General features: G+C 46.2%; 1 protein-coding gene across 1 annotated transcript; it reads right to left on the bottom strand.

The window, feature by feature from the left end:
• Positions 1-115,828: 115,828 nt before the first annotated feature.
• AGRP (agouti related neuropeptide) lies at positions 115,829-278,242 on the bottom strand. Its single transcript, XM_078668652.1, has 5 exons — positions 278,149-278,242; positions 267,816-267,916; positions 192,884-193,088; positions 129,051-129,136; positions 115,829-118,478 (listed from the first exon to the last, which is right to left on the bottom strand). Exons 3-5 carry the CDS (start codon positions 193,050-193,052, stop codon positions 118,290-118,292), a joined length of 444 nt encoding a protein of 147 aa, XP_078524778.1. The 5' UTR covers positions 193,053-193,088; positions 267,816-267,916; positions 278,149-278,242; the 3' UTR covers positions 115,829-118,289.
• Positions 278,243-288,358: the final 10,116 nt, after the last annotated feature.

Raw genomic sequence — 288,358 nt, 5'->3', positions numbered from 1 at the left:
TAAAGTTATGTTGCCACGTTTTACAGTGTGCACGTTAATTCATTGAAAAGTCTCCGTTTCTAGGCCTCAAAAGGGCCCGAACACCAGATTCAGCTCCTGTCTCCTGAACCCTCGCTGAGGAGCGATACAGCCCCCACCTGTATCCCTGACCCTTCACTTACTTCCTGCCTCACAGTGCCCGGCTCGGCCTGGCTCTGCCTGCCAGTCTGCCAAGAGTATGTTATGATTCTAGTTATCAGTCCAGCCCTCCTTCTCTGCATTCCTAAAGCTACTGAATCGCATCAATAGTTTCAGTCATCGTCTAGCCTTTACGTCTCCATGTAAGAGAAATACTGTATTAATGGTCATTTAATACTCCTCAACACGCACTACATATAGAATGATGCATGCACCAGTCTTAGAGTCTGTTAGCCTTTACCCTGATAACTTTTGGATTCTATCAAGATGTTCTCTAAACATCAGATACTAGATAGTGTTTAGGTACATGTCGCTCTGACACTCCAGACTTTCGTCTCCTCTTCTAGCGCAGAAGTCATAGCCCCCAGTTCCTCTTAGTAACACGTCATTGCCAGCTTGCGCGCACCACTAGGTCAGAGGTCCCGGCTCCTTAGGTAGCCCCCTCCATGTTTCCGCCCCGTTTATGACATATTATGTTACGTTTACATCACATGTCTATGTATACGCCTCTTGTTCCACCCACTTTATGCCTTATCTTTCGCGACTGCTATGAACTCCACCCACTGCTACGCCTACTATACTGAATGTAATGCAATTGTTTAACTATAAATATTGTGCACTGTTATTAAAAGTTACCCTTATGCTCCCAGATCCTGCCCCCCGGCAGCTGCCATCCTATTCCCGTGCAGGTTGTCCTGTTCCTGTCCTTTATGCTGTATTAAAACCTGCAAACTCCAGCTACCTCGAATCTTGACTCTTATTTATTGAGCTATCTGTTAATTAATTATTCCGAAAAATAGATCAGGTATTTAATTATTTATTTACCACACAATAGACAGGTGAAGATTGTGCCATCTCTCAACATCTTTTTCGCCTTAACAATATTGATCCACTACTACTCTTGACCACCTGATCTACCTTTGCGCTTATCTTTATTCCCAGATAGAACACCTGCTCTACCACCCTTGGATCCTGACTAACAAGTAATTGGTTTACTACCAGTTGCGTTTTCTGTCTATTAAGGGAATAACCTGGTAATTTCGCAAACTCTACAGCCTCAAACTCTACTATCTGCATAGCAGTCACTGGGTCTGACGACGCAACCAGGATTTCGTCCATGTAGGCCGGAATTTTCTTCTCCCTGCCATGATATTTGACAGGTACTTTAGCTAAATTAGCTTCTAATTTACGAATAAAAGGGTCTATGGATATCGCAAATAGCAAAGGAGAGCAGGGACAATCCTGCATCATTCCTTTCTCAATGCTGATTAATCCTGATTGACAATCCATGATTTCAACCTGGCCACTGGATTCTTGTAGAGTGCCTGTATTGCTTTTATGAAGCGCATCCTGAATCCAGTCCTTCTCATAAGTTCCCATAGATACGCCCATGTGACCCTGTCGAATGCCTTCTCTGCATCCAACAGGGCCACAGTCGTAGGTTCCTTAACCACCTCGGATACATCAAAAAGCATAATTACAACACAGATGTGGCCCTGGTACTCCTGCTGGTATTAATCTCTGTTGGTTCGGCGATACCACCTTGGCAATAATTTGGTTCATTCAAGTGGCCAGCATTCTAGAGTAAAGCTTCATGTTGCAATTAACCAGTGTTATAGGGCGATATGATCCTGGATTGACCAGTGTTTTGTCTTTTTCTAAGAAAACCACAATATTGGCACTCGTCTAAATTCAGGGACCATACCCCCCTTTTGCACCTGAACAAAGACTTCCATCATGTCTGAAATCAAGACTGAGCAGAACACTTTATAAAACTCCAATGGGATTTGATCAGTCCGACAAGCTTTCCCTGAGGGTAAATCTTTCAAGGATACTCTTCATTCCTCAACCATAAATATTGCTCCAGCAGATTCAGCTCCTCCTGAGTTAATCTTTCCAAAGACATAGAGGCCACTGCTAGCTCTATCCTCTGTTTATCCGCTTGAGGTTGAGCTTGAGAAAGATTTGCATAATAGTCTTGGAATACTTCCTATATATCCTCAGGAACCAAGACCAATTTGCCACCCATTTCTTATATTTCCTCAATATGGCCTCCAGCCACCTTCTGTTGAGTGCGGAATTCTAATATATGTCCTACCCTATCACTATACTCATAACACATCTGCCTCTTAACAAGGTACTTTTCCGTGAGTTTTTTAACTGTAACTTCATCGATTGTGGCTTTTGCCCTTGGTATCTGCTGCTGAGCTAGGTCTCTGCTTTGGTAAGATTGTGATTTAGTTCTATTAGCTGTAATTTCTCCTGTTTCTGATGGTTCAAACTATACCTAAGGGTTTCCACTCTTATCCCTGCCTTCAAGGCATCCCAGACCACTCACAGTGGGGCACTTCCCCTATTTAGATCTAAACATTTGGGAATCCATATATTCATATGGGCAATATAGCCGGAATCCTCCAAAAAACCTCTCTTGAAAGTCCAGCTGCTAGTATTCCTAGTAATCCCATCCATAGCTAGTTCAAATACTAAAGGATTATGATCTGACATTGCTCTGGGATATAATTCGATCTGGGCATCCCTTATTAACTCTGATGACAGAAAAAAATAATCCAACCGAGCACGAGTTCGATGGGGAGCTGAGTAATAAATATAGCCTAAATTAGGCGCCCTTAACTCCTCCCATACGTCTGACAGACCTCTCCCTCTTTTCAAGCTTCTTTAAACACCTGTGGTTTTTGTCCTAAGTAATTGCTTAATATGATTGCAGACATCCTGACCTGTCAAAATTTAAATCCCCACAGCTGATATAGGGGGCAGGCTACATTGGTTAATCTACTGCTAAATAATTCAGCAGACCAGGGTCATCAAGAAATGCTCCATATACTGTTCATAGAGTACAAAACCCCTTGCCACATTGCCACGCAACGATAACCCATCGTCTATATCCATCTGCTTTACTTTGAATACATTCTCCCCCACCCCCTTTGTTTTTGGTGTCTTGCATGGTGCTTACGATTAATTCTAACCCCAGTGTCTCCAACGCCTTCACATTTGACCTTTCTTTATGTTTTTCTCATGAACTATCTGCTTTAAGAGCTTTTAGATCCTGCGTTACCCTCCATCGCTTGCTACTGTCATCGAGACCACATATATTTATAGTTGCAATACGGATCTTAGCCATTAGCCTATCTTAGTTTTGACCAGCCAGCCAGACATACCATTAAGCCTCCTAGTCCTTTTTGGGTGAATCTACTTAGCTCCCACCATATCTGTAATCTACTGTCTATTCTTGCACCTGTTAATCGATATTGCTTGATTTCCTTCCTCATATCGTTTGCCAGCTTTCCGGCTTCTTGACCTTCCCACTGAAAGACCCACTTGTGAACCTCACCACTAGATTCCTGCCACCCCTCCCTACCCTCCCATCTGCTCTCTCTAACCCCCAACCACCCTTGTCTTGACCGCTCTCTCCCCCACCTACCACTCGAGGCAAACAGGCCACCCTAGACCTGTCAATTGGCTCCCATGTATGCTTCTACCTGCTCCCCTCACCGGCTCCCAGACCATGGATCATCCCCAATGTTGTACTTAAAATCCTACCGTCAGAGAACAAAGACACAAAGGAGCAGCACAAACACCCTCCCCATGAACAAAGTCTCTACTGTGCCCCCTGTTGTATTCAATATTAATAATGTTCCATTTCTCAAGTCTTAATCACATATATAAGCTGCTGATAACCCTAGTGTTGTGGGCCCAAGATGATTAAATATTCTTTGGCCTGTATTTGTGAGGTAAATGTTCTAGTTTTACTCTTAACAATAGTTTTCAGTTGAGCAGGAGCAAGGAGAAACGCTTCTCCTCCAGCTTCTTGAAAAGGCTTTAGAAGCTGTCTTAGCCACCACCTCCGTTCCACTGCTGCATGGCCGAAATCAGGGGACACAAACAACGAAACATCTTTAAAGTTTTACTGAGCATCTGGTTGAGCCTTCTCAAAGATGATTTGTCGGAGGACGAAATTCTCAAAATATACCAAAACTGCCCGGGCCGGCTTTCTGTTGTTCCTCCAGAAGAATTCTGATTCCTGCACCTGAGTGGCTTTGTATGCACCCTGTGTACTTCCGTCTCCCAGTTCCAAGACCCAAGTTCTGGGAAGGCTATCTTTAGTAACTCAAGCATACAAGATCTAATATCACTGCCCTCCACCCCTTCCTTTATTCCGAGAAACAGAAGATTATTTCGCCTTTGGCAATTCTCAAATTCCTCAATCTTCCATAAGATATTCTACAGTTGATCATCTTGCATCTCAACCTGAGCCTTAAGCCTCCCCAGTTCTATTTCAGTCTCATTTGTTCTTTCTTTTATGGCGCTGAGTTTTTCTCAAATCTCGGCACAAGATTTTGCCACTTTTTTTATTGTACCTTGAAGCTGTTTAGTGGCTAATCTGACTCTCTGACCCTCGGCTCTAATCTCTGTTTGATGTTCTTTGATAGTACTCAGAATAAGCTTTAGTGTAGACTCACTAGGTTCCTCCCCAGTGCTTGCGTCGGCCTTCATTCCCGGGTCACTGGACCTCCCATACCCCCTAGCCTGGCCCATCAGTTGTGTGTTTTAGTAGTCCCATTTTAATACTTCAGCCGGCTGGGAAAATTTCTTAGTTTAACCATCCGTGGAGGGGGGCCTCTCCTGCTTTTCTTGCACCCCCTGTGATTTCAGATGCTTCCTGTGTTTCACAGTTCCCCTGTATCATAGAGAAGCTACCAGTGTCAAATCCCATCAGGGTTCACTCCCTTGAACAGCTTGAACACTGCCACATCTCAGTAGAAAACTTTCTGACAAGAGGGAACTTCAACTCCCATAAAAATTTGCAACTGGAAGTGACATGCAGGTATTCGAGCGTCAACCAGTTTGCCGATATAATCGCTTCCGTGACAGCAGATGCGGCCGATTATTCTGAAAATTTCCTGGCCTTGTGGCAGAAGGAGAACTCTGGTAAGAGTGCTCCGTGAACCATCTAGTTTGCTCTCTCTCTCTCTCTCTCTGTGCGATCCTCATAGGAATACTAGTGGTGAGGTAACTGCTGGTTCGTTTTTACTTTGCTCTGAGCTCCTCTTTCCATTGGAGAGTTTCGCGTTTGAGGCTCATACAGGAAAGAGCATTGGCGAAGTGATAGTTTTAGATTCTCTTCGTTATTATTGGAACCCAAATGGTCGCGCTGTATGTTTTCTCTATTATACTGGTAAAACAACACTCTGAGATTAACAGGAGAAACTGGAACCTTTCCTTTCATCTGCAAATTGGTACACCTTTTATATTTCTTCATATATATATACACATTTGTTAAAACATTTGGATGCAACAACGTGATGGATGCTTGAAATATCACTTATGATGTCGAAAAAGTGAGGAACTGGTATTATCCAAGGAGAAAATACTTTATGTGAATAAGGAAATAATTTGGATTTATGTGTTTATGTCTTGTCATTTTTGCCTATTAACAGGGGATTGAGTATGGACCTATTTATGAGCATTTCTCCACCTCCCCTGTGATTTCTGGCTTATCAGGATTAAGGGTAGGTAGGGAGGACAGGAACGAATAGAGCTGAATAGAGACATGAGTTACATCTGATAAGATAATTGTTCTTTTCTTCCTTACATCTGAGCCTAGTACGACATCCAAACTGATATGATCCTCTTTGCAGTTTTTGCTTAGAAGGTGGAATCTTATTTTATTTTACAGGTACTTTCGTGCATGCATGTCATGTAATAAGTTCCAAAGGGATAGCTTGGGGTTTGTGTATTAAAAGTATGTTCTTTCTTCCTAGAGATCTCCCTCCCTGCTGATCCCTACCCTTCCTTCTCCCTAATCATTTCAAAAGACTGTGCCAACATAGCAAGTCAGACTTGAAGCTGTTGAGAGGTGGACCATTATTAGCATCATTCTGATCCCGAGGATACAGGGACCAGAACAACCACCACTCACACCTAATGGGGCATCACTGAGCTCCTTGTCGCTTGCTTTCGAGACACATCGGTAGGTTCAGACTCATCTGAGAGGGAATAGAATGTTTCTGCTCACTCCCAGGATAAATAGAGGTTTTAGTAATCCCCTACCCCATCGGTCTCAACATGCCCCTCTTTCCTTTGTACAATAGCCATTACCTTAGTCTCTAATTCAGCGTGTTCCGAATTACTCTCTGAGCCAGCGCTCATGCAGTTTCTGGCCCCTTCAACATCATCAATATTCATATCACTCAATCTTAAAGAGATCTCACCTTCACGTTCAGTCTCATGTGGCTTACTCTCCTTCAGTGACCTCAGTTCCTTTGCCCCATACACTGTTCCCAGTATCTCTTGTGCCTCCTTAATGCTTGTAGGGTCCTCTGAAGAGGGCTTACCTCTGCACACTGGGGGACTTGACCACTCTCATTATTATCCTGCATGCTCACACTGCCGAGCTCAGCCACTCCAAGTGAACCAGGACTAGCCAGCGGGGCAGATGAAGGAAATCTGTTATTCCTGGTTGTGGAATTCCTCACTGCTTTTGCTTGCCCCCTGTGACAGGGGCACTATCTTTTATCCATCTAGCAGTTGCAGCTCCATAAGCTTGTTTGGCAGCTCCAGTCTCTCATCTCACACTGGCACTGCTGCCACCTCAACCGTGCTTTGGACGGCCAAGAATACCTGCTGAGACCACTGTCATATGGGAGCTAGAGCCTCCGCTTACTGTCTTATCATAGGCCGTTCAGGCATTCTTCTGTGCTATTATTCATCCGAAGATGCTCGTTAGGCCAGCCACCACTCTGGCAAAAATTCAGGTTCTTCCAATGCTGGGGCTGTATTGTACTGTATTGTAATTGCATTTATATTGCGCTTACTACCCCTGACGAGGCGTCAAAGTGCTTTTTCGGCAAGTTGCACGCTACTCCGGGACCCATAGAGGATTAGTGTTGAATTAGTATAGTGAAACATGCAAGTACATTTTAAGTGGTGGATAGGTTAGTCAGTTATTTGGATTTGGAATGATAGCAGAAGGATAGAGCAGGACAAAGGTTTGTATTTATATAGTGCTTGTTGACACACGCTATTCAGGAAGCCTACAAAGGATTAGTGGTGAATTAATATGGTGAAATATGAAGTAATTTCAGTGGTGGATATTAGTCAGTTACCTGGCATGAGAAGGATAGCGGAGGGATAAAAGGGGAAGAAACATTTGCACTCTTATAGCACTTGTTACCCCTGCTGGGTGTTGAATCGCTTTTCTGGTGAGTAGCAAGCCACTCCGGAACCCATAAAGTATTACTGTTGAAAATTAGTATAGTAAAAAAATATGAAGTAATTTGAGTAGTGGATATGTTATTCAGTTATTTGGGTAGTATATTAGTACAGTTTAATATGGGAGTTGAAAGTGAACATGTTAGTCTGTTAATTTCGATTGAAAAGGATAGTGGGGGGATAAAAGAGTGAAAGTTTTTTTTAGGTCTTAGCAATAGGAGGAGGCTTTTGGATGAGTAAAAAGGAGTTTTGGAGGGGAGGACTCAGAGGAAAGAGTTTAGTAAGGTTTGTTTTAGGGGATCGGTATAGTAAAAGAGGTGTCAGATGATACAAGGAGGGGTAGAGTAGGAGAGAGTCTAGAAAGGGTTATTTTGGCAATCATAGTAGTGGTATGGAGTTTGGGATAATGAGAGAGTGGATGTAGAGGCTATATTGATAGATGTATAGGATGAGAGATAGGGTAGTGCATTGGAAGGAGTAGTAGAAGAAGTTTGAGATGAGTCAGAAGGTTGGGCTAGAAGATATATTGAGCGAAGTATAGGCTGAGAAATAGGGTAGTGCATTGGAAATGCTAAATTAGAAGAAAGTGATAAATATGTAGATCCATAATTACATTGAAAGTATATGTGTTGCAAGAGTTACAAAGTGTGGTGGTGTGCCGTGAGTGTGTTGTGCGTTAGTGTTATTATGGTAGAAGGGAGAGGAGGGTGTTTGTTGGGCAACTGATGGAAGGTCTGTTAGATGTAATTACAGCAGGGAGAGTGTGTCTGAATGGGATGTAGTTATGAATGGTGTTGATTGGTGTTGTGTTAGTGATGAGTGTATTGGTTAGTGGTATAGGATAGAGTTGTGTACTGTTTGTAGGTGATGGTGGGTATGTGTGGTAGTTGGGATAGTAGGGTGTGTAGATGTGGTTTGGTTGGGTTTGTAGTGCAGGCTGGTATATTAATCTGTGCATAGTGTTGTGCGTGGTGTACATTTGGTGTGAGTGTGTTGCTCTGTGGATGTGGATGGTGTGGGCTGGGTATTGCTAAATTAGAAAAAGGGCAGCATTTCTGGCCCTAGTCCCGACTAGTCTCGAACAGGCTCAAACAGGAAACTGCCCTTGTCCTCTCTGCCCTTAACAGGCTCAAACAGGAAACTGCCCTTGTCCTCTCTGCCCTTAACAGGCTCAAACAGGAAACTGCCCTTGTCCTCTCTGCCCTTACCCTCGACTCCCGGATTGAGATGCCCTAAGCCTGGCCTTTTTTATAGCCCTAGTAATCAGGTGACCCCTTCAGCCAATGGGAACCCTAGTCCTAACACTATCCAATCACAACACTAGCCCTAAAATCTAGGAACCAATAGGAGACCAGGACCTTACAGCCAATCTTAGCCCTAGTCCAAGCACCCAATCAGTTAAAAAGCCCTGACCTCTACGTCCAATAAAGGCCCTAGCCCTACCAGTAGTCCCAAAACAAGTCCATGCAACCAATGGCACAGGTAGCTCTAGTACCTACTTCCAATAGAAAGCCTAACCCTACTCTAAGTCCCACACCTAGTCCAGCAACCAATCACACCAGAAGCCCTAATCGTTACTTCAAATTAAAGGTCTAACCCTAGTCCTAGTCCCACCCTACTCCCAGCAACCAATAACATAGGAAGCCCTAGTCCCTACTTCCAATAGAAATCCTAACCCTAGCCATAGTCCCAACCCTACAATGATTGAATCACAGACCCAGAAACCAATCAGAACCCTCAAATACCCAACCAATGAGTACATTAACCCTAATCCAATAGAAACACCAGTTACAACCACCAATCAGTGTAGACATGTACCAACCACTAGCAGACCGTATATAAGGTCCCTGCGACCTCAGACAAGGTTTGCTGGCCAGGGAGTTGGAAGCTGCTTCTCCTGTTCAGAATCTCCTAGGAGACAGACAGGCTCAATCCACGCTTTGGACTTCAGCAGGTAAGGGCCTCACTAACTTGAAATCTAACAATACTATTTGAATAAAACTGTACTCCCCCTGCTGGCCAAAAAAACTAAGTGCACAGACCCTAGTAAAACACAGTTTAAACAGCTCACAGAAGCACCCTCTTATGTAGAAAAAAATCCCTGTTGCTGGGGGGGGGGGGCAGGGGGGCTGGTTTCACTGGCTTGTGAACACAAAATGTTGGCTGGGAGTGCACTGTTTTAACATACAGGTCTTAGAACAGAGCTAAGGAGAAATTTGGAGGGAAAACAGAATTGTCACCAAGGAATGAGAGGGACAAACTACAGAGGTTGGACTGCAAATCCCACAATCCAACACACTAAATGGAGGCAATCATGGGCAGGGAAAACCACAAATTTAAAACACAACACAGGTGATAAAATATGCAATTACAGGCAGGCTAAAACTACAATTTTTAACTGTAACAACCACAGGCATAGACAGTAAACACAGAAAGTGAAAATCGTTTTTTAAAAAACTTTTTGTCTTGGGAAGACACAGCACTAGTCTGTCTCCTTACCACTTCCTGGACTCTGCTCACTGCAATCTGGGGCACAGGTAGGCTGAAACTCACAAGATGGAGGAGAATGATTTGGGGTGCACCCAGCAACGTCTTAAGGGGCCTGGGCAGGTGTGAGAGGAGGGCTCAGACTTGCCTGGTAGCTGAATAGCCAATGGTTTGCTGGCCTGGGGGTGGGGGCTGGGCAGCTGCTTCTCCTGTTCAGAATCTCCTAGGAGATAGACAGGCTCAATCCACACTTTGGACTTCAGCAGGTAAGGGCCTCACTAACTTGGCATCTAACAATACTGTTTGAATAAAACATTACTCCCCCTGCTGGCCAAAAAACGAAGTGTACAGGTCCTAGTAAAACACAATTTAAACAGCACACAGAAGCACCCTCTGATGTAGAAAAAATCCCTGTTGCTGGGGGAGAGGCAGGGTGGCTGGTTTCACTGGCTTGTGAACACAAAATGGCTGGGAGTGCACTGTTTTAACATACAGGTCTTAGCACAGAGCAACGGAGAAATTTGGAGGGAAAACAGAATTGTCACCAAGGAATGAGAGGGACAAACTACAGAGGTTGGACTCAAAATAAGCCCTCCCAAGATGAAGATCTTGAAACATGTTGTATCCTGCGAGACCCGTTGTAGTGTCTCGACAGACACAGAGTTAGGAGCCACTCCCCTATGGGAATGGGCACACTTGCACCCCCACACACATCCCTCACAGGCATCACGAGTGACGTGAGCCTGTCAATAAAAGGGCACGGGTGCACGTGCTCGTGGCCAATTGATTCACCATAACCACAGTGTCTGTGTCAGTCCTTTAGCAGCATGTGGGCCTAGGCCTCAATACAACAATGGTGACGAGGCGGGTCTGATCCCGCATGTCCCTTGGCAGTGGGCTCGCTGTTCTCTCATAGGGAGGGGAGCAGCCCCTGTTGAAGTCTCACCTGCTGCCCGCGTGAAAACTATAGAGGGATGACTGGGCCAGACGATGGGCACCCCACGGGTGTACTGGCACTCACACACTAAGACCTCTGCAGCCACACAACAATGGAAAAAAATGAGGTGAAGAGCCGCAGTCAGCGCGGAGCCGGCGGCACTTCACTGCGGTAGATTGAGACTGTAAGCAACCCAGGTATGAAGAGCAGAGGCGGCTCGGTTACATCCCCTGGGGCACATTCCACAAATAAGGTGTAACTGGAGTGAGACCACATCACGCTAAGGAGGCCGGAAGTGACATCCTAGGCCCAGCGATCCCTGGTAACCCCTGTGACGTAGACAAGGAGCTCTCCCAGTGGTGAGGGTGGTGCAAGGAGCAGCGTTCACCAGGTAAGGGCGCACTAGGTGTAAGCGCTCTCAGCATACCGCTACTGTCCTCCGTAACCTGCTGAGAGGAAGGATGCCTCGCAAGTGTCTGCAGCACCTGCCGTACCTGACAAGCTACTCCAGCTGGTGAGAGTGGCGATAGCACGTCCAAGCGTCATTCGCCACACGACTTGCACATTTTCAATGCACAGCAAGGTGAGGGTGTAAATGAAGCCGCACCTGCATGGTGGAGAAGTGTAGCTCAGTGGTTAGAGGCGGCAGACCCGGAATCTGAGATCGACCGTGGACCAGGGTTTGATTCCCCGCCTCGGCGGGTCTCGGGCTCATAAATTCCATGGTCTCGACAATTCTCGCTCCGGTGCCTCCTCGACTCACGGGGTCACACTCTGCGACTCTGGGCAATAGCTTGCTTAATCTCCACATCGGCCCCTCGCGGTGGGATGCCTGGCTTTCACCTTGTGGATACCCTGCCGGGGTTTCTCACAGGGGAATACCAGGACGGGTTCCCTAAGCAAGCGCGGAGATGCCCCAGGGTAAGTCCTGCGCTATATAAGTTTCATACATTTACATTTACATTTACATGGCGAGCCATAGAGAGACTGTTTCAGCCGTGAAGAGGGGAATCGCCCACAGCACCACCTAGTGGCTGCCTGAGTGCACCACAGCTTAGTGTACACAGTGCAAGAGGCAGTTCGAGCAGGGACTAAGCACATGTACAAGAAAGGCGCAAAGCCAAGACACAAAGTAAGTCACTACACCTGCCTCTTCAGCATCTTCTCGTAACAGACCAGTTTGAGCCTTGAGGAACCAGCGAGGCCTGTGCAGCGCCAATTTGCTGCCTGCCTTACCACACCAGTACCCTCTGAATGCTGCGATGTGGCTAAAGAGAGAGAGGCCGGGAGAAGTGGAGCCCTGGGAAAGTGTACTACAGGCCGCATTCTGCCCACACGTGCCAACCTAATGCAGAGTAGAGGCAACTGCAGCCTGCAATGAGTAAGGACAACGCCACCTAGTGACCAGCGCGGACACCTGCATCAAGGAATAGCCTGCAGTGCCACCTGCAAGCTGTAGTGTAGTTCCTATATTCCCAATAGGCTCTGCGCATTGGAATAACATAAACGATAGTTTAGACGTAGGACTTAGGTCGACTAGGGGCCAGATGTAGGTGTCAAAATACCGGTCGGAATCGGCCGAAAATACCGACATTGGTATGTAGGGGCACTGAAAACATACAGATTCGGTAATTTTACCGAATCGGTAATTTTACCAAATCGGTAAAATTACCAAATCTGTATTTTCCTATGTAGGTAGCACTTCTAACAGTGCTACAGGGCCTTTAGAATTCGTTATTTACCATGTAATACAATTGCATGGTAAATAACGAATTCTTGTGTACATGCACAACTGTGCATGTACACCTGTGCCATGTGGCACACAAACATGCCCTATGTGTGCCACATGGCGCACAAGCCAGTTACAGGGGTGCAACAGGGTGTCAAAGTGACACCCTGTCCCCCTTGTAAATTCGGTATTTTTACCGATTCGGTAATTACCGAATCGGTAACTGCCGTTGAATCCTATGGGCTTCAAGGCCCATAGGAATCAATGGCAAATACCGATTCTGTAATGACAGAATCGGTAAATACCGAATCATACCGATTCGGTATTTGTTACCGAATTTCTACCTACATTTGAATTACCAAATCATGAATACAGAATCGGTAAAATTCGGTATTTATGAATCGGTGATTCACATTTACCTACATCTAGGCCTAGGTCTCTATTGAATATGTTAGACTTAATTATGAATGCCAGCTAGCTCAGAGGTCACTAGAAACTTTCTCGAGTAAACAAGAAGGTGTTAACTTTCCTGAATAGACAAGAAGGGATTAGTTTCTGACAACCGCATAAACATGACAACTTTGCTCCCTCCAGAATAAGGAGTATATCTCCAGAGTCGCGGAAACAATAGATAGCTATTTCACTCAGTCAATCGTGCATGCTTAGTTTCACCAGAAGCGCAGAGAAACAGAGAGACGGGCGTTTTCAATAAAAGAGGTTATTTATTGAACAGTCTTCTTTCTCATGCAAGAGAAGTGAGTTGCCACAATTGCAATACTTATCATGAAGTAAAGTGCGTACAGTAAAAGGAGTATTACAAAGTAATACTGTAAAAGCATGGTATGGTTTCTGAGCCATACGATGTTTAAAATGGTTTAAAATACATACAATGATAAAATCATAACTAAACGTACTCAACTGATGCTTCTAAGATACGCCTACCCCGGTGTACCTAACCTAAGCCTAGTACGTGGGAAGGAGTAAGTGAGCTACAGTTTGAGTTAAGATAGTTTTGCCAAGAATCTGAATCAAGAATTCTCTAAGGGTCTAATCAGCTCTATACCTTGTTTATAGAATGAAGGAGGTCTTGTATCTCGTTCTCGGGACTCGATCTCCCAGCAACCCGCAAGGGTGACCGGAAACACTGGAGCTGGATTTCTCGGCAAGAGGAAAGACAGCGTCTCTCTCAGTGCGTCAATCGGAGGGTCGGCTTCCTTCGGCACTTGCCACAGCAGGGCGTCGGGCAAGTAGATAGTCGATCTGCTCCAAACCACCGTGTGTTTTGCTAGGGCAGATGCTGGTATATTTATACCTGGAAGGTGCCGAGTTTGACGTAAGGGTGGACATAAGACGTCACTAAGAACTCGCAGTTCTTTCAGGACTCCAGGAGTTCTATGACAAATCAATACAGAAGCAGGGGGAATTCCCGGGCTGCTGGAGGCTTGGTTTGTTTAAGAACACATTGTGCTTTCTAGGAGTCTATGGGAGTAGCCTTGCCATATTTGAACTGCATTGGCTATGACTAAATATGGATATGATATTCTTATGCCTTTATAATGATATGATTTGTTATAACCACATAAGGGCATAAATCGGGAATATCTAAATAGGGTCCTAGATACGATTACAATACCCACTCCACGTATAATGTCCATCATTACTAAATACTAAGCAATTATAAACATATAACTATGCATGTGTTTTCTATCCCACCCCAAAATACATAAATGCATTCGAAATGGTATATACACGAGCATGAGTAGTATACTGTACGCTTTTCAAGCAATGATATCATTCAGATTATGCATATATTGTACATTGGAATGATGACTGAATAAATCTCAAAAATTACATTCATGAAATGGCTCTTAATACAGAAGAGAGGGTCGAGACCATTTCATCACATATTTATACAATACTGTACATGTGCTAGAGACTGATGCAAAATATTGTCTCTAGAGTTTCAAAAATAGAAATCTTGTTCTCTAAGAATAGTTCTACTTTAAGCAGAGTATCATGTGCCAAAAAAAAGGTAAATATTTTGGGAACGGGAAAAGAATTTCGCTTTCGGGGCAAAAAATAGTTTCAATAGTTTTTTAGGAGTTCTTTTTATCAAAACTGAAGGCCGAATTCAGAGTTCAGAGAACGCTGTGTGCTCATGTTTTCAAAAGTTATTCAAAAATTATTCTCATTGCTAGGAGAGAACATTAACTCAGATAGGCTGGCAAAGAATTTGTCTACAACAGTAGGTGAAAGTTGGACCAGGTCCGAAAAAGTAGAAATAGTGCATATGTGAGATGCATTGCCGTCATCGGTGTCTAGATGAGCAATGGTCACAGAAGATTGTACCTGTGTGCCGCTTTCATCTCGTACCTCACCGCCACATAATCGTAATGGTGAGGTCTCAACGAATGCCGTCATCAGAATAGGTACGATACAGAAAAGGGGGTGGTGATGAACAGAGTGTCTGAATTAAGCAGACCACTCTTACCCAGTCCAAAGATCAGGGCTTGATCCATCACCGTTATTTATCTCACTGCCCCATCCCAGCTCAGAACCTGGCTATATGCAAATTAGTCTGTCCCTGGCCCAGTGCATCATGGGAACAGGGCAGACCAAACTACCAAGCCACTTCTTTACCAGAAAGGAGACAAGCTACCGGGGACCGGTTTCTGGCATTTCAGCCTCTTCGGCCCGGCTTGCTTGAATCCTGATGGAGCAGTGAGAAAGGGACTCATGTCTGAGTATACCCTGCCACACCTATAGTGGCCAAAAACGATACAGAAAAGGGGGTCAACGAATGCCGTCATCAGAATAGGTAGCCGCTGGGGACTACACGTTGCATGAGCCATTCCCGAACCAAGCAAAGTATCGACATCCAAAGGTACTGCTGATGGGAGTGTGAGACAGACGTCCAACGCGCATTCTTCTCCGCAGAGCAGGCATCTTCGAACAGGTAGGATGCAATCTTGCCAGATTGGTCTGAATGAAAGAAACCAGGTAGTATTCAGATCTCTTAGTCGAGCCAAGCCGAGTACTTTAGTTATTCGGTCTCAGTATCTCATCGCTAGGAGCGTATCTTCCATTGTAGCCTGAGTTTTGTCTGTGGCTGGACTTGCCATATCGGAGCAGAAGAAACAAAAATAAAATTCCTGCTACGAGTCCCAAGATGAGAGGCAGGCCGCCGAACACAGAGTGCACGAAATTCGGGAAGATGCTCAGGACTGCTTCAAAGGGTGCTAACAGTCCCGAAAAAATTGTCTTAAATACATGTGCTATGCCACTGGTATCAGACATGTTTAAAATTTGACCTAACATTTCTATGAAATGCATGGGGCAATTTGTTGATAATAATGTATGTATCTCTGCTGCTATCCTTGCAACTTGCAGATCATACGTCTCTCTAGACAAGGTTAAAGGCACAGTTGTTTGTAAAAGAATAGAATTCATTCTGCTTAAACTATCAATTTGAATAGAAGAGATATTCAGAGAAGGCCATATCGTTGCCTCCTTGTCTGGTTTGCTGTTTGGATACAATACTTGCATACAGCAAGTGACCATGGAAGTTAAACTAACGAGATAGGCCCTTCCTGGCACCATGCAACAACAGCAGCGGTCACTTAATATAACGTAACTCGCCGTTGGAAAGTTGTCTGAAAAAAGGCTCTATTCGTGTAGTAGGGGTGCCGTGCAGATGGCATGAAAGGTTATTTGATGAACCTTCGCAGGCTCCATGCAAGTTAATTCCTTGACACCGAAGTGTACCGCTCAGTGAATTTTTACAGTTGTTACCACTAAGAAATACCTCTTTTTTCCCCTCACTGTAACATTTATGTGTATAAGGTAGATTCCAGGTCGACTTGATGTAACCTTTACCCAACCTTTCATACATGCCTGCTGGTATATGCTTTTGGCAATATTGAAACTGAAAAGTCGTTATCGGAATTGTGATTGTGCCATGTATTATCCATTCAATGACGGGTCTTTCGGAGACTGTCAATGGCAATTTTTCTAGTTTTTCAATGCTCAGCATCGTATAGTCTGCTCCTTTTTGTGCCAAAGAGATTTGTTTATCAGTAAGGTTAAAGATAGAAAATAATGACGTTGTGTTGATTAGACGCCATGGCACGTAGCCTGAACGGAGACTTTGTAACGTCCAGCCTAACTGTACAATAGAACGTAATTGGGACTGGCCATGTTGTAACATTAGCATATCCTGTTCTATTATTTCAATAGCAGATGATACAATGCTGTCCAGTGAATATATTCTGGAGGACAGAGTCGTTAACCCATTGTCCACTCCAGACAGTGATTTTTCCAAATTAATGCGATCAATTTCTCGTATTTTTTCAGCAGTTTCAATTTGTATTACTTTCCAAGCTTCGTTGTAAGCAGCGTATATACCGGCGTATATGAAACGTTTTTGACGCTGTTTGCGAGGTCCCAATAAGAGATCTCGCAAGTCAGCACCTTCTTTAAGTAAAGTCAAGTGTTGCTTAATTTCAGGTAGTGTGGATTTCTGTAGCCATTCGAGCATAGCTTTCCCACACTGTATGTTGTTATTATCCCTGGATGTTGTCTCTGGGAATATCTTGGGTCTGGCCTGTTCTGTTTGAACCCCTGTTTGTTGTTGAAGAATCTGTCTTGACAGTTATTGGTGTCTGTGGGCAAGATCAACCATTTTTTCCAATCAGGATTAGTTCTGTTTTGGTGTAAAATATGGGATACGTCTATCTCCACATCTGTAGTGCTATTACTGTCAGGTATGGGCTTTGGTATAGACGGTTTGTTTAAGTCCTTTATCTTGGCTAGGTCAAGACAGGTTGTTTGTTGAATGGTGTCATTCAGGAATACTATCTGTTCTGGGATCATGCTGGCTCTAAATACTGATTCTAGACCTTGTACCTGCCAGTCTTTTGTACCCCAGATGGTTTTTGTCTCAATGTTGTTTTTCCAAAATTCAAAACCAAATGTAGACATTTTTTCATAAAATTTTGTATAATATATCAATTTAGTATTTGTCAACATGTTTTTCATTCCTGTCTTATTTACAATTTTAAAATAAAACGTTTCTGGATTAGTTGTATTAAACCCTGAGAAGAATGGGAATTTCTCATGAAATGTTTTCGAGCTGCCTTTTGGCGGTGTCGGACAATGTTCCCATTGATTATAAGTGAAAACATTTCTAGGATTAGCAGATTTATGCAAATAGTGATGACCATAATGATTGTAGCCATACATTTCTTCATAATTTGATGAACCTTCTAAATAATCATGTTCTGTAAATCTTGCTGACATTTCTAAATCTGACATCATATCATTAATATTTTCAAAGTCCCAATCATCAGAGAAAGTACTAGGTGATACAAAGTCACTTAATGAAACCTTGAACTGATGTGGATACTTTAGGAGTTCAACCGGGCCATAGATTTCGTAATCAGTTGTGTCCCATGCTACACCACCAGGTATAGGAATGGCTGTGATGTTCACTGATGACAGTTCTCTTTTTTCGATGTGAGAAGAGCTGTGAGGCTTCGGAACCAGGTTGATGTTCTGACTTGCTGTGTCCATTGTACTGTATTTTCCATCAATAAATTTCCCCAAGCTTAAAACCAAAATGAGCCAGGAGGAAAAGTACACCTTACAATCCACAATTCAATCCATGGTGAAATCAGATATGTTTCTCCAAGTTGATGAAAGAGTTCTGTAATTTTTTCTTTGAAGTTTTAGTTGCTGGCGTTTCTTCATGTTCACTTGGATCTTCAGAAAAGTCATCGAAATTGATGAAGTAGCCAGATGCAGTTCTGTCAATTGTTGGAATTGCTTCCGGATTTTCATTAATCTTTGCATTTTTGTAGTCAGAGGCTACATCATTGTAGATTGGTGTTTCTTGACGAGCTGTTGCAATTTGGGTTTCAAGAGGCACAAGTTCCATGGCTTTGTTGCATAGTCCTTTTTTATTATTTACTGCAGGTTTATCAAATGTGATTAGTCTCTCAGTTTGAACCTCTTTAATTGTAGCAAGGTTTGGTCTTCTGCTACTTCTTGGGAGACCACTGGGCCTACTACTTATTATTGGCCACATGATTGTGGTTTTACCAGGTCGATTGATACAACTCTGTTCTCCTTTTTACCAGAAAGGGGCGGTAGTACTACTGATCTTGTTCCGATGATAGTTAAGACAGGTACTGCTTTTCTGTAAGAAGGCCCAAATTCCTTCTTCACCGCAATCTTTTCTCTGACCAGATCCCCAATCTTTGGAATCCAGACAGGTCTTGCTGGGACAGGTGGTTTTTCTTCAGTGGTCGTTGGCTTTAGCTTTATGTTACTTAGACTTCTTCTTGTTTCATTTAAGTCCTGTAAAACAGCCAAACGATCTTTGATATCAAAGGTTTTTTGTTCCACCACTGAAGTTTGACAATCGAGGTCACTGATGATCATTCTAGTACCAAACAAATGTTCATACAGAGTGATTCCACCCAGAGAATGTCTTGGCAGATTGTTAAGACTACGTTGGACACTTATTAGATGTTTGATCCACCCGTCACCCGAACCTAATACCCTCGCTGTTATAGATTGCTTTATGTCACGTTTTTTTCTCTCCACTACCGCATTTCCCTCAGGATGGAATGGACTAGAGTACCGCAATGCAATGCCCAAGCTGGCCAGGGCCTCCTTGTAAGCTCGAGAGCTAAGCGCAGGACCCTGGTCAGAATGTAGCATGCCAATTGCGTATGTGCCGATAAAGACTCTCAAATCTTTTATAACCGTTCTGGCGTCAGCCGAGCGCTGGGGCCACATCCAAATGAATCTCGTCTTAATATTTATGGGATTGCATTTTTCCGTGTGGATGTCTGTGTGTAGACAGCCTAATGCTGTCTAACAGCGGTGTCTGGGCTGGTATCTGGTCAGGTTCACAACTGCGATCTCTATTGCAGTCCTGACAATCATTTGCAAAGTTATAAATTTGCACGCTCATCCCCGGCCACCAGTATTGTGATTGCAATTCTATTAGAGATTTCAAGATCTCTTGGTGCCTCAGACCCATTCCCATGTGTGCTTCTTGAATCAAGTAAGCCCTCTGGTTCATGTTTGAATTACTCTGTCCCCCACTCCAGGGATTTGAGCAAAAGGAACGGAGTTTGCATCAATTATGTATGTGTTGTTGAGTGGATAGTTGAGAGATAATGCCGCATAATCACCTTTTAATGAGGCTTTCACTGCCAGCATGGTTTCTCCATCTATTTGTTTTTTAGAACGCTTTTTTGTAGCTACGGAAGCCGGTTGAACAGCAGCTCTGTTAACCAATGAATTCCCTGCAACGTGAACGCCATCACGTCGAAGACTCTGCTTATGTATCACGTGAGTCTTTTGTAGTTCTTTCTGTAAAAGAACTACTTGTTCCCATAGTTTTTTATGCTTTATTGTGCCACCTTTTGCATCTTTGAAACCGTTTTGAACCCAGTTCTGCAAGTATTCGTTGATAGACTGGACTCAATAATACGAATCGCACACTATTAGTGTGGGGAATTCGCGATCGGCATTCTCAAGCGCCATCTTTAAAGCTCTTATTTCAGCTCGCTGAGCTGTACAGTTTCTGAGTGATTCAGTTTTAGTGACCATCGGTCTGAATTTACCTATGCGCCAGCGACCTTTAACAATCGCGCATGCTGTATTGTAAATTTGTTTCTCCACAACGTAGTGTTGTGCCAATCTGTCCGTGTAGATTACACAGGTATATTGTTCGAGAGGCAGAATTTCGATTGACAGAGGACAAGTATGTTCGTACTCCAGATCTTCTACTTTTTTCATTTTCGGATCAAATGCGTGTTTCACGTCTGTTGCAGCAAGAGAATTTTCCCATTTTGGATCTAAAGCTTTAGCCTTCGGAATGCTTGGTCTTGTTACTGCCTTAAGGGCTGATACTGCTGTTAAAACAGATATGCTCTTCCCTTGGGCTAGGGCTCTTTCTTTTGCTACAGCAGTTTGAACCGCAGTCAGAATTTTTTCATTAGAACTGAATTTCATTTCAGCTTGTGTGTACAAGTGTGATTTATAAGCTATTGGTACTGTTTCTCCCTCATTAGAGGTCAGGTATGTAAATCCGCATCTTCCTGGGATTACTCGGATTACAAGGTTGCGTTCGTTTGCGCATGTTTGCAGTTTTGTTTTAGTTAACATGTCTGTTTGTATTGATCTTAAAATATTTGTGTGATTTTGTGTCCAATTAATTGGTTTGAAATCAGGTTTTATTAATTCGTAGAGTGGTTTAACCCTCTCTGCGTAGTTTAGAATGTATGTTCTTCCAAATTCAGGAAACCTAGGATTCATTGTAAGTTTTTCAGCGTTTTTGGAGCTTGGAGTACCGCACACTTCTCTAAGAAGTTGTCTGCTAGGCTTTTGCCTTCAGTTGATAACTCATATCCCAAAAATAGGACAGTGAGGTGGGCAATTTGTGACTTCTTAAAGTTGAATTTGTACCCTTCAGCTGCGAACCCAAGTATAATGGTGTTCACTCTTTTCAAGTGTGTCTCCAGGTCATCGTCTGTAAGATAGATGTCTTCGACATAAGATAATGCCTCATCATCATACATTTGTAGTAATTCTGTTACCCTGGCTGAAAATAATCCGGGGCTGTTCTTGAATCCCTGAGGGAGATGACAAAATTGCTTCTGAGCCCCCATACAGGAGAAACCGGTCAAATATCTTCTTTCTGGTGCAATGTTTTGGCAGAAGAAACCATTTGAAATATCTAATGTCGTTTTATATTTTTTGCGCACAATGTTATTCATTAGTGCTGCACTGTGTGAGTTTTGTACTGCAAAGGTTTTGCAACAAGAGTTTAGGTGTCTGTAGTCCAAAACTAGATGATATGAATCGTCTGGCTTGGAGACAGGAAACAAAGGATTATTCATTTGTGAGGTGCGTGTTTCAATCACCCCCTGATATTCAAGTTGATCTAAGATCTCCCTGACTTGTTTTTTAGCTTCTTGCTTAACAGGATACTGCCTCTGCGCAGTAGGTTGATTTTTTAACTGAATTTTATGGTGAGTAGAATCCTCATCCCATCCTACATGATTTTTATATAATGCAGGTGCTTGGGCCACTGCCCATTTTCTAGCATATGTGTATTTTTTATGAATTGGAATGTGATTTGAGAAGGCAGGCATAATCATTTCTTCGCCATGTGGGCACTCCCTGGCAAACTCTGGTGGCTAGTCTTTCTCTGCTAGAAGGATATCATAGCCTTTTGATAGGTTCTCCCAAAAGAGACCTCTTATTTTCCTAGTTTTGTCCCCCTCTATACGTAATGTTATTTCATATAATTTATGGGGTACACTAACTCTGGTGTCTGCAGTTTCCACCTGAATATATTCATTCGTGTCCACTGTCTCCAGAAGATTCATCAAGATCTTGCGAGCTATGGTCACTTCTGCTGCGCTGTCTAGCATTGTCTGGGCCCATTCTCCATTCTTGAGTTGTGTCCTCAGAATCCTCGGCATGTCTTATTTTAATACTGGCTACCTTCTTTTTTGGAAATTGTAATTTTTTACTTTGATGAGCTGGTTCCTTGTCTTTGGACTTGACGTGCTCTTCTTTGTGTTCTGACTGTCCTCTTCTTTCCGATTTCTGTGAGGAAGTCTGAAAAGATCGAGAAGAACGTGTATCATTATCTTGATATCTGTCAGGTTTTCTTAATTTATCCCTATCTCTAAGGTTGTATCTTTTCTCAGAGGGCTCCCGTTGTGGAGACCTGCCCCCCCCGTTCTGGAAATCTATTTCTCCGTTGGGGAGACTTTCCTCTGGACTGGAACTGGTTTTCTCTGGGAGTGGTTTGTTTGTTACCCTCCCACTTCTTTTTTGGAGTAATGAGATTATTTTTAATAAAGCTCTTTTCAGGATTTTCAGTTAGTTGTGGATTTAGTGGTTTCCCACCCAAACTATCGCTACCTAATTCTTCATAGGATTTTTCAATTATTCTGGCAAGTTCAAAAGGTTGTTCTGCTATATCTGTTTCTTTCAATGTTTGGCGGATCGCCACAGATGCTGCTTCTCCTTTTATGTTGGCTAGTAGTATAGCCGAGACTTGCTTAAAGTCTTTCAGTAATTTCATTCCTAGATTTAAAGCAGGCTCTGGACCGTATTCATTTTGAATCTGTCTTAGTACGTCTTGTATAACCGCCATAGACAGAACACCATGTGTTTTTGTGTATATCGAAGCAAAGACTGTTCCCCAAGTGTCACAGTCCTCCACATGTGGTGCGATCCCCATTGGTAGACAGATTGTCCGAATTCTGTGTTTCTCATTAGGTGTAGTATCAGGAAATACTGCCTCTATCTGAGTAATTTTTTGAGCTAACCAGAATGGAATTTGTTCCCTTTTTGCGGGTAATTTGCCAATGACTGATTGTATAGTCTGTGGTGTAATTTTATTTGTGTTCCCCTGGTGAGGGGTGTGCTGTGGAATTTTTATCGCTGGTTGGACTGTTAATGTCCGCATGACATATTGGACCAATTGTCTATGTATTTTTATTAGTTGTTTTAGCTGAACTAAAAGTTCTCCGCTTGACATCTTTTCAATGTCAGGATGAGGTGTATAGCTGGGTAGAACCGGCCATGTGGCTCCTGGTCTACCTAGTGGACCGAGCCTGGTGAAGTGATTTTGATGTTTTAGGGCGCCATTAAACCAGAGCTGGTGCTCTTGGTATGTTAGTGGAATTTCAACGTCCTCGAAAGGAACGTATTCCATTGGAGATTCCCCTACTTTTTAGTAGTGGAAATCGTGTGTCACAGCATGTGCTGCTGGAAAATGTATCCAGGAATAGAATACCTCTGTCTGCCGATATTCATGGGCCGCTACCACAAATATGACTGTACCACCTCTTGGTGATACTCCATTATTTATAGGTTTGTAAGTTACACTCTTCCTTACATTGACTGGGATGAGTATAGCATCCGGATCATCTTGCAGAAGACTTGTGTCTTCCGCTAAAGGTTGAGCTGCTAATGCTTCTCTCTCTTTTTCTTCTTCACCTTCCGACATTTTTCTGACAGAAAGTTTGCAGAGCAAGTTTCAAGGAAACAAAGATTAGGTGCACAATATTTTGGAACACTGTATCCTTCAACGTTGACTAAACCAAGAACTAATACATAGGATTCTCATCCTAGTAAGTTTTGGCGGATATTAACCTTTCACCCACTCCAGACGTCTATTGGAGTATTTACGGGAAAAAGGGGTCTGTGTGAAAAGCACGACTGAGTTACTCTAGTATCTAGCGTTAAATTATCGCCTTACCAAACGTTGGGCGCCATGTAGTGTAGTTCCTATATTCCCAATAGGCTCTGCGCATTGGAATAACATAAACGATAGTTTAGACGTAGGACTTAGGTCGACTAGGTCTCTATTAAATATGTTAGACTTAATTATGAATGCCAGCTAGCTCAGAGGTCACTAGAAACTATCTCGAGTAAACAAGAAGGTGTCAACTTTCCTGAATAGACAAGAAGGGATTAGTTTCTGACAACTGCATAAACATGACAACTTTGCTCCCTCCAGAATAAGGAGTATATCTCCAGAGTCGCGGAAACAATAGATAGCTATTTCACCTAGTCAATCGTACATGCTTAGTTTCACCAGAAGCGCAGAGAAACAGAGAGACGGGCGTTTTCAATGCAAGAGAAGTGAGTTGCCACAATTGCAATACTTATCATGAAGTAAAGTGCGTACAGTAAAAGGAGTATTACAAAGTAATACTGTAAAAGCATGGTATGGTTTCTGAGCCATACGATGTTTAAAATGGTTTAAAATACATACAATGATAAAATCATAACTAAACGTACTCATCTGGTACTTCTAAGATACGCCTACCCCGGTGTACCTAACCTAAGCCTAGTACGTGGGAAGGAGTAAGTGAGCTACAGTTTGAGTTAAGATAGTTTTGCCAAGAATCTGAATCAAGAATTCTCTAAGGGTCTAATCAGCTCCATACCTTGTTTATAGAATGAAGTAGGTCTTGTATCTCGTTCTCAGGACTCGATCTCCCAGCAATCCGCAAGGGTGACCGGAAACACTGGAGCTGGATTTCTCGGCAAGAGGAAAGACAGCGTCTCTCTCAGTGCGTCACTGGGAGGGTCGGCTTCCTTCGGCACTTGCCACAGCAGGGCGTCGGGCAAGTAGATAGTCGATCTGCTCCAAACCACCGTGTGTTTTGCTAGGGCAGATGCTGGTATATTTATACCTGGAAGGTGCCGAGTTTGACGTAAGGGTGGACATAAGAAGTCACTAAGAACTCGCAGTTCTTTCAGGACTCCAGGAGTTCTAGGACAAATCAATACAGAAGCAGGGGGAATTCCCGGGCTGCTGGAGGCTTGGTTTGTTTAAGAACACGTTGTGCTTTCTAGGAGTCTATGGGAGTAGCCTTGCCGTATTTGGACTGCATTGGCTATGACTAAATATGGATATGATTCTTATGCCTTTATAAGAATATGATTTGTTATAACCACATAAGGGCATAAATCGGGAATATCTAAATAGGGTCCTAGATACGTTTACAACAGTAAGTGGCAGTGGACCACAGAACAATGGCAATCAGCAATTAAAGAGCGCCAACCAGACAGAGACTCATGCCACGCAGAGCATGCTGTCACCTGATACAAACCCCAGCCACTGACAGTACAAGCTACCCAGAGTTCAGCTACATTTAAGGTAGTGGAATCACTAGCCAGCCAGCAAACCCACCCTAGACATAACAGGCATCGCAAGCCGCACAGGCCCCGACAGCCATCGACCGACATTGCCATCGACAGGACACGACTACATGCCGGAAGTAGTGACCACCCACTACTGCAAGCGAAAAGCACAGGCATACAAGGTGTCAGTGAGAGGTATCAGACTATCAAGGTTTGCCCACACACAAACAATTTGCAGAGACACTGCAAGAGCCCTAGGAGAATGTGCGCACACACATGCACGAAGAAAGTGCAGTTAACGTCCTACGACGCAGGAGAAAGTGCTGAGTGTCCCACATGGCAAGCACCTGCAGTGCCCAGTATAACCCAGTCCATGCAAAGGAAGAGCCACAGCCTTTCCATGTACCAGGACCCTGTCAGTGAACCCAGCACTGCCTGGCACCTCTGCAAGTTACGGGAAGAGACTGACAAACCCCGCAGGGAGGTGCAGAGCAACACAGACAGCAACGTCCCAAAGCAGCCTCACCCCCCTGCTCAAAAGGAAAGCCCAAGAAAGACTGGTGCAGAGAGCGCACCCCAGTGGCTGCCCAACGCCACAGCGATTGAGAAGAGTTCACCACATGCCCCTGGCGGTGAACGACCACCACCGCAAGGAGGAGTAGCAGACACCCCCAGTGCCAGAAGAGGGCGCCCTAACAAAGAAGAAACATGCGCAGTCCGAGTTGCGTGATAAAGGCATTCATAAGTGCGTCAACACGGGCAAATGCCCAGGAGGAAAAGAGACCTCTCTGAAGGAAAAGAAGCACTGCTGGAATAAGCAGGGAGATCCCATACATCTCCACAGCAGCAACGGAGCCCGGAAGGGGCCAAACGTAGGACAGTGTCCTCCCTCACACTGCCTCAAGAAGGAGTCGTTAGTGACCCAAGGCTGACAAAAAGAGAGTCGCATACCACAAGTGGCCAGCCGCCATCACAGCTCTCTACAACTTGTGAAAGCCATTCCCAGAAGAGGGAACACACGGAGTAGGAGCTTCAAGAAGCTGCCTGGAGAAGGAGCACCCGAAGTGAGTGGCTGCTCGCCACGCAGCCGAGAAGAGCGGCAGACGTCTCACCCGCATGGTCCAGAGACCATTGAAGTTGATAGGCCCTGTTGGCTTTCGTGGAACCGGAGAAGAAGCAAATAAGAAGGGTGACAATCCTGTCACCTGGAAGAGCCGGACAAACACAGGTGAGCCCAGGAAACAAGAGGAGAAACAAGAGGACTCATAGCACCACCAGCCAAGAGCACACCCAGAGACATCAGACAGCCACCAAGGCGGACCGACATCCCTGGCAACAGCTCCAAGGGAGAACCAAACATAAGCCACAGTGAAGGCAAACCGTGTGCTCCCAATGCTTCACAGTGCATCCATCAGCCCTGAGTGTCGGCAACAGAAGTCGGATGGCGTCCCTCCTCTGGTCCGCAAATGCCAGAGGTGAAAGAACAGCTTCAGCAAGGCAAACACAGGCATCTACGATGTCCATCCAGAAACCTCCTCTCCTAGCTGATCATCGCCACCTGCCACCCAGGCCCAATGGCAGCTACATCATCAGTGCCATGTGCATGACACTGCACTCAGCAAGAAACGTGGAAGTGTGACCGGAGGGTCTACACCAAGGATTGGACAACTGACTACGGTCAGAAGGGGAAGTCGTGAGTGGCTGAGCCGGACGACGAAGAGAACCCGAGCTACAAAGGAGCGAGTCCTGACACAGCGACAGCGAGGGAAGAGGGTGATAAACCGAGAAGGAACTGTCAACCGCTCAGCGGTAGTCCGAAGGTGAGCAGCACAGCCTGTGTGAACTGAGTCTCAAGCCTCACATTTCTCAGGGTGTCTATCATTCCCCAGTCATCGACGTCCCAACAGCCCAGGGAGTCCAAGTGCCTCCCAAAAAGACATGGAGGTACCGGGCCACTCCAGGTGCTCGACTCCAGACTAAATGCTTGCAACCATCAAAGCAAGTCATCACCCACCATCGTCCAGATTCACCACACAGCTGGCAATGCCATCATGCCAGTCCTCATCTAGTGCGTCAACCAACACCATCTCGAATGCAAATGAAGTGGAGTACTACACTGTTACCAAACGTGCTGATCAGCAAAATCCTGCGGCAGCGAGAGCATGTCCTGACCAAGACCCACACACCCTTGAGGTTTGTGCGAGCGACTGGGTACCAGTTCCTAGGTGGTCCTGCAGCTGCCCCCCAGTCGGCCCACGTGCATCCCAAGCGCAGCCTATAAGCAGTCCCGTGGCAAACCCGATGAAGAGCCTCCCCAGGCGGGAAAGTTGGAAGAGACATTGCCTCACCGACAGGTCACAGGATACGGCACAATAGTACAACAGAGACTTCAGGCGATCTTGCAACACCTCTGTGAACTCTCACCAGTGACTCCAACCATGTCAATAATGCCCTCTATGTGCCAAACTGTTAATACTCACCACTGACCATCACCGACGTCAACAAAGTGGAGCCATGCAAGACTGGAAGTCCTGTCATCATCAGTGACCTGTCAGCACACAGTGGACGTCCCTGAGCCAGCGGTCATGTCCTGAACCATTCAGGTTAAGTGACGAGTGCCCACCGAGAAGGTCCTGCTGCAGGCAGAGTCACCTGCCCCTGGCTGATGTCTTCCTGCCACTGGACTCAGAAGACGGATGGTCCCTGTGGTATTTGAGTGAACTGGTTTTTTTGTCCCTACAGGTTGGACTATGATTGGTTGTGTTTTCATTAAAATTTGGGAGGAATGTTGTTTCCTGCGAGACACGTTCTAGTGTCTCGACAGACACAGAGTTAGTAGCCACTCCCCTATGGAAGTGGGCACACTTGCATCCCCACGCGCATCCCTCACAGGTGTCACGAGTGACGTGAGCCTGTCAATTAAAGGGCCCGGGTGCACGTGCTCGTGGCCAGTTGATTAGCCATAACCACTGTGCCTATGTCAGTCCTTTAGCAGCATGTGGGCCTAGGGCCCACAATACAACAAATCAGTCTGCTGTCAGCTGGACGGCATTCCGATGATCCTGACTCCACCGCTTGATTCAGCCCAGTCCCTGCAACCTTCACTTGGTTTTGGGATCTCAGGTAGGAGCTGGCTCACCACGGCACTACTCGTTCGCCATCTTGCCCCTGAGACACTTAAAGGCATAGCATTTTGCCATATTCCCTGGTCTACCACTAATGGTAAATCTGGGAGTGCACCAAAATCCATGGGTGTGTGGGAACATCCACACTCCACCCATGAACGCCCCCCTGGGACAGAATAACGCAAGGCAGTGATTCGTGCTGCTTGTGTTTATCAGGATTTATTAAGCCATTCAGGACCACTCAAGGTGGCCTTGCGTGGCTTGATAAATCTCATGTCGGTTGTGCGTTCCTCCTACGCCCCATAGTGTGGTGCAAGAGCGACGCAAAACCTTGATAGATCTGGCCCTTGGTTCGTATTCAGGCTGCTACCATGGTCATGCAGTTGGTGAAGTTGGTACTGGTGGTGCTTGTCTTGTCCATCAGGGAGAAATCATCATCAGTTTCAATTATGTGCGCATGTCCCATGGCTATAAAAGAACAAGGAGCAACCTAGTCATCCTTGAACCTGGGTGATTAAGTGATAAAAAAACAATGGTCCTCAGGACCCTGGTAAGTAAGCCCCATAGACTGTATTGCACCAGTGCACTTTTACACTCACCTAACTCACTTAACCTGCGTCTCTGCGCTGTTGGGATCACCCTTTTACCTTTAAATTGGCTTGATTATAAAATTTCAATTATTTTTTTCTGTTGTTGAACAAATTGAATACAATTGTATTGTTTTTAAATGGAGCCAATCTGTTCCTCATTAGCATTTCCCATGATGGTGGAATTAATAATGTCAATGGACCTGCCTCTCAGCCTGAGGATTTGGAGAGGTAAGTGCCACTATTCTGGAGTAAAAGTTCATCACCAGTCAAAACATCTAGGGGCAGATTTACGAGCCCCTTGCGACACTTTTACGCCGCCGTTGCGTCACTTTTGTGACGCAGTGGCGGCGTAAACAATGCGCCATGTTGCGACATATTTACAACGTGACGCATCTAGGCAGATGCGTCACGTTGTAAAGCCCTGCGCCACATGAAACCTGCGTCAGGTTTCATGTGGGCGTTCTGTCGCAGGGTGGGCGTTCCCTCGTAGGAAAGCCCCGTAAAACTGACGCAGTGAAATCTACACGATTTCACTGAGTCAGTTTTACGATGCTGCTGCGTCAAATCCTTACGCCTGCTTGAAGCAGGCGTAAGGATTGATGCACCACGTTATTATGGGTGGCCCCTGTGCATTGCAGGAGTTGTGTCGCGCTTGCGATGCGACTCCAGCAATGCGCCGCCCGTACGCCACAAGATGCGTCACGCAACTGCCCTTCCTTGCACCATGGTGCGCCGCATTGTAAATGCGGCGCATCTGTTGTGGCGCAAGGAGGGAATTGCGTGACGCATCCGTTCTGGCGCATCCCTGCTGATTTGCAGAGATGCGCCAGAACTTGTAAATATGCCTCCCAAAGCGGAATTGGATCTTTGAGGGGAAATAGTCTAGTTTGCTCAAAAATAATATGTATTTCCTTCTAGAGTAATATGAAGGGAGGGAAAGAAAGGAGTCGTGGGGTCAGTTAATGTCCAAATGGATGGACACAGGTTCCGTTCCTTTTGGAACTGAAGCCCTCACAAACCGTAATGTGTTTCATGTCATGTCATCATAGGGCACTGCTCCTCGTGGGGCCAGCGCTGCAATGCCCGACGGGCACCCGTCAAGGGGCTCTTTTTCAGCTATCTTTTAGTCCCAATGCTGTATGTGAAGTGAGGTGTAGGGCCAGTGGGTGTAGATTGGTGAAGTGCGTGAGGGTATAAAAAGTAGTGATGTATAAAATAGACTTAATAGATCCCTTAAATTGGATATTTAATGGATGTGCCTACTTGTCTGGGTCAATCCTTCTTTTCTGGGTCTAGAACTTTAAGCCTAATGGATGAAGGGTCCAAACACCGAGGAGTTCCTTTATGTAGTAGATTGGCATATGCCGTAACTTCTTGATTTCTCTCACAGGATGGACCGCAAGCTAGATAAAGCCTCTGACACTGAGGCTTAAAATTATTGTGACAAAATGTCACTGTGGGAGAGAGCATGCTTGACAGAAGAAGCAACATAGTTCTATCCAAAAGAATTTCAAGTATTTCTAAATAGGTGTCCACTCTCGTCTTGTAAAAAAAAAACAGACTTCCGTGGAGAACATAATAGAGAACATAATAGAATTAATAAAAACTTTACTTAGCACCCGCCATATGAATAAAAGAAAAGTTAAATATTCACGTGCATTCCGAAAGAAAGCACTAGAGGGAGCCAAAGCCTAAGGAATGTGTGAAAACCTGATTAGAATAAAGTAAATGAAAAGGAAGTTTCCAATCAGGAGACCGAACTGAACTAGTCCCCAGGCATGGCAGAGGGTTGGAAAAGCTAAACCGAAGCAGGACGCTAGTGGTGAAATGAGCCCGGACCCCGCGCGACGAGAAGCACCACAATAAATAAATAAATTTGCAATATAATAGGTCTCGTATTTTTTCGAGTTAGAGCTACTGGCACTGTTAATGACCACATGTCTTTTACCTCTGTGTTTTGGTATGGAGTGGAGTGTATGTATGAACAGAGACACAGCCCCACTGTTTATTTTATTTTATTTATTTTATTTAATGCGATTTTATATAGCGCGAACTTTACCCGAAGGTGTCAGAGCGCTTTACATAAGAACCAGTTGCAAAACATAAGGACTAAGGATTACATGCGTTACATAAAAGAAACAAACAGAAAAAATTGCAAATGTACAAGATGTAAAGTCACACAAAGAAGAGACTGGTGATTAGAGGTATCTCTATATACATAGGGCTGGGGTACGAATGGATATACTCTAAGAGTCACATAGGAATGGTAGAGAGTACAAAGGTCTACTGCATATACTAGTGATTAGACTCATCTCTATATACATAGGAAAGGGATACAAATGGATATACTCTAAGAGTCACATAGGAATGGTAGAGAGTACAAAGGTCTACTGCATATACTAGTGATTAGAGTTATCTCTATATACATAGGGAAGGGATACGAATGGATGTACTCTAAGAGTCACATAGGAATGGTAGAGAGTACATAGGTCTACTGCATATACTAGTGATTAGACTCATCTCTATATACATAGGGAAGGGATACGAATGGATGTACTCTAAGAGTCACATAGGAATGGTAGAGAGTACAAAGGTCTACTGCATATTCTAGTGATTAGAGTTATCTCTATATACATAGGGAAGGGATACGGATGTATATACTCTAAGAGTCACATAGGAATGGTAGAGAGTACAAAGGTCTACTGCACATAGGGAAGGGATACTAGTGGATATACTCTAAGAGTCACATAGGAGTGGTAGAGAGTACAAAGGGGCAGATTTATGATGACTGGCGCATCCCCAGGGATGCGCCAGTCATCCTGCGCCGCTGCTCCGCCACCCATGGTGCGCCGCATTTACAATGCGGCGCACCATGGGGCAAAAACGGCACAGATGCGTGACGCATCTGTGCCGTAAAGGTGGCGCATTGCTGGAGCTGCGTCGCAGCTCCAGCAAGGCTCGGGGGTGCCGCATCTCCACAATGCTGCGTCAAGACCTACGCCTGCTTCAAGCAGGCGCAGGGTTTTGGCGCAGCATTGTCCTGAAAGTGACTGAGTGAAATCTTATAGATTTCACTCAGCCACTTTTAGGAGGTGTTCCTGCGCAGGAACGCCCCCCCCTGCGCAGGAACGCCTCCTATGGCGCAGGGCTTGACAACGTGACGCATCTCCTAGATGCGTCACGTTGTAAATAGAGCGCATTGTTTGCGCCGCCGTTGCATCAAATAAAGTGACGCACCAGCGGCGCAAGGCCGTCATAAATCTGCCCTTAAGTGATTAGAGTTATCTCTATATACAGAAAAGCAGAGTTCCATTAAGTGGGGTCGGAGGGGGATGCAGTCGGAGGGGGGATGCAGTCACAGCACCAAGGGAGGGAAAGAGAAGGGCAGGAAAGTGAGACAAACGAGAGAGGGAAGCAGATAGTAACGAGTAAGACAGCGAGGAGTGTGTCAGAGGCAACAGGAGAGACAATAGAAAGGTCGCTAGGACAGAGGGGAAGGTCAGAGATCGCTAAAATGGCAGAAGAGAAAGGTAGAAGAAGAAGTGAGTCATAAAAAGAAAATGGCGGGGAGCACAAAGGTCCAAGTCCGAAAGTCCAGGAAGAGGGCTGCCATAGCCAGTAAGTCCGGGGGGAGAAAGGCAGTGCACAGCAAAGTCACAGCCTCATTGTCCATGAGGAGCTGGGGCAGAGGAGTTGAACCGGAGACCAGGGATCAGGGAAGAAAGGCCACAGGCGCCAAGGCAGATGTTCGCGGAAAGGGAGGCAGAAAACTCAAAAACAAAGTTTAAAGGGAAGGAGGAGGGGGCCTCTCACCAGAGCGATCAACAGAGTTTCATGTGGGAAGAAAGTTGCCCCGGGTGGAAGGTTGTGCATCTTCCTTGGAGCTTCATGTAGCAGCGCCTCCTCTCCCTCGCCTGCTCCAGACGCTCCGGGGTCGGAAGGGTGCCAATCCCCTGGCCCGGGGCTCCATGGCTGCTGTTCTGAGCTCGGACCCCCGCCGGCCAGTGCCCCTGGTGCCGTCGGAGGGCACGGACGGGCTGCCCCGCGTCTTCCTGCAGAGCCTGCGGACCCTCTTCGATAGCCTGGACGACAGGCGGAGGAGCTTCATCCTTGGGGGGTTGGTCAGCTCCCTCGGGTCTCCTGCGAGCCACCCCGGGCACCGAGTGGTCCTAGAGGACTGGGGTCGGGCCTGTGGGGCTGCAGCTGTTTCTACAGCACCCGCGCCTGTCCGTCCCGGGGGCCATTGACTCGAGGTGTCTGCCGTCGGCAGCAGGGTTGGGGGTAGACCACAACCGTGGCGGGGGGGAGGGGAACAATGGGTAACCAATGCCCAGGTCTCCACCGGGGCCATTACAGTCATCCGTCTGCGGCGGCTGTGGTTCCTCATTTCCCTGGGAATATCCTGTTCGGGTGGTGATCCCTTGCAGCACTGTCTAAGGGACCAACAAAGAATGAGGAATTACCACTGGGAACAGAGACACCTCTGCAGCACTGCCTAGAGGAATCCAAACAGGGGAGTTACTGATGGGACCAGAGTAGCAGCTGCAGCATTGTCTAAGGGGCCACAAATGCGGAATTACCATTGGAAACAAAGACACAGCGGCAGCGCTGCCTAGAGGACTTAGAATGGGGTTTTACTGAGGGGATCAGTGAACCAGCTGCAGCACAGTCTAAGGGACCAAGAATGAGGAATTACCATTGGGAACAGAGACACAGCGGCAGCGCTGCCTAGAGAATTTAGAATGGGGAAGTTACTGACAAGACCACAGTAGCATCTGCAGCACTACCACACTACACATAGACAGTGCCACGTACCACATAGACAGTGCCACGTGCACAGGCGGCTAGGGTATGTGGTGGCAGTACCTACTCGACCCCATTTTGCGTGGCTGTAGCAGTCTGCACATCTGATTGATTCTACTTTTATTCTGTGCTCATTGTTGATGTTATTTTAACCCTCTATTAGTCACGCGCCAGGTGCTCGCATTCATTTTTAAAATCAAATTTTAAGCTACACTCGCTAGCGATAGCATTTTCGTTTTGCTCCCCACTTACCTGTGAAGGAGGTGTGCCTCCCCTGCCCCGTTCCACCGTGGCTTGCTGTGCCGATTGAGTGGAGGGCAGGGTGCCATCTTGGGGGAAGTCCAGGATCCCGGCTGGACTGGTGGTTCCGGTCTAGCTGGTGGAGGGAGCTTTTGCATAAATTGCTCATGCTATCCCGGATGCGCAGCGGGCGCGCCGCCAGCGCGCCAAAGGCAAGCCCGTCTGCGGCCGTCTGCGCCCCGGGAGCATCCAGCACCAGCCATGCTGCCCGAGCTTCTGCTGAGCTGCCGGGAGGCTAGAGGGCGTGTAATCGTGAGGAGCTTATGGTGCTTAACACCTCAGACTGTAAAGGTGGTAGGCAGTGGGAAGTTCTGGACAGTCTTTCTAAGTCGTGTCCCTCTTGCAACTTCTGCCTTCAGCAAAAGATCTCTAATACCGCCCATCTAGCTTTTAATGAGACTATGATCTCAGCGGCTCTTATTAACGCCCGGTCCATGGTTAAACATGCAGCCGACATTTTTGAGCTTCTCTCTGACGGTAAACTTGATGTTCTATTCATTACCGAGTCATGGTTGAATGATTTCTGTGCCCCGGTGGTGGAGTATCCTATCCCTAGAGGCTACTAAATCATCCGAGCCGACCGCATAACTGGGAGAGGTGGTCGTAAGGCGGTGGTGTTCAGGAATACCTGGTCCTTTTCTATTGAGATGTCAGGCGAATTGGGGGAGGGTGAGGCTTTGCATTTCACCCTCATCTTATCCCCTCATTTCACGCAGGGAGGTACGCTGGTGTACCGTCAACCTGGCCCGCCCGGTGCTTTTCTTAAAGCTCTGGATGATGTCATCATTCCTCGTTCCCTCCGCTTCTCCAAGTTCTTACTCCTGCGGGATTTTAATATACACCTGGACGCTCATGAAGCCCTGGATTCCAGAATTCTCCTGGATTTATTTAACCTGGCCCAGCTAACCCAGTGGGTCAAGATGGCAACACATTTAAGGGGCCATCTACTGGATCTAGTTTGTTCCAATTTCGATCTGTCTTTAAGTGAACCAGAGTGTGTTACCTGGTCCGACCACCATCTGATCAGGTTCTCATGGCTCATAGGGAAGCCTCCTGGTATTTCTGACATTTCTTTTTGCACCCGCCCCCAGAAGATTAATCTTCCGGCGCTCTCCGATGCCTTACTTCGGGCCCGTCCGACATTGGGTCCTGATCTCATTGGGGCAATGCTTAGCTTCGACTCCTGGATTAGCCGTGGGGTCAGCTCCACTGCCAAACCAGCTGCTAGTGGCATCCCCACCTTCGAAGCCCTGGTTCTCAAACGCCCTAAAAGAGTTGAAACTGGGCTGTAAAAAATTGGAGCGCAGATGGCGACAGGAGTATTGCCCCTCTGCCAAGTCTGCTACTCGTACTGCCCAATGGGACTCCTACTCTGCTATTAGGAAAGCTAAAAGTAATTACTATGCTGGGAGGATTACCAATGCTAATAACAACAGTAAGGAGATTTTCGCTATTGTTAAGAGCTTCCTTTCCCCCGTGCAGAGCAAATGTCACTTCCTTCCTCTGTCCAATGGTTTTGTCTTCCTTTTTTATTGACAAAATAGCTAAGATTCAGGCAGCTTGGGAGCTGCTCTCTCTGATCAGAAGACAGCTTCTCTTGCTCCCCCGCTGTCCCTTAGTCCTCCTACTGATCAGTTCAGACACTTTCTATTGGTGGCTGAGCCCGATATTTTAGTTATTCTGAAATCACTGAAATCTGGCTCACCCACTGATCCATTTCCGGCCCGAGTTCTAGCTGGAGTAGCAGGGGTGGTCAGCTCAGAGGTAGCTGAGATCATTAATCTCTCCCTTCAGATGGCCATTGTTCCTACATGCTGGAAGCAGGCCAGACTCTTACCCCTTCTCAAAAAATCGGGGCTAGATCCTTCGGTTCCATCAAATTATCGTCCCATCTCTCTTCTGCCAGTTTTGGCAAAAGTTTGTGAGAAGGTGGTATTCCGTCAGCTGGAGGCCTTTGTGGAAACATCTAATGCTCTGCACCCTGCTCAATCCGGGTTTCGAGCCTCCTATAGTATGGAGACTGCGTTGGTGGAAATTACTGAGGCGATCAGGGAGTGCTTAGATGGAGGCGGCAGGGCGGCTCTGATTTTGTTGGACCTCTCTGCCGCCTTCGATACGGTGCCCCATCAACTTCTTCTTGCCTGGCTGTCATCTATTGGCATTACCGGCTCTGCTCTGGAATGGATTGAATTGTTTTTAGACAACCGTTCTCAGCAGGTCTGGGTGCCCCCCAATTCGTCCTCTGTGAGGAAACTCTCCACTGGAGTACCTCAGGGCTCTACGTTAAGTTCTCTGCTTTTCAACATCTATCTGACCCCCATGATTGTTTTAGCGGAGGAACTGGGTGCAAAAAATATAGCCTACGCGGATGACACCCAGCTGCTATTTACTTGGAGGGGTCGGATCTGGACACTAAGATCGCTCAGACCTTTCATCTGTTTTCCGCTGGCTTGCACATGCCCAACTTAAGTGCAATGAGGAATAATCGGAGGTACTCCTTTATGGTCAGTTCCCACAAACTTTCAGAGAATCATTGTGGCCTCCTAATGTTCCTTGTCCCAGCTCCGTGGGGGATCCGGCGAAAAACTTGGGGGTATGGTTTGGGGAAAATCTACGGTTTGAAGAGCATATTAAAAAACTTACAGGGGTTTGCTTCGGTACCCTCAAGGCCCTACAAAGTTTCTTTCCCTTGCTCCCGAGGGAGGCTAAAGAAATGGTAGCACGTGCCCTCATCCTTTCCCGCCTCAATTATGCCAATGCTCTGTTTATTGGCATTCCAGGCTATCTGGTTAAGAAACTTCAGATCATACAGAATGCCGTGGCTAGACTCCTGTTCAACATCTCACGGAGATCTAGTGTCTGGCAACATCTGTGTGTTCTGCATTGGCTACCAGTGGCCCAGCGGGTGCAATTTAAGGCCCTTATTCTATCTCACAGGGCCATTCATGGTCTAGGGCCAGCGTATCTTAGGAGACGTTTTGTCCTGTATATGCCAAGCCGACCTCTACGATCTGCCACTCAGCGCTGGCTGGTCATCCCACGGTTTCGTAGGGGTATGGTTAGGTGGCCAGTCAATCTCTGTGAAAGCAGCCGCTGCCTGGAACTCCCTTCCTGTGGAGTTACAGCATACACAGGACTTCGGTCGTTTTAAAAAAAAATCTCAAAACGTATCTCTTCAAAATGGTTCTGTAATTTTCTGCCCGCTCTCCCACATTCTGCGCATGCGCCAGGACACTCTAGAGTATTTGAGCGCGATACAAATCCCTATATAACATAACATAACATGCTGTAGAAAGTAAGCACACTAGAAAATCTAGCAGTTCTGTTAAATGCCCCCACTTATCCATGTTATTTAACATTCCCACTCCTACCCTTGAGCCTTGGTACCTCACAAAGTTTAGGAAGAACCTGCACCTTTTTCCCATTAAACTACACTTTCATAACCGTAGCAAAGATTTCCAGTCAACACCCTGCAGAAGGGCAAAGGATTTGCTGTAAGGAATTAGCTTTGAATGTGAGGCAGGGGTGTAGTCTTCTCGCACATTTAACACTACAGATTGCAGCCCATGCACTTGTATCCCATTCCCTTCACTAACGCAAGCCCACTGGAAAATGTGGAAACGCACTAACTAAGTAGCCTGAGGTAACAGCATGGGGCTTTTAAAGACAAATGAACAAATACATACATATGATGATACATGCTAAATATCACAACAGAACTAGATTCAAAACTTCTCAAGGGGTTCCCAGAAATAGAATCAAGACTCCAAATGTTGCCTTTAGAACTGACCACAAAATTTCAGATATGGCCCCAGAACTGGGCACAAAGCTCCAGGTGTGGTAGTCAAATTTGGACACTTAACTAAAAATGTGGCTCACAAAATTGCACACAAAACTCCAGTTGTCTTTAGAAGTGGACACAAACTTCCAGATGAGGCTCAAAGAACTGGACATATAACTCCAGATGTATTCTTTTGAAGTGGGCACAAAATTCTAGATGGTGTGTTTAGATTTGGACACAAAACGTCAGATGTGATACCCAAACTTAGACACTACTCCATATGTTGTACTCAAACTTAACAATGCAACTCCAGGTGTGGTCTGTAGAATTTGAAGCAAAACCCCAGATATTGCTTTTCGAACTGGATACAAAACACCAGATGTTGCCTTTAGAGCTGGACACAAAACTCCAGATGTTGCTTTTAGAACTGGATGCACAACTCACATGTGGCCCCTAGAACTCAACACAAAACTCCAGTTCTGGCCCTGGAACTGAACATGAAGCCTGCCATGTGACCTTTTAAACTGGAAACAAAATCCCAGATGTGCCCAGAGATTGGTTCATACAATTCCAGATGTATCCCTAGGAACCAGTCTCAAACCTCCAAATTTAGTTCCTGTAATAGTACACAAAACTACAAATGTGGCACTGAACTTGGGCACAAAACTCCAGTTGCAGCCCTCACAATGAAGGATGCAGGGCCCAGAACTGGACACATAACTCCAGATGTGTTTTTAGTACTGTAAAGAAAGCACCAGATGTGTCACTATAATTGTACACAAAACTCCAAATGTGGCCTAGAATTAGACTAAAAAATCCTGGTGTGTCCTTTAAGATGGACCCAAAACTTCAGAAAGGGTAATCCTAACTAGACACATAACTCTAGAAGTGATACCCAGAAGGGGCAAAAAAAAACTCCAGGTCCGGCCTTTAGACCTAGCCACAAAACTCCAGATGTGGCCACCAGTACCAAAAGGAGAACATCTGGACACATTAAAAAATGTACATTCTGAAGTAAGCACCATGCTCCAGATGTGACCTCTAGAATTGGCTCAGTACCCAATCGAAATGTCCATAACTTTGCCCAATACTCCAGATGGAACTGGCATCATATTCCTCCCGTACCCTTTAGAAATAGGCACCTCGTAAGGTGCCATACCTGGTACCCCATACCATGGCTCAGTACTGCTGACGTCACCAAGAACTGGGCACAGTACTGCAGACGAGGGCACCAGGGCGAGATCCACGACGACGGATTAGGCCACCACTACAGAGCAATATTTCAGATTCAGAAACAGAATCTTTACTTCAGAAATGAAGAGGCCTCAGCAGGAGCCACAAGAACACAATCTTCCGAACGAGACCTCAGCGGTGATATTTATAGTTGGAACAGCTTCAAGGGTGCCAGATCTTACAAAATTATCCAGCCCGTTTTTTTCTTCTGCATTCTGGGATTTTTACCAATTTTCACGCCATTATAAAGTCAGCACTACAAGTCCCAGAATGCAGCGGAAACCTGCCTGGGAAGCACACCGGTCTGTTTGCTGCGGGCTGGGGCTTGCCCTGTGTGCCCAGCAGTCTGCTGGTTATCATCACTGTTTGAAACCCTTAGGGCACCGGGAGGGCACGTGGCGCAGGTACAGCGCCGAGCACTAAAGATCTGCATGGAACTCTGGGGCATATTACCAAGGGCCATTATCGCCGCCTTAGCGGGACTTTTTCCCGCTAAAGCGGCGATAATTTTATCGCCCTATTACCTAGCTGTCGCTAACACCAGTTAGCAACAGCTAGTAGGAGATAGCGATCATCTTGGGGCCCACTTTGCATGTCAGAGATATTTATCGCTAATGACATGCAAAGTGGGCGTGCCAAGATGTTAGCGACTGGAAACGGTCGCTAATATCGCTATCTCCAATTATCAACAAAGCCTTACTTTTGGAAATATTCGCACTAAGCGCGAATATCTCCAAAAGATAACGCCTGCCCAGAGCAGTTCTTAGCCATGTTATCCAATGGAAGGTGGATAACATGGCTAAGAGCATTGTCACGATAATGCATGAATATCGCTGATTTTTCAGCGATATTCATGCATTTTGCAGGATTTTTACCGCTTTTGAGATAAACCTTGATAATATCAAGGTATCTCAGCGGTAAAAATCGTCGGAGCGCGGCGATATAATTTTAGCCGCTAACCATGCATAGCGATAATTATCGCTATTGCTTGGTAATATGCCCCTCTGTTTCTGCAAAACACATTGCTAGGTGTCAAGATAGTAGCGAAGCTCGTAAAGTAGTTATCTTAAGTTTTAATAGTAGTACAGCACAGGAGAGGTTCCATACCTGCTGCAGGCTGTCACATTAATCAAACTGTAAACTGTCAGACTGAACTGCCAGCTGGCATTCAGGAATGCCAGCTGGCGTCATGCTTAGCAAGCGCGAGGGCAGGGACGCGCGTGACGGGGACGGGGGCCTAAAGGGGACAAGAAGGAGCAAGGAGAAGTCCAACACAACACATCTCCTCACGGAGGCAAAAAAAGTTGGGGTTCGTAAATGAGAGAAGGAGAAGAACCACGGGCATAGTATGTTAGTCACAAACAAAGTCTTTGTACTTGCTGGGCTTCACAATACTTCGGCCCCGTCTACTAGCACATTCTACTGCCTTCTCTGTGTCTTCTTCTTTTTCCTGTTCTTCCTCAGACTCCAAGGTGCTCTCTGTACCAGTAAGACTCTCAGCTTCGCTGTTAACAGGTTATCCTTCTTTCGCAAGGACTTCCTCGGAATCCAGATCTTCTTCTGACTGGAAATCACTCACCCCGCCATGCGAACCGGCCGAACTACTGGTGCCGGCGTCTCTGTATTCCCCGATGGACTCGATCTGCGCCTGGTCAATACCAACCACGTTGTCGTTGGATTTGGATAATGCGGGCCTGCAGTTCTCTTCTCCTTCCGACTCCGATTCCTCATTGATCAACCAGTCAAAGTCATCCTTCTTATTAGTGTCCTCCTTTTCCTCTTCTTGTGGCGATCCGGCTCTGCTCTTATCATTCATTCTATTGTCTCTTTCTCCCTCTCGGGATGTACATGCTGATACCGTGGATGCGTGCCACACTTTCCCATCGCTTAGCAGTGCAGAATTGTAGAAGACTTTCTCCACTACTAACGGTTTAGAAAATCTACTTTGGCCCTTTTCTACAAAACAAGGAGAAGTCCAACACAACACTAGGGGGCATATTACCAAGCAATAGCGATAATTATCGCTATGCATTGTTAGCGGCTAAAATTATATCGCCGCACTCCGACGATTTTTACCGCTGAGATACCTTGATATTATCAAGGTTTAACTCAAAAGCGGTAAAAATCCTGCGAAATGCATGAACATCGATGAAAAATCAGAGATATTCATGCATTATTGTGACAATGCTCTTAGCCATGTTATCCACCTTCCATTGGATAACATGGCTAAGAACTGCTCTGGGCAGGCGTTATCTTTTGGAGATATTCGCGCTTAGCACGAATATTTACAAAACTAAGGCTTTGTTGATAATTGGAGAGCGACTGTTTCCAGTCGCTAACATCTTGGCACGCCCACTTTGCATGTCATTAGCGATAAATATCGCTGACATGCAAAGTGGGCCCCAAGATGATCGCTATCTCCTACTAGCTGTCGCTAACTGGTGTTAGCGACAGCTAGGTAATAGGGCGATAAAATTATCGCCGCTTTAGCGGGAAAAAGTCCCGCTAAGGCGGCGATAATGGCCCTTGGTAATATGCCCCCCTTTTATGGAAAATAGACGTAAAACATTGAACAAAGGATAGCATTCAGGGCAGACACAGCACAGGGGTGAAAAACTGCAGCACGAGGGTGTACATCATTGAGTATTGGCGGCATAGCACAGTACACGTAAAACACGGGTCCAAAATAGAGCACAATAGAGGGTGCAGTATAGCTCTGATAGTAGGTACAGCTCAGAGCAGTAACAGATACATCATAGTGGGCAAAAGTAGCAGAGGTACAACACAAATGGCACACGCAGCAGGGGGCACAGGTATAGCACAGAGTACAGAGTAGGTACAGCAGCCGCCGAGTCTCTGGGTTCCTCTCTCGCCCATGAGCCTGTGCTGGGATTTCCCTTCAGCCATGTGCAGAGTGGCATCCCATGCCTCCCGCGGACAGTGGCATCCCATGCCACCCGTGGAGAGTGCCAGGGTGAGGGTGCTGTTATGGTGCAGGTAAGTCTTCAGTGCCAATGGTAAGTAATCTTCTAACTCATTACTACTAGAAGCACCTCAGCCGACTCCAAGCCACAGCCTGTCTAATGCGCCACAATCATGAGCTGCAGCACACTCGGCCACTCCCAACCAAACCTATGCCTGGCAATATTTGCAGCAATGATGTGGCGTAACATGCAGAGCTGCCGACTTTGGCACTGAGGAACTGGGTTAGAGTCTCGGTGTTAGTTCCACTGTGCCTAGTAAAAAAAAAAATACAAAATTAAACAATGGCGAAAGGGAAGAGATATAGACTGTGGCTTGAGATGGGATCTGCTGCCCTGGCCATTGGCGAGCTGCGCACAGGGGGCTTGGCTCCTGAAATGGGGTTAGTTGTGGCATCGTAGGCAGCCTCGCACATGGGGCGGCATTGAAAATAGAAATAGAAATGCAAGTAGTCCCTAGGGACGACCTACAGATCAAAAAAACATATAGGACTGAGCCTACCACAAGGTGAATCACACACCATGGGCCTTCTTCAGGGGTGTGTTTACTGTCACCAGCCTCAGGAAGTCCCAGAAGGGAGGAGGGGCCATCACACGCTGTAAGAGAAGGAAGCCTCAAGGACGATGTGATGGCCAATAAAAATGTTCACTGAGTGAAATTGGCTGGGAGGGAGCCAGGCACCTAAAGGAGGGACATTAACAAAAATGCACCAAGAACAAGCCAGCATTTCTGAATGTCACAAATAACAAACAGTGGCAATCAGTGCGTGTGCCAAAAGCCCACAGAAGAGATGCAACAGCTCTTGCAGACATTGCAAGCATATGCAAGCTGCTCAGCGGTATCCAACCAATTCATACAAGAAAAACACAATATAACCATGCTGTGAGGAGAAGTGGCACCAGGCGCTGAGCTACCCCTTGGCGACTGGGGTCCGACAGACAGTAAGCGGAGATGCCATTCTTCAAGGGGCTGTATTCTTTCTCTCCATCACACCCTGGTTGGACTCCCTGTCCCAGGGGGCATCAGCAAGCAACCCAGCTGCAGCTGCTCATATGGTCTGGGACTACCGACCACCCCCTCCCTGTCCTGTGCACCACCACATCAACCCTTAAAGTAATTAGCCATGTGAGGAGTTTTCTTTGGAAGGCAGGGGGTCTCACGACCCCCCGGCCGTATTTATTAAAATATGAAAACAAATTAAAATTGTTGAAATAAAACATTATTTACACAATCATTAATATGCAAAATTCTGACATTAAATTTACAGCAATATAGACAGGTATGAAAGGGCTAACCTTAACAAATGTCTAATACAGCGTGTTTCCTAACTGAATCTAACATCCTACGTATGAATTTTGTATCCTAGCATTTTTGGGCCTACGGCAAGGTCGCTAACCTGTGTCAGATCCTTATTATCCAGCTACACCCTCATGTATGAGTGCGCATGCGCGACAGGGCCCAGTTACCGGGAGAGTACGTCCCTCTCCTGGTTACCCCATACGCTCCGTAAACTCCATTAAACCAAAAGGAAGGCCCTTTCACTCTGCGCCGTTTTAAGACGTCATAGTGTATGTGCGGGGTGGCTAACAGCCCAAGGAAAGCGTGACTCCCTCCCCCGCACCCTTCCAACCAAGCGGATATCCTGCCCCTGAAGTTCTAGGAGAGACCATTGGCCCCTCCCCCTGGGCGAGCCCATTTGAGAATGGTGACGCCCCCTAAGGACCTTAAATTGCTGCTCACCGATCATGACCTTACCACCACGGGCCAGCATAGTTGACCGACAATCTGCCCCCCCCAAAACTCCTACTCTGAAAGGTCATACCTACCTCGCAAAACCGTCCAAACATGCCAAAATATTGTTTGTCAGTAACTCATTGCCTGTCTCACTCAGGTGGACCCCATCCTGCAAGGAGAATTGGTCCCCCAGATGCATCCATGTGGAATACTCTACAATTGAGGTGTTCAAAATAATTTCTCTATCTTGTTGATTGTCCTCTTTACCGAGTGATTCAACGCCCTGACAGAGTCCCCCCCCCCTCCACTGCAGCCTAGGTATCAACTGAGACCACACTCTGGTGCAGCCTGGGCATGTCTTTGCAAGCCAACCCGCTACCGAGATAATCTCTTCCAAAAGGACCCTCCTGCCCAGTTTTACCAAATCGTTTCCCCCCAGGTGTAGGATAACCACTGAGGGCAGCGAGGTGTGTTTGTCGAGTAATTCTGAAACGAACCCCCTATGCTGGCTGAGGCAGAGCTCCCCCTGCCATGAAAGTAAACCTTGAAACCCCCCTGCTCCGCCCTCCGTCTACATTCGCCTGAAAGGAAAACGGGTTTAGCACGTTTAACATACGAGTGACCAACAACCCATACTATATGTGTCCTCCTTCTGTCTTCTTGCGTTCGCCGTGATGATGATGGATGCTGTTGATGACACGGTACCAGTTTCCGCCCTGCGTCACAGGCTCGAGAAATTGAAACATAAACAAAACAACAAGGCAGGTATCAGGTGATTTAGTTGTACCTTACAACATGTGCAGCCGCACATAACGTTTATAACTGTTGGAAGACCATCTCCCAATCCTCTTTACACTGCTGGCATGCAACCTTCTCGCTGTTGCTTCAGTGGCCGCTCCTATGCTGAAAGAATGTGTCCCAAAATCCTTAGAATTTAAACCCGCCTTGCTGATTGCCATTGACAAAACTCTTTTGAACTGAAACCTGGTCAATGGGATACCGTCTGCATGTATTAACAATGCTCCCACTGCCGTGCCTACCCGTTGCCTGATGAATGCTTCTACATGGGACACAGGGCAGCAAGGATTAGTCTGCGCCCGGTGGAGTACCAAGCTATCCCCCCGGGCCTCCTGATCTGTTTTTGATTTAAGTATGGTTAACAACATTGTATCGCCCATTATTTTTGTGTTGTCGAGCCGGAGACCATCTAGCGTGTCCAATTTGTTGTTAGCCACCAGTTTGCTTACTCGTAATGCCCCATAAAAGGTCAATGAAAACGCGGCTTTCAATAGGAGCACCTCACCTGAGGAGCTACAAGTGTCAGACAAGGCCTCCAATACTGCTGCCAGTCGCTCCAAATCTATTGGTTGTCTGGAGTCAGCGGTATTCGCTTGTATGCGCCACCACCCCCTCAATGCCTTCCGCACTATGACACTGTTTGTGGGATCTCTGGCCCCTTTTAGCTGCTCAAAAGCACTAGCAGGCAGATTACTTGCCGATTAGTCCTCCTGAGAAAGCACGAGGGTAAAGCTTGGGGAATTCTGAAAAGGAAATTATTTTAAATTGCGCCGCATTGTACATTTTAATAATTGCACCTACCTTTGACCTTTTCTTCACTTCCCTGGTCCACCGCTGTGAATGCAGTTTGTGTGGAGGGAAGCTCTTCCTGTCTCTCACCGGCAGAGCTACACTTCCGGTTTTCGCAGAGCACCGAGGTCAGCAGGCTAGTGTCCCTGACCTGACTATTTAAACTCCTGGCTCCCGCGACGCGCGCTTGAAAGCACTAACAGGCAGATTACTTGCCAATAAGTCCTCCTGAGAAAGCGCGAAGGTAAAGCTTGGGGAATTCTGAAAAGGGAATTATTTTAAATTGCGCCGCATTGTACATTTTAATAATTGCACCTACCTTTGACCTTTTCTTCACTTCCCCGGTCCACCGCTGTGAACGCAGTTTGTGTGGAGGGAAGCTCTTCCTGTCTCTCACTGGCAGCGCTACACTTCCGGTTTTCACAGAGCACCGAGGTCAGCAGGCTAGTGTCCCTGACCTGACTATTTAAACTCATGCCTCCCGTGACGCGAAGCGGACGCGCGCAGTGGCCGTGCCGGCAGTGCGCCGAAGGCGCGTAAAATGCAAGCCAGTCTGCGCCCGTCCGCACAGACGGGATGGTGCCTGGTGCTTTCGGATTTTACCTTTTTTAGCCTAAATTGCAGATCACTCCCAAGGCATAAAAGAGACATCTACGATCTGTTCTCTGTCTCTCAACCAGCTGCTATCTTCCTCACTGAGACATGACTAAGCGATAGTTCCGGCCCGGATATCGCGACTGCTCTCCCCCCGAACTATACTTACCTTGTCAGAAACCGTATTGGTAAGGAAGGAAGAGGTATAGCAATTATCTTTAAAAGCAACTACAAATGCATATGGGAGGACCTTGATTTCCAGGGCTGTGAAGCCGGTCTTTTTAAACTTTTGCTCTCACCAAATTTCACTATTTCAGGAACTCTAATTTATCGCCCCCCAGGACCAGCCAGTGCTTGGGCTGCCTCACTCCCTGATCGCATTGCACCGCTCTTACTTCAGGCTACCAGCTTCTTGATCGTGGGCGATCTTAACATACACCTTAATGATACCTCCTGCCCCACTAGCGCCAATCTCATTGCTGATCTATCTGCTTTAAACGTCACTCTCCACAACTCCGGCCCCACGCATAAAGCAGGCAACTTACTAGATCCTATCTTCTCTAACCTCACCACCGTCTTTTGTAAACCTGCTATCCCCATTCTTTGGTCCGATCATTTCCTGGTCGAATTCCAAATTAAATCTGAGAAACATTAAAGAATCCTTCATTCCCACCAGGGTCTAGGTATGGCAGAAACTGGAAAAACCTGGATGTAAATAAACGTAACCTTTTTCTTGAAAACACCAGACCGGTAGCCTCCATTAATACCCTGGATGATGATGCGGTCATCCATCATTGGCTTAGCGCATCTATAGACGCATGTCTACCCCCATCTACAAAGAAACACAACCACCACTACCCTCCCGCCCCGTGGTTCTCTGAAGCACTCAAACAAGAAAAAAACAAATGCAAAAATTAAGAAAATTATTGTACAAATCGGCCCTAAGCAAATATCACTTACTATGTAACAACGCTCTGGCAGAGCACGCTAACCTAACCGTTTTACGTGCACAAAACTGCCCCAAAGTACTCTTCAAAGTTGTCAAAGAACTCTCAGGTGCCTCCTGTCAGCCAAAACCCCCTTGCCTGGACTCTAAACAGTGCGATGGTCTTGCTGATTTCTTTGTGGACAAAATTGTTAATATCTTTGCAGATTTTGATAAACAGACGCCTACGATAACAAATTCACAAGCCGACAATTTCCATTACCAACATTCCCCTCACGAAATCACTCTAGCCAATAACGGCATTGGCTTAGACAAGTGGACTCTACTTGACATCACTACATTTCGCAATATCCTTAGCAGTATTAAATCAGGGTCCCCTAATGATCCACTTCCCCCCTCGGTCCTTCAAACTCTGAACTATCCCATACTTCATCTAATTATGGAATAACTTAATACTTCTTTACTTGAACCTAAGGTCCCTGCAGCATGGAAACATGCCATGGTTGTACCCCTGTTGAAAAAAGCCAATTCCGACCCAGAGGTACCATCAAATTTCCGCCCCATCTGCCTTCTCCCAATCTTCTAAAAAATTCTGGAGAAACACATCAATGTCCAGCTCACCAATTTTACGGAGACTCAAAATTCCCTTCACACCTTCCAGTCCAGTTTCAGGGCAGGTTTTTCCACGGAATCAACACTGCTGGGTGTCACCGAAAATATCCGGCAACTGGTCGACAAAGGAGAAACCGTGGCACTTATTTTACTTGATCTAAGTGCCACGTTCAACACTGTGTCCCATACCATCCTCCTAAACACCCTCCACTCCTGTGGTATCACCGGCCTAGCACTCAAATGGATATCCAGCTTCCTATCGAACCGGACTTTCCAAGTCTTTTCTCCTACTGCCTATTCCAAAACTCATGTATCTCAGTATGGAGTCCCTTAAGGCTCCATATTGAGCCCCTTGCTCTTTAACATATACGTTAGCCCTCTGGCTAGAATAGCTGAGCAAGCTGGGCTCACGGTATATTCCTACGCCGATGACACCCAGATCATTTTCTCACTCTCTTCCAAAACAACTTCCAACACCGCAGTGCTCCGATCTGGGCTAATAAACATTGCTGACTGGATGCATGCCAATAAATTAAAACCTAATGGTGGAAAAACTGAACTCATCCTCTTCGGTATCAATAAATCCCTCTGGGGCCCCCAGCATTGTCTGTTTCAGATGGGCTCCCTCCCGCTCCCTGCTCAATCCGCCCGAAACCTTCGCGCCATTATCGATGACCAACTGAAAATGAGGCAACAAGTAGTCAAAGTAGCCTCCACCTGCTTTGCCATTTTGAAAGGGCTTCGGAAAATTCTGTGGATGCTTCCTTTGCCCACCCAAAAAACTGTTATCCAAGCCCTCATAACATCCAGACTGGATTATGGTAATGTTCTGTACCTGGGTGCAAGCAAGGTAGTGCTGCACAGGCTACAGGTCATACAGAACTCTGCTGCTAGATTACTATGCAAACTTCCCAATAGAGCTGCTACCTCAGCCTCACTACGTGATCTTCACTGGCTCCGGATTGAAAATCGTGCCAAATTCAAAGCATTGTGCTACATGCATAAGATTAACTCTGACGAAGCACCTGATTATCTAAATTCCTTAGTCCACCACTATCGCCCTCCCCGCCTTCTTCGATCCTCCAACCAACACAAATTCCAAGGGGCATATTACCAAGCAATAGCGATAATTATCGCTATTGCTTGGTTAGAGACAAAAATTTACCGCAGAGCTGCGGCGATTTTTATCGCAAATAAACCTTGGTATTACCAAGGTTTATCGCAAATGCGATAAAAATCGGCCGCAATGCATGAATATCGCTGAAAAGTCCGCGATATTCATGCATTACCGAGATAATGCTCTTAGCCATGTTATCCACCTACCATTGGATAACATGGCTAAGAACTGCTCAGGGGCAGGTGTTAGCTTTTGGAGATATTCGCGCTTAGCGCGAATATCTCTAAAAGTTGGTAATAGGAGATAGCGATGTTAGTGACTGTTTCCAGTCGCTAACATCTTGGCACGCCCACTTTGCATGTCATTAGTGATAAATATCACTGACATGCAAAGTGGGGCCCAAGATGGTCGCTATCTCCTACTAGCTGTCGCTAACTGGTGTTAGCGACAGCTAGGTAATAGGGAGATAATTTTATCTCCGCTTTCTTGGCTTTTAAAGCCAAAAAAGCGGAGATAAACCCCCTTGATAATATGCCCCCAAGTCCCTAGGATCAGGCGAGCCAGAATGGGTGGCCGCTCCTTTTCCTTGCTCCCTCACTCTGGAACTCTCTCCCCCATCTTCTACGTACTGAACAACACTATCTCAAATTCCGTAAAGTCTTGAAAGCCTGGCTTTTCAACCAATAGTCCCCTTACCTCTGCTATCGCCTGGCCTTCATCCTTTTTCCTTCTGCTTTCTCGAGCGCCTGGAAACCTTCGGGTAGCTGACCGCTGTACAAAAGTAAATAATAAATAAATATAAATAAATAATAAAGAAAGAGACGGCCGCCTTGTGTCTGCTAGCTGTCGCCGCTGAGTGCCCCTCTTTGTACAAGGTAAAATCCCCCTCTTGATCCCACTTAACCTTCCAGTCCTGCCCCAAAAAACAGAAATAAGACATAAACGCCCCTTCGTAAACCGTCCTGGTCCTGGGGGCCAGGCTGGCTGCCACGAGGTTCTGTAGCTGGGAGCACCAATTTGCCAAAGTGTTGTTGGGAAGTGTGCCGGTGTAGCCTCTGCAGATGGTAGATGTTCCCTGAATACCTGCATCTTAAAGCGAGAGAGTGCGTCAGCTGCGTTATTCAAGACCCCAGGGACATGTTTGGCCCTAAACTGTACATTCAAATTCAAGCATCTCAGCACAATCTCCTTCATGAGGCAGAGTATAAACTTACACCGCGCTGCCTGTTGGTTGATACATTCAACTACGGTCATGTTGTCTGACCAGAAGATCACAGATTGATTGTGCAAATGTTCAGGCCAGACCGTTAATGCAACCCATATTGGAAACAGCTCCAAAAAGCCGATGTTCGATGTCAAGCCGCCTTCTTCCCACCAAGCCGCCCACTGTTGCGCCACCCACTTGTTTCCAAGTATGGCACCAAACCCCACTCTGCCTGCAGTGTCGGTCCATAGACCTAACTTCGTTGACGTAGTGGGGGGGCCGCACCACACTATTCTGCCATTGAAATCCTCCAGGAATGCCATCCATATCCGCATGTCCTGGCGAACCTCGACTGACAATCTAGTGCAATGGTGTTTTTCTCGCAGGCCCTTCATGGCCTGCGCGATTGAGCGGGAGAAGGGTCGTGCCATAGGTATTACTCTCAGTGCGAAATTCAGCTGACCCACGGTCTGCTGCAGCTGCTGTAGCGTCACTTTCTCTTTAACCAAACCTTGCTGTAGGGCTGCTCTGAATTTCGTGATCTTTTCCTTGGGTAACCTGAAACAACCCTCAACTGAGTCCAATTCGATGCCTAAAAATTCCAAGCGTGTTGCTGGCCCCACCGTTTTTCCTGGTGCCAGCGGGACCCCAAAAGCCTGCATGAGCAAGCAAAATTCCAGCAATGCCCACTCACACTCCTGTGAGCCCGCTGCGCCCAGCAAAAGAAAGTCATCCAGGTAGTGCATGACATGATGGTGACCCGTTGTCTGCCTCAAAACCCATTCCAGGAAGGAACTGAATGTCTCAAAGTAGGCACATGAAACAGAGCAACCCATGGGCATACACATATCCATATAGAATTTGCCTTGAAAGGAAAAACCTAGCAGGTGTTGATGTAGGGATGTACTGGCAGCAGCCGAAAAGCATATTTAATGTCTGATTTAGCCATCAATGCCCCAGGCCCAAGAATCCTCAACATATCCACTGCCTGGTCAAAAGACGCATACTTCACACTACAAATGCCTTCGTCGATAGCGTCATTTAATGATGCGCCCCTAGGTGCTGAGAGGTTGTGGGTGAGTCTGTACTCGCCCTTTTCTTTCTTTGGGACCACTCCGAGGGGCAGCAAACAAAATTAATCACAGGGATGTCATTAAAGGGACCCGCTATCCTACCAAGGCGCAGCTCCTTCTCAATTTTTGTAGCCACCACAACTGGGTTGTGCCTAACTGACAGTTGATTCCTACATTCTGGCGTCCCGGTATATCCCACCGCTGTGATCCGGAAGCCATTTGAGAAACCTTCCTGCAGCATCCTTGCAAAGGCATGGTCTGGGTCCCTGAATGTTTGATTTGCTCAAACGCTCGGTCCATCATCCCCTTTTGTATCGCTTTGTTCGCCCTAAGTTGGCAGGGTATGATCAGACGTGAGTCTCATGCTCACTTTGCCACTGGATTCAAGATAGCCTGGCTGATGAGGATTATGTATCTGAAACCGGTCCCAGGATGCTTGTTTCCGGTCCAGGGAAGACATGGCTTGGCAGTTCGGGCTGGACTGTTCCCATGAGGCACAGGGTCAGACTGATTTGCATATGGCCATGTCTGAACTGGGGTGGCGGAGTGAGCTAAAAAATGGTGATGGATTAAGCCCAGATCAGTTGACTGGGGGTGAGTGTTTGATTTGCTCAAACGCTCCGTCCATCATCTCCTTTTGTATCGCTTTGTTTGCCCTAAGTTGGCAGGGAATGCTCAGACGTGAGTTCCTTGCTCACTTTGCCACTGGATTCAAGATAGCCTGGCTGATGAGGATTATGAATCCGAAACCAGTCCCAGGATGCTTGTTTCCGGTCCAGGGAAGACATGGCTTGGCAGTTCGGGCTGGACTGATTTGCATATGGCCATGTCTGAACTGGGGTGGCGGAGTGAGCTAAAGAATGGTGATGGATTAAACCCAGATCAGTTGACTGGGGTAAGTGTTTGATTTGCTCAAATGCTCCGTCCATCATCCCCTTTTGTATCGCTTTGTTTGCCCTAAGTTGGCAGGGTATGCTCAGACGTGAGTCCCTTGCTCACTTTGCCACTAGATTCAAGATAGCCTGGCTGATGAGAATTATGAATCCGAAACCGGTCCCAGGATGCTTGTTTCTGGTCCAGGGAAGACATGGTTTGGCAGTTCGGGCTGGACTGTTCCCATGAGGCACAGGGTCAGACTGATTTGCATATGGCCATGTCTGAACTGGGGTGGCGGAGTGAGCTAAAAAATGGTGATGGATTAAGCCCAGATCAGTTGACTGGGGGTGAGTGTTTGATTTGCTCAAACGCTCCGTCCATCATCTCCTTTTGTATCGCTTTGTTTGCCCTAAGTTGGCAGGGAATGCTCAGACGTGAGTTCCTTGCTCACTTTGCCACTGGATTCAAGATAGCCTGGCTGATGAGGATTATGAATCCGAAACCAGTCCCAGGATGCTTGTTTCCGGTCCAGGGAAGACATGGCTTGGCAGTTCGGGCTGGACTGATTTGCATATGGCCATGTCTGAACTGGGGTGGCGGAGTGAGCTAAAGAATGGTGATGGATTAAACCCAGATCAGTTGACTGGGGTAAGTGTTTGATTTGCTCAAATGCTCCGTCCATCATCCCCTTTTGTATCGCTTTGTTTGCCCTAAGTTGGCAGGGTATGCTCAGACGTGAGTCCCTTGCTCACTTTGCCACTAGATTCAAGATAGCCTGGCTGATGAGAATTATGAATCCGAAACCGGTCCCAGGATGCTTGTTTCTGGTCCAGGGAAGACATGGTTTGGCAGTTCGGGCTGGACTGTTCCCATGAGGCACAGGGTCAGACTGATTTGCATATGGCCATGTCTGAACTGGGGTGGCGGAGTGAGCTAGAGAATGGTGATGGATTAAACCCAGATCAGTTGACTGGGGGTGAGTGTTTGATTTGCTCAAACGCTCCGTCCATCATTTCCTTTTGTATCGCTTTGTTCGCCCTAAGATGGCAGGGTATGCTCAGACGTGAGTCCCTTGCTCACTTTGTCACTAGATTCAAGATAGCCTGGCTGATGAGGATTATGAATCCGAAACCGGTCCCAGGATGCTTGTTTCCGGTCCAGGGAAGACATGGCTTGGCAGTTCGGGCTGGACTGTTCCCATGAGGCACAGGGTCAGACTGATTTGCATATGGCCATGTCTGAACTGGGGTGGCGGAGTGAGCTAAAGAATGGTGATGGATTAAACCCAGATCAGTTGACTGGGGTGAGTGTTTGATTTGCTCAAACGCTCCGTCCATTATCCCCTTTTGTATCGCTTTGTTTGCCCTAAGTTGGCAGGGTATGCTCAGACGTGAGTCCCTTGCTCACTTTGCCACTGGATTCAAGATAGCCTGGCTGATGAGGATTATGAGTCCGAAACCAGTCCCAGGATGCTTGTTTCCGGTCCAGGGAAGACATGGCTTGGCAGTTCGGGCTGGACTGTTCCCATGAGGCACAGGGTCAGACTGATTTGCATATGGCCATGTCTGAACTGGGGTGGCGGAGTGAGCTAAAGAATTGTGATGGATTAAACCCAGATCAGTTGACTGGGGGTGAGTGTTTGATTTGCTCAAACGCTCCGTCCATCATTCGCTTTTGTATCGCTTTGTTCGCCCTAAGTTGGCAGGGTATGCTCGGACGTGAGTCCCTTGCTCATTTTGCAACGGGATTCAAGATAGCCTGGCTGATGAGGATTATGAATCTGAAACCAGTTCCAGGATGCATGTTTCCAGTTCAGGGTAGACATGGCTTGGCTGTTCGGGCTGGACTGTTCCCATGAGGCACAGGGTCAGACTGATTTGCATATCGCCATGTCTGAACTGGGGTGGCGGAGTGAGCTAAAGAATGGTGATAGATTAAACCCAGATCAGTTGACTGGGGGTGAGTGTTTGATTTGCTCAAACGCTCCGTCTATCATCCCCTTTTGTATCGCTTTGTTCGCCCTAAGTTGGCAGGGTATGCTCAGACGTGAGTCCCTTGCTCATTTTGCCACTGGATTCAAGATAGCCTGGCTGATGAGGATTATGAATCTGAAACCAGTCCCAGGATGCTTGTTTCCGGCCAGGGAAGACATGGCTTGGCAGTTCGGGCTGGACTGTTACCATGAGGCACAGGGTCAGACTGATTTGCATATGGCCATGTCTGAACTGGGGTGGCGGAGTGTGCTAAAGAATGGTGATTGATTAAACCCAGATCAGTTGACTGGGGGTGAGTGTGTGATTTGCTCAAACGCTCCGTCCATCATCCCATTTTGTATCGCTTTGTTTGCCCTAAGTTGGCAGGGTATGCTCAGACGTGAGTCCCTTGCTCATTTTGCCACTGGATTCAAGATAGCCTGGCTGATGAAGATTATGAATCTGAAACCAGTCCCAGGATGCTTGTTTCCGGCCAGGAAAGACATGGCTTGGCAGTTTGGGCTGGACTGTTCAAATGAGGCACAGGGTCAGACTGATTTGCATATGGCCATGTCTGAACTGGGGTGGCGGAGTGAGCTAAAGAATGGTGATGGATTAAACCCAGATCAGTTGACTGGGGTGAGTGTTTGATTTGCTCAAACGCTCCGTCCATCATCCCCTTTTGTATCGCTTTGTTCGCACTAAGTTGGCAGGGTATGCTCAGACGTGAGTCCCTAGCCACTTTGCCACTGGATTCAAGATAGCCTAGCTGATGAGGATTAGAAATCTGAAACCGGTCTCAGGATGCTTGTTTCCGGTCCAGGTAAAACATGGCTTGGCAGTTCGGGCTGCACTGTTCCCATGAGGCACAGGGTCAGACTGATTTGCATATGGCCATGTCTGAACTGGGGTGGCGGAGTGAGCTAGAGAATGGTGATGGATTAAACCCAGATCAGTTGACTGGGGGTGAGTGTTTGATTTGCTCAAACGCTCCGTCCATCATTTCCTTTTGTATCGCTTTGTTCGCCCTAAGATGGCAGGGTATGCTCAGACGTGAGTCCCTTGCTCACTTTGCCACTAGATTCAAGATAGCCTGGCTGATGAGGATTATGAATCCGAAACCGGTCCCAGGATGCTTGTTTCCGGTCCAGGGAAGACATGGCTTGGCAGTTCGGGCTGGACTGTTCCCATGAGGCACAGGGTCAGACTGATTTGCATATGGCCATGTCTGAACTGGGGTGGCGGAGTGAGCTAAAGAATGGTGATGGATTAAACCCAGATCAGTTGACTGGGGTGAGTGTTTGATTTGCTCAAATGCTCCGTCCATTATCCCCTTTTGTATCGCTTTGTTTGCCCTAAGTTGGCAGGGTAGGCTCAGACGTGAGTCCCTTGCTCACTTTGCCACTGGATTCAAGATAGCCTGGCTGATGAGGATTATGAGTCCGAAACCAGTCCCAGGATGCTTGTTTCCGGTCCAGGGAAGACATGGCTTGGCAGTTCGGGCTGGACTGTTCCCATGAGGCACAGGGTCAGACTGATTTGCATATGGCCATGTCTGAACTGGGGTGGCGGAGTGAGCTAAAGAATTGTGATGGATTAAACCCAGATCAGTTGACTGGGGGTGAGTGTTTGATTTGCTCAAACGCTCCGTCCATCATTCGCTTTTGTATCGCTTTGTTCGCCCTAAGTTGGCAGGGTATGCTCGGACGTGAGTCCCTTGCTCATTTTGCCACGGGATTCAAGATAGCCTGGCTGATGAGGATTATGAATCTGAAACCAGTCCCAGGATGCTTGTTTCCAGTTCAGGGTAGGCATGGCTTGGCAGTTCGGGCTGGACTGTTCCCATGAGGCACAGGGTCAGACTGATTTGCATATCGCCATGTCTGAACTGGGGTGGCGGAGTGAGCTAAAGAATGGTGATAGATTAAACCCAGATCAGTTGACTGGGGGTGAGTGTTTGATTTGCTCAAACGCTCCGTCTATCATCCCCTTTTGTATCGCTTTGTTCGCCCTAAGTTGGCAGGGTATGCTCAGATGTGGGTCCCTTGCTCACTTTGCCACTGGATTCAAGATAGCCTTCCTGATTAGCATTATGAATCCGAAACCGGTCCCAGGATGCTTGTTTCCGGTCCAGGGAAGACATGGCTTGGCAGTTCGGGCTGGACTGTTCCCATGAGGCACAGGGTCTGACTGATCTGCTTATGGCCATGTCTGAACTGGGGTGGCGGAGTGAGCTAAAGAATGGTGATGGATTAAACCCAGATCAGTTGACTGGGGGTGAGTGTTTGATTTGCTCAAACGCTCCGTCCATCATCCCCTTTTGTATTGCTTTGTTCGCCCTAAGTTGGCAGGGTATGCTCAGACTTGAGTCCCTTGCTCACTTTGCCACTGGATTCAAGATAGCCTGGCTGATGAGGATTATGAATCCGAAACCAGTCCCAGGATGCTTGTTTCTGGTCCAGGGAAGACATGGCTTGGCAGTTCGGGCTGGACTGTTACCATGAGGCACAGGGTCAGACTGATTTGCATATGGCCATGTCTGAACTGGGGCGGCGGAGTGTGCTAAAGAATGGTGATGGATTAAACCCAGATCAGTTGACTGGGGGTGAGTGTGTGATTTGCTCAAATGCTCCGTCCATCATCCCATTTTGTATCGCTTTGTTTGCCCTAAGTTGGCAGGGTATGCTCAGACGTGAGTCCCTTGCTCATTTATCCACTGGATTCAAGATAGCCTGGCTGATGAGAATCATGAGTCCGAAACCGGTCCCAGGATGCTTGTTTCCGGCCAGGGAAGACATGGCTTGGCAGTTCGGCTGGACTGTTCCCATGAGGCACAGGGTCAGACTGATTTGCATATGGCCATGTCTGAACTGGGGTGGCAGAGTGAGCTAAAGAATGGTGATGGATTAAACCCAGATCAGTTGACTGGGGGTGAGTGTTTGATTTTCTTAAACGCTCCGTCCATCATCCCCTTTTGTATCGCTTTGTTCGCCCTAAGTTGGCAGGGTATGCTCAGACGTGAGTCCCTTGCTCACTTTGCCACTGGATTCAAGATAGCCTGGCTGATGAGGATTATGAATCCGAAACCAGTCCGAGGATGCTTGTTTCCGGTCCAGGGAAGACATGGCTTGGCAGTTCGGGCTGGACTGTTACCATGAGGCACAGGGTCAGACTGATTTGCATATGGCCATGTCTGAACTGGGGTGGCGGAGTGTGCTAAAGAATGGTGATGGATTAAACCCAGATCAGTTGACTGGGGGTGAGTGTGTGATTTGCTCAAACGCTCCGTCCATCATCCCATTTTGTATCGCTTTGTTCGCCCTAAGTTGGCAGGGTATGCTCAGACGTGAGTCCCTTGCTCATTTTGCCACTGGATTCAAGATAGCCTGGCTGATGAGGATTATGAATCTGAAACCAGTCCCAGGATTCTTGTTTCCGGCCAGGGAAGACATGGCTTGGCAGTTTGGGCAGGACTGTTCAAATGAGGCACAGGGTCAGACTGATTTGCATATGGCCATGTCTGAACTGGGGTGGCGGAGTGAGCTAAAGAATGGTGATGGATTAAACCCAGATCAGGTGACTGGGGGTGAGTGTTTGATTTGCTCAAACGCTTCGTCCATCATCCCCTTTTGTATCCCTTTGTTCGCCCTAAGTTGGCAGGGTATGCACAGACGTGAGTCCCTTGCTCACTTACCTGGATTCAAGATAGCCTGGCTGATGAGGATTATGAATCCGATACCGGTCCCAGGATGCTTGTTTCCGGTCCAGGGAAGATATGGCTTGGCAGTTCAGGCTGGACTGTTCCCATGAGGCACAGGGTCAGACTCATTTGCATATGGCCATGTCTGAACTGGGGTGGCGGAGTGAGCTAAAGAATGGTGATGGATTAAACCCAGATCAGTTGACTGGGGGTTAGTGTTTGATTTGCTCAAACGCTCCGCCCATCATCTCCTTTTGTATCGCTTTGTTCGCCCTAAGTTGGCAGGGTATGCTCAGACATGAGTTAATTGCTCACACTACCACTAGATTCAAGATAGCCTGGCTGATGAGAATTATGAGTCCGAAACCGGTCCCAGGATGCTTGTTTCCGGTCCAGGTAAGACATGGCTTGGCAGTTTGGGCTGGACTGTTCCCATGAGGCACAGGGTCAGACTGATTTGCATATGGCCATGTCTGAACTGGGGTGGCAGAGTGAGCTAAAGAATGGTGATGGATTAAACCCAGATCAGTTGACTGGGGGTGAGTGTTTGATTTTCTTAAACGCTCCGTCCATCATCCCCTTTTGTATCGCTTTGTTCGCCCTAAGTTGGCAGGGTATGCTCAGACGTGAGTCCCTTGCTCACTTTGCCACTGGATTCAAGATAGCCTGGCTGATGAGGATTATGAATCCGAAACCAGTCCGAGGATGCTTGTTTCCGGTCCAGGGAAGACATGGCTTGGCAGTTCGGGCTGGACTGTTACCATGAGGCACAGGGTCAGACTGATTTGCATATGGCCATGTCTGAACTGGGGTGGCGGAGTGTGCTAAAGAATGGTGATGGATTAAACCCAGATCAGTTGACTGGGGGTGAGTGTGTGATTTGCTCAAACGCTCCGTCCATCATCCCATTTTGTATCGCTTTGTTCGCCCTAAGTTGGCAGGGTATGCTCAGACGTGAGTCCCTTGCTCATTTTGCCACTGGATTCAAGATAGCCTGGCTGATGAGGATTATGAATCTGAAACCAGTCCCAGGATTCTTGTTTCCGGCCAGGGAAGACATGGCTTGGCAGTTTGGGCAGGACTGTTCAAATGAGGCACAGGGTCAGACTGATTTGCATATGGCCATGTCTGAACTGGGGTGGCGGAGTGAGCTAAAGAATGGTGATGGATTAAACCCAGATCAGGTGACTGGGGGTGAGTGTTTGATTTGCTCAAACGCTTCGTCCATCATCCCCTTTTGTATCCCTTTGTTCGCCCTAAGTTGGCAGGGTATGCACAGACGTGAGTCCCTTGCTCACTTACCTGGATTCAAGATAGCCTGGCTGATGAGGATTATGAATCCGATACCGGTCCCAGGATGCTTGTTTCCGGTCCAGGGAAGATATGGCTTGGCAGTTCAGGCTGGACTGTTCCCATGAGGCACAGGGTCAGACTCATTTGCATATGGCCATGTCTGAACTGGGGTGGCGGAGTGAGCTAAAGAATGGTGATGGATTAAACCCAGATCAGTTGACTGGGGGTTAGTGTTTGATTTGCTCAAACGCTCCGCCCATCATCTCCTTTTGTATCGCTTTGTTCGCCCTAAGTTGGCAGGGTATGCTCAGACATGAGTTAATTGCTCACACTACCACTAGATTCAAGATAGCCTGGCTGATGAGAATTATGAGTCCGAAACCGGTCCCAGGATGCTTGTTTCCGGTCCAGGTAAGACATGGCTTGGCAGTTTGGGCTGGACTGTTCCCATGAGGCACAGGGTCAGACTGATTTTATATGGCCATGTCTGAACTGGGGTGGCGGAGTGAGCTAAAGAATGGTGATGGATTAAACCCAGATCAGTTGACTGGGGGTGAGTGTTTGATTTTCTTAAACGCTCCGTCAATCATCCCCTTTTGTATCGCTTTGTTCGCCCTAAGTTAGCAGGGTATGCTCAGACGTGAGTCCCTTGCTCACTTTGCCACTGGATTCAAGATAGCCTGGCTGATGAGGATTATGAATCTGAAACCGGTCCCAGGATGCTTGTTTCCGGTCCAGGGAAGACATGGCTTGGCAGTTTGGGCTGGACTGTTCCCATGAGGCACAGGGTCAGACTGATTTGCATATGGCCATGTCTGAACTGGGGTGGCGGAGTGAGTTAAAGAATGGTGATGGATTAAACCCAGATCAGTTGACTGGGGTGAGTGTTTGATTTGCTCAAACGCTCCGTCCATCATCCCCTTTTGTATCGCTTTGTTCGCACTAAGTTGGCAGGGTATGCTCAGACGTGAGTCCCTTGCTCAGTATGCCACTGGAATCAAGATAGCCTGGCTGATGAGGATTATGAATCTGAAACCGGTCCCAGGATGCTTGTTTCCGGTCCAGGGAAGACATGGCTTGGCAGTTCGGGCTGGACTGTTCCCATGAGGCACAGGGTCTGACTGATCTGCTTATGGCCATGTCTGAACTGGGGTGGCGGAGTGAGCTAAAGAATGGTGATGGATTAAACCCAGATCAGTTGACTGGGGGTGAGTGTTTGATTTGCTCAAACGCTCCGTCCATCATCCCCTTTTGTATTGCTTTGTTCGCCCTAAGTTGGCAGGGTATGCTCAGACTTGAGTCCCTTGCTCACTTTGCCACTGGATTCAAGATAGCCTGGCTGATGAGGATTATGAATCCGAAACCAGTCCCAGGATGCTTGTTTCTGGTCCAGGGAAGACATGGCTTGGCAGTTCGGGCTGGACTGTTACCATGAGGCACAGGGTCAGACTGATTTGCATATGGCCATGTCTGAACTGGGGCGGCGGAGTGTGCTAAAGAATGGTGATGGATTAAACCCAGATCAGTTGACTGGGGGTGAGTGTGTGATTTGCTCAAATGCTCCGTCCATCATCCCATTTTGTATCGCTTTGTTTGCCCTAAGTTGGCAGGGTATGCTCAGACGTGAGTCCCTTGCTCATTTATCCACTGGATTCAAGATAGCCTGGCTGATGAGAATCATGAGTCCGAAACCGGTCCCAGGATGCTTGTTTCCGGCCAGGGAAGACATGGCTTGGCAGTTCGGCTGGACTGTTCCCATGAGGCACAGGGTCAGACTGATTTGCATATGGCCATGTCTGAACTGGGGTGGCAGAGTGAGCTAAAGAATGGTGATGGATTAAACCCAGATCAGTTGACTGGGGGTGAGTGTTTGATTTTCTTAAACGCTCCGTCCATCATCCCCTTTTGTATCGCTTTGTTTGCCCTAAGTTGGCAGGGTATGCTCAGACGTGAGTCCCTTGCTCACTTTGCCACTGGATTCAAGATAGCCTGGCTGATGAGGATTATGAATCCGAAACCAGTCCGAGGATGCTTGTTTCCGGTCCAGGGAAGACATGGCTTGGCAGTTCGGGCTGGACTGTTACCATGAGGCACAGGGTCAGACTGATTTGCATATGGCCATGTCTGAACTGGGGTGGCGGAGTGTGCTAAAGAATGGTGATGGATTAAACCCAGATCAGTTGACTGGGGGTGAGTGTGTGATTTGCTCAAACGCTCCGTCCATCATCCCATTTTGTATCGCTTTGTTCGCCCTAAGTTGGCAGGGTATGCTCAGACGTGAGTCCCTTGCTCATTTTGCCACTGGATTCAAGATAGCCTGGCTGATGAGGATTATGAATCTGAAACCAGTCCCAGGATTCTTGTTTCCGGCCAGGGAAGACATGGCTTGGCAGTTTGGGCAGGACTGTTCAAATGAGGCACAGGGTCAGACTGATTTGCATATGGCCATGTCTGAACTGGGGTGGCGGAGTGAGCTAAAGAATGGTGATGGATTAAACCCAGATCAGGTGACTGGGGGTGAGTGTTTGATTTGCTCAAACGCTTCGTCCATCATCCCCTTTTGTATCCCTTTGTTCGCCCTAAGTTGGCAGGGTATGCACAGACGTGAGTCCCTTGCTCACTTACCTGGATTCAAGATAGCCTGGCTGATGAGGATTATGAATCCGATACCGGTCCCAGGATGCTTGTTTCCGGTCCAGGGAAGATATGGCTTGGCAGTTCAGGCTGGACTGTTCCCATGAGGCACAGGGTCAGACTCATTTGCATATGGCCATGTCTGAACTGGGGTGGCGGAGTGAGCTAAAGAATGGTGATGGATTAAACCCAGATCAGTTGACTGGGGGTTAGTGTTTGATTTGCTCAAACGCTCCGCCCATCATCTCCTTTTGTATCGCTTTGTTCGCCCTAAGTTGGCAGGGTATGCTCAGACATGAGTTAATTGCTCACACTACCACTAGATTCAAGATAGCCTGGCTGATGAGAATTATGAGTCCGAAACCGGTCCCAGGATGCTTGTTTCCGGTCCAGGTAAGACATGGCTTGGCAGTTTGGGCTGGACTGTTCCCATGAGGCACAGGGTCAGACTGATTTGCATATGGCCATGTCTGAACTGGGGTGGCGGAGTGAGCTAAAGAATGGTGATGGATTAAACCCAGATCAGTTGACTGGGGGTGAGTGTTTGATTTTCTTAAACGCTCCGTCAATCATCCCCTTTTGTATCGCTTTGTTCGCCCTAAGTTAGCAGGGTATGCTCAGACGTGAGTCCCTTGCTCACTTTGCCACTGGATTCAAGATAGCCTGGCTGATGAGGATTATGAATCTGAAACCGGTCCCAGGATGCTTGTTTCCGGTCCAGGGAAGACATGGCTTGGCAGTTTGGGCTGGACTGTTCCCATGAGGCACAGGGTCAGACTGATTTGCATATGGCCATGTCTGAACTGGGGTGGCGGAGTGAGTTAAAGAATGGTGATGGATTAAACCCAGATCAGTTGACTGGGGTGAGTGTTTGATTTGCTCAAACGCTCCGTCCATCATCCCCTTTTGTATCGCTTTGTTCGCACTAAGTTGGCAGGGTATGCTCAGACGTGAGTCCCTTGCTCAGTATGCCACTGGAATCAAGATAGCCTGGCTGATGAGGATTATGAATCTGAAACCGGTCCCAGGATGCTTGTTTCCGGTCCAGGGAAGACATGGCTTGGCAGTTTGGGCTGGACTGTTCCCATGAGGCACAGGGTCAGACTGATTTGCATATGGCCATGTCTGAACTGGGGTGGCGGAGTGAGCTAAAGAATGGTGATGGATTAAACCCAGATCAGTTGACTGGGGTGAGTGTTTGATTTGCTCAAACGCTCCGTCCATCATCCCCTTTTGTATCGCTTTGTTCGCACTAAGTTGGCAGGGTATGCTCAGACGTGAGTCCCTAGCTCACTTTGCCACTGGATTCAAGATAGCCTAGCTGATGAGGATTAGAAATCTGAAACCGGTCTCAGGATGCTTGTTTCCGGTCCAGGTAAAACATGGCTTGGCAGTTCGGGCTGCACTGTTCCCATGAGGCACAGGGTCAGACTGATTTGCATATGGCCATGTCTGAACTGGGGAGGCGGAGTGAGCTAAAGAATGGTGATGGATTAAACCCAGATCAGTTGACTGGGGGTGAGTGTTTGATTTGCTCAAACGCTTCGTCCATCATCCCCTTTTGTATCGATGGGTACTTGTTCAGCCAAGGAATCATAGCCAGCACGTCAATGAGTGAGTGAGCGACCCGCAAGCCTTCCCCGCTATTCCTGTTTCCTGAGGTGATACCTTTTGAGCGGCATGCTGTGTCTGGGTGGGAAGAGTGGCCACATATGTAACATGCGTGCCTGAACTTACAAGTGCCCGCTGCCCTGGTGCATGTGCGTCTATTAAAATCCCAACACACGCCCTTTCTATCCCCACTTCCTCTGGCCTTACCGGCCGCGTCACCCCCTTGCGCTGGCCGAAAGGGCTGCTGGGGTTTGGAGGGATAGCCTTTGTTCCAGCTATTGCCCACACTCGCTGTCTGCCCACTTGTAAACTGGCTATACCATGAAATAGAATCAACCCTATCCCAGGATAATGAGTGGTCAAACTCTTTAGCTTTCCCTGAAGGCTATGTCATACTCCTTCCACCCATCTCCTCCATGCTTGTCACTGAACATTGTAATTCTACTCTGGTAACAAGCCATTTCTGCCTGCAAATTGGGGGAACGTTTGGCCGTGATTGCCATAAATACAGAAAAGGCTCTAATCCAATTAATTAGTGTCTCCTCCACCCTGAATTTAGCCAATTGGGTCTGCCATTCGCTAGGAAACATCCAGTCCTTCTGTGACTTGGCATACTCCATTTCCCTGTTATCAATTACCAATGAAAATATATTCACATATTTGCCCGCCCAAATCAACTCCTTCACCCCTTGTGAAACATGCTGGGCCAGGTTTTCCCTCCTGGAGGGTATTGTACCTGCCCCTAGTACCGGCAAAGCAACCTCCTTACCACTTTCAGCGACTTGCGTTGGTGCAACACTCTTGTCTTTCCCCGCATCGCTGCTCGAACCTGTTGTTTGAGGAGAAATCGGTAATTGGCACCCCACCACCACCCCTGGCCACCATGATTTTTTCCACCATTTTTGGCGCTTCTGCGGAGGGATCCTCCGAGGAGGGTAACATCCCCCCAATACCCTGCCAGGGGATTACTGCCACTATCTGTGCTGCCAGCCTAGGGGGCACCTGACCAACCCCGGGGGTGCACTTACTGGGGTGGGTGATGCTGTGTCGCGCACTGGGGTAGGTGCCGGGTTCACCACTGGTACCACTGTAATTACTGCTGGGACCACCGGTGGTGCTAAGTTTGGGGGTGTCGGCGGTGTGGCTGGAGCCGTTGCCACTGGTACACTTATCGGGGTTGGTGGAGTAGGTATGGGTGCTACCGGTGGTGCGGGCACTCCGTCGGGGACCATCCCAGGTGAACCCCCTACTACTCGTGACTTGGGGGCCCGACCATAACTCCTCTTGACTCTGCCCTGCTTAGGCAAAGCATCTAGTTCACCCCTGGGTTGAGGAGACACTATCACCCGCTTGGGTCTCCCAGATGGCCCTGCTTGACCATCTAACCTCAGACTCATCTCCGCCACGTTCTTCCCCAAGTGATCCACTTTCCCCAATTTCCTGTCCATAGCTGACATTCTGCGCATCATGCCCTGCAAAATGAGCTCCATGCGGGAACGCTTAGCGCGGCGCCCACTAGACATTCCCTTTCCTTTGCGATTGGTAAACAACCTACACTGAAACTCAATGACACACCTATGGGCACAATGTGCCTTGTACCTGTATCAAAGCTGGAGGCTCACAGGCTGGCCGTAAGCACCACGCAACTGTGACCGCAACACACAAGTCAAGTCAAGTCAAGTCAAGTCGGGCGAGCGCACTCTAACCCCGCGGCCCGACAGAAGCAGTGAAATGCAGGCCTGCCCGTGTCCTCGGATAGCGTCGTCCACCGTGCCACTCTCCGGCAGCTCCGTCCGCAGCACCCCCGAATGCAGGCCTATGATGAAAAGGAAAGTTACAACACAGTAATGGCTCCTAGAGGCAATGGACCTCGTAGTTGAAAAAACCCCAAGCCTTTGTCCTGCACACTGTTACAGGGCCAGCGCAGTATTAAATTACCATTACCTTGCCCTGTCAGTATTTCACTAGCGCCCTGGGAATTAAAGTTTTGAAAAAAACCCTAGCTGAGCATAGAGTTATTCACAATGTTATCCCCTAGCGCTTTGTAAATCAAACAAACAGGGAGCGTTCAAAACTGGTCTCCCATCCGTGTACTAAGCAGGGCCGACCCTCCTTCGCTTGTCTAAACCACTCCTGACAGTCTTAAATTACTTGCTGGAATTCAAATTGTTGCAATACAAACCTAGCTAAGCGAAGAATAACCCACTGTAATCCCCTACTGCTTAGTATATGGAACAAACAGGGGGCGTTCAAAACTGGTCTCCCATTCCGTACTAACCCGGGCCGACCCTGCTTTGCTTGCTGATCGCTACCTTGTAGCACAATGGCTCGGCGATGCTAATTCGCCTTACGGCGATGCTAATCCGCCTTACTGCCACGTACCAACACGTGTAACACACCCAAACATTCCCTTTCGCTTTAATAGCCCGTCCGACTTTGAAAAAAGGGGTAACCTTATTCCCCAAGGCCAAAAACAAATGAGCGCAAACACTTTAGCACCCTCTCCTGCACTGCAACACTACTGCGCTCGGCCTTGGCCCATACCTCGCCTCCACTCCCTCGCTGCCTTACCGCGTGTCAGTGGACCTTGGTCCGGTACCTCGCGGCCCAAAAGAGCAACCCTCCCTGGAGCGCCTCTCCGCGCTCGCAGATTACTGCAATTAACTCGGCCCCGTCCGCCACGCTTGCAGATTCCTACTGCTCTGTACCACCGCAGCTTGGCCACCGCTGACTTCTTGTCCCGCGTCGACGTCCCGCGTGCTCCCTCGCTGATCCTGCAGATAAGAAAAGGACAAAAATGATTCAGCCCCTAGCTGAGGGGCACAGAGCGGACGTGGAGAGTGTGGGGGCAAGAGGGCACCTCCCGCGCTCTTCAGGCCTTTTATCCTCTTGAGAAATGGGGGGCTGACCAGTTCTAGCTGGCCCGCCTCTCCCTGGCCCCTCCCCTTGACCTGGAAGCACTCCTATTGCTTCCGGGTCAACGGTGAGCCTGCACCAATCGGTGGTGGGGCGCCCCCCGCCGCATAATCAAGACAAGGCAAAAAGGGGGGGCACGCCCCACCATCGAGGATACGGGGAAGGGGGGAGCCGGTGCCCCGCCATACGTGCGAGGGGGCTGAGTGGCCCCCCCTTTTCCTGGGGGAGGTGTGGTGAACGTGCTTATAGCGCTGCCGCTAACCCCATCAGTTGCAAAAAACACAGTTGATGGATAGAATGTAGAACACTGTCATACATTCACCCCAGTACAGAGATCTGGGCCTAAATCCATCGTTTTTTTGCACAACACACCACCCTGGGTTAGACACTGGCTATATGCAAATCAGCTCTGACCCTGTGCCTCATGGGAACAGTCCAGTCCAAACTACCAAGCCATGTCTTCCCCAGACTGGAATCAAGCATCCAGGGACCGGTTTCTGGCTTTCAGCCTTCATCAGCCTGAATAGCTTGACTCCAGTGGTGTGGAGAGCCTGGGACTCATGTCTGAGCATACCCAGCACACTCAGGGTGAAAATGGCAAAAAACACAGTTAATGGATAGAATGTAGAACAATGTCATACATTCACCCCAGTACAGAGATCTGGGCCTAAATGCATCGATTTTTTGCACTCCACACCACCCTGGGTTAGACACTGGCTATATGCAAATCAGCTCTGACCCTGTGCCTCATGGGAACAGTCCAGTCCGAACTACCAAACCATGTCTTTCCCAGACCGGAATCAAGCATCCAAGGACCGGTTTCTGGCTATCAGCCTTCATCAGCCTGGATAGCTTGACTCCAGTGGTGTGGAGAGCCTGGGACTCACGTCTGAGCATACCCAGCACACTCGGGGTGAAAATTGCAAAAAACACAGTTGATGGACAGAATGTAGAACAATGTCATATATTCACCCCAGTACAAGGATCTGGGCCTAAATCCATCGTTTTTTTGCACTCCACACCACCCTGGGTTAGACACTGGCTATATGCAAATCAGCTCTGACCCTGTGCCTCATAGGAACGACGTCCCGCGTGCTCCCTCGCTGATCCTGCAGATAAGAAAAGGACAAAAATGATTCAGCCCCTAGCTGAGGGGCACAGAGCGGACGTGGAGAGTGTGGGGGCAAGAGGGCACCTCCAGCGCTCTCCAGGCCTTTTATCCTCTTGAGAAATGGGGGGCTGACCAGTTCTAGCTGGCCCGCCTCTCCCTGGCCCCTCCCCTTGACCTGGAAGCACTCCTATTGCTTCCGGGTCAACGGTGAGCCTGCACCAATCGGTGGTGGGGCGCCCCCCGCCGCATCATCAAGACGCGGCAAAAAGGAGGGGCACGCCCCACCATCGAGGATACGGGGAAGGGGGGGAGCCGGTGCCCCGCCATACGTGCGAGGGGGCTGAGCGGCCCCCCTTTTCCTGGGGGAGGTGTGGTGAACGTGCTTATAGCGCTGCCGCTAACCCCATCAGTGGCAGGAAGAGGCAGAGCAGGGCCAATCCCCTTTTGTTCTGCCTTGCTGCTACTGATTTCCATTAGACATTTGTTCTTCAGCTTTTGCTCTTTAGCTCAGCTCAACCAGGTATTTTTATTGCAAAGGCTTGCCTGGTATCTGCTTGGGTTTTCAATTTCTGTCTGATGGTAAGAAGTCCTTTTTAGTGTCAAAAGCCTTTTGAGTGAGATGGGTAAACGCAAGGCTACGGATGGTGCTCCCAGGGCTCTGAAAGGTAAGAAGCCTCACATTTCAACAGGGGAAAAGGTTGTAATAGGTAGGATAGATACTTTATTACTAGAATGTGCTGATATTATCAATTCTAACCCTATGCCGACCAAGTGCATCCAAATGGCACCTTCCAGTGAGCCAGGAAAGTAGATCCATGAAACGTTTGAAAAAGTGCATAACAACCCTCCTCTGCCCATGCCCAGGGAAACCCAGGTCTCGCCCCTCGCTGTTAGCCTGAAAACCCACCAGCGACGCAGGGTGAAATTGGAGTTGAGTGCAGTAATCAATATTCAATTTTATCTACAGACGAAAATGAAATCGAACAACACCAAGATGACAGGCTGAACTCAATAAACCCTGGGAATATTTCAATGTTACAGAGCTTGATGGGGGTTATTGAAGAGGTGGGAGATCAGGTTAAGATACTCCTCAGGGCAGTGGAGAATCTTGGAGACGGCAACAGCAATAGAGAGTTGTGCTGCTGCCTTGTTCCGGAGGGTGGTGGAAAGGTGGGGCCCTGTCCCAGGCATGGGGACACCAGCAATTGATCTAATTCAGCTGTTCCCCATCACCCATTAACACACACTTTTGCCCAGCCTCCCTCTGAGTCACCTATGGTTTACCATTGTTTATGTCCAAGTGTGGGAAGGGTATGTTCACGATACTCTATACGCAGAGGGAGACTAAATGAGAAGGAAATGGTTGTAAATTTTAGGCAGGGGTGGGAGACACAGGGGCCATGTGTAAACACCTCTGATAGACCTTAGTGGTCTTGTCCTAGATGAACGACCCAAATGGTATTTACAATACTAGGAAGAGAGGGGAAGCTATGGCGGTTGTATACCTTGTCCATGTCCCCACTCTGTCTTTTTTTTCTGGAAAAGACAATGACTCTTTAGTAAATAAAGTTATCTGCTGGTTTCATGAGGTCAGACACTGATATTCAATTATTAGAAGTGATCTTATTAAAGCAGAGAGGTTTGCAGCTCTTGATGGTTTGCAAGATAAGATGCAGGTCTTTTTTGTAAGTAGAGACTTAGTTGAGGGTCTATTATGGCGATTGATACCCGAGCAATCTCCAATGCAAGCACTGATATACAGCTTACATTTCTAAACCCCGCTGAGACTTTGGGTTCACAGCATATTATCAACAAACGGAGCTAAAATGATCGCCACTTTAGCGGCAGAAAACTGTTGCTAAAGCGGCGATAATGGGCTTGATTATATGCCCTTGTGAATTACCATAGAAGCCCATGTTCTGGTGTGAACATGGGCTTCTATGGGAATTCTCAACGGCATATTATCAAGCCCAATATCGCTGCTGTAGCAGCAGTTTCCTGCCGCTAAAGCGGTAATCATTTTAGCTCCGTTCTTGATAATATGCCCCACAGTGTGCTAGAGTAGACAGAGCTCTTGGAGAGGGAACAGTGGAATTAATAGGGTTCTTCCATGACTGGAGACCAAGGCCCCACGTTGTATGTCTAGGGGCGTAAGAGCTTGTAAGAAAGGCATGTTGGCACGTCCGCTCCCACATTCCCGGGATAGGGGGAATCACTCATGGGCCTATAGCACCACGGCAGGTATCGTTACAGGTGGATAATCCTCCAGATGTTAGTAATGAGAGGAATGCTAATATTGATCCTACCGCTCAAGTCCTTGCCAAAAACAGTCTATTGCTGGAAGGATGTGCAGATTTCGATTTCTATTTGTTGCTGTATGCAATGTGTACCACCCCGCCCATGGGGTAAACATCGTTTACAATGCGATGTTTACACCGCAGTGCCTTTACAACGATGCCATTACAACGCAAGTCGTTACTACGACTTGCGCTAGATGGCGCTGTTGGACAAGGAATGTTGTAATTTCATATTCCAACACCTTCCCTACTGTTACGTGGACTGGTGTTGGAATATAAAATTATAATATTCCACAATCCGCGCCCTCCAACGCAAGTCGTTGTAATGACTTGCGTTGTAATGCCCGCGTTGTCAAGTACCGCGATCTAAAAGATCGCGTTCTATTGACATACATCCCGCCCATGGCATCCTTCTTTGACAGCAAGGCAAGAGGTGTATCTTCTCAAGCAAGTGGTAAGGTTATCTACTGCTAGAATGGCAGCACTGGCAATGTTTCTCACGCAGACATCATGGGTCCCACCCTCTCAGGCATGAGACTAGGCTTTGCTCATCAACTTAGAAAAATATAGCGCAGCACTAGTATTATGAATGTAAAAGCAACTCCTGCTATACTTAGGCCCTAATTGCAAGTCCAGGGCTCCATTCCGATTGAGGGGTGTGATAATTATCACAACTCCGAGGTTTTCCTGTGATAACTTCAGACGGGTCAAAGCTGCCAAAATTTATCAGGGAAAAGACTCGTAAAAAGGCAAAACATGCAGAGAGCCTCATTTATGAGGTTTTGGCGCAGGACAGCACTGCAAGGAATCTTGCGGCGCTGCCCTGTGTCAAAACAAAAGGGCAGGAATGCGCCGTATTTATGTGATACGGCGCATTACTGTCCTTTTCCCCTGCGCCGGCGCACATTGGGCTGCCATGCACCAAAGCAGGCACCCTTGCACCATGGTGCAAGGGGGCCTGCTTTGCAGGGCTGATTGATTTTGTGCAGGAAGGGGCACCTTCTTGCACAATATCAATCAATTGAGGCAATTTCCTCTTTCTACGTGTGCTGAAGAATGCAGCAAACATAGAAAAAGGGAAAAACAAGGAGAATTGAGAACATTTCTCCTCGTTGCACCTCCTTAACGCCACCCCAGGGGTGGTGTTAGATTCGGACGCATTTCCAGGTTCACAATTTCTCGTAAATCTGGGAATGTTCAGATTCCATGGGTGTTGCATGGACACACCCAAAGCAACACCCATGAAATGCCCCTTTCACACAGTGTTCTGCATGAAAGGGGCACATATTTACAAGTCTATGAAAAGCCACGCAAAGTGGCTTTACATGGCCTTGTAAATATGCTGCGATACATTGCGCCACTGGAACAACAAAAAAGTGACAATCTAGTGGCGCCAAAGTGCTGCAAAGGCTCTCATAAATGAAGCAGTGAATTTGGTGAATTAAAAACTAATTCCACATGTTATGCCTCATTTTAAAGGGCACAACTTGCAATCTGCCATAATTATTGCACCTTTTAAATTCTGGTCCTCGTGGTATTGGATTTTAAAAGGTGCGATAAATATCGCCTACCCAGTGGGCACTCGTAATGAGGGCCATTGTGTTTAGAAACTGTTACAGTGTAAATCATTGGGGAGATAGCGGATAGAGGAGGCGGACCAGGAAGGGCGCGCTATCTTACCAAACGGCGGCCCTTCGCATAAGTAGAAACATTTCTTTATTCTGCCCTTTGAAGGATTCTTTCTAGTTAAAAAGAGAATGGGAACAGCAGATCTGGCACCAGGATTCTGGATTAGTGAGGGGCATGAAGAATCATGAATGGGCCAAGAAGAAGCATGGATAAACTTAAATCTACATATATTACCTACATTAGGCATATATACCTTCCATGTTCCTTATGTATCTTTATATGTATTGCTTTACTTCTTATTCAGCATCACCAATGCACTACCATATATGCCATCCTATACATCTCTCAATATGTCCTCTACCTCCACTCTCTGACATTTCAAACTCCATCCTACTACTATGATCCCCAAAATAACCCTGATTCATTAAGGTGTTGAGACTACTTGAACATCCAATCATTTGCCGCTGTGAAGAGTGCGCAGAGCAGTGGTGGCATAATAATAATAATAATCCACATTTGTAAAGCGCACAATCACCCGTAAGGGTCTCTAGGCGCTGGGGGCCGTCGGGAAGATTAAGCAAGCTATTGCCCAGAGTCACATGGTGCTGGGCTAACCTGCCGCCGGAGCCGGGGATCGAACCCTGATCCCCAGATTCCAGCATCAGTCGCCCTGGCCGCGGCGCCACACCTCTCCCACCATGGCATGTGCCACTTATAATTGTGATGATTACTGAAAGTGTGTGAATTAGGTACAAAGCTGCTGAAATGTTGTCAGGGCCAAAATGTTAACAGTTAAATGGGTGTGTTCCATTGTGTGTGTGAGGAGTTGGTGAAGTGAATAAGATGCATGGAAGTATATGCAGCAGGAGAGAGTGAAAAGAGGGTGCAGAAGAAGAAATCGATGAGGTGTGAAACCTGCTAATGGAGGATTTCAGAATGATGTGGGGAGAAAAAGGCTGTAATCGCCTCACAGACAGGCTGAAGAGGAAAGTACTGCAAATGGGATACCTCTATGATTACCACCTCTGAAGACCATTTATCCTTCCACTCAGTCACATTATTGTTTTGAGGTTCAAATTGTAAACATTTTTGGGGGTCTTGGACTTCCAGTAGTAATTTAGGTGCTATACATTGAAGTACTGGGTTTTTCAGAACCGGTTATAAACCGGTAACCCAGCGGTGCCAGGGACAACACCCTAAGACTTCGGGTCCTTCCTGTTTAGACTACAGAAACACAGAGTCTTCTAGGTGAAGTCAAAGATCGAATTTATTGGCTGCAACCAAGTAACAGGTATCCTAGAAGTACAACACAGTGTATATTCTCAGGAGACTGCTCAATCTTACAAAGCCAGCCTTCTCTTTTTATACAAAATATTATGCTTCAGGCAAACATTCTTTAGTTTACAGTTGACCATTCACATATTTTCACTACAAAGGAAAAGCAGAGTCATAATGACAATCCCACGTTTCAGTTTGTTCAGCCCACAATCAATTACCCGGCAAGGCCCAGTATTTTCATCAGATATCGACGGACCCCCAATAAAAATGGTAAAGCAAGTCATAAAGTAGGAAACAGGGACAGGTGTGTGCAAGATTAGGCATGGTTTGTGTGCGATGAAAGGTTTATGGCACGTTGTGCCTTGATACTATCTCGTTGGGCCACTGGGAGAGGAACTGACCGAACAGGTTTGGCCTTGGACAGTGGAGTCAGCTTGCCCAGGTCGCAGAGAAGTCAGGAAAGGTGTACGTGTCCTTCAGGATCGTGTTTGGCCTTAATCATTGGCCTATGTGAGGGCAACTCACAAAATGGCTGCCGTACACAAAATGGAACCCGAGGGTTCAGGACGAAAACTGCGATTTCATGGTGAAATCGTCACTCGAATATGACGAAAATGCTTGTGCATAGTGTACTAGCCATTCTCGGTCTTCTGATATCAAAATCGTCATGATACAATGCTGTTTATAACATGGGTCCAGAATTTCAAGTACTACAGACCCTCCTTTTGCCCTTACATAGGCAATAACCTATACTCATGCTAATCTGAGTCCAGGTCTATATTCGTAAAGTCATTGAGATGTTGCTGTAGCATCATCCTATTACTTAGCTCGTCCCTCGATACAGGCTTCCTTACACACGATGCAGCACAGAGGCCACATATAGCAGGAGCACACTGTACGCACAGACAGAATAGCAAAAGGATGGCTAAGACCATCCCAATGACCATCGGAATTTTCCATCCCCAGCCGGATACCAGTTCCCAGAACCATCCCATTAACGACCAATCTCCTTTGTCCACATGAATAGATTCGGAAATCTTATGCAGTTTGGAGATGGCCTGGTATACTGTTGGAGCGTTATCTGGAATGAAAACACAGCAACTCGATTGGATCACTCTACATACCCCACCTCGGTCTGCAAGGATGACGTCTAACGCGACCCGGTTCTGAAGGGTCATAAGACGATCCGACTGGAGCTCAGCAGTCAAGTTACTAAGGGCACCGGCAGTTTCAACTACGGTGGACTCAACCACCCTTGTCAATTGCCTTATGTTCCTGCTGTTAACCATGGGTCCCCAGAACGGCAGAAAAACCTTTACGAAGTCTCCAAATTCTTGTTCTGCAGTATCCTCTTTACTGAAGACACCTCTAACTATCCTTGTCTTATGGTAATCTGCCGCAGCTGTGTAGGTGGGAGGCAACAGGAACGAAACAAAGCATGTGCCCGAAACGTCAGGGGGCAACCATGTATAGGCTCTATCATGGCAGATGAAATAGGTACCCCTAGCTGCTCGGAAAGAAGGGGAAGTCTGGGACGCAAAAACATACGTTTCAGTGCAGGTACTCTTCCCTAACTGAGCTCTGGGATTCTTGCCAATACCTTGCAGACATAAGTGACCCTGATGGGGTACAATCCAAATCGGGGAAAGTTCAAGTTCAAGTTCAGGCATTTATAGAGCGCACTACTCACCCATAGGGTCTCAAGGCGCTAGAGGGAGGGGTTCACTGTTTGTCGAATAGCCATGTTTTCAGTTCTTTTCTGAACGAGATGTGATTCTGAGTAAGGCGGAGGTGGGTGGGGAGTGAGTTCCAGGTCTTGGCAGCCAGGAAGGAGAAGGATCTGCCACCCATGGTGGTTTTTCGGATGCGCGGGACTGCGGCGAGGGCTTGATTGGATGATATAAGTTAGCGGGTGGGATAGTAGAAGGACAGTCGGGTGTTGAGGCATTCGGGTCCTAGATTATAAAGGGCCTTGTGTGCGTGGGTAAGAAGGCGGAAAGTAATTCTTTTGTTGACGGGAAGCCAGTGGAGGTTTTTTAAGTGACCGGTGATGTGCTCTTGGCGCGGGATGTCTAATATGAGTCTCGCTGATGCGTTTTGGATGCGCTGGAGCTTTTTCTGCAATTTTGTTGTAATTCCGGCGTAGAGTGTGTTGCCATAGTCCAGTCGACTCGTGACCAGTGCATGGGTGACAGTTTTTCTTGTTTCGAGGGGGATCCAGCGGAAGATCTTTTTGAGAATGCGAAGGACGTTGAAGCAGGAGGACGATACGGCGTTGACTTGTCTGGACATTGAGAGAGAGGAGTCTAGAATGAAGCCAAGGTTGCGTGCATGGTCTGTGGGTGTGGGCGCTGATCCCAAAGCGGAAGGCCACCAGGAGTTGTCCCAGGCTGATGGGGAGGACCCTAGGATGAGCACTTCCGTTTTGTCTGAGTTGAGTTTTAAGCGGCTCTGTTTCATCCATTCGGCTACTTCTTTCATACCTTCGTGAAGGTTGTCCTTGGCGGTGTTGGGGTCTTTGGTGAGGGAAAGTATCAGCTGGGTGTCGTCGGCGTAGGAGATGATGTTGAGGTTGTGTCGACGTGCGATGGGGGCGAGGGGACTCATGTAGACGTTGAAGAGGGTGGGACTGAGTGAGGAGCCTTGAGGTACGCCGCAGATGACTTCGGTGGGCTCTGAGTAGAAAGGGGGAAGTCGGACTCTCTGCGTTCTCCCGGCTAGGAACGAGATGATCCAGTCCAAGGCTTTTCCTTGTATGCCGATGTTGTTGAGGCGTTGTATGAGGGTGCTGTGACAGACAGTGTCGAAGGCGGCGGAGAGGTCGAGAAGAATGAGGGCCACTGTTTCACCGTTGTCCAGGAGTGCTCGGATGTCGTCGGTCGCCGCAATGAGGGCGGTCTCGGTGCTGTGTTTGGCTCGAAAGCCGTTCTGTGAGGGATCCAGGGAGTTGTTGGATTCAAGGAAGGCTGCGAGTTGGCTGTTGACGGCTTTCTCGATGACTTTGGCCGGGAAAGGGAGGAGGGAGATGGGTCGGTAGTCTTTCAGTTCTGAGGGGTTTGCTGTTGGTTTTTTCAGAAGGGCGTTGAGTTCGGCGTGTTTCCATATTTCTGGAAAGGTGGCTGAGTTGAAGGAGCAGTTGATGACATCGCGGAGTTGGGGAGCGATGATGGAGTCAGCTTTGTTGAAGATGTAGTGGGGGCAGGGGTCAGAAGGTGAGCCAGAGTGGATTGAGTTCATGAGGCGAATGGTATCTTCAATGGTGATTGGGTTCCAGGAGTTGAGGTAGTTAGTTGGAGGGGTGGGATCAGAAGGGGGTGGGGTGAGTTGGTCATTGGGAGTGTTCTTGAAGCTGTTGTGGATGTCGGCAATTTTGTTGTAGAAGAAGGAGGATAGCGCATTGCAGAGGTCTTGGGAGTTAGTGATGTCGTTGGATGATGCGGGAGGGTTGGTGAATTCTTTGACGATATTGAAGAGTTCCTTGCTGTTATGAGAGTTGTTGTCGAGACGGTCCTTAAATGCTGATTTCTTGGCGGAACGAATCAGTTGGTGGTGTTTGCGGGTGGCTGTCTTGAGGGAGGTCATGTTGTCTGAGGTTGGTTCTTTTCTCCAATTCTTCTCTAGGGTGCGGCAAGTCTTCTTGGATTTTTTAAGGTCATCATTGAACCAGGGAGCCTTTTTGCTGAATGATTTCAACTGGTGTTTTTTCAGGGGTGCTAGTTCGTCCGCACTGTGTGTAATCCATTGCCTGAGGTTTGTGGCCGCTTGGTCTGGGTCCGTTGTTAGGGTGGGAGTGTTTTGGCTGAGGGATGCGAGGAGTTGGTCGGTGGTGATTTTGTTCCAATTTCTTCGGGGAATGGGTTGTGGACGGTTGTGGGTCAGGGTTGTTTTGTAGCTGAAGTGAACACAGCTGTGATCCGTCCAGTGGAGAGCTGTAGTGCGATCGAAGGAGATGTGCTTGCTGGAGGTGAAGATAGGGTCGAGCGTGTGTCCGGCTGTGTGAGTGGGGGTGTCGACAAGTTGTTTGAGTCCGAGATTGGACATGTTGTCCAGGAGGGTGGTGGTGTTGTTGTCGAGAATGTTGTCAAGGTGGTAGTTGAGGTCTCCTAGAAGAATGTAGTTCTCGGAGGCGAGAGCGTGCGGGCTGACGAAGTCTGTGATGTCGTCGCTGAATTGAGATCGGGTGCCTGTAGATGAGGGTTCCTCTGAGGGTGGTCCTGGGGTCGGTGTGGATCTGAAAGTGGAGGTGTTCGGCGGTTGCAAGATTGTCGTCAGAGCTGGTTGTAATTTTGATGGTGTTTCTATGGACGATGGCGATGCCTCCTCCAGTTTTTTTAATGGTGCGGTCTTTTCGAATGATCTTGTAAGTGTCCGGTATGGCTATGGCGATGTCGGGGGCAGAAGATGCGTTCATCCAAGTTTCAGTGAGGAAGGCGATGTCAGGTGACACAGTGTCGATTAGGTCCCAGAGTTCGGTTGCGTGTCTGTGGACCGAGCGGGTGTTCAGTAGGATGCATTTCAAGTCGTTGGGTTCGGAGCTGAGTGTGGAGGAAGTGTGTTTGGTGAGGGTCCTGAAGCAGTTGAACTTACAGGAGATGCAGGAGAATGGGCCGTGGGTACGTCCTGGGGTAGCTACGCAGCATAGTGGGGTGCGTCCTGCGTTGAGGGCGAGGAGAGTAGCGGCATCATAAGTTACTCTGGGGGGTTGGGAGCGGCATAGGGCAGGGGGACGGGCGCTGGGCGCGGTCCAGGTGCGGACGGGCGTAGACGGGCTTACCTTTGGCGCACCTTCGGCGCGGCCGCAGCGCGTGGACGCTGCGCGTTGGAACATTGGACATAAATGGATGGTGGAGGGGGCGGGGCGTGGGAGGGTCAGCTGGGAGGCGGTAGCGGGGAGGAGAGGCGGGTCAGGGGAAATACCAACAACAACAAGATGGTGGACTATCACAGAAATCGGAACAGGGGCACAGCCAACAGAAATCAGTGAAATGCAGTCAATGTGTGAGCAGGCTGGCAGAGTAAGCAGGCTGGCAGAATGTTACAGCGAAGTCGCGCTAATTATTTTAAATGTTAAAAAAGCGGCGTTCCGTTTCTATGCGCTATGTCCTGGTGAATTGCCCTTAAGATCCCTTAGCTTGCTGTTTCTCACTCAGAGTAACTCCATATCCGGTCACGTTCCATCCTATATATACTAGTGTCTCATCTCTCGGGATAGTCTCATAGGAGATATCTTCCTTAATCATGTCTACTATACCCTTGACTAGAGCACTATTCTTAGGATTGTCTGTCACAGAACGTAGGGGGTAGGTCTCATGTGCGTAGATAAACATTGTTCTGTATGCCCACACAGAACCATTATGGCTGAAAGGCAGAACCAGATAAGGGATACCTTTATCCGTTGTGTGAGGCATAAGACCACACACCCAACAGTTAGTCGTGTTCATTACTAGTTGGTGTTGGTGCAAAAGCTGAACGAAGGAGTTATTAATAAACTCTAATCTCCTAGCGGATTCATGTTCAGGAAGAGGTTGAAAAGAATGTGAGGAAACAGTAGAAGGAGGAGGTATGGGCGATGAAGTGGGTGCAAATGTCACTCGAAAAGAGGATAAAACATATCCTATAAAAAACATAATTACACTGAACAACATGAAAATGCACAATATCAAAAAGCGTTTCGTGGTCATCATTCTGCATATTCTGGCTTTAAAGTTAATTGTTTTGGCAGTTCTCTCCTTCTCGAAAAACTCCATCCTCTCTAAAATGCTGCTCGCGATGGTAGGGTGTTCTATGCTAAGGAATGCTTCTGTCAGTCCAGGGCAACTCCCTTAGAACAACCAGAACTGTCGACCTAACGTCTTCAGCTGCACCCCAAAGACTTGGGCAACCGCGACCCTACAGCTGAACCCGGATGGTGGTTCGAAAAACAAAAATAAAAAAGTTTCTCAGATGAGAGAGCTGCACTTTCAAATTTTAGCAAAGAAAAGATTATTTTTTTTATTTGTCCATAGTTCTCGGCCTCAGATTATAACGTTTCTTCCCAGGTACTGTCTGGTCTTGAAACAGGAGTTCAGGCTCTGTAGTGTCCAATCGAATTGACGGCGGCACAGCTTCTTGCAAGAGATTGTCACTTTCTTTTTTAGAAATTGTTCCTTTTACACGTGCATCACTGAAAGGCAGGAATCGAGGCACAGTTTCAGTCTCTGAGTCAGCGACACCCTCCTGGACCCACCGGTCGTACGGTAGAGGCAAAGGCACCCTCTTGCAGTGTACACCGTGGATCCAGTGCTTCTTCCCCTCCACTCGAACGGCTGATCTTGTTGAGAGAAGAACTAGATGAGGGCCGGACCACCGGGGCTGGTCATTCTTTGTTCACTGGAAGTTCTTGACCAGCACCCAGGATCCTGGGTCGATGTGATGACCGGGAGCTTCAGAGACCTGAGGCAGAGTATCGTGAACCTGTTGGTTTAAAACGCGCAATTTAGCCGTCAATTCATACAAATAATCAAGCAGGACTGGGTGTTTGATCTCACTGAATTTTGTCGGCCTTGGCACTCCCCATATGTTGGCCGGACAGCCGAACACAATTTCGTACGGACTAAGTCCCACTCGCGAATGCACAGTCATTCTTGTTGATAGGAGTGCTAAAGGTAGAGCGTCAGGCCATTTAAGACCAGAGCTCGCTTGAATTTTGGCCAACTTTAGCTTTAACGTGCCATTGTAACATTCTACTAGTCCAGCTGATTGGGGGTGATTTGCAGCGTGGAATTTCTGTTGGATGCCTAGCCCTTCGCATACTTTCTTCATCACTCGACCCACAAATTCACTCCCATTGTCACTCCAGACCATTCTCGGCATTCCAAATCTAGGGAAAAACTCTTTCCCAAGGGCTTTAGCTGTGGATAAGGCAGTGTTGTCTTTCAGGGGATATGCTTCTACCCATCTTGAAAAGGCACAAACAACAACGAGTACGTATTTCAAATTGTTGCACCTTTCCATGTGGATGAAATCTAGCTGCAAAACCTCGAACGGATACGTAGGAGGAGCAAAATGACCAGCTGGAGTTGGGGTTCCCCTACCAGGATTGTATTTCAGACACACCATGCAATTCTTGACCACATTCTCCGCACACTACGGAATTCCAGCATTTTGCCATACCGGGGCCAACAACTTACAAATCCCTTTCACACTGATGTGAGCCATTCCATGGGCCATTGTAACCACTACAAGCACATACGCATCGGGTAACAACCATCTTTGATGCTCTGATAATTCAACCCAACAACCATTCGCATCCAATTTACCCGTACTCTCTCTCCACACACTCAACTCTTTTTCTGTAGCTTCAGCTTGGATAGACTTCACACTCTCTATCGTGTCTTCACACATTCCAACGTCACCAACCCATCTTGCAGGGCCTGCAACATACATTCGACTCATCACATCCCTCGCTGTTTCTTTTGCGACTTCGTCAGCAAATGCATTTCCACGACCAACATCGTCAGTAACCTTCTTGTGCGCACTGCATTTCACAATCGCAACTTGCAACGGCAAGGTAAGTGACTCGAGAAGCTCATTCACCAACTGACCATGCTATATCTTAGCTCCATGTGAAGACAGAAACCCACGTTCTTTCCACAATCGTCCAAAACTGTGAGCCACACCAAACGCATACTGGCTGTCGGTATATATGTTCACTTTCATTCCTTTCGACAACACACACGCTCTTGTAAGTGCAATCAACTCTGCTGCTTGAGCTGAATTGTGTGGGATACGTGCAGCTTCAACAATCGTATGCAAAGTCGTAACAGCATATGCCGCAGTCGTATCTCCATTCGGAAGCTTGAAGCATGAACCATCGACCCATAAGGTACCATAACAACTTGCAAGAGGAGTGTCACTAAGATCTATTCTCCCTTTTGTTTCTTCTTCTGTTCTGAGAAAACAATCATGTTGTTCAGAAGCATCTAACTCTGATACAATCGGCAACAACGTAGCTGGATTCAACGTGTTGCATCTCTTTATGTGCACATGATTCGCTAAAAGTGTCAACTCGTAACCTGACAACAGAGCACTAGTTAAGTGCTGTGTCTTGGTCCTGTTTAACAACGTGTCCACTGCATGTGGAACCATCACAATCAATGTATTATTCATCGCTAAACCAGCAGACTGTCGAATAGAAACGGCTGCTGCCGCTGTGGCTCTCAAGCATCTCGGCAATGCTTTAGCTACCGGCGCCAAAGTTGACGAAAAATACGCGCATGGACGCTGCTTGTTTCTGAACAACTGTGTCAACACTGATAATGCACAACCTTCCTTCTCATGGACATACAATTTAAAGGGCTTGCTGTAGTCGGGGGTACCCAACACAGGAGCCGAACATAATGCATTGCGTAATTCGGAAAAACTTTTCTGACACTCTTCAGACCATGGAAGGGGGTTCGGTGTATCCTTACAGGTTAATGCTACCAAAGGTTTGGCCAGCAAAGAAAAATTCGGTATCCATTGTCTGCAATATGATGTAATACCCAATAAAGCACGCACTTCTCTCTGTGTCCTTGGTACACTCAATTTCGCTATTGCCTGAATTCTTTCTGGGGTCAGTTTCCTTCCCTCCTTTGATAAGAGAGGACCTAAGTAGGTCACTTCTTGTCGACAATATTGCAATTTTGAAAGAGACACTTTGTGGTGCAAATCAGACAAATGACGCAACAACGACAACGTGGCTTCTTTACAGATTTTCTCAGTATCTGCAGCAACAAGTAAATCATCAACGTACTGAAAAAGGGTAGCGCCATCAGGTAAAACAATCGTATCAAGTTGTGTTTTTAAAGCTTGACTATATATTGATGGGCTTTCACAGTAGCCTTGGGGAGCGTGTTTGAAGCGGAAGCTTCGGCCTCCTAAACTGAAGCCAAAAATATCCCTGCTTTCCTCTGCTATCGGTATGCTGAAGAAGGCATTCTTCAAGTCAATCACCGAGAACCAAGTGGCGGAAGCTGGAATCATAGCCAATAGGGCAGTGATATCAGGAACAACTGGAAATTGTGGCACAACAATCTTATTCGCCTCTCTAAGATCAATCACAAATCAGTACACAGGTGGCTGAGAAGGATCAGTACGCTTCAAAACAGGTAGAACAGAACTATTGCAAACGTTACTTCTTGTCTCTTAAATTACGTCCTTTTCAATCAGGTCGTAAATGATCGCTAGCAACGCTTTTTCACCTTCGCTAGAAATCTTGTATTGGGGAATGCGTGGCATTTTAAAATTGGCTTTCAATGTAACGACATATGGCGGTATTTCCAAAAGACCCACATCATTAGGACCAGTAGCCCAAAGAATATCAGGAAGAAATTACAATTCTGTCGGAAGTTTGTCCTTAGATAAATACATTGGAGAGATCACTTTCTTACCTAGTGTAAGTTGTACTCCCGAAGGAGAACAGTACAGAGTCGCATACAATCTTTTCAACAGATCCAATCCCAACAAGTTTTCACCACAACCTGTCGTCAGAATAAGGGATGCTTCGAATTCGCAAGGTCCAACAGAAAGGGTCATAGGACTAGAAACTGGGTTTCTAACCGGGGCGCCAGAAAAACCTACTGAAACATTCGTTTCGCCAGACAAAGGTGCGCCAGGGAGTTTTGAGTGCATAATAGAACTCTTTGTAGCACCAGTATCCAACAGAAAAGGCTCTGACACACCTGATGTAATCACCTCAACATAAGGTCCACTCTGATCTACTGGAACTGAAACAACTCCCTCTCTTTGCCTACGGCTGTCCTAGCAATCATTACCTTCCATATGCTCATCTTCTGCATAGTAGTCATCAGCATAGTACTGAGCTGTCCTACCAGACGCATTATTCTGCTGATCAAACCTATTCATTGAACTTTGAGGCGGAAGGGAACGCGCGTTCTGGGGGAAATTTCCACGTCCTCTACCTCTAGGTGCTTGTGGAATACCTCGACCTCTTGCGCTAGAAACACCATTCATACGTTGCAACAAAGCAGGGCAGCTACTTTTAAAATGACCCTCTTCTTTGCAATATGCACACTGATTAGGGCCTACAGGAAAACGTGGTTGAGAAAACTCGACCCTTTGCGAGCTTCTCTGATACTGTTGATGATGCTGATAGTTATTCTGGCCATCACGTGGCGGATACGCTTGCTGTAACAGAACCTTCATCTTTAACTCTTTAGTTTTCTTATCTGCTCTATCCTTCTCATCTTTATCTCGATTTTCATAATACTGTGCAGTAGCCAATATCTGTGCTGAAGAGGAAACGGCCCAAGAACTTTCTGGATCTTTTAATTTCTTACACAACTCGGGAAGCAAATTGTGTACAAACTTGTCAACGAACAACCGTTGACCACCTTCTGTACTCATATCTTGACCACTGTGGTCGATAAACGTCTCTTCAAACCTAGTGAAGAAATCAGACACTGTTTCGTCTTTCTTCTGCTTACACGCAGACAATTTATCCCAATTCACACGTATCGCCGGCATTAAAGTCTTCATGTAATCTATAATCCTACCAGGTAGGTCTGCTACTAAAGGCTCGGGTTTAGCACCACCAACTTGTCGGCCATCTGCAGCACTAATATTAGCCCATGAGTCACCTAACTCTTGATCATGATCCGCATGACGAATCTTTCCCCATAAAGGCTGTGGAACAACGTTTCCAAACAACATATCTATATCGGCTAAATTCATAATGCAAGAGCCTGCAGTCTGTGACAATTCCTTGTAATATCCTGCAGGATTTTTATGGGGATCAGGCAATGTCTGTTTAAGGGCCAAGACTTCAGCTCGCTTCCATGGAACATGTACCCAAACACGCTGAAAGTGTCCTGGAACAGGTGGATTAGCTGCTTGGTCCCCATCCCTCCAAACTGGGGGAACTTCTCTCATGGGATATTGTCTCACCTTCTTTTTAACAGAGGAATCAGACTCAAACAACGACCGAGAAACACCTTCGCTCCTGAGTGATAACAGTGTCGCAACTGCTTTCTCAACATCGGAACCCACAATCGTGCCTTTTGCAAACTCGAACCGGACATGACACAACTCAGGCGGATTAGGCTCTAAATCATTCTCCTCTAAATCCTCACAAAGAAAAGTACACATTTTTTCAAAAACGTATCTCTGCTTTGGTTCTTCCCACTGATGGAAGACATCCATAACAGACTCTAGCTCATATCTTGTCGGGTCGGTAACCCATTTATGTGCCAAATAATTCAATGTTTCCTTCTCCCTAGAATCAGGCAGTTGGCTACGTAACTGTTTACGCTCTGAAACAGGAGTTGCACTTGTTGCTCCGAAGAGAGGATAGAGAAGGCTAGCAACAGTGCTAGACATTCGTTGTCGAACAGAGGGAGAAGTCGATGAAAGGACAGGCGGAAAAGCAGAATGAGGCAAGGCAGACGCAGAGGCAGTGTCAGGAGGAATACCAGGAGTGGTAGTCGATATAGTGGTCAAAGTTGTAGGAAGTAAAGGCAGAGCAGATGTCAAAGTCGGTGGCCCTTGAGGAGGCTGCACCGGAGGAATAGGAACCAACTGAAGAGCAGCTGGTGGCTGTGGAAGAACTTGAGGCACAACAATCGGGGGTTGCACAACTGGAGGCTGCGGAGGTGCAGTAGCACTCTGCGCATAAGGGGGTGGCGAACTCAATAAATGCGACATTAGGGGGTCTTTTTCAAGATCTTTTGCTGCATCTTGCTGAAGAGGCGGCAAAACGGGATAACATTTATCGATGACCATTTGACGTTGCCTGTGCAACTGTTCGCTCATCTGTTCCTCTTCATTATCTTTAAACTGCATAGCAGCTTGCATTATCGAGATACCCTTTTCTCTCTTATTTTTCTTCTCTAATTTAATTTCTTTCTGTTTGGTTTCCTTTCGCCATAGGCGGAAAGAGTCAAACATCGCCGGCCGGGCTTTCTTCTTGAAAAGTTTAACCTCGAAGTTATTTAGGATTTCCGTGTCAAAGCTACAGTATTGGGGCCATTTTAAAACACCATCCTTTCTGGTGTATCGGATCCATACTTCATTATATGTGATGGGGCCCACTCCATGTTTCACATACAGTTCATATGTTGGAGTTCCAATCGGAGGAACCGGACACGAGTCCTCCAATCGGGAATCCCTATTACAACCAAGACAAAACAAGTTTCCAAGTCTGCTAAGACCAGGCATCTTCGCTCACTAGTCTAGCTTCAAACTTCAAAGGATTATCGAATACGATATTCTCGTGAATACACGAGTCCCTCGGCTTTGGTACTTGCAAGTTCCAAATCAAAGATCCCAAAGGATACCCAAACTAAGAACCAAACTAAGGACTGGGAGACGCTCCACTTATACTTAACTGAGGTATCGATGACGTCACCAGAAGACTCGTCTATTGTTTCGCTCTACCAATCATCAAGGGTCCAAAACAGGGCGATAGTCAGGGCAGCAGTCCTTCGTAGCCGTCGGGAAGCGGGGAACCTCGCAGCAAAGACTTTCGGACCACGTCGACATGCAGGGATCGATGAAGTGGCGGCCTTCCTCCAGAATTTTCACACAAAGCTCCTCACGAACCTCTGGCTTGGACCGGTACCGCTGATATCGCCCCATGTTGGGCGCCAACTGAAGTACTGGGTTTTTCAGAACTGGTAATAAACCGGTAACCCAGCGGTGCCAGGGACAACACCCTAAGACTTCGGGTCCTTCCTGTTTAGACTACAGAAACACAGAGTCTTCTAGGTGAAGTCAAGGATCGAATTTATTGGCTGCAACCAAGTAACAGGTATCCTAGAAGTACAACACGGCGTATATTCTCAGGAGACTGCTCAATCTTACAAAGCCAGCCTTCTCTTTTTATACAAAATATTATGCTTCAGGCAAACATTCTTTAGTTTACAGTTGACCATTTACATATTTTCACTACAAAGGAAAAGCAGAGTCATGATGACAATCCCACATTTCAGTTTGTTCAGCCCACAATCAATTACCCGGCAAGGCCCAGTATTTTCATCAGATATCGACGGACCCCCAATGAAAACGGGCACCTCCTCCTCGTAAAGCAAGTCATAAAGTAGGAAACAGGGACAGGTGTGTGCAAGATTAGACATGGTTTGTGTGCGATGAAAGGTTTATGGCACGTTGTGCCTTGATACTATCTCGTTCGGCCACTGGGAGAGGAACTGACCGAACAGGTTTGGCCTTGGGCAGTGGAGTCAGCTTGCCCAGGTCGCAGAGAAGTCAGGAAAGGTGTACGTGTCCTTCAGGATCGTGTTTGGCCTTAATCATTGGCCTATGTGAGGGCAACTCACAAAATGGCTGCCGTACACAAAATGGAACCCGAGGGTTCAGGACGGAAACTGCGATTTCATGGTGAAATCGTCACTCGAATATGACGAAAATGCTTGTGCATAGTGTACTAGCCATTCTCGGTCTTCTGATATCAAAATCGTCATGATACGATGCTGTTTATAACATGGGTCCAGAATTTCAAGTACTACAACATATGCTATCCTGGAACATATCTGGGGCAAAGCAACTAGTTGAGGAGTGCCTTCCGCTCCAGGAGTGAGCAAATTGTAATATAATAGCTCTGCAAGATACGTGGTCGCAGGAAGAACTACCAATAGCAGGCTTCACTCATTACGCAGTAGCAGGGATAACATGGGAGACATTTCTACAGTTAAGAAAACAATACAAAAAGAAGATATGGGAATTTGAAACAGTGAAAACGGAGAGCATTTGATCCAAATTAATTTATAGTGCAAGGCATCCAAACTTGAATACATTTTGGCAAGCGATAATTCAACTGACCAGGCATTGAAACATCTTAATGTCAAATGTTCAGGAGTAACCCTGGGCGTAGTACAATGCTACGCTCACGGAGCATGCTTAGTTTGCGCTACTGCGCACTACGCAAATTGCACGTAGCACAGTGTAAAAACATGTAGCGGGCATTTTTTGCTTGCTCGCGTTCCTCAACGTCAAGTTGGCGATCGTGAGCGAGCAAAATCAACATCCCGGCGAGGCTTTTTCCTCGTTTGCGATCAGCAACATCAAGTTGCTGATCGCGAGCGTTGAAAATAAACCTCCCAGCGAGATTCTCAACGTTGGGAGGTCAGGGTTCTCATTGTGAGTGGTCGCGTATGCTCGCTTCCGCTCGCGATGAGAAACTACCAGTCTGCGTAGCCAAAGCTGCAGCTCGAGTACAAATCTACTAGAGTGGCAGAAAACGACTGGTTGTACTGTGCAAGATGCCGTTTGCAATGATTGCACAGTGCACACAAGCATCCGGCACTGTGCAATCAGTGCAGACAGCATTTTCTCTACCGCACTATGCAGCTTGCGTAGTGCAAAGTGCACTTTGCGTAGCTCTGTGTAGCGCTACTATGCAAACTACACCCTGGGTTATTCAGGAGCAGAAATGGGCCAACTTTCTCACTCAGAAATTCAAACAGAAGACACCTAGCGTTCAGCTGAAACAATCTAAAGCAGATATTCAAATAAGTCACAATTACTGGACATAGGCGATTGTCAATTACTATCAATGGGCATGATCCAGTCACCAGGGCAAGAATGGGTCCCACTAATAAATCACCCCGACTATACAATAGAGGACATAATAAATATAATAAATAAAGGCAAAAGTGACAAGGCCCCTGGCCAAATGGTGTTCCACAAGCCACTTACAAATATGACTCTGAATACTGGATTATACACTTAGAGAAGCTTTATGCTGATGTTGAGATCAACAATCAAATTCCTGACAGTTGGTAAGGATCAATAATAACCCCTATTTATAAAGGAGGAGGTAGAACTAACCCTTCAAATTACAGGCTAATTGCCCTACAGGATGTTGAAGCTAAATATTATGCCTCAGTAATCCTTGAATATCTGGTCAACTGGTCAGGGGAACGCAACTTGATCCTAAAAAACCAAACAGGCTTCAGAAAGGGGACTGGAACTATCTCTAACAATCTGACAATCTCTCTAATAGCAGAAAAGTGCAAGAACAAGAAACAGGATCTGCAACCTTTGTTTCATAGACTTAAAAACCGCATTTGACAGTGTGGACCGGAAACTATTGTGGGCAAAATGAAAAGCCTGGGACATACCAGTGAGAATCCTAAGGAGTTTATTGTTAGCCGGGTCTGGTGGCTTAGTGGTCTAAAGCAACACGGGCCTGTGTTTGACCTCATGGTCACAGGTTCAAATGCCCGTGGGTCCACTCAGCCTTTCATCCATTTGAGGTCCATAAAATGAGTACCATTGAATTGGGTAACGATAAACATCTGCTATTCAGCGCCATGACACCTTCGGGTAATCGTGCGCTTTACAAATACACCTGTTATGTTATTGTATACAGATATTGGGTAAGAGTGAAGCTGGGAGATGGTGCTAGAATCTCAAGGAAAGTGTACACAACCACAGGCCTGAAACAGGTGTGTGTGTTGGCCTTGCACCTGTTTAACATATTCATACCAGACCTATCTGGAAAGCTCGACAGAATTAACTTTCATTCACCGCACTTAGGTAAGCTACAACTCTCGCAGCTTGCCTATGCAGACAAAAGTCTAACTAAGGTGGGTCTGACCAAGCTATTAATCGAACTTTATGAGTTTCTGTCCACAAACAAGCTGGAACTCCACATTTCCAAAACAAAAACCTTGCTTATTACAAACCTGCTAGCCCCACAACATAACATCTGGTCAAAAGGCAAACTATTGGAGAACGGACCCAGATCCAAGTACTTGAGATATTATATAGATGACAAGTTATCCCTTCGTGACCAGAAAAACTACTTGACACAACGAGCGGGCCTTAACATTTGCCTTCAGGTCATTGGCAAAGAAACTGGGGGGACCATCACTAAGGCCGCTCCTGTCGATTATAGCCGCTAAAGCACTGCCAACTTTATCTTACGATAATGCTGCTATGCATGCATGGGAATGATTCCGTGATTCTTAATAACCTAATAACAAGTATTTATAAAAAGGTTTTTCAACTCCCCACGACCACCTTGAATTTGGGTTAATAAATTAATCATTGGGTAGATTTTATACGTACATAAAGGTCTGGTACCAGATAAAACAAAACACGGAGGAAAATAGCCTCAACTAATCATTATGGTGGAACTGGAAAAGGATTAAAAAATCCCTGCCCAGCCAATTGTTTGGACAACGCACTCAAGGCAACTTGTACAAATGATCTCTGGAATAAAAACATGCCTTTTCCAACATTCAAGCTAGCAATAAATAAGGCAGCAACATTTCATTTTCTAATACTGGAGAAAAGCATTTTCTCCCAAAGATCTCACTTGGGGACAGTGATTAATAACTACAAAGTACTTAAACTAGCGGCCTACCTAGATTCTACATTCTCTATCCACATAAAAAACAATCAATGGCACTGCGGTTTGGGAAGTTCCCTACACTGGCTGATGCACCTTTCTAGAAGCACATTATGTCAAAGGAATGCCGTCTTTGCAGCAGTCAAAAAGAAGAGCTAATTTATGTCATATGTCACTGTAAGAAACTGTAACCAGCGCGAGTCACGTACTTAAGGAGAGCTTTCTTGGATAGATTGATTTTATTCGTTAAAACGTTAACTTGTTTTACATTTTTTGAGTGAAGGATGTCGTCTTTTATAAAATTGTTATGGTTTTAGCTAACTATACAATAAACTAATAATCTGGAAAAAATAAAAGAAAATCTGTAGTAATTTAGAGGGGTCCTCAGAAGTCAAAAGGTGAAGAACCAATGATGTGAAGTGCTCTGATGCCCTACATTGGGTTGAGCACCTCCACAAAAGAACAAATAAAAAAATTTGTAGTATTTAAATTGTTATTCATGTAAATATTTGTACAGCCTGATATATGTGACATTTTTACAGTGCGATCATATCTCTTTTTTACATGGATTGAACAACGCCAAAACCTTGCTTCCAAATCATAGAGGGGCATATTATCAAGTAAGGGCGTTACATTATCGCCGCTTGTATCGGCAGGAAACTGCAGATAAAGCGGCGATAATGTGCTTGATAATATGCTCTATGAATTCCAATCGAAGCCCACGTTAGATGTGTTTACATCTAACATGGGCTTCGATTGGAATTCATAGAGCATATTATCAAGCACATTATCGCCGCTTTATCGGCAGTTTCCTGCCGATAAAAGCAGCGATATTGTAACGCCAGTTCTTGATAATATGCCCCAGAGTCTTTCATGTACTTGTGAAGTGATTCACTGTGTGCCTTTGTTTTAGCTCCATTGCTCTGACATCTAGTTGTGATGGATTTAGATACCTCCAAGCCACAATTCTACACTGCCCACACTCGTGTACCCCAGACTTGTGCCCTGGGGGTTCATTGTTAGTAGTGGTAGGCAGCTGTAGTCTAATAGGAAATTGAGAACAGCTTCCTCTTTTGCTCTTAGGATTCTGGGCTCTCACACACCACAGCCAGCTCTCCCCACATAACATATAATGCAACCACTCACTCTCCAACCAAACCTATACTTACACATCTAATCTGAGCCTAGACTTGCATGGAGAAATCTGGTGCAGCACTTCCTTGCATTGTCACTTTAGCAAAACAATGGTTTTAAAAGCTCCCAGAAACTGCCACAAACAGCATGGACAAAAATAACTATGGAAAAGTGTTCAAATATAATGTGTGCAACTATTTAATTAACACATTTCTTATCTTCCAATTCTAGATGTATGCTACACAAATTAGGCCACCACAAGCATTGCATATAACTTAAATAAAATGCAGCCTGATTCATCAAGCTTAATTGCGCTCGCAAAGGGCCAGATTCTGAGAATCTGGCCCTTTGCGAGTGCAATTTCAGCATTTGGGATTCATCATCCCAAATGCAAAATTCGCTATTAAAGAATTCGCATATTTGCGAGGAATTGCATTTAAGGAATCTATATTTGAGATTCCTTAAATGCAATTCATGAACCATTTTAAAATACCGAAATCTCTATTTTGGGCCGCTATTTACCGCGAGGTCAAACCTCGTGGTAAATAGCGAAAACGTAGAAAAATGCATTTAAATGCATTTTTCTAAGTTGCATGTTACACACACACATGTCCTTTGGACATGTGTGTGCGCAACACCAATGTAGATTACATTTCAGGGGTGCTACAGGGTGTCCTTTGGACACCCCCGGCATCCTTGAAATCGCTATCTTATTTGCGATTAGCAAATTGCTATTCGCAAATAAGGAATAACTCCCCATTCATTCCTATGAGCCTTTAGGCCCATAGGAATGAATGGGGAGTTATTCCTTATTTGCGATTAGCAATTTGCTAATCGCAAATAAGGAATGTGTAGGAATCGCATTTCTTTATGCAATTTCTACATGAATCCCGTTTTGCAAGTCCTTAATAGCGATTCCTTATGAATCCCTATTAGGGGCTCGCAAAACGGGAGAATGATGAATCAGGCTGCTGGTACCTTAAGTATATATCTACTATGACATGATTTAATTTATTTGAAGGTCGCAGCAACACAACATAAAAGTAATTCGCATGCTGTGCAGTCTCAAATCACCTTTTGAAACATTGCATATCAGATCATAACATAGCTGTAAAAAAAGTAGCAATAGGATTGTAAACGCAATAAACAAATAGGGTCTAAAATGTTTAGAGAAGCATTACTACTTTGTAGTGTTATATTGTGTAGAATAATAACGTAGACTAAAGTCAATATTTTGGGGCATATATATAAGTAAGTGGCAGAGCGCTGGTTAGCTCCAAAATTGCTAACGCCACGCTCCATCACTTTAGAAAAGCAGGGATGCGCCGTATTTACGATAATACAGTGTACCCCTGCAACTCTCCTTGTCCAGGCGTTAAATTCAGCTGCTTCCCGCCAACGCAGGCAATAGTGCAAGGGTGCCTGCGTTGAAGGAATGCTTGTTTAGGTGCAAGAAGGTGTCCCTTGCTGCATATAAATCCAGAATGGTGATTTTTAACTTCTATGTTTGCTGAACTGTGCACACACATAGAATTGGCAAATCGTTGTTTATGTGCAGGGAGGGACACCTTCTTGCACATAAACACTGATTCATGGCAATTTGCTGTTTATATCTGTGCTTCAAAATGCAGCACAGATAGAAACAGCAAAAACGAGGAAAAATAAAGCATTGCTACACTTTTCGCCATGTTAAGACTAGGTTTTCCTTGGTCTTAATTTTGGCGCTGCCTACTATTTACACCACTCTTATAAATAGGGGGTAGCGTCAAAATCAATGGGTGTTGCAGCAGAATGCCCACCACAGCAATCATTGCCCACCCCTTCCACGGTAAGTGTAGCCTGAAAGGGGACCTTATTTACAAGGCGGTGGTAAGTGGCTTAAAACTGCCTTGTAAATACGGCGAAGGGTTTATCTCCACAGGAACGTTACTAAAAGTGACGATCCTGTGGCTATAGGGGCTTGTAAATATGCCCCTTTGTTTTGGAGGGATTATGTAGACTCTTAGCTAAACAGTAGTTTATCTGTTAAGTTGTCTGAATAAAAATGATGAAGTCAGTATGTTGAATTTTAAACAAAAACGCCCAAATTTACTAACACTCTAGGGCAGATTTATAAGCCCTTTGAGCCCCCGGTGCATCACGTTGTGTGATGCACCGGTGGCGCAGCCTGCTGAGTGATTTGTACAAGCACAGGTAAAGTCACCCTGCGTGATTTAACCTGTGCTTGTAAATATCGCCCCTGTTCACGCAAACCCGTTGCGTGTTAGGGGCGTGGCATGGGTGTTGCTGTGGGTGCTCCCACGCAACACCTATGTCCACTGATGCATTTCCAGATTTACGAGAAATGAGCGAGGTGCAACAAGGGGAAATTTTTTCATTTCTTCTCGTTTTATTCCTCTTTCAATGCATACTGCATTCTACAGCACACATTGGAAGAGGAAATCACCTCAATTTATTGTTTTTGTGCAGGAAGGTGCCCCTTCCTGTACAAAAACAATTTCCCCACGATATAGGCATCCTTGCCCCATGGTGCAAAGGTGCCTGCGCCGGCGTATAGCAGCAGTTTTTGCGCCAGCGCAGGGGGAAGCACAGAGATGCAACATATTGTTGTAAATATGTCACATCCCTGTGCTTTGAAACTAACGCAGCACGGCGCAGCAAAATGACTTGCTGCATTAGTTTCTTGTAGATCTGCCCTTTGTACCTCATTTGCATCACAAACGTGACACAACCCAGGTGCAGAGTGTTGTGGTGCCAGTTACTTTCCAGCAAACATTCTGATTTGTATTGGAATGTTGCCTTAACTTTGTGACAAGGGAGCCTACCATGGGTGATACATTGGCAATCCCATGCAAACACTCTTAGATTTTGATACAAATCCCTGCCTACTTACAACTGAAGACAGTTTAAGTTTATTAAATAATTGCTTAGTTACCGAAAATCAATGCAATAAAAATAACAATATTAAAAATGTGGTACATTTTATTCATTAAAATCACTCACAAGGCATATTTAAATACTGTATTGCAACAACAAACTTTGCAACGTCCATGGTTTAAGATTTGGTATTACATTCATGTTTAAAATGACAATTTGTTGGCAATATAAAGCTTTTAACATTTCATGGTCCGGTTCAGTCTGAATGGCGCCTGGGGTTGGGTAACACTGTTTCCTAATTCAGTAAAGTGGGGTAGGGTGCAAATGCAGGATGTGCAGACTACATTTTAATACATTTTATGAAGGGAAAGTGGTCTGTTTTATCAGCAAGCCTGGGTGGGTTATGCTGTGGAGCAGTCTTTTCTCCGCCTTCAACAGGAATTTGGCAAAGCGACAGTTCAACTGGGTATCCCCTGGGTCAAAGCAGGCCAGCACCACCTGCCTTCTCGAGCAGATACCTCTTTAGTTAAAGGCCCTTTTCAGTAGGTGACTCCTTTTACCCTATACTGCTTTACAGGAGTAGACTAGATGGATAAGGTTTTCCTTCCTGGAAGCACACAAGCCAAAGGTGTCGGGGAGCTTCCCCATAACCAGGGTGGAAGGTGGTCTTTTACAAGTAGTACCCCCAGCTGGTATCTTAAAAACTACAGGCCTCATTTATGAGGCCGTGCGTCACTTTTTGTGACGCACCAGCAGCGTAAAAAATGTGCCTTGTTGCACCATATTTACAAAGTGACGCATCTAGGTAGATGTGTCACTTTGTAAACCCCTGCACTACATCATACCTGCGCCAGGTATAATGTATGCAGGGGGGGGCGTTCTGACGCAAGAAAGGGTCATAGAAGTGATGCGGTGAAATCTATAAGATTTCACTGCGCCACTTCTAGGACGCAAATGCATCAATTTCTTACGCCTGCCTCACAGCATTACTGGAGCTGCGTCACTTTTGTGACACACTCCAGCAATGCGTCACTTTTGCGCTATACAGATACGTCAGAAATGCTGACGTATCTGTAACTCCTTGCGCAATGATGCGTCATACTGTAAATATGACGCATCATTGGTGTCGCAAGGAGGGCGCAATGAAAAGTGACGCATCGGTGTTTTCACGCAGCGATGCGTCACTTTTCATAAATGAGGCCCTACAACTTGACGGTGGCTGGATATACGGTGGAAAAATATTTTGGGAGAGCAAAAGTTTTATAGTTGCTAAGCGTCATCCACTCATGCTCTCTGTTTGGTAGCGTGGCCTTGTCTTCAATAACAGAGGGTGGTTTTAGGACCTTCAGAACTGATCTTTTGAATACCTGGTGGCTGGTGGGCATGTCAAAAGGTCACGTGAGCCCTGTAAGTTCAAGTGATTCTTGCAGGTAGGTCCTCACCAGCGACACGTCGTGCTCCTGTAGCTCCTTCCATAGCATGTGGTTTTATGTGTTTGGTACTGCTTTCCAGATCTTGTTCCAGCATGTTAAGTATGCGCCTTGATTGGCTAGGGCCTGTTTCATTAGCCCGAATTCCAACTGTATCTGTGCCGGTGAGTTGAAGTGTGGCAGTGAAAAAGAATTATATAAGTGCGAACCATTACTGTGTCTAAGACACTCGCGTCCCGGCCTCTTAAAAATTCACTCCCATAGGTGATCGTCGGCAGGAACTGTCTGCTCTTAGGCGATTGAAGTGCTCAGGTAGTTGTGTAGATCCGGGTTGCTTAACTTTGTGTTGAGGCCACTTATGTTCCACGAGCACATACAAAGTGAGCGGGTGTTGGCTCTGTCATGTGGCTCCTGGGCCCTTCGTGGTAACACTGTAGTTGAGAAGCATCTGATTATTCTTACTGTGTCCCTTGCAACTTCGTTTGGTAGTTCGAAGACAGTTTGCTCTGTTTTCCAGTAGTTCCTACGTGTTAAAGTTTCTCTCATCGGGCCGGGGGCTTGCTTCCTTGAGCACGGAGAAAGTTTTCGTTTGCGCCCGGGCGGGCCCTGTGGTGTGTCCATGAGGAAGGATGGCTCATAGCAAGAGATGACCTTTAGTCCCCACTTTTGAGGGTAGGCCCTTCTGTGAGGACTCTCTTTGTGATGCCAGATGTGGTCTTAGTTGCTTCCCCTCCTGGTGCTTCCTCAGAGCGTTCAAACTGAATTGTCCCAAGAGAATTTGAGCTCAGGTCGCGTAGCCCGGGAATATCTGTTAAAAGCTGAAGGATGTTACCTCTGTTTAGGACATTGTGGCTCCTTTGGGAGGCATATTCCAGGAGGAAGATTAACTCTGTGTCACTGCCCCGGTGGTCCTCAGCGGTTATCTGGGGAGTTAATGTTCTCATAGTTTTTGGTGCAGAGTCAGAACAAGTTCTTGTGAGATTTAGCCTGTTGCATCCATTTCTGAGGCTCCCCTCGGTTCTTTATACTAATAAATACAAGTGCTAGGTATGGGGTCTAAACCTAAGCTTGTTGTGTACGCTGGTACTATGCCTGTACGTGACGTTCAGTTGTTCCTTGTGATGATATTGTTTACGGTACCCATTGTGTGTGAGGATCCTCTTTTGCTGGTTTGATTTGTTTGTTGAGGGTCTGTTGGAGGTTCGGTGGCAGGTGGGACGATGAGGATGGCCGCCATCTCCATTGGCGGTGGCTCGGGCACTTTGGGGTTAGTGTTGGTCATAGAAGGCTGTCCAGGAGGTTCATCCAAAGATTTTACTGCTGGAGGGCAGGAGCTGGGCATAGCTAGTTGTTTGCCTAACCCAATGTGATTTGATTCGGCATGAGCCTGTCCTTCGTTCTGCTTATCCTCCAGTTCTTCTTGGTGAGAAGGTTGATCAGCTATTTTTCAGGTCTTATTATTGAGTTGAAGAGAATGTATATTGTCTCTTGGCCATCCGTTGTTTTTTCCCATCCCTTTCTCCTTTGTGTCCGTCTGTATTTGGCATTGTTCCTTATATTCCCAACCCTGCTTGGCCCAGTTAGAGGGGCTGCAGAGTCTGGTTGCCAATCTTGCGTCAGGAGGTCTTTGGTGGTGCCTGAGTCACCCCATCAGGTTTTGATGGTGCCTCCTTTGAAGTCTCCAAGGTTTCTGAGTTTGTCGCTGACTGTTGTACTTGATTTCTGCACCTGCCAGCACCTTCTGTGGTCGATAGGAGGCTTGTAGAGTCCCCGGAGGTGATTTGACCTTAATATAGTAGTTCCTCCCCAGTTTGTATAACCCCATGTGTCATGAACTTTGTTTGAGGCCAGTAATGGAGGTCATTTAACACTGTAGGGAGGGTTGACAGTTTTTCAACAATGTTGGTGCAGGGACAGGTTATTTGGATGAAAGAGGTATCATCCTGCACCCGTCAAGGGGTTTGACTCCCCTAGTTTGTTGTTGATTCCAGCCATGTAGACTGCCAAAGTGTTACGAACTGAGATCTGGATGTCCATCTTATTCAACCGGTAGTGTAGGGCCTCTGTGGATAGTTGTGCCATGTTGGGTAGGACACCAATGTATTCTTCAAAAAATGTTGTTGTTCTGCGTTTGCCTTGAGTTTGCTAGCTGCATGGCTGTGTTGGAAACTCAATTGCTATGGGGTCTGAGATGGTTTCTCGTGGTCCTGTGATGGAGTAAGGTTTCATATGTAAAGAGACTTGCTCGGATTCATTCCTATCGAAATAATATGTAATTTATTAATCAACATGTTTTGTCTAACCAATAATTGCATTACACAACATTTCCAGTATCTAGGGGAAGCTTTCCTATGTGCTTTTACTAACATTAACCCGAGTGACTTAATATGGCCACGAAAACGCGGGAACTGTTCTGCGCATGCGTCTACCACACTCGCGCGTTGTGACGTCTTTTGCTTTTGGTGGGAAATCTTTGCAGCTGCGCACTAGAATTAAGATGCCGCTTCATGTTTCACATACTAAAGCACCTGCTGCTGCTTTAACTAAACATGGTTCATTCTGCTTAACTATTAATGCTATAGTTAAAATAAAGTAATGGGGATAGAGTAGAGATAAGTGGTATACAGTGCATTAATATATTCCTTGTTCTAAATCGTTTCTCGTTGACTTTGCTACTAGCTCGTATTTGGGATTGACGAGAATTTCTGAACTCCATCTTGAAAGAGCTGCGTCTGCGGGGAGGAACTCTAAAACTCTGAAGCATTGGCATTGAAATGCAGCCAAATTCTTACTTGTAATATTCCTGGAAAGATGACTGCTTGACCCCTCAAAGGAAGGAAAATATGAACTGGTTGAATACATTGTGTATAAAATTGAAACAGTTATTGCTGGGTGGAATAAAAACCATGGGAAAGTAAATTATATGTGGGAACATTGATCATTATTTTTGAATGAGGATGATCTCATAACTGGTATGGTGTGATGACCTCTCCTCATCTTCTGACCAATCAAATAAAGGGAATACACAAATTTGCAACACTGGGGGGTGGTACATTTCCCTGGAAAATGGTACAACTAAGGTAGGCTTAGCTAGTTAGATTGTCCGACTTGTCCGAGTAGCTGACCTGTCACTGGCCCAACGCATGCTATAGGAGATCGAGAGCAGAGATGCTGGCGGAGCACTCTGTCAGAAGAATCGGGAATTGGAGAGGGAGAAGAATCGATAACCCAATTGGGGTCCGACAGTTAGCCGCAGAGAGAGGTGTGACGCTGGCGTTGCACTTAGCTGATAGTTCCTGTCCTGACCTGCATCTGTTCGGTCCTGGTCCTCACCTGTCCTGATTTGCACCTGTCCTGTCCGTTTGCACCTGGTATTGTGGGGAGTCCTGGTTTCCTTTACCCAGCCTGTGGCCAGGGTTTGGTCTTCACACCATTCTAGGTAAATATAAATCTGTGTGGGTATGTTCTTGCATATATTCCCTTTCTCTCTCTTCCCAGGTATCAATGCCTAAAAAAAATCTTGTAATATTTCTACATATCATTGCATTAGTTATTATTTTGTTAATTCAAAAGGCTTTAACTTCAGTTGTATGGACTCTAACATTTATGACTTTGCATAGATAAAGCATTTAAAACTTTCCCGTGCCTGCGGTTATTATACACAGGTAAATGTTACTTTCTACCTCTTATTCTAACACCTTTTCAATCCCTTAGGACTTTAAATACCGGTGACCAGGATTGGTAAGTCAATGTGTATAGGTATAAGTCCTAAAGTGAATAAAATCCTGATAGGCAAAGGGTAAAAGCCATATTACCTGTTCAAAGTGTGTATGTTTATGGGCCCAGGTGAGTATGGTAATTGAGCAGGTAACTCCGCGCGCCATCACCTGTGAGTAGGTTGCTAGTATTTTGTTCCATTTAGATTGTTTAGAGTGTTTTTAAATACGAGAGTCCCTCACTGTCCTTTTTTTCAATTTCTTCTTGGACTCCTGGGAGTCCTATAGATGAACGTCCTGTGCCGCCAGGTCGGAAGTGAAAGTTTGGAGTGCTGTTGAAATTTCCTGCAATGGTGGCACCTGCTGGACTTCCCTCAGGAGCCATGTTTGGCCAGGGTGGAGCTTGTGTACCAGTGCATGCTTGAGTGCAGGAAGAGCTCCCATTATGCTGTTGTTGGTGGTCGTGTGGGTTGCCATATTTGGGCTCTTCCATCCTTGGGGTGTCGACAGCCCTGTCGGATTCCGGCTTCCCATGTCACTATTTTGCAAGGGCTTTGTAAAGCACATGAGTTTTTTAGAACAGCGGTTCTTAGCTTTTTGAAAATAGAACAAATACTATATAGAACACAATAGGCTACTATATGTTTAGCTTCCTTGTCCAGCCGGGCAAGGAATTTATTTATCAACAATTAGAAGGTAAACAGTTATAATACATTTCTACAAGAGTAGCAAGACACAATCCTGTGCTGTACAGGGAGGAAAAAAGAAAATAGGAAAGGGTGAAAGGGGTGTTTCAGGCAAAAGAAAAGAGCAGGCAGGGTACTGTTATAAGTAAAGAATATTGACAGTAACGCCTGGAGTAGTACATACAACAACATATATAAATTATTAGCATGTATGACCACTCATGGGTGTCGACGTGACATTTCGATCCCTCGCTCAATTAATAAAGGGGATCATCTTCAGGACTTATGTAATTAGATTTGCCTGATTTAAGAGCGCCTGTTGGGGAAATAATGAGGAACAAAAAAAGGGGAAATTATCAGAGGAGGATCTTGGAGATCGGTCAGTACAAGCCCTTCTCAGCATTTGCAATAATCGGAATCGCGGTGTGTGTAAAGTGATAGTGACAGTGGTAGCATATTGAGTCAAATACAACATTTAGTATTCAAATGTCCTCGGAATCGCAGTGAGAGGCTTATATTGTCAGTGAGTGGTCTGGGGATGTGCAGAGTAAGTGACTAGAAAATTGCTCGAGGCTCGGTGGTATGGTGATCGAGCAGAGCAACGTGCACCTATGGTTGGACAATGACACGGATTCTCTGCGAGTGGGGTGGGCAAATGGAAAAGATCAACCTGGGCATTGCATAAAACGTACCTCTGGATTAGAGGTATCGGATGGCGAAGCTGGCGGTGTTCTTTTGGGTGGTTAGGCAAGTTGATATTAACAACTCCTTAGACAGGGTGCTGGTGGCGTCGCCGGGGCTTGTGGTGGTGGGGCGAACAGGTACTTATTCCTATAGTGGAGGAATAACGGGCATGAGGGCATGTATTGGCCTCGGTTGCGTGGTACACAACATACAAGTGCGGTGGTGTCGTACCTTAGATTGCGAGGCTGTGTCCCTGATTATTCAATTAGAATTAGAATATTTGAGGCTTCCTGTTGTGCCGGTTACGGCATGGAGCCGAGCTGTGGATTAAATAGGGAACTGTTAGTTGGGAAAATGCTGCGCTTGGGTGCTGCGGGGGTGGTCACCAGGTAAAAGGTTTGAATCATACCGTTTAAAGTTGTTGCAGTTCCGAATAGTGAGCGATATGGACGGGGGGCTCAATGGCCGTCGCCGTAGTTCGAACAATGTCGATGATCAGCCGCTGTAATAAGAATATACAGCTATTAAATGCCCGTCATCTGGTTATTACACGGGGAGTGGGTGCTGGCATGGTGGGGGAGCGATGGGGGGTGCTTACCGGGTCAGAAGTCAGCTCGCGGGGCACAGCCGGCGTGCCTGGTCCTACTGCCGGTTCATGGTTGTAAGCTGGGCGAGACCTTTTGTCAACGCAGACCAGCGGTCACGTGATGGTGGGTGTGGGCACCATCTTGGAGTGGTAGTCTAACGAACGTTATGGTGGGGCCATAGTACGGGACATTAACCGTGTATAGGTCTTCGGTGATATCTCCAGGGCGAGATTGGAGCTATAAAAGAGGCAAAAATATTAAATGGAGCCTTCTCTTAGGGGGAACGCAAATCCATTGAATGATGAGGTGGTCTAGGGAGGGCTGGGTGATACCTACGCCGAGCGCCAATTTTCATTGAGTATAGAATTGCGATACCGACGGACTAAGGTGGTGAGCAACCCACTGTTTAGAATGGGATATACAGGTGTCGTACAATGGGTGATTTGACCGGTTCGTGAGGGGGTAGTGACATGCGGGATTACAAGTGACATAAAGGTATGAACATTAGTGATAATAAAAACATTCTAAGTTCAGTCAACATAAAAGGCAGTATAAACAGATTACTGAGCCCAGCAACACTGTATAATTGGTCATTGTTCAGCTTGGTATAAGTCATTTTGGGGAAAATGTTCTTTCAAAGGAGTGTCGTCCAGTCCTCACTCCGGTTGAGTCCCGTGTGGATGGTGTTGAATTGAATTATGGACTTGAGTTCTTCACGGTTCAAAAGTTGTTGAAGGTTGCCTCCTCTTGGTGGTAGTTTCACAGATTTCAGAATTGTCCACCTCAGGTCGTCTGCTGTGTGTTTCACGTTTGCATAATGTTCAACTAGAGGGGCATTGGGAGTTCCACACCTAATGCGGCTTCTGTGCTGGCCTATGCGCGTCTTAACCTTTTGGGTAGTTTGACCCACATACATTTTGGGACACGGACACACAACTGCATAAATTACATTAGTACTATTGCAATTTGTAAGAGTTCTCATATCAACAGTTACATTGTTGTGACTAAAAGTGCGTCCTTCCATTGTCAGGTCACATACCGTGCATTGGCCACATTTGACATGCCCTACAATGGGTGGTAGTCCCCAATTGGATTAAATCGTAATGTTTGGAGTTGGAGCTGGCAGAGCTGCTTGGACCAGGTGGTCCCTTAGGTTCTTGCTCTTTTTGAACGCAAAGAGTGGTTTATCTAGGTTTAATTGGCCTGCATTTATTGTTGGCCAGTGTTGCAGAATGGTTTTACGAATTTTGTTCGAGACCGGAGAAAAGGTGGTGACACATGCAATTCTCTCTCCTCCCTCGCGACTCTTAGGTTCTAATAGGACATCGCGTGGACAGTACCAGGCTCTTTTGGAAGCGTTCTTGACTAGCCGCCTGGGGTAGCCACGGGCTTTCAGTTTACCGGATAAGATATTAGCCTCCCTAAAGTAATTTGGTTTAGATGAGCAATTCCGCCTGATCCGCAGGAATTGGGAATACGGGAGTGAGTCTTTGAGGGCTCTCGGATGGTTACTGTCATATCTCAACAACGTATTGCGTTCAGTGGGCTTTCTGTATAATCGTGTCAATAGTTCTCCTTCCTCGTGGTAAATTGTTAAATCGAGGAAGGGTATTTCTGTTTTATGTTGGGCCAGGGTAAATCTCAGGTCAGCACAATTGTTGTTTAGCCAGTGAAGGAAGGATTCTAATGTACTTCTGTCAGAATTCCAAATCATAAAGATGTCGTCTATGTAGCGCCGCCACATGGTAATACCAGATCGGAAAGGATTACCATCCGATAAGATCGTACCAGTCTCGAGCGCGTCCATAAACAGAATTGCCAGGTGGGGGGCAAAAATAGCCCCCATTGAAGTGCCCTTTTTTGTTGGTAGAATATTCCATCAAAGACAAAAAAGTTTCTTGTCAGGCAAAGTTCGAGCAATTGTAAAAAAAAGAGTGTTGGTACTCGGTGGGGTCTAGGTCGAGAATCTAAGACTCTTTGGATAACAAGTAGAGCCGCTCCTTGAGGAATATTAGTATAGAGCGACTCTACATCCATAGTGCAGAGTGTCTGGATCTCAGGGTCATAGGGGGAGTGCTCTACCAGATTTATCATTTCCATGCTATCGCGTACATAGCAGGACGTGGAGGGCGCAAAGTCCTTAATGAAAAAATCCACGTAAGAACCCAGGGGTTCCAAAATTGATCCACAGGCAGAAACTATGGGTCTGCCCGGGGGGTTGTCAATGCTTTTATGAACTTTTGGGAGGGTGTAAATTACAGGGAGGCGTGGGCTTTTAACATTGAGGAAGGTATATTCCTTCTTACTGAGGTACCCTTCGTCTCGAGCATTGGTGGTGAGTTTTAGTATCATGTCTTGAATCTCACTGGTTGGGTTACGACCAAGTCTTAGGTAGTGTTCTCTATTGCCCAGTTGGCGGTTAATTTCACTTTTGTAAGAATCAATGTTCTGAAGGACAATCCCACCGCACATCCCCAGACCACTCACTGACAATATAAGCCTCTCACTGCGATTCCGAGGACATTTGAATACTAAATGTTGTATTTTACTCAATATGCTACCACTGTCACTATCACTTTACACACACCGCGATTCCGATTATTGCAAATGCTTAGAAGGGCTTGTACTGACCGATCTCCAAGATCCTCCTCTGATAATTTCCCCTTTTTTTGTTCCTCATTATTTCCCCAACAGGCGCTCTTAAATCAGGCAAATCTAATTACATAAGTCCTGAAGATGATCCCCTTTATTAATTGAGCGAGGGATCGAAACGTCACGTCGACACCCATGAGTGGTCATACATGCTAATAATTTATATATGTTTTTGTATGTACTACTCCAGGCGTTACTGTCAATATTCTTTACTTATAACAGTACCCTGCCTGCTCTTTTCTTTTGCCTGAAACACCCCTTTCACCCTTTCCTATTTTCTTTTTTCCTCCCGGTACAGCACAGGATTGTGTCTTGCTACTGTTGTAGAAATGTATTATAACTGTTTACCTTCTAATTGTTGATAAATAAATTCCTTGCCCGGCTGGACAAGGAAGCTAAACATATAGTAGCCTATTGTGTTCTATATAGTATTTGTTCTATTTTCAAAAAGCTAAGAACCGCTGTTCTAAAAAACTCAATTGTTACCCATGGTTCATAGCTTCCCGCTGGGTCCCCCTTGTTTTCTTAAACATTGTAAAGCACATGGCAGTTGGAAGAGAGTTGGAATAATTGGTTGATCTGGGCTCACAGAGGACTTGGGTCTGTTTCCATGTTGATGACCAGTACAGATGTTGGTAAGGATATTAACGGAGTTTGCAGCTCAGTGAACTTTTTTTTGATTGACAAAAGAACAGTTCCAACATCCTTTAGAAAGTTGAATTTTGTGTATATTTCTGGCTTGTTTGTGCAGGCAGCGATCTTGATGTCAGGGAATGGGCAGCTTCCTGATGATCCTTTATGCTCATTGATTCTGCATGACTTAAAAGGTTCATTAGAGGGCTTTCGTTTAATCAGAGTTTGAAATCGGCTTGCAAGCTGCACCTAACCGGTCTGGCCGCTTCCGTAAGCCAGGTCTGGTTGGCTCTTGCTGTGACTGTAGCTGTCTTGACCTTGTGTCAGAGGGCCTGTGCAAAAGGTCAGTATTGGAAGTGCTGCCACACTCCCTGTGCATATTTATGTGGTAATAGATGGAAGAGGAGGACACGGGCACACTGGTGGGTTGGGCTTTTTCCCATCTGAGTGGGGTTTTATCCAAGGGCAGATTTTCTGGTCCCTGGGTCTGGGGGAAACAGCGCGCCGCCACCCCCTTTGAAGGCATAGTGATGTCAGTTTAATGGTGGGGCACAAGTGCCCTGGTTATCTGAGTTTGTCCTTGTACTGCTATGGTTACAGTTGGTTTTCCTGGTTTACTGTCCTCCTCTTCCTTCCCCTCCTGATTTAAACATGTTGGCAGCTTTGTTTGGCAAGAGCAGCAAGGATGTGCAGGAGGTGTTTTTTGGGGATTTGAATTGGTGCTGGTTTTCTATACAAATGTGTGGGGATCTAGGCTCTCAAGCCACACCCGACCTATTGGGCTGATTCCAGGGGCTGGGGTCCTTGCTGCTTGCTACTCCTGTCCCCTGCTCCCTGCCTTAGTTCTGTGGGGGCAGTGAGAAGCGAGGACTGTGAGCTGGTGATGTGGGTCACATAGGTCACAGTGCAGGCAGAGTCTCTATGGTGTAGGAGGTGCAGGACCCGCTGCCTAGAGCCCCGCAGCTGCTGTCGGGAGCCACTATCTGGAGCTTCCACATTGCTGCCGCCAACAAGATATTAGTTTTTCTGGGCTGCAGTAGACAACAGCAGCCGCAACGGACAGCAGCAGCAACGTAAGCGGCCACAGACGGCTCCTCCACAGCGCAGCTCGGCGCAGCCTGCAGCGTCGCTCCACCCTGCACTAGGTAGTCGGAAGTCGTAACAGGACATCAACTGTATCAACTGTAGACAGGAATTTGCACCAAAAAATTATGGCTCCTTGAGGCAGGCATCACAGTGGAACAACTTTTAAAAGAGCCTCCACATTTTTCCAACTTTGCATTTGTGCTGCACTGTACAGCACACATACTGTAGTGTTGTGTGATTTAGCAATGATGGAACCATTTTGGCTCCTGATGGACTCGGTAGAACTATGACATAAGTGTTAGAGTGTAGTAAAGTGAATGCAGGTTTAGAATGTTGAGTTCGCGGTTACACGCAGATGAATAACAATTAGCGGGTATCCAGGCTGGGGAGGACACTACAACTGGCGATGAGATAGGGGATAAGTAACCCAAAAATCGAGAGTGCTCTCCCAGAGAATTTGCTGTGGTCCAGTGAACTGCTCATGCGTTTCCCGTGTGCCTCCGTAGAAATGCAGAATCGACATTTGGCAAATAGTGAGTCACACCACAACTCCAGCCTGTGTAAAGTATTTGAAGATAACAAAACCTTTACTGAGAAGTGTACACATCGTTGGCCAAGAAACTGCTGGTAAGGCAGTAAAGAAAGGTACAGCGCTTCTACACAACCTAAATCTATACATCATACAGAGTGATAACATTAATGGCGGATACAACCAAGTTTTTAAAGAGCAACAAATAGCGACAGCAAATTGAAAGATAAAGCTGCAACAAGAAGCTCTGCGAGGCAGAGATCAATCAGCTGTCAGACAGTACATAAAGACGCTTAAAAACAAGGTAAGTCAGATACAAGAAATGACACTTTTCAGCATGGGGTTGCAGTTGAAAGCTGAATTGTGGAGAAACTGAGGGGCATATTATCAAGGACGGGCGATACATTATCGCCGCTTTTATCGGCAGGAAACTGCCGATAAAGCGGCAATAATGGGCTTGATAATATGCTCTATGAATTCCTATCGAAGCCCATGTTAGATGTCTTCACATCTAACATGGGCTTCGATAGGAATTCATAGAGCATATTATTAAGCCCATTATCGCCGCTTTATCTGCAGTTTCCTGTCGATAAAAGCGGCGATAATGTATCGCCCGTCCTTGATAATATGCCCCCCAGACCTCCAAACCATGCCACGGCCAGAATAAATTCCTTTTTTTGCCAAGTAAGGGTTTCAAGCATGGGGCCTCATTTATGAGAAATGACGCATCGCTGCGTGAAAGCAGCGATGCGTCACTTCTCGTGCGCACTCCTTGCGACAGGATGGATGCGTCATATTTATAATATGACGCATCATGTCGCAAGGAGTTACAGATACGTCAGTATTTCTGACGCATCAGTAGGCGCAAAAGTGACGCATTGCTGGAGTGTGTCACAAAAGTGACGCTACTCCAGCAATGTGTACTTTCACATGGGCTAGTCCCATGTTGTTAGTGCCTGCGTCAGTCTTACGCCTGCCATGAAGCAGGCGTAAGATTTTGACGCATTAGTGGCCAAGAAATGGCGCAGTGAAATCTTATAGATTTCACTGCATCACTTCCATGACCCTTTCTTGCGTGAAAACGCCCCCCTTGCATACATTATACCTGGCGCAGGTATAATGTGGCGCAGGGGTTTACAAAGTGACGCATCTAGGTAGATGCGTCACTTTGTAAATATGGCGCAACAAGGCGCATTTTTTACGCCACTGGTGCGTCACAGAAAGTGACGCACCGGCGGCGTAAAAGGGACGCACAGCCTCATAAATGAGGCCCATGGTATTCACAAGATCCAAGCGGCTGGCATGCTGGACAGCACTAGTTAGCACAGTTGGGCAAGTGAGAGGTTGATATTTGAGTACATTGTGTCTCGCAAGCACGTAGGGCCCGATTCACAAAACTAACTTAAGACAAAATCCTAAACTTACTACTTTTGGTATTCACAGAAGTTAGGATTTTGTCTTAAGTTTGTCTTAAGACAAACTTAAGACAGACTTAAGACAGACTTAAGACAAAATCCTAACTTAAGTCTGTCTTAAGTTTGTCTTAAGACAAAATCCTAACTTCTGTGAATACCAAAAGTAGTAAGTTTAGGATTCTGTCTTAAGTTAGTTCTGTGAATCGGGCCCACAGTGAAACTTTCATTTCTCTGCAGTTTCGAGCACTGTTAGATTGTGATCTTTGGGCAGTTTTGAGCCTTGTCATATGCTCGTTTTGTTTTACAGTTCATGAACATACCAGCTTTGTTGATGTAATTGGTTTATAAGTCCCGAGTAAAGTTGTGTAATTTTTATTGTAGATTGTTCCACCATGCAATTTCTTTGCATTAGATGCCGCACCGGACATTACTGATGTTCCAAGTGAGTAGCTTATCCGACGGGTTTGTTTATTAGGATATTGAACTTACCAGTTCCCGTTGGGGGCATTACATTGCCCTAATAAATGGTGCTATTTTGACAAACTTCTGTCTTTTGTTATATTGCAGGTGAACATAACTGAATCCTGCCTTGTCTCCCTGAGGTAATTTTACAGGTTTCTAGAGGTCTTAAATTTAGAATACACAGATGAGTGTATTAAATATTTTGTTTATATGTTTTTTAGAAACAGACACCAGTTCCTTGTCCTGAGGAGAACCCTGATAAGTAAACTTCAGAGGGTTCGAATCACGTTGACTACTATTTCAGCACCTACTGTGAAACATTAATTACATGATTTGAAAAAATAACAGTGTAATCCAGGGCATTATCAAATGTTAAATGCTTAAAATCTCATCATGGGTGTTATAATTGTGTCATTTGCAGAGGTGCTTGACCTATTTATCATGAGAGCAATTAAATGATTTTCTAAATTGCGTTTGAGACTTCATTGAAAATGTTTATTCAGCTCTCGTTTGGATTTGTAAAAAATATGAACTATTTATTTGTTCTGTCTTGTGAGTCATTAGTTGTGTTGCAGTATCATTGTCTATTGTGGCTTGTTTAATTTGTGTTTATGTATTTTTTTACTGTGTTGATTTACCTGGGCAAACTTTGTATGTGATTTTCTGTTTGCGTCAAGAAATGGTCGCATTACATTCATATACAGAACAAAAAAACTAAGTAATAAAAGGTGACTGCTATTATTGATTTAAGTAGCCACGAAGGAAGAAAAATTGCAAGTGATTTGCCAGTGTTGCATTTCTTGATTGATTAAACTTTTAAAAAGTAGGCATTTTCTTCTTCAAACCATTTGGCGTCTGCTGCCCATATCCTGGGTCACATGTCTAGGTGTATCAGGCAGTTGACCTTTGTGTATTGCTTCCTCAAGGTAAAACATAGGGCTATGGGTATTGGCATTACAGGCCATCTCTGACTAGATGAGTGGGATGAGCTGTTACCTACCACACTCGTTCACCATAAAGGCTCTGCCTGAGCACACTTACAATCTATTGTGATCCCAGACAATCTGGTACCAGGGCAGGGAGGCAGGAAATTCCAAACACCTTTGGGGGCAGAATCCTCCAGAACCACCTTCTTCTTCAAAGTGAGCACCAGGTGAAAACATTGGACCCTCAAACCTAACTCCTAAGTATACCCCTGGACCTGTAGAAGACTCAGAATGACAGCTATGCTGCTCTGCACGAAGGCCTGCTACTCTGTTGCCCTGCTGCCTGAGTAAACGGGCTGGACCTGCAGCTTGAATCCAGTGACTGATCAGAGCCTCAGCGACAGAAAAGGTTCCAACCATCTGGCAGCCAGCACCTGAAACCAGTTTGCTGTGAGTCTTGCCCCCCAAGTGGTACTACCCCAGTCCTGGACACTTGGAAGAGGGCCTGAAGGTGCCCTGCCAGCCCAGATGCCGTCCAGTAATCGGACCCAATGCAGTGCGGCATATCTTCCCACAGCTCAACTTCTGAACTGCTGCTGCACGATGCATCCCTGACACAGGACTTCTCATCACAGCCCTCTGTCTCCTCAGAACCGTCACTGTGTGACACATCCTCAAAGTAGGCCTTTGCATCGCAAGCTCCTTGTTGACGGCATCCTCATTGACAAGGTAGGACTCCGTATCGCAGCTCCTCAGCTTCTTAGGCACCGCTGGTGTGCACACCAGCGGTGCCTAAGAAGCTGAGGACTTCGCATCGCAAGCCCCTCGTCAAAAAAATCCTTGAACAATTACTAAGGTCATCGCAGTCTCGCAGCCCTTTGGAACAGCCACTGTGCGATGCATCCCTAACTCCGAATCTCGCAACAGGATTTAATGTACTTTGTTAAGCGGGCCTCACTTGGTCGCTGGATCTGGCCCTCGCTCTATCCAGATCAACCTGAAGTTTGTCCCGGTCCTGTGTGACCAGATAACCACAGTTGGCACTTTGTGCTTTTAGGCACTATTTTTACTTACATCTTTAAAATTGCACATCTCCAGTTTTCTTTATTTTTTTAAATTGAAATCAGACATGATGCATTGGAGTACATTGAAAATGCAAAATTACACAATGGGTAAATTGAGCAAAATAAACAAAAGAAGAACATAAGAAACATATCTTTCTGACATTATCTTTTCATTGTAATTCCCTATAAGCATGATAAAATCTATTCCTTTACCCAACCCCTTGTCTGTTTCGTTCCGCCATCCAGACAATAAGTGGCTTCCAAGCTTTCATAACTTTTTTTCTAGTTTTTAAGCCTTTACATTTATATAAAGCAATTTCTTGTTTCCCAATAAAAATTAGTCGGTTTAGCCACTAATAGTAAGTTGGTGGTTCAGGATCCTTCCATACTGTGGCAATCAGAAGACGTGCTATTGCTAGACTTAAAAACACAAAATCTCTTTGTGGCGCATCAAATTGCATTGTTACATCAAAGCCGAGTAGCATTAGTGTAGAGGAGATCTTAACATTCCTCCCCAGTGTCTGTATCATACATGACTCGATTCCCATTTTTAACTCATCTAATTTAACACAGGAATAAAACATATGTATCATGTCAGCTGGTCCAGTTTGACATCTTGGGCAACTATCCGACTCCCTTTTCCCCCAGTTATAAAGCTTCAACGGTGTGTAATATAAACTATATATCGTTTTGTACTGTTGTGCTTTAAGGTTAGATGACATAAACACATTTTTACCTATTTCCAGCACCTTATCTATATCAACCTCCCCATTATTTAATTTGGTTGCCCAATTTGCTTCTGTTTTTTCTAAATCATTAGGCATATATTTATGCAATTCCTGATAAAAATCTTTTATTCTGCTTTTGGGATTACTCATAAGCTGAAGTATTGGTATGGGGTCAAAGCTAATACTCTCTTTTGGGACACCTCTCATGCAGTTCCTAACTTGTAGATATTTAAAGCATGAATCACTTTGTAGATCATATTTCTGTGCAATTTCTATAAACCTGCGCATTTCTGAGTTTGCATAAACATCTGTCAGCATTACAATCTCCTTTTTTCCCATTTTCTAGCCATATTATCATAAATGTTTGTGTGCAGGAGATCAGAATGCCAAAGTGACGAGTATTTGGTGAACCTGTTGATCACACATGTCTTCACTATCTTTCTCCAGTTTTTAATTGCACAGTCAATACATTCATATCCTTTCTTTTGATATTTTCTTAAGTCATCTTGACGCTGAAATAGTCCACCTGCGGCTTCCCCAATTGCCAGTTCATGATTAGTTGGTATTTCCCCCACATAATTTTGGATCTTCTTATGATAGTAAAGAATACCCAAATTTTGCAGGGCCGTAGCCCAATAGTATAGCTGTATATTAGGAGCATTCCATCAACCCTGATCGATCGATTGACTCAAATATTTATAGGCCCGTCGAGTTTTCTGATAACTCCAAATAAAGTTAGTGAACATCCCCTCAATTTTCCGTATTTTTTTAGCCATTAATTCTAGGGGGATGGCCCGCATTAAGTATAGAATTTTTGCAAAGATCTTCATTTTAATTACGTTTATCCTGCCAATTATTGTGAGGTGCAAATGGTCTAATCGTTTCAATTCACTACTGATTGAGGCGATCACTGGATCTATACTTATTGTCCAGATATCGCCCATTTTTGCTGTCAGTCTAACTCCTAGGTATACTGCAGACTCCTTTACTCGAGGATCATCCAATATACAGTGGGGGGAGCAAATAATTTGTGTCTTTGAGCTATTTAGCAGATATCCTGATCTCTTCCCGAATTTTTCTGCCAACCTCTCTACTTCTGCGATTGCTTCTTGTGGGGCTGGTGTTAGCAGGGCAATATCATCGGTGTATGCCAATATTTTTGTCTCATGGCTATGAGAGATTACTGGTTTAATTATAGGATTCTTCAGGGAGATAAAAGGATCAAAATAAAATGCAAAAAGAATTGGGGAACAAGGGCAGCCCTGGCGAGTACCTCTTTATATCTTCAGGCTTTTGGATGTATACCCCATTATCTGAATCTTGGCATGCGGTTTATAATACATGGCCTGCATTGCCCGTATGAATCCTGGCCCAAAGCTTCTCTCAGCCAGTTTTTCCCACAGGTAGCTCCAGGCCATCCGATCGAAGGCTTTCTCGGCGTCTAGAAGGACCACAGCCACCACTCTTTTCTCTACCTCAGCAATATCTAATATTGATAGTGCCCGCCGCGTGTGGTCTGTGGTCCCCCGGCCTGGAACAAAGCCGTGCTGCCATGGTGAAATAATTGCAGCAATGTTTTTCTGTAATCGGGTGGTCATGACTTTCGAGTATATTTTTGCATCTGTGTTCATGAGTGATATTGGGCGGTATGACGAGGGGAGTTCTGGGGGTTTGTCTTTCTTTAAGAAGACCACGACATCTGTATTCTGCCATGAGCTTGGGGGTATTCCACGATATTGTACATCCAAAAATAGGTCTTGCATAAAAGGCACTATTTGTGCTGATAGCATTTTATACAACTCAAATGGGATTTTATCTGGCCCAGCTGCTTTGCCAGATGAGAGAGAAGATAGTGCCAGCTGTACTTCGTCGAGTGTAATTTCCTGCTCTAATTCCTGAGTCGTTTCACTACTTATCTTGGGAAGGGATATACCACAGATATCGATATCTTCTAGATCATCCTGCTCCCCTTCATCCCCTATTGAGAGTTCTGCTTGATATAGTTTACTATAGAAATCTTCAAAAATGTTGACAATCTTCTCGGAGTCTGATGTCATTACCCCATTCAAATCTTTCATTTTTGATATATTGTTTCTGACACTATTTTATCTCGTTCTCAACGCTAATAGTTTCCCAGTTGTCTCTCCATATTAATTAATTAATTAATTAATTGTGGGTTTCTAACGCGCTAGAATCAACTCCCGAAGGAGTATCTCTGCGCTATAGACCGCTGGGGAAGCGTCCTGGCTTTCCCTGTGAGATGGTCCCTACTGGGTATCTCCAAGGTGAAACCAGGCATCCCCGCGTATGTGGGGGGCCGTTGTGGAGATGAGGCAAGCTAATGCCCAGAGTTGCCGAGTGTGCTCCCTGGTTAGAGTAGGCATCGAGGCAAGCATTATCGAGTCCGCTGAACCTGGTCCACAACCCTGCCGCGTCGGGAATTGAACCCTGGTCCCGGGCCGTCCTCTGCTTCCGGGTCTGCCGCCTCTAACCAGTGAGCCACACCACTCCACTCCACATCACTCCATATTCATATAGTTCCTTGCGATATAGCTGGAACTTTTGGGCCACTTTCTCATGAAAATATTGATTGATTTCGGCTTTAGCCAATTCTATCTTAGACAGATGTTGTATTAATACATCTTCCGAAGCTCCATTATATATTATTTGTACGTGTTCGGATTCCAATTTACCTAAATATTCACTAATTGGTCCGTCTGTTTTTTCTGTTCCTTGCGACTATGGGCAACAAACCCTATAATTTCTCCCCTCAGCGCAGCCTTATATGAATCCCAAACTAGTGCACGGGAAGCGCTAAATCTATTACAATCAAAGAAAGATTGTGTCCACTGCTTGATATATACACAAAATGTATCATCTAATAATAATTTTCTATCGAAGGTCCATGGAGTTTGTCTGCTCAGACCCCGAACTTCCCTAATTTCCAAGATTAGTGGATTATGATCTGAATATAATTGTGGGAGTTTTACTATATCCAGGTTATCTAACCACTGTACAGGTACCAGAAAATAATCCAAACAAACACATTTTTTGTGGGGGTGTGAGTAATATGTAAAACCTGGATCGTTTTGTTGTTTTTCTACCCATATATCCGCAACCCCGTGCGTACTTTTGAATGCGGAGAGTGCCTTGAATACCTTGGGTTTCCTCCCTGTGTAGCTATTACTAATGCTACTCCCATCCATATGTATGTTAAAGTCGCCACAAACAATCAGAGAACGTGACCACTGTGCTAGTTCCACCTCTAGCTCCTCCCAGATATTAGGATCGTCTAAGTTTGAACCATATATATTGACTATAGGAAATCCCAGTGATACCTCCATTATGGCCCAGCGTCCCCACTTATCTGCTTTTGTTCAATAAACTGCTCCCCTCTGATGTTTAATGTATGTAGCCACACCTCTCGTTGTTGTTGTTTGGGTGGAGCATACTGCTAGATTGTACCCTCTGATTTCAAGACACATTTTGCTCGCCCATGGAATATGTGTCTCCTGTAAGCATAGGACATCTTGGTACAATGTATTAATTATTTCGAAAACCTTTGCATGTTTCGCCTTATCATTTAGACCACCAACATTTGATGAACAGATTCTGAATCTAGCCATATTTCTCTATTTGGGATACCTTGTATTTCCTTTGCCACTGCTTATGCCACCTTTGTACGGTATCACATACCCTCTTGTACATCCATCTGTATCTGTCTGAATTTTGTCTTTTTTTATTTCTTTCTGCCCATCCAACACCCACCCCAGCTATCCCTATTACCCACCCTCCCTCCGCATCGCAGCCTCGCAGCCCTTTGGAACAGCCACTGTGCAATGCATCCCTAACTCGGAAACTCGCAACAGGATTTAAAGTACTTTGTTAAGTGGGCCGCACTTGGTCCCTGGATCTGGCCCTCGCTCCATCCAGATCAACCTGAAGTTTGTCCCGGTCCTGTGTGACCAGATAACCACAGAAGGCACTTTGTACTTTTAGGCACTATTTTTACTTACAGCTTTAAAATTGCAAATCTTCAGTTCTAATGATTGGAATTTTGTCGATTTGGTTTCAAATAATTTAGTACATTTTACTCAATTTTTCTAAATTTATGTGGACTTTTCTTGTATTGTGTTTCCCTTTATTACTGTTTGAGGTACTTCATAAATACTTTACACATTGCCTCTAATTTACGCCTGACTGATTTTGTGCCTAGCTACCAGAGGGTTTAGCACAGGTTAATTTGGGATTTGCATGTGTTTCTCCCCGACAGAGATTATGGTTGTTGTTCATGTAGGGTTTCTCCCCCTCATGAACCAGTAAATTTTGTGCATATTTAACAATGTGCAGAATGAGGTTTTACGCTTGAATTTACATGTGTGCATGCACATGATACTGCTGCCTTTGAAACAATTTTATTAGGACTTCTTAAAGTGCATTTTCTTCGCTTATGCCAAATAGGTCTCAGCTAGGCCTCAAAACCATCTTCTTCAAACTGGATGTCACATTCACTGTTTATTATTCCTGCTACACACAGTCAAGCAGAATCGTGTTTATTTCATATTGACACTGTTCACAAAGGAAACTCTCTAAAATGATCTCATTATTATATCTTTCTTAAGGTTTCTTCTACTTGCATGCAATATTGCATTCATTCATAATAGTTAACTGTTGTTTTTGTCACTATTTTGTTCTGACATCTCCGATTGATGTTAGGTCAGATAGGAGCTGAACTAATATTTATTAGTGGAATAGTACTTAGGTGGTAGGGCTATGTAACAGTGTATGCTGCTCAATACTTTTGTGAATTGATTTGCTAAAATGTATTATTTTGCTCACATCATGATGAATCTGCACTTTGAAATGTATTCCTATCAGAATATTCCCTATATAAACCCTGTCATATACGTTGGAGCCAGAATATTTTGGGCTCTACTGGGGATGCTGTCCGTTTCCTTACTGTTTTTGCTGCACATTTTAGACTTGGTATTTGCCCCTGTTTTTGCTATTTTTCTGTACTGATGACTCACCTGCATCTGTTCTTTCAAAATGGACTGTAATTTTTGATTTTGGTTTGTACCTTACCTTTGGACACATTGCCTCATGAAATTGAGGTTTACTTCAACAACGAACCGAAATACACACCCCCAGTGGGCGTACCACTGATGTGACTTTCTGGGGTGTAAGATTTTAGCTGTACGTCCTCGCTCACAATGGCAATAATTGTATGTATTTAACTGAGATTTGCTGACCAGCACTTTATTATCTCTGTATTGTACCATTTTAAATGTTTTTAATAAAACTTCATTCATTTCTAATTCTGCCACAGAACTCTCCTATTGAGTCAGTCCTTTCTTATTTGACTGTAACTTTTGCTGTTTTGTACCTTATCTTAGGGATACTAAAGTATCCTCAGGTTGTACATATGTTCATTTACTCCTCTGCATCTAGCTGCTCAGCCAGTGTGAGTGTTCTGGTTAGAATGTTAGTGTGAGTGGAATGTTTGGGTGCATGAGTGTTATCAGTTGAGGATGGGCTGAGCAGATAGGAGGCTGCTCCTGGTGGGGCTTATTATATCTACATCTAAGAACTTAATAAATATAATCTACTTTTACTTGGCCACGTCTACAGCGTCTACTTGTGACACCTGAACATGTGGGACCAGCCCACTACATTTATGGCGACAATCTGGAGCAAATAACCTACTACTTTTACAGATGAAGTGCAACAGACTCAAGTAACTATGGAAAAGAAGCCAGTAAGTAAGAAAGAAGTTAAGCACGCCACGTCTACAGCGTCTACTTGTGACACTTGAACATGTGGGACCAGCCCACTACAGATACATTGCCTCATAACATTTAGTTGAAAACTGTCCCCCATCCACTGGGCGTGTTTCTGAGGTGTAAGGTTTTAGAGGTACAGTGAACCCACAATTCTAAATGTGAAGGATTTGAGGTCCTTTATTTACTCTTTGAAGGCAGGTTGGAGGAAAACAGGAAGGAGCTAGCTTTGGAACCGATCTCCTAGTGTCCTACACTAGAGAAGAGATGAAGGGAGTCCTGCTAAGGAGAAATGTCTCTCTTGATATATACTATGCATACAACAATTTGACCACAGTATCAGCTATCAATAGTGCAGGGCTCCTGCTACCCTGCTGCTAGTTGGGCGTGACTCTAAAGCTGCTGATCAAGAGCAAGTGACACTACACGCCAGCCCATGTGTTTTTGCAGTGGCCAAACGGTGCAAGCAGGCAGCAGCAGAATACCATGAGAACACCTGCAGGCCTGGTGGCATATCTGTGACTTCGCCAGTGGAGGGGGGGGGGGCTGTCTGACATACACTACTTCATAAGTCACCCATAAAATACAAAACTCATACATCAAAATGAGTCAACAGCAAATAAATAGTTCACTTTGAAAAGGCCCTCTTAACACAGTTACATAATAGCATTCATGTGGTACTGCAAGGACATCTGTGGTATTGTACGTTAGACAATTGCATGCTAGATCACGTTTTAGTTTGTCCTGCTGATGTGCTTCCTAACAGTCCATTTCACCATTGGATCAGTGAGAAATCAGAACATGGCAATGTGTTCTATAAGAATGCTACTCGCTCAAAATTAATGATAGAAATGTATTTTATTTATTGGAGTGGGTGCAGTAGTATTCACCAACACAGATATACCACACTCATGTATAACAAAAGAAAATACATTTGACAGAATGGCAATATTTACAGCAAGTAAAACACAGTATTCAGAGTGATAATTTGCATAAATCAAAACACAAAATTCGACATCAAAACTTACAAGAAAGTGATAGCTGAGCACTTTTGTAACCAAACTGAATTGTGCCAAGTGAGAGGGAAGCTTACGTTTTCTATTTGGAGTGAGCTTGGTTACTAGAGAATAAAGGTGGGGAGAAAAGGTGAGATGACTTGAAATTACTTAACTGACCAGCCAGACGTAAACCAATTCAAAAAGAGAGAAGTTCTGAAACGAGATGATTAATATTGAGATGACCTAGTCAGATGGTCAGTTGGGACACCATAAAATAAGTGTGGTCAGAAAAAGATAACACATTAACTGTAAGCAATGTGATGGGCAACAGTCACATGACCAGTGCATGATGAATAGCAGTTGATTAGAACTGAGATTGTGGGTACACCACCATTGAGATGTGACATGTGAAAGTGACAGTCAGAGTGAGATGGTGAGGACGAGATGTTAGAATAATGTAGTGTTTGCTGAGATGCTCAATTGAAGGTTAGCATTGAGTTAGTCAGTGACAGCAAAAGTAAATGTTTTGATGATTTTTCAGTGAGATTGTCAGTGTGGAGATCACTTAATAGATGATCAAGACTAAGCTGGTCACAGCTAGTAGTTACAAATGAGATGGCCAGTAGCCATAGTCACTTGTGAGATGATCTGTGGGGAAAAGTGACTGACTCGATATTTAGAGTGAGATGATCCATTGTACAAGTGAAGCAGGTAAACACAATCAAACATATGAATGTCTGAGATGTGATTAGGGGGTTCAGTATGACACAGAATTGAGGCGAAAATTGGGAACTTGAAATCTTCAATATAAGGTCCCAGAAAATGGACTAACCATGCAGGCTAAATATATTTCTCTGCTGGTTGGGAACAATAGAGATACTATTGGTTAATGCAGAGCTAGAATTCTAAAATTGAATGAAGAAAAAAACGGTAACATTTGCTATGCATCTATAAATCCAGCTTTACAGGGCTATGTGCATCAAGGAATTCTGATGTTGATAACTTTCGACACCAGCCAACTTCTTTACCAACCGCAGACAAGCTAAGACTTGTGGTCAGAGAAGAATCCCTGAGCAAGACAAGGCACAACACATGTTTTAAACGTACACACTGCCAGATATACCAGTCTCTGGATTGAAGATCTTATGTTATAAAACATAAAAATGATATATCAGGACCGACAAATAGTTTAAATTTACAGTATACATTTTGACACATTTTTCAAAATTGTCCATCTTTTCAGAGGCCTGAATGCAACTTGTAAATGCAGTAAGAAAAACACTACTTTCTAAGGGGTATTTTTTGTATTGCAGATGTTTGAAATAAAATATGTCGAAACTTATTTTAATGGCACAGTGTCCCAATCAGGAGGTAGACTTCATGGAGTATTTGATGTTGCCTCGGTCTCCTTTCTTGAGAAGAATGACTGGCTGGTGGAAGGAGCAAGCCCTTTATCCTCTCGTCTAAGTACCACTTGTAGTTTTAATTAGAATCTGCAGAGAATGTGAAAGGAGAGACACTAATTCCAGGTGAAATCAGAGAGGGAAATGAAGAGTAGTGTATTTCAGAGCTTGGAATTCCAGACCTTGGACCCACAGGTTTGGCCTACCAACTGGACGCTTTCAACAAGCAAATTCTGCCGAAGAAGCAGTGAAAAACTGTTAACCTGATTAACGTGTAATATACGCCATAAACAAAATCTAGAAAGGAAAAGGGTGGACAGCTATGGCACTACTATTTTATTTCACTGACATGGGATTCCAAATGCCATCTGAGAAAAAGAATGACCGTTATCACTCACTGGATCCAACCATTGACACTAGAAGATATTCACAGTTGGAGTTCATGCGCCCGCAATCAACCCCTACATCGAAGTGTCTCTATGTCATACAGACCTCTGCTTTAGGCCTTGGTTGGTACTTGTGCAATGAGAGATAGTGTTCCTGTCAAAGGCGTCAATGGGGTCATTTGCTGAACATATCTGTACCTTTGACTTAGAGAATTTATTTTGTATAATCAAAAGGATCTTTGAATTTACTGATAATACAATATAAAATAAACTGATGCTGTATCCGTGCTCATTTTTTCTTCACTTTACAGTGGTGGCAATGGCCTCCTGCATCCATTATTTGAGTTTCGATTTAGTGACTGGGATGGACAGATTGGCAGTCTCCATTGCCAAAAGATTCATATCCCAGTCACTAATGACCTTCACTCTTAACTCTCACTTGTTCCTTTTACTTCAAAGATGGCAACATTACAAATATATCACTTGTTTACAAATGGCCGTCCTTCTGGTTAGTCAGTTTTTTCCCAGGTGGCAGCTATGGCTGATTCGGCGGCAGTAGCAGTAGACCTTGTAGAATCGGCAGTGGCAGGTAGCACAAGGGTTGCAGCAGGGCACGTCCCCCATGCATAAGTCCAGAAGTTGTGCACACCTTTTAGGTGACCGTTCCTCCCTGTCTGCTGCTTCAATGCTATACGATATCACCTGCAGTAAGGTAGAAGGAATAGTATTAGTTCTGTCATCACCAAGTTGACGCACGCCCTGAAATGGAGCTAAATAAATCCCAAATGGAAGTCCACACTGCGCGAGAGTTTAAGAGGAGACTGCGCTACATCACCTGCCTGTGTCTCCTGGCAAGGTTTGGGAGCACAGGTGTAGCCGGGGCGTGGAAATGTGGCCAGTCAAACTCTAAATTACAAAATGCAGACCTTTGGGTCCCTTTCAAGTCTTGTGAGCAGGATGTTGAAACAAAAGTGTTAGATGGGATACACTTTATAGGGTTTCAACACAATTTATGGCAGCCTCTTTTGTGTATTGCACTTAGAACAGTATATAGGGATGTATTTACTCAATATTATGAGGCAGATGTAAGTTTGAGATTTCCCAACAAACAAGGGGCCTCATTTATGAGGCCTTGCGTCACTTTTACGCCGCCGGTGCGTCACTTTTTGTAACGCACCAGCAGCGTAAAAAATTTCACTTATTGCACCATATTTACAAAGTGACGCATCTAGGTAGATGTGTCACTTTGTAAACCCCTGCGCTACATTATACCTACACCAGGTATAATGTATGCAGGGGGGCGTTCTGACGCAAGAAAGGGTCATAGAAGTGACGCAGTGAAATCTATAAGGTTTCACTGCGCCACTTCTAGGACACAAATGCGTCAATTTCTTACGCCTGCCTCACAGCAGGCGTAAGACTGACGCAAGCCCTTTCACATGGGGCTTGCCCCATGTGAAAGGACACATTGCTAGAGTTGGGTCACTTTTGTGACACACTCTAGCAATGCGTCACTTTTGTGCCATACAGATACGTCAGAAATACTGACGTATCTGTAACTCCTTGCGCCATGATGCGTCATACTGTAAATATGACGCATCATTGGTGTCGCAAGGAGGGCGCAGTGAAAAGTGACGCATCGCTGTTTTCACGCAGCGATGCGTCACTTTTCATAAATGAGGCCCAAGGTTTCACCATGTTTTCACACCAGTCCACCTCCATACCTCCCCCCGGCTCGAGCCCTGCATGAAGCAAAATTACTGAGTAATAATGTCGAACTCTGTACTTATGAATCCCAGGAGCTGCATCTGCGTTTCTTCACAGCCACCACCAGCCCGCCTCTATGGGTCACTGCCTGGTCTCGGATCTTTTCAAACTGCCAATATATTTTGGATAAATGTTTTATTGAAATCAGTCAATACCTAATCTTGGATACATTCCTTTAAATGTACTGCCCGAGGGAAGGTGTGCTCTTTGTAAACTGATACTTCGGGCTTTCAGAGAACTCTTGGACACCTCTTAGCCAGACGTGCTATTCCTGGCACTAGCAAAGCTGAAGTGTCTTAGAGAAACTGATTTCTGCATCAGCACAGTCTGCTCATCAACAGCAACAACTGACTTTAAGTATATTTTGCTAATTAAAGACGCAGCAGAAAGCCATGTGTCCGTTTTCACTTCTCGAGGCCTGTTTTAATCTCAGCATTGGCTCAGTTTGCCTTTCTAACTGAACAAGCATTGGCATAGCCAATAGGTCTCGCCTTTGGGACCTGATAAGCGTTTAGCCATGCAACATTTGATGTTGTTGCACCAAGGATATTGTGCTGGATAACTAAACTCTTAAAAGGTCCCAAAGGTGAGACCTATTGGCTAGGCCAATGCTTGCTTTTTGAGAGCAGGCAGTAGTCCCTGGGACCACTGACTGCCCTTAAAAAATATTTTGAGAGCCCTTCTCATTTGCGAGTGGTTTACCACCCTTCTGTGAAGGGTGGTAAACTGCAACTGTTTTGCGACCGCAATTGCAGTCGCAAAACAGTCATACATAGCTTCAGGAGTCGCTTTTAGGAAGGGGTGCCCTTGGAATGCCCCTTCCTAATAGTGAGTCGCTAATCCTATTTTGCGATTCGCAAATTGATATGTGACTCGCAAAATAGGATTAGTACAATGGCCACATGTTTTTTGTGGTCGCAAACGGAACTAAACCCCATTTGAGCCCACAAAAAAACGTTAGTACATCTAGCCCTGAATGTAGAGGAGACTTCACCATTGGTAGATTCTGTAACATATATACAATTTAGTGGATAGCATTCTACAGTAGATTCTCATCCAGGTTCAGTGCCTACCCTAAACATTGGAAGATTTTCCATTATGACCCAACTCTAAATGACACCTTTATTTTCTATTTTATACAACTTTTAATGTCCCAAAGACATAAGTAGATTTTAAAGCTGCGTAGTAATGGAAAATCCTACTCCTTGTGGTGCAAGTGGTATGCTCTTCATTAGAGCATCCTCTAACTGCAGAGAGTTTTCATCATCATAGTCATAGCACGACAGATGTCATTCTAATGACCGATTTTCCACTTGTGCATTCTTTTCAATTAATATAATTTAAACTTCATGTATGTCTGTACATATGTTTATGGTATTCCTATAGCTCAAACCTAGCCAAAAGGTAGTGAAGCGCCTGTACATGGTCATAAATAATCATAAAGTGGAAGAGTAATAGGAGATGGAGCTGGGTTGAGGGTGGTTAATGTATTGTTGAATAGTGTTTTTAAAGAGGCGAGTCTTCAAATGTTTCCTAAATTGGAGCAGTGTTATGGCAGTCCTGATGGATGCAGGTATGTTGTTCCAGATCCTGGGTTTTTGAATGGCCAACTGAAGAGAGGAGAGTCTTCGTAAAGAGAGGTTAGCAGAGCCATCAGCAGATATTTTACCGAACAGCCTTTTCAACTCATATAATATCTTTCTTTTTTATTAAAATCATATTTCAATCTAATGCTGTTAAAACTGGCTTTTATGTTCTAATTATTTAATTAGTGCTGCTTGATTAATTTATTGTAAAGCCCTGAATGTGTTACACATAGCAGCCAGATAAAAAAGTTTATGAATTTAGCAAAACAAAATTGACGCCAAAAATCAAAATATGATTCTGTGTTTGAAAAGAGCAAGAAAGTTCAACCGCGATACCGCCAATGATTTTCCCTAACATTAATCTTTAAAACAAATATGTATAATTAATAAAAGTGCCTGGCTCCCCTCTCTGAGAGAAAATACAGTTTAACAGGACAAATAGCACACAAATTTTTCCGCAAATGCTATAGGGACCTGTATGTGTGAAGCCTTAACAGAGCTGCTGAACAAAGTAGCCCCAAATAAAAAACACGGGGGCATATTACCAAGCTATAGCGATAATTATCGCTAAGCTTGGTTAGCGGCAAAAATTATATCGCCAAGCTTTGCCTATTTTTATCGCTTAGGAACCTTGATATTATCAAGGTTTATCTCCTAAGCGATAAAAATCGGCCGAAATGCATGAATATCGCTGAAAAGTCAGCGATATTCATGAATTACCGAGCAAATGCTCTTAGCCATGTTATCCACCTACCATTGGATAACATGGCTAAGAACTGCTCTGGGCAGGCGTTAGCTTTTGGAGATAATCGCACTTAGCGCGATTATTTCCAAAAGTTGGTAATAGGGGATAGCGATGTTAGCGACTGTTTCCAGTCGCTAACATCGTGGCACGCCCACTTTGCATGTCATTAGCGATAATTATCGCTGACATGCAAAGTACGCCCCTAAATGCCCGCTATCGCCTATTAGCTGTCGCTAACTGGTGTTAGCGACAGCTAGGTAATAGGGCGGTAAAATTATCGCCGCTTTAGCGGGAAAAATTCCCGCTAAAGCGGCGATAAGGACCTTGGTAATATGCCCCACGTTTTTTTTTTTTTTTTTTTTTAAACCTTTATTGGAAATAAGATCAGTTACAATCGATACAAAGCAGAACATCATAATCAGCCATCGGAACAGGTTCAAACAGAGCATAGCAATTAGACCATGGCAGTGCAAAGCTCCGTCCCACCAATGCTCGGTTGCAACCCAGGAGAGCAACTTTGTCAGAAAACAAAAGGAGCAAAGAAGGTTTAATTTTAAAATAAAGTAGAAGGGGCAGGATCCGTGGCAGTATATGTAGATCAAACAAACCATGGAAAGTTCGAGGGGCAGGATGATCGTAGTCCAGGAGAACTGCCAGTGGGACGTAACGATTCCACTCGGTACCAGGATAGTCAAAAAAAAACAAGCAGTCCGCCCACCAACAAGTTCCCAATCGCCATAACAAAGCAGTCTAAATCCCCTTCAATAATCGAGGTAACGCAAGTGTGCAGAGAACTACCCCTACAAAGATCCCAAATAAAGAAAAGGAGAAAATAGAAATAGCCAAGAACAAAAAAATAAGAAGGCCATAGAAACAGAGAAAAAGAAGAAAACAACAACACCCCTCCCCCATCCCCCCACCCTGCACACCTGCATGTGGCTACGGCCTACCCCCCAGCAGCGTGCCTGTCGCCCATTGTAAACCCGAAATATAGACAAGAGATGAAGAGAGCTAAAGAAATAAAAAGGAAAAAATAAAAGAAATAACCAACAGCCCACGATAGGGAAGGAAACATGGGGGAGACTCCCAGTGCGGGAACCCCAACCTCCCTCCCCCTTCGCCCACCTGTAAAATCAGTCAGAGAGCAAATAAACAATATAGGGAGCACCTACTTAAACAGGATGTATCAGTCGCCTACGCAGTCCAAGACCCACGGGGGGCATAATGCACCCCCAGCCGCAGAAATGGCGCCCTAAGCACACTCGACTCTCACGGGCAAACAGGATCAATGATGCAGGTCCCACCTGCCCCAAAATGCCGGACCGGGGTAAAAATCACAAAGTGAAACAGACATGGCAGTCCAGGAATAGCCAAAGCCTCTCCAAAGTCACATGAAAAAAGCAATCCGCCATCACCGATCGTAGTCCACGGAATACGCTGTCCTGTAGCCGATCCGCCGTGAGACCTCAGGAAGTCCCCCCAGGGAACAAGTCCACAGTGTCGCCATCAAGAAGCCACCTCAACGTCGAGCCGCAGTCCCGCCGTGATAGCAGTAACCTTTACCACAATGAAAGTGGCGAACGAAGCTGGTGACGGCCAGAATGAAACATCGGTGCAATCATAATCAGGACTACTCCCCACCATCACCAGAACATAGGTTCGCGGCCCCTCAGAGAAATACGGTCGCCGTCCCCCGGCTTCCAGTATACCCAGCCGCCGCCACAAGGTATAATCCATCGGATCGCCACTGTTCCAACAAACAGCGCCACAGCACCGTACAGGCAGGCTTAGGAGTCTTCGGTCCCCTTCCAGTCAAGATGGCGAATTGCCTGTGTATCAGCGATGGGCAACACAGGATGCCCTTCTCCCCACCACCGAGTATTGTTCACGGGCCCCCCCAGCCCAAAAAGGCACATTAACATCGTGCTCTCGCCAGCGCCCATGAGCCGGAGATAAAACGTCCGTTCAATTTGCAGGCATGCAAAATGCTCCAGTCAGACAGGGAGCAATTCTCAGAGTCCGGCGGCAAACAAAATCCGCTGGGGGGGAAGTAAGGGGGGAGGAGAAGCAAGCAACACAGGAGAATTGTGCATTGCACCTGGAAAGGGCTCCGGCGGTGTCAAGGGTATTTTCAGGCCCCCTGGCGGGAGACCGGCGCCCCACAGGTCGATGTGTCCGTTGTTGTTGCATTGGCGGTCGGGTGCAGCGAAACGCGAGGTCCCGGTCACCGGCATCGGGCAGGCCGCCATGCTCTGGAGAGCGTATCTCCGTCCCCGGAGCCAGGATTTTCGCCGGAATCGGATGCCTCACCTCGGCGACCATTCCGACGCACGGAAGCTCCGCGCTCTCACTGGGCAGGCAAGCGGAACAGGTGGTGAGGAGAGAAGGTCGGCGGAGCCGGGACTCGGTGCGGCCATCTTGGCCGCCGGCCCGGCTCCGCCCCCCCACGTTTTTTTACACAACACCTTTTGTGATCATGGCACGAGGTTGGGACGGAAGCATGCATGGCTGTTTAATACACCAGCTGCCCCCCAACAAAAAGACAGATACTGTTGGCAACAGTAGCCTGGTTTAAAAAGCCAAAGTGCTCACTCCATTCAGACTCTCGAAGCATGAAATACGTTTAAAAAGAAATCAAAGCTGTACTCAGAAATCAGCCGTAATAATCCCAGCAGGGTAGTTCCAACAAAATATGGCTGGCAAAGTAAATAAAATCACTGCATTATTCTAGACAAAGCCAGCGCTTTGCTAACGGAATTGGGTGAAGGTAGGCCGTACACAAACAAATCCAGCACAAAGCAGCAGAAAGAAGAAAGTGTTTCTCTTTACCCATGCTAAATTACTTGGCTCCCTCTGACAAAATTTCAGTTTACAGACACAATCTCAGTTTTCCAACAGGAGAGAACGTGCTTTTTAGCCACGTTTTGTTGTGTTCATGTAGGGTCACTAAACCAAATGAACTCTGCAGGATCTCAGAGCGGGGCAAGGGGGGCGTGGCTAAGCAACTCCAGGCTGGAACATGGCTGTGACACAATAGTCTGTGAATCTGCTGCACACTGCGTGGATTCTAGCCCAAATTCTGGTTGCCCATACAACTTGATTATGCCCTCGCACAAAATATCGCTGAACTGTGCGAGATGTTGCCCAATCTGGTACCCCTACCCCAAAGTGGTCATGCAGCACACAGGGGCAGGAGCGGGGGGGGTGGATGATGGGGGAGAACAGGGAGAGGGGAGGAGACATGCGGGGGGAGCCCGAGCTTTACCATGGCCGGTTGTTTGAAGTGTTTAAAACGTACAAAATGCCAGGATGACGACAGTGAGCGTGCTGCGGAGTGGATTTGCCCCATCGGCTGTCAGGCCTTTCTGGTCTGCACTGCCCTGCGGTGACAGTGTGGTGTAGGGGAACTGTTACCAAATTGAGAGGAGGGGCATGGATGTTTCGAAGGGCCAGAGCTGCCGAGGAGCTCGAGCTTGGCTGCCCAAAGTTCTGAGTTCTGCCAGAGGGCGTTTTAAACACAAGCACTAGTGTTCCGTCCAAAAACACATAAAAAAGTAATAAAGAAGCAGCAGAGAAAGTGTGGGGAGGCAGGTGAAAGACAGTCTGTTAAAAGAGAAAGGAAGGGGCAGTGGGCAGGGAAGACAGTTGCGAGGTGATAGAAACAATGAGAGAGACAACTCAGATAGAAGGGAACACAGGCGTTAGAGAGAGGCAGAGACAAGTTAGACTGAACTGTCTGTTCAGAGAGTGGGTTGGTGGGTAGGTGAAAAAGTGAGAGCTGAAAGAGGCGAGACAGTTGAGAGAGGGGATAAAGTGCCAGCTGAATTGGAGAGAGCGCGGTTATACAGTTTAGCGAGAGACGCAGATAGAGGCAGGTTAGACAAGCATTGGCCGCGAGTATAATGTATAATTTAAAAAAACGCGAGTTGTGCGCACGCGCGCGCCTGACAGAAAAGGTGCTGTGCACGTCGCGCGCGTGCTTGTGCGCATGAGCTGATCGCCACTTTGGAAGCACTTCCTAACGTGGCTTCTAAATGTCTCGGCCGATGCCAGCGCATGCGCTGGGTCAGGCCGAGACCTAAAAAAGAAGGCGAATGCAACTGATTTTTTAGGGCCTGAATTGGGATAAAGGAAATTACTCTTGTATCTCCAGAAGCACTACTTGCATCTACAGATATTCAGTGATGGAGCATTACCAGTAGCCATACAGTGTTACAGTTGCAAATGTGTCAGCATCACAAGTTGAGACTGGAACTCAATTTACAGCAGTCCTCCTAACAATAAATGCTCTGCATTATCTATAACAGGTTGAAGGTTTGGCTAACCTGTGAGTGCCCTTCTGCAAGGAACTCTTCTTTGACTTCAACACTTGGTGGAGCTTTGAAGGGAGCCTATCTGGTAGGAAGATATGGGAGAGAGTCAGAGGCTACTTACAGAAACAAGTACCTGTAGCCCTTCCGAAACCAATGACTCCTGAGTGTCAGGCGACAAGTTGCTCTGCACTTTACATTCGCTGGTTCTAACCTTAGATCATGTGACAACTTTAGCCATTTCTGACTTTAACACCAACACTGCACGATTTTGCAACCATACAAATAACTTCAAAGAGAAGTGATCTGCATAGAAAATAAGGAGTAAATACGGCCAGTGACTGCTGAGTGATTACAGTCATGTTGGTGAACAGTTTAGAAATTGAGTGAACACTAGTAAATTAGACAGGAAATACATTAATATGACCCATACAATCCATATTGAATTCTGGCTAACAGATTGGGGGTTCCTGGTAGACGAGTGTGCGGGGGAGGTAAAGAGCAAAAGACACACAGATGATGGACGGAATGCAGAGCAAATCAAACATTCACCCCCAATCAAGAGATCTGGGTTAAATCCATTGCTCACCATGCCACCCCAGTTTAGAGCCAGCCAAATGCAAATCAGTCTTGACCCTGTGCCTCATGGGAACAGTCCCGCCCGAACTGCCAAGCCAGGTCCGTCCTGGACCGGAAACAAGCATCCTGGGACTGGTTTCAGGGCATCACCCCATATCAGCCAGGCTAGCTTGAATTCAGTGGCCCAGTGAGCCCGGGACCCATGTCTGGGCATACCCAGCACACAAAGGGTGAGAAAGCAAAAGACACACAGATGATGGACGGAATGCAAAGCAAATCAAACTTTCACCCCCAGTCAAGAGATCTGGGTTAAATACATCATTCTTTTGCCCACCATACCAGCCCAGTTTATACCCAGCCAAATACAAATTAGTATTGACCCTCTGCCTCATGGGAACAGTCCAACCTGAACTGGCTAGCCAGGTCCTTCCTACCTTGCCTGGCAGTTCAGGCTGGACTGTTTCCATTGGGCGCAGGGTCAAGACTGATTTGCATATGACTGGGTTCAAACTGGAATGGCAAGAGGAGAAAAACAACGATGGATTTAGGCCCAGATCTTTGTACTGGGGTGAATGTATGACATTGTTCTGTATTCTGTCCATCAATTGTTCTTTTTTCATGGGGAGATAAAGAGGGCAGGCCCTAAGGTGAGTCTGTGATTTACAGTAATCCTCACCACTGATGAGGCACTTTGAGACGGTTTTGTCAAACAGGACAGCGCGCCGGTGCAGAGGGACAAATAGGTGCACTGAGCACTAGCGCGAATTAAGAACAGGAGGGTGGGTAAGCGGAGATGAAGGTTATTGGAGTGAAAACGATGGGGAGGAGCATAACAAGAAGCACAAATGGATATCAGTCTTACCCTGGGCGTGATGGGCCACGGCTCCCATCTTGTACACTGGATTGCCCAAGCGTTGCACACGCATACGCAATTCTCTCCTCAACGTCTACGGGACAAATGGGCGATGGATAGAGGACGGGACTGGACTGACAAGGAGTGGGCGGGGGTGCTGGCTGGGTCACGGCATATCCCGCGCAATGCACGCTTTAAGATCATACAATACTTCGTGATCCACCGAGCATACCTGTCCCCGGACAAAATTAATCGGTACTTTGGTCTCACTGCGACGGCCTGCCCCAAATGCGGCCTGGTAGATGCTCAATTTTTGCATGTCCTCTGGTCCTGCGCTTTGCTGCGGCCCTACTGGACAGCAGTGTCTTCCGCATTGGCGACGGCGACGGGGGGAGCCTTGCCAAATACGTGGGAGGCTTGCTTGTTGGGATTGTTTAGAACAACGAAACAAACAAAGGTACAAGCGAGATTTTGGGATCTGGGGCTGATAACGGCGAAGCGCCTTATCACTAGGCGATGGAAGCATCGTGTACCCCCCCAAACGGTACAGTGGCGACACTCGTTGGATAATTGGGCGAGGGCTGAGAGTGTAGCATTGCACCGAGAGGAGACAGCGGGGCTCCGGATGTATCCTATTGCGCTGGAGTGGGATGGTATCCTGTCGTCCTATCATCAGGTGTGTTTGCAGGATGGAATTACGTGAGCTCGCTCCACGTTCTCTCCGGTGCCCCTGCCAGTATTGCTCTCCCACGTTCCCCCCCCCCCCCGCCTCTGCTCCCTCCCTCCCTGACCGGCCCTGCCCCCCCCCCCTCTTTTATTCGCCTCGGAATTTCCCACATGTCCCGGTGTACGTGAGACGACCACCGGGATCACCATGTTCCCACTGACACGTTGCCACAGGTTGCGCCCCATTGAGTAACACAAGCTCCACACATACACACGGGATTATAGTTAGGTATCGCCTGGTTTCTGTTTTTTTTTTCTTTTTCTATGTCGAGACTTGTTCTTTATGGTTAATAGCTTTTCTTTTCGATTGGTTTATGCAATTTTGAATGCATAGTATCTTTGCAGTGCGGACAATTGACCTGTTTCTCCGGTCATGGTATACATTGAGAGCTGTATGGAATGAGACTGGGCAATGCAGCCTATATACAGAGATTCTTCGCACCGACGCTAGGCACTGTCACCACTGAACGTTTATGTATTGTACATATGCTGGAGTTATTTGAAACTGTCATGCTGTTTAGCTACACATCTAATCATTTGCCCCTTTACTGTTATCCCTCTGCAGGGAGGTGAAGATCTGTGAACCCTAGGCCTACCTGTCATGTGTGTTAGCGCTGATTACCTGATACGACCGCATTTGTATAATACTGTATGATGATAAAAAATAAAATGCAATAAACATATTCAAACAAAAAAAATCAGTCTTACCCTGGGGTTCAGGAGTTGGTAATCACTCTTCGGTTCTTGAACTTGTTCAGACGCCGTCCTGGCAAACTCTTGTCTTGCTGAAGTGCCTGCAACAATCAGAGATTCACAAAAACTCAATATTTGTAAGTCACTGCTTGACTCGGTTCAGTTACAAACTGTTGGGATTTTGGTAGCGCATAAATGTAACAAATCACGAGCCTCAAGGGTGTAAGTAGATGACAGTGGATTTATTTGGAGATCACAGGTTTTCAGTTTTATAGACATACTTATTCTTAGGTGATTCACAGTAACAATAACATTTTGAACACACATATTGTCAATGTATACTTCGTGCCATTACAGATGCTCGTCTCAACTTCGGATATTACTTATGTTATGTTAATTAAGTTCAGATTGGGTCAGAAATCCGGAGCCCCTACCAGTCTTGCAGAGCATCTCAATACTGGCTAACTGCAAGATCCACTAGTATTCCATAAACTACTGAAAATCTGGTTATTTCAAAAGTCTTCCCATTCTGGGGCTTGTTAACATCAATTTATTTTGTTCCCGGCTTTAGTTACCTTTTCTGTTATTCGGGTCTAGCACCAACATACACGAGGTGGGGTCATAACTCTATAAATACTTTATAATGAATAAAGTATTCTGAATAATCTATGCTAATCTAAGCATCAAATAAGCACAGATTGTGCAAGTCTAGGATTCCCAAAGAGTATATAGCTACTGTGAGGAGAATAGGAGCACTGAGAATATATGAGAGAGCAACGCCCATTAAAGATATGGTAGAGCAGAACACACACACTCTTTGACTAAGGGAGCCCCACCCCTATTTGTGGGGTGGGGCGTCCGCTATTGCATGGCGTTAGTTTTTGCCGCTGCCTCAGATTTACTCATCCTTGTAATTCTGGAGCGCTATAAAAAAAAATGGATGTTACAGTGGAATGCCCACAGCAAAACTCATTGCACACCCCTTTCATGCAGATACCTGTGGGAAAGGGTACCATATTTACAAAGCAGCGTTATGCCAAGCCAAGTGGCTTAACGTCGCTTTGTATATATGGGGAAGGGCATTGCGCCACCTGACTGTTGGAAAAAGTGACGTTCCAGTGGCACAATCCCCTTGTACATATGCCCTGAAATGTGTGCGATGTTTTGTAGTGGAAGTGAGGGATGCAAAGGGGGCTTGTAAGACTAGGGAAAAAAGAAGTCGAAATTTTCCCAACACTTTTATTAACACTTATAAAAACCACTGAACACAGCTGAGAGGTTGATAGGAGGAATTATCTAATTTCAGTTACCTAGACTGAGGAAACTGAATCCTTAGAGGTTGATCATCAGACTAAAGACTTATGAAGGACCCTGGCCTGGGTAGTTACAAGTCAAACTGCTATAGAACTTCAATCCCATAACTTTTACCAACGATAATGGATTTGACAATTTAAATACGGGGATTCCTTTGATGTAGGAGACAACCTCCTTCCTCATCCTCAAGCCCAGTAAGGAACCTACCTTGTGCACACCCTTCAGACCCATCTTGCTACTTGGTCTGAATACCAAGACCTTTACCAATATCTTGGGCATGAAAGTGGCCAGACTCATGCCATCAGTGGCCACCCAGACCAACTGGGAGGACATTTGGCAGAATATTAAGAAAACACGTCATCTTGGAAGGTTTTGTGCAGGCAATAGGCAAATAAATACTAGTGTTCTCCTCCAAAAGGGGTAGAATGGGCCTTCCTGGAGGCTAGGCTTGAATAGTTTCTTTTTTAATTAAAACAGTTACAGAGCAATACTGACAGCATAAAATACACATAACCCTATTATCAAAGCATCTGCTATATCAGTTGTTACAATAAAAAGGCATACAATACTTCAGATTTTTACAGAGAGCATCTATTTGAGCAAAGACTGCACTTCTGACAGTTTATGCGTTGAGGGTTACATTCACACATTATACTACCCTGGCCCTAAAATTACAGAAAATAAACAAATGTTAGTCACCGGTGGTATTTTTTATGTCATTCAATGTTACCCTTGCTGATTTAATGAAGTAAAGGCTACCCCCATAAGATTTAATTAATCTTGCTGTCACAGCCTGTGAGTGCTTACCCTATAGCAACAAATATTTACCTGATAGCAGTTTCAGATATTAAAGTGATTAAAGAGATCACAAACCCACCTCCTGGGTTCTATTAATAATGCCAAACACATGAAATATGTGCAAAGGATTCCATTGTATAATTACATATTCTGCAGCATTTCGTAGAGGCCAAAGAGATCCATTTGGATAGAAAATCTAAAGTAGGAATAGTAACAAACCTTAAAAGCTTTTGTTTTTGTTTGAAAAGCACAGGGAAGAAATTGTAAAATATCTCCGATTGCATGCTTGTTTTTGTGTGTTTATTACTGTGTAGGCATGGATTCTCTTCCTCAATACATTGTCAGTATTCAGGTGATCATCAAGCACACGGTGGGGCGGGGGGGGGTATGCTGTAAAAACGGCAGGTAGGAGCTTATGAAAGACTGGAACACTAAAATGTTCACTGCAGTTAGAAACTCATTATCTCACTTCCCAGGTCTGGGGTCATTTACAGGTGAAGGGTGGTAGAGCCCGGTAGTGGCATGTTTTAAGCCTTCACCTGGCATTAGATCTTTGCAACGCAAGGACTCGTTTAGTTGCACTGACTTCCCAATTTCGCATCAGCATGCACTTGTATTGGGTCGTCCACAGGGCTTTAAGTGGGCCTGGTCCCTCCGGATCTCAGACCCGATGGTTATTTAAAGCGGACATTGAAAAGGGTCCCTTCCGGGCCCTGTATTCATCTCCTTAACTTTTCATGCAAAAAAAAGGGCTCGATTTATTAACAACGAGTGTAAACCAGAAAGAGTTCTTTCGAAATGTCAAATGACAGGATGGGAAGAAGTGGCAACTCATTGTACGGTGTGCCGTTTGGTTCATTTTCCTGGGTGAGGCGGGGCATTGAAGGAAAGCCCGAATGGAGCCCGGAGGTGTGCGTGTTGCAGTGTCACATGGCCATGTCCTGTATTTACAGCATTGGCAGCAGGATGCCCAGAGGCTTCTATTTGTGTCCAACTTTTTCTTTTCCTTGATTGACAGCACCCTACCATTTGTCAACACGGATACCTTTGTGATCTGCCTTAGTCCGAGGTTTGCCGGTCATAAATAGCGCTGCCTCTGAGGATCCTGCCTTGAAGAACTCAATATTCATCTTCATAAATAAAAATATTTTTGAATGATTTCTGACTAGTTCAATGCAGTCTCAACAAACATTGGCCTCGTCCGCGGCTAGGAAGTAAATAAAGACAAGCATTGGCCCTGAAATAAAAATTTTAAAAAAACGCGAGTGGTGACGCGAGTGGTGCGCACGCGCGTCACCGTAAGTGCTACCTTGCCGGCCACCAGCTTGCTATTACGCGCATGCGCGCGCGCTCTTGTGCGCCTTCTAGCAAGCTGGTGGCTAGGAAAGTAGCACTTTTAAAAGCCCTACTTAATGTCTAGGCAGGACCGGCACATGCGCTGGATCAGGCCGAGACCTAAAAACGTTAAGGTGATCCATGTCGGTCCTGCTTATAGTTCACATGCTCTACTTGAGTTTGCATTCCCTATGAGTGTTTGTTTTTTCCAGGATGGTGTGTTTTTTGTTTTCAGGCAGCATATTACTCTTGTCTAGGGCATGATATAAATTCGCATCCAAGTGTTTATAACGGGGCACAATCGAGTTGTGACTTAAGGCAGTGCAGAGCTAGTTTCTCACAGTGCTTATCAGTGTGTAAAAAGGTGTTCAGAATATGTGGCTATCCAATCCTTGGCCTCTCTTCAAAAAGCACGGAATAATGGCCACGTACTGTCGTGTATTTCTATAGGTTCTGAATCGATCCCCCTATTCCTGACCCTATTCTGGTTAAACTAACTAGCTAGTTAACTAACAGTCAGCCCATGAGGCAAGAAATCCCCCATGATGCAGATACCGTTATCTGACGCAGTCACACTACGGCACAGGAACGTGTTATCTGATTAGGTCATAACGCTTGAGATCTAATTAGACAAGCGACATTCCTCCAGCCCCTGATAAGGCATACGACGTTCTCATAACAAATCAAACCTATGACAACCTGGATAATCCGTGCGGCCATTGTTTTGATTTCACCGAGAACTTTTGCAAAAGAATGTGCTAACGAGCAAGTCGTATGACATCTTTATTGACGTACCTATGTCCATCCTTACGTCAATCCCGGCACCTTTAAGGTATAAATATTGCCGACCTTGCCCTATGCAAACACACGCGTGGTGACAAGACGGAGCAGCCATACTTGCCGAAGCCGAAAGCAGAAGCAGACCCCGCAGGCAGCAGCCCCGCCTTCCTGACGCGCTGAGAGACGCGCTGCTATCTCAAGCCGAGAGACCCAGCACCGGCGCTTCTGGGTAGCCCTCGCAGGCAGCCTGGAATATCGAGAGCAGAGAAAGAGATACCATTCCTCATTCATCCTAAATTCCAGGTACAGAACTGAATAACCCCTCCTAGAGAATTCTTTAGTTATTCACTTGGCAAAAACAAACTTAACTTAAACTGTAACTTTCTATTCCCGCCCACGCATTAGACTTAGGTCAGGTACACGGGGTAGGCGTATTTAGAAACACCAGTTGAGTACGTTTAGTCAAATGTATATATGTATGTAAATATATTTTAATCATTTGAAACATCATATGGCTCAGAAACCATATCAATGTTTTTACAGTATTATTTTATACTATTGCTTTTAATGTATGCACTTTACTTAACTATAAGTATTGCAATAATATCGATCCATTTCTCTTGTACGAGAAAAGAGACTGATCAATAAATAACATCTTTTATTGAACACGCCCGTCTCTTCCTTTTCTCTACATTCTGATGAGACTAAGAATGCACGTACTGACTGAGTAAAATAATTGCCTTGTGCTCACACGACTCTGGAGATTGACTCTTGATTAGGGGAGAGCAAAGTTGTCATGTTCTATGGTTGTCAGAAACTAAATCCCTTCTTGTCTAATCAGGGGAGTTAATCCTTCCTTGAACATTCGAGAAAGTTTCTAGCGAACTCTGAGCTTAGCTGGCAAACCCAAAAATTAAGTCTAGCATCGACAGTAGTAGACCTAGTTAACGTCTGGCCTAGGCCTTTACTGCTGTAGGTACTATTCCAATGCGCAGAGCCTATTGGGAAAATAGGAGCTACACTACATGGCGCCCAACGCGTTTGGAAAGGGCGATAAAACTAACGTAAGACATTTAGAGTAACTCAGTCGTGCTTTCTCACTCAGACCCCTTTTCCCAAATACTCCAAAGACGTCTGGAGTGGGTGAAAGGTTATAATATCCTCCAAAACCTCGCAGGAGGGAACTCCTATGTATGGTTCTTGGTCTAGTCAACGTTGAAGGATAAACAGTGTTCCAAAATATTGTGCATCTAATCTTTGTTCCATAAAGAAACCTGATCTGCAAATAAACATAATACCATTCTGTCAGTAAAATGGAGAGTGATGAAGAAAGAGAGGCAATTAGATTAGCTACTGAAATAGCAGCAGCTGATACTACAGCACTCGATGCAGACCCGGATATAATACTCATCCAGGTCGCCAAAAGGAGAGCTATAACTCTAAAACTTATAGAAAATGGACTGACACCTAGAGGTGGCACAGTCATATTCGTAATCGAGGCACACGAATATCGGCAGACAGAGGTATACTATACATGGATAAATTTTCCAGCAGCAAATGCTGTAACAAAGTACTTCCACTATTACAAAGTAGAGGAACCTCCTAATGAGTACACTCCTTTCGAGGAGGTGGAAGTACCACTCAAATTCCAAGAGCATTTGCTCTTATTTGATGGCGCCCTAATACATAACAATCACATTACAAGGCTCGGTCCTTTAGGAAGACCAGGAGCAACGTGGCCGGTCTTAGCCGGATACACACCACATCCAGACAATTTCCTAGAGAAATGTGCCGTAATCCAAGCTCCTAAAACACTAAAAAACCTACAGTCAATTCTAGGCTTCCTAAATTTCGGAAGAACATACATTGCAAATTACGCAGAAAGGGTCAAACCCCTTTATGATCTAATTAAACCAGACTTTAAAAGATCCAGTTGGACTCAAGCACACACAGAAATTTTGAGATCCTTACAAACAGACATGCTAATTAAAACAAAATTAGAAACCCGTGATAATACACGCAATCTTGTGATCCGAGTCATCCCAGGGAGATGCGGATTCACATACCTGACCTCTAATGAGGGAGAAAAGGTACCAATTGCATTCAAATCACACTTGTACACAAAAGCTGAACAGAGATTCAGCAACAAAGGAAAAATTGTTCAAGCAGTTCAAACCGCAATAGCTAGAGAAAAAGACATAGCTGACGGTAGACATATCACGGTCAGAACAGCTGAATCAGCCTTCGAGGCACTAACAACACCGTGTAATTTACCAACAACAACATTGGATCCAGAATGGTTACAATGGGTAAAATCAATCACAACGGACAAAGTATACTACTTCTTTGATCCAGAACTAGAAGAATTGGAAAATCTAAAATATGAAAAGACGTATCCTCTGCCAATCGACATTCTGCCTCTACGACATTACGCCTGTGTAATCTATACAGACGGACATGCTCAACCCTCCGTTTGGGGAGAACATGCATACAATCCCACATGTGAGATTACAAAAGAAGTGTGGCGCGGAGGTAAACTAAGACCTCTATTAACAAAGACACACTCAGTAGAAACCAATTCAGAACAACAAACTGAAATATTAGCTTTGAAAATGGCGCTAGATAATGCGGATCGCGAATTCCCGACACTTATAGTGTCAGATTCATATTTCTGCGTCAAAGCATATAACAAGGATTTGCAGACCTGGATTCAGAACGGTTACAAAGATGACACAGATGCACCAATAAAGCAGAGACTGATCTGGGAACAGGTAGCTCTTTTGAAAAAAGAACTACCAAAGACTCACGTGACACACTCACTGAGTCACCAGCGTGATGGCGTTCACGTTGTAGGGAATTCATTGGCTGAAACAGCCGCAGCGGCAGCCAGTAAACCGGCTCCCGTAGATCGAAAAAAGCGTACATTAAAATACATTGACGGCGAAACATTGCTGGCAGTGAAAACGTCATCAAAAGGCGACTGCTCAGCGTTACCGATCAACTATCCACTCAATTACACACACATCATAGATGCAAACTCCGTTCCTTTTGCTCGAATCCCTGGAGTGGGGGATAGAGTGATTCCAAACATGGACAGGAGAAACTTGTTAATCGCAGACGCACACATGGGCGAGGGTCTCAGACACCATAAATTTAAAGATTCTCTGGAAGAATTACAATCACGGTACTGGTGGCCAGGCATGAGCCTGCACTACACCATGTTTGTAAAAAACTGCCCAAACTGCAACAGAGATCGCAGTGGGGAGAGAACCAGTTTAATACCTCGCCGTATCAAGGCAGATAATATCACCTTTAACAACCAGGGCTTGCGATTAACATACACGGGCTAGTTCCACTTATAATGTAGATCCACAGCACTCGGCTGACGTCCGGACTGTTATACAAGATTTGCGAGTCTAAATGGCATATACGCTAAGAGCATGCTACGTTCGACCATTTTTTTTCTCACTCAGGCAATCCAGCCTGGGGGGGGGAAACATGGCCAAATGAGCACAGCCCAGCGGAAATCTTCTCACTTCCTTCCTGAGGGTATGGGATGGTGTAAAGAAAAAACCAAGGCAGAAAGCAATCTATAATAGAAAGGATATTAGGTTGGGAAGCTGGGTGGGTCAAACATTTAATAAGTGTCCAACGTAGTCTAAATAACTTGCCAAGAAATTCTCTGAAGGGATTCAGTCCGTACGAATTATTATTCGGAACTAGGATGATGATCTCTGACCTTGATAGTCAGACTTCAGTGGTAATAGAAAAAACCTTTGATGTCAAAGACCGTTTGGCTATTTTGCAGGACTTAAACAAAACAAGAAAAGACCTGAGCAACATACAGTTGAAACAACAGCCAACAACCACTGAAGAATCACCACCTGTCCCAGCAAGACCTGTCTGGATTCCAAAAGTCGGGGATCTAGTCAGGGAAAAGATCGCGGTAAAGAAGGAATTTGGGCCTTCTTACAGAAAAGCAGTTCCTGTCTTGTCTGTCAACGGGACAAGATCAGTTGTACTACCGCCACTTGCTGGAAAAAAAAGAGAACAGAGTTGTATCCATCGACCTGGTAAAACCACAACATGTGGCCGATAACAAACAGTAGGCCAAGTGGACTCCCAATAAGTAGCAGAACACCAAGGTTTGCTACCAGTACAGAGGTCCTATCAAAGAGGCTCATCACATTCGAAACGCCTACAGAAGAACAACAAGGACTATGCAACAATGCAATAGAACTAAAGACCTCTGAAAACCCAAATAAAAACATTCAGCAGAGACACACCAATCTACAATGAAGTTCCAAGTGAAAATGCAAGAAACAAAAATCCTGAACCAATTGGAACAATTGACAGAACTGCATCTGGTTACTTCATCAACTTCGATGATTCCTCTGAAGGTTTCAGCGAACAAAAGACACAGCCATCATCAAAATCCTTTAAAGACAAAGCTAAGGAACTTTTGAAACAACTGAAAGAAACATATCTGGTTTCTCCATGGATTGAATTTTGGGTGGGTTTTGGTGCATTTATCCTCATACTTTGGCTCATCATGGTATTTACTTTGGGACGCTTCATTGAGGGAAAATATGCTAAAATGGACACAGCAAGTCAGAACATCAACTTGGTCCTCAAACCACACACATCTTCACACGTCGAGAAAAGAGAACTTTCTTCAGAACTTTCTTCAGCCAACTTCACAGCAATTCCGATACCTGGTGGGGTAGCCTGGGACAACACTGACTATGAAATTTATGGTCCGGTCGAGATCCTGAAATATCCACACCAAATCAAGATCTCCTTGAGTGACTTTGCAAAACCAAACTCATTTGCTGTTGATTGGGACTTTGAAAATATTAACAACATGATGTCTGACTTAGTAATGTCTGCTAAATTTACAAAACATGATTATTTGCAAGGTTCTACAAATTATGATAGTATGTATTGCTATAACCATTATGGTAACCATTTCTTGCATAAATCTGCACAACCTAGAAATGTTTTAAATTATAATCAATGGGAACATTGTGCAACACCTCCAAAAGGGAGTTCAAGAACCGTTTATGACAAATATTCATACTTTCAAGTAATGCTGAAACATTTTATTTTAAATTGTCAAACAAGACAGGGATGAAAACCATGATAACCAACACAAAATTGATATATTCAGATTCATTCTTTGAACAAATGAATACTTTTGGATTTAATTATTGGGACAAAAATGTTGATTTGAAAAGTGTTTGGGGTACAAAAGAATGGCAAGTACAGGGTATAGAAGCTTTGTTTAGAGCCTGCATGATCCCAGAACAAATGATATTTTTAAATGACACTGTTCAACAAACCACCTGTCTTGGCTTAGCCAAAATCAAAGATTTAAATAACCTGTCTATTCCAAAGCCAACAATGTTTAGCAATAACTCTGACACAGATGAAGAAATAGACATAAACCATATACTTAACCAAAACAGAACACATCCTGATTGGAAACAATGGTTGATCTGGCCCACAGATAAAAAAAACTATCAAGATAGATTCCTGAATAAAACACAGGGTTTCAAAATGAACAGGCCAGACCCTAGATATCCCCAACGACATCACCCAGGGATAATAACAACCTACAGTGTGGGCAAATTATGCCTTCAATGGCTACAAACTTCCACACTGCCTGAAATTAAGCAACACCTAACTTTACTTACTGATGGTGCTGACTTGCGTGATTTCATACTGGGACCACGCAAACAGCGTCAAAAGCGTTTCATAGCAGCCTCTGTATATGCAGCATACAATGAGGCCTGGAAGGTTACTCAAATTGAAACAGCAGAAAGAATACGGGAAATTGACCGTATTAATTTGGAAAAATCACTTTCTGTAGTGGACAATGGGTTAATGACTCTGTCCTCCAGAATTTTTTCATTGGACAGCATTGTGTCTTCAGCAATCGATATATTATCGCAAGACTTACTGTTATTACAACATGGTCAGTCACAATTGCGTTCTATTGTACAGCTTGGCTGGACGTTACAAAATCTGCGTTCAGGCTATGTGCCTTGGCGTTTAATCAACACAACGTCACTATTCCAAATCTTTAACCTTACTGATAGACAAATCGGTATGGCGCAGAAGGGTGCTGATTATACAATCTTGAGCATTGAAAAACTTGAAAGATTACCAATGACAATGTCAGAACGACCTGTCAGTGAATGGATAATCCATGGAATCATAAATATTCCAATCTCAACCTTCAGGTTTCAATACTGCCAAAAATATATACAGGCTGGCATGTACGAGAAATTGGGAAAGGGGTACCTTAAAACAACTTGGAACCTGCCCTATTCACATGCATGTGTCAGTAATAAAGGACAGAAAGTGTTTCTTAGTGGCAACAATTGTGCTATGTCACTAAGCGGCACGCTTCTGTGTAACGGTATTAGTTTGCACGGAGCCTGTGAAGGGAATTCATACAACCTTTCATGTCACCAGCAAGGCGCACCTGCAACTGAAATAGAACCATTCTTTCAAAGACTCTATAATGGGAGTTACATTCTTATTGTAGACCGCAGATGTTGTAGTCTTATGCCCGGGACTCCTTATCTCGTCACTACGACGGCGAAGGTCAAGTGCTGTGGACGTTCTTTGTTCCCCAGCTCCTTTCCAGACAGAGAGGCGAGGGCATGGCCCGGTTTGAAAATTACTTCTATTCGAATAGACACTTTAAGCAGAATGAAAACAGTGCTTCTTCAGACGCCTACAAGGCTCACGTCATCAAAAGAAACGTATGATCTACAAGTCGCAAGGACGACTGCAGAGATACATACATTATTATCAACCAATTCCCCCGTACATTTCGCGGAAATCCTGAGCGAAATCTTAAATATTTCTGATACCACTGGGGTCTCAAAGGTATTTAAGACAGTATTTTCGATGGCATTAACACCATTCAAAGCCATACTGGGTATTTTTCCAGATTTCGTCCATTCGATTTTTGGCGGACTTCCCCTGATCCTGGGACTAATTGCAGGAATCCTATTCCTAGTCCTTATTTTTTGTTATGGCAACCCATGTCACAGATCAAACTCTGACGACAATGGAAGAAACGATCCTAGCCATTGGATACCGGGACCGGATATCAAAAATCCTGGGACTCTCCCGGCTTAGAGACCTGAACATGACTTGGTTTCTATCATTTCGACCAATGTGGCAAAGGTGTGTTTTACCTGTACTAAGGTGTCTGCTATGCGGAGAAGAATGCGTGTTAGACACCTGTCTGACGCTACAATCGGATGCGCCGGTGGATGCAGATACACTGTTGGTTCCTACCAAGGTTCACGCACTGTGCTGCCCTCAAAGGCTGCCAATTCTGATGACGGCATTCCTGGAATCTTCACCACTGCGATTGAAGGGTAGTGAAGTTCAAGATGAAAGCAGCATCGAACAGGTACGACCTTCTGTCAGCAATGCAAATCAGAATGTCAATGCAGACAATCATGCGCACGAATGCATGGTTACCCCTATTTCCGACTTAGAGGAACTTTCCCATGAAGCTGTTGACAGTTTTTTCAAAAGCCTGAATGATATGATGTTCTCTCCGGAACAGAAATAGAGACTTTTGAGTAAACTCGCACACGGCGTTCCCTGAATTCGGCCTTCAACTTTAAATATAAAGTCACATGAACAATTACAATCCAGTTCACGGACAGCAATTTTTTCAGCAAGCCCCTAGAAATATTTTTCTATATATTTTTTCCGGGACACTGATCTTCTGCTTAAAGTAAGAAACTATTCCTAGAGAACTAAGATTTCTATTTTTAGATACTTTATAGACTTTAGCTGCCCGCTGGTATGTTCACAAAATATTTTATGTGATGAAATGGTTTCGACTTTTTTTCTGTATAGCCATATTAAGAGCCATTTCATGTGTATTTCTCATATACCAACAAGCAATAATGCATAAAATGCGTGTTTACTTTTGCATTTAGTTCATAGCTTAAGTGCATACAATATATATGACTGCAATTTTTCAGTATATTTGAACATTTCGAAATGCATTTATGTATTTTGGGGTGGTAAGGTATACACTATACTCTATAGTATGTTGTACTATGTTATACTATGCATAGATTAGTAGATATGACCATAGTTAGCGTGGAGTGGGTGTCGTGTATTTCTATAGGTTCTGAATCGATCCCCCTATTCCTGACCCTATTCTGGTTAAACTAACTAGCTAGTTAACTAACAGTCAGCCCATGAGGCAAGAAATCCCCCATGATGCAGATACCGTTATCTGACGCAGTCACACTACGGCACAGGAACGTGTTATCTGATTAGGTCATAACGCTTGAGATCTAATTAGACAAGCGACATTCCTCCAGCCCCTGATAAGGCATACGACGTTCTCATAACAAATCAAACCTATGACAACCTGGATAATCCGTGCGGCCATTGTTTTGATTTCACCGAGAACTTTTGCAAAAGAATGTGCTAACGAGCAAGTCGTATGACATCTTTATTGACGTACCTATGTCCATCCTTACGTCAATCCCGGCACCTTTAAGGTATAAATATTGCCGACCTTGCCCTATGCAAACACACGCGTGGTGACAAGACGGAGCAGCCATACTTGCCGAAGCCGAAAGCAGAAGCAGACCCCGCAGGCAGCAGCCCCGCCTTCCTGACGCGCTGAGAGACGCGCTGCTATCTCAAGCCGAGAGACCCAGCACCGGCGCTTCTGGGTAGCCCTCGCAGGCAGCCTGGAATATCGAGAGCAGAGAAAGAGATACCATTCCTCATTCATCCTAAATTCCAGGTACAGAACTGAATAACCCCTCCTAGAGAATTCTTTAGTTATTCACTTGGCAAAAACAAACTTAACTTAAACTGTAACTTTCTATTCCCGCCCACGCATTAGACTTAGGTCAGGTACACGGGGTAGGCGTATTTAGAAACACCAGTTGAGTACGTTTAGTCAAATGTATATATGTATGTAAATATATTTTAATCATTTGAAACATCATATGGCTCAGAAACCATATCAATGTTTTTACAGTATTATTTTATACTATTGCTTTTAATGTATGCACTTTACTTAACTATAAGTATTGCAATAATATCGATCCATTTCTCTTGTACGAGAAAAGAGACTGATCAATAAATAACATCTTTTATTGAACACGCCCGTCTCTTCCTTTTCTCTACATTCTGATGAGACTAAGAATGCACGTACTGACTGAGTAAAATAATTGCCTTGTGCTCACACGACTCTGGAGATTGACTCTTGATTAGGGGAGAGCAAAGTTGTCATGTTCTATGGTTGTCAGAAACTAAATCCCTTCTTGTCTAATCAGGGGAGTTAATCCTTCCTTGAACATTCGAGAAAGTTTCTAGCGAACTCTGAGCTTAGCTGGCAAACCCAAAAATTAAGTCTAGCATCGACAGTAGTAGACCTAGTTAACGTCTGGCCTAGGCCTTTACTGCTGTAGGTACTATTCCAATGCGCAGAGCCTATTGGGAAAATAGGAGCTACACTACAGTACGCCATCTGCAGTGGTGATTCTAGGCAAATGTGTGGGTATGATGGCACTCTATGCCAATTTTGGCACATATGTTAAAGCCATGCCCTAAATTATATAGGCTCCTCCCCTTTCAAAGACCCCCCCCACACACTTTTTGCATCCCACTTAAATGTCTGGGCTGCCACCTATATTGTTTTCCTCCTTCTTGGTTCCCGTCGTTTCCCTAGTTAGTCCTACTATGCCTTGTCTTTTTGGGGTGCTGTTATTGATTTATCCCTTAATAGCAGCTCCCAGTGTGTTTGCAGCAGCGTTGTGGCGTATTTCACTGTATTCCTGGTCAGACACCACTTATCACAATACCATGTACTGCTGACACTGTTAATCTCAGTCACGGTATTCATTACTAATCCAACCGGCTAAGATTATATACTTACTTCTCCTGTCTTCCATCAGTTTCAGATCTAGCAATTTCCAGACAAAGTGGTTAGGATGACCAACTGGCATTGGTGCAAATTCAGGACGGTAAGTGTAAAAGTTCAGGACAAAGGGTCAAAATTCTGACAAAAAATCAGGACAGAAGGTCTAAATTCACGACAAAACTTCGGGACGAATGGTAAATTCTAAAGAAACATCAGAGGAAGTTGCACAATAGTATAAAAGTAAGTAAATAGACAACCACTTAAGTACAAGTCAAAATAAGTTTATATTAGGTTGAGACAATCGTGCACTTCACGGTTTTTCGGTATGTGTGCAGCTTTGAGCATCTGTGCAAGTCTTTTTGTAATATTTAATATGATAATAATTTATTTATATGGTTACTGCACTGGGTTGTCCAGTCTGATATTTTGTTTACAACTCATGGCCCTGAGCAGGCATGTGTGGTGAGAGAAGTGGTCAGGAAGATCTGCTCAGATAGATTATGTTAGTAGTATCTCATATCTGAGTGCCATTGTGAGATGTAAAGTGGCACGCATAGGTGAACTAAAGGCAGGATTGCTGTGATGAACCCACTATAGTGAATGCATTATGGGTGTTTTAGCAAGTGGAATTTAAAATATGGAATCTGACTTTGCTTATCGGGGCTTTGCAGAAAGTTGCACTAGCTGACGGAAGTCACAAAGGTGCTTTCCCCTGCAGCTTCCTTAAAGAAGGCACTGTCGATACACTATTACAATATACATCTAAAGCACAGCTCATAGCACTATTAGGCTCTCCCTAAAACCGTCCACTTAAAACAAAACATGCAAACATTTACAATTACTAGTGTAACATTCAAGTAGCAGTTGGGTGTCACTCAAAATATCATAGAAATGATGTATAGATCCCACACATAAGCACACAGCAAAAACAGAATAGTAACACATAGGCAAGGAAGTAGCCAGAACATTTAAATACCTAACCCTTTGAGCTAGGGTTCACTATGCCCCTGCACATAGGCAATCTGAAAACTAGGAGGTCATGAGTCATGCGTGATGCAGAGTGCCAGGATGTGAGGTGACTGTGACATGGTGTTGTTACCCGGGCTTTAAGTGGGATGAAAAAACTGTGGCTCTTTCCAAGGGGCGTGCCTGATGTAATTAAGGGCGTGGCCTAAAACACCTAAGCTAAAAATATGTGCTGAGCATAATGTGCCACCCAAATGATATTTTGCTGTTTCTATCATTGCATCCAATAACATTAGACCTACAACAAGCCATTACTATTGGATTTGTCAATGAATGTTAGTTGCATAAAATAAATAAAAAAGCAGCAACTATGGCTTCGTAGTATATAATATTAAAAATGCTTCAGCTCTTAAATGATGAGACTGTGTAAGAACTATAACCTCTTCTTTTTAACTTCTTTTCCAGCTTCTTTTCATGAACTGGCACATAGCAGCATAGGTGTTTTTGTACATTTGCTTTGTGCATTTCTTCCATCTAACCCTAACAGAATGCCCTGCCTTGACTGTGGCAGTAGGAGGCCACCGCATTCTGTAACAGCTCAAACTTGCCCATTGTCATTCTGTATGTGTCAATCATCGGCCGCATTAGATAGTCTCTAGTTCCACCATCTAATCCCTTACTCGATATAAATCGAGCCCAAGCTAAGCATCCAACTAGCGGCAAAATAGACCAGACGATTACAGCTGCTACTAGAATATATTCAACTGCATTAGCTAACACCGTAGAGGCCATAAATACATCTTTTGCCCAACAGCAAGCAAGCACTCAAAATGGCCAAGTTAACATACATTGCCTTCCTCAAACAAAAAGGCAGAGGAAGCGGGCAAGGAAGGCTAGAAAGAACCAACAGTCCACTAACAGGGCAGCGCAATGGGTAACCAGACTTTATCCTATGTTTGACTTTAAAAATAAAAAAACTTCAAACACAGCAGTAATTCATCAAGAATTGAAGGAGGACCCTACAAATTCCAATGAGACCTCGGATCTATCAGATACATCAACAGGAGTCCCAATAGGAACTCACAACCTAACCAACTCCAAAGAGAAGTGCCTTATCAGAGGACATCGGATGGAGAAAATGCAAAAAGAACAAGTAAACTTTAGGGAAAGCTCGGAAGGGTCGACTGCTAGTTTGGTAAACCCAAATAGAGAAAACATAAATATTCCACAACTCTTGCAAAAAAAAAGCTTACACCCAAAGAACAGAGCAAGAAAAGGAAGAGTGGGTGAAATATAAAAAAGAGATAAAGGCTCCCTCACTATCTGAGAAAAGTGGTGACCCTTTCAAAGGAGAAAGGGAGGTTGTATTACAGAGGTCTTACCAACCAAGCAAAGATCGTTTTGAGAGTTTATTGATAAATGTCAATCTATGCAAAAATAGCCCTACAGGCAATGATCAGGCACACCAACCTGAATCTCCCACTCTCCGCTCGCCCCTTTCATCTCACATTAGGGGCAATGAGTTTCAAAGGATCTTTTATACTTTAGGGTCTTGTTCTCACACAAGCCATACAGATTATCACTACAAGTCACAGAATGCACTAGGTTAGTAAGGAAGTTGTGTGCCCTCACAGTCCCCGTCACGTGACCTCCCGAGCAAATAAGGACCCCTGCTACCAAGCACAGGTGCTTGGCAACTGATTTACGGGGGGACCGCGCTCCCAGTTTCAGCTTCTCGCTAATCCCGCCACCTTGCTTCTCGTGACTCGTAGCGGGAGAAGCCTATGACTGTAGATTGTCAGAGTTCGTATAGGACTCTTTCCTTGTTCCGTTTGAATTACCCTTCTGCCTTTATTTATTTTATTTTTGTGGATCCCAATTGCGCGAATTAGTGCTTCCTTCGTTTGGGCCATAAAGTTGGTTCTCGAGTTGCGCTGAGTTTCCCGGGCGCTCGACTCATTTTGATGTTATTTGCTGTGCGCGCGCCAGCGCTGCATATGTGACAAGCAACATTGCATTACAACTGTGTTTCTCGGTGGAGAATCACTGTTCCTTTTTGTTGTTCTGGGCGCCTTTTTGTTTGGATTACCTTTTTAGCGCCTCCCATTCTAGAGCAGCTACCGGACATACTTCCCTTGTCTTCTCATGCTAAGAAGACCTTCCAGCCTACGATGACGTTTTCCTTTCGGGAATCCTGGAGAACTGTCAAGCACGTCTAACTCCTCCGCAAGTGTTCCTAGTGTTGAGGGGTTTCTACGCCATTGAGGATTTAACCCCTCCTGATTCCAGTTCCTGGTCCTGTCACTTGAGCGCAATATGTTGCTGTCAGTGGTGAGTCTGAGGGAGCACACAACAAGGGGGTGGTATAGTTCAGAAGGGTATTTTAGCCTAGATACACCTGCAGTTGGCAATTACCTGTTCTTTACTCCTGTTTGTCTTCTCTTAGGACATCAACGCATAGGCTGGGCCTTTCCCGAAATTCCCGCATTCCTGGGGTTATTTGGTCTTCCTACCTCCTGGTGGTCCTGAGCTGTCTCTTCTCTCCCCTATGGGTAGTTAGCTAGTACTCCCATTACAATAGGAGCTGGTTGTACCCTGAGGGAGAGTGGAGGTCCTACTTCGCTCCTGAGGATTGGCCATCCGCCTAGCGGACCATGGAACCGCGACAGTATCCAGCCTACCCAGATCCTGCTAACACCCTAATACACATTACAGGGGCCGCAAGATTACCTAAACCAAGGAAACGTTTTAAATTTATTGGGAACTATACCAGCACTAAATCATTTGTCCTCACCGGACCTGCTAGCCATCGAGTTTATTAGTCAATGAATACACAATCAAAATGAAGCAACTCTTTCAACCTGGAGGACAGCAGAGATTGCTTCATTGATACTAACTGCTACACCCTAGTTTGAAGCATGGGGCATCACGCTTTCACATCAGAAAAAACAAGGTTATACCTCGCCCTTAATCCACCTGCAAAAGGCGAGGCCAGCGGATCCCAGCCTAGGCCAAGTTCATTCAGATCTGCGAAGTGCTAAAGGTAAACAGGCCGTGATTGGGTTAAAGCCAAAGCTACAAAATAAAATAGGCCAAGAAACTGATGGAGTCCAAAGGGGAGTAAAACAAGTTTGACATATAATAAAAAATCAGCAGTACAGAGCTCATCTTTAAGTCTTTTATCACGGAATATAGCAGGCGAGAAACAAGATCTGCGGGATAATTAATTTCTAGATAGCTGGAAGAAATATGAAATAATAGCACTACAAGAAACATGGCTAACAGCCCCAACACAGGTTCCAGGATATCTTCTTCACTCTGTTAAAGCCATAAGAACTCAGCGATATGGCAGACCAAAGGGTGGTCTGGCCGTTTACATCTCCACGGCATTAAACACCGCCTCAACTCAAATGCCTGCCTCCACGACAGATATGCAAGTAATAAAAATAGACTTGGGATCCGAGAATATGGCAAGCACTATAATCCTTTTTAATGTGTATGCTCATCCAATGCATGAAGCTAAAAAAAATCCTATTCAACAAATTAATTAAGGCAATAGAAGAAATAAGGTTTGAGTTTCCAGCTTGGGACATAATACTAACAGGGGATTTTAACTCAAACTTAATACACACACCGGATGAGGAAGATGATATAGTAACAGCAAATGCAAAATGGGAAGTGCACTCTCAAGATCAGCCTGTGCATAAACGGTGTGATATAAATGGCCAGCGACTGGCAGTAGACCTAGAACTTCTAGGCCTACGTGTGCTTAATGGAAGATCTGAGCAAGACAAACCTCCAACGTACACCTATCACAACCCTAAAGCCATATCTATTGCACAAGTTACTACTTGTGTAACGATATATCTGTAAGAGACATTAGTTAGTGATAGATTCCTTACCTTAGAATATCCCCAGGCGTCAGACTGGATCCGGAAAATTTTGCGTAGCAATACCCCTGCGCGCCGGCAGGCGTCGTCCGCGGCTCCGCGTCCGTCGTCAGCGTCGTTAGCGCCGGAATGACGTCGTCGGAGTACTTAGACGCCGCCCATGCGCGCTGACGTCAGTTCTGACACACAGCTTTTCCGCGCCAGATACGCAGAGCCATGATAGAACCAACACTGGTTCCATGAAACTAGGGCCCTGAAAGGGAATGACCTTAACCCTAGATATCGGTTCGCAGAACGGGGAGGATGGCTGGGTCGGTAAGGAATCTATCACTAACTAATGTCTCTTACAGATATATTGTTACACAAGTAGTAACTTGTGCATCTGAAAGAGACACGTTAGTGATAGATTCCTTACCTTAGAATAGATACCCCAGCAATACCAACCCCGGTGGTGGGTCTGCGAACCAATAATCACACCAGAAAATCCTGGAGGACGGAACGGTCAAAGAAGCCATCCCTCCGGACATGACTGTCCAGACAGTAGTGTCTTGCAAACGTGTGCAGCGAGGCCCACGTAGATGCCTGGCAAATGTCCTGCAAGGGCACACCCCGGCTCAGGGCAGTTGTAGTAGCCGTGGCCCGGGTGGAATGAGCCCGCAAACCAACAAGGGGCTCCTTTTTAGCCAAGGAGTAACATGCCTGGATACACAAGATGATCCACCGCGAGATGGTCCGCTTGTGTACCGCTTTCCCCTTCTTAGCGCCCACGTAACCAACAAAGAGTTGGTCATCCACCCGGAACTGGCGTGTGCGATCCAAGTAGAATGAAAGCGCACGTTTTGGGTCCAGACGGTGGAGCCGCTCTTCCTCTTTAGAGGGATGCGGTGGCGGAAAGAAGGTGGGCAAGGTGATAGACTGCCCGATATAGAAGGCCGTGACAACCTTGGGCAGGAAAGATGGCTTAGTACGTAACACAACCTTGTCTGGATGGACAGAAAGGAAGGGAGGAGTACAAGAAAGAGCCTGGAGCTCACTCACTCTCCTGGCAGAGGTGATGGCAACCAGGAAGGCAGTCTTCAAGGTAAGAAGACGAAGAGGACAGTTGTGAAGTGGCTCAAAGGGAGCGCACATCGGAAACGTAAGAACAAGGTTCAAGTCCCACTGAGGCATCACAAACGGAACAGGAGAGAACGTGTGTGTGATGCCCTCCAGAAATCGATTTACAATAGGGGACTTGAACAAAGAAGGTTGATCAGGCAACCTTAGAAAGGCTGAAAGGGCAGAAAGGTAGCCCTTGATAGTGCCCAGAGCAGAGCCCTGCTGGGCAAGAGAAAGAAGGAAGATAAGAACCTCCGAAAGAGGGGCAGCAAGAGGATCCACAGCCTTTGCTGTGCACCATGCCACAAATCTGTTCCACCTGCAGGCGTATACCGACTTAGTGGAGGGACGCCTGGCTGCCAGAATGACATTACAGACTTCAGGAGGCAAGTCAAATGGCCTCAACTGTCGCCGCTCAATCTCCAAGCATGGAGGTGGAGACTGGACAGGTTCGGGTGGAGGACCGTCCCCTGCTGCTGCGACAGAAGGTCCTCCTGAAGAGGCAGACGAACCGGGGGATCGACTGACATACTGAGTAGCTCTGGATACCAGTACCTTCGTGCCCAGTCCGGAGCCACAAGGATGACTTGTGCCCGGTCGCGCTTGATCTTCTTCAGCACTCTGGGCAGAAGTGGTATAGGCGGAAAGGCGTATAACAGACCGCTACTCCACACGCGACGAAAAGCGTTGCCGAACGAGTGCCGCCTTGGAAATTCCAACGCGCAGAACTGATGACATTGCGCGTTCTCTTCGGTGGCAAATAGATCTAACCAAGGCTCTCCCCATTGCTGAAAGAGGCCTTGCGCCACATCCGAGTTCAGACGCCATTCGTGATCCATCATGCACCGACGGCTGAGTTCGTCCGCCCTGGCGTTCAGAGAACCTGCCAGGTGTTGAACCACCAGGGTCACGCCCTGCTGTTCCAGCCACTGCCAGAGGCGCAGAGCCTCCTGGCAAAGGGTCCACGACCCCACCCCGCCCTGTTTGTTGCAGTACCACATGGCGGTGGTGTTGTCCGTGAACACCTGCACTACACTCCCCCGGACAGAGGGGAGGAATGCCTTCAGTGCTAGACGAATCGCCCGCAGCTCCAAAAGGTTGATATGGAGCCGGGACTCCGCCGGAGACCAGAGGCCTCTGATCTCCGCCTCTCCCATATGGCCTCCCCAGCCCTGGAGGGACGCGTCCGTCACAACTACGTGCTCCGGCTGGGGAAGGGAGAGGGATCTGCCACTGACCCAATCGCGGTCCGTGAGCCACCACTGCAGCTGTCTCGCAGTGCCCTCCGAGATCAGGACATGGTCGAAAAGGTTGCCTTGATGCTGGGCCCACTGAAACTTCAGGTCCCACTGCAGAGCCCGCATCCGCCACCGAGCGTGATGCACCAGAAGGATGCAGGAGGCCATCAGCCCCAGAAGCCGCAGCGTCAACCTGACCGATACCCGGGATAAAGGCTGAAAGAGTGGAATCATAGCCTGAATATCCCGGACCCGCTGTTCGGGAGGATAAACCCGAAACTGCGCCGAGTCGAGAACCGCTCCGATGAAGAGGAGCTTCTGAGAGGGGCACAGGTGTGACTTTGGCACATTGATGGAGAACCCCAGCTGATGCAGGAGGTCTGCCGTCGTCTGGAGGTGGCTGACGACTGTCTGGGGCGAGCCCACCTTCAACAACCAGTCGTCGAGGTAGGGGAAGACTGAAACCCCTAACCTGCGCAGATGAGCTGCGACCACCGCCATCACCTTTGTGAACACCTGTGGGGCGCTGGTAAGGCCGAAGGGGAGCACGGTACATTGAAAGTGCTCGTGGCAAACCGTGAAGCGCAGGTAGCGCCGGTGGGCCGGCAGGACGGGGATGTGGAAATAAGCGTCCTGCAAGTTCAACGCTACCATCCAGTCTTCTGGGTCCAGGGCAGCTAGGACCTGAGCTAGTGTCAGCATTTTGAACTTCTCCTTCCGGAGGAAGCCGTTGACGTTCCGTAGGTCCAAGATAGGGCGGAGGCCCCCTTTGCCCTTCTTGGGTACCAGAAAGTAGTGGGAGTAGCAACCACACCCTACTTCTGGCCCAGGAACGCGCTCGATGGCCCCCTTGGCCAAGAGGGCCGTAACTTCCTCCTGCAGAAGTCGCAAATGATCCCCCGATATTCGGTGGCATTGCGGTGGCATGGCTGGAGGGGTCGCCTCGAAGGGGAGGGAGTAGCCCCTTCGGACGATTTGCAGCACCCACCCGTCCGACGTGACATTGCGCCAGTGGAAGAGGTGATGGCGAACCCTGCCACCCACTGGCGTCACATGGGCCTGAAAACACGGACTAGGAAGGTTTTGAGGCAGGTGCTGCGGAGGGAGGTGTGGACTGGGCTCACCGCTGTCCCCGACCGCCGTTACGGCGGTTTCCACGGCCACCACCGCGCTGCTGAACATTCTGCGGTGCGTGGCTGGCAGCTCGCGTGGGGGCGCCCTTCCGTGGCCACGAAAGGAGCGAAAGGCACCCGATTGCTGGCGTGGGGCCGAGAGGCCCAAGGACTTGGCCTTAGCCCTGGAGTCCTTAAAACGCTCAAGCGCATGGTCTGCCTTGTCGCCAAAGAGGCAACGGCCATCGAACGGCATGTCCAGAAGAGTGGACTGGACATCGGCCGAAAAAGTTGGCGGTCCTCAACCAAGCGTGGCGTCGAACCGCCACCGTTGTTGCCATCGCCCTGCCCGGTGAGTCCGTGGTATCCAGCACACACTGGATGGAATATCGCGCTGCATCTTGTCCCTCCGCAAGGGCTTGGGCGAGTTTAGCCCGGACCTCCTCCGGGCATTGTGGCAGCATGTCCGCGACCGTATCCCACAGGGTGTGGGTGTAGTGGCCCAAGAGGCATGCGGTATTGACAGACCGCAGTCCCAAACTCAGGGACGAGAACACTTTCTTCCCAAACTGTTCATACCTCTTGTATTCCCGATCGGGCGGGGCCGTCGGGAATGCGGTCTGGGAAGTAGAGGCCTGGATGACCAAGCTCTCGGGGGTGGGATGGGTGGACAAAAAGCAAGGGTCGCCCGGAGCCGGGCGGTAGCGTCTGGCCACGTTCCTATCCACAGGCGGACCTGAGGCGGGCTTGGACCAAGTGCCCACAAGAACATCACACAAGGCCTCATTAAACGGCAGCAGTGGCTCAATGGAGCTTGCCTGCGGTTTAAGGACCTCAGTGAGGAGGTTAGTCCTCACGGCCGCGACGGGGAGCTCAAGGTTTAAGGCCTTGGCCGCCCTCGTCAACACTACACTGTAAGCAGCCCCCTACTCCGTAGCCACGGTCGGAGGGGAGACAAATCCAGTGTCTGGCGAAGTGTCAATACCACTGGCCTCCCCAAGCTCATATGTCCAGTCCTCTTGAGACTGGCATTCCTCTGCCAGAGGGTCAGCAGACCCCTCCCAATCCCCCTCATCACCCATCTCCTGTAGAACAGGTTCAACAGACGGGGCCTCCTCATGGAGATAAAAATCTCCAAAGGCCGTCGGAAGTGGCGCCCAGCGGCGCCGTTCCGGCACCAGAGTCGGACCGAAGGGAACATTGGGGACGGAGGCCACAAGGGGCGTCGGGGGCGACACCCGCGGGGCCAGCGCCGGTGCGGTCGTGAGGTCGACCGGCGACGACCCGGATCCGGAAGCGGATCCGGTGAGGTCCTGCGGCGCCGGGACCGAAGTCGCCGGCGGCGCTGGAGCCGAAGCACCCGACGGCGTCGAGGCCGAAGCACCCGACCCGCTAGGGCCTCCAGCCGGGGCCGCTGGGCCCGAAGGCACCACAGGACCCGGCTGAGGAGGGAGGGACCTCATGGCCATGAGGTACCGCTCGATCTCCTCCGGCGTCGCGCCATGCCCAGGGACCCGAAGATGTGGGGCAGGTGGCGACGCCTGCAACTCAGTCGGAACCGCGTGGGTGGTGTCACCCGAACCCCCGGTTGCATCGCGCGAGCGTCGGGGTGGGTCGGAGGAACGATGACGCCTCTCCGACCTCTCATGCCTGTGATGTGATGTGAAAAGGCACTTGTATAGCGCACTACCACTCCAGGGAGTATCTTGGCGTTGGAATTCCATAACGGCAGAAAGCCAGTAAGAAACTACCTGTCTACGCGGCGTATCCTAGGAGCCTCATGCATTCGGAGTTGGGCAGGGAGTAGATCCATGCTTTTAAAAGCTTTCTGAATTTTAGTTCGGTAGTGGATTGACGCAGACATGGGGGTAGCTTGTTCCATGCTTTGGCTCCAATGACTGAAATGGATTTACCTCCTCTAGATGTCAATTTGAACCTGGGAACATGCAGCAGGTTAGCAGTAAAGGATCTAAGAGATCGTGATGGTTGGTATTGTCTGAAGTATTTGCGCAGGTAGAGTGGGCCATGCTGATAAAAGGCTCTGTAGGTGATGGTGAGAACCTTAAACAGGATGCACTTATGTATTGGAAGCCAGTGTAATGTGTTCAGAGCTGTGGAGGCTGAGGATTTCCTAGGTAGTCTGAGGACCAGTCTGGCAGCTGCATGTTGGACCATTTGGAGTTTATGCAGGACTGATTTATTTAGTCCTGCATAAAGGCTGTTACAATAGTCCAACCTTGATGTTATAAGGGCTACAGCTACCATACGTCTGGCACTCAGAGGGATGAAGTCAAAACATGTTCTAAAGCTTCTAATGATGCCAAAGCATACTCCTGCTACTTCTTTAGCCTGCTGGTTAAATGCCAAGGTATTGTTAAACTTTATGCCTAGGTTTCGAGCAGCAATAATAGTCTTGGGGGGGGGGGGGGGTGTCTGCTTTTTCGGGCCACCAGTCTTGGGGGGAGAAGGAGTTGTTAAGACCAAAAGGGATAATCTCAGTCTTTGATGAATTTCATTTTAGGTGATTGAGAGACATCCAATTGAAGGTTGCTGACAGACATTCTTTCAGTATTTGTTCTGCGTTGGAATGATTCTTATCAAGAGTCAGAACAAGCTGAGTGTCGTCAGCATAAGTGACAGTACTTATAATGAAGGATGAAATTAATTTTTGAAGGGGGGCCATATAAAGATTAAACAGGGTGGGGCTTAGACTGGAGCCCTGCGGGACTCCTGTTTTGATGGTTTTTTCTTCTGAGGAAAATTCGCCCAACCTAACAATCTGACGCCTGTGTGCTAGATAGTTTTTGAACCATTCGAACACGGTTCCTGCTATGCCTGCATTAGTCAGGCGATGTAAAAGGATAGCGTGGGACACCGTGTTGAATGCCGCAGAGAGATCTAATAGGATCAGGACAGCCAGTTTGCCCTGATCCAGTGCAGCACGAATGGTTTCAGTGGATGACAGGAGTGCAGATTCTGTAGAATGGTGGGTCCTGAAACCTGCTTGACAGGGGTGCAGAATGTCATTTTCTTCTAAAAATGCCATTAGTTGTTTATTGGCAAAAGATTCTGTAATCTTGCAAATGGCAGGGAGAAGAGAGATGGGACGTAGGTTGGACCAGGTGGTGGGGTCTTGTAATACCTTTTTCTGTAGAGGTTTCACTGTCGCTACTTTCCACTGAGAAGGAATCTCCCCCGTTTGGAAGGACAAATTAATGATAGCATTGACATGGTGGTTGACCTCCTGTATTATGGATTTAAGGAATATTGGGGGACAGGGGTCAGAAGGGGAACCTGATTTCAGGGCAGAGATTCCCTGTAATGTGTCCTCAAGGCTAATATGACTGAATTTTTCGCATCTGGGTTGACACGGGTTAGAAACAGTTTCAATCGCAGGTTCTACTGTTACAGAGTGGGGGAAGTCTTTAATAAGCGTGTCTACTTTTTGAGTAAAGTAATTAGCTATGTCATTTCACAAAATTTGAGACGGAGGAATTTCTTGGGTTGCAATTTTGGGCTTATTGAAGCTATTGACGATTTTAAAATTTTCTTTTTGTTTATTATTAGCTGCTTCAATTAGAGAGGTGAAGTAGTTGGTTTTGGCAGCTTTGATGGAGGAGTGATATGATTTCCTAGCTGTCTTGTATATCACTTTAGTGTCAATATCATAGTTCCGTCTCCATTTACGTTCTAACAATTTGATTTCCACCAGTTGTTCTTTTAGTGTATCTAGGAACCAAGGAGCTGAAATTTTCCTTTTCCCTGTGGGATCTCTGTTTTTTTTCGGGTATCTAATTTTATTTCCGATCTCTGTCATCCATCCTTCGAATTTTTGATAGTCTATGGTGATATTCCCTGATAGAGTGGGTTTAATGTCATTGACCCAGCTGGTGAGATCAGGGTGTTTCAAGATTTTTCCCCAATTAGGTGAAGTGTTTCCTTCATTTGCCACCCTCTTGGACGTCTTTTGACTCCCTATAGGTTCAATATTGAATTCAATAAAGTAATGGTCTGTCCAGATCTGAGGTATGGGATCATTTACCGTCATGTTGTCTAAATTGGAACTGATACAGTCAAGGGAGTGTCCAGCCTTGTGAGTCGCTTCAAAAGTCCTAAGTGTTAATCCTAGGATCTGTAGGGTTTCTTTGAAGCTGGAGGCATGATTATCGTTGGGATTGTCTAAGTGAAGGTTTAGATCGCCAATAATAGTAAAATTGGCGTATCTAAGGATCAGGTCGCTCAACACTTCCCCCACACTGGCAAGGAACTGTGTAGGATTGCGGGGTGGACGATAGAGTAATGCTCCAGAAAAGGTGAAAGTGTCATGCACTTGAATGCAGAAATACAAACTTTCAGCTTCTTCGATGTCAGGAAGCTCTCTTGTGGAACATTTAAAGGTATCTCTATAGATGATAGCCAGGCCACGACCACGCTGTTCTACGCGATCTTGTCTACAGATAGAATAGCCAGGGGGTACAGCGTGAACTAAGTCTGGGTTAGACCATTCACGGAGCCAGATTTCTGTAATAAATAAACAATCTACTCATATTCATTGATTAAGTCAAATATGTGAGGCACATTTTTACACATTGAGCGAGCATTTATCAGACCACCTTTCAGATAGTTGGGTGTAAATTGATTAACATCAGGGTCGTAAGGTTTTAATAGGTTCCTAGAGGTAGCGCAGCAGATGGGGCCAGCCCATTTATCTACGTTAAGAGCGTGGTAGCAGTAGACGGAGGAAGAGTTCAAGGCTAAAATAGTATCTTTAGATAGATGAGTCACCTGTGAATAATGGTTGGCCCTAGGCCCATCCTCAGCGCGGACGAGCGCCGATGGGCTAGACTCTGGCTCGACTCCGGCGCGACAATGGCGCTTACGCTGATCGCGTTTGCTGCGCGAAGCGGTAGCCTTCTTCCTTTGTAGACCCTTCGATAGCGCAAGGGCGCTGGGACTTGTAGTTTTGGACCTGAAAGCGAGCGGGGGCTAATCACGCGTCTCCTGCCACAGAACCTAATCGTCTGTGAGCACGGAGAACACGTGCTGACAGTGCGGTAAGAGTTTTAACAAAAGCAATATTAAAACGCTAAATACGCCGCAAATTAAATAAACAATTTACCTTTTCCAAAGGTTTCCAAATACCTCAATACACGGTAGAACAAACAGCTTCAGTGATTCAGGTGGGCAGATTCAGGTGGGCACCTATTATCAACAAATTTGAATATACCAGCTATATCACCTGATGCATCAAGGCAAAAACATCATCTAGAACCATTACAAATAATCGTTGGGAAACAGAAATTTACAACAAGAACTTCAATTCTCAAGATGGCAATAGGTTTCCAAATACCTCAATACACGGTAGAACAAACAGCTTCAGTGATTCAGGTGGGCAGACGAGATGGGGCACCAGGCCCAAATTGGCCCGAATTGGATGCCGCAAGCAAATGCCTCTTACCTGAGGACTTGGATCCCGATGACCGATGTCCACTCCCGGAGCTGCGAGGACTCCGACTCCGCGACCGGTCCCTCAACCTCCCCTGGGACCGGGACCTGGAGCGGCGCGGGGCCGACTGCCGGAGCTCGAGCCGCTTGCGGGACCGCTCCCGCCTAGCTTTCGACGTCAGGGCCCGGCAGTCGGAGCAGGTACGGTCGTCGTGGTCGAGGCCAAAACACTTCAGGCGATGGGGGTCGGTAACCGACATCAGTCGGTCGCACTTGAAACAGGGTTTGAACCCGGGCATCCCTACCGGCACCGTCAGAGTCGAAGACTCGAGTAGAAAAAATGATCAAAAAGATCGAAAAGTTTAGTCAAAAAAGACTAAGGGGTAGAGCTTCTCCGGATCTGCACTAGCTGGCGCGGAAAAAAGAAGAACTAACGTCATCGTGCATGGGCGCGTCTAAGTACTCCGACGACGTCATTCCGGCGCTAACGACGCCGATGACGGACGCGGAGCCGCGGACGACGCCTGCCGGCGCGCAGGGGTATTTCCACGCAAAATTTTCCGGATCCAGTCTGACGCCTGGGGATATTCTAAGGTAAGGAATCTATCACTAACGTGTCTCTTTCAGATATAGATTATACAATTGTCACCCTGCCTCTACATGCACAAACAAAGGAATTCTCAATCAGTACACTATTGAGAGTGACCACTCAGCCCAGCATCTTGTGCTGACAACCTCTTTCAGTAGCAAAATAATGGTTGAAACCTGAATATGGTACAGTAACATTGCTCAATTAAAACAGCTAAAATGGAAACGCTGTTCTCTTCCAAAAATATCCTCAAGGGCAAAGGAACTGATCATAACCCATGGAGCACAGGAAGGTTAGTGTATAGAAGTTTGGACAATATTAGTAACAACACTATTGAAGGTATTTTCGCAAACACGCCATCTCAGCCAGCTCCATTGTTCGCAAGCAAGATAAGCAACTGAGTAAAACAGCATTAAATCTTAAAGCTGAATTAGGAAGAGTTATCAAACGGACAAGGGGAACTACAGTGCCTGAAGTAACCTGGGACCAAATAAAAAAAACTGAAGAGGCAATATAAGAAATGAATATGGGAAGACAAAAAAAGTAGAACAGATGACATATGGTCAAAGATTCTATTCAATGTTAAAACATCAAACACAAGAGCTTTCTTGGAACTAGGGAATGGCCTCACAAGATCAAAGCAGGCAATAAATAATAATTGTGTAACTGAGCTAGCCTGGATAACACACATAACCACAACCCTCTTCATAGCACCTGTTAAAAGGGTTGAAGAATAGGAAAAAGTCACCCACTCCTTAGCTAAGGCCTGCGAGTCATCAATACACCTATTATCAACAAATTTGAATATACCAGCTATATCACCTGATGCATCAAGGCAAAAACATAATCTAGAACCATTACAAATAATCGTTGGGAAACAGAAATTTACAACAAGGACTTCAATTCTCAAGATGGCAATAGGTTTCCAAATACCTCAATACACGGTAGAACAAACAGCTTCAGTGATTCAGGTGGGCAGACGAGATGGGGCACCAGGCCCAAATTGGCCCAAATTGGACCCCGCAAGCAATCTATGAACAGGACCCTAACTTTTGGGCTGTCTCGGCTATTTCAGGAGGTGAGCAAATTAAATAGGCTGCCAGAGAGTTGGAGAGGATCAATATTTAACCCGGTATAAAGAACCGATCCAACCAACTACCGAATGATCGTCTTACTTGACACGGAAGCTACATACTACGCATCGTTGATTTTATCGGACTTGCTAGACTGGTCAGAGTCTAACAACAAAATCCCTCCTAACCAGTCAGGATTCCGTAAAGGCGTAGGTATCACTACAAACCTTCTTGCCCTAGGCTTAGTGGCATATAAGAGCTTACGGCAACAAAAGAGGTTATACCTATGCTTTATAGACTTTAAAGCAGCATTTGACCGGGTAAACAGAGGTCTACTATGGCACAAATTAGTCCAGTGGGGACTCCTGGAAACAACATTAAGAGCCATACAGCTACTCTACACAAACACCTGGATCCAAGTCAAATTTGATGATGGCAATGAGCTCACTAGGAATAGCTACACAAATACCGGTTTAAAACAGGGGTGTGTTGGGGCGTGGCTTGCAGCCGACGAAAATGGCCGCTTGCTGAGAGAGCTCCGAGGTTGAAGTGACCCTCCGGGACATTCCGACCACTTATCCTGACAATTACTGGGAGGCGGGAGCACCCGTGAATGCCTGTGACCGAGCGGCACAGACGACAGCGAGTCCGGTGAAAATCCGCAGCAGAGATCCGAAGCAACTCGAGGCCGGGGGAAGAGGGCCTACCTCCGAAATAGAAGCCGGGGCCTCGAGTGATCCGCAGGCCCGGAGACTCCCCGGGACGAAGTGTAGCAGATACATCGCCGGAACTCAGGCGGAGAGTCGGAAACGGCAGGCAGGCGTGATAGTCCCCCGTGGCCCTTTGCAGCGACAAGACTCAGAGGTGGGAGCGCGCAATAGGTCCCGCAGCGCGGGAAGGTGGACGCAAGCGGGGCGGCGATCCGCAGGCCCGGACCAGTCACCGAAAGAACACTGTAGGAGGCCCGCACCAGTGTGAAGGCACCCCGCAGCCGCGACCTGCAGTGGAGCAGCCCCAAACACGTACCGCATCTCCCGGCAACTACCGTAAGAAGGCCTAGACCGGAAACTGCAACCGGGGCCTCAAGTGCCTACACAAGCCGAATTGGCTCCGCGATCGGTGGTACAGCTGCGGCGCACTCCGCGCAGGGGCCCCTTAACTACCCAGCCTGCTGGACACCTCGCGGCGAGTCACAGTGGGGGCCCCACAATAATAGCCAGACGCCTATAAGGTGGGTACAGGCGCACTAATCATCAAGACCGGACTAGGGGGAGCGGCACAAACCACGCTCTTCGCATACGCCAGGCACCAAAGAGACTCTAGGGGCCCGCTCATACAAGACCCCTGCAAGCACCGGCATTCGTCCGCCCACACCATTAGCTCAGGACTATAGCGCTCGAACACGAGAAAGAGGCGACGCATTGCAGAGACTTCAGATCCCACCTGCACACATTGTGGATAGCGACTCATCCCCCTACAACTGACCCGGTGTGCCAAGATGTCTGGCAGAGGCCCTAGAAACCTCACGACGCAGGCCAAACTAGACAAATATGCCTATAATAAAGACTTTCCCCCATTGCAGGAAGGGAGGACCTCGTCAGGCGGAGCACAAGGTGAAGGAGCGCCCAAAAAAGTAACACTGGAAGACATAATGGCGGCGCTGGCCGCAGTGAAAACTACTGTGGGCTCCATTTCTACAGACGTCTCATTACTCCGCGCTGACTTTCAAAAAATCACCACCAGAGTGGCGGAGGTGGAGCAAACCACAAAATCGCTAGTGGACGACACAGCGGCGTTAGCAAAGACGGTCTCCCGACTCGAGACTGAAAACAAAATGTTGGCCGAGAAGCTGGACGACCAAGAAGGGCGCGATCGCCGAAATAATGTGCGAATTTTAGGTATTCTGGAAAGTGAAGGCACCCAGGCAATGGACTTATTCGTTGAAGACCTGATAAAAACCAGACTACAACCCAAGGGGCTTTCCACATTCTTCTCAGTAGAACGGGCACACAGGGTGCCAGGCGGAAAGGCTAAGCCAGGGGCGCCCCCTAGACCGGTGCTTGCGCGCCTCTTCAACTTCAGAGACAGGGATGTCATTCTCCAGACAGCACGAATCTCCCCGCAAATCCGACTACAGAACTCTTCGATCTCCTTCTTCCCTGACTACACTGCAGCGGTGTCAAAACGTCGTCGAAGCTTTCTGGAAGTAAAAAAAGTTTTGCGGTCGCGTGAAATACCCTACTCCATGCTGTTCCCGGCGAGGCTGAGAGTGGCTGCAGAGGGGAAGACATGGTTCTTTGAGACTCCTGAGGAGGCGTACGACTGGCTTGAAGGTTGGAGAAAGAAAGATGGACCCCGTCGTAGTGGACGAGACCGCAGCCGCCACACAGATGAAGCAGCAATGGGTAGCCCTGAACTCTTCACTCCCAACGAGGAGGGCTCACAGAACCCGGATCAAGGAGACTCTGGTCTGAAATGAATCAGGCGGAACAGGCGAGGACTTTCACCTGATGGACTGCGGATGCAGAAAGACGTTTGTTAGAGGCCGGCTCTGTAATCAACCATGGAGGGACAGGGGTTGGAGGGACAATATTTAGAGGGGTCCAGTGTGCACGTCCCGTAAAGTACAGTTCAACACTGATGCACAAAGTTCCCCTTGGGGGTAGGTATGTATGGATGATTGATCCACCTCTCTTCAAGGGTGGTTGTATGCGAGAGACAGGGACGGTTGCCCCTTATCGGAATTAGGGAAACCTCACACAACAGGTCGGTTCTACGGCTACTGTCATGTCACCAACCAATTGTTTCGTGTCATCATCGGCTCCCTGCTCCTGCGTCAGGCCGGCGCTGCAATGCCTGACGGGTAGCACAAAGTGCTACTCTTTTGCGGAGATCTTTTATTCCTGGCCGATGTGTGGGTGAGTGTGAGGGGCCCAGGTGTGTAAGTAGTGAGCGTGGAGGTGTGGTTTAAAAAAAGTCAGTATAGTCTACTCTGGGCAATTTTATTCTGGTAGCTAACTGCTTTCATTAAGAGTAAGAGGGGTATGGGAAATCCACCAAGCTATGTGTGGGATAACCCGTTCAACCCTCAGAAGTGGTCAGGTCGACATGTTTCATGCCATAACGGCAATTCATCAGGACCTAGAAATTGCTCATATACTAGGAAGGAGCCCCAGGTGGGCCGCACTATGTAGTGGATACAACCTGAGGGGTCACGAACTGGAACAGGAGGAGTTCCTGAGTTGTAGTTCACCCTATAGGGGAGAAAAGGCATATAGTTATGTCTGTTCTCTGTGCGGTTATCTTACAATCCTGTGATAATGGTTAAAGCCGCTGTGTAATACATTCACCCGGATTGTGGATAACTAGAAAGGTGGAGATAGGTGGAGTGACGTAAAAGACCATAGTGGTCGTGATCATCCCTTGTATGATTGCCATCATAAAATGACTATTTTCCCAATTTGCAGGAGTAGGCATTTAAGGTTGGATAGCAGTGTAGAGGGATTGTATACCAAAAAGGGGGGGGGGGGCTCTTACAATTCATTATTTAGAGCGGGAAACCCCTTGATGGGACTTACCCTCAATCGTTGTTGACGGTCCCCGCAGTCTGCTCAAGCGGGACCAGTGTACTCGACTGTGAGTCTAGGAGGATGGGGGGATATAAAGAAAATATTGAGTAAATTAGGCCTGGGCAGTAGTTAGGCTCCAGGCGAGGCGATTTGATGCCAGAGCCTCACTTCACAGATAGTCGGTCTTGGGATGGTTTGACTGCCCATCTGGCCCCGGCGGCGGAGTTAGCCCACGTAGGGTAAGTTGCAACCAAACCGGGTGCCCCGTGGGGTAACGTGGTGTATGGTGGGCGCAGCAGCCATAGCGCCTCCCCGGGAAGGATCCGTGGTGTCATCAGGATGACACGGCTAAGTGGACCAGCTGAGCCTGACAACAGCGTCTCAAGGAAGGATAGAGGCGGGTGCCAGGTTCGTTAGCCCAAATACGGCCCGTGGGGATGGCACCCATGGTGGCCAGAGGCCCTTGTACCCTCGTAACGCGGCCCCGGTCCGGCGTGTACATCCCAGTGGTAGGGACACTCCCCCCGCCGTTTACCTGCTCGGCAGAGAGACCGTAGTACGTCGACGCGGTCTGTCAAAAAAATCAGTCCACCGAGGCGGACTGGAGAAAGTCTCGAGCCCGGTAACCCCCTTACCTTCGTGGCGTGAAGACGTTACCTCCAAACCTAGGTCCGCTTGACCGGTGTAACTCGATCATGGAGCAGCTGGTGATGGGCGGCGCATCTTAGCGCGCTTTTAATTCATAATTGTTTGTTTGACCTGGGGGCGTGGTGATGATGCCGATCACTCAGTGACTACTCCAGGCGCATGCGCAATGGTCTCACATCTACGGAGTAGTCTGGGCGCCATCTTGGGTTGGGACAGCACATCATGTACTCCGAGGTGCGTGGGATGAACGTGTCAGCTTAAGTAAGAAGTTCCCACTGCGCTAAGATCCCGTTTCACTGCTCTATCGGTTTGTCACACTTGTATGCAGGGCATAGGTGCTTCAATCCAAGTATAGGATTATACACAAGTAAGATGTCTATTTGTTGGTGGATGGACGTCATGTTACCGAACATGCATAGAGAAATCTTTCAAGGGGGGGGGTTTGGTTAGGTTTGTGTGATGGCCGTCGTTATAACAACTGGAGTGCCAGCCGGGTGTAAAAAGATGCATCTAATAACATTGTATTTGAAAAAGATGTCTAATGCCACCCGGGTGGCAGTGTCTCTACTGTACCAGTCTAACAGGGGTGGTAGCAGCGCCCGCACTTATCGACTGAGTGTGTTCCAGGGGACGGAATCATTCAGTCCCTCCTTGTCTAAATGTAAGCGATGCACCCATCGCTGTTCAATTTTGAACAGGGTCTGTTGGTTTGACGAAGGATGCCACTCCAGGACCAACCACCGCATATCCTCTGCCGCATGATTCCGTTGTTGACAGTGTTCATACAGGCGAGTGTGGGTCTTCTGGCAACGGATGTTGCTGTTGTGTTCCATGATGCGGGTCTTAACTGTACGTGTCGTCATTCCGACATATTTCAGATCACAGGGGCATGTCAACAAGTAGACGCATTTATTGCTGTTACAGTTTGTGTGTCTGTTAAGGTGCCACGTGAAAGTATCTGAAAGTTGAACAGTTTTGGTCTGGATGGTTTGGGGGCAAACGACACAGTTGCCACAGCGATAGTGCCCCGTTACTGGGGGTAAATCCCACAGGGTGTTATGGGGTCGGGTGCTTGTCTGTTTCGGACGGGTGTGGACCAGTTGGTCCTTCAGATTCGAGGTTCTTTTGAACGCAAAGCGTGGGCGAGGTATGTCCAGGTCAACTGAGTTCAAAATGCCCCAATGGGAGTTCACTGTTTTTTTGATAAAAGAAGAATTCTTGGTGTAAGATGTTACACACGTGATCAGCTCCTCTTTCTCTTTGATATTGGTTTCCAATAGGGATGCCCTGTTGTTGTTCAGGGCTCTTTTAGCTGAGTGTCGGAGTAATCTTGTAGGATATCCCCTTTCCTGGAGCTTATGTTGAAGGAGGTTAGCTTCCTTTTGGTAATCAGAAGTGGTGGTACAGTTCCACGGAGCCTCAGAAATTGTCCAAAAGGGAGGTTGTCCCTCAGGGCTCTGGTATGGTGACTATTATAAAGCAGTAGGCTGTTTCTGTCCGTCTCTTTTTTGTAGAGGGTGGCGGAAAGGCTAAGCCAGGGGCGCCCCCTAGACCGGTGCTTGCGCGCCTCTTCAACTTCAGAGACAGGGATGTCATTCTCCAGACAGCACGAATCTCCCCGCAAATCCGACTACAGAACTCTTCGATCTCCTTCTTCCCTGACTACACTGCAGCGGTGTCAAAACGTCGTCGAAGCTTTCTGGAAGTAAAAAAAGTTTTGCGGTCGCGTGAAATACCCTACTCCATGCTGTTCCCGGCGAGGCTGAGAGTGGCTGCAGAGGGGAAGACATGGTTCTTTGAGACTCCTGAGGAGGCGTACGACTGGCTTGAAGGTTGGAGAAAGAAAGATGGACCCCGTCGTAGTGGACGAGACCGCAGCCGCCACACAGATGAAGCAGCAATGGGTAGCCCTGAACTCTTCACTCCCAACGAGGAGGGCTCACAGAACCCGGATCAAGGAGACTCTGGTCTGAAATGAATCAGGCGGAACAGGCGAGGACTTTCACCTGATGGACTGCGGATGCAGAAAGACGTTTGTTAGAGGCCGGCTCTGGACATGGGGCGGAAACGGGCCCGCCCGCAAGGGAAGGGTCACACTCACTTCGGACTTTGTAACCCCTACACGCAAGTACACTGTTGGGGCATGGGATAGAGCACTCTGCTGAGTTGGGGTGGCGGGCAGTTCTGAGTCCGTCGGGCAGGGAGGCAGGGAGGAGGGAGGTATTGAGGGGTGGGGGAATTTGTAATTCAGAGTTTTTCGTTAGACAAGACCACAATGCATGGGGCTGGCGGAATGGTGCCTTCTCACCAGGCACAACAAGGTTGTGTTACTCATCTCGCACTCCACTTCGACAACATGGTGGACACCTCCTGTTGTAACACACAAAGCACTAGTCAAGTGACCCCAGTGGCCCCACTCACAGTGATCACATGGAATGTCCACGGGTTATGGGATAAAATTAAGCGAGGACTGGTTCTTCGCGCACTCAAACGCCAAGCCCCTACCCTGGTACTCCTACAGGAGACTCACCTTACGGGTGCGGTCTGTAAATCTATGGATCGATGGGGGTTCAAAATGGCGATGAACGCAGAATTCTCTGGGGGGTCTAGGGGAACAGGTATTTTAGTGAGAAAAAACTCCCCCTTTATAATCAAACAAACTAAACATGACGACCAGGGTAGATTTGCAGCAGTCCACGGTCAATGGGAGGGCAGACTAATAAATGTAGTATCAGTATATATCCCCCCGGCTCTACAATTGGTGGCACTTCCGGCCCTAAACGACTTCCTGTTCTCCCTGCCAAGCGGAGACCTAATTGTGGGTGGGGACTTTAACGCCACGATGGACGTTAGTGTGGACAGACACCCTGTGCGGGCGACATCCAATGGGGTCTCCCGGTTACGAAGTTTTGTGGAGGTGCTGGGATTAACAGGCGTCTGGAGACATAAACATCCATTAGAGAGGCAATACATCCATTAGAGAGGCAATACACCTTTCACTCGGCTGTCCATGACAGTCTGTCCAGATTGGACTATTTCTTGGCTCAGGAATCCGTCCTTTCCAGTGTAGGGAGCATCACTATCGGCCCGAGAGGAATTTCAGATCATTCCCCAGTGACACTGAGGCTTTCCTCCTCACACACTAACACAAAGACTGTACCCGATTTATCCAAGCTACTTACAAGTACCGCCAATACGTAAGGACATCCGTAACACTACAAAACACTTCTTCACTGAGAACGTAACGTCAGTAAGCTCCCCGACTATATTATGGGAAGCCTACAAAACTGTCCTCAGAGGACAGGCCATTTTCTCCATAACAGAACACAAGTGTGCCAGGCGAAGAGAACTCGTGACTCTTGAACGGAAGCTCCAGGTAGCCGACTCTGTCCACTCGACCGATCCCACGCCAGAATCGGCCCGAGATCTTTTGTTAAAGCAACAACAGCACAAGGAACACCACAGATTAGAAACAGTGACAGCATGCACAGCAACACAGCATAGAATCTACGATATTGGCGACAAAGCTGGGAGGTTGCTGGCGTGGCTGGACAGGAGGGAAAGGGGTAACCGCACTATTGCACAACTTCGAACAGCAGAAGGGCCCTACACCTCAGACTCAGGGGAGATTGTGGAGGAACTGGCAACTCATTTCAGTGAGGTGTACACATCGTCCTCATCAGCGGCGGAGGTCGTAGACGCAACATTTCTGCGGGCAGCAGAGATGCCTAGACTCGACTCCGAGGCCTCTGAGGAGCTAGAGGCTGACCTCACTGCAGAGGAAATCGGAGAAGCAATCAAGTCCCTTCAGTCCCGCAAAGCGCTGGGCCCAAACAGCATCCCAATGGAGCTTTACAAACTCCTAGCACCCACACTCAGCCCACAGCTACTGGCTATGTACAACGACAGCCTGGAACAGGGCGCGCTGCCGTTGGACCAACGAATGGCCACCATCGTGGCTATCCCCAAACCGGGGAAGCCCCCAACTGAATGCTTATCTTATCGCCCTATTTCATTGATCAATGCTGAGTCTAAAATACTAGCCAAATTAATTGCAAATAGATTACAAACACATATTCTCCCCTTAATCCACCCGGATCAATCGGGCTTTATGCCTAACAGGAACACGGCATTAAATCTCAGGCGTTTACACAGTGTGCTGGCGAGGGAACACACTCTGACAGAGACAGCAGCGGTCCTCTCATTAGACGCCAAGATGGCCTTCGACATGGTGGAGTGGCCCTACCTTTTTGCGGTTCTCCCCTATTTGGGGTTTGGCCCTAAATTTTGCACGTGGATCCGGCTCCTTTACACAGAACCAGTGGCTCGCGTGGCGGTGAACGGGCGACTATCAAGCACCATAACATTAACGAGAGGGACGCAACAGGGGTGCCCTCTGTCGCCACTCCTTTTTGCCCTGGTTCTGGAGCCGTTGGCAGCGCAGATCCGTAATGCTTCTCTTATCCGTGGTATTACCTGGGCGGGTGGTTGGGAAAACCGTATATCGCTGTATGCGGATGACATTTTAAGTTTACATCACAGACCCTGAAAACACCCTGCCGATCTTATTTGGAATTTGCGACACATTTGGGCGGATCTCGGGATACACTATAAACTGGGATAAAACGGGGTTGTTCCCTTTAAAGGGCCTGACACCGCAGCTTCCACCTGACTGTCCACTGGCAGTTTCCCAGGAAACGTTTAAATATCTGGGCATACACATTGCAAGGGACCCAGTGATCTTCTTTGCCAAGAATTTGGTTCTCCCGCTGGACCGACTGCGAAGAGATGTCACGCACTGGGAATCGCTGCCACTGACATTATTGGGGAAAGCGGCATTATTTAAAATGATGGCCCTACCTAGATTCCTGTATGCACTGGAGAATACGCCATACCAGGTTCCCATTAAATATTTCAGGCAAATAACAGAACAAGTATCCACACTCCTATGGGGCAACAAACCGGCCCGAATCGCACAAATTAAACTATGCCGCAGTTGGTACGACAGCGGCATAGCGCTCCCTAACTTACGCCTTTATTACTGGGCTGCCCACCTCAAAGTGATTAACCAATGGATACATGCCCCACAGACGGACCCAGCCTATATGGCAGACCGAGCGCAACTAGGCTCTGACAACGTGTTAGCTGCCCTGTATAACAGACGGCATGCACTGACACTAACGGGCCCAACCAAACATACTGTTATGCTGTGGTACACAGCTCAGACACAACTAGGTTGGAAGGGGGTTATAACCAAGCTCACTCCACTGTGGGATGCGAAACAGCTAGGGAATCTCAGAAACAGCAAGGGATTCGATCGCTGGGATGCCATTGGTATCTCCACAGTAGGGGACCTATGGGAAAAAGGGGCGATTACTCCATTCGACCAACTTAGACAGCGATATGAACTGGCGCCAACGGAGACATATCGTTATATACAAATCAGACACGCATTCCTAACAGCTCTTCCAAATACCAGGACTTTACCGGAGGCATCTCCATTAGAAGATAGACTCCTCACGGATTTTATGCCTAAACGAGCCACGTCCCTCACATATAACAAACTACTAAACAATATGCCAGACCCCACAACGACACTTCAAGAGAAGTGGTCAACGGACATAGTGGCTATGGATGAGATAGAATGGCAGATGGCACTCGCCTCACCTAAAGAGGTGGGAATATCAGCCAAGCTCCGACTGGTACAATTTAAAATTCTGCATAGAGCATACCTCACAAGACCCACACTCCACAGAATAGGTAGGGCGGAACATCCTTATTGCCTGCGGGGCTGTGGACAGGAGGGGACTTTTTTTCACACACTTTGGGACTGCCCTCAACTGGCGGAATACTGGCGCAGGGTCCTACGCACAATATCTCAAACGCTAAGTGTCTCCCTGCTGCCTGAGCCGCGAAGGTGCCTCCTCAACATCTGGGCACCAAATGACCTGTCTCGCTATGGGCAGACCTGGGTGACACTGGGCCTCATGGTGGCAAAAAGAAATGTGGCTCAAAAGTGGGGGGCGGCGGAGTCTCCTTCCTTGACTGCCTGGTGCAGGGACATGGATGCGACCATGATTACTGAAAGGGCAGTATATAAAAACAGGAAATGCCCTAGCGAATGGACAGGCATATGGTCCGACCGGAACACATACAGAGGGGATAGCTGTGACCCTGTTACCGACTCGGACAATGATAGCTCGGATAGTGACTCCGAAGGGGAATGAAAGATCTGGGGGGAGGGGCGGGTATGTTCTGTTCATGTGGTTTAGAGTAACAGGAGTTCAGAAACGAAAGGTTTTGCCATACAAATACTGTTGGACGATTGCAACCTTGAAATTCATCCATGCCAAATGTCTGTATGTACTGTGTAATGAAACTAATAAAAATTGTTTTAAAAAAAAAAACAGGGGTGTGTCTTGGCCCCAAATCTGTTTAATCTTTTCATGGCCGACCTCTCCCCAAAGCTAGATACGGTGAACTCATATCCTCCATGTCTAGGCACTCTGCCCATCACCCATCTATCTTATGCAGATAGTGCTATTAAGCCAGACACAAATAGGCTTACAAAGGGCGATCAAGCAATTCGCTAAGGGAAATTGCATGGAAATTAATACTTCAAAAACAAAAGCTAGGATAATAAGTACCAGCCCCTACAAATCAGCCATATAGACTTGGAAGTGGTTAACACCTACAAGTATCTTGGAGTGCTCATGGATGATCGGCGTACTTTTCTAAACCACAATGAGATCCAAATGAAAAAGGGAAATGGGTTAATATTTACCTTTTGCACATTGGCAAAAAACCTCAAAGATCCATCGTTTACACCACTGCTAACAGTAATTAAAGCTAAACTTTTGCCAACAGGGGCATACGCAAGTGAAATCCAGCATGGGAAAGACTCGGCAACTCTGGATGCCCTACAAACAAAAGCTTACAAGATAATATTCTCGCTACCACGCAACTCTTCTCCGGCACAGGTAAAGTTAGAATTTGGGCAGCACATGCAAAGGCAATATATAAATATAAAACCTTGGTACAAAATTTGGACCAACAGGCAAAATCCAATCAGCAATGCGTTGTGGAGGGCCCTAGATAAAGACCCAGAATCGTCTACACGAAATACTTCCGATCTTCATTAAAAATCACTAATACTACAAGTCTCTGGCAATTGAATCTCCCATTTCCTTCTTTTCAGCTAGAGCTAAAGAAAGCGTCTATAAAGCACTCGCTAATGGAGGACAAAACAAGCCTGAGTACGCAATCCCATGCATGGATGGTCCTGCAATCATATACCAAATTGAAACCAGCAATGTATCTAGGTCCGACGTATGCACCGCACTTAAAAACACAGGGGCATATTACCAAGGGCCTTATCGCCGCTTTAGCGGGAATTTTTCCCGCTAAAGCGCCGATAATTTAATCGCCCTATTACCTAGCTGTCGCTAACACCAGTTAGTGACAGCCAGTAGGAGATAGCGAGCTTCTGGGGGCCCACTTTGCATGTCAGCGATATATATCGCTAATGACATGCAAAGTGGGCGTGTCAAGATGTTAGCGACTGGAAACAGTCGCTAACATCGCTAACTCCTATTACCAACTTTTGGAAATAATCGCGCTAAGCGCGATTATCTCCAAAAGCTAATGCCTGCCCAGAGCAGTTCTTAGCCATGTTATCCAATGGTAGGTGGATAACATGGCTAAGAGCATTTGCTCGGTAATGTATGAATATCGCTGACTTTTCAGCGATATTCATGCATTTCGGCCGATTTTTATCGCTTAGGAGATAAACCTTGATAATAGCAAGGCTCCTAAGCGATAAAAATAGGCGAAGCACGGCGATATAAATATAGCCGCTAACCAGGCTTAGCGATATTTTTCGCTTAAGCTTGGTAATATGCACCAAAGTTCTTAGTGCTACATCTTGGTACAATTCCATCAAATGCTGATCAACCAAGCTGTCAATATAAAGGTCCGAAAGCATGCTGTCTTTGCGGTGCAGCAAAGCAGGACCTAATTCATTTAATCTGCGTCTGCCCTAACTTAAAACCATATCGCATTTGGTTATTGAAAAAACATTTTAATATAAGTGGTATTCACACCTGTAGAGCCGCAATATTAAAATGCCTTGATCCAAATGACCCACAGATGAATTGTAACCACGTAAAATGTTTAACCCTGTATGGAAAATTTGTCAAGTCCGGTCCGAGAGGAGCTACAGAATAGCAAACTGAAGGACATATATTTTACAATGATCTTCTACCAGCTCTGTCCTATTCTTACAGATTTACATTAATATGCTAAAAATCACTATGAATTAAAGTTGTAACCCTAGCAGGCCCCCTTGGAGACCGTGTTTTATAAAAACAGATTACTGTGTCCTGATTTTATTGCATTTGTCACCTTTCACGTTTAAATGTGCAGAGTATTTAATGTATTGTGAAGCAACTGATGTTTTAAAAAGGAAAATAAATCTCCTTTGTATAACTCTTTTAAATGTATTTTTTTTATTCAAATAATTTTTATTGGGGGAAAACAAGAACAAACAGTACAATACATAAAGACATAAAGTGACAGTAATAGACATGTTGCTAATCCCGATAAACAGTACATGACAATGATACCAGTATTATTCAGGAATGAGAATGGTTAAAGTTAAATTATACTCATAGTTACAAAGAAAATAATAATAATAATAAAAAAAAGGACGATAATAACAGCGACAATTATAATAATGATAACAATAATGATTGACAGTGCTCTAGAACTAAGCAATTTGCTACGCTGGGCACAAGCTTGATAATGTTAAAGTGGTCAGTACAGCCAAGTCACATATGTAGGTAGAAGCAAGTATTCCTAAGATGTAAGGAGTATGAGACCTATTAGGCATAACAGTGATTGCAGCTTATGGAGTGTCACAGCATGAGTGCGAAGAGTCGAGGGAGCCCCACAGATTCCTGTGTAATTTACGCCATGGAGAAGTATGGAGAGACTCGTTATCCGCACCTCTCAAAGAGAACAGCCACACCTGCCACATTCTGAAGGAGACTTCATTGGCACTTTTCCATTTACTTAGAATGACCTTGCATGCTAGAGTGAGCATGAGGTCCATCAGGTGCAGATCAAAAATCGATGGTCGGTAGTGAAAGGTGTTGTGTATGTAATTATAGATCTTGTCCCAGTAGGATTGTAAGGCAGGGCAATAAAAGAGCACGTGGGCCAAGTTACTTAAGTGAGATTTACAGTTCCAGCACGTGGGGCTGTCGTTGAGTTTAAGCTTGAAAATTTTCTCCGGGGTCCAGTACGATCTGTTAATTAACATTATTTTGGTTTGTGAGAGTATAGGCGAAATTTTGTTGAAGAAAGGGGTCAGGTGGATCGTCTCCCAATCAAAGGAGATCTTAGAAGAGTTTATCTCATTTTCCCAAGACGACTCGCATTTCCTGTGCGATTTTTGTAAGTTGGGAGTGTATATATCCTGGAAACAGTGGGCCTCATTTATGAGAAATGACGCACCGCTGCGTGAAAGCAGCGATGCGTTACTTCTCAGTGCGTACTCCTTGCGACATACCTGATGCCTCATAATTAATGTATGACGCATCATGTCGCAAGGAGTTACAGATACGTCAGTATTTCTGACGTATCTGTAAGCGCAAAAGTGACGCATTGCTGGAGTGTGTCACAAAAGTGACGCAACTCCAGCAATGCGTCCTTTCACATGGGGCAAGCCCCATGTGAAAGGGCCTGCGTCAGTCTTACGCCTGCTGTGAGGCAGGCGCAGGATTTTGACGCAACGGGTACTAGAAGTGACGCAGTGAAATCTCATAGATTTCACTGCGTCACTTCTACAAGGCTTTTTGCGGGGGATCGCCCCTCCCTGCATACATTATACCTGATGCAGGTATAATGTAGCGCAGGGGTTTACAGAGTGACGCATCTTTGTAAATAGTGCGCAACAGGAGGCATGTTTTACGCCGCCGATGCATCACAAAAAGTGACGCATCGGAAGCGCAAAACTGACGCAAGGCCTCATAAATGAGGCCCAGTATGCCCAGCTTTCACAAGTTGAGTAAGCTTGCTAACTAACGAAGGGTCAGAGGGAGTAATGGATCGTAATGAGATGAGCGATTTGAGTTTTAGAAATTTATAAAAATCCAGAGGTTTAAGCCCATGTCGGATCTGTAGGTCAGAGAAGGGAAGAGGCAATGACCCTGTAAATAGATCCCAGTAGAGTGACCTGCCATCTACCTTTAAACTCGGATTATACCATAAAGAGGCTAGGTTGGACTTGTTAACTTTTAACTTGGCCTTTGATACCCGTTCTAGACTCGGCAGGGCTCTCTTGGTATTGAGCAGAATGTACTTGGAATGAGGAAAGGCAGAAACATCAGTTGTTAGGAGGGCGGAGAGAGGCATGTTATTAATGATCGCTTTTTCTATGTCCAGCCAGACAGGGATATAGTCTAATTGTGGGAGAAGCCAGTTAGACCCTTGTTTACATAAATATACAGTCTGGTATTTCCTGAAATTTGGGAGACCTATGCCTCCTTTTTCTTTGGGTAGCTGAAGTTTACTCAATGAGATTCTAGGTTTCTTACCCTGCCATAGAAATGTATTGAAAAGTTTATAACCCTTCTTTAGGAATTCATTCGATAGTAGCATTGGTAGCATGCAGACAAGGTAATTAACTAGAGGGGTTTATCATCATTTTCAAAGTTTCCGCCCTACCCCACCATGATAAAAATTTCGGGGACCAACCATCCAACAGGGTGGATATCTTTTTGTGAAGGGAGTTTTCATTAGTTTTTAAGGTGCTGATTAGATCTTTCTCAAATTCCAGTCCTAGGTACTTGAAGCATTTAGGTTGCCAAAGTAAGCCTGAATTACCCATAATGTCTTTGTCACCAATGTTGTTCAAGAGCTTTACTTCCGTCTTATCTTTATTTAATTTATAGCCAGACACTATGGAGAAGTCCGCTATTGAGGACATTAGAGCCGGTATAGCAGCCTCGGCGTTTTCAGATATCACTAGGACATCGTCCGCGTAGGCCATAATTTTGACCGTGCAATCGCCAAAACATATCACTTTAATCCGTTCATTATTCCTAAAATGATAAAGGAAAGGCTCAATAGCGAGCAGGAATAGAGAGGGGGAAAGGGGACAGCCTTGTCTTGTGCCTTGTTCTAATTTGAATGAGGATGAGAGGCAGCCACCCGCTCTAACTTTGGCTGAGGGATTGGAGTAGAGTGCCATCACCATACAAATTAAATATTCCCCCAATTTGAATTTATCTAGCGCTGCTTCCAAGTAAGACCAGTCCACTTTATCAAAGGCCTTTTCAGCGTCTAGGGTGATTGCAACTGTTGGGGAGTCAGCAAATTGAGCTTTTTCTAGTATATGAGCTAGGATGCGCATTTTGTTGCTAGAGAGTCTGTTTTTTAAGAAGCCCACTTGTGAGGGGTGGATGAGTTTGGGTAAGAATTTCTGGATACGCTTCGCAAGAATCATACCGTAGATTTTACAGTCCAAATTAATTAGCGAAATCGGCCTGTAATTTTTTGGAAGTGACAGGTCTTTCCCTTCTTTGGGAATCACCGTTATGATAGCTTCAGCAGGAGTACCGCTGACTTGACCGGTATTAGCAAATTCTTTATACATGTCGAGTAGTGGTTGGGTCAGTAGCGGAGTGAAGCATTTGTAAAACTTTGCATTAAACCCGTCTGGGCCGGGGGCTTTCCCGGATTTAAGTGCTTTTATTGCAATTTCAATTTCCGGGGTAGTGATCGAATTGTTAAGTTCTGATTGATCTTGGGCCGATAGCGAGGGAAGCGGGCAACTGTTTAGATAGTCTTTTGTTTTAGAGCTATCAATATCTTTGTTTTTGCTGTATAGAGTGTTATAAAAATCCTTAAAAACATCTGAGATTTTAGCAGGGTTACAGTGAGACATCCCAGACTAATCTGTTAAGCTCTTAATTGCTGATTGCTGCAGTTTAAATTTCAGACAAGAGGCAAGGCTCTTGCTTGCTTTATTGGATTCACAGAATCTGGCATTCCTTTGAGTTTTTAGCCATATCCATGCTCTTTCACTGACTATCTTGTTGTATTCATATTTTTTATTCATTATTTCATTCAAGACGAGGGAGTCTCTAGTGATTACAAGTCTCTTCTCTAGTGTGGCTACTTCTTGTTTCAAACGTGTAAGGTTGTTATTAGCGTCCCTGTTCATACCCGTACTTATTTTTATGAATGCGCCTCTGATGGTACTTTTAAGAGCTTCCCATCGTATAAGATCAGTTGTATCCCCCTTTCTATTGGACATTAGGTAATCTTGTATTGCCTTTTCGATGGTTTGCCTGTGGATGTCTTTCTCTAATACTGCATTATTAAGTCTCCAGAGATTCGTTCTCTTGACATTATTCAGCAGGGCTATAGACAACGTGATACAGGAATGATCTGAAATCACTCTTGGTTCAATGGAGGTTTCCTCGATGCTACTGGAGGCATTCCCAGAGATAAGTATATAATCTATGCGTGAGTAGGTGTTGTGGGGTGTCGAGAAGAAAGTGTAGTCTCTCCCTGTGGGGTTTTGTAGTCTTCACGAGTCTATCAAATCAAAGCGTGAGCAAAGATTGAGGAGGGCTTTGTAAGAGGTGTTGGGGCGGAAAGGGCATCGGGAGTCCCTATCTAGCGACGGGTCCATAGGTAAGTTAAAATCACCGGCCATTATGTGTATTGGTTATCTGGGATCGTACAGATATGTTCACACAACTCTTTCCAGCAATCCGGGTCGTCCTTGTTATGGGCATATAAATTAGTTACATAAAACTCCTTATTGTCTTTTGATAGTTTTGTGGGGATCCATCTCCCCTTAGTATCTGCAGTACTATTTAGTATGTCAATATTAGATTTCTTTGCTATTAAAGTCAGAAACCCATTCTTTTTCCCTAGCGCGTCAGAGCCCACAACGTCACTGTATGATTTGTTCCTAAGTGCATTGAATTGTGTTGAGTCGATTTTCGTCTCTTGGAGTAAAATAATAACTCCTTTTTGTTTATAAAGATAATCAAATATCTTCCTCCTTTTGGTCGGATGGTTAATGCCTTTTACATTTAGTGAGACAAGTTTAAGTGTTTTTGTGTGTCATGTTACCAGAAGAGACTAGTGTTGACAGGGAATCGTTATGTACATGCAGTATGTGACTCCGGCATCGTAATGAGACGTGAATAGAGTACTGTGTATCGGACTATAATTCATACACTTCCAAGGTGTGCGTCTCAGTGCAAGATTGCAGGTAATTGATTTTCTATCAAGCAGTCTCACTCGTTGACCGCATAAGACCACTTGCAGCAAGGCGAGTTTTAACCTTAAGAGTAATTTTTTGATAACCATGAGGATGCCATGTGTGGAAGTGAGACCTCCTGAGCCAACGTACAGAGTTAGAGTCTCGGACTGAAATCTGTTATTAGAGCACAGCGAGCAATAATACAAGGATAAAATCAGGTAGTAAATCATAAAAGGAGGGACCCTTTTACAAACGCCGAGTGTGCTTACCGGCTGTTTGTTGGACCTTTGGGCGTTTTCTCTTCATTTCCTGGAGCAACTGCTAGCCGCACCCGCTCCGCGGGTGCCGCGTCGCCGCCAGAGACCTTGGGGCTGTTGGGAGCACTCTCGGCTCGCAGCCTAGGTGGAATTATTCACCTTTACCATCACGGTCACTGGAAGATCTGGGGCGGAGTACTAGTGGCGGCGCAGTATCAGGGACTCGCTCTACCAGGAGTCCCTGCTCTCCCAGCACACCTGACGCGTGCTGTCCTGCTGCCCCGCCCACAAGCCGCTCTGTGCTCCTGATAAGCCGCAGTGTCTTGTGCAGAAGGTGGGACCCTTTTACAAACGCCGAGTGTGCTTACCGGCTGTTTGTTGGACCTTTGGGCGTTTTCTCTTCATTTCCTGGAGCAACTGCTAGCCGCACCCGCTCCGCGAGTGCCGCGTCGCCGCCAGAGACCTTGGGGCTGTTGGGAGCACTCTCGGCTCGCAGCCTAGGTGGAATTATTCACCTTTACCATCATGGTCACCGGAAGATCTGGGGCGGAGTACTAGTGGCGGCGCAGTATCAGGGACTCGCTCTACCAGGAGTCCCTGCTCTCCCAGCACACCTGACGCGTGCTGTCCTGCTGCCCCGCCCACAAGCCGCTCTGTGCTCCTGATAAGCGGCAGTGTCTTGTGCAGAAGGTGGGACCCTTTTACAAACGCTGAGTGTGCTTACCGGCTGTTTGTTGGACCTTTGGGCGTTTTCTCTTCATTTCCTGGAGCAACTGCTAGCCGCACCCGCTCCGCGGGTGCCGCGTCGCCGCCAGAGACCTTGGGGCTGTTGGGAGCACTCTCGGCTCGCAGCCTAGGTGGAATTATTCACCTTTACCATCACGGTCACCGGAAGATCTGGGGCGGAGTACTAGTGGCGGCGCAGTATCAGGGACTCGCTCTACCAGGAGTCCCTGCTCTCCCAGCACACCTGACGCGTGCTGTCCTGCTGCCCCGCCCACAAGCCGCTTCACGGTGTTTAAAGCGACGCCCCTTTCCGCTGTGCGGGAGCACGCGGGAGCACGCCGGGAGAAGCCTGGGACAAGGGCGGGGCCATCTGTGGCCATCTGGGGCCAGAAGAGGCCGGGACGGGCCACCCCTCTTGGTCGCAGGGATAAGGTTCCCTCTGTTGCATTGACTATGGCTTCAGGCACGCGATCGACTAAATCGCGTAAAGTTAGAGGGGATCCAGTGACAGGAACTATGGAACAATTTATCACTCGGGCGTTATCTGTTGTGGAAAAGGAGATTGCCATTACAGATCACAGACTATCCAGAAACTCGTTAGGCTTGCCAGAAAAACGTTCTTCTATGGGCAGCCTGGCTCTGGTCCCTTCTCCTGCCCACTCATCAATCCCTGTGCTTGCAGAAGAAGTACCACCTGATGTTGAGGTTGATGAGCGGGTCTCGAGGATCAGGGCTAGTCTTGATAGATTGTCGTCCATTGTTGTTGCTAATGGCAAAATCCCACCGCCTATTCCTGCCCCCCTGGTCTCTTGTAGCATAGCGCCCTCTACCCCTATCAATACTAATAGGGTTGGTGTAGAATCTGCGGTAAATATAGGGAATGCCGCCTGGGTCGGTATTAATCCTGACACTACTGTCCAGGACGTGGCAGTCTTTGGGAGATCCCCTTTCACAATCCCGTGCAAAAGGAAACGCCCTCCTAGTCCACGGAAGGGTAATACTTCCAAACCCTGTTGTAAGTTCAGAAGGAAAGCTGTAGCCAAGGGGGGCTTTTGTAATACTATTAGCAAACCAGGGAAAGATCTTTTTAAATCTCAGGTGGCAAGGGGGAAGAGTTTTTGTGCCCAGGATTCCATCCCCGGTTCCTCACAGAACACAGCGCTTCAGACTCCTCTGGGTGATTCTTCACTTTTGAACAGTGTTGAGTGCTTACTAAAATCACTGGTTTCACCTATTATGGATAAGATGGAGGGGCTCTCTAGACGGGTAGACTCCATAGAGAAAACCATGTTGGATGGCTTCTTTTCCATTAAATCACTGATTAAGCTCCATTCGAAACTTTGTGCAGAAGATAGGGCAGGAACGGAAGGAAGTGGGGTCACCCATAAGCCAGCAACCTCTACCCAGGTGCCCGTTGTAATCTTGGGCCGCCAAGATCATTCCCCTGGCCCTTTGCCTTCAATTCCTCCAGGCACCCGGAATCGCGTGATTACAACTGCTACAATCCACTCGCACCCTAAGACTGCGAGCCCTTTTGCCCGATCTTCTGAGAAGGCTGTATCGGGCAAAAATCCCTCAACTCCCCCCCCTTCGGTTACATCTAATAGCCAGTCTGTGTCACCCAGTCCTTTAGCAGCTCCCCTAGTAGCAGCTCCCTCTTTAGTTGCCCCTACGGCGACTCCTGCAGTCAAGCCCCTAGCCCAGACACAAGCACGGAAAAATAAGCAGGCTCCCTCAGCAAGTCTTCCTCCGGGGTGTCAGCCATTTGTTGTTGTCTTAACAGGGGTTCCAGCTCTCAAAACAGGGGAAAATGAGTCTTTTGAGAATCTAAAAAATAAAACTTCCTTCTGGCTCAGGCAAAATAGACCCCTCCCAGGTTATATTGATGGGAGGATCATCAACGTCAGACGGGTGGGGTGGGTTGGAAATAGGCACAAAAACCTTAAGGATGACTGTGTATTGGTGAATTCTAGGGACCCAAGAGCTGCAGGGCTGATTAACAGGCAAGTTAACCATTATGATTCTAATGGCATACAGACAAGGGACTTGGGATACTTTTATCGTCCCCTTCCTACTGTGTGGCCAAATCAGCCATCTATAGAAGGGGGAAGAGGGGTGTGGTACCCACGACATGCAATTCTAGGCACTGATAGAATGGTTGGGAACCACCCTCAAACCTTTAGTCCATATGGGTTGGGATATTGACTTACCAATCCAGCCTCTTCAGATTCTTTCTCCCATTTCCCTGTTCTAGCATCTAATTGTTGCGATCCAGTGGGACTAAGCACTGCAGCAGGGGCTAATGTGGGAGCTCCTAAGAGCCCCTTTAGTTCTGGTTTGGATGAACAAAGTAATGATGTATCTCTGACCAGAGGCACAGGTGTCCACGATCCACTAACCCCTGTCTTGAAAATAGTAAGCTGGAATATTGCGGGATTGAGCCGCAACCTTGATCTCCCCGACTGGACCTCTTTCATGGAAGCCTTTTCAATCTGTGCATTCCAAGAAACGTGGTCACTAACCCCGCAGTATAGAGTAGGTTCTACTTCTTACTTTGTACCTGCAAGTATCTCTGAATCGGGTAGAGGCCGGCCATCGGGCGGGCTACTGATCTGGGTAGATATTGCGTTGGGTCTCCAAATTAAGGTGCATTGTCCGAAATCCCCCGATCTACAGAGGCTTTTGCTTAAGAGTTCAGGGAGTGGCATTAGCCTAGAACTCTTTAATATCTACACCAGAGGGGACTCAGGTAGTGCCATATCTCCCACACTGCTTGTCCTAGATTCAGAGCTAAGGGACTGCCCTGCCAACTCTCTCATTCTTTTAATGGGGGACTTTAACTGCACTTATGAGCCTTTGTCACATGAGGATATTTTAGACCTCCGTGAGGAAGACTCTAGGAAAGGTATTCCCTCCCTCAATCTACCCCCCGTAAAAAGGTGGACACCAAGAGTTGTACAACTAAACGCCCTGACACTTGAATTTGGGCTGAGAGCCAGCAATGGGAGAACAACCTCAGATCCCAATGGGGCTCATACCTTCAACAGGGTGGGATCCACCTCAAGAATTGACTAGATACTTCTTAGCCTAAACTTATGGGCCCATCTTGTTGACATGAAGGTTGCTGCAACAACTGACAGCGACCATAATCCCCTGTGCCTGTCCCTTACCCCCGTATGGAAACCTAGGGGATGCCCTGCGAGAGTGTCCACTCCATCAGCTGTGAGGGAAACCAATGAGGTAATCCCTGCTAACTGCCTGAGGCGCCTGAAGTGGGATAGGGTAGCCCTTGATCCCCTTAAGATTACTAACATTGGGGAGATTATGTGGAATGCCATGTCAGAGCTTGGACAAGGCACACTAAACCCAGGGGATATTTCAACCCTATTCTGCAAAACCACTAGTCTAATAGGGGATTTGTTTATTGTGACAAGGAAAGCGAGGCAGGCGAATGGGCAATCCCATGCAGCAAACAAAGAGGGCTGGTATACACCGGCCTGTCGGGCGGCCAAAAAAGCTGTCATTACTGCGGTTAAACTGGGGGAAGGGGCCACCATAACCTCGAAGCGGAAACTGTATAAAGCAGCGTTAATTATGGCGCGCAGGGATTGGGAGGATGCTTTCTGGGCCAAGTTAAAAATAGCTAGTGGGGAAAAGAATGCCAGAGGCTTTTGGACCCTCATAAGGGAGAAATCGAGACCCACCGATTCCCTTATTACCTGTAACATTTCTGAAGAAGCCTGGTTTAGCCACTTCTCCAAGTTGTATAATGTCGGGGAAGGGTTTGAACCAGACTCTGCAGGTAATGGCTCCTCCCCTGATACAACCCCATGGGGCGAGACCGCTTTCACGCCTAAGGAAGTAGAAAGGGTTGTGACCAGTTTAGTCCCTCTCAAAGCTGCAGGTCCTGATGGCATACCGGGGGATCTACTCCGGAAGAATCCTGTTGAATGGGGAATCCTAATCGCATTCCTGCTTAATGCTTCTGCTGAAGGTGCCCCCCTACCTGATTCCTGGATGGGCGCCAAGGTTGTCCCGATTTATGAAAAAGGCAGTCGAGAAGACCCTGCGAACTACCGGCCTATTAGTCTTATTGATTGCTCTCAAAAAGTGGCCGGAAAAGTCGTATTGGGCCGTCTCCTGGACTGGATTGATGACAATAATATTTTGTCTGACCTCCAAGCCGGGTTTAGGGCAGGTACAGGAACAATCGAACAGTCACTGCGCCTATTGATGTTGTATTGGAAGGTGGTAGTGCTAGGGAAGGGAAGCTTGTACCTAGCCTTCATTGATCTGCGCACTGCGTTCGATTTAGTTCCACGCCAACAACTCTGGAGGGTATTACAAGAGTTGGGTATGCCTCATTACCTTCTGTCCCTTATAGTCAGGCTCCACACGTCCAATTTTGCCCAGGTGCGTTGGGGGACACAGGGCCAGAAGACCGGGCGTATTGAGGTCGGCAGAGGAGTCCGCCAGGGTTGCGTACTTGCTCCCACTCTTTTCTCCCTTTACGTAAACGGGGTAGTAGACCATCTGCTGTCAGCTCCTGCTGACGCTCCCCGTTTAGCTGGGCAGCTTGTACCCACTCTCCTATTTGCGGACGACACTCTGCTGATCTCAAAGTCACCCGCTGGTCTTCAGCGCTTGTTGTCCAGCTTTGAGCTTTTCTGTAACTCGAGGGGGCTTAAAATAAACACAGATAAGACCAAATATCTCATCTTAAATCCCCCCAAAAAACTGGGTGCCCCACCATTGCTGGATAACGTCCCTCTGGAACGTACTAGGGAGTTCGACTATTTGGGGATTCGTCTGGTTGACTCCATGAAGTGGATAGCCATTTAAACAAAATGCTCCTTAACCATAAGAGAATCGCTGGAACATTGCTGAAAGAGCAGAGGGCATCTTCAATGAAGCCAATAGGCACGGTTCTTGAGATTTATGCAGCAAGAGGAGTTAGCTCAGCGCTTTATGGTGCTGAGCTCTGGGGAGCATTGAATATGAGTCAGCTCACCCTGTCAGAAAACAACTTCTTCAGAAATCTCATGAGCCTTCAAGCATCTGCCCCTACTATTCCGCTTCAATTGGACTTGGGTTGTCGTACCATCGAGGATCAAGCAAGGCTTCGCCCCCTTCTTTTGTGGGCCCGTATCTGGAGGGTGAAGGCTCTCACCAGTTACGCAGAGGGCCTACGGGAAATTCTAGACTCATCGAGCTGGGCCAAAGTGAGGTGGCTCAGAGACATTAAAGCCCTCCTTCTGAACTTAGGATTGGGCGAGCCATGGGAACAGAGGTCCGCTCCACCTAAGTCAACACTTAAAAAAATTTACTGGTCCTGGATTACTGAGAAAAGGAACAGCAAAACGAACTTGTGCAGAGCAACCAGGACCTTTTTGTTGATCAAGGATGCCCCATTACGTGAGATTTACCTAGACATCATCTCAATTCCCTGGGACAGAGCGTTATTTTTTAAATTTAGAACTGGTTCTTTGCCAATCAGGGAATTTACCTCCCGTTGGAAGCCGCCCTACCAAACTGTTTCGTCTTGCCCATTTTGCCCTACCAGGCCAGAATCCATTGGACATATGTTCTTTGAATGCCCCGCCTATAAATTGCCTTGTCGCAAATGGATCAAGCCAGTATGCTCGATACTGGGGGCTAGGCGGTGTGCTGACGCACTGAGGATTCTTCAGACTGATACCTGTGTTTTAATTGTTAGTGCTGTAGCCAAGTTCTTAGGGTGGACTTGGCGCATAAGGTCAAAGTGGCTTAAGCAAATTGTTTAATTAGGTCTCGTTCAGAGACTGTTTTAGTCAACTTATTACCCAACCGTTATGTTGCGTTTCTATAGATAAACATGCTCACGGGGGGGGGTTTCTTAACTTCTTAAACTTTTTTACTTTTTAACATTTTAAACTGCGGGCTTTTTTAGATAAATGTCATTGTTTCTTACTCTGTCTGCTTTTAAAGATATAATTATATCGAAATAAAGCTCCTTTGACTTGACTTGACTTGAAAAAATAAAAGGAAAGAAAATAACAAGAAATCACAATTAAGACCCCACCCCAACCCACCCTTTCCCCAGACCCTCCTACCCCACCCAGAAAGTAATCAGTAGACATGGTGACAAGGGGAAAATAGCTCCCCTCCCATGACAGCTAACTAAGTCATGTTAAACATATGGAATCAAAACTTTTCCGAGAACAGTGAACTTTACTGCATACCCACAGCTAGATTAAATACTTAACAAGAGTTAAATTTGTGTTAGGAGCGGTACCATGTACTCTAATGTAGGGTCGTTTACGTTAATTCTGAGTTTGACCCAATTGGGCGAATATGAACATTAACAAGAAGCAAGTACTGAGCGTTTACTTTGAAAATCTCCTAAAAGAAGAGATTTAGTAGTAGGCTGTAGGTAGTCTAGAGGTGAGCTAGTAGACGGCCATTAGACAATAGTGAGCCATTAGCCAGGAGTTAGTGGTAGTTCACCAATGACTCAAACACGCATACTGCGAACTGCATAAGGAAATATTCCTTAAAATTGAACTAAACAGGTACACCTGCAGGAACCAATCCTATTATGAACCTTAACGAGTTGCGTCATGTGACTGCTGCAAATGAACAGTAATATGATCTACTTTAAACATTAGAACAGTAGACAAGTGTTTAGCTTGATTAAGAGAAGCCCTTGGAAAGGAATTCAGGTGCCTGTACTTGATGACCCTGGTTTTGCAGTGTCCATAGAGGGATCATCTGGACCATCGAGGAATCTTTTCAGCTGCAGAGGGTCCGTAAAGACCTGAGGTATCCCTTGAATCGTTACACAGAATCTTGCTGGCCCTACAAACCCAACTTGGTAGTTCAAGGAACGTAGCTTAGGCCTGAGAGCAAGGAAACCTTTCCTAATATCCACTGTCTCTTTACTGTAGACCTGGGAGATAAAGATCTTGTTAGTTTTCCAGAAAATGTGATTGTTCTTGCGCATAAAGGCCAGGATTTGTTCAACGTGTTGGTAACGTAGGGGTTTGCATACAATTGGTCTTGGACCTTTTTGGTTTGGCGTAATTCGTGAAGGTACTCTGTGGGCCCGATCAAATTCCAAAGGGTTGCTAAAGGAAAGGTTAGTTGCTTAAGTGAACCAGGATTCCAGGAAAGAGATGCACGAGCCAACGGAATCCTCTGATCCTTCAGGAATTCCAAAAATACGTAGATTTCCTCTTCGATTTCTGTCTTCAAGGTCTGGCATTCTTCTGTTCAGAGTCTGTTGTGATAGACATTTGTTTGAGGGATTTACAGACTTTAGCCTCTGTGTCCTCCAGGTGGCTTATTCTATTTTCCATTTCAGATAGTCTGATATTGGTATCCCTGATGTCCTGTCTGATTGCAGAGATTTCCTCCTTAGTCGATTTTGCCAGATCGTGTACCTCTGCCAACTTATTCAGTATAGCGTCCATTGTTACGTTAATGTCTCTTTTCCCTTTAGCAGGTGAGTCAGGATTTGGAGGGTCTGCCTTAAGTCTCTTGAGGATCTTTGCTTCCTTTCCTCCCATTTTGCACGTACGCGATGAACAAAGTGCTTGTGTAGTTGTAGTTTGAAGATTGCAGGGAGTTTGTTGTATGAAGACTACAGGAATTGAGCTATATTTGCAAAAAGTGGGGTGTTGAGAGTAAGTTCCTCCTTACATGGATTTAGTAGGGGATCCTTAGAACTCCTAAGGGATATAACACTGGATTCTTAGTGGGCACTTGCTGTTAAGCTGATAGCAGATGTAGGAAAAGCAGTGTTCGGAGTTTCCAGTATGCATTTCTGCGGCCATCTTAAGGTCAGGCATAGCTGATGTTGGAGATAGGCAGACTTAGGCAGCGGCCATTTTAAGTACAGGCATCATGAAACAATCATGCAGAGATCAGTAAGCAAAGTATGTCGCCGCTATCACAATACTGTTCACAAGTACAGGGGCCCTGTTAGGATCATATATGGCAGCTGTGTATGGCAACTATGCGGCCACTATGGGTTCCAGTATGCTGTTCAGGGCAATGTGTAGCTGTTTGGAAAGATTGTAGTCCTGCATAAATCCTTGCTTGATGTGCTGACCTATTTGAGGGCAAAAACGCTTAATATCTGATTTTTAATGAGAGCTAGGAAGGGTAGAGATTGGCAAATGTCCTTATAGATGAGCTCTCATATCTAGTTTAAGGCATTGGTAGTGGAGCGTCACCTCATGAAACGTGCATTAAATGCTGCCGCCGCGGTGTTCAGAGTATGTTAACCGCTTGCCTCTTCTAAGAGAAAGCGCCTGGATTTAGTGGAGAGTGCAGCGTGATCGTTACAGAGCTTTGAGGGAGACCGCCATGTCCGCCATCTTAGATGCGAGTACGTTTGCGTGCAACATACCAGAATGTCGCCCCGATTATTCAGATGGCACAGAGCAGCATCGCACTCGTGGAGTTCAACACAGCTGCAACCGTGCCATACAGAGTCTTCCTCTTGGCCGTCGTAGAAACAGGAGTTCCCGTCTGCTGTCGCCGCTATGCAAACAGGCTCCGGAGCTATTGGTAAGATCAGGATCGCATCAGCCATTGCCCGCAGAAGCCAGGAGTGCAGGTATTTCTCTTCAGAAACAGGTGCCGTGGATGCACCTCATGTTCCGCGACACGTTCCAGGCAGTAGGAGTATCGCTGCTTTGGAAAAAGTGCCCAAAAAGATTAATATAGGCTGTGGCATGGGAGGAGGTGAAAGCTCACGCCTCCACCTTCGCCAGCGTCTAAACCAAGCCCCCCCTTTTAAATGTATTATAATTAGGTTTATGTTTGTTTATGTGTAGTGAATTTGTTGAGTGCACGTACACCGAAAGGCCTCTTGGCGCTAATTGGAAGTTGGAAGCCGTGCCGAGGTCAAATCTAACAGTAAGCTTGGGTGAACAGCCAAGTTTTCAGTTTTTTCCTGAAACCAAAGTGGTCCGGCGTAAGTCTAATATCTCTCGGAGGGAGTTCCAAAGTTTTGGGCCTAGCATAGGGAAGCGTGAGCCACTCATTCTCTTGCGCTTTAATCTAGGAGTGGACAGCAGATTCATTGAGGTTGATCTTATATTCCGATTGGGAAGGTACGTTGAGATCTTTGAGGAGACTCATTTAGGGCCCCTATCATGGAGTGCATTGAAGATTATAAAGCTTGTCTTGAACATAGACCGCTGAACCACGGGAAGCATGTGAAGCTGCTTCATCAATGGCTTAGTGTGGAAGTGTCTTTATTGCTCAAAGATTAAAATCTGGCAGCTTGGTTCTGTATCAGCTGCAGTCTGTGGGTTTGACTGGCTGGGAGACCCAGATAGATAGCATTGGTGTAATCCAGCCTGGACATGATCATGGCCAGCATGAACACCGTACTTGCCTCCCTAGTGAAGAATCTCCTGATTTTCTTAAAATATCTTAGCTGATGGATGCATGAAGATGTAACCAGGCTGATCTGTGCGTGCATAGATAGGTTGGCGCCAATTATGGATGCCCAGGCTCTTTACAGAGATCTTAGGGATAGGTGGAGTGCCTAAAGTAGCTGGCCAGTGGCCTGACGTCCAATGGTGGAGTCTGTTGTTGGAAATGACTATCTTTGTTTTATCAGAGTTCAATTTGAGGTGATTATGACTCATCCAGTCTGTAATAAATAGCATGTTGCTAAGAAAAAATGCTTTAGAGTCCTCTGGCTCGTCTATTGGGAAAATCAACTGCATATCGTCTGTGTAGTTATAGACCTTAACCCTCCAGCGTTGGAGGGAGTGGATAAGGGGGCAGATATAAAGGTTAAACACATGGGGGGGATAGGGACGAGCCCTGAGGTACATTGCAGGTAGTATTGACCCTGGCAGAATTAAAGGATGCCAGCCTTACTGACTGGGTACGATCCCCAAAAAAAGAGATCATCCAGTCCAGGGCGGTTCCTCTCGGGCCAGCTGCTGCCATTCTATCCGCTAATATTGTGTGATCCCACAAGCAATCTATGAACATGACCCTAACTTTTGGGCTGTCATGCTCTAAACCTAATTTGAGTTTGTAAAGTGGTTAGTGAGAGTGTGAATAAAGCTATAGATATGTTTGGTGGTGTGGCTTGGACACTGAAGATGGCGGTCGCTTGAGCCTGCTGCTCCGCACCAGCCCGACACATATCCATCTGAGCTGTTGAGTGCCTAGAAATGACCCTGATACATTCCTGAGTGCGGCACCCCCTGCGCAGCACCCGAGAGGGTTGCGGCTGCTGGCGCACTTGTTAATGCGGAGGAGTTGGCTGATCGTGCCCGCTGCAGATTTCATTCCTACAATGGGGCCGGCGGCTGGCACTGAGATCAGACTCTGGATGGTGCCAAGCTCGGACCCCCTGGGTGTACCCCGACCGTTTGAAGAGCTGCAGACGATTCAGAGTACACTGATCGGACCAAGGCGCCCTTGCACCTAGATTTCCTGCTGTCAGCACTGGGAGGATGTGGGCGGCCCTCACTTCACCCCTGAGCGAGGTCACCTGTAAAAGGAGCTTGCACTGTCAGCCAACTGCTGATGGCTAACAGACCGAATCCCTCAGGACCCCTAACACTGCTTTTGGTGTTTGCCTGGTAAGCAGAACTGGGGACAGGGGCGTAGGGGCTGGGAATCTATGGCCTCTTGGACAAGAGAATAGCTCGGGCCTAGGTTGGGGGTCGGCGTACTGCACTAGGGAAGGCGGCGGATCGAGGGAGAGACCAGGTCATAGGCCTGTTGTGCACATTATTTACTAGTGGGTCTCTGTAGAAAGAAGGAATCCAGGGAATCCAATTGACTTTGAAGAAGGAGTTTATAAGAAGATAATTCCACCCAGCGTACGGAGCATCCCTTCAGTGGAAAGCACGAACTGTGACTGAGAAGAATCGTTCAAACCTCCACCAAACGGATCCACCATGCGTGAGCCACACTTTTAAATCACAACAAGATACAGCATAACACATGAAACATCACGCGCATGACCAATTGACACACAATAAAGCATTGCTCGCTACTCGCGCGATGCACGCTTACCACTACAGCCTCCATAGTAACCCACCCGCCGGGGTAACTTGGCGGCCTGTCAGAGAGGGTGCTGCATTCTGGGGCCCAGGACGGGGCTTGAGAATGCTGGCAGTGGAGTGGAGAGGCAGTGGAATGCTGAGCGCTCGCACCCCTGCAGGCAGGCCATCATTTGGGACCTCAGGTGGATTCTGGCACTCGACAATCAACAGAGTGCCTGCACAGGGCATACCCAGCTCCCTGAGCATGTGCCTTCAGTGCTGTGAGGAGCCCTGCCTTTAGGCAAAGTTTGGTGAGCGCTGGAGGAGCACTGGAGGAGAGCTTTGGGGTGCAGGCGACCTGCAGGCGGTCCCCTGTTGACACTAAAAGTGTGGCTCAAAGACATTAATCTTGAGACCTCTAGGAGCGCTTCTTGCAGCCTTAACTTATTCGGATAGCCAGGTGAGACTACCCGTGAGTGACTGCTAATTTAGTGTTCTCCCTGGGATTCTTGCCCATTATGGTCCTGTCACTCTGAGTGTTTCTTCTGGGATGGAGTGAGTTACTGTCATTGGTGGGTGATAGTTTGCTTAACTCTTCACATAGGGTACCACCTACTCTGTAACCATGGGCAAAGCAAGGACCAGACACACAGGAGTACTGCTTGAAGTTGGAGACACTCCCCAGGATCCTGTTTTGGACGAGTCAGACCCCAGGTCCCCAGCAGACTCAATACATGCCCAACTAGCTAAAATACGTGCAGCAATTGCTGACACTAAGGCTACCTTACAACAAGATATCAGTGTGGTGTCTGTGGGTCTAAGCCTACTGAAAGCTGACCACCTCAAGTTGGTGGATAGGGTCAAAGAGGTAGAGACCTCCGTTGCAGAACTGAAACCTGAACAACTGACAATGTCTCGCCAGGTTGTGGAACTTTCTGAAAAAGTTCAGACACTTGAGCATAGGGCTGAGGATGCTATACGAGAAATAATATTCCAGTGGTAGGCTTGCATGAAGGTGTGCCCAGAGAGGGGATGCCCTGATTGCAGGCAAGGCTGGTCTGCTCCGGGCAGGGCTTTTTGTGATTGTGCCTGTAACAGTCCGAGGGGAAGGCTGCGTGCCCTGATGGGGTCCCAATGGGTGTATATAGAGCTGTACCCAACATAGGGGCCCCATTTCTGACCAAGGTCCTCAACGTGACAGAAGCTGGCTATGTACCTTCCACTTGATCAATTTCACTTATCATACCCATTTTCAAGAAGGGATCTAGAAACGACCAGAAATATTACTGGCTTATCTCTCTACTTGAACCTTTTGCCAAATTATTGGGGAGTTTTGTCGAGAAATTGGAACTATAGGCAGAAGAGAATGAAATTCTCTTAAGCGCCCAGTATGGGTTTAGGAAAGGTCTGGGGTCTGGGGTACATCTGTTTCATCGATTTAAGTAGTGCTTTCGACTTAGTCGATCACAGGAAACTCTGAGATTGTCGAGATAAAAAGGGGGCCCCTAAGGAGATTCTTTCATTTTTGGCCCACTTGTAAAACGACTTAAAAGCCAAAGTTTGATTTAGAACACAGTGTGAATTGATTGCAACTTTTGGCAAAAGGAGAGGGGTTCGACAGGAGTGTGTCCTAGGGTCCTTCCTCTTCTATTCATACAGATACACCCAGGATTGGGAGGAGGCAGATCCCAATACTCATGTATCCCGGCAATGCGACTGTCTTAGCACATACCCCAAAAAGTCTGCAGCTTTTAATAGACTCGTTCTCCGACTTCATAGAGAGGAAAAGTATAACAATTAATATTGCCAAAACGTATACAATGAGTTGTGGCCGTACAGGAGGGAAACAACACACATTTTTTATTAAGGGGAGGAAATAGCCCTTTTAGTTACCAGGGGATCCAGTTTTCATCTAAACTGGACTGAAAGCGCCAAAGGGAGATCTGAGTTTTAAACATGACCAGGAATAATGAAGGGTTGATGAGGTTGCCTCTAAGTTAGGCTACAAACCAATTGCTCAGATGCTCACCCTTTATAATGCTAAAACTCTTTCAACAGCGGTGTATGGCGCAGGGATCTGGGCTACAGGGGACAAGGGGCTTCTACAAAAAATAGAAAATGCCTTTTTGCAAAAACTCCTGGCAGTACCCAACTCCACTCCGGCATCCATTGTTCACTGGTAATTGGGTGTTGATTTCCTCTGGTGTACTGTTGAAAGTAAACTCCTCCAATTATGGCGATCTGTTTGATCCCAACAAAAATCTTTGCTTTCTTTTTTCTTAAGGATTGTATGGGCCTAGATATGATGAATAAATCCCCTTGCTATGGAACACAAAGCAGGACTTTTGGGATTGGGACACACAGAGAGGGATTTATGGTCTCACCCAGAGGAAATTGTCAGGTATTCTAAAAAAAGGTATAAAAGAGCATGTGTTTAGGGTTTGCTGTAGGAAGAGGGAGAAAGTAGACCTCCCAAGGCAAGAGTGGGGTGGTATATAGAATTAAACAATCAGCCTGGATGAAAACTGTACCTCACGATAACCAATATTGCATAGAATAGGTACCTTTTAACTCGTTTTACTTATCACCTTCTTTTCCATTCTATTTTCCATTATTTGACTGAATTCCCAAAAAAGGAAAGTTGGGGTACAATCACCCGCCAATGCCACTGTGATAACCAGTTGGAGCAGACTACTCAGCCCTTAGCACTCTTTGGCAAGTTTTACCTAATTCCCAGGAAATCCCATTTTAAACCGCCCTTCCTACAAGAAAGAATCATTCATCATCAGGAGGCGTTTAAGCATTTGTATGAAATAAGGGATGTGACAGTATGACATAGGTTCGCCCTGTTTCTTTCTAAAGTGATCCGTATTAACGCTCTATTAGATGACTCAGAGAATACAAATAGTTAATTGGGTCAAGGCCCTTACAACAAATCTCAGGCTTTGTTCTGCTATTACTATGCTTAGTATTTGAATGGCTTTATTCAAATAGTGTTAGATGAAAACAATTTTAAACTGTAATGGGTGTAATGTATGAATCTGGTGCTAATCTGTGAGACCATCCTGAATGTTTCAACGTATCTAAGTTGGTTTGCAAATCATCGTCTAATGGTTTCTTTCCCTTGGGGGATAGATGAACATATATTAATCAAGGGTTTATATAGCGCAGCTACTCACCAAAGTGGGTCTCAAGGTGCTGAGGGGAGGGGGGGGCAGCCTCTAGGAGATTAGGGAGTCCCGCCGAAGAGCCAGGTCTCGAGGTCCTTCAGGAACTTGGGGAGTGATGGGGTCTGCAGGAGGTGGAGGGGCAGGGAGTTCCATGCCTTGGCAGCAAGGAGGGTGAAGGAGCGTCCTCCTGATCTGGTCCTCTTTATGCGTATTACCTTCGCAAGTGAGAGCTGGGCTGAGCGGAGGGATCTTTGGGGTGCGTGGAATGTGAGGCAGTTGTTTATGTAGGCGGGTCCGTTGTTGTGGAGGGTTTTGTGGGTATGGGTGAGTAGTTTGAAGGTGATTCTCTTTTCGACGGGGAGTCAGTGTAGGGTCCGTAAGTGTTAGCTGATGTGGCAGTGGCAGGTTGAGGACTAGTCTGGCGGCCGCATTCTGGATGTTCTGTAGTTCGCAGGTGAGGTTCTTGTTGATCCTGGCGTAGAGTGCATTACCGTAGTCTAGTCTGCTGCTGATTAGGGCATGGGTGACGGTTTTCCTGTGTTCGAGAGAAATCCAGTTGAAGGTCTTACGGAGTAGGCGGAGGCTGTGGTAGCAGGAAGAAGTGACGGCATTGATCTAGTGGTCCATTTTGAGTTCGGTGTCCAGGATAATTCTGATGTTGCGTGCGTGGTCTGTTGGGGGGGGGGTTCCCTCAGGGTAGGGGGGCACCAGGTGTCGTTCCAGGCATCGGGTTGTGGGCCCATGATGAGCACTTCTGTTTTGTCTGTGTTGAGTTGTAGGCAGCTGTTCTTCATCCAACTGGCGACTGTTCCATACCATCTTGAAAGTTAAGTTTGGTGAGGTTGGGTTAGTTGGAAAGGGAGAGGATGAGTTGGGTGTCATTTGCATACAATACGATGTTGAGTCCATGTGGTCTGATGATGGAGGCGAGCAGGGCCATTTAGATGTTGAACAGGGTTGGGCTGATGGAGGAGCCTTGGGGGACTACACAGGTGGTCGGTGTGGGTTCCGAGACGAAAGAAGGGAGTCTGACCCATTGTCTGCTGTGGGAGAGGAAGGAGCAGATCCAGTCAAGGGCCTTGTTCCGGATTCCGTCTTCGTGGAGTCTGTGGGCTAGTATGCAATGATATACATCAAGTACAAGAAGTGTTGCTACTTAATCAGCCAATTTTCACTCACTAAAGCAAAATTTAATGGGCTATCTAACATTAGCCTCAATATGTTAATATCAACGCATATTACAATTATATAGATGAGAATAATAGAAAGGCTAGAATGATGGGCCGAAAAGGGAATGATGGAAAAAGGAGTATAAATGGAAGAATGGTATGGTAGAGGGGACAATAGAGAAGAAGAGCAATGAAACTTACAGAGGATAGATTGAGGGAGGGAAAAACATGGACAGAATGTGTTAAAGGAGAAATATAGAAATGGAAGAGAAGGGACAATGACAAAGAGGTGAAAATGAAGGTAGGATGGAATTATGAAATTAGAGATGATGCATGAAGATGACAGAATGAACATATAGGGGAAATTATTGAGGATGGGGAACACGAAGGAATGAAGTAAAGGGGCATTCGAGTTGTGACTTTATAAACCATCTGAATTTAATGGCACTGACCTGTGAGTGTCAGAGTCGGGACCTTGACTCGTCGATTTGGGTAGTTGAGGGGGTTCATGTCATCCACATTTGGGTTTATCTCGTCCAGATAGTCACTGCTAAGGTCAGAGGTCAGCATGGCCTGACTACTTTGAAGCAAGCACCAACAAAGGAGTAGCACGTTCAACATGGTTCCACTCAAGGCCTGAAGAGCTAGAGATGGCACCTGAAAGAAAGAGCACCAGGTTCTTACCGGATGGCACATTTACTGTAAAAATCAAGATTTGTTTAGTTCAACGTGGACTGAAACGCATCAATATCTTGGGGATTTAAATCTCTTGCAAGCAAGTTCCACATCTTTAACAAGTATAGTCACATCTGATCAGTAGTGCATTCCTGGTCAGGGACGTAGCTTCAGGGGGGCGTTACACCCGTCTAATAAATGTATTATTTAACAAATATTTGGGTACAGGAGCTTTCAATCGAATATGGTAAGGTGTCTGCCAAATTTCACCTGATATTTTACATAAGCACACTGTCTGTTTTGAAGGTCTTAAAACATGGTAATTTTATAAAATGCTGATTTAAGTTCTCATACACATTCTGCAGACCTTTCCCTTTCCACTGGCCTTTAAGCTCCCCTCATGCGCTGCTCCTCATATAATGATTAACATATGCAAGCGTTATTGTTAGAAAATCTAAAGCCCATGATATCCCGAAACTGGGTCCAGGATGATTGTTTCCAGTTCGGGCTGGACTGTTCCCATGAGGAACAGGAGCAAGACTGATTTGCATTGGGCTGGGTCCAAACTGGGGAGGCATTGTGAGCAAAAGAACAATGGATTTAACTCAGATCTCTTGACTGGGGGTGAATGTTTGATTTATTGAGCATTACGTCCGTCATTTATTGCTGCAGCATTGCTCACCCTAAGTGGGATGGGTATTCCAAGATGTGGGTCCCTTGCTCGCTGTGCCACTGGATTCAAACTAGCCTGGCTGATGAGGGGTGATACCCAGAAACCTTTCCCAGGATGCTTGTTTCTGGTCCAGGGAGGACCTGGCTTGGCAGTTCAGGCTGGCCTGGTCCAATAAGGAGCAGGGTTATGACTGATTTGCATATGGCTAGGTCCAAACTGGGGTGGCGTAGTGAGCAAAAGAACAATGGATTTAACCCAGATCTCTTGACTGGGAGTGAACGTATGCTTTACTTAGCATTCCATCCATCATTTGTTGCTGCAGCAGGAGTAGCGGAAGTGACATCGCATGCCATGTGACACCTTCCTGATGTCACAGGAAGTTAGATCACATGAACTTCAACCTGGTAACATCACAGGAAGAATGGGAAAACAAACACCTGGGCACGGTGGATTAGGCAAAAAGCAGGCACATCGATTCCAAACATTCAAGATAACATTACTTTGAAAACCACATATAACCTGGTATTGTATACACTTTATTTCTTTTTTCACCGTTTTATTAAATAAGAATGTATACTCTTTTTTTAAAATTACAAAAATATATATCCAAATGTTAACAACTAGTTTTGAGAAACACACAGAATGTATTTTTTGTTTAAATTGATATACACATTTTCTTTATATTCTGGGAGTCAATATCCAAAAGCTCACAGTTGTCATATTTCTCTATTCTTTGGTACGCTCAAAAACATGTACATTATATCTGTGATCATATAAGCAATATTTGAAACTGTCCATCAAATTAATAGTATAGGAAAATCAGCAGCTTGTTAAACAAATGATCATATAATCAATATTTTAAAACCATCCATCATTATAATGGTATGAGGAGACTGGCGGCTTGTTGACATACTACGCGCGTTTCGGCATAGGCCTTCGCCAGGACTCCGTCACAGTGGTTACTGAGTGAAAAATAGACACCAATATGATCTGAAATTAATTTACCTGCTTGATAATTAAAATATACTACAATAACAAGTTCCACATTAAATATTAAAAGATGCACATCCTTGGTGTATCAAGTTGACTCAGTGCTGACAAATAAATATGACTAGTGCTCAAAAGATCAGAAGTGAAGGCCAATCAGATGACGCAAGAATAGAACCAAAGAACCCAATATGTCTTTTGTAGTGAGTTTAATTGAAAAGATTCCTATTTCTGTTTGACGTTGGGTATACATTCCCGGGGAATAAATTCAGAGTTAGCTTAGAGAAAGGCGACACTCAAGATACCTTAACAGACCCTTAGTGTATACTCTGCAAAGTGATATCAGTCTGACTACGCATATCTGAAGGGCATGTACATAAATGGACAGCCCTGGTCGTCTGTTTTATGACAAATCTTTTGGCTGCTGCCTTGTTTTTGCTGTTTGAGACACAGGAAACAATATTGTATAACATTGTTTATTCTATTTATCTATGTTGACTAGTTTTTAACTAAAATTGTAACTGTTTTTAATACCTTATCGACTTTTATTTGTTCTTCAGAGGTAAGTGGTGCAAAACATTACATTGCAAGTCATTACTACGACTTGCTGTAGGGGACGCGCTGGGCTTAGGAATAGTATTATTTACTGTTCCTACTCCAGTTTGCGCAACAGCAGGGAAGGTGTTGGATTCTAAATCCAACACCATTGCGCTCCCTACAGCAAGTGGTACTAAAGACTTGCGATGTAATGGTATGCGTATTAACAAACGCGGTCGTTGTAATGGCACACGTAGTGGAGAGTGCGTTGTAAGCGCTGTTTCCCCACTCAAAACAAGTTCACTTGATCATTTGCTTTCGAAACTAAGGGGCAGATTTACAAGCCCCTTGAGACACTTTGCACTGCAGTTGCATCACTTTTGTGCTTGAAACAGGAGCAAGGAATGATGCATTACAATAAGTATAGGCCTCAACATGCATTGCTGGAGTTGCATCATGCTTGCGACAGGACTCCAGCAATGCGTGACTTTTGGGCCAACAGATGCATCAGAATTTCTGACGCATCTGCCAATCCTTGCGCTATGGTGCGCCGTATTGTAAATACGGCGCATCCGTGGTGGCCAAGGGCCTCGCAGGCTGTCGCAGGAAGACTGACGCATCTCTACAGATGCATCAGTTTCTGGTAAATCTGCCTCTAAGTGTACCATGTAATTGATTCTCAAGTCTTGAAACATAGATAACAATGCTATTTAATGCAGGTCAAGTTCTCCCAGCAATCTTCTTTTCCATGACATGGTATACATACTTCTAAACCTGTGGAGCCATTGAACCTTTCCAGGTTTATTGTAATTGATTTCTTCTATAGAAAACATGCACATCACTGGTCAGTACTTGTGTTGATCAATAATATGCTTGTTCTGCATTAGCATACCTTACCAGCAACAAACATCTTATCTAACAGCAAGAATGACCAAAGGCATGGCTGCTTGCTTTACAAATGCAGATGTTACTGTCCACTTTTAAAAATGACTCCTTTAATCACTGCTTCTAAAGCAAAACTTTCCACATCACACACACATACAGAGACAACAAATCATATGTGTGTAAATCAGTGTATATATAATTTTTTTACATAAGGCAAAGGAGACTACAAGGTGTAGGATTCACATTTCATCCATGCTGGAAAGCACTTTTCAAGAGTGCTTGGTGTGGAGAGGCACAAACTCAGGATTCATAACATAACACAGTGGTTAGGATTGACGTTAATAATACGAATTTATTTCTACCCAAACAAACCTTATTTGGCAAAATCATGATAGAAAGACTGGTACAAAACACGTAGCTGGTATGCAGCTCTTAGATGGCAGTTAATAGGTCACTGTGCTAGATTACAAATGTAATTTATGAACTGCACAGTAACAACAGAATCTTTGTGATAAAAGCAGTAAGACAATGAGCTATCCACATAAAATATTGTTCTTTGATATACATGGTACATGTTCTTTGCAGCAGGTATATTAACCCTTTTCGTTCCCTTAGATAAGGGAAAACTGCCACTAGACAAAACTCCCACCTATCTACAGAAGGTACATTAATAAATCACCTGAGTTAACTTCACAATTTTATTGTTGCCCGAAAACTACTGAACATACCAGGACTTTTGCAGCGCTTTTAAAACTGCTGCACTGCAACAAAATTGGCCCTCAGTAATAAAACCTGCCCCAACCCTTCCAGTCTCCCGGGGAAACGCCTGCCCATCGTCCGATGCCGGGTACAGCCATTCCAGCCTTGGTGGTGTTCAAAACAGAAAATGTCTTGTTGTCCAGTCCACCAGCACTGACCGGCGAGCACATGCTGTGGCTATCTTCGTGCAATCTTTTAGAATGTGTCATGAACTTGCACAGATGGTGCCTGCAAGCAGAGTGCCGGCAAGAGGGAGGAAAGACATAGGGGCATATTATCAACAAATAGCGATATTTATCGCTAAGTAGGGTTAGCGGCAATTTTTGTATCGCTGCGCATCGCGGGATTTTATCGGCGAGATAAACTGCCATTAGCAACGTTTATCTCAAAAGCGATACAGTTCCCAGCGATAGCGGCAATATCCGTGAATATCGCTGAGAATACAGCGATATTCACGCATTATCTCTAACAGGGTCATAGCCATTATATCCACCTCCCATTGGCTATAATGGCTAAGAACTGGTCTGAGCAGGTGTTAGTTTTTGGAGATATTCGCGCTTAGCGCGAATATTTCCATCGCTACGCCTGTGTTGGTAATGGGCGATAGCGATGTTAGCGACTGCTTTCAGTCGCTAACAGTTTGGGTACGCCCACTTTGCATGGCATTAGCGATAAATATCGCTGACATGCAAAGCGGGTCCCAAACCGCTCGCTATCGCCTACAAGCTGTGGCTAACTGCTGTTAGCGACAGCTTGCTAATAGGGCGATAGTATTAACGCCGCTTAGCGGCCGAAAACGGCCGCTAAAGCTGCGAAAATTGCCTATCGCCCCCCTTGATAATATGCCCCATAATTCCTCCAAGGTGAGTTTGAAGAGTGCACAAGAGCTCCCTGCACTTTCTGAAAGCGTTGATTCATGTGCATGCACGATTAACTACTCTGTTGCTTTAGCTGCAGGCCCAGGATTGCAGGCGTGCAGAGGGTCAATCACTTGAGAGATGTAAGTAGGCTCAATGCCCTTTAAATCAGCCATCGCCTGTAGGCAGATAAGGGCCATATAAACCTTAAGCTGAAAGAGGACTCTGATGCCCATTACTGGTTAAAGAACTGCCTGAAGGGAGTGCAGTATTAGATGAAGTTTAGTTTTGTTTTAATGATCAGACAACTGAGATACTGCTCTTGGGTCATGTGGACCCCTCACTACTTCTTCCTTCATGCCAAATCTGTGTATGGCTGTCACCAAAACCAATGAAGAAAGTGTATACCTTGGGTACAATTACCCTCCTCTTTAACTTAAGCCATCACTAGCAACCATTTTCATGCCACATAGCTACACCCACTCAATGTGATTCACTGATATCCACGTAGATGCTCAGGACTGACTTGTGCCTTTGGAACATGTTGCAGTGTTCACAATTCTCTCCAGCATTGTTTTGCCATGTTGCTTCCATTGTTGTGGGGATTACTTCAGGATATCATCAGCTCTACCCAGACACAGCCTGACCATCAGGCGTACCTTTACACCTAGTACATCGCCAGCCTGATCCAATCCCACAACACCTGGCTACCAATAGGATACATGAAATCACAACACATTCAACCACCACTGTAGTTCCAGAGTACCACAATGTAGCCCCATGTAAAGTGCTTAGACGGCTATCAGGTGGGAATACTGCTTTACAAAAACCTATAATAAACAGATCCCGACTTGATACCAAAGCAGTGGGGATCTGAAAGCTCAAATGCTCTGCACTTCAGGTTCACGCTGCTGTGGGAGAAAAGTGGGGTTACTTATGCCAGCGCTTGAGACGGTCATAATACACAGTTCAGAAGCATAGCATTATTTCTCTGAGAATGTAAGCAATCTGTCTTTTCTTGTTAGTTCGCTTTACAGTTATGATCTGTAATTGCCCACAACTTGAAAGATGATTATTGCAGTTTTGCACATGCGCTGTACACATTTGCTTTTAGCTATGGCAAGAGAGAAGTTGAAGTTAGTAAGACAGCAGTTCTGCACATCTAAATGTGTCCGGTGCATTCTTAAAGGCCATGTCTCTTTAACAGACGGCTGAATCATTTACTGAACTTTTTCTGCCATAATGACTAGTTACCTCTGATTACTTCTGTGGCAGTATAACTCATGACATGAACCGTACCCTTGTACTTGGCTCAACCTAAAAAAATCTTCGAATCACGTTTTACTTCTACTAGCTCGGAGTTTGAGACAATCACTTCTATTATTTCTGTAGCCAGCAGGGGATTCAAATAACAATTTTAATTTCAAATGGAAGGATGGCTCAGTAGAATCTCATAAACAGTGATCTATATGTAATGAGTTCGAATCTTTGCAACGCTCATTCAGCTTCACGCCCTTAAAAGGCTGGCTACCATTAGCCTGCAAGATGATAACACTGGATCCTGAAAGCACTTTGAAATGGCAGAAGAGTGGTAAAAGGCACCTTATAAAAAAATGCATCAATATCGGTTATTGACTCTTTTGATTGACATCTTGTTGGTAGGTATAGAGAGTATAAGGGCCATATGTAGGTCACCAAATACCAGTCGGTAACGGGCGATTTCGGCCGTTACCGACCGGTATTTGGTGATTGAGATGTAGGGGGCCTTACATTTACCGATTCAGTATATTTACAGAATCAGTATATTTACCGATTCTGTATATTACCGAATTGGTAAATTTACCGAATCTCAAGTTTGTGATGTAGGTGGCACTGAAAACAGTGCCACCGGCCCTTAATAATTCGTTATTTACCATGACATACTATGTCATGGTAAATAACGCATTCCTGTGTACATGCACATCTGTCCATGTACACCTGTGCCATATGGCACACAAGCCAGAATCAGGGGTGCAACAGGGTGTCAAAGTGACACCCTGTCCCCCTTGCAAATTCGGTAATTTTACCGAATCGGTATTTACCGATTCGGTAATTGACATTGATTCCTATGGGCCTCAAGGCCCATAGGAATCAATGGCAATTACAGAATCGGTAAATACCAATTAATTAATTACCGAATCATACCGATTCGGTAATTAATTCGGTAAAATTACCTACATCCAGATTGCCAGTTCTTAAATACCGAATCGGTATGATTCGGTATTTAAGAATCGGTAATCTGGGATTACCTACATCGGGCCCTAAATGAGCTGGTTCGAGTTGGGTTGCAAGTTAAAAAAAATCTATTATTTCTAACAAAACCCAGGAAAAAAAATAACAATTTCCTTCACCACATTACTACTACAGTAATCGAAATTGCCCTGGTAGATTTTCCTTTTGGTTTAGCCTTTCTCTCTGAAAGAATCTTTTTTTGTTACTACCAAACTCTAAATTTGGTCCTAGGCGAACATTTTCAGGACCATGTGTTACTGGACCATGATTGTGCAAATTAGAGCCCGTTAATATTGATGTACGCAATGATACATGTACGCATAAAAACAACAAGCATTTACAATGCAACGGTTTCGCCTTTGGAAAAGTTAGAGCTATTGGCAATGTAAATGACAATGCCATTTATTTATCTGTTTTCAAAACCAACACATAAATACAAATGTTGTCATTTACAATGCCAATAGCTCAAACTTTTCCAAAGGCGAAACCATTGCATTGTAAATGCTTGTTGATTACTGTATGTTGGTTTTCTATCGTTTCGGTCTTGTTTGCACAGATAAATATTGCTTATTCTAAAACTGGTGTGGTGTCCTTTTGTAGTGTTTTTTTATTTTATTACTGTTGGTTATGTGCGACTGATTTACACACTACTTCCGAGCTAAGCCTCACAGCTCGTGCCAAGCTACAAAAGGGGTGAGCAGTGGTTATTTCAGTAGAGTATCCCCCTTATTCGGACTAGAAGGAAGGGTCCCTACTTGGACAAAGGTGCAAACCATTGCCAACTAGAGACCCCCATTTCTAACAGATAAAAATCAATGTTAACTAGTAAAAGCCTTCTGCAAAGCGTAAATCACTTAATACTTTTTTTATAATGCTTGAATTGTACATCAGTGAGTTTAAATATCTACATTGCTGATTAATACAAAGCGCTACATAATTAGATTTTTGGTACTCTGTCGTCCCCTAAAACCTCCCAAATTTGCTGCTATAGGGAACATCAGGATGCAGTACAAAAAAAGCCACACACCCACTCTGCAACCCTAAACAGTTGATTACTTTTCCTCTCAAAGTTTGCGTCGGTCACAGGGGTGGTGTGGACGGGAGAACAACAAAGTTCTTTCTTATTTTCTCTGAATCAAGCATCATAGTACAACAATAGCGCGAAGGAATTTGTAGGCCTGTATAAACGGTCTTCCAAAAAGTCAACTGTAAAGTCGAACACTTAACTAATTCCTACACATCCCAACCACGAGCTCCGCTAAACCGTACCCCGGTAATTAGTGTCGTACTTAGCTTATAAAGTGTGTACAAAAGGATAGCACGAACCACGTAAAAGCTGCATGATTTCTCAGAAAAATAACGTTTATAGACCAACTAACTACAACTAAGAACCTCAAGAGAACTAACGCAGGTGCGTAAATTACACCGACTAGAAATCTCACTCTAAAGTGTGGACCTCGGGCGACATCTGATTCAAAATAAAACCACGAGACGTAAATTTGCAGGTTTTTCTGGCATGTATGTATATAGTCTATGAAACGCCCTTTACCTTATTTCAGGTCAGGCAATTGATCCTTAAAGCACAGAGCATGTATGTTTTGTTAAAAAGAAACTCCAAAGAAGTCACAGGTTGGAAATCTCCTTCCTCTCTGCCAAACTATGCAAAATGTGTACGTTAGTTAAAGTAATCCGGGTGCATTCTCCGTTCTTTATGTGTTAAAGGTGCAGCCCGTGCCGGCGTTACTCACATTGTCGTACCCGGAGAGGTCGGGGTTGCTATTTTCATCGCTGCTTAGCTTCTGCTTCTTGCCCGGCATCTCGCTGTTTCCCGCCAGAGCCGCCCCGCTCTCGGACATGTTCCGCTTCCTAGACTGCCTCCCAGACTCCGTCCAACCAATGGCGGCCATGGAGCGGCTGCCGCAAACGCTAACACTCTATCCACATAGGAAATAAGACAAGAACAAGCACCTACGAGGACACAGGGGGCGGGAGAGGACACGGACGGCGGGAGGGGGGGCGGGAGAGGACACGGACGGCGGGAGGGGGGCGGGAGAGGACACAGACGGCGGGAGGGGGGCGGGAGAGGACACGGACGGCGGGAGGGGGGCGGGAGAGGACACGAACGGCGGGAGGGGGGTGGGAGAGGACACAGACGGCGGGAGGGGGGCGGGAGAGGACACGGACGGCGGGAGGGGGGCGGGAGAGGACACGAACGGCGGAAGAGGACACGGACGGCGGGAGGGGACACGGACGGCGGGAGGGAGGCAGGAAACGTGCACAGGACAGCGAGGGGGGGGCGGGGGCGGGGAGGCACACGGAGGGGGGCGGGAATGGACAGCGCATCTGAAATCACTTTCAGTGAAAGGGGAGGGAACGGGAAAAAACGAAACTCCGCCCAGGGAAAAAATCTCGGGAACGCCCCCGAATCTGGTCCGGCCTTGACGGACAGATCCGGCACCCAATGGCTAGCCTCCATTTATGGAGCTAGCCAATGAGAGCCGGGGGACGTTCCCGAAGTCCTTATTGTTAACAAAGGATTTCACCTGCGCCGAAAAGCTGCGCAGTGCGCAGCCTTCGGCAGGCGAAACCCAAAAACTAATCACTGTTTTCGAAATCACCCGAGCTGACCTCTCCATCAACCCAGAGTCAGAAATACGTGGCCAGGCAGACCCTGCGACCTAGACTTGAGGCAACTGATTGACAGATCACAGTTGGGGTGGCACGTAACCAGGAGAACAAACCCAGATTAGTTCCACAGATAGGCAGCAACACCAAAATGGTATGGGGAGATTGGTCGCAATAAAATGCACATGGCCGGATGGGCACTTGTTCCCAGAACATCATAAAGTTAGATGCCACATGAAGGTAGGAATACTCAGCCAATCAGGACACAGCACAGAATCACGTGCCCCCATGCCGTACATCTGGACATGTTACCCACTGGCCTTCATTGTGTCCACGCAAGGTGATTTGTCATCAGGTGGGAGTCATTTATGGCTCCATGACTAGGCCCACATTAATTTCCTTAAACAGGATCTATGAATTCTTTTATGATGCACCAAGAAATGTATATAAAGGCGCTCAAAATGATTGTACTTTGAGACAGTCCCCAGACCCCGACTTTTTTAACTGCGCTCCAGACAGAAGTGTTTGATTGAACCAACTGTTCTTGTTTTGCCAAACGCCTCTCGTCTTTGTTTTTTCAAGGTAAATTCATATTCAGCAACAAGCCTTTTAACACTCCCCTGGACTTTACCTTACTATTGAACCCTAAAACCAGGCATCAATTTCACTCCTGTAGGACTTCACCCTAGGGGTAGCTACGTCGGAGAAGTGGTGTGACAAAGAGACTCACAACTCAATTACTCATATAATACCAGTAAACAGTTCATTGTCTGGCCAGTGCTTTAACCATTTTTCGTTTTCGTTTTATTTTATTTGTGCATTTCAGTGAACAATAAAGCAATACAGAAAAACCATGGTGACTTTGCCTCCTCCAATCTGGGGCGTGGAGAGATGCAACACAAATCAATTCCACTTCATTATTCAGGGGAATATTTATCAAGTAGTTGCATCATTTTTTTTTTAAATAAGTTTTTATTGCGGATTCAGAACAGAAATTTCAAATCAGGACAGGCATTACACTTAGAACATCATTGAATATTCAATCTGAGTAGGATATTATACACAGCCATTCAGCCCTCAACCCGGAGGTCAGGCGGCGTGGAATGCCTCATATTTAGGAAAACGCCAATGCGCCCGCCCTGCAGAAATAGACAGTCATCTATGAAATACAGTTTCCGCTTTTAACCCCCCTAACAACAACTCCCCTTACAACCCATTCACAACGAGATAGTTCCGGGGCTAGTCCTGGTGCTGGATCCAATGCTATGGTAACCTATCATATATGCTAAGGGTGATCAGCTATAGGATACAGTATGTGCGCCTCCCTGTCCTCTAGGGATAGTCGTCTAGGTTCCTTAAGCTGCAATCTCCTACTAGATCCCAGTACCTGAACACCCCATGGCCCGTGAGGTGAGCCTAACTACCCCGAGGCGAGTGTCCCGTGCCCTCCCCCCTTACTCAACTGCTGCTAGTGCGAGTGTATTTAAATTACAGTAAAACCAGATCACGACATCGCCCAGTAAGATCTACTGTATAGTAATGCTCCATGGAGTCCTTGCCAATTATTGCTCGCCATCATCAGCCTCACCTCCTACCATAGAGTCGCGCAGCGCCTGCACTATCAGTTCCCACGCTCTCGCCATATCCATGCATTTATCATTAGCACTCCTGGCAGCCTGCCGCATTCTGATGACGCTCTCACAGCCCGCCCATTTCAACAGCTCGTTCCTCCACCGTTCCACCGACGGCCCTTCTTTAGATTTCCAGTGCCAGGTAATCTCCCTCTGAGCCAGCATAAGGCCCAGATCGATAAATTTGCTAGTGATTTTCGTCCGCTTTGTGTGAGGGAACCATAGAAGCAAGCATGCAGCCATGTCGAAATCCACCTCCCTATCCGTAACTGCATTCAGGAGGACTCCCACATCATGCCAGTACGATCCTAGCCTCGGGCACCCCCACAACAAATGATCCAAGTCCGCCTCAGGCGCCAAACATCTCGGGCATACGGCGTCCCGTACCCGAAAGTATCTCGCTATCCTCTCCGGGGTCAGGTAAGCTCTATGAATAACGAAAAAATGTATCTGTTGGAATCGGGCATTCAAGTAGTTGCATCATCCTTGCGACACCATGGGGTCCAAAGAGGACGCAGCTACTAAATAAGATTTATAAAGCCACGCAAGGCCACCTTGAATGGCCTTGCGTGGCTTGATAAATCTAGAGTAACACTGCACGTTGCAAATCGCTGTCTTGCTTGACTCTGCTCCAGGAAGACATTACCTGGGTGGATCATAGGTGTTCCCACGCATCCACCCATAGATTTTGGTGCATTCCCAGATTTATCATGACTGGTAGACCTGGAAATGCATTAAAATGCTACATCTCCCCCAGGTGAGGCTTAACGATTAGAAATATCTTTATTTCTCCTCATTACTTCCTCTTTGTATGTGTGCTGCACAATGCAGCACACATAGAAAGAGGGAAATGCCTCGGAGAGTGGTTTTTGTGCAGGAAGGTGTTCCTTCAGACACACACAAAAACAAACCTGCTTGCAACGCAGGCACCCTTGCACCATGGTACAAGAGTGCCTGCGTTGGTGCTAGGTAGCACATTGTGAACCAACGCAGGGGGGTAGATAGGAATGCGTCGCATAATGTTAGATATGACACATTCCTGCCCTTTCCCTATTGTGGAATGGTAGAGTGGGACCACCCGATATACCCTTGGAGGCTTGGGTGATTCAAATAGTGTCAGATAAAGTGTGCCAACAAGGGATTTTATTTAAGAAGTGTAATTTCTAATGAGTTATATTAAAAAAAATGTAAATAGTTCAGTTTTAATAAATCTTGAACCGGCAATAAAATGAATTGAATAACTTGTGCAATAAATGCGCAGAGAAACAGAAACAACAGAACAAACACAGGAATATCTTATAATCAATATATAAATATATTTTTATATGTAAACCACATTAGGCAGGGTACAATCAAAACTGAAATTAATTCAATGCAAACACATGAAAATGGTACATTACAATTCAACCTGTAATTCATGAGTAAAAACATCAATTCCTAATTTAATCAAAAAAGTGACGTATCTCATGGTAAATAAAACAATCACTTAAAATATATCAATTATTGGGGAAATGGACGATACAGTCGACGTTTCGGTCTTCTGTGGTGTGAATCTCTCAGAACATCTTCAGGACAATAGAAATTGCATATAGCAAAGGCCCCTAAGAGAACACAATGCATACAATTACATATGTCATTTTAATTCAATTCTTATCCATTAATTCAACAAAAAATCCAAGATAACCCGTGTAAAAACAAACCAACATATATATAGCATATATGTATAGTGATCATCATTCTCACCTGCCTAATGTGATTTACATATGAAATATGTATATAACTCATTAGAAATTACACTTTCCCTATTGTTGCGCTGTGTGATTTATTTGTTACTTATACCCCTTTGTGTTTGTAGCAGCTTCCCATCACTCCCCCACCCTGGTTCGTGCCCACCATCACATTTTTCTGACCAGTCTTCTAGATCATCATTGCAGACTATTCTCATTCTAATTTCCTCAGTAACGGCCCACTCCAGCAAGTCTTTCTCCCACGGTGCCTGTGTTGGACCACAGGGCCCGAGCCATCATATGGCTATTTGCCATTTTGCCAAAAACAATCCCGACAACAGAAATTTGTATCTAATCTTCTTTAATTTAGGTACAGGAATAACATTTAAAAAGCATTGCCTGACCATCATTTATAAAGGCATGGCAGTAACCACACGCAATGTATCTGCAATGTCTCTCCAATACCCTTGTATGTGCACACAATTCCATTTCATATGTAAAAAGTCAGTCTGGTTGATTCTAGGGCAGTTGGGTACTCGAGTTGGGTAGATTTTGGCTCATTTCTGTGAACTCAGAAAATGGAAGTGTGTGAGCTGAAACCTGCCATTATTGGATATCGACTGGACATGCTCGCAAGTCAGTTTCTCTTACGTAGAAGTCAATGGCATATCCAGGCTATCGTCCCAACGCTTTCTGGCTGACATCTGCATTTTTTGATTAGCAACCTTTAAGGCTTTATACAGTCTAGATACTGCGGGGCAGTTTTACAAGCCCCTTGCGCTGCTTTTACGCCGCCGTTGCGTCACTTTTGTGATGCAGCGGCGGCGCAAAAGATGCACCATGGTGCGGGGTATTTACAATGTGACGCATCTCCCAGATGCGTCACGTTGTAAAGCCCTGCGCCAGAAGAGGCGTACCATCGCAGGGGGAGGCGTTCCGGCGCAGGAACGCCCGCCAAAAGTGGCTGAGTGAAATCTACAAGATTTCACTCAGTCACTTTTGGGCCCATGCTGCATCAAAACCCTGCGCCTGCTTGAAGCAGGCGTAAGGATTGACGCAGCATTGTGCACATAGGGCCCCCCTGATCATTGCTGGTGCTGCGTCGCGCTTGCGACGCAACTCCAGCAATGCGCTGCTTTTACGGCACAGATGCGTGACACATCTGTGCCGTTTTTGCCCCATGGTGCGCCGCATTGTAAATGCGCGCATCATGGGTGGCGGAGCTGCGGCGCACAATTACTGGCGCATCCCTGCCGATATGCAGGGATGCGCCAGTAATTGTAAATTGTAATTGTAAATCTACCCCTGCGTGTGCTGCATTGCCTGTCTCCATTATTATCGTCAGTTACTCCGAGGTAGAGGGTATAATAGGGAAATCCGGCCAGAAGCCCTTCAATGTTGTCATCAATCATGCATACTACAACAATTGTCCTGGGTTCCCCCCTCAAAACATTGCTGCACCTCCGTAAAGGACAAATATCTGTCCTCTGTGTACAAATCTCCAAGAACGAGGCACCTTCCTTCCCTCCAGAGACCTGGAGAAGGGAGAATGCTTACTCACTGTTTATACCACTGCCGCCCAGGCCGCTGCAGCCTGTCTGACTATATATGGACAGCATCTGGGGACCTGTCCACCTTTCATCAACAACACCAGGAGAGCATCCTCACCACAGCAGCGCCTCAAGAGTCTCTTTTCCCTACTATCCTCATGACACCACAGTGCCGCACGTTACAGCTGCCCCGCATTGTAAGAGAATTCTAAGTCTGGCAGTCCAAGCCCTCCCTCAGATCTGTTCAGTTTCAGGATTGTCAGATGCCCTCAACTGTGCTTACCAGCCCATATCAATAATAATAAAAAGGAGTCAATTTCTCTAAAAGTAGATCTTGGTCAAAAACAGAGGGTGTTTTATAAGTGATAGAGGCATCTGAGCAAAAGGATTAATGTTGCCAGCGCAATGCGGCTTGCAAATGACAGGGGAAGCATATTCCAAAAGGCTATTGAGTTGCAAAGTCCTTACAGGACTCTGCCCATATTACCATCATAAAGTATCGCTGCATTATGCAACACCTGAACTCCTGGATACCTAAACTGTTTCACCTCCCATAGTATCCCTACATGTGTAAGCGATTCCACTCCTAAAGTCGCTTATCACTCCAGTGGGAAAGCCAGGGTCTTCACGCAATTAGTGCACAAACTTGATGGTCCTCCAAAGGTCTCCAACTCTGTCCGCACTATTGGGAGTGTGATCTGCAGGTCCTGGAGTACACCAGTGCATGATCTGCGTACATGGACACAACATGATTTGGATGCCCAGGGGTTATCCCCCAATTCCCTAACCTCTCGCAAAGTCAGATTGATAGTTGCTCCAGAGATAGAACAATAAGCAGGGGAAACAGAGGGCATCCCAGGCATCCCTCCCTGGTTTCCCTCTTTATGCCCTAGGTCTTTGTCACCATATCTCCTAGTTTATATATTTTAATCATATAATTTTCTAAGGCATCAGTCATACCAGCCTGGGTGGAGACCAAGGTTTCATCCAGCCGCACTAGGGTTAAAATCTATAACTGCTGCAATTCTCTGCACAGTAGCCAAGCAAGCAGTCAATCTGATGTATCCCCAGCCCTATGGAGTTACTGTCTGTGCTCATGGCATGTAAGCTGCTCTAGCTCACCCCAAGTATGCTTCAGAAGTTTGCGTGCTCCAATAACTTCAGTTTGGCTGCAGTCTCTAGCGGTTCCTGGCTCTGCAGCTCTATCACTGTGTTCTCGTGCTGACTGAGGTCATGACGGAGTTGCTACTAAGATGATCCTGATTATTTTGCCTATGCACTCTCCCCTTTTAACACATTTAAATGCCTCCCACTCATTTGCCTTGGCAGCCATTGTGTTTCTGTTAGTCTCAAAATAAGAATGTTGTGCTACCTGCTTATCCTTTCAGAATATAGCATTTGTCAGCATCTCAGGCATCAATTTCCACAGCGCTACCTGGACTCTCCACCGGCACCTAATGGTTAATGATCGATGAAGCGTGATCTGACAGATACCTGCAGTATTACTAAGCTGTATCAATCCAGTGTGCTGATGTATCTATTACCAGAAAATGGTCCAATCTACTATAAGTATTGTGGGTCTGTGATTGACAGGAATACTGTCTCATGTCTAGATGAAGTTCCCTCCATATGTCAACACAGGTCAATCTGGCCATCACCTCGTGCTGACTTTTCATCATGGAATGCTTAGTATGCATCTTTGGTAGATGGCGGTGCTTGTCCCCGTCCAACACGCAGTGAAAGTCCCCTCCCCATATAACCGTCATGTTCAGCGTTAAGACCTCCATAACCCTCCAGTGAAACTGGCAGTCTCCAGTCCGTCCAATAGACCATACTCCAGAATATGCCTGCTGTTAACATCCATGTCAAATACATCTAAGTTGGAAGGGGACCCAGGAGCCAACCATATCATTACGACCCTTGAATAGATAGAGAAGGCAGAGGAATACATCTGACCTCTGGATTTTTTTACGCAGCTTATCTGTTTCAGCATCTATAAGATGCGTCTCTTGTATGAAGGCCACGTAGCTTAACTCTTAAGGCATGTAAGCACCCTATAATGCTTGGGGAGATCAGGCCCCCATATTCCAAGAGGGCATTTTTAGGGCTTTATGCATATTAGCCACACTGCAGTATGGGGTAATGCGGTGCATTGTGATTCTCACCTATATCTCAGGACATCTGTGCAAGACACCATCTTTTAGGGTGCAATCGCCCGTACCACAGCTCTCATACAAATTCTAAAAAAGCACAAGTCACCTAAACATGTCATAAACATGTAACATTATAACAAACAGCCAAAGCTCCTCCCACAGCCCTCCCCGCCGGGTAAACTTGCAACTTGAATTCTAACTATGTGTTTGCCCATCTCGTTCAGCCCTGAACTATAGATATGCTATATGCACCAAAATAAGGAGAAAGATGTAAAAAGGAAAAAGAGAGGGAAGGGGTATAAAAATACAGATTAATGTTGTCTACTGTACCTACTGCCAACCTCCTTTCACTATACTAAGTTTACATGAAAGGTCCTGGCCCGCAGTTCGCAGCCCATTTCCCTCATCGAGAAGAGGATGACAGACACCAACCTGAGGGCAATCACCCCTAATCTCCTAAGAGCTATGAATGCACTCTCCTTATGGAGAAGGAGTAGACTGTGATATCATGTCCTGAGAGGTTCCCTGAACCCTGACTTTTGGTTTACACCCACTGTGCATTAAACAGAGATCACAGGGCCCAAATGAAGCCCAACATTACTTTAACAGACACCATTGTTTCATAGGGATAAACAGTAATTTCCACACTTAAACATCTCCTCCCCAGATCTCAAGGTGGAGGAGGCAATGTGGCCAGTATCTAACCTTCAACTAGTCCACATAATTCAATTGTCCAACAGTTCTGCATCAGAGGGTGGTGGTACCGTTTCGCGGACCACTGCATTCTTCATGGAGGCATGCAGCAGTTCCAGCCCAACGACATTAGGGGACTCTGCCACCAGGGTTCCATCATGCTGGACCGTAATCCTTACTTGTTCAACAGGTGTCTTCTATTCCCACTTCCCCAAATGGGGCACTCAGTTTGACCATGTCCTTCATTCTCGCAAACCTTCCAGGAGTGGCTGCCGCTCCCTTACAGCCTGTTCTATTCCCAGAAGAATGCAGCACATGTAGAAAGAAGAAAAATGAGGAGAAATAAACATATTTCTCCTTGTTATGCCTTCACTGGGAGGAGTAGCATTTTGATGCATTCCCAGATCTACCACTCATGGTAAATCTGCGAATGCACCAAAATGTATGGGTGGATGCGTGGGAAAACCTTGCTCCAGCCATGAAATGCCTTCCTGGCGCAGACTATTGCAAAGCAGCGACTTGCGCTGCCTTGCTTTACCCCAGATTTAGCTAGCCCCTCGGGTGGCTTTGCGTTGCTTGGTAAATCTGACTTGACTTTAGTGTTGTATTACCCTTGTGTCACCAAAGGTGATGCAACACTATGATAAATCTGACCCCTGGTGTTTTTTTATGTCAATTTACTTTTGTATCCTTTCGGGTGACTTATCTCTGCAGACAACTATTTCTTACATGTAAGCTATATCGTAAAGGAATTTTTGTTGCTACCAGAAGACACTGCTTCTATTATGGGGAAACCAGAAGCCGAATGTTTAAGAGCTTGCAGCGTCCAATCAATGACTGTTTGAGACCCAAGTGCATCATGGGTTCAAATGCTGACATGGGCGCTGTGTTGCAGCAGCAAGCTCATGAACTGGTACTAGCAAGGTCTGAGAATGCCTTGTTTAAACAAAGCCCTCACCAATCGGGCGCAGGATCTTCCCACTGTCAGTACTCCCAAGTTCTATGGGACCCAATTAAGTTGAAGGAATTATTTGACAGAATAACTGTTCCTTTTACTCTTTTTCCTGCTCAATTCTCCAATCAACGTGCTACGGTCAGATATATGATTGGTTTGCTGCTTGAAGCAGCCTTAGCATGGGCGGGAACTCTGGTGTCTGCAGATGCTCCTAGTCTGAAAACCTATGGTAATTTTTTCCTCTTGTTAAAAGAATGTTGAAACGGCCAGACAGAGAATTCGGAGCAAAATAAGTACTCTGTGACATTATCTAAGGAAGCATAGATGTCCTCTCTTATTTGACTCATTGTTCGGAATGGGGTTTCTGGTTGTCTATGGTATGCGCCTAAGCCAGGCGGAACCCACCACTCTAGTCAGGGCACATCAATTACACACCAAAGATAAACTGTGCTCACCCTCAGGTATCCTGGTTCAGAGCAGTCAGGTTTATCATCAAAGGCAATGTGTAAAGCATTTGTGCAACACAATGAATACACCACAAAAGAGACTCCACACAGGATTATATAAAAATGTCTATGGTATATTGTACATAAAACAAGACCAAAACGACTTGAGTCATAAATGCTGCGCATCCAATTCAAATAGTCTGATAGTACCATGCATTCTGCAGCACACTTAGAAAGAGGAAAGCACCTCTTCAGAATGTGTCACTTCCTGCACAAAAACAATCCTGCCAACAACACAGGAACCCTTGCACCATGGTGCAAGGGTGCCTGCTTTGGCGCTAGGCTGCCTGACTGCAAGCACAGGTAGAAAGGATAGGAAAGCATCCTATTGCATAAATAAGGTCCATTCCTGCCCTTTCACTTTAGCATAGGGCAGCGCAGCAATCTGACTTGCTGCACTGCCTTATGCCAAATCTGCATAAATGATGGCCCCAGTTCTGAACAGACTATTGGCAAAGATTCTGCTCCTACGAAAACCTCACATTCTTTAACTTCCACACGATACCATCAATTTGCGGATTTCCTTGTGAAGCCAAATATCTCTTCACTTCTGCCCCACAGAGAGTTCGATTGTCCTACTCCTACAGCTCCAGATGCTGATACATCATTTGGAAGAATGTATTCTTTTGAATGTATTCAATTACTGAAGAAGACGTCAAAGGCAATACATTGATGAAAACCAATAGAGTGCGCTGATTGTATATTTTACTTCTCAAGCCAGAGCCTCTCCCTCTCCCTTTATCATTTCAGTTCCCAGCCCTCTGATGAGGGATAACAACTCACCAGACCTAGCTAGTGAAGCAAGCACAGCCACTTCATCTTTGCCTCCACCACATAATACCGTAAAAAGTCAAAATAATTATCATGAATCGGATGTGAGCTCGTTAAATGCTATACAGCTAAACACAAGATCAGTGATTAACCCCTTCCACGCTGATGACGAGCTGGGCTCGTCATGAGGTAGCCTCCTGCTACGCTGATGACGAGCCCAGCTCGTCACGTAACATGCGCTTTTAAAAATCTCCGCGTACGAGCGGAATTCTGCCCGCACGCATGCGGTTAAGCATACATTTAAATTTGAATACCTGTTATAGAGCTCAGCTCGTCATGAGCACACGAGCACCGTGCCTCATGACGAGCTGAGCTCGTCATGAGCATCGAAGGGGCTAGTTTGGATAAACAGGAATACACTAATTAATCAGATACCCAGGTGCAAACTGAACTAGCAGAGACTATTAGGGTTATTTCTAAGTTTTGAGCATGAGTAAATCCAGAGCCCTTTATACTGAAACCCCAATGGAGTTGGCAGTTTGTTGTAGATTCAACAATCTTTTGTCAGAGAAATGTTGGAGGCAAATGTTTATTTTAACAATTGTCAATCCAAACACTTCAGGAGTAACAGAAACAACGTTATTAACAGAAGCAAGGAATTTTGTGGCCGCGTCCCACTAACGGTTTTGCTGCTGTCCATCCGGACGTGTTGTCAGACGAGGGCGTAGCACGGCGAGGTCAGTGGGAGGAGTTTGACGATCGGACGGCGCGGTGAGCTGCTCCTGCAGGGAGACCGTTTCTGGAGACATTGTCGGCATTTTCGGGCCGAGTTGGAGCCGGGAATCGGGAAAGGGACTCTGCAGCGGAGGTCAACGGTAAGTCGGCGGACGTGCGGGGAGAGGGGTGGAGAGACTTCAAGGCTCCCCCTGCCACCATAGTGGGTTGCAGGTAACAGGTAGCGGGCAGTCCTTGCGTGTGGTCGGGCCGAAAAAAAAACCCAAAAAAACTGCAGGACTGTGCCTCTCAGCTTGCCCTCTATCCTTCTCCCTGAACTGCATAGCCACCGCGTGGTCCCGTAAGCTAGCAGTGTCTCCTGTACCTCTTGGCTACCCGCCTGCGCCTGCCCTCAGTGATCCCGTGGGTCCCGTAGGGAGTTCCAGTTTGCGGTGTCGCCCAGCGTCTTCTCCCCTGCGCTGCCTTGCCTGCTAGCCTCGCCTGGCGGTCGTGTGGGTGATACAGCAGCTTCTACCAGCTCTGGGGCTGCTCCCACTGCCTCCCACCCCTGTGTCTGTTCTGTTCATTCACAGCTGGGCCTTTCCACCTGCTCGGGCCGCGACAGGCTGGGTGGTTGAGGCGGGTTCACCTCAAAAAATATTTTTCCCCCTGGTGTTAACCCTACCAGGTTGAGGAACCACACAGTGGTGGGACTTTGAGTCTGGGCTCGAGTGGTGCGAGGTGTCGGCTGTTATGGACAGGCAGGTTGGGGTAGGGGAAAAAAGTGCGGGGGTGCCACTAAATAGGTAGCGACAATAGGTAGCGACAAAAGTTTGCAAGTTCAGCAGTGCTACCACCTCACCCAACTCCTGCCAGCATTTAATCAGCTGATAGCCAGCTGAAGACAGGACAAGTCAGTAAACAACCTACGAGTTCAGACTTTAAACCAACAGTAGGACATCAGTCGAGCAGTCACCGACGACCAGAATTGGCTGAATTGGTACCACCCTTGGCACTACCTTTAGCCATACTGGACATACTGGAGCCATCAGAGCCATCGTAATCCTCCATAGATCCTAATAGCCTTGGAAGTGCTATACTAGTGCTACTCCAGTCACTCCAGCTACCTTTGCAGCACCGTTTCCTGTTAACAGTTAAAAGGCATGAGATCTAGGAAAGTAAGAAATGCGTTATTGGCACCAAAACGGAGGAAATCAAAACAACTGGTATTGGCCAACGAGCCCCACCTGGATAACCCGGGCAACCACAAGTCCACCCGGGCCAGCAATGAAACTCTAACAGCGGAAGGATCTTCACCAAACGGCTATTGCAATCCTAGCCAAAAAAGTATGATCATGGACAAGCCACTCGCCATGAAAACCTTCGAATTTGTTGGATTACTTAAAACAAATTCCAATAATGCCCAACACTCTCCCGCAGTCCCAGACCCAGGAGGCAACCAGGTGCGGAGCCTTGGCCCGGCAGCCCGAAACAAGCATATTCCTTCAACAACCGCTATCCCCACAACATTGGCAAATTGAACCCTAAAAGATAGCCCAACCCGCGGGGGTATTCATTTTCGGATCTGTACTGAATAAGTCTATGTCGGAAGGTCTGGGGGGTGCAAGTCTTAAACTGCTCCCTATTAACAATCAACCAGAGCCGCAACCAACACAGGAATCTGGTCAGCAATCATGTCCCACTGTAGCAGACATCCAAGGAGTTCGCCCGCTGCAAACTTCTCTAGTGAGCCTACGGGATTTCCCGAGCCCTTCCACAGTTCAAAACCAGAAATCGGAAACATTGGCAATACCTCTCGGACAAGATCCCGCTGTTTCAAAAGAAGCGTCAATGGCTCCATACCGACAGCTAACTCTCGCCCAAATCCATGTCCAAAGCACCCATTTGAGTAATAACTTCCTCCAAACATCTCACTCATCTCAAATAATAAGCACACCTAAGGACCAATTGGCTGCATCAAGCCCTATGCATATTGCATTTTCGCCACCAGTAGCAATAATGCCATCGCCACAAATGTCGCCCAATAAAGCCGACCCAAACGAGCAGACTTGTCTTTTTTCTTTAAAAACACTCAAAACCCCACCAAGGACACGTCAAATACCATCCCCAACATCAATCAAGAAGACCCCATTGCAATCAGCGTTTGGCCTCAGCTTTTGCAAACATTCCAACAAACTGTCAATGCATTAAATTACCACTCGGACAAACTGGACGAGCAGGTCGATCTCCTAAACACTCTAGCGGTGTTCACGTCAGGGATTGACAACAAACTTGATAAACTGAACAACTTAATACTTGGAGTACAAGCCTCGACAAAGCTCATACAGTCGGTATGCTGCTGTTCTCCAATTATTGACTCACTCTCTTCGCTACCTGACTTCCTAACTAGTGTTATAAAGGAAGTTAGGATGCTGAAAGGTGGTAACTCAAGTATAACTCCCTGTTCGTTACCACAAAAGCCATCAGACATGATCCAAGATCCAGCTAACCTGCAGCCCGCAACAAACAAAGGCACCAAGCTAAACAGGGGAATAGTCCTCTGTTAAAATCAGCTGAGCGAACAGCCAAAACCCGGCCTGCCACAATCTGACCTGGCCAAAGCAGCACCGGGAAACGCTGGGACTTCGTGTAGGCGTATTATCAGCATGGATCACTCATCGACAGGACAAACGGCCAGCCCTGCGATCTTGGCCCCCCCCATCCTGGAAGAGCTGCCAGCGTTTGAACCCCAACTCAGTAAAAGAGAACGTAAGCGCCAGCACAAACAGAGAAACAAAGCAAGAGCAAAAACAACAGCTGTCCACCCGGAATACTACCCCCTCTTTGCAATGGCATCCAACAAACAGGCTCTGAGTGAGACAGAAGCACTTTCACCTTTAGGAAACCCTGGTGTGTCCAAATTAAAAGGAGATTTACCTGCAACAGACACTCAACTAACTGCAGGGAGTCTACAAGAGGTAAGAGAACCAGCAGTACGAACAGCAAAAAATGAGCCCGGCACTGTCTTAGAAAAGACAAGTATGAAAACCGACGAATTAAGCACACCGGGGTCCATAGAGACCCAAGCGAAATTAACACTAGGACATCCCCTACCTTCATCTCGGGCAGACACCACAATGACAGGATTGAACTTGACAAAAACAATTTACAACCAGAAAACAGCTTTCCCTATAAATCGCCGGCCCTCGTGGAAGGCCCGTCATTGCCCGAAACAACAGGAGCAGGAATTGGATAAAGGTCCGTCATTTAACAAACTTAGTAAGACTGCTACAAGTCAAAAACATATAGAGACCACAAATGATTCATCATACTCTTACATTCTACTGGCACCCGAATACAAATCAAAGGGCCGCCAAAATATACTTAACAGATCGAACATCATTAAACTGGTAGATGGTATCCCCGGACTCGCTGGTCTAGTATCGGACGACATTGAATCTATCGAATTTCTCCCACCAAGAGGAACCCAACCGTCGGAGGTAACGCTGGTGACACTCAAGTCGGCCACCTTGGCAGGAATGTTTTTGGACCACAAAGCCACATTAAGGGAATGGGGCATTCGAGTGTACCCATATTCCACGCCAGGCTACCCCACCGCCCTACTAAACCAGCCAACATTACCCCAAAAAACTGGAACCATTAGACTGAAAGATCACCAGAAAACATATTCGATCTTAAAAAACGCGTCAGGGCCCGAAGAAGATCATAATACCCTTCCTACAGTGGTCGCTAACATTGACACCAGTCAAGGATGGGATTGGCTTCTAGCCATCTTATCGACCAAAAGCTTAGAATGACCACTCGAATTAGAGACAGTGGCCCATGGCCCTAAACGCTTGGCAAAGTCACCTCTCCCAGGAGCTGCACTAAATACACAAGCGGACTCTACCATCTCATTATGTTCCTGGAACATAAGCGGCCTTCAGCAAAAAATTAAGGATCCTGATACTTTTTCCTTCCTGTGTGAACATTCAGTAATAGTTCTGCAGGAAACTTGGGCCACACAAGGGTGTCCAGTCATCGGTTTCATCGAGCTATGGAATCCAGCACTTAGGGACAGCCGCTTCGGACATCCCAAAGGCGGCCTGTCAATATACATATCAAACACCTCAAAAGGCTCAATCTCACGATTGCCCCTTGAAGAAGACTGGCTACTTGGGGTTAAAATCAATGCATGGCGGAAACATCGTCCACTTTTCCTTTTAAATGTGTGCATTAACCCCAGTACGCGTACAAAAAAAGAACACCTGACACGCTTAACGGAAATCATGAACGATATAGCTGCGGAACACCCCAACTCAGACTGCATTGCCACGGGGGATTTTAACACCTACTTATTTCAAGGGAACGTAGCTGACATTGAAGGGCCCTTCCTATTTCCAATCACCGAGGCTATAACACAAACCAAACCGCCCACCCAAGCTCAAAGTGGATTGGGCGAGCTCTGTGTGATGAAATTTTACAGTGCAGGATACCTGGTTATCAACGGTAGGACAGTAGGTGACACTCCGCCAAACTGGTCCTGGACAAATGGTACCAAGCAATCCTACTTGGATTATACCATCTGCAATGCTGCCTTGCTCCACTGTTTAGCCAACTTTCGAATCTATCCACGAACCGAAAGTGACCACAGGCCTCAGGTTATATCCTTTAATATAAATCCTGTGAAACATAAAACTGCACCATCAACATGCCGGGGAATACACACGGAAAACCTAAAGCGTCTCAAGTGGACTGAAGATATTAGCCCAAATATCCTGCAAGTAAGCACGGAGATCATAAGAGCTGGAACCGAGCAAGAGGCCATCCCGACTGTAACCTGGACAATGCTATGTTCCCAACTGACCAACCTCTTTCCAGCAAAGCAGCAGGTCCAAAGGGTCACTCAGGCACGTCAGTTTACAATCTCACAGCAGACCAAGTCACTCAAGAAAGCCAGAAACAATGCCCTGCGGGCACTGGCAAAATCTCAGGGGAATAGTGAACGTATAATTCACTATCAAACTACCCAAAAATCTTTTAAGCTGGCGATTACAAAAGATAAACGGTCTCATGAAAACCAATTTTGGTGTAAACTGGTGAGGGAGAGCAAGCAAAAAAATTCTAGAAAATGTTGGGCCCTTATTAACCATACCAACTCTAGTACATCGAGCTTTGGATCAGCAAATATCCAGGAATCAGACTGGGCAACATTCCTATTCGACCACTTTAAGTCTACAGAATACCCAGGTTCCAAAGGAAGTAGCTCTTTAAATGAGATTAACCGTGGGTCCGGCATTACGCGGAGTATACCCACCGACTGCTCATACCCCGCCAATATGGACCTCGAGGTGACACAAGAAAGGGTAGCCACAGCAATGACAAAAGCAAGAACTGATCGGGCTCCAGGCCCAAATGGCCTGCCACAGAGCCTGTTTAAATCTGACATTGGCTTCTGGTCAGGAACACTAACTAACCTCTTCAATTATGCTCTGAGAACAGCAATAATCCCGGACTCATGGCGGGGCGCTATAATCCACCCAATTTACAAATCAGGATCACGTGCCCAACCGAACAATTACAGACTTATTGCCCTCCTGGACATTGAAGCCAAGCATTATGCAGGCCTCCTTTTGGAGGATCTAAGGCTATGGGCAAAGGAGCACAAATTGTTGCCAATGAATCAAACAGGGTTTGTTGCAAACTCAGGGACCAGTACTAATTTGCTAGCAATATCAACCATAGTCGACAGAGCACTTTTAACATCTAGGTTAGTGTTTTGTTGCTTTGTCGACTTCAAAGCAGCATTTGACAGAGTCCCCAGGGAGGCTCTATGGGTAGAATTAAGGAAGTGGGGGAATCCAGAGAATCTATTAGAGGCAATTATCCAACTCCACTCCCGTACATGGGTTCGGGTGAAGTTAGGATCCGGCACACATCTCTCACGGAAAATTATGACAACTAGAGACGTGAAGCAGGGATGTGTGCTTGCCCCCCTTCTCTTTAACCTGTTTATAGCAGATCTGTCGGCGACCCTGGACAATACCAACAGTCATTCTCCAAAGATGGGTGGTTTGGGTCTAAGCAACCTTCTGTACGCCGATGATCTGGTTCTTTTTAGCCTCACTAGGGTTGGCCTACAAAGGCTCCTTGACAAACTGCTTGACTATACGATTATTAACCGATTAGAGGTCAACTTAAAGAAAACGCAAGTCGTCCCGTTTGGTAAGAAACGACACACAGGTGGTGGATGGTCATTTAAGAACATAAGCCTCGTCACAGGACAGTCGTATAAATACCTAGGCGTCCACCTGGACTCTAGACGCAACTTTATAAAACAGCGTAATGAGATCGCAGTTAAAGCAATAACCCTTGCGGTGTCATTAGGTAAGCTTGCAAAAAACCTCTCAGGCCCAACTCTATCGCCTCTTTTGGAGGTGATGAGAGCAAAAATTGGCCCTACTCTATTGTATGGTATAGAGACATTCGGGGGGGAAATGAACACAGCCTTGAACCAACACACAACTAAAATTTATAAAAAGGTTCTCCAGCTGCCAATGTCCGCATCTGCTGCACAGATAAGACTGGAGATGGGGCTAATAAACTACGACGCCTCTAACATTGGGGCATACCTTAACCTTTGTCACAAACTAAGACAAGCAGACCCAGATACATTAGAATCCCTAGTCTGGCAAGAAATAACCCAGAAAAACCCAGGCGGAACGTACGGTCGTCTTTTTAAAGACGCCATTCAGCAAATGTCAGCGAGCGATCTGTGGGCCCTGAATACTAGTCAGACAGCATTTAAAATAGGGATCAAAAAGGGAGTGAGAATTTGATCACTTATTATTGACAAAGCTCTCTTCTTGAAACGCAGTCATGCCTCGGCTCTTGTAAATTCTTATAGACGGCTAGCCCCCGCCTCCTACCTGGCCTGTACATATTCACTGCACCTAAAATGAAGCTTTATCGCCATCAGAATGGACGACTGGCGATTTCTGCAAGATTTACCCCCCTGGCGACGCACTGCGGAAGATCTAACTTGCAGAGGGTGTGGCAAACCAGCCGAAACTATGTCGCATGTGATCTGCCTCTGCCCAGCCTTTAATTCAGAACGCAGGCGTGAATTTAAACCAGAATGGAATAGGCTGGGTGCCCGGACCTGCAGGCAAGCTATTATGGTAGCTTTGAATCCGGAAAATACTGTCTTAAACATAAGACTTATAAATTTCATTCAGCAAGCACACCGTAATCTCAATCAAAAGAGGCCCCGCTAAAGTGTCTCTCCCACTTCTCTTAATCATCCAATACACCCCATAATTTATTCCAACCTTTAGGGAGGTTGAAATGAAATGATCAGTAGCCTCAGGAACGTCGGTTGATTTCTATATGCAGGATACCATTGATGCCAAACGTAACGTAAAAGAGTTGAAGAGAAGACTTTTTCCCCTGCACAATATGCTTTAAGCTATCTTCTCTTTTCTTATTACTACCTTGTGTTTTCTCTATTTTATTTAAGGAGGCTTAAGAGAGGATAATCTCTGCTTTTATAATGACTGTTTAACTGACCATGTTTTTATTCCTCCTTGTTTTTATCCTATTAATTGATACATAATGTAAATTTTGTAACCTTCTTTTAAAGATATATGTGTTATATCTAAATAAAGATAATTGATTGAACAGAAGCATAGCTGATACGGGAACCATCACCCGCAGACATGGAATCAGGACCCTTACCATGAAATGAGTGAAGGAAGAGCAAATTGAGTCAATTTTACGTTGACAAAAATTGAAAGACTGGTGCAGAGCACTTTAAAGACATGAATGTGCACTGGGCAACAATAAGGCTTAAAGAGTGTAGGCTATTTTGAAAACTTCCTTTTTTGGTGTTAAAAGCTTTTGAAATGTGCTAAGAGAAAAACAAAGAGCAAGCATTAGAAGTGTAATATATATGTGTTTTAGGTGCCTTCGTGTTGCTCTGTCTATTAAGGAGATAGTACACTTTCCTAAAGGAATGTTATGATGGATTACAAGACCCTTTATATTGTTTTAAATTATCAGTATGTCAAGGGGCATAACGGGAACATCTAGAAAGTTTAAGGAATCTTACCACTACAACGATATCAAGCATCAAGGAGATCCAAGAATTAAACACCACACAGACTTGGACTGCATCAAGAGAAGAAAAAAATGACCATAAAGGAGCCTGTAGTAGTGTGTCTTTGAAATTGCGACTATTAATGCAAGATAATTTCCTATTTAAATCAAAAGGAATTGCAGAAGGTGACATCTCCTTTATAGTAGAGGAACCTTTAAAAGCAACTGTGATAATATGTCCAAGGCAATGGTCTCATGGACAAAACTGCAGTATTGTTACCAGGGCCATGAGCGTGATCCAGAAAGCATCCTATTGTGTTTGTCCAAATGGTAACCAATTGGGGATGGTTAAGAGAAGCCCAACTTTAAAGTAAGTCTCTGACCACAGTGTGGTTGAAAGGCTATGTTCAAATGTTATCTGCCGCAGGGCAGGGCAGTCCTGTTTAAAATGCTTGCTGTGCCCCGTTTCTTTTAGGTTCTCCGAAATTCGCCCTACAGGGTCTCTCCCGAATTCGTCTGGAAAATTGATGGGGAGCTACGCAAGCTCCTGTGGGATGGGGGGAGCTCTAGAATTGCATTATATAAGTTGCAGAGAGGGGTGTACGATGGAGGCCTAGTGGTCCCAGACATTATGAGGTAATATGGAGCAGCGCAGTTGACCACGATTAATGAGTGAGTTTATGTAGACAGAGAGGAGCCGGCTTATTGGGTGGACCATCAGGCAATGGGGGAGCAGGGCTATCCAGAGGCACTATACCACAGGAAGGGAACGCATCAGATGCTGCTACACACTCAGACAGTGATACCCATATGGCATAAGGTCCACCGCTATTTGAAGAATGCGGGCAAACTGGCAGAGAAGACCCTCCTGTTGGAAAGTGGTCTGTTAAAACAGTTGGGAAACCTAGGAGGATTCCGCAAATGGGAACTCTTGGGGATAAATACATTGGGAGACATTTGGAGAAACTAGGCCCTGATCACATTTGAGGACTTGCCAGCAGAATATAGTATGGCAGACACAAAAAGGTTTTGCTACTTACAACTGGGTCATGCATTAAAAAGACACATCTCAGAGGGGAAGCAACTACTGGAGGCCATGCCCCTGGAGGATAGGCTTCTAGTAGATCCTATGGTATCCAAGGCAATCTCTCTTACATATAGGAAGATCATAAATAACTCACCAGTTCCATTGGGGACACTGAGGGAGGTCTGGGAATCAAACACTGGCTTGCTGCAGGAGGAGAATTGGGCAGAAGCACTCCAGAGTCCAAGAGAGGTACACCGCCTACACCGACAGATAACATAAAAAGTCTAGGGGTTTGGCTGGACAAATCTCTAACTCTCAATACTCAAGCAACCAAAACATCTGCAATCTGCTTTGGGCTCATCAGGATGCTTAAAAAAATCCTTCCACTCTTGCCTTTTGAAGCCAAACAGATTGTGATACAGGGCCTAATACAATCTCGACTTGATTTCAGCAACGCTCTGTACTTGGGGGCACCGGAATATGTGTTGCATAAACTCCAACGGGTCCAGAATTGCGCTGCACGCACGCTGCTTTAGATTCCAAGTAGAGCATCAATAGAATCCGGGTTGAGAACTCTACTGGCTCCCCGTTAGGGAGAGAATAAAATTTAAAGCCTTGTGCGTGTCCCATCCAGCCTTCTGGAGAACCGGTCCCAAAATCAACCATTCCCTTCTCTCCCTTTACTGCCCCAGCAAACAACTCCGTTCTACTCACGCTTTTTTAGCTGTAGTCCCCCGGATCAAAAGGTCAAGAGCAGGTGGAAGGTCCTTTACGTTCAACGCTGCTAAGTTGTGTAATTCACTCCCTGTACATCTAAGATCGAATTCCAATCTGCTATCCTTCCACAAACAGCTTAAAACCTTCCTCTTCACCAACTGAACTCTTCTCCACGCTGTTGCTTCCTGAGGCACTATCCCTTCTTTCCTAGCGCTTGGACGCCCAAGGGCAGCAGTCGCGCTCAACAAAACCCCTTTTCATTTAATTTCATTTAATTTAATTTTATTTCCATTAGGTCTCGCATCCATCTAGTGCAGTTGAGAATACTATACAAGTTCTACTCCTCTAGGTCACTTATGTATACATTGGGATAAAGCGAGCCCGCTAAATGCACTAGGACCTGTAGGACTGTGGGAATATTCTTCCATATACTGTGGGAGTGTCCGCTAATGCAGGGGTACTGGGAAGGGGTCACAATTTACTAAATTACATCCCAAAACAGATCTAAATCCCCCCAAATGATGGTACAATAAATACAAAGCACCCCAATTGTTATCTAGGGCGCCTCCCTCGATCAGTATCAAGAATAAAGCACAAAATGCAAAATATTATTTTTAAGAATTAGCTGTTCTTGACTGTAGGTAGGAGGGCTTGCGTCGAACCTGCCACATAGCACCCACATATTTAGCCAATGCACAAGCTTATAATGGTTGACAGTCAGTTTCTGATGCACGCAGTGCAGCAACATGACTACGTGTACCCAGCTGCCTACAAAGAGGTGACAGCCAGGTATGTCGAGCACAGGCATAGGCAGGGTATATAAAAAGGACATGAGAGACAGTTTCCCTAGAAGCCTCACACATAGGGGAAAGCCAAAGATTCAGATGCCACCCATTCAAAGGTAAAATATTTTATTGGGAGAGTACCCACTATAAACTGGAAATACAGCTTTCTATCCAATTGTGCGGTAACAATGTCCCAATACTTCTCAAAAACACAGAACGATTTAAAAATAAGGAACCCACCAGCCAGGGTGGCACTGGCTACATTGTGGGGTTTATCAGACAAAAGATTTGCCCAGTAGAGTTTTTTCAGTGTTTCCTTGTAAGGGATAAACCTCCCCTGAGGATTCTCCCATAATTCACCCAACTCAATGTAAGTTAGTGACTGCTTGATGTTCCTGAGCCTACTAACTTTGTGATATATTTTTTTTTTGAGTTTTATATAGCGCTGGCTAGACCCGGAGGTATCAGAGCGCTTTACATGATCTGAGACAATAACATCCTGGAGGCCAGAAGCATAAAAAGTTAGCTCAGGCATAGACCATAAGCGCCTCCAGAATAGTAACGGACACAATCTACATTTGCCCTCAACCCTTTTTATGCCCATATCTAAGGACAAAGGAAACATGGGATCTCTTTAAGGGAGTAGATCTCATAAATTCATTCTCAGACCAAATTAACTCATCAAAATTAGTGAAACCCCACAATTCTGCCCCAAAAAGGACAGAACCAATGCCTTTGATGCATACATTTTAAGAGCTGGTGCTATTGGACTACTACAAGAAGCTCAATGTTCCTTTAAAATAGCCCCCACTACCCGTTTGTACTGAATCACTGACTTAGCAGTTTGGAGCTTCCAAGACAGAGTAGCGGATAGAGTGATTCCCAAATAAACAAAGGAGCCCACCCTCTCAGGATGAGCCCCCTCAGAAACTAACCTTCCATTGAAAGATTTATGTGGATTAAAAAACACTACCTTTGTCTTTTCAGTATTGATTTCGAGACCCCTGGACTGGCAACACTTGCCAAAGAGAGTTATATGTTTTTGACATCCATTTGGGGTCTTTGAAATAAGCAAAGTGTCATCCGCAAATAGCAAAATGGGGATCCTTACTCCTGCTAAAATGGGAGTATACGTGTTGGACATAGTTATCCAGTGAACAAAATCATTTAAGAACAGCGAAAATGGGGTAGGAGCCATAACCAACCCTTGACAGACACCTCTTGAAATGGAGATCAGCTAAAAACCTTCTGAGAATGATCAATTAGGCTAATTGGCCTATAATTGCCTGGATAAGACCTATCAATCTGTTTAAAAATAGGTAACAGTTTGGCACCCCTCCAGGAATCAGGAATGGGGCACCCTGAACAAAGGCCTTGGCAAGAATAAGTACATATTGAGACCAGGTTTCCACATCATAAAAAACATATGTCATCAGGAACGCTGTCCAGAACAGCAGCCCTACCATGTGCAATGGCTTTGAAGGATGATAACAAGTCTGAAATATCAAACGTAGTCTCAGTACTATTCCAAGAGGGCAACATCTCAGAACAGTCAATAAGGAATTCCGAATTGCTATCATAATATATGCTCTTGAAGTGATCAAACCAGCACTGAAAAGAAACATAGTTATTAGATTTCATGGTGGTAGAATTGCCAGCCCTGCAAACCAGTGATCAAAATTTAGTAGAATCCCAAGTTAATGCTCGTTCCCCAAGGTCATGCCAACTTTGGGCTTCCCACGTCCTTTTGGTTTTTACTCAAATACTGTTTATAATCCAACCTAATGGTTCAGAATAGACCTATATCCCTGCCCATAATGGCCTGCACTAAGGTACATTTGAGCCGTCTGCACTCCCATTGTATCAGGAACCTCGCTTATTTCCTAATTTTTAAGTTTGGGTAACAGGGATAGTAAAGTGTGCTAAAATGTGTTTTTAAAAAGGTACAATGTAACAAAGTAATAGTCGCCCTGGGATCCCCATCAACAGACGACCCCTCAGAGATTATATCAAGTAGCTCCTGCAATTCCTGATGGATAGTATTTAAAACATCGGGTGAGGCAACAATATGATACCACTTCAAATGGCGTGTGTCAGAGGTAAGTTCAAACTCTCTAGTTAAGGTAGAAGGACGACAATCTAGTTGGTGCCTCGAGCAGAGAGCTAACATTGAGCAGGATAATGCGTTGTTATCGCTCTCTGCTCTAGACGTACTAACTATAGCATGGCCATAACCTCAAATCTACCATAATCTAAATCTATACAACTAGTGTGGTAAGGTTTGTTATATATATAAACATACCCCCAGAATCTGATTTGGTGGGGTCATTGGTAGCTCTAATACCTAACTCCATAGTAAGGGAGTTCAACTGAATGGCGGCCATCTTTTGATTGGTGTGATTCCCAAATGTGGAATACCCCAAAACTCATCCTCTTTATCTATTAGGTAGGCGTCATTGTCATCGAATTGCTCAAAAGTGGTGGTAAAATCGCCCACCAGGATGAGGTGACAACCATAATGATGTCCATCCAGGAATTCTCAGAGGACTTGCAAGGTTCTCGAAGCAATAATCCCCTTTTCCCCTCTAGCATAGATTTTGAACATAGCAATACAATCACCTCTCTTAGGTGTCAAAATAATTCTCAGTATAGCTAGAGAATCAATATCAGGTTTGCAAATTTTACAAGGCAAGAGAGGCTCTAACCCATGGATATTAAACCACCCGAGTTCTCTCTACTACATTTGATTTTGCTGGAATGTGAAAGTTAAGATAGCCAGGACTATACACGGGTTCAGTGCACCATGTCTCTTGGAGCAAGCACATATCATGTTCTTCAATAAAGTTATTCCAGTAGGATTGATGCAGGTTTTACCTTTTACCTGAAAACTTGACACATTCCAAGACAATACTTTGATCAAAGGGTACCTTGAAGTCTTAGAGCTAACATCCAACATATACTCCTTACTAGAAGGAGCATCAGCAAAAGAGTTGCTAATAATAGGTGACAGAATGGTGATCGCATTGTGTTTATCCCAAACTACAAGGCTATCAGATAACATGTTAGCTGGTTGGGCGTCTAGAGGTAGGGAAGGAAGTAGGGGGCAAGCAGTTTTTACATTGCCACTGTCAAATGACTAGTAGAATTTGTAACTAATAAATCCACAGAGAAGGTTGAGCCCTCAAGTTAGTCTATATCCCTCAATGATAATAGCAGTATTTCCCTGGGCTGAGGTTGGATCCTAAAGTGTATATCATTATGTTGCCTGCTGTATTTGAACTGGATAAGCACATTATTGGGTGCACTAGTCCTAGCATCCAAGGCCACCAAGTTATCACTTAGTCTGTCATGCCTTAAAACTAACTCAATCGTGTCATGCATTGGATTGGAAGTATATCTCCTATGAGCGCTAAGGATAATAGAATAATTGAGTTACATCCCCTGACCTGTCTTATTGAGTGAATAGTTTTACTTATGAGGGAGTACTCAGCTTCAAATTTTACATGCTGGGGAAGTTTCGGGACCATGGTCATTGTGATTCTATTCTTAGAGCATTCACATCCATTGACAAATTAAAGAACATGCTTGTTATTCCCACCCAGTGAGCCCCATCATTGGTAGGCATAGTGGTTCTGGAATGATAGGTATCTGCCCTGAACAATCATTAACAATGGAACCAGACTTAGGCATATGAGCTGGCTGAGGCCTTAGCTGGTGTCCATTACAAATTTCATGTGTGCCACAACCCAAACCACATGCAGAACACAAATAAGCTAAATCTGTGCTGGGTCTGGTTTGCTGGGCATTAGAAGCATTGGCGTATGAGTGTGGAAAGGCCTGAATAATTGGAATATCATTGCCCTTATCCACCAATAATTGGGTCAATGAACTCAGTAACTGGCAGATTATAGTTTTCAATCCCCCCACTTCAGCCTTCAGCTCCTTAATCAAAAGCAGGCAATCAGCCATGTTAGCACATGATGATATGGCAAGGGTATTAGTGGGAACAGGGCTCACAGGAATGGGAGCTGTAGACTGATCCTCAGACAACTCCATCAAAGGCAAATAACGGTTACTGCAGTGAAGAACACCCAAGGAGGAGATCACAGCAGTAAAGAGATTAGGGCCTCTTCAGGGATCTATCGAAAACTTCAACGAATGCAGTCGCCCGAATCCGTGTCTGTGATTTTCTAAACATACTGGGAATATGTGGCTGCTGTGTGATTACAGGGATCCATGGAAGAGGTCGCTGAAGAGTGCTGTGAGGGATCAGAGTTTAACAGCTCTTCACACTTAACCAAAAGTTAATCTGTCCAATAAGCTACACAGTTATTCCTCTCCAATTTAGTTGCTTTTTTGTTTTTCTTCATATTAGTCAAGTCACTCATTCCCTTCACAGCCTTGCATTTGCCCATTGTCAAAAAAGTGTATTCAGAGCAAAAATATTGTCTTCTCCAAACGATGAGATAATACAAATTGAGCGCAGCAAAATATGCTCAATACGCTGAAGACAGTCTCAATATAATAGACCAGTCAGTAAGCGTTCGATAGTCCGCCAAAGTGATTGAGAAACTACAACAGTACTTTCCACCAGTAAAGATGTTAGGGGAGTTGCCCAGACGAGCCTCTTCCAGGTGATGACAGGTGAAGTTGGGCCTGCTCTTGGCCGAGTCTTCATCCGGGCATTGTCCGCACTGCGGGAGAGAGGCAGTCCCTATGACACAGTGCCTCCCTCTATTAGCAGCTGTGGGTAATTGGTGGTTAGATGAGCAATAGGACAACGAGTCCCACCAGGGCTGAGTGAAGCAGGAAACACGGGCTAATCCCACGCTGCGGGGGAAAGGCAGCGCTATGAAAAGCGATGACAGAGCACATTCCACTGTCAGCAGCTGTGGGTAATTGGTGGTGAGATGGGTCATGGGACAACGACTCCCACCAGGGCTGAGTGAAGCAGCAAACACCAGCACTCACTTTTAGCGGCCAGAATCATTAAGCAGAAAACTCTCCAGAATCTGCTCTCTCCTGTTTGACTGTTTCTGTTGTTGTACCTTTTGCCAGCATGATGTAGCATTAGGAGGATTTCAAGAAAGCCAAAGTGCTGTTGCTGGGTTATCGGTGTGTCAGTTGTGTTACTAAGGTGTTTCACTGAAAGCAGTTAGATTGCAACTGTCGTTGGGTGGTGGTCATTTTCTATGATCATTTACATGATATTTCAACTGTTCCATGAGGGTTCAACAGTACTGATGTCTGGATCCCTAATGCTGATTTATCTTGTCATAAGAAACACGGATCATGTATGTGCACCTGACATAGGCCTGTCTCACAGACTGCGGTCTTGTTGGACCAGGAGGAGCAGAAAAAGCGCTAAAGTCATAGTGGTGAAATGTAGGAAAGTGTCCATTTTGTAGGGTCACCCCCACATTTTGCTTCAATGCTGATGGTTATGACTCTCATAGTGCACAGAAATCTGCTGCCCAGACCCCAGTGACTGTGCTCTCCCCTCAAAAATGTTATGTTTGAATTGGTTACCCCAATATGAAAAGGACTTTACCCCCTTATAAGTCCCTAGTTTAAGGTACTTTTGGTACCCATGGCATGGGCGGTAAAGGATTCCCTAGGGCTTGCAGCACTATTGGTGCCACCCCGAGGGACTCAAATAAACTACTGACAGCAAGCTTGCCATTGCAGAATTCAGGAACAGTGTAAACTGCTCCATTTCGACTTTGCCCTAACCAAGTGTCGCAAAGTCGATGCACTGCTTTTAGTATATGTCTGTCACCCCAAAAGGAGGCCTACTGAGCCCAGGAGCTAGAGTGCCAAATATTAAAGGTGAGGGTATACAAGTGCACGCTTATATATCCCACTTAGCGGCCTCTACCATTAAAGTACACTATAAGTGATAGGTGGTCCATAGGTTAACATGGGCTGGCACCCAGGCAAACCCAAGGTTGGTAGTTCCATTATGGTACCGCCTAAACCTGTTGTGTTTGGTAACAAACAATGTATCTTCTCGGCCCTGACACAAATATTGCGTCATTGACGATGTGGCATGCACCCAGGTAGCTACCTTTGAGGTTACCCACCTGGTTGCTCCAGCTTCCCTGTGCTCTTGCTGGCAGCCCGTGCTAACTGCTGCCAAAAAAGGATTCTGACCTACTGCCAGGCAGCGTGATCACTCCAAGGAGTCAGGAACAAAATGCCTGGACAGGAAGGTCACACCTCCTCCCTCCCTGGAAAGCTAGTAAAGTGGCAAATCAAGGTGGTGAGCTTTAAGACTACACTGCCACTGAAATGCATGAGGCCTGACTCCCTCCCACTTCCACAGGCACATTTGCACCCGGAGAGGCGTGAAATTGGATAGTTAAGGAGGTGCACACCCCCAGAAGGCTAGCCAAACCTCCAGGGTGGACAGCCCAGTCCATAAACTGAAAGAAGGGTTCTGCCATTTTTAGAAGTAGCAGAATACAGGGTTCTGGGTAGAAAAGGAGTAATCTCAGGGGCAGACTAGCTGTAAGGACTAGCAGCCTATTGGCTACTTGCTCCGACACACCTAACTCCCCTAAATCTAGGCTTTAAGGGACCCCCTGACACCAGAACCTCAGTTCCGAAACATCCTGCATTGAAGAGGACAAAGAAGAGACCTTAGACAGCTGCAACAGTACTTTGCCCACAGCAAGCCAAAGAGGGATACTGTGTCTCTGTTGCAACAATATTGAAGCTGTGTGACTGAGACTCATCCTTGACTAAAGCTTGGTTCCCTCAGACAGGGGGACCCCTGAAAGAGCCTAAAGCTCCATTGGGCTTCCATGGACTAGTGGCACTAGTCCCCTGCAAACTACAGGTAAAACAATGCTCTGGATCTGAAGACCCACTGGCTATCAGGCCCTCCGAGGGATCACCCAAATCCAGATGGTCTAGTGCATTGTAGGAACTGTAGTCCTGCCTTTCACAAAGTTCCAGGAAGCTACCATGTTCCCATGGACCCTGGCCATCAAAGTATCTATCTGCTGTGCTTAGCTTTGCCAAGGCTTTTTGGTAGCCAGTCTGGCAACCGACCCCTGCACTCGAGGCTGCATCTACATGGAACTCCATCCAACCTTCGACCCTCCTCAGCAACCGTCCCGTTGTTGTGTTTTTGCATCTTGTTCCCTGCAGCACCATGTAAGCGGTATTAACAGCTTTACTGCAGCTCCCATTCACCACCAGGGACAGCCAGGACAACTCTGTGCCCGGGCTCCACCGGACAGGTAAAATTGAACTGACTGTCATGGCCTAGTCCAGGGACCGGCACCACCTTTACCCTTGCACAGCACAGAAGTGGTGTACCTGCACTGGGTGTATGTGTGCCTGAGAAGGGTACCATACAGAGATAATGCAGTACTGAGTAGTGTGTTCATGGTGTATGCATGAAGGAAGATGCACATGCTTGATGTATGTGTGCCTGTGAGTGGTAGAGTACTGGGCAGTGCACGGAATTTATATGTATGTACTGGGTGTATGTGTGCCTGTGGATGGTACAAGCCACAGGAGGGTGAATATGATTCAACCACAGAGTACTTAACAGTGTATCGAGATTTATTAGGTATGTATTTAGTGATACTCCAATAGGGTTGGACAATGGCTTGTTGTGGTCTTATCCAATGATGTCCCGCTGGTATAGTGTAAACAAACAAAACACTCCAACCCAACCCAAGTCAAAGGTGCATTAGGAATACCATAACCCCAACTGTGCTTTGAATCAGGCAACAGTTACGTCCCAGTATGGAATTCACATGCTACCGCCTCCATGTTACACTGTTAGAACCCCTCATTGCCACTTGCCTGAAGCCTCAGCTCTGATCTAGAGCCACGGCGGCCCGGTCCAGAGTGCCTTTCCCCAGGGAAATTGACTGCCCATTTTCCTCCTTCTGAACAGGAACCTGCACTCTCCTGGTGTCCTGTTGTTGTGCACTCCATTTGCCGTCTCGCCTCCAACTGGACGTTATTTCCTGGGACCTCCGAGCTCTGGCTTGCAGATGGAAGGTCCCAACTGGTCCTGCTGTGGTCCTTCATGGCCTCCTGCCCCCTTTCGCTGTCTTTGAACTTTCTTCCACACCACGCTCCTCTCCATGCCGCTACTCCTTCGTCTTCCTTCTTTCCGCCATCTCGAGCGTCCCTGCCTTTTTGATGCTGATTGGCTGCAAGGTTTTCAACAACTAGAGCGTTGGCCTGACAGTCCTTGGCAATGTAGCTCGCCTATTTCCTGGGGCAGTTCATCACAGTAACTCCAACCCAGGCATGGCCAATCAGGCCAAGAAGCAATATCTGTCCAGGAAAGGAAATCTGAGTTGCCCTGTAGTTTCCCAGGAAGATGATGGGTCTGGAAAGAAAATGGTGGCAGAGCTAAAAACTACCAAAGCACCCTGGCATTAGTGTCTTTATGTCTGGCCAGCCAGGCCAGAGGATCATCATCAGTGAGCAATAAAAAAGACTGATCCAACAAATATTACTGAAGGGCCTCCATAACCCATGTGATGGAAAAACACTTATTCTCGATCAAAGGATAATGGTACTCATGGGGAAGAAGCTTGCTACAAATGAAAGCAACATACCTTAAACAATTATCATTGTCAGGTTCGGACAGTAAAGCTCTGATTGCCCTATCCGAGGCATCAGTCTGAAGCACGAATCAATGCTCGAAATCAGGGCAGGCCAAGACAAGGTCTGTACACAAGGAGGTTTTCAGCCAGTCAAAAATTTGTTGATGTTTAATAGTCCACTCTACAATCTTGTTGGGGTGATATTTGAGCAATAAATCAGTCAGGGGAGATGCTTTTCTGCAAAGTGGGGAATGAACCTGTGGTAATATCCTACCAGTCCTGGAAAAAGTGAACTCCTCTTTTGTCCTGTGATCTAAGCAAATCCCGGATTTATCAACTTGGGGACATATCTTCCCGTTCTGTATGTGATATCCCAGGTAGCAAATGGAATTAGTAGCCAAAGTACCCATATCTATATTTGCTGGGAGTCCTGCCTCCCTGAGGTTTTGAAAGACTGCTTCATGGTGTCGGAGATGTTGTTCCCAGTTATGGCTACAGATAATAATTTCATCCAAGTAAGCTGCTGAATAACCCCGGTAGGGTCGTAGTATTATGTCCATGAGACTCTGAAATGTGGCTGGGCCCCATGCAATCCAAAGCGTAAGACTCTGAACTGGTAAAGACCTGTGGGAGTGGAAAAGGCAGTCTCTTCTCTGGTAATGGGGTTGAGGAAAATTTGCCAATACCATTTAGTTAGGTCAAGGTAGTGGGATAAGAGGCTGATCCCAGATTGTCGATTAATTTGTCCGCCCAGAGCATGGGGTAAGTATCGAATTTGGACTTACTATTCAACTGGCAGAAATCAATACAAAATCTAATGGACCTGTTAGGCTTTGAAACCAGAACCACAGAGGAACACTCTGGCTCAATGATTCCTTCTTTTAACATGTTAGTCACTTCCTTTTCCACTGCCTGCCTTCGGGCTTTAGGGATTCTAAGTGGTTGTAGTCAAACTACTTGGTTGCCCTGAGTCACAACATCATGGTAGATGAGTGTGGTTCATCCAGGTTTTGTGGAAAACACATCTATATGGCGGCCTATAAGGTTTTGTATCTGCCCTTTCTGGTTGATCTCTAGGCATTTCCCCAGTTGGGCCTTGCCTATCTCGGGGTCTCTCTCCTCAGGTGTGAAGAAGATCGCTAAGGTCTGAGAGTCAGTTACACACATAGCGAATGAAACATTCTTCCTACTTTGTCATCTGTCTCTTGAGTAGATTGATGTGGTAAATTTGGCCACCCTTCCTCTTTTCCACCACCTCTCGCACCCCTGCCTTTTTGATGCTGAAAGACTGCGGGTATTTTAACAACTAGAACGTTGGTCTGACAGTCCTTGGTACCCCTGGGGTCCTGGCAGTAATGTAAACGTAACTCGCCTGCTTCATCAGGCAGTTCATCACAGTACAATACATGGAGGACCCTGGATTCCATTTTGGGACACCCAAGACTGCATGGCAAAGAGGTGGGGAGATCCCCCCAACAGATTTGTGGATTGCTGCATTCCTGTAAGCTGAGAGGGACACACATTGGTGCCAGATTTAAAAAGACCTTGTGTTGTCCTTGCATTACGCAAGGTTACTGATGGAAAGCATTTCATTTTGCAAGTCTATTAATTGTGATTTTTTTGCAACTCTTAATTAGAGACTAGCAAAATCAAATGTACTAATGTGTCTGAGACACGGGGGCGTGGCTAGCAGGCCATGTGAGCAGAAGGGCACTGCTTGAGCTCCAGCGCTGACGGGGGCTTAATCCTGATTTAAAGTATCCAGGGGGGCCCCAGGGTGCCGAATTCTGCAGGTGTCAAGAAGCGGAGGACCCCTGGTGCCCTCGACACTGGTCGTATTTAAGGGCGGTGTGATTTCCGCCGCGTTCCCTGGAGTGCAGCCTACGGAGGCGGTGCGTGGAGTGGAGCCGGGACCCACAGTGGTGCGAGAAGCCGGAGAGCCTGCGACAGGTGCCGCCGGAAGTTGTTGGCGGACCGGACCTCGCCGCGGAAACCGGAGAGGAGAGGTGACTTGTACGGCTGTGGCGGGTGACTGATTGTTGCCGTCCCGGTCCTGAGAGGTGTACTGTGGGGGCCAGAGGAACCGCCGAGGACGTCAGCGCTACGGGGCACGACAAGAAAAGGCCTGGTTCGGGAGGTGAGACCTGGAGAGCTGTTCCGGGACTGAGGGCGGGGGCGGTCTAAGGCCGAGACGTTGGCTCGGGCTGACCCCCCCCCTCACCGCCTGTGTCCGTTCCTCGCCTCCCCTCCCGCGTTCACCACCCTACGGCATGCCGGCGGCTGGAGAGAGCGGGGGACTGCGTGCGGGGGGCGGAGTGCCCGCTGTCTGCGGACCCCCCTGCCTCAAAGTGATCGGCGGTGGCGGGGGGAGCCCTGTGACCTGCGGAGGAGCGGCCGGGGCGGGGGCTGACGCCCGGCGGCAGCGAGACACCGGGGACCCGGGAGCCACGCGGTAAGGACACGGGGAGTCGCCCTGGGGATCTGGCCTCCCCATCCCCCCCACCAATACACACGGGCAGCTGATTTTCCCTCCTCCCCCCCACCCACAACCATACCCACGCCGGAGCATCGTGTGGAAGAAGTGGGAGGTGGACTTGCCCCCCCTGTGGGACCCACATTACGCAGGCACAGCGCTACAACCCAAAGGAGCTACAACCCCCATGGGGGCTTGACCGCCCACTCCTACACTGGGCCGGCCGTCTTGTTGCCAGAAGTCATCTCTCGCGGGTGGCCCGGGCGTGGGGGGACCGTGACCACTGCTCGCCATGGTCCAAAAGGGAGTTAAGACTGCGGACACCTACAGTACAACCCCAAACGGAGGGTCAACCCATGGATAAACTGGATATTAATTTTGGAAAAAGGGGGTGGTGATGGACAGAGTTTCTGAATGATGCAGAATACTCTTACCAAGTCAAGAGATCATGGTTTTAATCCATCACCTGTTTTTTAGCTCATTGCACCATCCCAGCTCAGAACCTGGCTATATGCAAATTAGTCTGTTCCTGTCCCAGTGCATGATGGGAACAGGGCAAACCAAGCTACCAAGCCAATTCTTATACTGGGAAGGAGACAAGCTTCCGGGGACCGGTTTCTGGCATCACAGCCTTCGTCGGCCCGGCTTGCTTGAATCCTGATGGTGCAATGAGCAAGGGACTCACGTCTGAGTATACCCTCCCACACATAGTGTGGATAAAATCGATTTTGGAAAAAGGGGGTGGTGATGGACAGAGTTTCTGAATGATGCAGAATACTCTTACCAAGTCAAGAGATCATGGTTTTAATCCATCACCTGTTTTTTAGCTCATTGCACCATCCCAGCTCAGAACCTGGCTATATGCAAATTAGTCTGTTCCTGTCCCAGTGCATGATGGGAACAGGGCAAACCAAACTACCAAGCCAATTCTTATACTGGGAAGGAGACAAGCTTCCGGGGACCGGTCTCTGGCATCACAGCCTTCGTCGGCCCGGCTTGCTTGAATCCTGATGGTGCAATGAGCAAGGGACTCACGTCTGAGTATACCCTCCCACACATAGTGTGGATAAAATCGATTTTGGAAGAAGGGGGTGGTGATGGACAGAGTTTCTGAATGATGCAGAATACTCTTACCAAGTCAAGAGATCATGGTTTTAATCCATCACCTGTTTTTTAGCTCATTGCACCATCCCAGCTCAGAACCTGGCTATATGCAAATTAGTCTGTTCCTGTCCCAGTGCATGATGGGAACAGGGCAAACAAAACTACCAAGCCAATTCTTATACTGGGAAGGAGACAAGCTTCCGGGGACCGGTTTCTGGCATCACAGCCTTCGTCGGCCCGGCTTGCTTGAATCCTGATGGTGCAATGAGCAAGGGACTCACGTCCGAGTATACCCTCCCACACATAGTTTGGATAAAATCGATTTTGGTAAAAGGGGGTGGTGATGGACAGAGTTTCTGAATGATGCAGAATACTCTTACCAAGTCAAGAGATCATGGTTTTAATCCATCACCTGTTTTTTAGCTCATTGCATCCTCCCAGCTCAGAACCTGGCTATATGCAAATTAGTCTGTTCCTGTCCCTGTGCATGATGGGAACAGGGCAAACCAAACTACCAAGCCAATTCTTATACTGGGAAGGAGACAAGCTTCCGGGGACCGGTTTCTGGCATCACAGCCTTCGTCGGCCCGGCTTGCTTGAATCCTGATGGTGCAATGAGCAAGGGACTCACGTCTGAGTATACCCTCCCACACTAAGGGGCCGATTAGGATGGCGGTTTTTCCGCATCCTCCGGGCCGGCGGAAGTGTCCGCCGGCCTGGAGGATGCGGAAAAACCGCGGCGGAGACTCCAAAGACCCACCGCCAAATTAGGATGGCTGGTGGGTCTGGAATTCCGTCCGCCGCTTTTCCGCCGCGGTCGGCTTCCGACCGCGGCGGAAAAGCTATAACATGGCAGGCGGTGTCTATGAGACACCGTCCGCCATATTATGATGTTGGTGTAAGTATGCTTTTCCACGGCGGCTTTTCCGCCATGGAAAAGCATACGGACATTCACTTTGGGGGCCCGTTGCGGGCCCCCTGGGTGAATGGGGGGTGGGGGGTGCACATGGGGGGTACCTATGGTACCCCCCTGCATTTGCGTACACAATGCAGCAGGCACCGTGCGGTGCCTGCCGCTTTGTGCATGTAAATGCAACACATGCATTTTTAACATTGCGGCGGGTGCAGCTTGAAGCTGCACCCGCCGCAATGTTAAAAATAGAGGATGTGACCGCCACCCTGGCGGTCACATCCTAATTGCCATGGAGGGACCGCCGCTGCCCATGCGGACGGTCCCTCCTACTCAGGGGTGGCGGACGGACGCAAGTCCGTCCGCCATCCTAATCGGCCCCATAGTGTGGATAAAATCGATTTTGGAAAAAGGGGGTGGTGATGGACAGAGTTTCTGAATGATGCAGAATACTCTTACCAAGTCAAGAGATCATGGTTTTAATCCATCACCTGTTTTTTAGCTCATTGTACCATCCCAGCTCAGAACCTGGCTATATGCAAATTAGTCTGTTCCTGTCCCAGTGCATGATGGGAACAGGGCAAACCAAACTACCAAGCCAATTCTTATACTGGGAAGGAGACAAGCTTCCGGGGACCGGTTTCTGGCATCACAGCCTTCGTCGGCCCGGCTTGCTTGAATCCTGATGGTGCAATGAGCAAGGGACTCACGTCTGAGTATACCCTCCCACACATAGTGTGGATAAAATCGATTTTGGAAAAAGGGAGTGGTGATGGACAGAGTTTCTGAATGATGCAGAATACTCTTACCAAGTCAAGAGATCATGGTTTTAATCCATCACCTGTTTTTTTAGCTCATTGCACCATCCCAGCTCAGAACCTGGCTATATGCAATTTAGTCTGTTCCTGTCCCAGTGCATGATGGGAACAGGGCAAACCAAACTACCAAGCCAATTCTTATACTGGGAAGGAGACAAGCTTCCGGGGACCGGTTTCTGGCATCACAGCCTTCGTCGGCCCGGCTTGCTTGAATCCTGATGGTGCAATGAGCAAGGGACTCACGTCTGAGTATACCCTCCCACACATAGTGTGGATAAAATCGATTTTGGAAAAAGGGGGTGGTGATGGACAGAGTTTCGGAATGATGCAGAATACTCTTACCAAGTCAAGAGATCATGGTTTTAATCCATCACCTGTTTTTTAGCTCATTGCACCATCCCAGCTCAGAACCTGGCTATATGCAAATTAGTCTGTTCCTGTCCCAGTGCATGATGGGAACAGGGCAAACCAAACTACCAAGCCAATTCTTATACTTGGAAGGAGACAAGCTTCCGGGGACCGGTTTCTGGCATCACAGCCTTCGTCGGCCCGTCTTGCTTGAATCCTGATGGTGCAATGAGCAAGGGACTCACGTCTGAGTATACCCTCCCACACATAGTGTGGATAAAATCGATTTTGGAAAAAGGGGGTGGTGATGGACAGAGTTTCTGAATGATGCAGAATACTCTATCCAATTCAAGAGATCATGGTTTTAATCCATCACCTGTTTTTCAGCTCATTGCACCATCCCAGCTCAGAACCTGGCTATATGCAAATTAGTCTGTTCCTGTCCCAGTGCATGATGGGAAAATGGGCAAACCAAACTACCAAGCCAATTCTTATACTGGGAAGGAGACAATCTTCCGGGGACCGGTTTCTGGCATCACAGCCTTCGTCGGCCCGGCTTGCTTGAATCCTGATGGTGCAATGAGCAAGGGACTCACGTCTGAGTATACCCTCCCACACATAGTGTGGATAAAATCGATTTTGGAAAAAGGGGGTGGTGATGGACAGAGTTTCTGAATGATGCAGAATACTCTTACCAAGTCAAGAGATCATGGTTTTAATCATCACCTGTTTTTAGCTCATTGCACCATCCCAGCTCAGAACCTGGCTATATGCAAATTAGTCTGTTCCTGTCCCAGTGCATGATGGGAACAGGGCAAACCAAACTACCAAGCCAATTCTTATACTGGGAAGGAGACAAGCTTCCGGGGACCGGTTTCTGGCATCACAGCCTTCGTCGGCCCGGCTTGCTTGAATCCTGATGGTGCAATGAGCAAGGGACTCACGTCTGAGTATACCCTCCCACACATAGTGTGGATAAAATCGATTTTGGAAAAAGGGGGTGGTGATGGACAGAGTTTCTGAATGATGCAGAATACTCTTACCAAGTCAAGAGATCATGGTTTTAATCCATCACCTGTTTTTTAGCTCATTGCACCATCCCAGCTCAGAACCTGGCTATATGCAAATTAGTCTGTTCCTGTCCCAGTACATGATGGGAACAGGGCAAACCAAACTACCAAGCCAATTCTTATACTGGGAAGGAGACAAGCTTCCGGGGACCGGTTTCTGGCATCACAGCCTTCGTCGGCCCGGCTTGCTTGAATCCTGATGGTGCAATGAGCAAGGGACTCACGTCTGAGTATACCCTCCCACACATAGTGTGGATAAAATCGTTTTTGGAAAAAGGGGGTGGTGATGGACAGAGTTTCTGAATGATGCAGAATACTCTTACCAAGTCAAGAGATCATGGTATTAACTGGATATTATCCTGCAGGAAATAAGAGACTCTAGGGCGATCTTGGAACAGCAGATGGGTACCCTGACGACAAATCTGTCCCTACTCCAGGCGGATCACGGCAATTTAGCGGACAAGGTCAAAGACCACGGGCTGACGCTAGAGGAGATCAAGCCAACCGTGACGGAGCACACTGTCTCCATACAACAGCTCCAGCAACAGGTCACCTCCCTCATAGATCGAGTCGAGGATGCGGAAGGCCGGACCCGCTGCAACAACATCCGCGTCATAGGCCTTCCGTAACGGTGTGAGGGGGCTCAGGCGGCAGACTTTATGGAACGATGGTTCCGTAATCATGTTGCTGAAGAGGGACTATCACCGCACTTTTGTGTGGAGAGAGCGCATAGGATCCCGACGGGCAGACCTAAATCTGGCTACCACCCCCCCCGACCTCTCATAGTGCGCATCATGAACTATCGAGACCGGGATGTCCTTTTGCAGAGTGCACGCGAGAAAGGCCTCAACCAATGCGAAAATCAAAAGATCTCCCTCTACCCGGATTACACCAACGCAGTCCAAAAACTATGCTTTTCATATCTAGAGGTGAAAAAGATTTTGCGTAAGGCCAACATCAAGTATGCATTGCTCTTCCCGGCCCGCCTGAAGATCATACATGACAGGAAGACACACTTTTTTGAGGGCCCTTCGGATGTCTCAAAGTGGCTGGAGGTGATGGGTATAGACGGAAGCCAGAGGACCACGCAGGAGACAAACGTCGATGGAGCAGGACACTCGCAAGCATACGGCCCGACGGGATCCCCCAAATCACGGCGAGGACTGCTGCGATATAGACCCTAAAGAAAGCAACAGAAAGAGACCCAGCAGGACGCAGTGGCGACGACGACTGCTTTCAGGGAAGATTCTCCGAAAATTGCAACGGACTCGGAGGACAGCACGGTTCATTCAGACTCGGATCACAGTGTGCTGCTGTTCCCCACCCTGACGCCACGCACAGCTGACGACGTGATGGACAATTGCGGGAGAGAGGACCAGGCTGGAAGCGGCTGATCTACCTACAAACTGTATTGTATATTGCTGCTTAATCTTTACTTTATTATGCTTTGAGATGCTGTACCGTGGTGGGCGAGGGGTGGCAGACACTCCACACTAGTATTCTGCTGTTGCACGGGATTGATAGCTCTGGGGTTTCAGTTGCCTGTTGCAAATGTACATTGGTAACGATGCCCCTGCAGTCAGCCTGCCGTTGAGCCGGTAGAGCCCACCAGTTAGAAAAGTGGATTGAAATGGTGCTGGGCCAACCCCCCCCGAAGGCGAATGCACCGGACCTCCAAACTTGTTCAACCTTGGTTTATTGTTGGGCACAGCTTTGTTCCTTTGCTGCGCCGTTGTTGTTAGTTTTTGTGCACGGGATTGGGGAGGGGACGTCTCCTGGTGGTTAGGGCGAAGGGATCTGGTAACTCGGCCGGTACGGCCACTGTACATGTGCTCAGATGACTACGGCTGTAGTAACTGGGACCTACAATATCACAACCTGGAATGTGCGGGGCCTGGGGGCAGTGCAGAAAAGGCATAGAATACACTCGTTCCTGCTCAGACACCACACGCAAATTGCTTTTCTTCAGGAATCCCACCTCACTGACTCTGAAGTTATTAAGATGCAGAAGAAGTGGATGGGTACTATTTTTTCAACGACTTACTCCGCCTTCTCTAGGGGGGCGACAATCCGGGTCAGGCATGGTACGCCGTTTGTAGCACTAGAGAAGCGGATGGATGACCAGGGCAGATACATTTTAGTGAAGGGCACATTAGATGGTGCACTGATAGTCCTGGGCTGCGTTTACGCACCGAACTTTGACCAGGATAAATTTCTGGAGAGAGTGGGCCTGGCCTTGGCAGAATAGGTGGACATCCCTTGGGTCATAGGAGGGGATTGGAACATGATTTTAGATGTTGAATTAGACAGATCACATCCCCCTCTACAGGTGGCTGCGGTGTCCAGGCTGACGGACCTGTTCCAAACATGGGCGGCGGGTTGGGGTCTGAAGGACATATGGCGCGCACTATATCCAGAGGCCAGGGAATACTCCCATTATTCACATATACACATGCTACACACTGGAATTGATAGATTCCTATGCTCTGACTCCATAGTCGTGAAGGTGGAGACCACCGAATATCTGGCCAAGACTTTCTCCGACCACCGGCCTCTAGCGTTCCGCCTTATGTGGGGAAGGGTTCCGACTCCGGTCCCCACCTGGCGTCTTGACCCGCTTTTACTGGAGGATGGTCCCTTCCGGACTTCCTTGTCTGAAACACTAGTTGGTTATTTCACGGACAACTGGGACTCTGCCTCCTCCAATCTGGTGGTGTGGGACGCCATGAAAGTGGTGATCCGTGGCGCAGCGATAGGACAATTAGTCGGTGCCCGACAGGAAATACACCAGAAATTGTGCAGCATAGAGACTAGGTTACAGTTGCTAGAAAGGGAAGTGGGAATTGACCCTACGAAGAAGGCGGAATTACAGAGAGAAAACGTAGAACACGCTGACACACTAGAAACGCTTCGTGTCATAGATCACAAAGAATACCTTCGTCGACAACATGCAGAGGCGGACCGGTCGGGGGCATTATTGGCTTGTTTGGTAAGGGATCGCCCGGATACCCCGGTGGTCACCCAAATTCGAACCCGAGACGGTATCTTGGTTGGTACACAAAGTGATATCAACCAGGCATTCTGCGCTCACCTGAAGGCGCTATATGCGCGACCTGCGCGAGAGGATGCAGGCCAAATGTCTAACTTCCTGGCCAACCTCCCATTCCCAACACTGACCGCAGACGCTAGGAAAGACCTTGAAGGACCCATTACACAACATGAGATAAGCGCCGCCATTAAATCCCTTAACCGTAACTAAACTCCAGGCATGGATGGGCTCCCTGCGGAGTTTTACGCGACCTACTCAGACACCCTGGTACCTGTATTGGAAAAGGTGTACCGGACGGCATTGGAGGAAGGTCCCCTACCTGACTCCACTATGCAAGCATTAGTGGTTTTATTGCCAAAGCCGGGTAGGGATCAACTCGACATGTCCAACTATAGGTCCCTATCGATGCTCTCCACCGAGTATAAAATCCTTAGCAAAGCGATAGCCCACAGGCTCCAGGCACACCTCCCTGCCTTAATCCATAGAGACCAGTGCGGTTTTCTCCCAGGTAGAAGTACCTCCATGAACACAAGAAGGTTACATGCTATCATGGCAACGACCCCACAGACCCTCCCTAGAGCGGGCTGTATAGCCTTGGACCTCAGGCAGGCCTTTGATTCCCTGTCCTGGGCCTTTATGTTCCAAACCTTGCAGAGATTTGGGCTCCCGGACTCCATCCTGGCGTGGATCAGACTACTCTACACGGAACCTAGGGCTCGTGCACGCACGGGCCGTCACGTATCGGACACGTATACAGTGCACAGGGGCACCAGACCAGGCTGCCCCCTGTCCCCAATGCTATTTGTCCTCGCTTTGGAACCCCTGGCCATAGCCCTGCGCACGAAAGAAGGTCAAAGAGGTATACCGAGTAACGGCATGTGCGACCTAATATCGATCTACGCAGATGATATTCTGTTATACCTATGTGACCTGGAGGCGGATCACACGGCCATCCATGACATATTTGAACAATTTGCAAGGGCCTCAGGCCTCGCCATTAACCCGGAAAATCTAACGGTTTTTACTTTCGGGACGTCCCACACCCAGGCCCCATTCCCTTTGGAGCCCATCTCATCCCAATAGCTCCAGTTACGTTCAAGTACCTAGGGATCCAGGTGTACAGGACACCTGAGGACCAGATAGACGGTAACATCAAAAGGGCCATCACACGGCTTCGCAACTCGGTGGGGTTCTGGACTACGTTGCCATTATCGGTAGTGGGCCGAATCGCAATTTCCAAAATGGTGATGCTTCCCCGAATACTATACTTCTTTGTCAATCTCCATGTAAGCTTGCCCCAGTCTATTTTTGACACTCTTAATACGCTACTAGTCACTCTGATATGGGGCAATGGGAGACACTGGATAGGTCTCCGCAAATTACAGTTGGGACCTAGGGACGGGGGGCTGGGGGCACCTGATTTCAAAGGTTATTACCTGGCTAGTCAGCTCCAGTGGCTCTCCTATTGGACGGCAGGGTGGAACCTGCACGAAATAGGCTACACACCTGACAAGCTGAACCGAGATGAACTACACACATTACTACTCCCGCGGAGCCGCATCCCTAGGGATTGTCCCCCACTCCTCCGTACGGGTTTGATATGCTGGCGGAGGGCCCTGGCGTAAACGGCCCCAACAGTGGCGTACGCAAATAATATCCCCCTATTGGGAATCCCGACGCCACAGGGTAGACTCACTGGTAGAACAATGCGCCCCTGGCGGGAGGCTGGTGTAATTGAGGTGGGCGATTTTTTTGGGGACGACAATTTGTTGGACCATGACGCCTTCCAGCAGGCTACCGGTGCCCCTCCACAGTTGTATTTGCTTCACGCCACTGTCACACATTACATACGCACCAAATGGGCACCACAGCGACTCCGACCTCCACAACATGAACTAGTTCACCTATTGTACTCCATGGGCGCAGGGAGTCACCTGGTGCATTGGCTGTACACTGGCATCAGGGTGCACGCTGCGATTCCAACCACAACACTAAAACATACTTGGGAGCGGGACACGAACAGAATTCTAACAGAGAAGGAGTGGCATGTAGTGCTAGAGCATCCCAGGAGGGTGTCACGAAACGTTAGGTTCAGATTCATACAAGTAATGATTTTGCACAGGGCATATCTCACCCCTAAAAGACTACACCTGATGTTCCCGGACGCCCCTCATAGATGCCCGTGCTGTGGAGAGGATGACGCTCGAATCCTCCATATGATCTGGAGTTGTACGAGACTTCGGGAGTACTGGTCAGAAGTGTGCCGGGTGCTCCATACGGTCACGAACCTACCGGTACCGGTCGAGGCGATGCCTTGTCTTCTGGGACTGCGCAGGCGGCCTAAACCATAGAAAGCCCGACTGAAATTATTGTACTTTGCCATGCTACTGGCAATACGGGCATTAACAATGAGATGGACATCTCCAAGGGCACCGGGAACACACACATGGCAATCGGAGGTACTGAAATGGGGCAGAGCAGAAGGAGCAGCCCTCAGGCTGAAGGAAACGTGGGGCCACAGAAAATTTGGAATGCAGAAAGTACAAAGTTCCCTGAAGAAATAGAGAAGAAGTGTGTATGTAATATGTAGGGAGAGCAGAGACAGGGAGCAAGGAGCTCCCTTGTTGGAACTAAGAGGCCTCACACACCCAGCGAGCTAGATGTCAAGCTTCATCATTGGCCTCCTGCTCCTCGTCAGACTGGCGCTGCAATGTCTGACGGGCGCCTGATAGGCGCTCTTTGTCGGAGTTCTTTTGTTCCAGCCAATGGTTGTGTGCATGACAGGGGTAAGGTGAAGGTGTAGTCGTGAAGAGATTGTGATTAAAAAAGGTAAGTCAATTCACAAGGACATTTATTCGCGTGGCTGGCTCCCTTGATTAAAAGGTGGGAGGGGAGATAGAGACTGTAAGGGGTACAGCGGAACTATCTCGGACCCTCTGGTCAGGTCGACATGTTTCTTGCCCAATTGGAGCGCCTTGCGTGTGGGTAGGTTGACAAGCTTTGGCTGCACGCATTAGAGGTTACCATACCTCACTGTGCTGCCCCACGGGAACAGACTGCGGGGCCCATTAGGGACACCTTTAGGGTCACCCCACTACTGCAGAACCCCTTGGCCTGCCCCCTTACAGACCCAGAGAGGTAGTATTTACTCTTTTTCTTCTTTTTAATTCTATGATCACTGTGTAGTACTGATTACTTGAGGTCCTGAGGAATTGCCAATTGGGCAAGAAACATGTCGACCTGACCAGAGGGTCCGAGATAGTTCCGCTGTACCCCTTACAGTCTCTATCTCCCCTCCCACCTTTTAATCAAGGGAGTCAGCCACGCAAATAAATGTCCGTGTGAATTGACTTACCTTTTTTAATCACAATCTCTTCACGACTACACCTTCACCTTACCCCTCACACGCACACAACCATTGGCTGGAACAAAAGAACTCCGACAAAGAGCGCCTATCAGGCGCCCGTCAGACATTGCAGCGCCAGTCTGACGAGGAGCAGGAGGCCAATGATGAAGCTTGACATCTAGCTTGCTGGGTGTGTGAGGCCTCTTAGTTCCAACAAGGGACCTCCTTGCTCCCTGTCTCTGCTCTCCCTACATATTACATACACACTTCTTCTCTATTTCTTCGGGGAACTTTGTACTTTCTGCATTCTATGTTTGATTGGACATGTACACTGGACCCCGCTAAATATTGTCCAGAACTGGTTCCCCCCTTTGTATTTAGCCACAGAAAATTTCCCATATCCCAGGATTGGGAGGTCATGCTCATAGCGCTTGAGGATATAGATTTAGCCCCAACACCGAGGCCCGGCTCTCAGGGTTAGAGGGTGGGAGTTGGAGACTGCACAAGTGGGACCAGCTGGCATCTGCGAGCCGTACGACATTTCGGGACACACCACATATTACGTTACGCGACAGCCAGTACAACCTGAGCTTAGATGAAGAGAATTGCGCGGATCACCAGGAGACGGGGGAGGAAGGGGAATGTATGGGGGTGGAGGGAGGATGGGGGGGATGATGGGTTACCCTATTGTACAGATCCCACGATAATATCGACTACAAATACAGACGAGTGGTTGAGATGTGTTACACACCGTAGTTGGAACTCCTGTATTGTTGATGACTCCTCGTTTAAAAAACAACATGACAAAGTGGGTTGTTGTGGTCGGGGGGGGGGGATAGAAAATACCAGCTGATGTATTATAGAAGAGATTTTTATTCTTGTCACTGTTTTGATGATACAGCTGTGAATAAAGAGTTTAAAAAAAAAAAAATGTGTCTGAGACACATTTATCGATTCCCGAATGGGGCGCAAATGACCTGCCTCATTTTAACAGATAGAATGCTGGAAATATATCACATCTGCATTGTTAATATGAGTAAGTTGCAACAGTTGATCCATCTCTAGCGGACAGAATGTATATTTTCTCATATTTATTTGTTTTTTAAAAAGCGTTATTTTGTTATGTTTTATTTTATGTTTCATGGATTGGTAATCAGAAAAAAACAGTAATGATGATGATGTTGACCTGCCTCATTAATACTCATGAGGCAGGTCGCAATTTGAGACCCATTGGGAATGGGAATGGCTGGCACTCACAAGGATGGTGGCATGCTGGGGTCATCAGACCACCCTGTCTGTTACTGCTTTTTCAATTGAGCAGTTTTTTTTTTAAATGCAGCCCGTTTTCCTTAAAGAAAAACAGGATGCATTTAGGGCCCGATGTACAACCATTTCATTTTGCAGGTTGCAAATTATGATTGTTTTGCAACTCGCAAAACAGAATGTACTAACGTTTCTTGGACACATTTAGCGATTCCCATTGGGGTCGCAAATGACCTGCCTCATCAATATCCATGAGGCAGTTCACAATTTGTGATCCATTGGGAGTGGGCTACAATCACAGGCATGGTGGCCTGCTGGGGACAGCAGACCACCATGTCTGTGTTTGCTTTTCAAACAAAGCAATGTTTTTTAGGTCGAGCCTTGGCAGCGCATATGCCCTGTCTGCAAGACCTGCTGTAATCAATAGAATAAATGTTTTCCCGCCTGCTACTCACCATACGCTGACTCCAGTGCCCATCTTCTTTGCTGCCTCCTGACTGGTCCCTGAAGCCGATAGGTCACTTCCGTTGAAGGCGGAGGTGCATCGGCCAAGTACAGTTTCCTTACACTTTCAGGACAGTTATATGATTTAACAACTACTACTTTAACAAAGAATTCCTGAACCACGAATTTCAAACCACGAACAAAGCCAAACCACTACATTCTTAACAACGACTTCCTAAACTACGAATATTATTCAATTGGCTCATTCCCTGAATATACCACTGAGTTCTTAAAAAACACGCATGTTTGAAACGCGGAGAAACATTTAATTAAAGTAAACATGATTTTTATAATAAGCAATTTAAATTTAATATTCTTTAAAGTAACAAATTATCAATTAGATATTCATTGTTTACAGAGACGGGCGAATTACAATAAGACATTAATAAACGCTTAAAGCTACTGTGTTCTTGTTAAATACCAACACTGGTTTGCTACGCAAGTCCACCCCCTGCTGGTCAAAGAAGATGCTGGATTTGCGGCAACTACTCTAAGCAAAGTCAATGTGATTTCACTGGAACTAGATAGAGTCCCATGAAAATAAACTTTGAAAATTCAGCTCATGGTGGGGTAGAATGTGTGCAAAGTGATGAGGCAAGAACATGTTAAAGAAAACTAACTGTCTGATTCTGGATGTAATTCACTCTGTTTCATATTAAATATGCTATAAAATAAACATCTTCTGTGGTATGGTGTATTAAAGAATGCCTAAAATACTCACCATTCCTGAAAATGGTGTTAAAATAAAAATCGATTGCGCGTGTAGCGGGAGTGCGAGAAAGAAAGTGCCTGCTCAAGCTTGGACATAACTCACACTACACTGTGGTTAAAAAAATAAATGTTTCTCGTTGGCACCCTATTCACGCTAACAAAATGGGTGAAGGTCTACAGTATCCTGTCCCCAGTTGGACTGTCCCGCACCCTGTGAATGTCCAGTAAGGCCCTGAGAGGTTCACGCTCCACTGAGTAGCCCAGGATGTTGCATAGAGTTGAAAGTCGTTGTTTGTGTAAGTCGTGGTTAATGATGTAGTGGTTCATAGAAAGGTCGTTGTTTGGAATTAGTTGTTCAGTTAATTCGTTGTAAAGGCTTCGTTATTAAGGCTGTTTCCCTTCAGGACATATCTGTTGTTTGAAGAACTCTTTTTTTCTACTGCTGCCCTTCCCTGCACTACAAGCCCAGCTCGTGTCTTTGGTACTTCTGCTCATCACTACTTAAAATCTCCGTGAGGTGCCTTCACTTACCACCACCTCGTGTTGCTGGTTTTTTTCTTTGTGCGGTTTCACCCTTTTAGAGGGCTATACCAGCGACGTGTAGGATGATGTTTGGATGAGGGATAACATCAGTAAGTTACGGGTACTAAGCGAAGGTTCTGTGTAGTTTTATTTTTCAATTTTCTTGGAGTTTAAAATATGAATGCGACTATAAATGTGTTATTTCATTGGCAAATGAGTCTCATTATTACAATTATATCCAGTAATCTGTGTACACCAGCCTGTTAGTAACGATTTTAAGGCATACCTGAAAAAGTGCATGTGCTAAAAAATCTAACATTATTCGGAAGGAGGCTAATGAACTGCAAATGAGGAAGAAATGTATCTCCACTGCACCCAGTTAAGTGCTCAGATTGTGTGAAGTAATTTATCCAAGGACGCTTCAGGAGTCAGATGCGAGGATACATGCGATGGTGCCTCATGTGTTGCGGGTGAAAGGATACAGGACTTTTGAGGCCAGCTGACATGAGGGGGTCAAGGTGCTAAACTAATCTCTGCTGGACTGCCTAGGGCAGATGACCATTGTCGGCGATTCAGAATAAATGTCATTAGAAGACTTTTCTTCGTTCAATCAAACTCTATCGACAGATGCAAACCACACTGGAGAAGCCAGAGGTAGTCCTGGCAATGCCAGCGCAGACCAAAAGGGCGCCAGGATCCCTCACCAGGACTGGAGGTTGTGACGACCATCACCGTGGCTTTTCAACCTGCCTGCAGCTACGTGCTGCACGCACTGCTCAGTGGGGTAACGAAAGTTGAGGGCCCCCCTGCAAAGCACATGGAGGGGGACTCCCTGGGCCACCACCTACAACTTTTGCAGATTGGGCCCCTGGAGCTTGAGGGCCCACCCTGCAGCGAGGAGGCTGCGGGGGCTTATCTTACGCCACTGTGAAGATGCCAGAAATGCCTCTTATTTCAGTTATGGAGCTTTCTCATTAGAAAAACAACAGACCTACAATTTCGGGCTATAAGACATTCACTTTAACACCAGGTAAAAAACAGAACAAATGAATTTTGCACTGACATAGCAACAATAATTATCCCATATTAAGCTTATTCTATTTTGGCCACAGCACAAAAATAGAAAAACGTTCTCATGTGCCCCCACAGTGAGGTCTGTGGGACTGGCAGGTTTCAGTGCCTGGGGAGGTCTGTGGGACTGGCAGGTTTCTCTGCCTGGGGAGGTCTGTGGGGCCGACTGGATTCTCTGCCTGGGGGGTCTGTGGGTCTGGCAGGTTTCTATGCCTGGGGAGGTCTGTGGGACTGGCAGGTTTCTCTGCCTGGGGAGGTCTGTGTGGCTGGCAGGATTCTCTTCTTATAGAGGTCTGTGGGAATGGCAGATTCTGTGCCTGTGTAGGTCTGTGGGACTGGTAGGTTTCTGTGCCCGGATAGGTCTGTGGGGCTGGCAGGTTTCTGTGCCCGGAAAGGTCTTTGGGACTGGCAGGTTTCTGTGCCTGGGGAGGTCAATGGAACTGGAAGGTTTCTGTGCTTTTGGAGGTCCGTGGGACTGACAGGATTCTTTGCATGGGGAGGTCTGTGGGGCTGGCAGGTTTCTCTGCCTGTGAAGGTCTGTGGGACTGGCGGGTTTCTCTGCCTGGGGAGGTCTGTGGGGCTGGCAAGATTCTGTGCTTGGAGAGGTCTGTGGGGCTGGCAGGTTTCTCTGCCTGGAGAGGTCTGTGGAGATGGCAGATTCTGTGCCTGGGGAGGTCTGTGGGGCTGGCTGGTTTCTCTGCCTGGGGAGGTCTGTCAGGCTGGCAGGTTTCTGTGCCCAGAGATGTCTGTGGGGCTGGCAGGTTTCTGTGCCCGGGGAGGTCAATGGAACTTGCAGGTTTCTGTGCTTTTGGATGTCTGTGGGGCTGGCAGGTTTCTCTGCCTGGGGAGGTCTGTGTGACTGGCAGGTTTCTCTGCCTGTGGAGGTCTGTGGGCCTGGCAGGATTCTGTGATTGGGGAGGTCTCTGGGGCTGGCAGGTTTCTCTGCCAGGAGAGGTCTGTCGGGATGGCAGATTCTGTGCCTGGGGAGGTCAGTAGGACTGGCAGGTTTCTGTGCTTGGGGAGATCTGTGGGACTGGGTGAATTCTCTGCCCGAGGAGGTCTGTGGGACTGGCAGGTTTCTGTCTCCAGGGAGGTATGTGGGGCTGGCAGATTTCCCTGCCTGGAGTGGTCTGTGGGGATGGCAGATTATGTGCCTGGAGAGGTCTGTGGGACTGGCATGTTTCTCTGCCTGAGTTCTGTGGGCCTGGCAAGTTTCTGTGCTTAGGGAGGTTTGTGGGGCTGGCTGGTTTCTTTGTAGGGGAGGTCTGTGGGACTGGCAGGTTTCTGTGCCTGGGGAGGTCTGTGGGTATGGCAAGTTTCTCTGCCTTGAGAGGTCTGTGGGGATGGCAGGTTTCTATGCCTGTGTAGGTCTGTGGGACTGGCAGGTTTCTGTGCCCAGGGAGGTCTGTGGGGCTGGCAGATTTCTGTACCCATGGAGGGCTGTGGGGCTGGCAGGTTTCTGTGCCCGGGGAGGGCTGTGGGGCTGGCAGGTTTCTGTGCCCGGGGAGGTCTGTGAATCTGGCAGGTTTGTGTGCCCGGAGAGGTCTGTGGGGCTGGCAGGTTTCTGTGCCCGGATAGGTCTTTGGGACTGGCAGGTTTTTATGCCTGGGGAGGTCTGTGGGGCTGCCTTGTTTCTCCGCCCGGGGAGGTCTGTGAGGCTGGCAGGTTTCTATGCCCCGAGAGGTCTGTGGGGGTGGCAGGTGTCAGTGGCCAGAGAGGTCTGTGGGCCTGGCAGGTTTCTGTGCCCAGAGAGGTCCGTGGGACTGGCAGGTTTCTAAGCCCGGGGAGATCTGTGGGACTAACAGGTTTCTGTGCCCGGGGAGGTCTGTGGGGCTGGCAGGTATCTATGCCTGGGGAGATCTGTGGAACTGGGTTGATTCTCTGCCCGAGGAGGTCTGTGGGACTGGCAGCTTTCAGTCTCCGGGGAGGTCTGTGGGGATGGCAGATTTCTCTGCCTGCAGTGGTCTGTGAGGATGGCAGATTCTGTGCCTAGAGAGGTCTGTGGGAAAGGCATGTTTCTCAGCCTGAGTTCTGTGTGACTGGCAGGTTTCTGTGCTTGGGGAGGTCTGTGGGGCTGGCTGGTTTCTCTGCCTGGGGAGGTCTGTGAGACTGGCAGGATTCTGTGCCTGGAGAGGTCTATCGGACTGACAGGTTTCTGTGCCCGGAGAGGTCTGTGGGGCTAGCAGGTTTCTGTGCCAGGAGAGGTCTATGGGACTGACAGGTTTCTGTGCCCGGAGAAGTCTGTGTGGCTGGATGGTTTCTCTGCCTGGGGAGGTCTGTGAGTCTGGCAGGTTTCTGTGCCCGGAGAGGTCTGTGGGGCTGGCAGGTTTCTGTGCCCGGAAAGGTCTTTGGGACTGGCAGGTTTCTGTGCCTGGGGAGGTCTGTGGGGCTGGCAGGTTTCTGTGCCCGGAAAGGTCTTTGGGACTGGCAGGTTTCTGTGCCTGGGGAGGTCTGTGGGGCTGGCAGGTTTCTGTGCCCGGGGAGGTCTGTTGGGCTGGCAGGTTTCTATGCCTGGGGAGATCTGTGGGACTGGGTAGATTCTTTGCCCGAGGAGGTCTGTGGGACTGGCAGGTTTCTTTCTCCGGGGAGGTCTGTGGGGCTGGCAAGTTTCTCTGCCTGGAGTGGTCTGTGGGGATGGCAGATTCTGTGCCTGGAGAGGTCTGTGGGGCTGACAGGATTCTCTGCCCGGGGAGGTATGTGGGACTGGCAGGATTCTGTGCCTAGAGAGGTCTGTGGGACTGGCAGGTTTCTGTGCCTGGGGAGGTCTGTGCGGCTGGCTGGTTTCTCTGCTTGGGGAGGTCTGTGAGTCTGGCAGATTTCTGTGGCCGGAGAGTTCTGTGGGGCTGGCAGGTTTCTGTGCCCGGAGAGGTCTGTGGGACAGGCAGGTTTCTGTGCCCGGAGAGGTCTGTGGGGCTGGCAGGTTTCTCTGCCTGGAGAGGTCTGTGGGACTGGCAGGTTTCTGGGGCAGGATGCTGGGTGATCTTGTCACACCCACAGAGTCAGGGATTTTGAGCCATTTATGGACCAGAAACATTGATTCTCTTACTGCTACTGAGCGGAGTACGACGGCTTCAGGGCGGAAAAGTGCATGGAGCGCCCCACAGTTCAAAGGTCGCAAGTGAGGTAGGGTGTGTTGGTGTTAAAAAAAAGTCCAGAAAGAGAAGAGAGTTATACGCGCTGGTGCCTGTTTCCACGGAAGTCACGTGCAACCTCTGGTAGACCATGCTTCGTAATGTAGAAAGGCTGTAAATGTTATTTTTTTCCTTTCATTTCAATGGGATAGGATTGGTGGCTCTTTGCGACAACAGTAAACAGAGGGGAAGTACATGGTATGCAGTGCCATGAGAATTATGCTGCAGGTACTCAATTATGCAGCAGGAAAAGGCAAATTATGCGGTCTAATGCCGCACATTTTGTGATACTTATACTTAATTTTTAGTAATTTTTGTACCTTTTAAGACTGTTCTGGCAAATGTTTCACCTCAGTCTAACAACCAAACAGCAAAGAGTAACTGAAAGGTGGCCTGTCAATTTTAGCAAAGGGCATTCGACTGTGCAGCAATGCATGTTGCTGTATTTTAGTACTTTTTATCTGTTTCAGCTAGAAACCATTTTTTTCTGCACGCTGCAATTTATGTAGCACCACTGCCACCACAGCCCCAATCCTCACCCTCTCTGCCCCAACCCTCCCCCCACTCCACCCACTTACACCCTGAGGTCCAATTCAGCTGGACCCACCCCTTTAGAACTGAGATCACTTGGCAACTAGAAATCAGCTACAAGAAATTGGGTCAGTTTTGGGGGGAAGTGGGTACCACTTTGCCTTGACAAAGTCGGGCGAAACTGGGAAACTTCTCCCAAAGTCAGACGAAGGTGTAAATTCATAGGTGAAGGGTACATTTTCTTGCGCCCACAAACTTCAATGACGATTTTTGTGTTTTCTGTAAAATCGGCAAATCAACATAAATCGCATGTCAAACTGATGACACGCACTTTTAATCTTTAATGTGTAACATAACCCCCTCACTCTTTTCCAAGCAACCTTCATGTACCAAAGGCGCCTTTCTTTTACTAAATTCCTTCATTCTAAACTGGAGACCTTACGCACACAAGTGGTCGTCGCAATGAATTTTGGGTGGGGTGCACTTGTTTGCGGGGGGGGTGGTATAGACTCACCTGCGCGGGCCGCAGAAGGCAGGGCAAGCAAGGCTAGCCAGAGAAATAATTAAATTATGGCCGGTGGTCGCCGTTGCAACGTACCTCTCAATTGTCTCCACTCTGGCCTCTGGGATGCCTCCTCGCTTCAGCAGTCAGCAATGCGCATGACAATTGGTCACCAGCCCCACCCTAAGGGTGAAGAGTAAGACCGCAAAGACGCGGCGGCGGAGACATCTGCGCGCTGCGCAGTGTGCACCATTACCATTTTTTAAAATGTTACCATTTAATTTATGAAGAAAAGTCTAGAGCGAGCATGAATTACACAACCTACCTATATTAATTAATTACCTATCCTAGACGGTCACGGTTTGTAGTGCCTGCTGGCACCGCTGAGGGGGCCCCTGGAGCGCTGGGCCCCCCCGCAATGCGGGGGCTGCGGGGCTTGTGTTACGTCCCTGGGGCTTGTGTTATAATTCCACGCCACACAGTTCAACTATAAATAATTTAACCCTACAACATTCCATACCACATAATTACAATCCTAAAAATACACATATTTCCACTTCACTCCATACCACATAATTCCACATCACAGAATAACATTCCACACAACTTAATACCACTCCCAACCACATAATTATACTCCACACAACTCAACTCACATAATTACACTTCAACCTATATAATTACTCTTTACACAACATATTTAGACTCAACTCTAAAACACATAATTACCCTCCACAAAATACAACTCTGCAACATGTTGCATAATTATACACCATACCATGCCACATAATTCCACACGTCACACAATTCCACAATTCATCCCCACACAATTTATCACACAGCATAATATCACTCCTCATAAAACCACTCAACTCCAAATATTTAACCTCCACATAATTATGCTCTACTTAATACTTCATACATACACTCCACATAAATCCAGTCTGTGCCATGTAGCAACACTCCAGATACCTACACTTCACACCATGCCTCATAATACCACTCAACATAATTTCACTCAACACCGCACCTTCCACGTCACACAATACAACTCTACACATTTCCATTCCACACCACATAGTTCACAACAAACTATGTAATTCAGACTAACACCACAAATGCACAACAAACCACATACATCAAATCTACACCACAAAATTCCACATCATGCTACAATATTTAACAGCACACCACACAAGTAAACTCCACTACAATCCACAGCACAAAATACCATTCCAGATAATCTCTCTCCAAGACACACAATCCCACTCCACTCAATACCACATAATTACACTGCACATCATGCCACATTATTTCACTACACAGATCCAATCCACGCAACACAATTCCACAACTAACAATTCCAATCCAAACCATATATGTCCACTTGACACCACACACATTCCCTCCACTCCAAACAGAAAACGCATAGGTAAAGTACATTGTCCATTACAACATCAATAGATCTAACTCTCCCCTTCCAATACGTCCCAGCAGATCATGTTTCTGGAGCTGCAAACTTTCTGGCCGAAGTCAGCTCTGCGATGCCTCAGAGGAGCAGTGCTATGTGGTGAATGCTGTCTCTGAGGCCCCACCCCCATCCTTTCCCCTGTCAGCTCTCCTCTGTGCTGCCTCCTGCTGTCTCTGCTGCTCCACCCCCATCCTTTTTCTTGCTGTGGCTCTGACTAAAGAGAAACAATGTACGTTGTTACTTTGTTTCTCTTCAGTCCTGGGTCACCGGGAGCAGCTCAGTGTAGGGTGCTTTGGAGGCACCTTTAGAGAGAAAGATGCTTGCTTCAGAGCAATCCTCTCTCTCACAGCTCTCACGGAAGAGCTGAGGGGGGCCCCTTCATGCACCGCTGGGGCTGCAGTTGTGTTTGTTACACCCCTGGCACTGCTCGGTTATTTGGCTGTTCTCCTTATAGGAACTGTAGTTCCTCAAGCAAGTCACAGCCACCAGCGGGTGCACAAGCATCTGTACATATATATCATTATGGGAAATGACGCGTCAGGGGTGATAGGAAGATGGCGGCGAAATGGAGACAAATGCTATTGACCTATTAAAAGGAAAACAACCGCGATGACACAATGCTTACTTATTTTCAAAGTGTGCGTTGGTATGTGTTTATGTCTTTCTACGTTACCTTGACACATCCAAATTGTACTTTTTACTGATTTTGACTGTTTCATTAATCATATTTTGGGCACATTTACTAAGCGCATATAGCTGTAGCTGCGACACTGCAGGGGTTCTATATTTTTGTGGCAGGGCAATACTGAACTTTGTAATGACTTGTTTTGTTTACTTTATAATATTTCTAGGGCATTCACTGAGAGCATGTAGCTGTAGCTCTGGCACTGCAGGGGTACTGTAGGCGTAGTTACTGGTCTTTAAACAACCGCGCACCTGTGTCTAATGTATCCAAAGTTTAAGCAAGTGACCGCTACTTTCACGCAGCGATGCGTCACTTCTCATAAATGAGGACCCAGGAATTTTGGGAGACACTGCAAGAGCTTTTACGGAACTATTTACAAGAGAATGCAATTACGGCCTAAGCAGGAGGTCGGCTGAGAAGCATTTAAATTGTCACGTGAAAATATTAAACATGATGTTTAACATAACTTATTAAGTTAAATTCCAAAAAGTTAATAGGGACAATACAGCTGAAATGAGAGAATAATTACTGACAAAGAAGAATGTGCTACAATAGTGGAGAAGCTTGGAAGCCTCGATTAGTGAGAGTATCTGGAGACAGCAAGCACAGAAAGGGACAAGGCAGGCTATTGGCCTGGCACATGAAGTCAGAGTTGAGAGGTACTTCCAGGGCTCGAGTCAGGGTACCACACTGGTGGGCGGCTTCCCCCCACTTATTTTACCGGGAGCTCGATAACTGGAGCAAATGGAGCAACACATTCACTCTTTGGCCTCTCTGGGGCGAGATCAGAGTTTATTCAGAACGCTGCTCACGTGCTGGCTTCTCTAATGCAATCGCATCTAAGGGGTGAGCGAGGGGAGGCAATGAGTCTTATGGTGCAAGCCACATTTTTATGACGTCACTTCCTGTCATGACGTTAGCGTCCCCACACTTCTTTTATTAGGACTTGTGCCCTGGGTACTTCATACTATACCTCAACTTTATGGGTCTTTAAGACATAGAATAATAATCCACATTTGTAAAGCGCGAACAATCACCCGTAAGGGTCTCCAGGCGGTGGGGACCGTCAGGAAGATTAAGCAAGCTACTGCCCAGAGTCACATGGTGCTGGGCTAATCTGCCACCGGCACCAGGATCAAACCGTGATCCCCAGAATCCAGCGTCAGGCGCCCTGGCCGCGGCGCCACACCTCTCCCACCACTGAACCTGATGAAACTGACTCAACACCAAAACGAAGCACGTGGCCTCCCCATTATTGAGCAAATAATTAAAGAAGCCATAAAAGAAATGGCCATAGGGAAAACGTCAGGATAGTGATGGGTTACCTATTGAATTTTAGCAGACGCCCATTGACATATTAGCATCTCACCTTGTACAAATGTACAGAGATGCACTAGAAAATTCCACTTCTCACCATCAATCTGCGAAGTGTTGTTGGACTCCATCCATATCAGGATTAGGTAGACAGCTAGTACACTTTAAGATAGGAAAGGCGTGGAATGTTTGAAGGACAGGGTGATGGAAATAGCATGTCTGTAGCAACTAGAGTGCATGAATAAGTTTTAGTTCCCCACTTCCTGGGTAGCAATGAGCACTTCCAGGGTATGAGTAGTAGGGCCAGTATTTAAGGCACCTTCTGCAGAAGCATATACCTATCAATGTATTGAGTTTTTGCTGAGGTTCTCCCACTTCCATTCTCTCTTGAATTTGCACACATATACGTTTCCATGCCTTTGCTATTTTCCTTTCTTCCGGTTTTCCCTCACTTTAGGCTTTGACTCCTCTCTGCCCTTGATCTTTGTAACTTGTCTTTTTGTTGTGCGTCTAATTGTGCGTTTTTTCTCACTGATTACCTTTATTTGTCCTGGAGTCCAGGGGTCTTTGGCTGGTACCCGGTCTGTCAAAGGCTCCTTCATCGTACCATCCACCAGAGAAAGAGGTAAGCCGTCCTTAACTACTGAGGTATAGGGGGTTACAATCAGAAGACAAGTTAAATATAGCTGTATAGCCATATAGCTATTGTAACCCCCTTCCTAACTGTTGCTCTTCTCTTCCCTTTAGTTGGTTCCCTTAATCCTCTTGCTAAACAAGGAATCCTGAGAAGGAGGGCTTCCTCTGGCCTATATGAAATTATCTTCTGCTGATGATGTCAAAGAATGACCGATACTTTGGAACACATATTTTGCATAAGTCCTAAGATCCAAAAATACTGGTCTGACATCTGCAAGACGAGGGACACATCCATTATAACGCAGTCATTACAACTGTCTTTACATCGCATGCCATTACAATATATGCCATTACAACGCATGTCATTACAACGCATGTCACTACAATGCATGCCATTACAACACATACCATTACAACACATGTCATTACAACGCCTTATAATGTAAGTAATGGAGATTCTTTTAGTATTAGGGTGGGTATAGGTTTTGGGGTACATGGGTATAGTAATTTTGAACCCTACACTATCCAACACTTTCCCTACCGTTGCACTCACTGGAGTGGAAATAGTAATTTTTACCCCTACACTATCCAACACTTATAAATAATTCTAGACACACTCTTAAATTGTTTCTAGAAAAATGTACTACCTGCAGGACCCATACAGATGTATGCTAGAGGATGGAAGTCAAAACCCCCATAACAACCTGATGAATTCCTAAAATGGTCAGACTTCAGCTTCTAGTTCCAACAACCCACTTTAATCTATGTTCCTTTTCACTTTTAGCCAAAATCATATCACGCAAACTTAGACACAACCCCACGCCTCTAAGACTGCATGCAGTGTCTCTCTTAATCCTATTCCTATCTATGTATCCTTATCATTACCCTGATCCTCACCATTAATTCAAGTAGGTCCTTATCAGAACAAACATTTGCAATGCAATTGGTCTCACATTTGCAAAAGTTAGAGCTATTGGTGTTGTAAATGACAATGCCTTTTACCCATTGTTTTGTTTTGAAGTGGAGTCTATAAATGTGGTGTGGAGTGGAATTATGTTGGTTGGAATTGAGTGGTGTGTAGTGTATTTGTATAGTGGAATTATGTGGTATGTGAATAGATAGGCGTGGGAACTGCACAGAATAGAAAGGAAGATAGAGAGGGATAGGTAGTTTGTGCACGAAGTGGTGAACAGACTCCATACCAAGGAGTAGAAGGAGTGTGAGGGAAAGAAAGGGAAAACAGGCAACAAACGCATAAAGAGAGAGCGCCTGTGTATCCTGGCTGAAGACGGCTGATAGCCAGAAACCGGCCCCATGATGCTTGTTTCCGGTCCAGGGAAGACATGGCTTGGCAGTTCGGGCTGGACTGTTCCCATGAGGCACAGGGTCAAGACAGATTTGCATATGGCCATGTCTGAACTGGGGTGGCTTGGTGGGCAAAATAACAATGGATTAAACCCGGATCTGTGACTGGGGGTGAATGTTTTGCCATTGTGCAACATTCCATCCATCATCTTGTGTGTTTTGCTGTTCACCCTATGTGGGAAGGGTATGCCCAGACGTGGGTCCCGTGCTCACTAAGCCACTGGAGTCAAGCTATCCTGGCTGAAGACGGCTGATAGCCAGAAACTGGTCCTAGGATGCTTGATCCCGGTCCAGAAAAGACATCGCTTGGCAGTTCGGGCTGGTCTGTTCCCATGAGGCACAGGGTCAAGACTGATTTGCATATGGCCATGTCTGAACTGGAGTGACTTGGTGAGCAAAATAATGATGGATAAAACCCAGATCTGTGACGGTGGGTGAATGTTTTGCCATTGTGCAACATTCCGTCCATCATCTTGTGTGTTTAGCTGTGTACACAGAAGACACCCCAAGATGAGGAGGTGAGAGTGGGTTTGAGGAATGGAAACCTTGAAAAGGCACAGGAAAGAAATTGTGCTTGAACACCTGAAGTTAACCATATTAGAGAGACAGGGGTGAGAGATTGAGAGAGAGATAGAGAGAAAGAGAGAGAGAGGGGAGGAATGGGCACCCAGAGGTGGGAGAAGACTAGAGGTGGACCAGTACACAGAGCGAGGAGGTACAAGAAGGTAGCCTGTGTGAGCAGGCAGTATAGAGAGAAGAGATGGAGTGTGAGGGAGAGATGAGAGGGGGCAGTGGGATTATAAAATGAGAGGGGGTAGTGGCAGTGAGGGGCAGTGGTTGTGTAGTAGAGAGATGACAAGGTTGGTGGGAGTGAGTGGGAAAGATGAGTTGTATTGGAATTTTTGTTGTGCAATTGTGTGTCTTTGAATTGTGTGGTATGGTGTGGCATTGTGTATTGAAATATGTGGTATGGTGTGGCATTATGTGGATAATCATTAAAGGGTATTAAGTGTTTATGTAGAGTCAAATTGTGTGTTATGGAGTTTATTATGTGGAATGGTATTGTGGAGAGGCATCTTGTAGAGTTGATTGATGTGGTGTGTTCTTAAATTTGTGGCATGATGTGTAAATTTGTGGTGTAGATTATGGGTATATGGTGTGTTGTGGAATTGTATTGTGGTTTTGAAATCTGCTGTTTGGTGTGGAATTATGTGGTGTGTATTGGAAATGTTTGGAGCTGAATTGTGTGGCCTAGTAATCTGTCTGGTTGAGTGAAATTATGCTTATTAGAAGTTTGTGTCATGGTGTGACAAGCATTTATGTGGACTGTTGGAATGTGGCATAGAGTGCATTTATGTGGGGTGCATTTATGAGTAGGCTGTAATTATATGGAGTTTGATTATGCTGCAATTAGTGGTATTATGTGGAATGTAATTGTGTTGTATGGTGTAGAATTGTGTGGCATTGAATTGTTGGTATTGTGTGGAATTATGTGGGATGGTTTGGAGTGGTATTATGTGGCATGGCTTGGAGTAGTATTATATGGTGTGGAATTATGTGGCATGTTGAGAAGCTGAATTTATTTTGTACAATGCCAATAGGTCTTGCTTTTGCGAGAGTTAGAGCTAATGGCGTTGCAAATGAAAATGCATTTTACCCATGTGTTATGGAGTAGAGTGGATGTATGTGGTGGGGAGTGGAATTATGTGGGTTGGATTGGAATTGTTTGTTGTGGAATTGTGTGGTGTAGAGTGGATGTGTGTAATGGAATTATGTGTCATGGTGTGCAGAGGAATTATGTGGATAGTAATTATGTAGTTTTGAGTGTACTGGAATTATGTGGACTGGGATTATGTGTTGGAAAGACTGGAAGGGCTGAGGCATTGTTAGTAGAACGGCAAACCCTGCTTGACGTGCAACTCACTATAAAAGGTAAAAACTGGGGTGCCTTTTATACAAAGTACTAAAATCCATGTTACTGAGTTGGATGTACTGGATGGGCTGGGACAGTGTCAGTGGCATGCTTAAAGCGCAGGTCACAACCACTGTAAAATGCAAAAAGGATTGTGGCTTTTAAAACTAAATATGCTATACATCTGTGCCTGCACACAGACCACACATAAGGAGGGTTGCATAATTTGTAATCAGTAGTTGTACATAATATATTATTTAATGCAAACACTATGGGGCATATTACCAAGCAGGGCGATTGGCAATTATCGGCGTTTTAGCGGCCGTTTTCGGCCGCTAAGCGGCGATAATTCTATCGCTCTGTTAGCAAGCTGTCGCTAACAGTAGTTAGCGACAGCTTTAGGCGATATCGAGCGGTTTGGGTCCCGCTTTGCATGTCAGCGATATTTATCGCTAATGACATGCAAAGTGGGCGTACCCAACCTGTTAGCGACTGAAAGCAGTCGCTAACGTCGCTATCGCCTATTAGCAAGGCAGGCGTAGCGATGGAAATATTCTCGCTATCGCCAAAAACTAACGCCTGCTCTGACCAGTTCTTAGCCATGTTATCCAATGGAAGGTGGATAACATGGCTAAGAGCATTTTGTCGCTAATGCGTGAATATCGCTGTATTCTCAGCGATATTCACGCTATCGCCGGAAAATGTATCGCTTTGGAGATAAACGTTGCTAATAGCACGTTATCTCAGCGATAATTTCCGGCGATGCTTAGCGATAAAAAATTAGTTGCTAAGCCTAGTTAGCAATAAATATCGCTAATCGTTGGTAATATGCCCCTATATCCCTTAACACACCCGTTTGCTACCATTCATGAACCACAAACTGTCACAAGGCCAAGTGACACTCATAGCATGCATTGTTGAAGGCAAACGATCTGGCTTTAATGGACTAACACGTTGAAATTGCATTTGTGCCCGACTTGATTTGTGTGTATTAGCTCCATACCTCAAAAAATTAGCTCAAGCACTCGTCAAAAATACATTCTTATCATTAGCAAGTCATGTTGTGGGCGACGTTCTGAAAGTATTGCCATTTGTAATCAAGCCTTCCTGTTTGACACAGGCACTCTTGCACATGAATTCCAAAATATGCTTTTATCCTTAACGAAAGACTTATTTCATTTATTTATGTCCTGCTTTTTAGGAACATATCTATTTCGTTTGTTTGCACACATTCAATATAATTGTAAGCAAGTACGATTTCGCATTTAGAAATAAAGGGCCTCATTTATGAAGGCCTTGCGCCACCGATGCGTCACTTTTTCCATGTTAAAAGTGACGCACCGGCTGCGCAAGGCCTTCATAAATAAGGCCCAAAGTGAATAGATCAGCGTTGGGCAAATCAGTTTGATATGAAAATGTTTATCTTCTAGGCAGAGCTGGGAGAATTCAAAGTGGAAAACATCCATTAAAGTATTGGTGTCACTGTAACATATGGTCATTTTGGGCAATTCACAATGTTTAACCGCATGCGCGCTGCGGCGATTTTCACGCTACGCAGCTTTTTTCAAAAAGCCGCGTTACATGACGAGCTCAGCTCGTCATCAGCGTGCGAGCGGCGCAACTGATGACGAGCTGAGCTCGTCATCAGCGCCGAAGGGGTTAAGGCCCATTTCCTGTGGAGACTTTTATAGTGCATGATACGATCTCTGCAGACTATGGAGCGAGCCAGCCTGGTTTCTTTCTATATTGTCACTTTCATGTGCACCACACATGATTGAAGCTTTCAACCTATGTGTTAAGTACTATTCTTTTTTTTTTTTTTTGGTTAAAAACTTTTATTGAGCAACAAAATCATGTGTACAGAGATGGGCCCACAACCGCACGGGCTGGCCGCTAAGATCAAAGCAGAATGTGGTATAAAACAGTGGTCGCCACTCCGGCGGTCAGGCACAAACTGGACACAAAATGTCGCCCACAGTATGGAACAGGATAAGACAATTTTCTTATTTTAAAGCATACCAAAACGACAAACATAAAAACAAGGCAGAGGAGTAATACACAGAGAGTCAGCCCTGGAGGGGAGGGAAACCCACAAATCAGGAATACGAAGTCATAATCAGTAGGACAAGTTAAGGCGGGGGGACAGCGGGGAGGTCAATCAAGCCAAAGAACAGTACATGAAATTTCAGGAACATCAACCTAGGGTGATAAGGGAACATCAGGAGCCTCCACCAGGGGAGGAGCACAAATATCTCCGCGATAGGCGTTCCACTGACACCAGATCTTCGTCCATGCCCTAGGTCTGCCCCTAGCTGTGTAGACGGTCTTTTCGCGGAACATAGACCAGTCCATGTTTTCTTCCCACACAGAAACAGTGGGGGGCCTGTGGCAGCCCCAAAGTTGCGCTATGTCCCGCTTTGCGACCATATACCCCAGGGTCGCCCATCTGGTTTGGGCCACCGAACAGTCGGTAGGTTCCCACACGTTCAACAAGCATCTCCGGGCCTCCGGCACCAGTGCAATTCCAGTCACGTCAGCCATCACCGCAAGCACCGCAATCCAATAGGCAGCCACCCTCGGACACTCCCAAATAATATGAAGGAACGTAGCACTCATCCCACATCCACGCTTGCATAGGCCATCCGGGGAAAAACCCATCGCAACCAAACGAGGACCAGTAACATACACCCGGTGGAGGATCTTGAGTTGAACCAGACGGAGACGGGCAGGAATGGCAACCTCTTTCGGAGAAGATAACGCCGATTGCCAATCCTCATCATCTAATTCCAGACCGTCGCCGACCCACGCTTCTCTAAGTCGAACGAGCAAGTCAGCGCGATTGTGAATCAGCTTCTTATAAATCAAGGAGATAGTGCTATCAGGGAGATAGCCATCCAGGATGCGATCCTCGAGGGGGGAGGACTCAGGGATGGCGGCACCGGAAGTCAGAACAGATGTGAGGGCATGACGGACCTGTAGATATCTAAAAAATTCCCTATCACTCAGGTCATAATAATTTCGAAGGGCCTCGAAGGACTTCACCGCCCCATTCGCACACACGTCACCCACTCTACAGATTCCAATCATGTCCCAACGGTCAAACCCTTTCGTTGTCCAAAGACATCCCAGACGCTCAGATGCAAAAAGCGGAGTTGCCAGCGTCACTCGTTCATCCCACCCCAAGCTCACATTCGCAGCGCGCCACACACTAACCGCAATCCTAGTTGGTCCAGTAAGGTGGAGCCCAGCCGACCTAGAGTAAAGCGCTCTATTAAAGTTACCACCCGGAAGTTGGAGTCTGTCCATTTCAAAGGCCGGATCCGGACCCGGGGAGTACATCGAGTGGTTAATGGCAGACAGTTGAGTAGCCCAATAATATCTCTTGACATCAGGAAGCGCTATGCCCCCGTCATACCAAGGGATGGTGAGCTTCGCAAGTGCGATACGTGGCCGCCCGCCCCAAATCAGTTGCCTTTGCAGACTCTCGATCTCTCGGAAATAAGTAGCGGGGATATCATCATAGGAATTCTGGAGTGCGTAAAGGAATCGCGGTAAGGACATCATCTTGAAAAGGGCAGCCCTGCCCAGCGGTGACAAGGGTAATTTACGCCAGCGAGCCACGTCCAGCCGCAATCTATGAAGCGGGGGAAGGAGATTACGTTCAAACCGGAGCGACGAATCCAATGTAATAAAAACCCCCAAATATTTAAAGCCGGATTGAACAACCTGGATGGGAAATCTATTCGGCAATGGGGGCAGGTCACCCGAAATAACATAGACACAGGATTTAGCCCAGTTTATAATCAAACCAGAATTCTTACTAAACGAGGCGAGAACGTCAAATAAGACATTCAAGGATTTACGCGGGGAAGTAAGATAAAGAAGAATGTCGTCCGCGTAAAGCGAAACACGGTCCTCGAAATCTGGGGACCAACGTATACCCTTGAGGGAAGGCTCCCAGCGAATCCACGCAGCTAGCGGCTCTAATGCGAGAGCAAAAAGTAGCGGAGACAAGGGGCACCCCTGTCTGGTCCCCCTACCAAGGGGAAAAGGAGCCGACACTCGACCATTAACCACGACCTGTGCCAGGGGGTCGGTATACAGTAGCTTCACCCATCCGATGAACCCCGGGCCAAAACCAAACTTCTCAAGAGCCGCCCAAAGGTAGGGCCACTCTATCGTGTCGAAGGCCATCGAGGCGTCCAACGAGGCCAAAATGGCCGGCTCTGTCAGAAGCCCCGCCCTCGCGATGGCTCCATGAAGACGACGTAGATTAAGGGCTGTGTTACGGTGCGGGATAAATCCGGATTGGTCCGGATGAATCAAATCACTAACGACCGTGAGGAGGCGCGTAGCCAAGAGTTTGGCAAGAACCTTAGGCTCGACATTTAACAGGGAGATGGGTCTATAAGACGAACAAAGATCCCGGGGCTTACCATCTTTAGGAAGTACCACAATCGTAGCCAGGCGCTGGTCATAAGGGAGAACACCCCGCTCCCGGGACTCCGAAAACATTGTTCGAAGATAGGGCGCTATCTTATCAGGACGCAGTTTGTATAACTCGATTGGCAAACCGTTCGGGCCCAAAGCCTTGCCCGAACGGAGAGAGCGAATTGCAGTCGCGATTTCGTCCGTAGAGAACGGGGCCTCCATAAAGGACCGCTCCAAATCGGAGAGGCATGGCAAAGCTATGTCGCGCAGCAAGAGGCGAGAGTCGTCTTCATCCCTTTCCGACACCGGGGAGTAAACCGCACGAAAATAGTCCGCAAAACATTCCACTATTTCAACCGGGTCTGTCACTCTCACACCATTCGAAGTCTGAATCACAGGCACCACTCGATCCGCCCTCTCCCTCTTGTCCAACCAGGCAAGCAACTTCCCCGCTTTGTCTCCAACATCATACAGACGACCCTGTTAAGTACTATTCTTGAAGAAAAAAAAGAGGAACGAAATAACACCAGGGATAGAATAGATAGCTATACAATTACTGCACACTGGGTCATGCAGTGTGATTTAGGAACACGTGCTTGCTTTATCCACGAAATGGAAAGTGTTTCAACCAAAGTGCAGTTTTAAATATTTTGCCAAGGACGCCCTGCTGCCCCCAAGTCTTGCTGAAAGGCTTTTGGTGGCGGTTATCAGTCACAAGAAAAGAAACTTTATCTGGGGTATACAGGCACGCCTCTTTATTAAATTACTTCAGTCAGAGATTCAATCAGGTCTCCTTGTTATCATGCTCAGTAAACATACAGGGCCAGATGTAGGTGGCCAATTACCGGTCGGTAACGGCCAAATTCGGCCGTTACCGACCGGTAATTGGATTTTGAGATGTAGGGGGAAAAACAGGCATTTTCGGTAATTTTACCGAATCGGTAAATATACCGGTCGGTAAAATTACCGAAAATGCATTTTCGGTAAGTAGGTGCCAAGTTGCACGTTGACACAGGGCTTTGAAAATCGGTATTTTACCATGCAATACAATTGCATGGTAAAATACTGATGCAGGTGTACATGCACATCTGTGCATGTACACCTGTGCCATGTGGCACACATACATGCCCTTAGGGCATGTATGTGTGCCACATGGCACACAAGCCTAAAACAGGGGTGCTAGAGGGTGTCAAAGTGACACCCCCTGCACCCTTGCTAAAATCGGTATTTACCGATTCTGTAATTACAGAATCGGTATTGCCCATTGATTCCTATGGGCTTCACAGCCCATAGGAATCAATAGGAAATACCGATTCGGTATTTCCAGATTCGGTAAATACCGATTCTTAACGATTCGGTATTTCCACATCTGAAAATACCTACATCTCCCCCCTTCATATTTACCACTTCTTAAATACCGAATCGGTAAAATTCGGTATTTAAGAAGTGGTAAATATGAATTACCTACATCTGGCCCACAGTCTGCGATTTAAACTCCTTGATGCTGAGCATTCTAAGAGCGGCTGACAGAAGACAAAAGTGATATTTTTATATATCAAACACCTTCACCAAACACCAGGGGCAAATTATGCTGTCAAACCACACACACCATTGTAGTGTTTTGTTATTTAATTGTTTATTAAGCAGCTTTGCACTGGACCAGTGGCGGCTGGTGACATTTGAAAGTGGTAAGGTGTAAAATGATAATCATACTGCACCGTAGCGAGCGAGCGAGCCCGAACCCCCTAAGGAGGGTTCGGGGGGATTTCCCCCCTTGAAATTTTTGAAAAAAGAGTGGACAAATGGTACATTTTCAAGCAAATTTGAGAAAGCAGGAAGGTTAATAAAGCAATTGTGAAAGTGCATTTATTACATTAGGAAAGTGGTGTCATATAACATAGTTAGGTGCTTATTCAGCATAAGCACAGAGCTTCATAACAGACTTTGAAACACAATGTATTGCTGAGTACCTCACCCACCATGTACAACTTACATGATAGCCCTTAACTATTAGAATGTAAAATATAGCAGCAGTTGCCTTACCTTAAACGCTGAGGCTGTTGACTGTTGTGCAAGCAGGAAAGAAGTTTGGTGCTCTTCTTCTTTGCCTTGAGGCTTTCCACTTTACCAGGCTTTACCAGATGCTGAAAAGCAAATATAACAAAATGTAGTTGTGTCAACCAAACACATAGACTGGTAATCATACAGAACCACAGACCTAGGATCATATATAAAAAAGATTCATCCTGTGACATCGGTGTCAAGTTGTGCAGCCTACAGGCTTCTAAGTAACATAACATAATGTGTATTTGTAAAGCGCACGTTCTTAAAGGCTAGAGCGGTAGACTTTGAAGCTGGCTGGGTAACCAAGTTCTGTTCGAGTCTGGTGGGAGGCTCAAACATCCTATGATTCTGGGCAAATCACTTAATCTCCCCGTGTCTCCAAATGAATGTGCCCTCTGTAATGCAACTGATGCTCATGTAACGCGCTCTGAAACCTTCGGGTCTAGTTCGCGCTATATAAAACTGAAAAGAAAAAGTCTGTTACCTCATGACTTACATGTTTCCAATTACAACACTTGAGGCATTCCACAGAAGTCCCCCGTTAACGTATTTTTCGGCATATTAAACACCAACTGTCAATTGGTCCTAACTGTGGTCATAATATAGCATTCTTTAGCGCCATTTTGTATGGAATGCCTTATGGAGTGCTATTTCAGAGCTAGAGCTAAAACTAAATTATATTTTTGTGGCACATTAAACTAGCACAGCATAAAGATTATCGCTAATTTGCTGACATTTTCTGAGTTTAAGCGGAATGACGAGCAAACCTTTTGTGGATTAAAAATCTGCGTAATGGCGGTCAGTGTTCATTCCTTTCCTTTGCAAAAATGCACCTGAAAGAGCCAGGCTGGTAGCTGCACTTTCGCACAGTGCGAATCGCACTACAGAAGTAAGTTTGCAGAAGTGATGTGCAATGTGTGTACATTCAAGCGTCTACAGCAAGGCAGTCTGTCGCAAGTGAATTGGGTGTTTCAGTTTACCAGACCTGTCATAATAAATTAATGACAGGATGTTGCAGAAAAAAGCCTTGGTTCCAACAAGATCTTGCGCAGTTTAATATAGCTCAATTTCCCCATTTCTATACATTTGCGGTTAGATAAATTCTCACAAAATTTACAGCTGCTGCCGTCCATTTTGCACTGCGCTCGCTGTGTGTGTGGTAAGAGACCCGCAGGTCCCATGATGTCTCATATACTCGTGTGTTCATCGACTGGTATTTTTTTCTGCTGGCGTGGAAATATTTTTTCCCGATGTGTCATCTGTCGCCGCTTTGGCCGAAGGTGAGCATGGAGACGTGGGTTGCCATTGTTCGTCACAGCATGGTTCGTGCTTAACTAGAAACGTGGCTGACCAGAGAGTAAGAAGTAAAGCTGTCACGCGGTGTGCGCGCCCCCCACACATGCTCTGACTTGCCGCATTTGTCACCATATGTATTAATCCGTAGTCGGAAATAGGCACTGGGCAAATGGATTTGCGTGTTCTTTTCTGCAAATCATTTCTCCTAGCAAAAATAAATGTGTTAGTGAAAAAAAATTCTCTTTAAGGCGATAATGGAAGAACTACAAATGTTTCCTGCCATAGACGTGGCCTATTCTTCCCCTCAGAAGTAACTAGAGCAGAAAGATGTGCTAAATGAACTACTTCATTATTACATACATACACAAAGCGTCGGTCATTTAATAAAACGGCCGGGTGTAATGCAGCAGGTCAGGACTGTCGGAACTTGGTGCAGCACGCAGCAGCAGTAGTCATGCCTCGCCTGCCTTCCTGTTAGCCTGAAGGGGAGTCACACACTCTTCTATTACGTGCGGCGGGGTGCGGTTGAGATTGACTGACACAGTACTGGTGGTGACTGAGGAGGAGGGAAGACTAGCAATGCCGAAATGACCCAATCACTGCATGGCTTAACAATAAAGCCATACAGTGATTGGGCATTGCTAGTGGACGCTGGGCGGGACCTCCCACGCGGTGCCAAGTCATAGCTGCTACTACTGAGTGCAGACTAGACTGGCAACCGCGGAAACGCCGCCCTGCACTGCCATGATGCTGCAGCACTGCAGCCAATCCTGGCGCTGCTCTATTACAGAGAGAGGCTCTCTCTTAAAGACAGCAGCGCCAGGATTGGGTGTGCTGCAAAAGTTGCCACCCATTTTTTAACATTGGGGTCTGTGGTTTGCGCCACGCCCCCCAGTTTTCTCTATCATCCTAATTGAAGTGCACTGTTGTGCATATGGGGGTTCTTGGTCGCGAAAGGCAGCGCCCGGCCAAACCAACCCGCCATGCATACAGTTTGCTTGTGCCGCACAGTGCGCATGTGCGGGCCGCGGTATCGGGTGAAGTGCGAAGTCAAGTACATGAAGCAAGCCAAGCCGCCGGTGTGACGTGACGCCGCCACGCGCTTTAATTTATTTGCGAGCATCACATTATATTATTTATTGACATATTTTGTGGCGGCGGCGGCTGTGGGGCAATGCCCCACCACCCCAATAAAATGGACAAGCCTCCACTGCACTGGACTACATTTACCCTGCAAGAGATGTTCATACCGTAACAACGGAAGTATTTTTGTTATGTTTAGCATGTACCTACCAATATCATAAAAATACTAAAAGGAACTACAAAGTAACAATACTTCAAACTTGGAAGTGGGGAAGTGGGTTCGAGTCTCGGCATCAGCTCTCCCCATGAGTCTACTTGTTGTTGTTATTATTTCCATTGTATTGGCATCATCATCATCATAATCATCTATGCAGCAAGTCACGAAAATAGGTGACCCCGGTGACCCCGGTGCGTTGGCACTCCTTTTATCTTCCTTGGTATCTTCTCTACAACAGGTTTATCTGCAAGGCGCGCGGAGAGGGTGATGGAGGCCTTTTGAAGCCTTTATTGCGTTCAGCCAACTGAGCTGGGCGAAATGACGTCATACCGTCACTGTGGGCTTTAACAGATTCAGACCACATCTGTGCGCTATACAAATACGTATCGCATTAGACACCTCTGCATACTGAGATACAGGCACTACTGGGTCCGGCTACCTTAACGCCTTGGCCATCACCGCTTATGTCCATCTGTGTGTAATGTTTGTAAACAGATGGAATCACATCAAAGGACCGCAGCCCATGAGTCTAGGCTGGAGGCTTTTCTTTAACCTGTTAGCCAGTGCCACAGGTCCTTGGAGGCTGCACTTGACCCCCCTGCTTAGAGTCTGAGGGGCCCCTCTGACAGGGCTACACTGGGCACCAGTACCATCCTCATGATGCCCCAAATATGTGGAGAACAGTCTGCTGCAAAAGAGTCCTGACATGGAGCAGTAAAAATTGCAACTTCTATAGCTAGTAACCCTCTCAACTGTGCGTGAGGAGTCTACCGTTCATTCCAAGGCAGAAAGGATAATACAGTGCTCTAAGGTGAAGTGGCAGAGAAATTCCTGGAATAATGTGGTGCTTTCCAGTATCATGATAAACACACCCCAGGAATAATGCGGTGCTACCCATAGCGTGGCAAACGCACTTGTGGAATAATGCGGTGCGACCCATAGCGTGGCAAACGCACTTTTGGAATAATGAGGTGCTACCCAAAGCGTGGCAAACGCACTTCTGGAATAATGTGGTCCTACCCATAGCGTGGCAAACGCACATGTGGAATAATGCGGTGCTACCCAAAGCGTGGCAAACGCACTTGTGGAATAATGAGGTGCTACCCATAGCGTGGGAAACGCACTTGTGGAATAATGCGGTGCTACCCAAAGCATGGCAAACGCACTTGTGGAATAATGTGATGCAACACATAGCGTGGGAAACGCACTTGTGGAATAATGCGGTGCTACCCATAGCATGGCAGGCGCAATCCTGTAATAATGCAGTGCTTCTCGGTACTGCGACAGACTCACCCATATATACCTGATTTAACGTACATTTTGCCACGGAAAAAACGGGACCACTATTGGTATTTCCGCCGAAGAACTTAGTTTAAAAATATAGAAACAACAAAAGTCAAACAATGGTACATGCGAACATGAATGAAGGTCACCATGTAGTCATGAATTCCGTTGTCTGTCTGTTTCTAAAATATGCCTTAACTCCCCAGACCAACTCATGTACAACAACAGCGGAGATATACACCGGGTAAGGAACTTTCAGATGAAGCAGCAAAGGGAGGAGGAACTGCTGGCAAATGAGAAACGGAATGCTAGAAGAATGGAACAGACACGAAGCATGGCAGTGGGGAACAGACAGTGCAAGTAAACAAAGAACAAAACAGAATGACAAGCAGTGCAGGGGGGCTTTGAGATGGCAAGTGGTGACCTGGATGAGGTGGTGGGGGCAGAGAAGCAATGTTGAGGGAGGGGGTTGCAGGGACGGGTGACGGTGCTGCACTGGGGCAGGAACAACTTACTGCACTTAACAGAGCTTGAAGCAGCGCGACTGTTAGAACAGAAAGAGTCGCTAACAAACAACCCATCCATGAGAATGCTAACCAGAAACAATCAAAGGGCCACACCTCCTCACTAAACACTAGAGCAGGACACACCCCCCACTAAACTCCTCTCTCTTTCTCCCCTCTTTCTTTTTCTGTCAGAGTAGATAGCTGAACAGGGGACCGGTCATGCATATACTTTGTCTCACCCTGACCTGCCTGACGATTACTCCTAACACATAGCGCCAAGGAATATATGTTATACTTTATATGTAGGACTGTAGAGTTGCAGGGACGCTCAAGCTCATGTGCTCTACATGAAATCTGTACAACTAACATCTAAGCCACATGGGCTGCCACCCCTGTATGTACAAATGCGATGAAGAATACATTTTATTTGTCTTATGTTGTAAGTGTAAAAAACCCAGTAAAAAAAAAAAAAAGATGAAAGCGCACATATACGGGAAGTTAGGCTTTGCCGCTGTGGGAGGATACCAATGCCACGAAGGCGGGAGAAAAAAAGAAGAGTTGACCAGTAGCCATGAAGCATTTTAGAAGGACAGACAAAGGAAGGAATGACAGGGCATGGGTGCGATGTAGATCCACAGAAGAGATTACAGCTGCTCTCGTAGAGACAGCGCATGCGCTGCCTAAACTCGACCTAAAAAGGTAATGAATTCCAGTGTGCTGCTTAATAATCTTGAGCATGTTTCTGAGTGCCGTCCAACTGATTGGCAGCCAAGAGGCAGAGCATTTCGGATCTGTACTCCAGAGCGTGCACTGAATATCTTGAACAGAAATTAGTAATGCCTAGTGTTAACCATTATTTTTGCTACTTTTGCTTTCAAATCCCTTAGTTCATGTTGCCCTTTTAACAATCTAGCTAGTCATGAGTTTTTTCCGGCTCTACTAAAAGAAAAGTGACAATCCTAAACATTATTGATTCGCATATGGACTGGATTAACTTGTGTGTCCTAGATTCAGTGCTGGTTTTCTGCTCACTAGAAATGATGGCGAGTTGACGGTAAATAGTATACAGGTAGCAGTGGCCCGGTCTGTGGATGTCATCTTAGTTACCCCATCCTTATTCATCCCTTTGCTCCCTCCAGCTTTGCTTTGCCTTGCCTCCCCAAGGATAATGTATGTCTAGGCATTTAGTACCACAGAACAACGCTACATTGACATAGACACATCATCTTGTTGTGGAGAAGTTTGTGTATCACACACATCAAAGAAGACAGAAATAAAGGTTCTCAAGGCCCTAAGAGCAATGTCCAAGAGCTACAAAAGTGATCCTCAGCCACTGGCCACCCTGTTAGCAGAGGATCAGATCGACTCCACCGATAGTCCAGTGGAAGTACCAGTAGTGGCAACTGGAAAAACTAGGAAAATGTAAGTAGCCAAACAAGATCCCTACCAACTCTAAACCTCCAGTAAGAATATCCCACAGATGTAATTGAGTCATACAGCCATCATTATGTACTCTTCAAGGCTTCCCTGTCACAGTTAGCCAACAGCTATTCTTTTGCTATCCATTGTTGTCTACTATTGAAGTCTCACACTAATTCCTACATGTTTTTACCTCTTTGCAAAGTCAGAGGTTTGAAGCTTTTCTCTCTTCTTAAGTGTTGTGTTTTGTAGCAAAGTCACTTTCTCCTATAAAAATAAGCTTTCCTCCTGCGGGCTGATGTGTTCTTGCTACATACTTCCTGCAATCTGCAAACCCTGATTATTTACTTATTCTGGCGTCACTCACTCCACCAACCAATAGTCCCGTGATCCATTTCCTGTCAGACCTGTGAACACTTGCTATTGCATCTTGGGTCCACAAGAACTGTTCCAATATTGAAACAAGCTTCCGATGTTGTCATTACACACCTTTTCCCACTTCTGCCTTCCTTCTGTCAGAAAGCAGAATTATAAAATTGGATATTTGACTGTATTTAAAAATGCTCTCACGTTTTATGTAGAGGCTCTAATCCCATGCCCATCATGTTTACGTGTAAGCACCGGTGTTACACACATATATATTTTCAGAATTGTTGTTACCTATGCATGCACTATAAAATTGAAGTGTTTATCTTCAAGTGTGGTGGAAGTTCTGGGGTCTGTTTGATTCTGGAACTCAGAGAGGCAGTTGCCAGAGGACGTTATCGCTTTCAGTCCTGTTTATACTGTGCTGAATGGATAAATATATTTTTTATAAAACTACAGTCTGGATTTAACAATGGGGTTGCCGAATGCAATACAATATGCACCTCACAATATCATGCTGTGCTGAGCCTGCTCACTCCAAACCCAGACAAAGCCAATACAGACATGAGTTGCACAGCTTAAAATCTTCACAGAATCAAACACAAATGTGACAGGTGTTCTCCATCAATATTTGTTATGTACGCAAATGTTTAGTTTGCTTGAGCTGAAATACTCCATGCTATGCAATCAGTGTCTTTCTATAGGCTATCCTTTCCTGACCTCTTGAGCTGAAATACTCCATGCTATGCAATCAGTGTCTTTCTATAGGCTATCCTTTCCTGACCTCTTGAGCTGAAATACTCCATGCTATGCAATCAGTGTCTTCTATAGGCTATCCTTTCCTGACCTTCTCATCCATGTTCCTCGATAGCACGATCGTCATGGGGCGTAGATCAGGCTTAGTGTTAGTGTCCCTAAGTATTCCCTATCTTTGTTCCCCTCATCCCACTCCTTCCTTTCCTCTAACTCTACAGCAAAATGCAGCACTGTCTTATGTATATTTAAGACTTGGCAGTATGCTGAGGTGGCGGTGTGGGTGACAAAAGATTCCACATTTATAGCTGGGTCTAATAGCACATGAGGTGTGTTACAAGCAAGAAAGTACAGCACCTCAGTTTTTTAGAGGTTCAGCATTAGGGACTGGAGTACCATCCAGTGACGAAGAGCCATAACACAGTTGGATATGCGTTAGGTAGAGAAAGAGAGAGGTGGGAATGTAAAAAATATTTGGGTTTCATCTATGGAAAGATGATACAAGGATCAGACGAGGAATGATCTGAAGGGTAGCTGGTGTAGAGAGAGAAAAGAAGCGTTAGCGAGACGGATCCTTCGGACACTCAAACAATTGAGGATGTGGGTGTGGATAGTCTGCAGCCTCAAACTACAGTACACAGATTGTTAGATAGGTAGGGGGAGAGCCACTTTAGAGTGGAGTTAATAACTCCTAGTGTTATGAGGGAGGTAAGTAAAGTAGGATGATCCCAGTGTTAAATGCAGTCATTAAGTAAAGGAGCTGATCTACTGAACTTAGCTACAAGTGAAAGGGCAGTTTCAGTAGAGGATGGTGATTAAAATCCAGATTAGAGGGGATTAAATAGCTTATTTACTGAAAGGTACTATGTAAGGCGATTGAAGACCAGTCACTACAGATTTTTAGAAAGAAAGGTAAAAAGAGATACTGGATTATAGATGTCGTGATTGGCCATTGGTCGTTTTTTTATTTTTAGCAAGGGTAGGTCTACATTTCATTTGAAACATGTAGGATAGGTACCAGAAACTAGGGAATGAATAAGAAGAGATGTTAATGTGAGAACAACTTTAGAGGAAAGAGTGAGGGGTTTGATAATCTGTGGGCTGAAAGGATCAGATGGAGAAGTGGAGGTATTAGCAAATTTTATTATTGTGACAAATTCTGGATGTGAAGAAGGATAGAGTTGTGACAGATGGGCAGAGCTCGGTTGAGTAGTTATTGATGTATTAAGAGAGGGTGTTGGTTCAGTAAGTAGCAAGCATAGTTCTAATAGTCGGCATTTTGTTTACTTAGAAGTTTAATGTACAGTATATCAAAGCAAAGCTGAAATTGGTGACACATCTTGAAAGCCAAAGACTTCTTAACTGCCAAGGAAAGTATTTGAACCACTGTCTGTCCTGGAGCATAAATTGTTTGCCGGCGATCAGGCGCAATGGCACCATGGCCCAAGAGTGTGAGTGTACACTGCATCCCAATTATAGCTGTCTTTTGTAAAGCTAAAAGGGCTTGTGGGGCACATTTTCCTTGCTTGCACTGAGGCTCATGCCAGAATTGTTAAGCCAATGGCAGTGAGGCGCTCAAATGAGAATGGGATGAACACATACATGTCAATAGCCCCGGTTCAGGCAGAAGACTCTCAGTTTTTCAAGCAACAAAAGGCTTTATTTCAGGTGCCTCCTGCCCAAAATCACCTCTGAATCAATATAAACCAATGGGGAAAATACATTCCCCCAATTAATTTTTCAATGTCACACTTTCTAGTTTGAAAATGGTGGCATGTATGCATGAAAGGTAAGATGAACGGTGGTCGCATGATATGTATATTATCAAAATGACCCATATTTAAACGTAAAGGAAGAAAAAGCGTTGTATCAAATCAACCAAGAGTATGGTCAGGGTACAAGTCCTAAAAAAAGAAGTGGGGGACTAGCCAAGTTAGGCAGTATGCAGGTGTCACCAAGGCATGTGACATCATAGCGCGTGACTTCACATAGTATGACATAGCATGTGGCATCACCTCTAACATCACAAGAAGTGACATGAGATCCTAAAACCTCAGACATATGTTTAGCAGGTCTATGATGAGCACATTTGAGTGCATTACAATATTTAACAAATTAGATTTTGTGTCAGGGTTGTGCCAAAAAATGTTACGCAACCCCAACACAAAATCTGGACCTCAACATATACATTCATTTTTTTAACTCTGCCACAAAGAAATTGGCAACAAGGAAAAACTTGGCAGTTAATCTGTTCTGCTTATTGGTTGCAAAGTCTGCATTTTAAAAGATATTTTGGGGTTAAGGAACCTGCTGCATAGACCTTTGTGTGCCGAGTAAAAAGCAGGGTATAATAATAATGGCAAGACAACTCTGGAGTTTAATGTGCTTGCTGGAGAGATCTGTCTTTTGTTTGTTCCTAGTTTTGAATCAAAGGAGATAGAGGGTTAATAAGTCTCCTGCAAAGCACATCATGTAACAGGCAGATGACAGATTTGTATTTTATGTAGATGGGTAAGTGGGTTACTGCTTTTAACATAGAGATCCTTTTGTTACTTGTAGTTCTTAAATTGTATTCCTTATAATATATCGCTGTGAGCTCTAAAGGACGTGACTCCTGCACCCTGTAGGCCTCCCTGTCTTATGTAACACATCATGTACACTGATTTACACATATATGACTTAGTGTCAATGTATAATAATGTGTGCATGTGATGTAAAGCGCCGTGACACCCATAAATGGGATGAGTAGTGCTATAAAATAAATAAAACAAAATGGTAGTATTTAAACAGTTATTGGTGTAATTACTGGGACAGGCTCACACATTTGACTTTCTTACAGTGCATGGGCATCTTTTCTATATAGGGCCTGAACAGGGTCAAAAGCATGCCTATCCTCAATATTTGTTAAGTAATAACAAGCTGTGATCCTTTGCTGCCCCGCCATTGCATTTGCAGCTAGGTGTGAGGTTCGAGATATGTCCCAATCAGGATACTGGATCAAAAGTAGGTCTGATCGCTCGTTACCTTCCCCCTTGTTTTGGGCTCAGCTGAAATTTAAATGAACAAAGTCCCCTCGCCTGCACTTGCTGCTCGGAATGAAAGCATAAAATGAGCAGGCGCTTCTGAAGGTGTTGCGGTGTCTTAAAATTACACCGGACAAGCTCACCATATTTCTGTGGGGGCCCAACTTCAAGGCTGGGTAGAAGGCGTCCACCCTGTGAAAAGAGTGGGTGGGCGCCTTCTAACCGCGTGTAACCTCCACTTGTGCCCCGAGTACCGTTGAAGGTTCACATTTTTTTTAATATAAAAACTTACATTATGAATTGGACGCAGAACATATCCAAAGAGTTGACTAAACTGTCAAAAATAATATATAACATGGAATTACCGAAGAGCAGGGTTTGGTGAGGTACTATCTACATCCGTTCTATTCAAGCACCAAAGTTTGCCCCCCTCAACGCCACCACCACCGTACAACATTTTCAAGCGCTCGCGCCCCAGCTTGCGCAGCCTGTCCCACTTACCGATGCGCGCGGAGCGTGGCGTGCGTCAGCGTCGCGAGCAGCTCAGATGCCGTGCTCCTGAACTCCTGCAACGTCCTTGTATTTATACAGAGCAGCCGTCGTGACGCGGGGTGGGGTACCGGTAATAGGGGAGATGAGGCTCGGGTCATCGAGGAGCTTCTGAGAGCCGTCACGCTTCATTTCCTGCGTTAAATGCGCGCTTCTCGATCATCTGCCTACACCTGCAAAACCCCGAACCCTCACGCGAACCTCTTGAAAAGGGCACCTTCTGCTATACGTTCAATCTCAGGGGAACCGGATGCGCCGGGTTTGAGGCGCAAGCGGCCCTTTATTCTGTGTTTCTTGTAAGTGCGTGGTTTGACATGTTCGATCAGTGTCCAGATGGTAAATTCCTGCACTCAAAGGATGAGAAGTCATTTAGGGGTTCATTATGGAGAGCCTGACAAGGAAAGTGCAGGAATACACCGTATTTAAATACGGCCCATTCCTGTCCGTTCCTATGCGCCCTTTTGGGTGCACCATGGTGCAAGGGTGCCTGCGCTGTATGCAGGATTGTGTTTTTTCAGGTAGGGAAACCTTCCTACAAAAAAACAATACTGGGAGGCATATTCCTCTTTTTATGTGTGCTGCAGAATGCAGCATGCATAGCAAGAGGCTGAAACAAGGAGGAACCGGGATTTTTCTCCTCGTTATGCCTTCCCTGGGAAGGTGTAACATTTTGGTATATCCCCAAGTTTACTAGTTCATGTGAATCTGAGGATGCATCAAAATCCATGAGAGTTGTGTGGCAACACCCACGCAATGCCTTCCCAGGGCAAAGTAACACAACAACAATCTGCGTTGCGTTACTCCAGATTTTTGGAGCCACTCCGAGCCATGCAAAGTGGCTTCATAAATCTGTTTTAAGGTTTACATCGCCCTTGATCCATGTTGCATGGAGGAAGCAGGGGCGTAACACAGGCCCCCGCAGCCCACGTGGTGCGGGGGGGGGCCCTAGCTCCAAGGGGCCCCCTCGGCACTGAACTCGGGCCGGGAGAGCTCCTGATTGAGCCCGGAGGGGTCCCCCCCTGAGTACTGTGCAGGGAGGCCACCTCACTTTTCGTTACGCCAGTGGGAGGAAGAGTGACGTAAATGGCCTCATAAATAGACCCCTTGTTGTTTTAATGCATTTTGTTTTCTTTGTTTTTCCTGTGTCTTCTTATAATGGTTGAGATTTGCCTGACTAAGGGACAACATCCAGATTAAAACCACCTCGCATTTATTATGTTTTAATACGAGTTTGTGATTGCTAATTGCTATTAAAAACACATAGGGGCATATATACAAGCCGCTATTGCCACCACAACTTCACTTTTATGGACGTGTGGTGGCGAAAGGAGCTGCGCCTTATGGATAAGGCACTTAACGTGGCTTAACGCTGCCTTGTACATAATGATACAAAAGGGGATGATGGACGGAGCGTTTGAGCAAATCAAACACTCACCCCCAGTCAACTGATCTGGGTTTAATCAATCACCATTCTTTAGCCCACTCAGCCACCCCAGTTCAGACATGGCCATATGCAAATCAGTCTGAGCCTGTTCCTCATGGGAACAGTCCAGCCCGAACTGCAAAGCCATGTCTTCCCTGGACCGGAAACAAGCATCCTGGGACCGGTTTCGGATTCATAATCCTCATCAGCCAGGCTATCTTGAATTCAGTGGCCAAGTGAGCAAGGGACTCACGTCTGAGCATACCCTGCTACACTTAGGGCGAACAAAGTGATACAAAAGGGGATGATGGACGGAGCGTTTGAGCAAATCAAACACTCACCCCCAGTCAACTGATCTGGGTTTAATCCATCACCATTCTTTAGCCCACTCAGCCACCCCAGTTCAGACATGGCCATATGCAAATCAGTCTGACCCTGTTCCCCGTGGGAACAGTCCAGCCCGAACTGCCAAACCATGTCTTCCCTGGACTGGAAACAAGCATCCTGGGACCGGTTTCGGATTCATAATCCTCATCAGCCAGGCTATCTTGAATCCAGTGGCCAAGTGAGCAAGGGACTCACGTCTGAGCATACCCTGCCACACTTAGGGCGAACAAAGTGATACAAAAGGGGATGATGGACGGAGCGTTTGAGCAAATCAAACACTCACCCCCAGTCAACTGATCTGGGTTTAATCCATCACCATTCTTAAGCCCACTCAGCCACCCCAGTTCAGACATGGCCATATGCAAATCAGTCTGACCTGTTCCTCATGGGAACAGTCCAGCCCGAACTGCCAAGCCATGTCTTCCCTGGACCGGAAACAAGCATCCTGGGACCGGTTTTGGATTCATAATCCTCATCAGCCAGGCTATCTTGAATCCAGTGGCCAAGTGAGCAAGGGACTCACTTCTGAGCATACCCTGCCACACTTAGGGCGAACAAAGTGATACAAAAGGGGATGATGGACGGAGCGTTTGAGCAAATCAAACACTCACCCCCAGTCAACTGATCTGGGTTTAATCCAACACCAGTCTTTAGCCCACTCAGCCACCCTAGTTCAGACATGGCCATATGCAAATCAGTCTGACCCTGTTCCTCATGGGAACAGTCCAGCCCGAACTGCCAAGCCATGTCTTCCCTGGACCGGAAACAAGCATCCTGGGACCGGTTTCGGATTCATAATCCTCATCAGCCAGGCTATCTTGAATCCAGTGGCCAAGTGAGCAAGGGACTCACGTCTGAGCATACCCTGCCACTCTTAGGGCGAACAAAGTGATACAAAAGGGGATGATGGACGGAGCGTTTGAGCAAATCAATCACTCATCCCCAGTCAACTGATCTGGGTTTAATCCATCACCATTCTTTAGCCCACTCAGCCACCCCAGTTCAGACATGGCCATATGCAAATCAGTCTGACCCTGTTCCTCATGGGAACAGTCCAGCCCGAACTGCCAAGCCATGTCTTCCCTGGACCGGAAACAAGCATCCTGGGACCGGTTTCGGATTCATAATCCTCATCAGCCAGGCTATCTTGAATCCAGTGGCCAAGTGAGCAAGGGACTCACGTCTGAGCATACCCTGCCACACTTAGGGCGAACAAAGTGATACAAAAGGGGATGATGGACGGAGCGTTTTAGCAAATCAAATACTCACCCCCAGTCAACTGATCTGGGTTTAATCCATCACCATTCTTTAGCCCACTCAGCCAACCCAGTTCAGACATGGCCATATGCAAATCAGTCTGACCCTGTTCCTCATGGGAACAGTCCAGCCCGAACTGCCAAGCCATGTCTTCCCTGGACCGGAAACAAGCATCCTGGGACCGGTTTCGGATTCATAATCCTCATCAGCCTGGCTATCTTGAATCCAGTGGCCAAGTGAGCAAGGGACGCACGTCTGAGCATACCCTGCCACACTTAGGGCGAACAAAGTGATACAAAAGGGGATGATGGACATAAGGCACCCTTTCACACTATGGTTAGCGTGAAAGGGGCGTGCAGTCGGTGTTGTGGTGGGCGTTCCACCACAATACCCATTGTATTTGACGCTGCCCCCTATGTACAAGGGTGGCATACATAGAAGGCAGCACCAAAATTAAGATCAGGAAAATCCTGGTCTTAAGCTGGCGAAACGAGGAGAAATGCATTATTTCTCCTCGTGCAATATGCCATGGTTTGTTTATGTACAGGAAGGTGTCTCCTCCTGTACATAAACAAACCTTTAAAAACTGGCTTTTTCATGAAGCAGCACACATGAAAGTTACAAAATGGCATTTTAGGATTGTTTATGTTCAGGAAGGGACACCTTCCTACACATAACAAATCCTCCCCTGCACACAGACACCCTTGCACTCTGGTGCAAGGGTGCCTGCGTTGGCCCTAAGCTGTTCAACTTAGCGCCATCACAGGGGGAAACGCAAGGCTGGACCACATTCTTGTAAATATGGTGCAGCCTTGCATTTCAGAAGTGGCGGAGTGTGTCGCTAAGCCAAGGAGGCTAACGACACGCACCACCACTTCCTAGTACATATCCCCCATAGATTTCTCAGTGAGTTTCTCTATTCAGGCATTCTGCACCAAATTCGAGATTAAACCCTTAGCCATAGAGCAGCAAGCTGCATTGTCACAATTCCACTAAATATAAGGGTTGTGAACTGTCAATCAATCCACAATGTTTATTTGATTTCTTTAAAAAAAACATAAAAGAACACGAGAAAGGTACTGATAAAAACATTCTCAGATAAATAGCATGGTAATTAAAATGGTGTCCACGACTATATACAAATAAATTAACTTCTCACCATGATTCAAAAAGCTCTTTCCCGACACAATCGTTCACTGAACGAGCGAACATTTTTTGGATGGAAGAAGTGACTGGTAAGAGGGGTAGGAGATTCATTTACCAGGTTTACTTTAAAAATGGGGGCTAAATGAGATTCTTTTATGCTCACTGACCCACTAGCAGCCCTAGATCCCCAGCCTAACCAGTAGAGTAAACCAAAGCACTTTAACTGCTACAGTAAGTGAGCCAGTTCTGTCTCCTCTACTAGCCTAACCTGTGTTGTTGGGTCTCTCCTTCCCATCTTCTCCAGGTCTCTCAACTTCTGTCCCTGCTGAATCGCATCTTGAACTAGTACCTGGTGGTTCTCTCTGACTCTTTTTTACAGTGACCACGGGGGCACTGTTTGAAAAGCTTCTACTCATCACATTCATGCAGTGCAAATGTTCTTTCTTTTAAAAAAAATCTCATCTCAGATGTCACTTCTGTGGCACTGTCTGCAAGTAGGGTTTGTTTCTATTGGCTTCCCCACAGAAATGTCATTAAAAAAGGGGTCACGGTAAGAGGAATTCCCACACAGACAATCAGGCAGTATTACAGATGTATGTGATTGAGAAGTACACCGTATTTTGTTCATTCTTAAATGCACATCATGCAAAGGTGAATAAATAGAACAAGTGTTCTTCAGTACTAAGGTATACTACTCGCCAAGAATGCACTAACTTGAGGCCGCTTTAAATTTGCCAGTAAAGGGTAAATCAGAGTTCAAATGAGCTCTGGTTTGGGGAGATGAAAGGAAAGAATATAGCATACTCCTATTAAAATCATTGAAAAGTATTACCATAAAAGGACTGTTAGTCTCATTCAGTATCAGTAGCAAGTTTCATCATTGGCTACCTCCTACCTACCACCATTTATTTAGGTGTGTACCTCACTTCCTTGGGAGCTCTTAGCGGGATGGAGACTATTTTGGTGTTTAAGTCTCTCCATACTAATATAGTTGTCTGAGCCAGTGGTTCTAAATGTGCTGAAACTGTATCAAAGACCACACCCTGGTCAAAGCTGGGAACATAGATATTTGCTAGCACAATTTCTACCCCATCCAATTTTCCAGTTAAAATAACAAAAACACCCCTCCTATGAAATATCTTACTTCACCTTTTGGCACTCATTTTCCTATTATTTTTTAATTGGTGAGATTGTTGATTGGGGCAGTGCTCGGTTCTAGAGTTTTTGAGCTGTTCCCATTCATTTGTGGCATTGCATTTTGTTCATTTACATTGAGGACCTCTAACGTGGCACCCGCTCTCTGCACAGAGTTGCATTACTTGGCCGTCTAGTTTTCCAGCCTTCTGGCAGGTGTAACAACAGATGTAAGGAACGTTGGCTGTTTCTAGCTGGACTTCCACAACAATCTCTGAAAAGCTGGAACTTAAGAAATGTTTGGACTTCCAGACCTCTGGAGGAACAGGACCAATCACCCAAGTCAATCCACCCAAGGTGTTGCCTTGAGGGCTAGGAAATCAAGTTGGCCCCACTCAGAAGTTCTCTGCAGCAGCGAATCCATTTCAGTGGACCCTTGGCAAGAAGGTATCCAGCCTTGTAGAACTCATCATTGGACACAGCCTGCAGCCTTGCTCCACTAGGGGATTCCAAACTCCAAAAAAAGAGACATAGGCACAGATTTACCAAGCTTTTACATCAGGTTTGTGTTACTTTTTTAACACAAACCCGACACAAAGTCTATGGGTGAAATTTACAATCCTACTCAAATTGAAATTCGTATTGGATTGTGAACCAATGCAGCACAGTGCACTGCCATGCGTTAGCTTGCATCAAGGGGCATTACATGGGTGTTGATTGGGTGGTCCTAGGGTTTTGACGCAAATCTCTGTCTGCCTACAAAGATTTGCAAACAGATTATTGTGCCAAAATCCTGCGCTTCCCTAAGGCAGCAAAATGAGGAGAAATATTTTAATTTCTCCTAGTTTTTCTCTCTTTGCATGTGGTCTGCATTATGTGGACATGAACAATGAGCGGAATGCCTTAAAGTATAGTTTTTGTACTATTAAAGATAGAGATGAATCCCTGCATGTCAGAGTTTAATCCCGTGACAAAGGAAGGTTTGAGCCCCATGCTGTCTGCCCTTAAATCTGTTTTGCCGTCTGACCCATGATTCCCCAGATCCTGGCTATGGACCTTGAGGACCCTTACTTTGTGGACACCTTTAATAGGTACATTACTAATGCTGAGGTTCTGGCTTTCTGGAATTAAGTGTTTAATGTCCCTCTTCCTAAGAAATCCTTGATAGATCTTAGTGCTTTTTCCAACTTGAGATCCATTTCTCTTCTGTCCCTTCAAGCCGAGTTAATGGAAAAACATGGCAACTCAGTTTTCTGCTTAAGAAACAGGGGCTGCCCTTAAAAAGAGAACACCTAGAAAGTGGGACATTTACTGGACAAGCAACATAGGTTCCACATGAACAAAGTTATGTTCTTTTATGAAATTAGACATAAGAGAAGATTCAATGAATGGAAGGTTTTAAAATTTCTAAATGCAATTAATGAAGTAGAGAGATACATAAGCAAGTATACAACATTTTACTACTGTATAAAATGCAAAGTGCTCGTGAGTGTTCACACACTGATAAATGACAAACAAATAAAAAGGTGTGTACAAAAGTAAAACAAGCAAAGGAACCAGACTAATTGATAATCAATGCTGCTTAACGTCCTTTCAATTATACGTTCATCGATGGATACAACCACATGGGTTCCATTTTCCCTTCATGTCGACTACTTTTAAACCCTAATCATGTCATGGGTCATAATCAAGACTGGTAAAATTCATACAAAGTCGCATGCCATGTACTAGCAAAAAACAAAAAGTACTGCTGAAGGGATGTCATGTCAAAATAGTGTCTCCAAAAATGTTTGGAATGGAGAAAAGTAGTTGGCTACTCTTCTATATTTGGTACTGCAGTAGGAATCCAACAGTAAACCAGATGATAGTATCAATAGGGAATCAATAAAATATTTGTGACAGGATCACTGAATTGCGTGACATGGTAAGGTTAGACTACCTCAGGAAAAAAGTGTTCCGCTTGTAGAAACTCAGCAGTTGATGGAATGGGGATCAATCACTGTGAAGACAAAAATGCCACTATAGAATCAAAACTGGTTAGATATAGAAAAGTCTGAAACATAGCAGCCATTTGTAAAAAAAAAAGACATCAACGTACCTCGGGAGACTGTAATAGAATATGTGAGGTGCCAGAAATGAGCCCACCATTCGGCTGCTGAAGAATCACCCAGGACTAACCGTTGGCGGAGAACTCCACTCCGCCCGCGGAGTGTGCTGAGTTTTGCCTACTCCGCGTTCCACGGAGAACTCGGAGTAGGCAAAACTCTGCACACTCCACAGCAGAGCGGAGTTGGCTCGCCGCCCGCCTCCACCCCCCTATTAATATATAACTTAACAGTAACTTAAAGGTATTAAAAACAACTTACCTTTAACCGCGGTGTCCCCTGGCTGCCCTCCTCTTCTTCGCATTAGAAATACTGCTTAAGAAAACTGCGCATGAGCATTACTTACAAGAAATGCACATGCGCAGGCGTGCGCGCATGCGCAGTTTTCTTAAGCAGTATTTCTAATGGCGAAGAAGAGAAGGAGGGCAGCCCGGAGACGCAGCAGTTAAAGATAAGTGTTTTTTAATTTTTTAAGTTACTGTTAAGTTATATATTAATAGGGGGGTGGAGGCCGGGTCGTAGCAGAGCTACGCAGAGTTCCACAGAGTTTGTTGCTAACTCCGTGGCACTCGGCGTAGCCCCGGTACCCACACTACACCCAGGGTTACCTAGGACACATTAAAGAATATGAGAGCAGCGGCAGGGGTCGTCATCCCCTCCCCCACTGACGTTCAAATAGATAGGATGTGGGTGGCCCAGGCCCACTTTTTCAAATACAAAATGGCCAACCCATGTGTCTTAGTAAAAAGACTTGAGAAAACAAACTTACGAAAAAATATTTCCAAAAAAAGAAAAGGTACTGGCTTTGAAAAGTAGGTTTTCAAAATAACTAAGGCCCTAATTATGATGTGGGTCGGACAAGCGTCCGATCGTCATTGTAGCGGAAAGGGGAGCGCCGGACAAGGAATCGGTGGTCACGCTTCTACTATTATGATGCGACTGCCTTCACGGTGGTCGCAAAGTGTATATTTCTATTGATGTTTGTGCTGCAGATTGCAGCACCAGCCTAAATAGAAAATATACACATCTAAAACATCCATGCGCCATATAGCAGGCACTATGTAGTGCCTGCCGCATGGTGCAGGGATGTTTAGGGGGGTATCATAGGACCCCCCATAGCGGAGGCGGTGGATGGATGGGGGCCCTGCTAGAGCCCCCAAAAGTCTGTTTCCATCTACCTTTCTATGGCGAGCGGACCGACAAAGAAATGCAGACTGAAAGGGACATTGTAATCCCTACGGCGGTGCCTGAGAAGACCCCTCCATATGCCGCCTCCGACTGTTGTATCATAATGCGGTGAGCAGAATGCAGGCGCAGATGTCGGTTGGATTGCAACCGACAGGCAGTTGGTTGCAATCCGACCAACATCGTAATAGGGCCCTATGTTAAAAATATTATATGGAAAAAAAGGCCAGTCACGACTTGCCAGCACACAAAACAGTTTTATGTGATTTCTTAGGGTCTCATTTTGATGTGGTTCACAGGCCTCGAAGAATCATAAAAATGTTACTAAACCTGTGGTCTAGTGACTTAAATAATCTACTCAACCTATTTGTAATGCTCTTGGCCCATAAACTGGTTTCAAATGGTGTGATCACGGGCAAATGATTTAATTAATTGAACTGCCATTTTCTTCATTATCACATATGAGAGCATATTCAAATGTGCAGCTTCATCATGTCTGCTATAAAATATACTCTTTTGTTTGATTTCATAGACTAAAGTTTCTTTCCATATATAATACAAATCTAGCCACATATAGGATACACATGACCCCCTGACTTGCCTCGTAGTTCATCAACAGCATTTTCATCAGGGCAGGTGCAGGAATGTTTCTGAAGTCATGTTTAAAAACTTTCACTTTTAACAAATACATAACTAAAGCATAAAGTGGTAGCACACTGTCATTTGTAATCAGCATATTTTGCATCGAAATAGCCACAAACCTTCCCACTGACATGCAGCTTTACAGATAATACTATATAGTGTAAAAACAATAATGTTTGGAAATAGAGTTTCTGCAAATATGTGTCACTTGCACTTCACCAAGTAAAGTGTTCTGGTTTGTTTTGCTCCTATTTAACTCTGTTAACATCACACTTCTTAATTACAAAAAATGTGTTTTTTAATTCTGGATATATTTTGAAATATTTGAAATATTAATTTACAGGATATTTATTTAAATATTATGTTTTAGACAAAAATAACTGACATATTCAGACAACTCACTTGACAAAAACCTTTAACTCTAGTAAGAGAGAACAAGCGTGTAGCTTTGTAAATATAAAAGTGGGCGGAGTGCTGCAACACAAAGCGCGGCACCTGTGTTGTAAATATAAAAGCGGGTGTTGTGCTGAAACATAAAGTGCTACATCCGTGCACAAGAAAGTAAATGCATGAATATCAACTTATTACCCCACCTTACATTACATGCGCAAAGCAAACCAGGCTATTTAACCTCAAGGCTACTTGTCCAGTCTTCTCAATTCTTAGAAATAGGGGACAAGTGCAAATGTTTACATTTATCACAAATAAAAGCACTGCCAGTGTGGACTACGTCTGGATTAGACAAAC

Source organism: Lissotriton helveticus, chromosome 12 (assembly GCF_964261635.1).
Source record: "Lissotriton helveticus chromosome 12, aLisHel1.1, whole genome shotgun sequence".
Lineage (NCBI taxonomy): Eukaryota > Metazoa > Chordata > Amphibia > Caudata > Salamandridae > Lissotriton > Lissotriton helveticus.
The sequence above is the reverse complement of the archived record's forward strand: the minus strand, read 5'-3'. Positions and strand labels throughout refer to the sequence as shown.

Excerpts from the sequence above, each read along its gene's own strand:
- AGRP (XM_078668652.1), bottom strand. The coding sequence starts at position 193,052 with ATGTTGAACGTGCTACTCCTTTGTTGGTGCTTGCTTCAAAGTAGTCAG. Across the intron at positions 129,137-192,883 it reads CCCGACTCTGACACTCACAG|GCACTTCAGCAAGACAAGAG; the intron begins GTCAGTGCCATT and ends TGATTGTTGCAG. Across the intron at positions 118,479-129,050 it reads ACCAACTCCTGAACCCCAGG|GTGATATCGTATAGCATTGA; the intron begins GTAAGACTGATT and ends ACCTTACTGCAG.